At 37.8% G+C, this 218,342-nt stretch overlaps 1 protein-coding gene across 2 annotated transcripts; it reads right to left on the bottom strand.

Moving 5' to 3' along the window:
- Positions 1-48,733: 48,733 nt before the first annotated feature.
- On the bottom strand, positions 48,734-209,927 carry WDR49 (WD repeat domain 49). Of its 2 annotated transcripts, XM_041731884.1 has the most exons (20): positions 209,361-209,927; positions 188,614-189,054; positions 182,908-183,084; positions 181,891-182,065; positions 174,239-174,406; positions 172,480-172,628; positions 158,400-158,633; positions 138,286-138,450; positions 134,684-134,799; positions 125,756-125,886; positions 123,309-123,407; positions 121,498-121,662; positions 78,308-78,562; positions 73,080-73,310; positions 71,457-71,651; positions 71,182-71,374; positions 59,898-59,995; positions 55,869-55,955; positions 52,502-52,591; positions 48,734-48,810 (listed from the first exon to the last, which is right to left on the bottom strand). In XM_041731884.1, the coding sequence occupies exons 1-20, from the start codon at positions 209,523-209,525 to the stop codon at positions 48,734-48,736; spliced, it is 3,411 nt and encodes a 1,136-aa protein (XP_041587818.1). In that variant the 5' UTR covers positions 209,526-209,927. The 2 variants fall into 2 exon arrangements, with proteins under 2 accessions (XP_041587818.1, XP_041587819.1); XM_041731885.1 differs by lacking the exons at positions 48,734-48,810; positions 52,502-52,591; positions 55,869-55,955; ... (3 more) ...; positions 73,080-73,310; positions 78,308-78,562 and adding exons at positions 86,742-87,048; positions 103,424-103,567; positions 105,624-105,733; ... (1 more) ...; positions 117,776-117,973; positions 118,934-119,121.
- Positions 209,928-218,342: the final 8,415 nt, after the last annotated feature.

Below are 218,342 nucleotides of genomic sequence, written 5' to 3'. Positions count from 1 at the left end.
GAAAATTCTGAAGGCACTTATTCTCTGAAGATAATCCCAAAAATGGAATTATACAAAATAATTCTATATTGCAAGCAGTGTAGTGGGTGCATCATAGGACTAAGTATATTTGTGCCTTCGATAAACAAATATTTAGCCACTCCTTTGTGACCTCTTTAAGGGTACTTTAGTCACAAAGGTAAATAGGACATGGTGTCTTCCCTCAAAGAACTCAAAATGAAAGGGAAAGCCATACAGTGAGACAATACTGTGGACCATTCCAACAGAAGGAAATACTTAGGAGGGACATAGAACTTAGACTCACTTGTCAAGCACCAAGTCTTAGCTTTCAAAGCTAAAATCAGTGTCAAAGAAAACTAAAGATACCACTGGGAAACTAAGATTCGGTTTGCTCTGGGGAGGGGAGGGTGCATCTTCTCTACCCCTCCTTTGTAGGCAAAACCTTTGTCTCACTTAAAATGAAAGAAAAGAAGAAAAGAAAAGAAAGAAGAAAAGAAAAGAAAAGAAAAGAAAGAAAAGAAAAAAAAGAAAAGAAAAGAAAAGAAAAGAAAGAAAGAAAGAAAGAAAGAAAGAAAGAAAGAAAGACAGACAGACTCTGGGAATAATCCTACTCAAAAAGAGTCTGTATCTCTTTTTGATTATAATCTGGAAATCCAATTGCTGGACCCTTGTCTACTGTGGCTAAGTTTTTCATGAAAAGTTCCACACTGTTATCATTACCAAAAAAATTAAGCCAAAAGTTATGTGATCTTTAATTTTTAACTGTGTGGGGGATCGTGATGTCTATGCCCCCCCACATTGTTCAAGGGTCCGCTTGTGCATAAAACTGAATACACGACAACTGAAATGAATTCTTATTAAAAAAAAGAAGTCTGTAAATTTCATTAGGATGAGATGATCCAGATTTATAGCTCTGCTGATAATGTGATTTAACCAATCAATGGTCTTATTCGGGGGTATTTCACCTCACTGAATGCAATTAGTAAGGCTTCTTCTCAGCTAAATGTTTTATCAAGTCACACACATAAGCCAATTTTCCTGTATGAAGAGAAAAGGAAGATTATAATTGTGAGTCATGCTGTTCTGTCTGTTTCCTCTCGTAAAACCAACAGAGAGTCGGTCACCTTTCTCGGCACAGCAAGGACATAACAATGTCAGCTGGAAGATCAGCAAAGCCCCAAACTTTAGTCACTTAACGGAATCAGGGAACTACAGATAAACTCCCTATTATGCAAACTTCGTCATTCCACCTGTCTTTGGTGACACAATTTTTTTTTCTGATTATTAAACACCAGAAGTTTAATAGCTATTTGGAAAATTGTCTGGTTACCTAATTTATTAGGCCGCATCATTTTTCCATCCCCAACCTATTCTTCCCCATACTATACGCGTGATATGACCCAAAGGTGTCCATGATGGTTGGATTCTCCTTCCACATGAGATCTCATTCTGGGAATGCAACCCAAGCATCAAGGCTGGCTACCACAGAATGGAAACCAGGAAATCATGATGATTTAGAACCCTGGAAACTCAGAGCATTCATAAAGAGTTGCCCTAGTCTCCTAGAATTTGCCATGATGCCACCGGCAGAATGGGAGGTTTGGGAAACCACTGTTTTTGAGATGGGACAATCTGTATAGCCAAAAACTTTTTTTTAAAGATTTTATTTATTTATTCATGAAAGACAGAGAGGGGCAGAGACACAGGCAGAGGGAGAAGCAGGCTCCTTGCAGGTCCTTCCCAGGACCCCGGGATCACGACCTGAGCCAAAGGCAGACGCTCAACCACTGAGCCACCCAGGCGTCCCTATAACTAAAAACTTATCTAAGATGAGTTGATTATTCTAATGACCCAGATCATCTTAGACCTGAAAACTTAAACACCAGTAAATAAGAATTTTTCTTTACTTTAACACATATTTTGAGGCCCAAAAGCAAAGATTAAAATCTTTTTAAATATGTAAGGAAAAATCCATGATCCCTAGCACGATCTGATGCCTGAGTGGCCTACTGACTAAATATATGCCATTTTCTCCTGGCATAGGCCATGAAAGTAAATCAGGTATTGACTTCTCAGCTGCACTTCACCTTTCAGCCAACCTATATGTCTGATTAATATTGCCTCAGGGTACTAAATAGTACCCATGTCATCCAGATTTTACCTTTTATATGCAGGTTCCCTTGAGAAAAATTAGGAAAGTTTGCTTGTGGATATCAAGGGGCAAGGAATCTTTTTAAAATATTTGCCAACTAAAAATGATAAGCAATATTAATGGATACCAGGTTAAACTTCAGAGGACCTTTGTGTCAAAGTGGTCTCTGAGCCTCAGTTTATCGCTGTATTAAATGAGAATTCCACCCCACCTCACCCCACCCCACCCCCACCCCGCTGCTCTCCCATCCCCACCTAATTTGCAGGATATCAAACAAAAGGACTCTAATTTGTGGCCTGTAAATCAGCGGGCTCCTTATGGGCCTCCAGAGAGCTCAGGGTTCAGGGAAGGGGCAGCCTTAGAAACTACCCTGAGAGTGGAATGAGGGAGCCATCAAGGCTTTTCTTAAACCACAGATTCTGATTTCATCTGTTTTACATAATGATCATACCTCTGAGTCAGATTGACTATAAATAAACTCCTCTATAGCTTAAAAAAATGTTTAAAGGCACAACAGTAAATCAATATACGATTATTAATTCTGTATCAACTGAAAACTTCATATGATCGCCAATAGCAATAAAAGCATTAAATTTATCAATCACACCTTTCAGAAATCCAACCCTTTCATGGTTGAACCCTTTCACGACCTATGCCACTCATTCTCATAAAGTCCACTATTACCCTAAGTGGTCACTTAGGAATATCTTGGGAATGGGAAAAATTAAGGCATCCATCCAAGATTGGTGACAAAGCCAGAAATTACAATTTTATTCCCAGTCCCATTAGTTCCTCTTAGGACTTGAAATCTAAACATTGTTCTACAAAGTTAAAATGATTAATTCGTATCATTCATATTCTTCCCCCTTTCATACTCTCAACCCGTCATAAAAAAGGAAATTTAGAGACAGAATTGTATAGCATCAGATTATCTTCTAAATTTTACAACAATATATTTAAACATCGGTGAAAACCTTTTGGGTGTCAAAGTGCTCCCATGTAATGTAATACAAGGTCACAAAGGCAAGGTGTGACCCCGGGACCTCGGGATCGAGTCCCGCCTCGGGATCCCCGCAGGGAGCCTGCTTCTCCCTCTGCCTGGGTCTCTGCCTCTCTCTCTCTCCCTGTGTCTCTCATGAATAAATAAAACCTTAAAAAAAAAAATCTTAAAAAAAAAGAAAGAAAAAGTCAAGTTTTAGAGCGGGTACGATGGAATCCCCTGGTGTCCAGGGTTCACAGTTCCCGACTCCACTGGCACCAGGGGCTCAGAAGTTCTCTGTTTATAGGAAAAAAAGGAGCTTCCACTCCTGAGGCAGGGGGGCTGGCAGTCGGTGGGGCTGGACACCCACCCGGGCAGCGCCCCAGCCCCCCCGAATCCCAGGGCCCCCCCACCCGTCCCTCGGATCCCGGCCCGCCAGCTCGGAAGCCCACCCCCCGCAGCCCCACCTGCAGCCCCGCCCCCCCCGCGACTCACCTGGAGCCCCCGCCGCCCGCCGTCCCACCTGCAGCCCCCGCCGACCCACCTGCAGCCCCCGCCGCCCGCCGTCCCACCTGCAGCCCCTGCCCCCCGCCGACCCACCTGCAGCCCCCGCCGCCCGCCGTCCCACCTGAGCCCCCGCCCGACCCACCTGGAGCCCCCCGCCGCCCGCCCGTCCCACCTGGAGCCCCCGGCCCGACCCACCTGCAGCCCCCGCCGACCCACCTGCAGCCCCCGCCGACCCACCTGGAAGCCCCCGCCCGACTCACCTGGAGCCCCCGCCCTCCCGCCGACCCACCTGCAGCCCCGCCGCCCGCCGTCCCACCTGCAGCCCCCGCCCCCGCCGACCCCACCTGGAGCCCCCGCCGACCCACCTGCAGCCCCCCGCCCGACTCACCTGGCAGACCCCCTCCCCCCGCCGACTCACCTGGAGCCCCCGCCCCCCGCCCACCTGAGCCCCTCCGCCCGCCGTCCCCACCTGCAGCCCCCGCCCCCCGCCGACCCACCTGCAGCCCCCGCCCCCCCGCCCGACCCACCTGGAGCCCCCCCGCCGACCCACCTGGAGCCCCCGCCGACTCACCTGGAGACCCCTCCCCCCGCCGTCCCACTGGAGCCCCCGCCGCCCGCCGACCCACCTGCAGCCCCGCCGACCTCACCTGACGCCCCCGCCCCCGCCGTCCCACCTGGAGCCCCCGCCCCCCCCGCCCACCTGGAGCCCCCGCCCCGCCCCGCCCGACCCACCTGCAGCCCCCGCCGACCCACCTGAGCCCCCGCCGCCCCGCCGTCCCACCTGGAGCCCCCACCCCCCCGCCGACCCACCTGGAGACCCCCCCCCCCCGACCCACCTGGAGCCCCCCCGCCCGCCGACCCACCTGGAGCCCCGCCCCGCCGACCCACCTGGAGCCCCCGCCCCCCGCCGTCCCACCTGGAGCCCCCCCCCCCACACTGGAGCCCCCGCCCCCGCCGTCCACCTGGAGCCCCCACCCCCCGCCGACCCACCTGGAGCCCCGCCGCCCGCCGACCCACCTGGAGCCCCCGCCGACCCTCCCCCCGCCGTCCCACCTGGAGCCCCGCCCCCCGCCGACCCACCTGGAGCCCCGCCCCCCGCCGACCCACCTGGAGCCCCCCCCCCGCGCCGACTCACCTGGAGCCCCCGCCGCCCGCCGTCCCACCTGGAGCCCCCGCCCCCCGCCGACCCACCTGGAGACCCCGCCCCCCCGCCGACTCACCTGGAGCCCCCGCCCCCCGCTGTCCCACCTGGAGCCCCCGCCGCCCGCCGTCCCACCTGGAGCCCCCGCCGCCCGCCGACCCACCTGGAGCCCCCGCCCCACGCCGTCCCACCTGGAGCCCCTGGCCCCCCCCCCGACCCACCTGGAGCCCCCGCCGCCCTCCTCAGGGCCGCCGGCCCCAGCTTCCCCGAACTTCCGCCTCGGTCTCCCTGGTTACCGCGTCAGCCCCGTACCCATGGCAACCAGGACGCTTGGCCGGGCCGCTGTTGACCAGCAGAGGGCACAAGGGAGCCCCGCCGGAGGGCGAAGAGGGGCGGGGCCGGAGGGGCAGGAGGGACCGGGGAGCTCCGCAGGTGGGCAGGTCCGCCGCGGGAGGCGCTCCACCGCGTTGCAAGCGCTAGTCCAAGTTTTATCTGTAATATTTAATTCATCCTCACAACGGCTCAATTTATATCCAAGAAAATTAAGGCACAGAAAGTTGAAATTGGGACCCCAATTTACAAAGCTAGCGGATGGCAAACCCAAGAAGAATTAACCCAATAGCTAAGGACTCCCCCGTGAGTGCTCCGTCCAGTCGCTCATCAAAGGTCACAAGAGCCAAAGTCAACCCTGGAACCCAGGTCTCAGGAACCGTCGCTTCTTTATACCGAATATATGACCCACGGGTGTATGGGTCGCATAGCAGACAGAGAAGCAATCAGCCCACGCTTCTCGAACTTTTCTGCCCCAGTCACCTGCGGTCACTTATTTTTCCCTTCCTAAACATCTGTAGTTTGGGGTGGGTGGTGGGTTGTTTTGTTTTTGTTTTGTTTTGTTTTTTCAGTTTATTTTATTTTTTTTAATTTTTTCAGTTAATTGAAAAAATTCTTCTAGATTTATTTAAACATAGTTTTTTACGAAAATCTCTGTTGTAATCCATAGAAAAGAAAGTATTGGTAGCGTACCCTGGTTTGGGAGGCTTTAGATGCTATTTTAAGTCTGACTTTTCCCTTTCTATTTTGTTTTTTTATTTATATTCAATTTGCCAACATGTAATATAACACCCAGTGCACCCAGTGCTTATCCCATCAAGTGCCCTTTCTTATTTATTTATTTATTTATTTATTTATTTATTTATTTATTTATTTTGATCTCTGTTTTTATATGCTTCAAGTAGAATGTGTGGTTGGTTCTTCAGTCACTTGGTCTAAAAATGTCTATGCTGGGATCCCTGGGTGGTACAGCGGTTTGGCGCCTGCCTTTGGCCCAGGGCGCAATCCTGGAAACCCGGGATTGAATTCCACATCGGGCTCCCGGTGCATGGAGCCTGCTTCTCCCTCTGCCTATGTCTCTGCCTCTCTCTTTCTCTCTCTGTGACTATCATAAATAAAAAAAAAAAAAAACTTTAAAAAAATTAATAAATAAAAATAAAAATGTCTATGCTGGGCAGCCTGGGTGGCTCAGCAGTTTAGTGCTGCCTTCAGCCCAGGGCCTGATCCTGGAGACCCAGGATCGAGTCCCATGTCGGGCTCCCTGCGTGGAACCTGTTTCTCCCTCTACCTGTGTCTCTGCCTCTCTCTCTCTGTGTCTCTCATGAATGAATAAATAAAATCTTTAAAAAATAAAAATAAAAAAAATAAAAATGTCTATGCTTATCCACATTGTTATCTATCTTGTTACTAGACTAATAATCTCGACTCTTATGGTTAAGATACTAACCTTTGCACCATTGCTTTCCACATTAATGTACTCTGTCAATACTCATTTAAGAACGCATTTAGTGTTTTCTCCTGGCAGCATTAATTGTACAAAACTTAACTAGCATAGATAAGAAAAGACAATGACAGTCTTATGGTTATGATTCTGGGCTTTGAAATGAAGGCAGACCTGAGTCGGAGTCCTGGTCCTGCCACAAATTATCTATTGTATGACCTTCAGTGAGATATAAAACCCAGTTTAATTGGTTAAATGAGATAATAATAATAATCCATACATGGTCTAGCATGGAAGGGTAAATGAAACAATGTATATTAAGTCTTTAGCACTAAGCCAGGCCCATAGTTGGTGCTTAATAAATGGTTAAAAAGAAAAAAACAAACAGTGGTGCTTCTGTACAGTGATCGATATCTAACTGCTCATGATATAAATTCACCAAATCCCTCCCTCAAATCCTTCCTTTAAATCTAGTATAATGACAAGTGTCAAATGGATATTCAATACTACTAGAATTTTCTTATGCAGGACTTTTTTCCAGACATGCTCTTCAAATTACCGGGAAAGAATTTTTAGTGTATATCCATTAATTCATTTATTCAACAAATATTTGTTGAAAGTCCCCTCTTCTATATCTTGAAAATACTGCAGTGAAGAAAACTTAGCCCTTCTGTTAGCAAACATATTTTAATAGAGGCATAAAGACAACAAACAAACATATAAATATATGTTGGGTGCTTTGAAAACAATGCAGTGGAATAAAAATAAAAATTAAAATTAAGAGTTTAAATTTAGGTTAGATGGCCAAGAAAGTCCCAGAATGCAGGGAGAGAAAAAGACATGGGGCAGTCAGGGCCAGGAACATTCCAGACGGAAGAGCAAACAAACTTCAGTTCAGGCCCAATCAATAGCAGCATTTTGCATAAATCCTATGGATTACTTCTGTACAACACTTTTTTACTTTAAAAAGGCATTCTTGAAACGCATTTAATAGTGCAAAGTAAAATCAAACTCATAAAAGTAATGTTCAAAATATTCTGGCACTTTTCAAAAGCGTTAAAAGGATATTACCTTGCTTATATTTAGAGAAACAGCTCATGCACGGTTCTGCAAAACAAAGCAGAGCCAAAAAAATGAGCCCATGCCAAGTTACATGGTAAAATGAAAAATATGAAGAGCTTGTCTTTCAGAACCATGATTAGTGACAAAATGAAATGAAACATGTAAAAACAATGACACCTCTAGAGATAGGATTTCCTCTCTGCTGAAGCAGTGCATTTAAGTGACACCAGCAATTCTGCAAATAGTTTACCACATCTGTATCGGGAGCACAGTATTCCTGGGGGTTTTTGCAGATTCGTGTTTCATCGTGCCAGTATGAAGACAACATTTGAACGCACGTTTTCTGAACTAGGGGTATTCAATGTGGAGATACACTTTACCCACACTGAAGAAACTGAGAGCACAGACTTACTGAATTCAAAGGATAGCTACAAGGTCATGCTTAAAAAGACATTTTCTCTCTCTCTCTCTCTCTCTCTCTCTCTCTCTCTCACACACACACACACACACACACACACACACATTTGCGTTGCACAAGCTCCTCTCATTAAGTAACCTTCTTTTGTACTTGGTGCCCTGCTGCCTGGATGAAAATTGTGGCAGGCCTTGGGACTTTCTGGTCACTTATAGGTGATAAAAGCTCTTAAATGAATAATAAAAATGTCCAGTTCCATATAATTGTCAGACTCTGCGTGTGATTCAGTATTGTTTCCCCTTCTCAATGGTTGGGCCTCCTAAATGGAGAGAGGCCTGAAGTCAAGAACCTCTTAAAGGAGGCTTGTGTTTTCATTCCTCATCATCCATTCGCGCATCAGTCTTATCAATTGCCTACATTGAAATCACAGGAAAGGATAAGGATTGAAGCAGAGAAGCCCTAACTTGACTGGTAGTGAGCCTGCCCGGTGTTTAGAGCAGGCCATTCTCCAGAGAGACCACCCCACCCCCATCCACTGAGGACATCAACCTACATGGCTCTAGATGCAGGGGATGCATTCTCCTAACACCTTTGCTTACTGGGCCCCTAGGTATCCAGTGATTATTCTTGCTCCTCTCTGTGGGGTCTCAGTGATCCTCCTGGATGACCATTAAGTGACCCATTTTCTCTCACATTTTCTTGTGTTCCCTACCTGACCCTACAGGAAAGCCTCCTGCATGCTTTGTACTGCCACTCTGTGGGTGTGCAAGACAGCCAACGTAATCACCTCTCTTCAGTCCCTACACCAGTGACCGGCCAGTTTAACAGCTGCACTTATGATTCCACACATGGAAAGTCAAAACCAGTCGGCCACAACCCCAGTTGTAGGGACCCCCCCTGGTATATGTCTTACCAGGCTTCAAATGACAGTCAGGGACTGTTAACAGACATTGCCCAAAACTTGGAAATAAGGTAGAGGAATCATTGCATGTCCTTTCAATGCCCAGTCTAGGAGCCCACTCAGAGGTTACCTTATTTTCTAAGAAAATGTACCTCTGTGTGATTATCATTTACTCTTCTCTGCATAGGGCTATGTAAAGTCACATGTTCATTGGTAGGGTTTTTTCATCTATGACTTTGTTATCATTTGCATCTAGATATGCAGTGAAGCTCTGTCTTTTAGATAAAATAATGCCAGAGGTTGGGCATTTACTGCCTTGTAATAATACATCAACCAGTTCGGTCTCTAACCTAAAAATCTTACACCAATATTTTTGGTCAATTTTTGATACAGAGTTAGCCTCTCAAGATTTTTTGAACCAGCTTTACCATCCTGGTGGTTCCTTTCATAATGAATTAAATAAACTGTGGAACGTGATGTTCTAACCTACTGAAGTTATATTTTAATAGCACCAGGCCTTCCTCTTTTGAAGGGAGATGCATGCCAGCAGCTCTCCAAAAGCACTCTCTCAACCTTCACTCTACTTCTTGGCTCCTCAAATCCTTTTCTAGGCAGAAGTTGGTGGTCAGTTCAGGACTGCAAAACAAGTTTTCTACTTTCTCCACTTTACAAGTCCTATAATGTAACCTTCCTCTGAAATGGAGCATCTACTTCCTTCATGCCTTGGCAGACACTGAATATAACATCCTATTACATATGGATGGGATTTTTCAAATTGTCAAGGATAGCTGAGCTTTAGAGGCAACATAAAATTACAAAAAGACTGCACAAAAACCTAAATTAGTATGATATAAATATATTTAAGTGCTTCTGAAGGGCTAAACTTAAGGAAAAAGAAGAAACTTGTGGTTAGGGGGTGACATTGTCCTCTTATAATTTTTCTCAGCCTTGTAATTTCTGGCTGTCACCAATGACACAGAATTCTTCAGCAAATAAATTTCCATAACACAAGGCAATTATTACTGATGTTTCACAAGTAGAGGAAAATCATCAGGGCATATGATAAATTTCTGCTTCCTGCAGTGTGTGGTTCTTTCCCAGTTGAAAAATAAATGTATAGGCTTGTTGGATGGGCACAGTTTCATTTCATCAGCACCTACTCAACATCTGTTCTATCCCAGGCACTGCCCTGACCTGGATACAGAGGAACAAAGGTTGCACCTCTGCCCTTGAGGAACCCCCTGTCTATCGAGGGATGTGCGAGTTTACAAATAACTGATATGTAATGTACCAAGTACCATATGCACAAATTACGAACACATGACAGGTTTGTGGCACGGCCAGAATTTCTGGATCATTGAAACACAGTATATGTGTCACAGAGCTGCAGATAAGAAGCAGTGCTCTGGTCAAATTTAAAAGCATCTCAGACATTACCCCATTGACAATGGAAATCCCCAAATTGGTCTTAAAACAGAAAAACGACCACCTCAATTATGCTTATAGCAGCATCTTTCAAAGGTAACTGGTGCCAATGTGAGGATGGAGCAAAAGGAGAAGACAAAGACAAAGGGACAGTTTTGAAATGCAGTTATATTAGGCGAAGACAGAAACGGTGAGTCTGGAATAAATCAATGCAGAGGTCACAGGTCAAGTGAGATAGATTCAAGGGGATTTCTTAAACTCCAACAGCACCTGTAGCCTGAAGACATGCACTTGTCAAGGGAGAAGGAACAGTTCGTAGAGTGCGGACCAAGGAGGTGCCGGATCAAGTAGTGCAGTTTTGAAGTTTTTACTTCTGAGATAGCAATAAGAAGTAATTTTTAAAAAATGCAAAATATAGGTCTAATTATTGGGAATGCGATGGGGGCTGGTCATATATGTTAGGGTGTCTCAGCATGTGGAAAATAACCAAAGATGAAGGAAGAGTTTACATACAATTCATGTAAACAGGTCTAGAGGAAGTGAAGCTAGAATTTGTGATGAGGCCCTTAGAAAGACCCTTGATTTGGACATAACATTATTTTCTTTCTTTTTTTTTACTATACCCTTTAATTTGATACGAGGTTAATATTTCTTGGTTCCATTCAGGAATTTGATAAACAATTCTGGTGGACACCAACAATCCGCTACTTATTCCCCTCCATTTACCTGGAAGCAATCTGTGAGCCTTGGCCGCATGTTTTCACAACCCAACCCACTCTTATAATGGTTTATGGGACAGGAGTCCAAACGACCAGTCAGATTCTCTCTTGAAGAATGTGGAATTGAGACTGAGAGAGAGACTCTTGGGGTCACAATATTTTGTCATTTGGACCACAGGAAGAAAAGAAAGAAAAGAGAAAAGAGAAAAAAAAAAAAGAGAGAGAGAGAGAAGGAAGGGGATTATCAAGAGGCTTTCCTTTTCCTGAAGACTAGCTACATCCTTGCCCTTTGGTTTTAAGACACACCCCTGTATCCTTAAGATAAATTCTCCTTTGTAACTTAAGCTAGCATGGCTCGGTTTCAGTTGTTCAGAACAAAGAAATGTGACAGAGACGACTGCCAGAAAAACTGTAATAAAACTTTCTTTAAAAAGCAAGTCCAAAGTATAGATTCCCAGAGAATTCTTTTAAACAACAGTAGAATATTAATCTATGTCTCTCATAATTTTAAATTAATATTCCTACATATGCAAAGATAGGGAAGTCATCTGGCATTCTTTTGAAACCATTCTCTCAAAAAATGCTAAAAAAATCTCTTGTTTATTTTTTAATCAGTTTAATTTCTTAGTTTATTTGCTTTAAGTTTAGCTGTGCCAGTTTTGCTAGCAGACAATTATTTATAATTGATGTAGCTTTAGGGAAAAGCTAATCTTAAAAAGAAAAAAGCTGGCATTTCGGAGAAAAAGTCATTCATTTCTGATCCTTGCCAAGTTTTAATAAGTGTATCCTACTGTCTTCTTGAGATTTATGCACTGTTAGCTGTACTTCATTTGGAAAATTTGCATTTTTCTCTTATGCACTCAAGCTGGGAGGCACAAAACAAGAGTTACAAGGTTTGTTTGACATGAGATGTCTAACGGTAATTTTCTTTCATCAACTTTATTCTCCTACAGTTCTGATCCCCAAGGGCAGATTTTTTCATCAGATTTTGTGGAACATTTTATAACAACCTTACCTTTGCAAAAGTTCCTTCCAAAACATTCCATAGGAGCTGTCACAACTCCCTCCACTATAAAAAAGACTAGATTTACTATTTTTATGGACCCGTTGAGTTAACATGATCTATGTACCCATCTTCACATTAACTCAGAAAACCCTGTGCGTCTAATGTAGTTAGCTTTTGTGAAGCTGTGGACAATCACCAAATACTTATAGAGGACCTGCTACACAACAGGTATTTTGATGGATAATGGCTACACACATAAACAAGACAGAACTACATTCTGTCTTTGCAGAAAGAAAATAGTCTAGATGGGAGATAGAGAAGAATTCAGAATAACAACTGCTAAAACTGTGTGAGAACATGATACTGTAGGAGGTCAAAGAACAGTAACCCAACAGTTGAGGCTCAAGAAAGGCTTCTTAGCACAAGATAAGTGATGTCCTATCTAGGTTTGGCCCAGATGGTTGAGTAGGAGCTCTAGACAGGTTTTGGGGAGGGTGGGTGAAATTAGGGAATGTTCTGGGCAGAGGAAAAAAAAAAAAGAATATGCAAACTTCCCCACAGTGAGTTAAAATATGGTAAGTTTAAAGGATCTAAAAATGTCCAGCATTACTGAAACATGAAAAGGGCTTTGGAGAAGTGGGGAAGGGAAGAGAAAAGAAGTGGGAGTCACGCTCTGGCAAAAAGGAGACTAATTAAGAAGTTACTGCTACAGTCTATGAGATACTAGTGGCCCAGGCCTTGATGTAGGAAGCAATATTAAAGAAAGTGTAAAGATCCAGTATTTATGGTGAAAAGCTCATCATTGGGCTTGGAATCGATTAGAGGAGAGGCTGAGAAACAAAGGATGATCCCCAGGATTAATGGAACTGAAGATAAAATTTTTGCATTTAGGTTCATGAGATAGTGGTCTGTAGTTGTCTTACGCTTTTGTCTAGTTTTGGTATCAGGGCAATGCTGGCCTCAGAGTGTGAATCTGCCTCTATCTCCTGAAAGAGATCATAAAGAACTGGTATAATTTCTTTCTTCAGTGTTTCGTGGAATTCACCAGTGAATCCATTTGGGCCAGGTACTTTCTGGTTTTGAAGGTTATTAATTATTGATACAATGTATTTAACATATACAAGCCTATTCAGAAATCCATTTCTTCTCGTGTATTTATTGTTTCACCACTTTCATTTTCAAGAGATTACTCGGTTTCCCCTAGGTTATCAAATTTGCATGCCTGGAGTCGTTCAGAGTATTCACTGATTATTCTTTTAATGCCCAATAGATCTTCAGTGATCCACTCCTCTTTCATTTCAGATATTAGTAATCTGTGTCCTCTCTCATTTTTCCTTAGGTAGCCTGAGTAGAGAATTATTGATTTTGTTGATCATTTTGAAGAACCAGCAATCGGTTTTATTGATTTTCTCTATTGATTTCCTGCTTTCAATTTCATTGATTCCTGCTCTAATTCTTATTATTTCTTTTCTTCTGCTTACTTTGGATTTAATTTGATCTTATTTTTATAGTTTCCTAAGATAGAAACTGAGAGACTTATTTTAGATCTTTGGGGCTTTTTTTCTAAGATATACATTCAACTAATCAATTTTCCCCCAAAGCCCTGCTGCATCCCACAACCATTGGTAAGTTGTGTCTTCTTCTTCATTTAGTTGAAAATATTTTTTTCACTTCTTTTGAGATTTCTATTTTGACCCATGTGCAATTTGGAAGATTGTTGTTTAATCTCCAAGTATTTGGGAATTTTTTTTTAGCTATCATACTTTATTGATTTTTAGTTCCACTGTGGTCTGAAAACAGACATTGTATGATTTCTATTCTTTCAAATTTGTTCAAGTGTGTTTTATGGCCTAGAATGTGGTCTATCTTGCTGAAAATTCCATGCGATTTTAGAAGAATGTGTATTCTGCTGCTGTTGTTGGATAAAGTAGTCGATAGATGTCCTTTATATCCAGTTGATTGATGGTGTTGATAAGTTCAGTTATGTCCTAATTGATTTTCTGCCTGCTGGATCTGTCCGTTTCTGATAGAGGGATTTGAAATCTCTAACTAATGGTGGATTCATGTATTTTGGCTTGCAGTTCTGTCAGTATTTGCCTCAAATAACTGGTCGTTGTTAGGCACATAAATGTTAAGAGTTGCATCTTCTTGGAGAACTGACCCCTTTATCATTATGTAATGCCCCTCTTCGTCCTGACTCCTTTCCTTGCTCTGAAGTCAGCTCTGTCTGAATTTAATACTCCTGCTTTCCTTTGAGCAATGTTAGCATGTTTTGTATTTCTCCCTCCATTTACTTTTAATCTGTATGTGTCTTTACATTTAGAGTGGGTTTCTTTTAGACAACATATAGTTGGGCTTCATTTTTCTTTTTTCTTTGTTTTAAGTTTTTATTTTAATTCCAGATAGTTAACATTCAATGTATCATTAGTTTCAGTTGTACAGTATAATGATTCAGTATTTCCATACTACACCTGGTGTTCATCAGAAGTGCTCTCTTTAATCTCCATCAACTATTTAACCGATCATCCCACACACCTTACTCTGGTAACCATCAGTTTGTTCTCTACAGTTGAAGTCTGTTTCTTGGTTTGCCTTTTTTCTTTTTCCCCCTTTATTCATTTGCTTTGTTTCTTAAATTCTGAATATGAGTGAAATCATATAATACTTGTCTTCCACGAACTTATTTTGCTTAGCAAAGTCTTAGCTCCATCCATGTCATTGCAAATGGCAAGATTTCATTCTTTTTTGTGGCTGAGTAATATCACATTATATATATATATATATATATATATATATATATATATATATATATATATATATATACACTACATCTTCCTTATCCATTCATCAGTTGACGTACACTTGGGCTGTTTCCATAATTTGGTTGTTGTAGATAATGCTGCTATAAACATCAGGGTGAGTGCATTCTTTTGAATTAGTATTTTTGTATTCTTTGGGTAAATACTGGTGGTACAATTGCTGGCTCTTAGGGTAGTTCTATTTTTAATTTTTTGAGGAACCTCCATACTGTTTTTCATGTCAATTTGCATTCCCACCAACAGAGTAAGAGAGGTCACAGATTTGTTCTGCTTCTTCCAGCCCACTGTCCATTGTCTTAAGCCATTTCCAAGATCGTTTATTGCATTCTTCATCTCTGATTATTTTTTCACTGTTTTATCTCTATGGTAAGAGTCTCACTGATGTCTTCTTTTCTCAAGCCCATTAAGTATCCTTATGATTCTTGCTTTAAATTCTCCACCAGTCATGTTACTTATACCTATTTCATGTAGATCTCTGGCAATGGCTTTATCTTGTTCTTTGATTTGGGATAAATTCCTCCATCTTGACATTTTGTCTAAGTTTCTGCCTTCTTCTGTGTATTAGGCTGGTTATGTTTCTGCCCATTCCTCAATGTGGCTTCTTCTCTCCCTTTAATTGTAGAATTTGTTCTATCAGTCTTTAAGTCTATTTCTTGGGTATTTAGGATGATTTGATAGTTCTCTATTGAGCTCATGGGATAAGGTAAGCTCAGGGTTCTCCTCCAAAGCTTCCATCTTCCTCTCTTGCCAGGTTTTGTTTTTTGAGCCACTCTGACATTCTGTCTTTTAATTGGTACATTTAGACCACTGACATTCAAAGTGATTATTAATGCAGTTGGATTAATATCTATAACATTTGGTACTAATTCAAACTTCTTTTGTTCTTGCTCTTATTTTTTAAGTCTTCCACTTTTTTTGCCTTTTGTAATTTTAATTGAGCATTTTGTATGATTCCATTTTCTCTCCTCTCTTAGCATATCTTTTATACCTTTCTAAAAATATTTTTTAGTAGTTGTCCTAGTGTTTGTGGTATGCAAGTACAACTCATCCCATTCTGCTTTCAAATGACACTATACCCCTTGTTGGGTAGTGTGAATACCTCATAATTACAATATTAATTCTTCTCTCACTTTCATGGTACCATTACTGTCATTCATTTCACTTATATACAAGTATATATGTGTGTGTGTGTATCCCATAAATAACTATACATATACAACGATGTGTATATATATATATATATACACTATAAATAAGTTTGCAAAAGTAAATGCTTGCTTTTAACTGTATAATTTTTGCTTTTATCATTTTGAACAAACTTTTCTGTTAAATCAATTAAGAACAAGAAAAATAAAAGTTTTTCTTTTACTGTTATTTATTCCTTCTCCAGTGTTCTTTTTTTTTGTGCGTGTAGATCTGTTTCTTGCCCATATCATTTTCCTCCTCTCTAAAGAACTGAATCTACCTTTGTTTCAAGGCAAGTCTACTAGAAACAGATTTCCCAGTTTTTGTTTGTATGAAAAATTCTTTATTTCTCCTTCCCTTTTCAAGAATAATTCTAGGTAAACTCTTTTTTTTTTTTTAAGCATGCAGTTCTTTCCACAGGCTTTTTAAAATTAGTTTCAAGTTTTTATTTAAATTCCAGTTAGTTAATACATAGTGAAATATTAGTAGACTCTTAAAGGTACAGAATTCTAAGTTGGTGGGATTTTTTTTTCTTAACACTTTAACTATTTACTCTCCTCTGACTTACATAGCTACCAAGGAGAAATCAATAGTATTCTTGTCTTTGCTTCTCTCTAGGTAAGGTGTTTCTCCCTCTACCTTTTTTTAAGTTTTCTCTTTATCTTTGATTTCCATGATTTGAGAATGATATACCTACATCAGTTGTTGGCCTATACTCTGCTTGGTATTCACTAAGCTTCCTAGATCTGTAGTTTGGTATCTGACATTAATTTGCGGGAAATTCTCAGTCATTGTTGTTCCAAATATTTCTTCTGTTCCTTTCTCTCTTTCTTCTCCTTCTATTATTTCCATTACATGTATCTTGCACCTCCTGAGCACTTGGATATTCTGTTGTAGTGTTTTTCAGTCTTTTACCCATTTGTTTTCCGATTTTAGAGGTTTCTATTGAGATATTCTCATGCTCAGAGATTTTTAGCCAAATGGAGTCGATTTATAAGCCTATCAAAGTCATCCTTCACTTTTGCTACAGGATTTTTGATTCCTAGCATTTCTTTTTGGTTCTTTCTTAGAATTTCTGCTGCTCTACTTACATTGGCCATCTATTCTTGCATGGTGTCTATTTTATCCATTAAAGCCTTCAGTATATTAATAATAGTTTCAAGTTATCAATCTGATCATTCCAAAACATGCCTGCCATATCTGAGTCTGGTTCTGATACTCGTTTTGTTCCTTAGAACTATGGATTTTGCCTTTTAGTATCTTGTAAATCTTTTTCTTTATCTATGGACATGATGTACTGGGTAAAGGGAGCTGCTGTAAGGCCTTTAGTAATGTGGTGGAAAGTATGGGAGGGGGGCAAACATTCAAGTCCTTAGTTAGATTTCTGTCCTTCACTAAGCCTGTGCCTCTGAACTTTGAACTTCCCACATGTTTCTCAGTTGTTTTGCCTCCCCTTCAAGTGGGACAGGATGACTAAAGCCAGCTGGGGTTGGGTATTTCCTTTCCCCCAGCTCAGTTAGACTCCAATAAAATTTCCCTTGCCCTACTAGAAGCACAAGTGGATTTTCCTCCAAAATTCACTGTGAGAAACTGGTAGAATTTCAGGAGGCAAAACTCACAAAAGTGAGGCATCCTTCCAATAACTGGGTCCCCCTGGAGTTTTTAACTCCAGTTAAACTGCATCTCCAACAATTCCTCAATTACAGTTCAAGTTTCCCAACCCTCACACTGGCTCCCAAGGAAGTTTCTGTTACAGTAAGTTGTGACTCTCCGTATTTGCCTATAGGCGTCTACAATTCAGAGGCAGCGGTTTGCCCTGTGAGCTTACTTGTCTTAAAGATCTAAGGAGCATTGTTGATTTATCACTTTCTTCAACGTTTCACTTGTTAGGACTGAATGGTGACTCCCAAACTTCTTACAGGCCAGATCAGAAACTGGAATCCTCCTTGTTTTTTCAATAATTGATATGCAAAAATCATACTTTAAATTTGCATTTATTATTCATAGTGAGTTTGAGTATTTTCCAACAGCCGTTTGTATTTCTATTTGTGAGAACTGTTTCTTTTCAACATGATTAATTGTTACCATTTGGTTTCTACTACAAATAAGACTATCTTTTCTTTTACACAACTTCATTGAGGTTGTACCTACAATAAACTACACATTTTTAGTTTACGGTCAATGAATTTTGACACATGTATACACCTGTGTAACTACCACTAAATTCAAGATATGGAAAATATATATCATTCCAAAAATGTTCCTGTTGGGCTCTTTGCAGTGAACATTCCCAGATAGCCACTAATCGCTTTTCTGCTACGATGGAATAATTTTTCCTGTTCTAGAATTTATTATAAATGTAAACACACTGTTTGTTGTCTTCTGTGTAAAGCTTCTTTACCCAGCATAATGTTTCTGAAATTTTTCTATGTTGATGTGTACATCAGCAGTCTATTCCCTTTTGTTGCTAAGAACTAGTCCACTGAATTATGATATACCACAATTTGTTTATACATTCATCTTCTAGGGGACATTTCATTGTGTCTAGTTTTCAGCTGTTATGAATAAAGCTGCTATAGACATTTGTGTACAAGTATGAGAGTTCCATTTGCCATCACTTCTTTTATAAGCATAACCTGTAAATTTCATGAATGGCTTCAGTCTTTATTCAAGAAAACAGAGCTTAGTTACGTGACCACATTTGACTAAAAGAGAAGCTGGAAAAATAGTCTGTAACTTAACATAGATGCCAAGTGCCTACCTAAAACTCAGAGTTTTTATTACTAGTGGAAGACAGACAGAATGGAAATATCAAGGATTGACTTCACGCGGAAGGGAGAAATCAAATCTGGCTTCAGGATTTTGGGTGGCTTTTGGTGCCATTACTCGACCTGACATGTTAAATTTGAGATGTTAGGTACCCAAGAGGTTGGATGAGTTTATTATTATGGTAAAGTTTTAGTTTATTTATCCTCCAAGGATCAAAGCTGGGAATACAATTTGAAAATCATTGCATATGGTGCAATTTAAAGCAATGGGATGGGATGATATCAGAAGGAAGTAAATGTAGGATATGGTTTCCTTCTGATGATGCAATGATTTCATAGGCTGTTTTCAGAAACCAAATTAAGTATAAAAGTAATTAGCAGAATGCTACCTAGCCTAAAACAAAACAACAAAACATAAAATCTTTTTACCCCTTTTCTCTAATAATATGGTAAACCATTTAGGGATTACATTTCCAAGCTTCTTCTAAAGCTGGGTATGGCTATATGACTAAATTCTTATCATTCAATGGAATGTTAGTGATAGTGTCCTCCAGTCTGGATGCCCATTTCTAGACTCTTACATTAAAAAAATTAATTTCCATCTTATTTAAGCCACTATTAAGCCACTATATATATATATATATATATATATATATATATATATATATTAGCAGCTTAAGGTTTAACTGCTTTAGGAAGCATATCCAATTATTTCTTACACTCAACTAAACAGATCTCCATTGCCACATATTTTATTCATTTTCATTGATTTTATCAAGATCTTGTTTATTTTTTGGCATTACTTATTTAGGTTTAGTTTACAAAAAAGTTTTAGGTTGCTGGTATTTCTAAACTGCTTCAAGAAATAATGATATTATCTTGCAGAATATTAATGAATATTTTCTTCATGTACTAGCAATTCTTTCCAGTCATTGCCTCAATTAATTCTTGGTGCTAAAGTTTAAAAAAAGCTAATGTGGTTGTCCTCATTTCACTGAAGAAAACGAAGTAGAGATATTAAATTATTTGCCCATAATAGCAAACCAAGTTAATGGAAAAGGTGGAAGTAAAATGCAATTATCTCACTTCTGTTTTTATTGAACTATTGGATTACAAGTCACAACCAATTAAAAACAGGATACAAGAGCTAAGCAGCATAACCTTTTCATCATGGAGACAGCCCCCAAAAAACTGCCGATTGGTATTTTGCAAAATGTTTCTTACTTTTTAAAAATGTATTTTGCTGACTTTTTTCACAATTAAGTTTACACATATAAAGATGTATATAGACAAACATGAAAATGTGGAAAATATTTTAAATATAAAAAATATATTCACTCTAAGTTTTCCACACATTATCAAAAACTGTTTATATCTGTATGTATTTTCTTCCAGCCCTTTCTCTATCCATATTACTAATCATTTCATCTTCACACAACTGTGATCAAATATAAATTCAGATGGTATCTCATATATATGAAAATACCTATATATATGTGAAAATATGTGTGTGTATACACACACACACACACACACACATATATATACACACACACATATACATGTATACACATAGTGTTTCTCAACACAAGTGAAATTCAACAGAATTCCATCAGGTGGAGTTGTACTATAACTTAACATTTCAAAGTGTTTCTCAACTTTTTCTTTAACTTTTCCCCTAGGCCTGATATAGATTATGGCTAAGCAACATTTGCTATCAGACGACTTTAAAAATATTTTATTCTCGTTGGAAATTGTTTGGAGATTGTTGGCTTGGGCATTATTTTCTTTTCTGATTGTATAAATACAAGCCACATACAAATGGACACAATTTAGGATTTAATAATCCTGTCAAAGAACACAGTTGCTTATTTTCCCCCAAAATATGTAGACTAATGAAATCAAATAGAAAATAACAATTGACTTGGTAAAAAATGCTGCTGTCCATCTCTCAAACTCAAGTTTGTTTGTTTTTTTCCTGCCATCAAAAAGAGAGGTAAGCATCTGATATCCCAATTCCTCTGAGACAAAATGCTATGTGCCCTAAATAAGTAACTCTTCATTAATGTTGATCTGTTCTAATAGTGCTACTGAAACCTGCCAAAAGTTTGACATATATTTAGAGAACTAGCTCCTCAAAAAAAGATTTATATCTATATACACAGTTAGGTTAAGCTTTCTCTGGCAGTCTGATGCAAGTATCATGAATATCTCATAAAGGACCCAATCCTAGAAATTCTGGTTTCTGTCATTCTGAGGTGGACCTCAAGGTACAGTTTAGAAGCACCCGCAATGGTAGTTTGATTATCCCTCTAATTTTAATTCATCTTCTGAAGGGTTCTTGCTCACTCATCAGGGCTTATTCCCCAACCCTCTCAAAAGTACACCATTTACTTGTGTCATTTAGAAGAATGAAGGCCAATATTGTGTGGGAAAATTATGAGATATGAGGATTTATAGATTGGACTAGGTGAGTATTTTCTTGAGCTCACTAGAAATTACTAAAATTGGAGTGCCTGGTGGCTCGGTGTTTAATGGGCTGCTTTTGGCTCAGTTCATGATCCTGGAGTCCTGGGATTGAGTCCTGCATCAGGCTTCCTGCTCAGCAGGGAGTCTCCTTCTCCCTCTCCCTTTGCCCCTCCTCCCTGATGGTCTTCTCTCTCTCTCTCTCTCTCTCTCTCTCTCTCTCTCTCTCTCATCTCTCTCTCTCTCAAATAAATAAATAAAATCTTTCAAAAAAAGAGAAATTATTCAAATCCTTTCTTAAGAAGAGATAATATTCTTGAAAATTCCACTTTTGGTCTCATGTTTTGCATAAGATAGTTAACAATTTTGGTACTAGCTGGTTTCACTTGCAATACTGCTCTCTTTATGTAGGAATAAAATGGTGAATTCTCTTCTGCTGGGTTTACAACAACAACAGGAAGGTAAAAAGTAGCCAACTACTATGGAAAAATCATAAAGAACCCTGGGATCATAATTTGAATCTTAATTCCACATGCAGTAGCTGAGGAAAGGGGGAACAGGTTCTAAACATCCATGACTTTTACATTTGTTAAATATCAATAAAAGCGCTTTAACAACTTCAAATTGTGATGAGATTCAAAATAGAGCACATAGTAAAAACCTTTATAAACTGTGAAATGTTTTGAAAATCACGATAACTTTTTTTTCTTTCTTGTTGTATTAGTTTCAGAGGTAGAATTTAGTGATTTGTCAGTTGCATATAACACCCAATGTTCATTACATCAAGTGCCCTCTTTAATGACCATCACTCAATTATCCCTTCTCTTCACCCACATCCAGCAACTATTTCCTAGAGTTCAACATCTACTATGGCTTGCCTTCCTCTCAGTTTTCATCTTACTTTTTTCCTTCCCTTCCCCTACGTTCATCTGTTTTGTTTCTTAAATTCCACAAATGAGTGAAATCATATGATAGCTTTATTTTTTATTGATTCATTTTCACCTCCAAGTTACCATCCAAACACCACTGGCTTTAAACTGCACTTAGGAATTAAAGCCTAAGAATCTGTCAAATGCTTACCAATGATCAATTACATCAATGCTGAACACCCTCTCTGTTATCAGTGCAATACTAATTCTCAATACAGCCATTAATTACATGTTCCTTGTGGTCCAGGGGATTACAATAGAATTATAGAACCTTAGAATTCAAAGACACCTTACAGTTGTGTTTCTTCATCATAAGATTCCTGTGGGGTACTTGTTAAAAACTCTAATTTCCAGTCCCAGCATCAGAAGTACTGATTCAGTGTCTCCAAGAGTCCTGAGAATCTATATTCTATATAAGAAATCCAAAGATACTGTTATGATCAGAAGAAACCTAGAAAACTGTTTCTAGGCAACTTTTTTTTCCCCCAAACTCCTACATGATGAAAGTATCGCTCAGACAATACCCTTTAACACGGGTTAAGTTCACATTTTCAAAGGGTAATATATTCTGTTACTGGTATTTCAATCAATAAAGAGTTGGGAAGACAAGATAGCATACAAGAAATAGCAGCAAGTACTATAACTGGTGAGTTTTGTGATGACATATACTGACACTTGCTGACACTTGGTGCTGAACACCGTTGCTCAAAGTACTGTTGACAATGATATACCTAAAATATTAAAGTATCTAATTTCAGGTTAATGCTTGGTCTGGATAGCATGACACATCAATTTGTTTCCATAATAATAAATATTAAAAAGTAGGAAGATGTCTACTTTCTTATTTTTATGACAACGTCAGCTAACCTATGTGTGGAATTTTTAAAGCACAAGTCATGCTTGTGCCAGACAATGTAGAAAGGAACAGGAACAGGTTAGCTTCCTTCATTCACATGTGTCCCTGAGCTTCCTCAGAGCAGGTACCATGACTCTTTTTTCTTTGTGCGCCCCCCTCCCTTTGCTCTGGCACAGAGAAAGATCTGTGTTTCTTTCCTCATCTCTAGAGTGTAAAAGACTGATGAGTCATGTTTTAAGAGGTTTCAAAGAGCTGAGAGTCAAGACATTGCTTTCAATGGTCTCCCTTCTTCCTTCTTCTCCACTCAGCACAGGCTGGGCTGAGGAGAGGATCACAGTTTGTTCCCTTGTGGTGACTCTATCGTCCTCTCAACTTTCCTTGATTGCTAAGTCTAGGTATATGACCTGGCCCAAGTCTCACTCAAGAGGCAGCATTAGCCAGCTATCTCATATTAGGGCACACACTTCCTCTTTTTAAGATTTATTTATTTATAAGAGAGAGAGAGAGAGAGAGAGAGAACTGGGAAGAGGAAGAAGAGAATCTTTAAGCAGACTCCTGCCGAGCATGGAGCCTAAGCACCAGGCTGATCCCAGGACCCATGAGATCATAACCTGAGCCAAAAGAGAAAATCCTATGCTCAACCTATTGAGCCACCCAGGCACCCTAGGGCACACAGTTTCTTCACTCTTCTTTACATCTCTCTCTGAGTCTGGTTCATTTTGCCTTCTTGTCCATATATATCATAAGTTACACATTGGGAAGAACTAATGCCAAAGTATAGAATTAAGAGAGAAATCACATAGCCCACTTTAGTTTGCGGGTTTGGTTTACTTGGTAGAAAAGGAGCCTTCTGCATGGCTCACCCTCACTTAGTGGAGGTCTACTTTAAGGCTTGTGTCCAAACTCCAGTTCAAATAAGGTATTCGTTTGTTTTGCTTTACACTTTTATATCTTACTCAGGGATTACTTACAGAGGAAGATAGCTGCCATGACATGATTTCAGAATTCCTTGTTTTTGTGACAAAACTTCGGCTTAATAGAGCCCAATATAATCCATTCAAAAATACAGTTCTTGAATATATGTAAACTGGTATGATAATCCTGGGTCTGTTTGTCCTCAGATTCATGTTTTATTCTACACAGTCATGCAGTAGAGCTGACTGCTGCAGGATGCATTTCCCTGGCTCTATGTCCCTGCTCCCAACTGTGTTCTATTGTTGAATGTATAAATGAATGACAATGTAAACCATGTAAACTAAGTCTGTCTGCATGGTTATAAGCCAGGGTGACTGAGAGAATCAGGACTACTATGGTGCATAACTCCAGGGGACAGCATTCTCTTTGAAGTATACCTGAATGGCACGTAGCAAAATTGTACAGAATGGAGCTTATGTGGCCATTTTAGAGGCATGAGCCAGAAGGCTGTTAGCACTGGCAGAGATAGAAATGAAAGGAATAAAAGAGTTCTAAGTATGATAATCTTATAGGCAGAGTGGAATAGTAGGCAAAAAAACCACTGGATTAAAATCACAAACTGGAATTGTGAATACATAAGTGATAGAGGGAAGTCACCACAATGGGTAAAATCACTGAGGAAGAAAGTACGTATCAAAATTTAGCAATGATAAGATTGAATTTGGAGCAAGGCTAATGGCCAGAATAAGCAGGAAACAGTAAGTAAAAGAAATGCAGAAGTAGGAGAGATGAATTATCTGATGTAATACTTTGAAAGCCAAGGAAGAGAAAAAGACCAAATGTGTCTAATGGACAGAAAATAGGGGTGTTCAGGTGATGAAAAATGAATGCAGGGTCTGGGAAGTAACTGTTAAAGAGACTGTGGGAAGACCACGTGCTTGGCTCTGGTGCAAATTCCCTGTTACAATTTTTTTTTTTTTTTGCTCTATAACGTATTATAATTGACTTTAGGTTGTGTGGGCTTGTGATTGGGAGCAAGGACGATATTTGGATGTATCTAACAGTAATAGTTCTTAGACCTTAGGGTACATAAATATCACCTAGGGACTTGTTAGACATGCCAATCCCTAAGATCCACCTCACAAGATTCTGATTAAGACTTTCATGAGCCTGCTAACTCAGTGCTATTTGAAGTGTGCTTTGAGGATGAGAGAGTTCACAAACTATTTGTTACTCTCCTGGAAGAAAGATGCACAGATAATGAGAGTAAGGGACTAGAAACTTTTTGAACAATCTTTCATTGGTACAACACCTAAGCCCCATAATTAGTGGACTTTCCTCACTGCACAGAGCATAGAACAAAATTTCAGCCCTCTAGAGATTAAGAAAATATTAAATAAAAAGACCTTTCTCCCATATAGTTTAAGAAGCCCTGAGCTAGATAATTCTGATGCAGATAGTCCAAAAACCAAAATTAAAAGAAATGTGCTTTAAAGTTCCAAGAATATCTTCATTTGATCACATTTGAAATATATTTTGTGTGTATAACAAAGGGATATTATTTATATATGTATTTATTTTTATATTATAATGATATCTAAGTGGACTCTTATATAATTTCAAATAAGTAGGTAAAATTGGGGTTCCTGAACCCAGAGACTTTTGTTGTATTTTTATATTCAGATTTGACTTATTATTAAGAAGTAGCAACTCATTTTGTTTTGCTTTGCTTTGTTGAAATTAGTCATAAATGCCTGGGTGTGTTATAAATATTTATGATTTATGAATAAGAGTATGCAAGTGATAAAGTCCTTTCAAAATAAACACAATGATGGTGATAGACAAGTCTTCAAGTTTTTGTCAATGAATGTGTTAGTTAGAAAATAATGACATTAACAATTTTTCTTGCTTTTTCTTCCTAAGAGCCTCTAAAATTTTTTAATGAAAATTGAGATATAACAAAATTATTTTAGGAAATTTAAACTATCACCATTTGTTCCTGAATTTCAAAGGACTAAAATAAAATATAATAGTATCAGATCTGGTTGTTGTTATTGTAGAGAAAAGACCAGCGAGAAAGGCACTAGACTCATGGTAAGAATAACACTGTTTACTATTTTTCTTCCTAATCATTAAATCCTTGAGTATCTCATTTATAAACATGAAAAACTCAGCTACTGGCTTGCAGAACTGATGAGATATTAGTTAAGCACAGAGATTTCTCAGTGGTAGAAATCTGGCTCCTTTCCATAACCGCCTTTTACTTCTCACTCATGTTCCCAGGTTCCAATTCCTTTGCATTTTTCAGTTTTTTTTTCAGCCACCAATTAAATTGCTAAATTTCATTTGCATGAGGAATAGTACTGCCTTAGGTTAGCAAAGATGCACAAGTCACCTCATATGGACTATATGGGTGGCCCCTGATGTTCTGCCTTTGCAAAGATGCACAAGTCACCTCATATGGACTATATGGGTGGCCCCTGATGTTCTTTTAAAAACAAATAAATTTAAAAAAAAAACAACAAAAAAAATAAAAACAAATAAATTACTCCCTATCCCATTATAACATATGTACACACACACACACACACACACACACACCTTTCCACGTTATAGGAAAATTATCAAATATGTGTTATTTCCACACTTTATCTTCCTTGTACTGCCTTTGCAAAGATGCACAAGTCACCTCATATGGACTATATGGGTGGCCCCTGATGTTCTTTTAAAAACAAATAAATTAAAAAAAACAAAAAATAAAAACAAATAAATTACTCCCTATCCCATTACAACATATGTACACACACACACACACACACCTTTCCACGTTATAGGAAAATTATCAAATATGTGTTATTTCCACACTTTATCTTCCTTGAAGCACCGCCTAGCCTCATATATTAATATTTTATTCCCAAACATAACATGTCAAAGTGGAGAGTTGTGTTGACTAGTAAGAAGTCAGAAGGAAAGAAATGTCCCTGCTTCCAAGAAAACTATTGTTAGTACAGCAGCCAATAAATAAAAAGGAAAGGCAGGAGGGAGCCTTTTATGCTGAGAGAAATGCACACGATGACAAAACTTATAAGGCTAAGAAAAAACAAATCATCTTTAGGAGAAGTTTCACTAGAAATGGCTTTGCCTTGCAAGAGGAAAAATGCCTTGCTGAATCAGCAGTGTTTGGTGGTAGAGTGTGTGTGTGTGTGTGTGTGTGTGTGTGTGTGTGTTGAGGGGTAGATCTTATGTGGTTTTCAAAATACTAAACTCTGAGCACTGGGTGTTTTTCTGTATGTTGGTAAATTAAACACCAATAAAAGTTAATTAAAAAATAAATAAATCAAAATACTAAACTCAAACTCACAGGCAAAAAAAAAAAAAGATTGTGTTGCATGTAAAATGAGAATGAGATTAGGCTCAGCAAACTGCAAATTGCAGATGAGGAAAATCAGGCTCAGGGGTTGGAGAGAGAAGTTGGTAGCGTGCCCATTTAATCCTGGTACTTCGTTTCATGAATGTGCTACAAGAAGGGGGAAAAATGAATGAGCTCTAATTCTTGTTCAGTCATAGAGCTGTTCAGTCAAGCAAGATAGCAGATAATGAATATCTACAGTGAAAAATTGATTTGTGCACTCTCAAATTTTTCATTTTATGTTTTAGAAATGTATAGATGTGTCAGGATGTCTTACTAGTTTGCTTTTTTTTCCCAATATTTTATCAGCGAGAAGAAATAACTTGACGATAACTGAGAAATGCAAATTAATTTTATCTTGAAATGCCAAATACACTATTGTCTATCTACAACAAACATAAAAAAATAAGGTTCTCTGAAGAACTAAATAACACAGTCAATAATATGCTTTTGCTATGGAAAATAAAAAATACCCAATCCTTCAGAAAAATATTCGGTTTGGATTTTTATGAACTTTAAAATTATAAGCCATAAACTGTGATGTATATATTGTATTAGCCAGAATATGTTTTCACCTAGTGAATTTATTGGGAAATATTCACATATAAATTATATAAAGATTTAATGAGCATTTATTATCATGACTGGTTGGTATTTACTGTAAACTCTTCTTTATGTTGTCTAAAGAATTATGATGGATGAAAGACAGTTTAAGTATCAGATATTTGCAAACTTAGCAAAATTTGAGGATGTGACATTATAAATAAATTTTCCTTAAATAGGTCTTCAGAGAAAATTTTCTTAAATTTTTTTCACAGGTCAACTTGACTTCATTCAAAAACTATCTAGGGACAGTTAACTGAGAGCCATTATTAAACCGATGAAAATGAGCAAATCTCAGACACAAGAAAGAAATAGTTTATAGAGATAATCCAAGAAAAACCTAAAGCTGCTGAAAGTAAGTGAAATAACTTTAGCTATTATTCATTCACTCACTCATTCAGTATTTTGTGAATACTTTGTAACAAATATTTCATTAATACCACACAGTGATAATAACTGCCATTTATAGAGTGCTGCTAATGTGTCAGGCATTGTACATGGGCAGTTTCAGAAAACTTAAGAAACTAGCTAAAGATTTCCAAACTATTAAGTACAAACCCGGTACATGTAAACCCCAGTCCATCTGAAATCAAAGCCAATGTTCTTTCAACCACACTAATTTACATCCTTCTACTATCTTCTATAGCTTGCGCTCTGGGGCTGGAGATGAGAACATAATAAAAATTACCATATACTGTGGTAAGTGTTCTTAACGAGGTTCAGGAAAGTCTGACTAAAAAGATACTGACTGAGCTGGATGTTGAAGCATAAACTGGAGTTTCCTAGGTGAAAGAAAGAAAAAGAATTTCATGTGATGGGAAAAGTAACAACAAAAATACCAACAACAAAACCCCAGCATATTCGAAGTCAGGGAGACTATAAGAAAATATGGTATATTTGACAAACATGTATTATGTATCTACTGTGAGGCAAAATCTACTATTTATTGGCATTAAGCAGACAAATAAAATGTGACTATGGACTCGAATATTTTATGATCTTAGAGTAGGATAAATCCTATAAACAACCAGGTACTCTAAAGAGTATCACAGCTGATACTATAGGATTGAACACAGGAGCCACAATAGAAGAATTAGTTTCAAATGAGAAGTTCTGTAAAGACCTCTAAGAGGTAACCCTTGAATAGAGTCTCAAAAAATACTTAAAAGTTCTCTAAGTACTTTCTGCTTCCAAGTAGGACAGAGAAGACCTTAGTTCCCATGGGAACACCAAAAAAACACGGACAATATAAAAATCACACTTATGTGGGACTATCAAAGAATAATGGAAACATGGAAATCTTGATGAATTGATTTCCAGAAAGAGGAGCCCTTCATAAAAGAATAGTGAGTACTGGATGGTCTGGATTCAGGAAGAGCAGATGGGCCCTCAAAACTCAGAACTTAGGATGCCTGGGTGGCTCAGTGGTTGAGCATCTACCTTTGGCTCAGGGCATGATCCCAGGATCCAGGATTGAGTCCCACATTGGGCTTCCTGCAAAGAGCCTGCTTCTCTCTCAGCCTATGTCTCTTCCTTTCTGTGTCTCTCATAAATAAGTAAATAAAATCTTAAAAAAAAAAAAAAAGACTCAGAACTTAACTGGGTGGACACAAAGGCAACTGAACTACTGGCAATGATGGAAGCAGGTGGGAAATTTCCAAGTCTGAAAGATTGTCAAGTACTATAATTTACTCAATACAGCAAATCCTCTCTACCCCACCCCAAATTTACTGAGAAAAATGGAAATGAAGGCAGGACTGATAAACTGAAAGAAAACATACCATCTGTCCCATCTCCCACATATTTCCTTTGTCCCTATGCCTGAAATTGAGGAATCCAAAAGGGGTTACATAAAGTCCCAATCAAATCCTGATAAGAATGAAGGGACTAGCCATTCTTTTTTTTTTTTTTTTTTTTATTTATGATAGTCACAGAGAGAGAGAGAGAGAGGCAGAGACACAGGCAGAGGAAGAAGCAGGCTCCATGCACCGGGAGCCCGACGTGGGATTCGATCCCGGGTCTCCAGGATCGCGCCCTGGGCCAAAGGCAGGCGCCAAACCGCTGCGCCACCCAGGGATCCCCGGACTAGCCATTCTTTAGGGAACTGAAAGTTGAGGCTTGCATTACCCAGAAGTGAGCTGCAGCTCAGTCCTAGCCAAATGAACTCTTGTTTAAATGCAAATAATCACCTTGTCACTATAGCCAATAGTTGAGAGAAGAAACTTTCTGGAGGAAAAAAAAAACTATTATTTTTCACTTCTCACTTTTCTGAAAAGTAAAGCATAGAAAGAAAAGACAAAAATACACCAAACAGAAGCGTTAGTTGAACTGTGGAATTTTATCAAGCAGTCAAATATATATGAAATTGGAGTCCCAGAAGGGACTCCAGGGAGAGGAAAGGGAAAGAGAGAATGGGCAGGACAAAAAAACCTTAGAAAATAATGACAAAATGTTTCCTCGTATGTTTAAAAAAACATAAACTAGAAACCCATGAAGTTTAGTGAATCTCAAGTAGAATAAATTCATAGAAAGTGCACCTAGGCATATCACTGTCACACTACTGAAAGTCAAATGTAAAGATGAAAATTCTAAAAGGAGCCAGAGAGTCAGAGTAAAATGTATAACACACACAGAGAAGTAACAATCTCATTAAAAGGACTGCAAGGCTGACACAATGGATTGATATCTTTAAGGTACTAAAAGAAAACAGCCAGAATATAAAATTAGCCTAGAATCATATAGCTAGCAACAAAAGCCTTCAAAAATGAAGGTAAATCACATACATTTTTAGATAAAAAAATACATGATAAATGAAAGCTGAGAGAATCTCTTGCCATCAGACCTGCACTACAAGAAATGCTAAAAGAAGTTCTTCAGTCTGAAGAGAAATGATACTATTTGGAAATTCAGATCTACAGAAGAATTGAAGAATGCTGAAAATGGGAAATAAGGAGATAAATATGCCTCCAATTATTTTTCATCCTCTGATTTATTATAAAAAACATCTGACTACTTAAAGCAAAAAAAAACATTTATATTGTGGGGTTTATAAGATGTAATGGTCATATATATATATAAGAATTAAAAGTGATAAAATGGAGCTATATGGATTATAATTTGGTGAGCTTCCTACATTACACATGAAGTGAAATAACATTAATTTAAGATAGAATATGATAGGTTAAAGGTGCATACCTAGAGCAACTACTCAGAAAAATAAAATAAAAACCCAGCAGGTTAGATAAAATAAAACACTAAAATATACTAGATTAATTTTTTAAAAGATCTTATTTTTTATTTGTTTGAGAGAAAGAGAGAGAGAGAGCATGAGCAGAGCAGGGGGTTGGAGGCGGATCGAGAGGATCAGGCTCCCTGTGGAGCAGAAAGCCTGACACAGGGCTCAATCCCAGGACTCTGGGATCATGACATGAGCTGAAGGCAGGTGCTTAACCAGCTGAGCCACCTAGGCTTCCCCTAGATTAACTTTTTTTAAAGCAGGAAAGTAAGATCAAAAGAAAAAAAGAAAACAAATGGAAAATAAAAGATGTTAAACACCAAGCAAACCATATCAATAGTTACATTAAATGTAAATGGAATAAACATGCCAAAGAAAAAAATGATGTTGTCAGAGGGATTAAAAATGAGTACTAATAATAATTAGTAATAGTTGAAAAATAATTACTAATACTAGTAATATGCTCTCTATAAGAACATCATTTTAAGTGCAATGTGAATAGGTTGAAAGTAACAGGATGGAAAAGACGTACCATGCACATCCCAATAGGAAGAAAGTTGATATGACTATATTAATATCTGATAATGTAGACTCTAAAACAAGGAGTATTGCCAGAGATAAAGAGAGATTTTCATAATGATAACTGGATGAATTAATCAAAATGTCCTAATTTATCTAAATGTGCATGATCTCAAAAATGGAGCTAAAAAGTAAATGAAACAGAACTTTACAGAAACAAACAAAATATAGACAAATTCACAGGAGACTAACATTTTTGCAGAAAGAAATGGATGAATTTATAATTATGGTAAGAGATTTCTTTTTTTTTTTAATATTTTACTTATTTGAGAGAGAGAGAGCACACAAGCAGGAGGGAGGAGCAGAGGGAGAGGGAAAAGCAGGCTCCTCAGGGAATAGGGAGCCAGACATGGGGCTGGATCACAGGAACCTAAGATCATGACCAGAGCCTAAGGCAGACATTTAACCAATTGAGCCACCCTGGTGCCCTTATAATGGTAAGATATTTCAACATCCTTCTAATTATTAGAACTTTTTCATATGGAAACAATAAGATCAGATTTGGATTTTTCACTCTGGTGGAATTGTCAAAGAAGTTTTGAAGGGGAGGAGAGAGAGAGAGACTATTAATTAGTAATTATTCCAGTTACTAAGAGATGATGATGGCCTAAATTAATGAAGAATAAGTAGGAGTAAAGTAATAAACTGGAGATATATTTCATTTCTAAAATTCATAGAAACTAGTCACTTCTTGGATGCTTGGTACAGATGAGAGGTGACAATAGGAAGACTCCTAGAATCTTCAAGGATTCTTGCTGGGAAACTGGATGGATGCTTTTCATCAAAATAGTATAAAGGAGGAGAATCACAACTGAGAAGAAAGGCAGTGAATTTGCTTTGGATATTTTTGTGGTATCTGTGAGACATTGTTGGAAATGTCCAGTCAGCAACTGAATATGTGGGTCTGAGGACAGGAATGAGGTCACGTTAGAGAAAGTCACAGTGACTGCTGTCATTGGAATAGTTGAAAGATCCCAAGAGACAAGTACAAGGCCAAATACAGACCCTTGAACTCCATCTTAAGAAAGGGTAGACAGAGGAAGAGGAAACTTCTTTAGAAACAAAGAAGGAAAAGATAGGATCATAATCAGAAAAAGTCAATCAGGAAATCAAGAAGAGAGATAAATTAAAGAAGATAAATTAAATTATAGCATCCAGGGGAGCTAAATGCTACAACAAAGTGAAGACCGAAGCACAGTCCTTGCATTTGGAGAATGGAAGATTTCTCCCAACTCTAACAGAACGACTTTCATGAAGAGAAGGGATGAGAACCCGACTGTATTCAATTGAAGACTTAATAAGAAATGGAGGTGAAGAAAGATATAGGTTATTCTTTGAGGGATCTTGACTTTTTTTTTTTTTTTTGAGGGATCGTGACTTTTGAGCTGAATAGGAACTTCTGACTTGGAATCAATAACTGGTGTCACCAATAATTAAAAAGTCTACTAAGGACTTTCAGAAAGAGGCCATAGGCACTTTCTTCAATTTAAGTGACCAATAAACTCTTCCCAATGGGAGAGATTATCATAGCTTGTCTTATGTTACGTTGATTTTCAACCTAAGTGACGTCTTCAAAAATAACTAGCTCTTAATACTGTTTTTTATCAACAGTGCTGTCTATGTGAAGGGTCTAGAAAGGGCACACATTTATAAAGAAGAATGTGATAAGCACTTAAAGGCAATTTGGGCAAAAGCCTACTTATATTTTTTACAACAAAGAGTAGAAAGATTTGATACATCTTTCTTTGTAACTTATACAATGGAGATACTCTCCAGGGAACTCATGAGATTGAAAGGGTGTGTAGAAAAGAGGTAAATATTGGAGAAATCTAAATTACAGTCCTGTAGATAAAATGTTTCTCCTTAATATAGCCCCAATTCCAGTACCATGCCTACATCTAGGAAAATGTCTTACAATTCAAATTGCATCACAGATTAGTGGGTTCTCTGAGCTCTGCACCGTGATTTCTAGAAATGAAAGCAAAGGGAATGAGAAGGACTCTAAGGAGTGGTAGTAAAGACCAAAACCCCAACTTTATTCCTGCAAAAGGGGGGAATGGATATTGTACAAAGTGGAAAAAAATCCTAATTTTGTGTGTAGAACTTGGCATTTTAAAAATAAGACTTTAATTCAAGGCCCTGAGGATCCACCATCCGACCCATCCACTCACAGATGAATCTGCCCCACACTTGGGAGCACCAGGTCTAGTTCCTCCAGCGTCAGCACGTGAAGAAAGTGGTTCAACAAGCTCCAGCTGGAAGCTGGGCTCAACCGCATGAATGTCTTCCAGGCAGCTGGAGACTTGAAACACTTCTGTCAGCAGAATGCCCATCATGACCCCCTGTTACCTGGTCTATCTTCAAGTACGAATCCTTTCAGACCCCAGAAAGCCTGTTCTGTCCCTTTTTGTAGTAAAACGAATCTTTTGGTGGTTTTCCAAATCACTCTTCAGGAACCAGTGAATATTCAAAGGAGAACTAAATGTGAAGCTTGTACAAAAGCTCATCCCTCTAACACGGGCCACACTACATAACCTCCTACTTTTGTCAGTCCTTAACATCGAACTCTCTGAAATTTTCACAAATTTCTATTTCACAAGGGAGATTATTTTATATTCACTGGCAGCAGCATACAATAAAATACTTCAGTGTAAAAAAAGAATAATCATAATCACCTAATCCAAAACAACAGTTTTCTCTTCTAGTAGTTTCTGAATGGGCTGCCTAGTGACACCAGAGTGGGGAGGGCAAGCTGTTTTGGAGGAAGCTTGCTTCAGTCCACCGCCAGGAATGCTTTCCTGTGTGCTGGTTCCACGCTCAGCCCCGTGTTGTAGGAAGGCAACGGAGTCAATGTTCGCTTGGTCTGCTGGGTGGCGCCAGATCATCACATAACTACCAAACCCCAGCGACAACAAGCATTTCAAAAAATCTTAAATGACTAAGTATAAATACATACCTGTGATCTTCATTATATATTTTAATTTTTACTTAAAAAATCCGAATAAGGATATCAAAAAGGAAAAAAAAAAGAGTATGAAATTTCTGGTGGAAATACACTAATTTAAAATGATTTTTTCAAAAAAATAAAAAATAAAAAAATAAAATGATTTTTTCCAACATTGAACATTAATGCTAAACTATTTTTATATATATAGAAACACCCAAAGGTAACGTCCACACCTATATGACCTTTCCAACCAGAGAGGCAGGGATAGGTACAATATGGTTTCTGAAAAGTGAATATGTGAGTCTTATAATTTCTGATGTTCTGGTAGACAGCTCTGGGAAGACCTTGACCTTGTTCTCCTACCAGCTCCATTGCGTTGGTCCCTCATAGGGTTTCTAAGTTTCTCTTAGGCAAGCGTAGTCTCATCTCCACACTCAACTCACAATCAGGCCCGACCAGTCTACAGAATGCTTATTCACTCTCTCCCCATTAAAAATATTCCTACATCCCGTAACTTCAGGATTTTACTAAAGCAATAGCTCCTTTATTGAGGGGGCTATGCAGAGCATGCTTACGTTTTTAATGATTCTGTGGTAGAGACCACTAGTTGTCTATCAAAATCCATAATTCTATTCTTCCATAGAATAGAGATCATACTGAGTACGTGGCTACCCAGCTAAAACTTTATTTTCCAGCCTCCTTTGCAGCTGTCTCCAGGATGTGACTTAGTTATCACCAAGAGAATATGAGAGGAAGTGGTAAGTGCAATTTCTGCTTCTTTGGTTTAAAAGAAAGCTGCTTGCCCCAACATGTGCTCTTTTCCCTTGCCTTGAGCCAGGACATGGACATATCTGTAATTCAGCTTTGATCATGCAAATGAAGATATTTCCTAAGAACTGACGGATCTTGTAAAGTCACTATGTTTGGGACCTACTTTTTAAATAGCAGCTTAGCCTTTACCTAACTAATATAGATATTAATAGACCAGTGAGTTTTATCTTCCATGTTTGCATTTTTAACACAGGCAGCAAAGAGACCTAGTTACTTAATGACAAGGAACCCCTTTCCTACAAGAATTCTGCACACCTTGGCAAGTCAACCGTGTCTGCTACTTTTATAACACTAATGACTTGGAAAGCAAGACTGTGTCTTACCAGCTCTAGCATATAGCAGGAGTTTTTAGTACAATGGTAGGTGCAGAGTCGATGTTTTAAAATATCAGCAATAGGGAGGATTTGCAGCTTCCGAAATCATGCCTCAGAGGCAGCCACCAAACCTGCTTACACACAGGGTGAGCCCTGCAAAGGGTAGGCTTTATGAGCACTTACGTTGCCACATCGCTAGATATAACATCAAGCTTGAAAACAGACCATCTGGCTAATTTCGACCTGCCAGAAAATATGGCAGTTGATCAGAAGATCAACAGTGAATAATATTGACATTGTCAACTTTCCTGACAGCTGATTTGTACTCTCATAGTAGGTGTCATAAAATTCCATAAAGGATAAGGTACCTAGAGGTTGACAACATAAAAAAAAATACTGCAGGATTAATTTACCAGATGAGAAAGAGGATAAAAATTTTGAATTTTTAGCATTCAGGCTGCTACTTGAATGCTGTGAAAGAGCAATCCTGGCTCTGCCTGGTACATCACTGAAGGCTGTGTTTGTGTAAGTGAGGGCACACCTGGGCACACACTGACTTCATCGAGGCCTGATTCTCTAATGGGCATGACGCGAGAGCATTTCTCAGTCTGCTCTCTGCACAATAATCTTAGCTTCAGTTGTCTATTTGGTCTGCCAAGTCCAGGTACCAATCTGTAACAAGTGATTGAAAGTGATTTTTGTGCTGGACTTAATTATAATGGCAAAATGAGTCACGGAAGAAAGCATTCAACCTATAGTTTCTTAGCCTAATAAATGTTCGAGAAATACAAGTAATATCTCAATGGTGATTTTCAGTCCCTCCTCACTAAGAAATCCCACCCAGGCGGGATAGACGGAGAAAACGTGTTTCAGGGCCCGTGGTCAGTCTCAGATGCAGGAATCCTAGAATAGATTGTTTTAGTTTGATGTTCTCTGTGTCTTAAAGTGAACCCTTTATCCTCCACTCTCCTTTGTCAGGCATTTCTTTAGATTCACCTTCTCTCGCTTTTGAAGATTGAATATGAGGAGATGAAATGTAGCTCTGGGCTTGGGAGAGACATAAACAAGCCGCCTATCTGATTCCACTTTAAGTTGCCAGAGGATTTTGCTTTTATCTCTTCCTGTCCAGCTCAGCCTATCAAACAAATATTTTAGGGTTAGGGCAAAAAGTCATATATGAATAAGGCATTTGCATTTTTCTAGAAACTACCAAGAATCTGGGCATGCTGACTTCTAACATTTGTTAGTCCCTGGAAAGAATACAAATGGCGGCCCAAATCAAGCCAAGAATTTAAAGAAAATGGCTACTCTCCTATTTTGAGAAATAAACCTTCATAATAACCTGAAAACCCAGGTTTGAATTTAGAATTCTTGAATTCATTGGGATTCTGTAACAATACGTGGCAGCAAGAGAAAGCCAGTCCCTTGTGCCCAAAAGGAGGTAACCCATTCCTTTCTCTTCTATTCCTGCTTTGACCCCACTCTAGGAGGGGCCTGGTTGCATGCCCTTCCCAACCTGTAAGTCCAAGCTCCATCTATGTCCCTGTAAACACCAACCAGTCTTTTGGTCCTTTCTTGGGTCTCAGAGGGGACCTTTAGCTGTTCAATATTTCCTAGAGATAACAGACTCTAAGAATGCCTTGCACAAACGTTGGAAGTAGGCTTGGGTTGTTTGGGAAGTGAATTCTGGGATTTCAGGTATCCAAAGCTTGGTCTAGAAGAGAGTCCCAAACTTTTGATGGACATACTCCTTGGTTTTGCAGACTTTTACATGGAAAGAAAGCATAGTCTGAGGAGGTTTATAACAGGGGATTCAATCCCTCTTCTTTGATTCTAAGGGTGATATTGAACCTAGGGCAGCAATCGGTAGCCAGGAGAAGATTTGGGGGTTGGGTTTTGGTCCTGTTTCCTAAGTATTACCACCCAATTTCAATATCTGGGAAAGTATCCTTTTGAGTACATCAGTTGTTAGCTATGTTAGATGATGGCAGGGAGTTTGATAACATCAAATCGGGTCCCTAGGATCTGCTAAAGGCTAGAGGAAATATTTCTAAGTACAACCATGATAAGCATTGAGAATGGAGATTTCAAATAAATTATTTTTTAAAAAGAACTGTAACTGTAGCACATGTCCTATTGCCCTAGTTTCTAAATTAGACTAATTAAGATCTAACTTTCTAGTCCCAAGAGTGGACCTATAGAAATTATTTTTCCCCTTTAATTAAATGGGTACTTATATAGAGACACATGTAAGACAGTACTTGTTAAGACATAGTCAAGCTTAAATTCTAGCTCCAATGTCTCCCCTTAACTAGAGGAATGAAAGAGATGATATGTGGCCAAAGAGTTAGGTGTTATATTTTCTCCGCATTCCCTAGGTAGGATTCAAGGCGAATGGGTCACGTTACTAAGAAAACAGTTCTGTTTTTTGGCTGTTCCAGGAGAGGTCCATCACTGCATGTCAGACAAGATGGTGAGTGTCCCATTGACTCAGGCTATAGGGAAGGGGTGGCATTTAGGCCTCCCATTTTATGCATCCAATTGAGTGTTGTCCTAACATTACCAACAGTTATGGGCATCCTGACAAAGAGCATTCTGGACAGAATGCTACTCGAAGAATTGATCCTGGTGCTAAAAGTCAACTCTCTGCTTCCACTGCAGACCTACATACATCCATAATTATTTTCTCAGGTTGCACACATTTATATACAAGTTTTGATTGATTTAGGTTAGAGTCTGTTGCCCAAAGAAAGAAATTTCATTAGAGCGTGGCTGTTGCTTAGGGAGCCTCAGGTTTCATGAGGAGAATGGTCCAGGAGATTCCTACAGAAACAGTTACCTACAATGATATATAAAAAAAGAGTTTTTACACCAATTACTAAACTGTAGTTTTTATGTACTGAAACCACGAGGCACTGTGATTACCCGAGTGATTGGCTGGGACACTGGGTAGGGTAACTAAGTTACCTAGAGAAAAATAGAAATTTGTTAGATGTATTTACATGTCTCATTTCCAGTAAAAAGCAAGGTCTGTCTTGTTTATAAGACACTTCTCTGAGAGCTAACATATTCTTTCATAAGCAGGAGCTCCAAACTATCTCTAGACAATAACTATCCGATCAGGGCCGGGCATATAAACCCAAATTGGGCCAATCCAATTATTCTAAGCATTTGGAATGGGTAAAATGAGGGCAGCTTTGCTTGTAAACATGGGAACTTATGTGAGTCCTATTTAGCCACCTGCATGAAGCAGCAACACTACTGATCTACAAGGACAAATGAATTTATCAGTATACCGGAGAGAAGCAAAAAAGAGAAACCAAAAGTGTTTTAAAAGGAAGGAGAATAATTTAATGTCCTGAGGACTTGATGTTGATCACTTCTAGGTTCTGGTCTCTCCTAAAACTTGTTTGCAGTTTTTCCCTTGATAACCAAAATATCTCTGTATCCTCACATAAATCCTCTTTCCTGTTGCAGCATGGTGGGTTTCTATAGCCAGGCAGCCTTGACTAAACATTATTTGAAATTCTCATTTACCCTGAAAAGATCTCTTCAAACACTGGGAAAATAGAAATGAGCTTTGCTTTCCTCTTGATGCATACTGTCTCCAAAACCATTTTTTAATTTATATTCTCTTAAGAGGGGGATACACAGACACACACACACACACACACACACACACACACGTATTATCCACACACATATGTATTTTTTTTTAATTTGCATTGATTCTCTGTGGCTATTTTCAATGGCTGTATTCCTCTCTATAGTCCATCTGTCCTGTCATCATGTAAAAGATTTTATAGCTATTCTGTTTCCTTTTCGGGTGTGAGAAAGATATTGGTGCTGTTGTACTTAAAATAGTTATCCACATTGTGTGCATCTCTCTCTGACTGTGATGTGCCTATTTCACAATGTCATATCCTCCTGCTTTCTCAGACTCATGTTTCTACATCTCCGTCTCATTTGTCATCTACAGGTTTTTGTTACAAAACAAAATTTTTTTGTTTGTTTTATTTTTGTTTTCATTTTTGGTAATGTCTAACGGCCATATGGAATCATGGCCTAAATGGATGTATACTCAGGGTTCTTAAACTTTTTGGTCTGAAGAAATCTTTCCACACTTAATCATTTAGCATACCAAAGAGCTAGATATTTGTCATAATAGGAAATAAAACTGATCAATTAAAAAATATTTATATTCCTTTTAAAACAGCAAAAATAAAATTATTAATGTTCACATAATGTATTCTTATTTTAAAAACCTTTTTCCAATTCGAAAAAAACTGCAGACAAGTCATACCTCTTTATATTTTTCATATTTCTTTTATGCCTTGATGAGTAGAAAACAGCAATAATCTTTTATTTATCTCTGCATTCAGTTTGTTGCAATGTCATGCATGTTATAGCCTATGGAAGCTCTACTGTACACTTATGAGAGACTTAGACTGAAATAGACAAATAACTTCATAAAATTATTATGAGAACAGTTTGACTTCATAGAGTCTTAATCACTTGGAGAAGTACTGCTATGCACTGTACAATTGCAATATTAACCTAACAACCAAGAAGTAAAAGAGTAAATATTTTAACAAACAAAAAGAAAGAAATCTCTTCTGGTGGTGGTTTTTAACTGAACCAACCAAAATCACATATTTGGGGCATCCTACACCAATAACTTCTGAAGGAGAAATCATATTCCTATTTTAACTTTGCTGATAAAATACTTTGGGGAAATTTAAGTTGAATCTGAAAAAGCTTAAATATCAATCCCTATAGTGGACTGCTTTGTTAACTTTTCATCATCATGTGGGTAGATTGAATAAATTAGTAACAGACTTTACCTAAATGTCTTAGATGACTAGCATTACTTTTTCCTTTGAATGCCTACATATAGAAATGGACTATTTTAGTATTTTTCAGTTTTGATATGGTTTTATCCTAACCTACTGATATAATAAGCATGTAAATAAATATACTAGGCAAATTCAAATCACAGAATTCTACAAATCTCTAAAAGGAGGAGAATGTATGGTAAGAATACATATGCTATGAATTGGAATATCTGAGAATGCTCAAACACCCCAACTTTTAAATTTTTTCTTCAATAATCTCTAAGCAATTTGATTAAATAAAATGTTCTTCCTTAAACTCTTTTGAAAATGCACCAGAGCAGAACTCACTTAATCATATTCTGTCTCTCCTTAAATGATTATTTCTATGCTAAATTCAATATTTACAAAGATATCTAAACTTATCTTCGTGTTCTCTTCTCTAGGATGCACATATATAACCCTTCAAGGTGATATAAAGTTAAGGAAATCAAGTTAAGAAGGAGCTGCCTGGATTGCAGCAAATCATTGCACAAGGCAATAGGGCAATGTATCTACACTTTCACTATTGAGTTCTAGGTTTTTGCTTCTTTCTTCCAAGAAGTGATACCAAGGTAGAAACAAGTTGAAAAAAATGAGGATATAAAACTAAATAAGTAACTATTTATACTGACTTTAGCAATCAGCAGGAAAAGCAATTTGGTCAGCAATTTCCAGGAGTTCTTTCAAGATTGAACCCTTTTATATACATATCATATTCTCCACTTTCATGTTTCCATTTTTTTTTTGTATATAGCTGAATTTTCTGTCATTAGCTTCAAAAAGATCAATCTGACCTGCAAGTAATTTTATGGCTGCTAAAGAAAACTCAACTCTATTTTTTTTAAAGAGAAACAGATTTTTTTTTAAGATTTATTTATTTATTTGAGAGAGGGAGAGAGAGAGGGACAGAGAGAGAGAGAAAGAAAGAGAGAGAGAATGAGCGGAGGAGGGGCAGAGTGAGAGGGAGGCAAGCAGACTCCTGACTGAGCGGGGGAGCCCCACCAGGGCCCAATACTAGAACCCTACGATCATGACTTGAGCTGAAACCAAGAGTCAGAAGCTTAACCAAGTGAGCCATCCCTTATCTCTCTTTAAAGGCATATAACAAAATCCAAAATATAGCAACATACTAACAATAATAACAATACTTAGCATCCAATCACACTGCTACATATTTTAAAATGCAGAAAATGTGATCCACAAATAAAAGGAAAGTCAATAAATTGAAAAATAGGCCCCAAAATAACAGTGATTATAGATTTAGCTAACAAGGACTTAAAATTATCAATATATTCTCACGAATTTAAATTTATATATTAATAATTGAACCTAAATAAAATTTGGAGAAAAATGGAAGTTATTTTTTTTTTAATGAAACTGTTAGTGCTAAAAAAATATTATATCTAAAATGAAAATCCTACCGGATGGAATTCAATGAAAATTAGACTCTGCAGAAGAAAAGATTAAACAACTCAAAGACATTACAATGGAAACTATGCAAACCAATGCATAGAGTAAAACATGAACAATGCTGTGTCCTGTGGAGAGATGTGATGAAGTCTATCATATCTTTAATTCAAGTCCAGAGGAAGCGAGGAGAGGAAAGAAAAATGTTTTGAAGAATAGTGGCCAAAAATGTCCAAATCTGGTATTGACTCTTAGCTCATGGATCCATGAGCACAACAACCCCAAGCAGGATAAACACAGTGAAAATAACACCACAGCACATTATAATTAAATTGCTGAAAAGCAGGTAGAGAACAGAGTCCTGTTACTTAGAGAAGATATCTTGATTGTAGATTTCCCAGCCTCCAAAACTGTGAAAATTAAATGTGTTTTACATACCCGGTCTATGATATTTGTTGTAGCAGCCTGAGCTAAGACACAACACCATGGAGATAGAGTCATGGAACTCTTATCTCAGCCATGTATCAACAACCTCCAAACTTCTTTTACTTGACAGAGAAATAAACTTTTGTCATCTTAAGGTACTTTTTCTTAGTCACTGTTATAGTTAAAACATGTACTTTATATAGTTATCTATGACTTCTAGGATCTCGTGTAGACTGATAAGCCAAATATATACCTGTATCGGCGGCTCTAACAAAGTTCTTTATTTATTTCAGTTCAATGACTCCTCATTGAGTAACTGCCAGGATGCAGGCAGAGTCCTAGGTCCTATGGGAAGCATAAAAATGAATAAGACTTCATTATGGTGCAATTAAAAATACACAGTTCTTCCTGGCCCACTGGTACATGAGCAGCTGAAACAAAGAATTGTTATGATATATGGGGAGAGTGTTAGTGGAAAGAAGTAGCAATTGAGAGAAATTTGAATAACATTTTTAGAAAAGGAAATATTTGAACTAAGTCTTGAAGCAATATTAGAGTTTTGACAGACATTTTGCAGGAGGGGAGAAAAAACATTTCCAGGCAGAGGAAGCAGATTTAGCAGTCACTCACTCCAAGGGAGAGATTGGAGATGTGCTACATAACCAATCACCAATGAGTAAAGATTAATCTAAAAATGTGGGGTTACATTATGGAAGACCTTAAATACTGGCTGCAGAGTCTTGCTTTTATTCTTCATGCAGTAAGGAGACATCATCTTTATAATTCACTTACCATTTTTATTTGGATTTTTTTTAGATTTTTTTTATTTGAGAGGGAGAAAGAGGGAATGCAAGTTGGTGGGGGGGGTGCGGTGAGGAAGGGCAAAGGGAGAGGGAGAGAAAGAATCTCAAGTAGACTCCCTGCTAAGGGTGAAGCCAGATGTGGGGCTCCATCCCAGGACCCTGAGATCATGACCTGAACAGAAATGAAGAGTCAGTTGCTTAACCAACTGGGCCACTCAGGTGCCCCTTTATTTGGATTTTCAGTGTAATCTTTTCTCATTGGCTTCTTTCCTCATTGAATCATGTATTTTGGTAGCTTGTTATAGAAGCACCCCATCAAAAATGCTAAGTTAATTTACTATTGTCATTAAAATTCCTTAAATTTCAATGAAACCATGGGATGCCTGGATGGCCTAGAGGTTGAACATCTGCCTTCAGCTCAGGGCATGATCCTGGGGTCCTGGGATCGAGTCCCACATCAGGCTCCTTGCAGGGAGTCTGCTTCTCCTTCTATGTCTCTGCCTCTCTCTTGGTGTCTCTCATAAATAAATAATTTTTTTAAAAAATTTCAGTGAAACTATAACACTTGCTCACATCACGGTGCAATGCCAGTGACTGTTCCTGGTGGCTTTGGCAGCAGAGAGGATCTGCCACACACAGTGACAGAGGCACCCAGGCTAACATGGGCTCTCTCATCTTCTAAATAGTTTCCAGGGTCGGCGGTTGACATTTTCAACATTGACATCGCAATGGTATAGAAGAGAAAGGTTAAAGAACACTTGGTTCTTAATCATTTGGGCTCACAAGTGACACACTCCTCTCCATTCCAATTCCATGAATGAGAACTAATTGCAAGGCTCCACTCAGATAAAGGCAATGACAGGTGAAACGACGTCTCCAGCCAGGCCACCGCTGCCTAGCAGCAGCTCTATCTCGAGGAAGCCCACCATCAAAAATCTTCACTATGTAGAGGTCTCTGCCGCAAGAGTAAAATTGTTTTATATATACTGTTTTTAAAAATTGAACCTCACACCTATAAAAGACAACTGTAAATACATTAAGGATAATGTGATAGACCAAGATCATAGTGAAAGGCACATCCTGGAATTTTTGTTGGTTTCATGAAAACCCACTGTTTATAGATAATGGTGACTCAAAAGACATTATTCCAGAAATGTGTCTTTGTTGAGAAGTCCAAGATTTACAAACATAGGACTTCAGAATAAAGACTTAAAATAAGATTTGTCCAGCCCTTCAGTTTACTGGTGAGGATATCAAAGCCCCAGAGAATTGAAGTGGCAAGCCAAAAATATAATTTTAGACAGTGAAAAATGTCTCATCTTTCACTTCCTTTATACCATCAGGGTGGTCACTTGAGGCATGAAAAAGAAAAAGAAAAACAAACTGATTTTGGCTTCTAGAACTTCAGAGTTTATTTAGAGTTGATCAAACAAGGAAACAGAAAAAAAAAAGAAAGAAAGAAATGAAATACAGGGGGGAAAAACTGCTTTTACAAACAACAGATTACAGTATGTCCACTTTTCCACCCTGTGCACAGAGTCAGTCTCAGGAATCACGCAGCTCAGGGGGTCAGCCCCTCACGGGGTATGTCTCAATGATGCAAGGCCCTCCTAGGAGAATATATCTTACTTCCAGAAGCTCAAACCACTGACTTCTAAGAAAACCTGCCCAATTTCTCTTTGTGTCTTTCTAGATTTCTAGATCATTATTACCCAATTCAGGGAATTCTATAAATCTCACCCTCACTCGAAAAAAATCTCAGGTCTTTGACTCCCAAGGTCCCACTGCCTGAAGTAGCAGACTCCTTCCTCTAAAAAATGTCATGAATGATAACTATGTGAAGTCAATAAACCCAATTCCAAAGTTTCCAAAAAGTACTACTACTTTAATGGCCATTTTGTCTCAAGAAGGAAAAAAAATGTATATGTGATATGTGTATGATGGATCAGATTTTTTTCAAAGGATATTTATTTGACAGTATTTTTATCCCACACAGATTATGTACTGTTGTGATCTTAAGAATTTCACATAGTTTGGCAAAGAAAATTATTTCATATTTATTTTATATATATATAAATATTTATGTAAATATATATTTATATATATATATCTTTTATAAATATGTTCCAGAAATTTTTAACCTCTGTGATGTGGAGCTATAATAACTACTGAGTTAATTTCACTGAAGATGAAGATTAAAGGTTTTAATCTTGAAAGTGCTTTGGCAACTATGTCTCTTGAACAGGTGGGAGGGGGGATTTTCAGCTGGAACCCACACCAGAAAGCTACCCTCTCTTCTATGAGGAGCTTAAACATGCTCCTTTTGGAAGGCAAGTAACACATAACCAAGTACAGAACATGAAATCAGAGAAGAAAAACATTTGATAGTGCAAGTTCCTTGCAATTCTCCATTGCAAGGAACTTGAGGCAGACATTTAGCAGATCTTAGTGAGGAAAAGCAAGTATGTGAGGAACATAGTATGAAAAAACTACTTAAAGTGAAACTTGGGCAGTCACCTTATTACGTAGTCTCATTTAGAAAACCCTTCTTAATTCCTTATCCTGTTTTATTCAGTGGATATTGTCCTTCTGCCACCGGTAAAATGTCAGCTCCCTGAAGGCAGAGACCCTGTCAGATTTGTTCGCTGGTAGAGCCCTGGTTTCTACAGCAATGCCTGGAACATGATGGAAGCTCAATATTTCTGGAAAAAATAAATACATCTCCAGAGCAAACTCACACGGTACACATGAGGAGGATCCTAAGACTGAGGTATTCCAAGGGAAACAGGAATTTGGGCAGACCTGATTAAAACTACTATCCTCCTAACAACCTATTATTCTCTTCTTCCTGAACTGAGGAAGCATATTTTTAAATCCATTCCATGATGAGCAACAAACTTGTGATACATCATTAACATATAGATTAGCATTTACTGTGCTATAGCTAAGTAAGCTCAAGTTGGCATTCTAGAAAAATGAATATTGCTTTCAATTATGTTATGGTTTTAAGCAATCATAATTAATTATAAAGTTGTTTTCATACGTCAGGAGCATTGTTCTAAGTTTTCCTGTAGATAGAAATCTAGACTTTGGAGACTAGATAGCATTATATTTCAGGGGAAGACCTATACTACTTTAAAGGATTTACACAGGGAGTACCTGGAAGATACAGTCAAGTATGCGGCCAACTTTGATTTCTGCTCAGGTCATGATTTCCCCTCAGGGTTCTGAGATCAAGCCTTGAATTAGGCTCTGCACTCAGCTGGGAGCCTGCCTGAGGATTTCTCTCCCTTTTCCTTCTGCTTTTCCCCTTGCTCTTTCTCTCTCTCTCTCTCAAAATAAGTAAATAAATCTTCAAAATAATAATAAGAATAATAATGAAGGACTTAAGTAGAAGGGATTATAACTCAGAGATTATAGTCAGTTTTCTCACTGAGATAGTCTTGGCTTCAAACTTGGGAATACTGTGAAGATCACCATATTTATTTGCTATGTGTCCTTGACTAATTTATAAGACATCTTTGAGCCTCAGTTCTTCCATCTGGAAGGTGGGTAATAATGTTCCACAGGGTTTTTAGTATGTTTAATGTAATGTAGATGAAGTGCTTACTTCAGTGTCTGACACATAATTAGAACTCAACAATGGGTAGTCATTACCATGAAATTCTCTGCTAAGATTTGCCAAAGCCAACAAACAAAAGGATACTCTCTCTCATTAACATGATAATGGAAAAACTGTGAAACATGTTATATCGAGTCATCGGAATGTAGTATTCTTTTGGATATTTGGATCTGACATTTCAGAGTTTTCAGAGAAAGGGTTCTGCATTTAATCTTTACAGATTACAATCTTGGCTCTAACACTTCCTTATTTCAGTGTTATAAAATCTTGGAAGGTCAGCTTCCTAAATCATCCTAATTTAGCTGCCACTTTCATGCATAGGAAAACTTCTCATTATTCTACTTTCCTATACATGTTTAAAGCATAAATCAGAAGAGGAAAATAGATATGACCTTAAAGGTATTAAACAATGGCAAATATTAAATGTTAAAGCATGGAGTTAAAATTATGTTTTTTTCCCTTTGCTCATTTGTTTCGTTTCTTAAATTCCACAAAGGAGTGAAATCATATGGTATTTCTCTTTCTCTGACTCATTTCACTTGGCATGATACTTTCTGACTCTATCCATGTCATTGCAAATGGCAAGATTTCACTCTCTTTATGGCTGAATAATATTCCACTGGATGTATATGCTATATATCTATATCTATCTTTCTAACTATCTATCTATCTATCTATCTATCTATCTATCTATCTATCTATCTATCTATCTATCTATCTTCTTTATCCATTCATTGAGAAAGAGAGAGAGCAATCAAACCAAGAAGCAGACTCCTAACTACAGAGAACAAACTGATGATTACCAAAGGGGAGGTGGTGAGGGGATGAACGAAATAGCTGATGGGAATTAAGGAGTGCATTTGTTTGATGAGGACCAGGCAACATATAGAATAGTTGAATCACTATATTGACACTTGAAATTCATATAACACTGAATGCTAACTAACTAGAATTAAAAACAAAACAAAACAAACCATTAAGTTGAGATTAGTAAAATACTCAAAGCTCATTTCTGTCATGGTTATGGGAACTCTGTATCTTAAGTGGCCCCCAGAGAGGCACACACTATTCCCATTCTGTCTCTTGACCTTACTTCTGCACAGTCTGAATAATGCTGCTATGCCTGGGAGTTAGATGGCCCAGTTTTTTAGGAATACAGAGACTTTGATATCTAAGATAGAAATTTGGTATCAAAATATCTTAGACAAGATTGTTCTAATGTTATTTTTTTAAGATTTTATGTATTCATTCATGAGAGACACACAGAGAAGGGCAGAGACATAGGCAGAGGGAGAAGCAGGCTGTCTGCAGGGAGCTTGATGCAGGACTCAATTCCAGGACCCCAGGATCACGACCTGAGCCAAAGGCAGAGGCTCAACCACTCGGCCACCCAGGTGTCCCCATTCTAACATATTAATAATAATATTTTATGTAAGATTACTGATTTTGATTCATATAGACTTTATAAAACATAACCAGAAATATTAAATGAATACTTTCATTTATTAATAACTTTAATTATTCATTAATACAGACCTATATTAGTACAGATTGATACACATACAGTTAAAACAGAAAAAGAGATGTAGAGAATATTTGCAAGATGATGATATTTTGCCAATCTATTTTTCAGGAATCATCTTCCATTCTGAGGCTGTTCTTTTCAATCACAGTGAATCTAAATCTCTTCCCTTCATCTTTTGGGTGTCAGGATTTGTCACCCTTCCCATAAACAAAATTGATTCTGGGAAAAGAAAAAAAACAACTTGGAATTTCTGGTGAAAAAGTTGACAATAATTAGTCTTTCTGAATATTTTAACAAGTCATTTAGTCTTTCTTTCTGTAAAAGATAAATAGGCAACGTCTAACAGCAAAACCCTCTCCTTGGTCTAAAATACATAATTATATCATTATTAATCATTTTCTGGTAATTTATGAAGTAAATTAACACCAACAACAGCTTGTCACGGAAAATGCATTAGTCCTGTTTTTCATATAGGAAGGCAAAAATAAAGCAGCAGAGGGGTGTTCTTCTAAATATAGAGACTCAGGCAAACATAGCATAATGAAATGGTGATTAACATGGTGGAGTTTTAAATTTAAGGCATTAGCAGTCATCTTTTTATGCATGTAGCATAAGCCCTTAGGGTTAAGAGTGTAGCTTCTCAGATGTCCTCCTTCAGCTCTGAAGCAAAGCTTACTGAAAAAGACAATATTTTCTATTGCTAGTACTTTCAAATCCTCACTAAAGCGAAATTGTAATACAGCAGAAATGTAAACACCTGAATCCAGCCATTCTGTGTTTGTGAGTGAAAAGGAATTAGGAACTAGAGGACAAAACAGAAATAAAGGATGTGTCAAAATCCATTCACCTTTCTTTTCAACTAGGGTAAGAGAAGTGGCTTGAATGGGTTGATGCCAAGTATTGCCTTGACTTTTATGTTCCTTACAGATACATGAAATAAATGTGAATTTCAAAGTGATAAAATAAATTTTGTATAATTTTAAATCTAATGGAAATTATACTGAGATATATTTGAAAGAATTACTAGATATTATTATTAGATATTTCATTAACTCTTTACTGTTCAGTCCAAAGAGAGCCAGTAGCATGGAAATAGACATAATCTCTAGCAGTTTTTTTTTCTTTTGTGATTATAATCAATAATACTTCACCTCAAAAACCTCAAAATAATTCCAAGAAACAGAAAAATACTCCTGTTTTTTGGGTAGATGGGGACCCATAAACAACTTGCTCAGGATGTATATATTGTATTTTGTCACAATAGGAATTAGCAAGGACTGTTGTCTCTTTAGAATTTTATGGCATTAAATTGCTTATTGGAATTATTTGGCAAAATTTTAAAGTGACTTTTAGGGAAACTAAGCTCATAATTGAAGACAACAGTTTAAAATTGTAAATACCCAGAAGTGTAGGACGTTACATAAAAGCCATTTGTCCCAGCCTTTTCAATCTGTTTCTTTGACCAGGGAGTACTACGTTTTCAATGGAGTCCTTATGCAGTCATTAATCTACTCTCCACTAAAGTGGATGGATTAGTGCACTCTTCCTGGACATAACAGCAAAAGATGGAGAGGGAAGCTGAAGCAGAAATCATTATTGTTTCATTTTTCTCTATGTTCCCCCTTCTCAAAGAGGTGTCCTCTGTATTTAACCAACATATGTATATAGTATTCCAATCAGATAAAAGTAATTTTTACTTCCTAATATTAAAACACACTAGCATAACCAAAGCCAAGAGCCGAGAAGAAAGACTTCTCAATGGATACCCTGCTGTCTGCTTTTTCTTTCAAACTAAAACTAGAGTTTTAAACACAATATATATATTTTTGTTGTGTGTAGAGTACTGTCAGTTTCAGAATCATGATTCACTTTCTGAGAAATGGCACATTTCAGATAGCATCTGAAAGTCTCTAACACTGGCCTGCCCCCACGAAGAAAAAAATGTTCTTCATTTCCCTGGAAGTTCAGTTTAGTAAGAGCTTTGGGTGAATATACTGAATATAAAACTAACATGATAGAAAAATACAAAAAATGTTTGGATTTTGCCCAAGAGGACTATTTGACTGAAAGAAAATTTTAAATCTAGATAAAAATGGATTATACTAAATGTAAAACTATTCATCCTCTTACTTAAGAAATCATGAAAATAATATATTTTATGTAAAGCATGAGCCACTTAGTTTACTATGCTACGCTAAGGTACCATTTCTGTCAATCTCAAGGATTTCCTCGATTCATTTGTGAGAGAAAAATAAATAAATCACTGGATGTGTATTGTCTTAAGATAATGGCCCATTGTACATTTTATATGGGAACAATTTACAGATAAATGAGTAGCCATTCATTTTAAACAATACTTAAAGGGAGCAACTCTAGTTTAGAAAGTCTCATTACAATAAAGATCGTGAGACAGTAGAAATTGTCATTAAAGTCTGATAGTTAAGCATTATCACAAATAGATAAATAAATGGGTTATTTGGGGATGAGAATTTTCACTGCTGTTTAACTGATAGCAATTACATGGCCTTGGTCATCAACTCGGAAAATAGAGAGTCAAACATATTCTAAATGCTATTATTTCCTTGTGCATTGATGTCCAGTGAAGTTTCATTTCTTTCTATTCTCCATACTCGATAATTACATACTAATTGTAAGAAATTAAGAGTTATGTAAAGGTTAAGGATGTATAGATCAAATGGCACACTCAGAATATCTTTTAACATTGACACGTCCATCGTTGGAATTGAAGTCCTGTTAATGCAATCTCAGCAAACCTAAAACTATCTCATTATTTCCAAGACATAACTTTCAGAAGGGTCATTCCGCATTGGTTTCTTGTTGCCTAAAAAGAGATGGATATTTCCCTCAGGGGGCCAATAATATCAGTATCATTGGCTAATCTAATAGATTCAGATCTAAAATTAACTAGGTCTCTTTACCATGTAAACCAACTTATACAGAGAAACTTCTCCATTCTACTTCCTTCCTTCGGTCATTCCTTCATTTATAGTTATTGTTTATTCATAATGAATGTTACATGCCAGGCATAGCTTTACAGGCTTCATATATTCTTTTATTTAACTCTAGGTGATAAGTACTAATATCATGTTTAAATAGGAGGTAGAGAAAATATGGCTTAGGAAGTATAATTGACTTGTCTCACAACCATTAGGTAACACAGCTAGGTCTTGAGCCCCATCTGACACCCAAGTCCACACTGCCAGTCTCTAGGGATACTATTACTGTGTGCAGAGCACATGGCCAAGTACGCCACATGTTGCCTTTGTGTCAAATGCTGTCCAGTCTACTACTACCTCTACCTTTTGTAGCTAATTGCATCATCTTTCACGAACTGCCCAGACTGGAGACTCATATTTGACCTCTCCCTTCCGCTCAAAGCGTAAAGCTAGTCACTTATTCTTTTGGACTCTATCTCTGAAATCTTCACAACTGTTCAACTCTCAATTTCTACTCCTCTCGTGGCACCACAGAGAGTTGACTTCTGAGACTAACAGGCCCTATTTCCATTCTGCTACTTTCCAGCTGTATGAGCTTAGACAAATTATATAACCTCTCTCTGAGCTTCTATGTTGTTATTGGACAAATAGCTAACCTGTAGGGAATGGTGTTAGCTTTAGAGATAGGTATTTAAAATTGCTAACATATATAATAGCTGTGTTGGCAGCTATTACACATGGCCCGATTTTAGGCCCCTGTCACTTCTTAAAATGCAATGCCTGGTATAAAAGAGGCATTTGCCAAGTAGCCACTGAAAGAATAAATTGAAAAATCGAAATAGATTCAATAAATTGAACGAATAAATGATCTCAGATATTTAGATTACAAATAGCAGCTAGAACTAGGTCTGTTTGACTTAAGCAGTTTCCCCAGAGAATTCTAGAGAAGATACCTGTTGGGTTATTCTTCACAATAAACAGAAATGGATGGTTTGCTATAAATTGATTTTGAGCCAGACTCATGATTGCAGGGATGTGCATACCTATGAAATAGAGACAATAGTTATTTAGATGTTCACATTAAAGGATGAATAAAGAAAATATACCCAAAATACTTTTTGTAGACAAGAAAAGTCATTTTGTTTGAGGAGGTAACTTGTAGAAAAATAACCATTTTCAAAATACAGAGAAATCTGGAATAAATTTAAAAATCAAAGAGCAGAAGAACAAATATTGGATTATTCATGGAATACTTCTAACTTCACATTTATGCTCAATGAAGAAGAAAGCCAGATACTAGATTCAATTTAGTGAAAGCAGTTGAAAAATTTCTTCTTTTAAACAGTAATTTTCTGCTCACTTTTTATTTATATTATATGACTTATCCTTATAATGTTTCAACTATTAATTCTTAACCAGATTTGTTTGCACTTTATTTCTATTCTTCAGGCTTGTGGTAATTACATCTGAGTTCAGATTTATTTATTTTTTTAACTTTTCTGAAACTATTCTGTGGCCTCAGAGCTTTTAGGATTTGTGCTGTGAATGAATATAGGATTTTTTATGTGATTAGAAGAAGAGATTTTCTGCCTTAATAATTATTTACTATAATAATATATGTCATGTGGCTCCATTGTAGCATTTGTCAACATTTAAAGTGGGGTAAAAATTTAAATGATTTTTTTTCTTTTAAAATTAAATATTTCTGGGCAGCCCCAATGGAGCAGTGGTTTAGCACCACCTGCAGCCCAGGGCGTGATCCTGGAGACCCTGGATCGAGTCCCACATCAGGCCCTCTGTATGATGCCTGCTTCTCCCTCTGCTTGTGTCTCTGCCTCTCTCTCTCTCTCTCTCCGTCTCTATGAATAAATAAATAAAATCTTTAAAAAAAATTAAATATTTCTGTACTCAATTCAGATGTTTCCTTTACCAATAATGCAATGGTTTTGTACAATTATTTTCAGACTCATCAAAAAGTCATTTAAAAAATTGCAACAGAAGTGATCAGAACTGAAAAATAATGTTAGAGAAGGAAAAAAACCTGTCTTCTACACTCTTTGTTTGTGACGGGGGTATGCAAATTAAACTGAAAAAGACAGATTAACAGAAGAAAAGGTTTATTTTATATCCCCAGAGGAACTTCACAGAAAAAAAGTAAATACCCTGCAAAATGTTAGGCTTGACAGTTGATCTGGTTTATCTATCTTTTTAACAAAGGGTGGTAAATTGTGGAGAATAACTCCAAAAAAAAAAAAAAAAAAACAGGGTAGGGTGCTTCTGGGGCAATACATTATGGGGAGGTAAATATATAGGAAAAAATAATAGCAAGAGAGGGTTATTTCATAAGGTTTATTAAACAGACTCATTTCAGTGCCAACTATCATCTCTTGTGATAAAGGTTGTTCTCTGATTTGGGAGAGAGGAGGAAAGATACCTTTACAAAGGAAATTTATGCCCCGGTTTTAGGCAAATCGGGGGAGAGTAGAGAGAGCTCTTTTTTTCTGTGTTTTGTTTCTCCATTTTCTTCAGCTCTAAACAACCCTTCAGGCAAAGAGGTCTATTTTGGGGTGGCATATTCTGATCCCCTTCAGAATCAAGCATAATCTTGGTAGTGTAAAATGCATAGCAGTCTCCTACCTGCAAGATCAGGGCTACACTGCCCAAACTACAAGTGAATATAGACTTAGGTTTGAATTGATGAGAGAATGCAAAAAAAAAGTATAGTCTGTGTCATTCCTATTCTCACTTGGGTGAATACTTGAGATTTTTTTTTGTTCTTGAGCATCCTGAAAGTCAAAACACTCACACGGAAAACTATTCGGACATGTAATACACCAGTGTCACTGCTGATCCCTTAATGATTGTTACACCCTCTTAGAGAACCCTAGACTTAAATTAGAGGCAGTGGGTGATAGAAAGAGCTCTGAACTTGAAGTCCGAGAACCTGATTAGGGTTCAAACTCAGCTGTCAATTAATAGTATGACCGTAGGCAAACCATTTCATGTTGTGAGCCTCTTTCTTCACCGATGTAATGAGAGGATCAAAGAATGATCTATAAGGACTCTTAGATAAAAGCAGCTGGAAAATTTGTCTACATAGGCCAACAACTTCATCCAAAGCAATCTTTTTATTTCTCTAAGACTGAAATAGCCCATGCCCTCCAATCTCAGTTCCTTGAACACAGTAATGCCAAGGCCTTCAGGAGATGATAGAATGGTAGCAGGAGTCCAGTGTGACCCACCTACATGTCAAAATCCATTGGCGCTACATAGTATTATAAATTAACCAAGGAATTAATAACATGGGTACAAATTTATAGAAATTTATAAATATGACAACTTAAAGGATATCTTTTACATATTGACTAAACTCACAATAGTCTAAAGTATTAAAATAGACTTATGAGACATCCATTAAAGTTGTTTTTGCATTTCTAATTAAATTTTCTCCAATTATTTTTTGAGGATTACTTGTATGGAGCATAAATACTATTCAAAATGCCATTTTTTCAGGGAAATCTATCATGAAGGAGTGGTTCTCAAATTGTAATGTGTTCACAAATCATCCAGAGACTTCAGAAAACAGATTCTGATTAAGTAGGTCTAGAGTTGGCCCTGATAGTCTGTATTTCTAACAAGTTCCCAAGCAATGCTGATCCTTCTAGTCCATGCACTGTACTTGCAATAGCAAGGACAGGCACTGATTCTAAACTTTAGATGTACATTAAATTCACTTAGGAAAATGTAAGAAAATGCTAGAGTCTGGATTTCACCTCCAGAGATACTAATCTAATTAATTTACTAATTTAGTTTTGGGGGATAGACTGGACATAGGATTTTAAAAAGCTTTCCAGTTGATTCAAACAGGCAGCTAACTTTAAGAGCCACTGGTGTATAGGTAATGACAAATAAAAATATTAGAAAAGTAGGGACCTACTCGGTGTAATAGAAGAAGGAAATTAATTAATTGCTTAAAAGTAAGCATTCCTGAACAATAATGATTTCATGTTTGAGGATTAAGTTTCCCTCACAGGTCCTATCTCCTAATTGGCAGGTTAAATTCAATTTACAAATAAGCAAATATCATTATATGGGCCTCAACTCCTAATCAAATCCCCACCCTGGTCTTTTTTTTTATTATGCAGCAGCTGCAGAGACACAAACATAGCTTATACAACCAATTTCTCTTTTCTCCCTACAGTTTGCTGGACGGCAGGAGAGAAAAAGGAGATCAGAGTCCTGCAGAAATGCCAATGCCTTAATTCTGCACATTTCCCCTTAGTCATTCTTCTGGGTCGATCATGAAACCATTTGTCCTACCAGTTGCTGTTGCAGCTTCACTGCCATCTTCATTTATTTCAAAAAAAATGTGTTGCATGACCTGGGAAACAAACACTTCAGCTGAATCTGTTGGAAAATAGGAAAGTGTATTTAAGGATTAGAACTCAGACCCATCACTTATTGCATCCCATATTATATCACATTATCAAAAGAATAAAGAACAGAAAAAAAAAAAACAACAAATTCTTCCCAAGTTAGTTAATTTGCTAGAGGTGGAAGGTAGTTTAGCTCTTGCAGAAATGATACAGAGACCCATAGAGAGAGATCAAGTTTAGCCCGGATACAAAGGCAAAGATAGAAGGGGATAAGCCTCAAATCAGGTATCCCACTAAGTGAAATATCTGTATGGACAGAAGGTTTTGCCCCCCTTAGCTACAGTTCACAGACAAGATGAAAAAGGCTTTACAGATTTGAATTAATCCCACCTATGTATTCAACCTCAAAGCCAACTTGCCTTTCGAATTCTGTATTCAGTTTTGATCTGACTTTAAAACAAAATTTACTTTCTTTCAAGACTGGTGAGGCTATGAAAGTCTAAAGAGCTTTTTTGTCATCTGTTACAAAATCACTTCAGAGCCATGCTTTAAAACCTGTCAAATTTCTCAGTGGAAGATAGTGTCTTACAACATTCTGTTCCGGTGTGGATACAAGCTGAGAGAACATGCCCCTCTTCTCCCCTTGGTGGAACTGATGTGTGTGTGAAGCGTTTCTGATCCTGTGACCCGCAGGGATAGTCTTCTTGAGAAGGGGGAAGTGAAGCCATGAGTTCAGAAGCCATCAGCCATTCCCGCTGTGTCAGGACCACTTAGATCTGACAGTGTTCCTCAAAGAGACAACGGAAGCATGGTCTTGGGTTCAGTGGTGGCCAGAAAGTAGAGGAAGGACGATGGGCCTTGAAACTTGAAGAGGAAGGAGAAAAAGGAGCTTTGTTTCTCTTGGGAGAGAAGCCTGATGTGATCAGACGGCTCCACCAAAACCACCAGATTTACAAGGATCCGGGTAGCAATACCTTATAGCAAAGGGGACCCAGGTCTGGCAGCTGACCGACCAGTAAAGCCCATCAGGCAAGATAAAGAGATGTCATAGAAGAGACTTTTGCACAAAAAATGGCTTCCTAAAAATAAATTCCAAATTGCTTGTCATCACTCTATCTGGGCCCCTGAATACCTCTTATCTGCATCTGTTACCCTCCTCTCCTCATCTAGTAGCTCCAGCTCATCATCAAGCACCAAGGCCGTAGCCCTAACTCTCCTTCTACTTAAAACCCCCTTCCCCAGAACCTTCCCTGACTGGCTCTGTCGTTCTTTAGGTCCCAACAAAAATGTTACTTCCCACCCTAATTCTGCCTTCATCTGACCTAATCGCCATTTATTCCATGATGCTATTTTAGTTAATTTACAGCATCCATCACCTCAGCATTTCATTAACTAATTGCTTATTAATTATTCATCAGCAGATGTATTCTTCACTAGAAGCAGAACTTCGTCCATTTTATGCATCCCTACAGAACTGCCTGGCATGTGGTTGGCTTACAACAAATATTATCAAACAAATAAACCATGGGTATGAGTTTGTCCAATGATAGAAACATATAAGATGGAGAAGAGGGGACATACACATCTTGAAATATAAGAGAATGATCTGGTACAAGATCAGGCAAGTAAGCACGCTCTTTCCTGAGGGCTGCCTAGAGTAAATCAGGATTCACATATGGAAGCCAGAGAAGATGACCTAGAGACCCATATCAAGCCATGAGTAAAGAACAAAAAGCACGTTGGGTGCAGCGGAGAATTTCACCCAGTTTAGCACTGGTACCAGGTCAAGTGACTCCATGGCCCTCAGATTAAGTCTCTGGTCTCATGTATCCTGTCTTACCACAAATAAAGCCTGATTTTGGGAAAAGAATAGGACCTGACAAAGAATAGATGAGAACAAGGAAACTAGACTCCATAAAGTCACTGATTTCTTCACGTTTGTAATAATTTTCCTCCTTTTCTATGAAAATTCCAAGAATGTCTCTGTCAACTTAAGAGCACAAGAAGCCTTCTACAGCTTTGCTAGAAGATGTCCAAGTAAATAGTAATGTGCCATTGTGCCACTTGGCTTTTTGGTGTTTTTGTTTTTGTTTTTTACCATTTACTTAGTATCTATTATGTGCCAGATGTTGAACAAAGTGGTTTACATACATTCTTTCATTTATTTTCACCATTATGATGTATTATCTCATTTTACAAATTAGAAAGTTGAGGCTCAGGCAGCTTAAAGGTTTTACTAAAGGTAACACAAGAAGTAATAGCACTGTGAAGTCAAATATTCATCTCCAAGTTTCCGAAAGTGACTTCCAGAAAACATTTCATTCAAAGCTTGTGAATTAGGTAAGTGTAAGATGGTAGGTCTGGTGTAAATATCCCACAGCACTAGTGTCAGACTGGCTCACGGTAGCTTTAGTGAATGTTTACTGCAGAAGTGAGAAGTGGGGAGAGCAGGGAACTTACTGTTCTCCTAATGACCAGATATAGCGCCAGTGATGGCTCTGGCTATTTTATTTCCGGCAGTAAATTAGAACCAAAGTAGTGAAAGCAACTCAAATCGGCAACTCTCCCAGGAGGGAAAGAGCAGAAAAGGTTGGATGTTTGTTTTTCTCTGTTTAAAGTCATTCTCTTGCACAAATCCTTTTAGAAAGCATTTTGGAGGTATTTTCATGATAAATCTGCCTATAAGAGGAGATTTTATAGAAGTCACAAATTGTTGGGAATTCGTACATTGAGTGGCTGTTGGAAATGTCTGATGTACAGCAAGTGAGCTTCTGAAAGCCAGAAAGAAGGCTAAGGGGAAGAGGTGCTTGAAAAACGGTTGGGTCTAGTTGAGGTTGGTGAGGTGGCTGTGTCCAGGGCACACGTAGATAGCCTGTCGTGGCAGTATCTAACGTTGACGGCCTCATTCCTGATTGCTGATGACATTGTCAGAGAAGTCAGATCTGTCAGTGTGAGAACAAGTAGCTAAATTATGTGTGAAGCTAATAATGAACATCTGTCACCAGGGTACCCCACCCACCTCCTCCACCAAGAAAGCTCATTCATTCTATTCATTTACGCACGTAATTGATGAGTGAATGAATTAATGAATACTTCTCCAAAGCTCAGATATTTACATAGGAATACACAATATTTCCATGTTATGATACAAAACCCCATCAGACAGACAGGCTTGTCTTTTTTTTTTTTTTTTTTTTTTTTTTTTTTGGTCTTTTAATAAAACAGAGAACTGAATTTAAAAGAGAGTGAAAAAAAACTTGGGGTGAATTGGTGAATTGGCCCTCTTTGTCTTTAGTTAGATAGTTTTATTATTTTATTATTCTTTATCTTTAGTTAGATATTTTTGAACCACTGGTACTGCCAAGACAAGAAAAAAAAATAAAATAAAAGATTGTCTAGGGCTTTGTTGTGTGAGTGAGCGTCTTAGCCATGTGCCGTTTCCCAGGTGTGAGTTAGCATAAAAGCTCCATCTCCTCAGATGTGTTGTTAGTCTCAAGCTAAATCTGCAAGCTGTGGCATTACAATTTCTACATTGTGTTCGTCATCCAGCAGCTTGTGGATGCCTATTTCATGGGCTCCAATATTACCAAATTAACATTTGCAAATTGGTTTATAAGAGTTTTATTAGCTCCGTGTAGAGGAGCGTCTCAAAGTCGTAATTCCCATTATTCAGATAAGGAAATCCAAACAGGGCTGAAATAAAAGCCCATATAATACTTTACCTACATAGTTTTATTACAAGCATGGTTAGAAGGCTTATCTAACATTCTGAAATGCTTTCTGACTTTCATCAAGGAAAATGACTTAAATGCAAAATAAAGTGCTTGTTTACAGACAGCGCAACATGACTGTGACATTTAGTCACTGTGTGTGTATGTATTTTCTGGGGCCAAATGCTCTTTCAGATCAGTCCGTTAACAGTTACTAAGAAAGCATATTAACATAATAATATAAGAATTATTTATCACACTACCTGTTATTCCAGAAAGGTCACAGCCACCACTAAATATCTCGGTCATATTCAAAGAATACAAAGCTTCTTTGAAGTCTAATTTTTGTTCTACTTTAAATCTGTTAAAAAAAAATGAAGAGGAAAAGTCTTGAAAAACTGTATAACATATGCTACCAAAATGTTTTCTACAAAATGGATGACTTGGAAGAGATTATAATGTGAAATCTTTTGTTTTCATTAGACCAATTACATTTCCCCCAGCTCCACTGAGCAGTTTCTGAAGTTGCTAATAACTGGCTTCCCAGATAAATGGTTGGTGGGAAGGGGGAAGAAAATACTACATTTTTTGAAGTTATAATTATCTAACAAAACAGGGTGAGAGTTCTAAGTTTTCAATTGCTTGGCTCCTTCCCTAGAAAAGTAAAGTTTCCCTCCAGCAACTGTATGCACTCTGTTTTTCACACCATCAAAAATGGTCCCTGGCATACTTCCAAAATACTATGGAAGGAGAAGAGGAGCCACCACCCTTGGATTGTTGGCTACTGAAGCACAGAGAGACATTAATAATCTATTATCCTTCCCATCCATTGTCACAAGTGATGTGACTTCCTTCAATTTATGGACACACCTAATATCTTCCCAAAAGGTTCTGTAAAAGGGGTAAGATATAGAAAGGGAACTAAATGTCTTTAAATAAAATAAAAGATAGGGCAGCCCGGGTGGCTCAGTGGCTCCTTCAGCCCAGGGCCTGATCCTGGAGACCCGGGATCGAGTCCTGTGTCGGGCTCCCTGCATGGAGCCTGCTTCTCCCTCTGCCTGTGTCTCTGCCTCTCTCTCTCTCTCTCTCTCTCTCTCTCTCTCTGTGTCTCTCATGAATAAATAAATAAAATCTTAAAAAAAAAATAGAGTCATTACCAAAAATGAACTCTATTTAAAAAAATATATTAAAAATTATAGGAGGGGGAAAAATTGCTGGCCACTACTTCCTATGCAGGGCCCTAAGTTAGCACTGTAGGTTCCATTGAAATCATGAAACCTCAATTTGCCTGACGTGAAGACTTTAACCAAAGAATCTCAGAGTCTCACAGGCTGATCTATGATTCCAAGTTAACAGAACACTGACTCTCACTTTACCATTTCACTAAAAAAGAAGAAAAAAAGAAAAGCTAATACTTCCTGAGTCTATAGAAGCCAGAAACATCGATGTGCATTTTAAAACCAGGTTGGACCTTTATGAAAGAAAAGAGCAAGGAATTCTGTATATTTCTTCCATCAGTGAAATTCCAGGACAAGTCCTGCCTAAGGAGCTCGGCCTGAACTGATGAGCCTTTGCCCCTGTGCTCTCCAGTTTGGATACAGGCAAGGCTGGTCGAGAACAGGATCCTTGCTTAGCTAATGGGCAGACCCATACCCAGGGCTGGAAATCAGCTTAAGCAATCAGTCCAATTAGATTACTGTTTTAGTTGCCAAATACTGAACAAGTTTTTTAATTATAATTCTTCAGAAAAATGAACATGCTATGGCAGAAATGTACAGGGCCTGAATTATATCTTGGTAAAATATTATGTTCTTTTGGAAAATATTAACTTATGCAGAGCCCCAAGGGTGGCCACAACATGGGCATTAAAATCTACTGATAATGAAAATAGCTTGTTTTATACCACTGTTTTCAACTTCTTTCTTTCCACTTCCAGCTAAGAAAGATAATATGCAGCCTGATGGTTTTGAAATCTTTTCATTTTTTTTCCTGTTTTTATAACCACACTCCTTTTAACAACTAAATGGAGTGTAGGCATCTAAAACGTGGAAAATAAATGTTCTAGTTCACCTAAAAACTGACTATTTTTAGCATAATAGTTTTAGGATAATGGCAAGAATCCTGCAAGACTTATTACAACTTTTAATAATGCCTAATTATTGGTGGAGAGTCATTTAAGCTACAGTCCTGCTCATAATATAGTCCAATGAAACCTACAGCAATAGAAACTTATTCAACCATTTAATAAAAGTATAATCTACAGCCAATTACTAATTATCCATAATTACTGGAGTCATGAATAGCCAGGTGTGAAGCAGCACTTCCATGTGTTAGACACTTAATAGAGATTACAGTTTCTAATCTTCACAAAAACCTGAGGAAGTTAGCATTATTCCCATTAATTAAGAAGGTGGAGGATTGAAGAGGTTGATTTCCAGTCTCAAGTTTAAGATAAACCACAAAGCTGGTATTTAAACTCAGGTCCATTCCAAGTCAATGTGCTAACCCACATTGCCTTCTAATCAAAATATAATTTGAAATCATAATCTCAATAAATATATATGCAGTGTTAATTATGTGCCTCTTGCAAATTATGTGAGTCTTAATGTTTATTTTAGATGTGGTTCATTTCCCCCTTTTCTTGACCCTCATCTAAAATTGTCAAAAGAATACATCTAAAGATAAAAGAATAAGCAGCAAAAAGACTGAATAGACAATTAACAAGTAATCATAAAATGAGTGTTTTTGCATATGTAAACATTAACTTTTGTCAAATTACTGCCATACAGAACCACTGGGCTTAAAGGGGCTCAGCACAGACAACAGGTGCAGAAAATGAAGAAAGCAATTCAGAATTTCCATTTTTTTAAAGATTTTATTTATTTATTCATGAGAGACACACACACACACACAGAGGCAGAGACACAGGCAGAGGGAGAAGAAGGCTCCACGCAGGGAGCCAAACGTGGGACTCGATCCCAGGTCTCCAGAATCACGCCCTGGGCCAAAGGCAGCACTAAACCACTGAGCCACCCAGGCTGCCCTAGAATTTCCATTTTAATATGAATCCACTCCTGGTCTGCAGGCCCTATTGTGGATTGGTGGTGTCCCTTCCTTCCCCCTTATACTAAAGACTCTTGTTTATCGACAAAAAGTCTTGGATGGGTCTCCTTGGGGTCCCTATCCTTAATACTTAGAATCCCGGTTTTGATACAGTGGGCTTGAGTCATCCTTGAAATGTTCAGGTTTAGAGCCAACCAAACCAAATCTTAGGTCTGCCCATGAGGATAAAAATGTGACACAATCCTTGACAGTGGCGGACCTAGACTATTATATGAGTACATGGTAGTTTTTGTCACTTTCTGACCAATCACCTAGACTGTGTGTGTGTGTGTGTGTGTGTGTGTGTGTGTGTGTGTGTATCTATGTAGGAAAAACTCTGTTAGCCTCATGGGGTGAACTAAAAATGCTTTCTGTCACATACAAAACATATCTGGACACTGTTTAATGTAAACTCGATTCCAATTTGGATCAGTATCCAATAGGTTAAAGCACGCGAACATTTTGTAATCCCTCCAGCAGCTGGTCATGGCATTTCTATTCTCATAATCAGCTTCATTTACCACTTACTCTCACCCATAACAGTAACATTCACCTGTTTAGAGATCCAAGCGTGGCCAAACCTGGGACTGATGTCTAACCCAGTAAGAACATATTTCATGTCCTACAGAAGGTGAGTCTCTTTTCCAAAGACTCCATAATCCATATGTCTTGCTGCTCATAGTGTCATTGACATTTGCTCTGTTCTGCGCTCCCCCTCGTGCCTGCTACATTACACCTGTTTTCTGACTCTTGCAATGTTGGCTCTGCCATATGTTCGCTGTGTAACCACAGGCAAGATAGCTACCTGTCTGTATCTCAACTGTAATGTGTATATAGAAACTGATCCCTATCAAATTTATCTTGAGGATTAACTGAGGTATGGTAAAGAGGTGCATCTAGGACAGTGTTGGCACTATATTAGATGTTCAGCATGTGTTAAAACTGAGTGAAATAATAATAATATTAAGAACAAAAGATAATATCGAATACTAAAGTGTTATCAACATGACTTCATATAACTCTCACAATAACTCTGAGGCATTTATTATCATTGTCCCATTTGACAATGAAAGAAAAATCTTAGGTAAGCTAATTAAAGTCACATAGTAAAAAAGTGGCAAAGCTCTCTGTCTTCAGTATTATGTTCTATTTTCCATGATCTTGTTTCAACACTTGTTAAAGATACTATGAGATGCCACATCAGTCAATATTTTTTTAAATGGTACTTCTCAGAAAGACTATGGCTATTGTTTAGTTATTACTATACTTTTTAATAGAACTGTAGTATTTGACAGTTTAAAGTCCAAGACCACCAAAAATCCATTGACCACTATGAAGCCTCTCCCAAGGAAAATATATGTAAGACCTTCTATGCATTAACTCACTAATAGTTTCAAGGGCTTCGAGGACTCTCTGAAGTCTGCCACAGAACTCTCTAGAAGTCTAGGGTGCACATCTAAGGACTGCTACAAAAGAATAAGAAATCACTGTCTTCTCATTTTCCTAGTATGTCAAATTTAGAAACTCCAATCTATTTCTTGATAACCCATATCTCATTAGTCAATACTCCAATAATCTTTCTATTTCACCAGTTCCTTACTATCCCCAGTGAGTCTGTCCCCTTTAAACACTACCTACTTTGTGCCAAATTATTGCAGTGGTTTCTTAACTGATCTTTTGGGCTTCTGCCTTTCTCTCTTTAACACATCTCGAACACCACAACTCTTCAGATTAGAGCAACAATTGTTCAGTGAACAACTGCTATTTTTCAGATGCATCCTTTGTGCTGGTGTCACAGAAATGAAATATGCATAGCTCTAACCTCAAGAAGTTTTTTGTCCATTGAGGAAGATGAAATAATAATATAACTGCTAGGCAGAAATAAACACAAGGTACAAGGAAAAGTTTCCTCAGTAGGGAAAAGGGAAGATGTTGTGTTATCTTGGATGGAAAGATCAGAAAAGCTTTCTAAAACCTAAACTTGGTTTTAAGGACTAAGAGAAGTTATCCAGAAGCGTGAGGATAGTGGTTGGAAGGGGGAAAAGATTCTGATAAGTTATCGAGCATGAACAAAGGCATTGTAACTACCAAACATATCTCTCTAAAACACAGCCTTAATCACTCCATGATCCTACTTGGAAGTTTTCAACAATTCCCCTTTCTGTATGGGACTTAACCCTCTTGATTCTTTCAAAGCCCAGTTCAGGTTCTTCCTCTTCCATAAATCCTTTGTTTACAATCCAGTTTCTGGTACTCCCTGTCTCTTGTCTTTTTTCATGAATCTTCTATTACTTACTAATTGTAACTTTCTTTTAATATTTACTGTCTACTGCTGTATATTGTTAGTAAATTTCTTGTGCAAATCTTACACCACTCCATCTAAGTGGCAACCGTCTTATCAGTAGGCAGCATGTCTATCACTTTGCATCTGTTTCAGTTCCTTGTCCATAGCAGGACCCCAGTCAATCTGTGCTTTTGAACAGGAGATAAAATTTCTAGGAAGTAGCAAACCAATAAGAGCATAAAGCTGTAAGACAGTAGACATAAGACCTAATTCTTTCTCCCAACACTTAGTTAAATGGTGATCAATTCACTTTTTGAATGACACAGTTCCCTTCTTTTTAAATGCAAGATGTCCAAGTCAGACTGTAGAACCATAATATTTAGTATTAAAATACTTTTTAAATGGGGACGCCTGAGTGGTGCAGCAGTTGAGCATCTGCCTTTGGCTCAGGGCGTGATCCAGGGTCCGGGGATTGAGTCCCACATTGGGCTCCCTGCAAGGAGTCTGCTTCTCCCTCTGCCTATGTCTCTGTTTCTCTCTCTGTGTCTCTCATGAATAAATAAATAAAAATCTTAAAATAAATAAATAAATAAATAAATAAATACTTTAAATGCTTTATAAAGTGCTATGTGAATGAAAGTTACTTCGTTTGCCTTATTTGTATGTATTAAATAATTACTTTTGCCCTTACACATAATCATAAAAACATATTCTCAGAGAGTTTCTCCTATAGAGAAGATATGATACATAGAAAGTGTGTGTCAGACTCTTCAACATGAAGAACTTTGACTACTAAGATGTTTGTAAGATTTCATATCACATTTAGACAAAGTAACATGATTATTTTAGCTGCTATCTAACACAAGTAATGTCCAAAATTAGATAGCTGGTATGTTATAAATAATAAACACTAGAAAGCACTCTAGTATTTTTAGATTATACTCTATCTTATTGGCCTTGATTCTAAATTAGTCCTACATCAAAGGGAAAGGAAAAATGTTTCTTAAATAGTAACAACTATAATCTAAATAGTCACTCACATGTTCCTTCCTAGTGTTACTAATACAGAAGCATTCTTATGATTAATTTTTCTCTCTTTGGCATGAATTACAGTTTGCTACCAAAGAGGCTTTTATTTTGTTGTACATTAACAGAATTTAGCATAGTTGGGGTTACAGATTGAATGGGGCCCCCTGCCCCTAATTCATTTATCAAAGCCCTATCTCTCAGTACCTCATAATGAGACTTATTTGGAAATAGGGTCATTGAAGATGTGATTAGTTAGGTCAAGGTCATAATGGAATAGAGGATGACCTTAATCCAATATGATTGGTGTCCTCATAAGAAAGGAGAACACCATGTGAATATGGATGGCCACATGGCAACAAAGGCAAAGACTAGAGTGGTGCATCTACAAGCAGAAGAAGACAAAAGATGGTAGATCACCACCAGAAGCTGAGCAGAGGCAAGGAAGGATTCCACACAGTCTCAGAGAGAATGTTCCTGCTGACATCTTGATTCTGGACTCCTAGCCTCCAGAACTGTATTTTGAGAGAATGGATTTCTCTTGTTTTAAATCCTAGGAAACTAACCCAGCTGATTAAACTGTTCGATCTTACCAAAATCTTTAGTTATCAATTTGAAAGCATAATGCATTCATCCAGATATAAAAGAACCACAGAATTGAGTAATAAAACCTAAAATTGTCAGTCCACTCTAAAGTATTTACACCACCTATGTAGTTTTCCCTCTCTGTACTGAATGAGGATTTTAAATGGGCATTTTCTGTTGTAAGGAAATTATTCATTATGGAGAAATGTATGTCAGAACCTTCAATCCATGGTCTTACTGCTCGGGAAATGTAATTCAATAAATGTGTCCTGATGGACTAAAATTGTTTGTGAACTTAACACATAAGCAAATCCTTCCTTTGATAAATTGGAAGATTTATCCTTTTGTGAAAAGTGAATGAATACATTTTAAATATAACGTTGTGTTAATGTGATTAAATAATTGATAAAAAAGATTTCAGTCTTGTGAATTTAAAAATCTCATTTTTATTTCCCTAAAGAGGTTTCCAAGAAAATGGTTGATGGCCCGTCTTTCATTATGCTATGTGTATGCAAAAGTTTCATCAGGATCTTCACAAGGAGTGAATTAAACTGTGATTGGAAAGTTGAATTCTGATTTTTTGAGGTATTTAAAGTTAGATAAAAGTAAATAACATGGAATTGTCTTCTTAGAAAATATTTATATAATTTAATCCGACAGTATTCATTTAGCACCACTCTATGTGCCATGGAATGTCCTAGGTATGGTATGGTGGAAACCAAAAGAAGGAGACATAACCCCCTATTCCAGAGCTCACATCTTAATAGGAAAGACAAGAATGTGATCAAGAGATGGAAATGTAAAAAGTGCCATAATATAAATTTGTACAAAGTGTTCCAGAAATAAAGATAAAGAATGGCTGATTTTAACTGAGCACGTTGGGGGAAATGTACACTGAAGAGTTAATTGCGAGAGGACATTGAAAGATGAATGAGAATTTACTGGCTAAATACCATGGAGAAGGAAGGGCCTGCCAGACAGAGGGATAGGCATGAGAGACACTGAGAAGTCACAGAAGTCTTTCTACTTTGGGGCTGCTGGGCAGTGATCTTAACAAAAGTAGAAAAATAGCCATCACTTTTTCAGAACCTTCTATTTGCTATATTTTGTGCTATGAATAGAAGTATGTAATGAGGTACTGTAATTGAAACTGCCACCAATTTTTTAAAAAATCTTTGGTGCCTGGAATCTGTTTGAGAAAAGGGAGGACAACTGCCAATTAATATTTCTGTTTTTGTATCACTGAAGATTCAAATTCACCTTTAAGACAAAGCATTCTTTTGTTTGGGAAAAGCAACACGATGAACTTTTTATTATGCATATAGAACCAGTGGGATGGAGATAGTGAAGTTTGAAATGATGAGGGTATAATTTATTCTACATGATATGAGAATGTTTCCACTGAGGGTCAAAATCTGCTGCTATAGATTCTTATCATACTTAAAGGCCAGAAAATCTCTGTTACCTTCTGTCTGTGATGGAAAAAGTTGGAGGACTCTGGATGCTGGGTAGGAGGAGGTCAGAAAAGACTGGGTGAGGATGGGTTCTGCTACCAGGACAGCAATGGACAGAGGAAGGCTCCCTGGTGACAATGACCTATACTTCAGAAATACCCAGCCCTGGCACATGGTTTTTAATTTACTTTCCACCTTATAAACCCCTTTTATTAACATAAAGCTTTCAGTAAAATTTGGTTAAACATTGAAGTTTTTCTTACTCCTAGTAGTTTGCCAAGGGCTACTTCAACAAATTACCATGAACCAGGTGGCTTAAATAACAGAACTTTATTGTCTCAAAGTTGTAGAGATTAGAGGTCTAAAATTAAGGCATGGGTAGCCCTGGTTCCTTCTGAGGACAATGAGGGAGAGGTGTGTTCCACGCCTCTCTCTTTGGCCTATAGATGGCCATCTTCTTCCTCTGTCTCTTCATGTACTCTTTCTGCTATGTGTATCTCTGTATCCAACTTTCTCCTTTTTATAAGGACTCTAGCCGTGTTGGATTGGGGCCACCCTGATGACTTGACTTTAACTTGATTACCTCTGTAAAGACTCTGTCTCCAAAAAAGGTCATATTTTGGGGTGCTGGGAGCTAGGATTTCAACATATGAATTGGGAGGGACATAATTCAACCCAGAACTGTTTTTCTTGGAGAAATTAAAAGAGAAGTCTGTGTCCATACTATGAGAGAAGTTGTATGAGCAGTGTGACCACAGTTTAGAAAAACTGATAATAAGGCCAAACAGTTTGGAAAAGCTGTAGTAGTGCAGTAGCCTGGATGGATTTGTGTGCTGTGCAACATTCTTGTGGAGATTCCTAAAATTCCCCCTGAAGAAGGGAATTCTGGCAAAAGCTCATATTTCCTGCTGCCAACTGAGTTTGGGACTTACACATTATCATCTAGGCAATTTGTTAATTAGGCTGATGATGCTGGGGCCACCTCAGCTATAAGTATCATTATTTCAATATTATACTCATAAAACCACAGCTCAAGACAGTCTAGTGACTCTCCTAAAACCCCATTGCTAGTACCCGGCATGCACAATTTTCAAACTCAGTGGTTTTTGGCCCCAAACAGAGATCTTTCCAAAGGAGAAAGAGAGAAAAATAAATTTGAAAATAAACAAGTTAATCCCCCAATTGTTATCTATTAGAAAATAAACTGTCATATCATTTTATCTCCAATGTTTCATATGTAGTAGGAGAAAAAAAAGAAACACCACCACCAGCAACAACAAAAACACCTCTTTAAAGGACTGAATAACATCCAGGTAGAGTTCTACAGGTTCTAGGGAACTGGACGAGAGGTTGGAGGAGAGATTCAGATTTTAGAGACATGAAGAATAAGGGACAAATAAAAGGAAGAAGAAGAAAATTCTGAAGACAAGATTTTGGTAAACATTAGTTGGGAACAGAAAGAAGAGAATGTAAGTCAGGGAGCAGGAAAATTTTACAGAGGAGAGAAAAATAAACAGAAGTAAGTAGTGCTCTAGGGGTCAAAGAATGTAAGATTTTCAAGAAAAAGGGGATGGTTAATAGTATTACGATCAAGAACCCAGAGTTAGGGTGAGAAAAGCTTAGGATATCTCCTTTTCCAGGATGTCAAGGAAGGTAAAGGAAGAGCAGATCATCAAAGATGTACATAAATTTTTGAGTGCCTGGGTGGCTCAGTCAGTTAAGCATTTGCTTTCGGCTTGGGTCATGATCTCAGGGTCCTGGAATTGAGTCCCATATCAGGCTCCCTCCTTAGTGGGGAGTTTGCTTCTCCCTCTCCCTCTGCCCCTCCCCCCTGTTCATTGTCTTTCTTTCTCTCCCTCTCTTTCTCAAATAAATAAATAAAATCTTTTAAGAAAAAAGATGTATACAAATTTTGAGGTGAAGGGTAGTGAGGAAAGTTTCCTTAATGATGTGTTTTCTCTAAGGAACAGAAGCTGAGACACATGTTGAGAGTAAGAGAAATCAATATAAAGTAGCGCCTGAGGAATAGAAACCAAGTTTTGGTGTAGTGTATGTGAGTATTAAAAAAGAAAGTTCTTTGAAGAAAAACAATGAGCTCCCAGCGCCAGTCTCAATGAGGCCAGAAGGGACTGTTTTCTGGGTTTTTACTTAACAAAATCAATAGTTGGGGAGCGGGGAGTGGCTTGAGGAAAAGTTTGGGGGTTGAGGATGATTGGGGAGAAATTAAAACAGGATAAAGACCAACTAACAAAAAGCATTAAAGATACTGGGTGAGAATAAGATCGAAATGACTGACTGGATCCCAGCTAAAGTGGAAAAGAAAGGAAAAGCTAAGAGGTTTACGTGACAAAAGGCCTAGAAGAAGGGTGCACAGACCATGCTGGCTTTGAGGAGTTTGCAGGAAAATTTAGAAATGAAAGGACTGAATATCATCTATCAAACATCCGCCTCTTTTAAAAAGCTGAGGCAGAGGGTGAATTGAGTTATAGGGGCACAACTTACTCTGGAGTTTCTCCTGCCGGCTAGAAGCGTGGTATTAAGAAATTAGTGTCTCTGATTATTATTTCCTGAGGTAAGCCTTCGCAATTTCCATTTTGTATTAACTATTTAAACCTGGCCAAAAGATTCCCTATTTGTCATTCAATGGCTATTAGAGCACCAGCTGTCAACAGTGATTTAACATATATTTTAATTGTCTGGTATCATAAGTGTTTGGGGGGGGGTGTTTTATTTTCCTTAAATGTAACAGAAGACAGATATTTTAGAATTCCAATTAGGAAAAAAAAATAGAGAAAGATAAATTGTATAATAAAAAAAATAAAAAATTCCTTTTCATCTCGGTATTTTAGCTTGAAGACTTACATTTCTTCATCTATTTCGGGGAATATTGAGCACTTAAATTCAGTGCTCCTCATGGCAAAGCAATACTGCCAACGTTCAGCCTTGCCTTTGTATCCATAAAGTGGAGCTATATTTCCAAATGCATTTTTCTTCTCATCAATAGCCTATTCAAATATTTGTTATCTTTCAGCCAGCTATTCAAATGCCTCCATGAGTGAAAACATAAGAACCGAATAATAAAATGACATTACCAACCTAGGGAGGCTTACTTCCACTTCCTCTTCTTGCATCTCAGAGAACCATTTTAGGATTTGATGAGCAGTGATTCGCTTTTCCATTTCTTCTATGTTCACGTCTTCTGCGGGAAGAATGATGATTAAACTAAACCCGTCACCTCTATAAGGCAATTCCAAAACCTGGTAGTTCATGGAGGGCTCAGAAAAATAACCTGGAACAGAGAAAGAAAATATTAAATAAATATTCTTGGCAATTCCCCAAATCATGCTTCGGAGGGTGATTTTTCATATTACCATGTTTTGTTCTCAGAAGAGCCTTCATCATTGGAATTTTGACTGCTGCACCATCTTTCTTAGTAAAATTCGTCAACTGTGTGTCCTCTTTTCTGAATTTCTGCTTCCAGTCGCCCTTGAAATAAATAGCATTCACCAGGACAAGTCGAGTCAGAGGGCCAAAGTCTTCCCCTGAAAACATGTCTTTAATTTTCCCTGTGATGGGGGTGGAGGACGAAACAGGGAGACATGCGCAAGAGTGGTTCAGTGGGGCTGCTTTAAATAGAATTAAAACAAAAATTTCTTTTGCAGATCAGTTATAAACAGGGTGCTTTATTACCTAACCTTGGCAATTCTGACAGTAAAAAAGGGAGCACTCTCAAACATTTCACTTAGAAACAGGTACCAAGAGAATCTCACTAGGCAACAGGAGATACAAGATTGTCTTAGGCAAATCTGGACAGACCTACTAATAATGGACTCTCCAGCAAGAATATTTGTGTAAATCGTTTTTCAGTCAGAAAGAACAAAACCTGAATGTCTCTTCCTGCATATTTATTGATGTTTTTCAAACTTTGTCTCAAGTTTCTCCAGCAGGTCCATCAGAAGTAATAAGTTAATGGTACACCTTCTACTGGTGTAGCAATGGTAATGGTAAACCTCCTACTACTGTGGCTACCACCACTGCCCACTGGGAAAGGGACAAGAAAGGAGTTGCTAGCATGATTTTCTTCTTTTTAACAACCAGTCTGCTATTTCTATGTCCAATGGCTATTTCAGGTAAGAGATAAAAGCATGAGTGAGCGCCATGGAACTGTCTAGGGATGTCATTTTGAGTCCTCCTGTGAACGCCACTCAAACCATCCATCCCACATTTTCAACCAGGCCCCCCTGTGTGAAGCTTCCTATAAGGAATATGGTAGCACCTTATGCCATCACGATTTTTGTAGCAGAATAAATGAGCAAAGAACCAAATTACTGTTAAGCAAGGACCTAATTTATGTTTGTTATTTCACAGACATTATCAAACCTTCAAATAACCCCTGAAACATTTTAAAAGTATCCTCAGTTTAGGTGAGGCATAGCTTAGAACTGGGTAGGATTTGAACTCTGATCTGAGTGACTTTAAGCCTGTGTTCTTTCTACGGTGTCATTCCACAGTCACTGAAGAATTTTGGCTGGATTGTATTGCAATTAAAGTTGAGATTATCGTGTTTATGATAGGACTATCAACATTTATTATTAAACATTAACACATCCAACTAAGATGTGTTAATTATTTACAGTATATGTGGGAAAAAAGGCACTTGAAATTGACAGATCCAATTTTTACCTGGCCAAGGATATTATTTCTGCTGCCATACGTTAAAAACCTATGCTTAAACAAAAATTATTATTAAAGGTTTTCCATTAACAATTCCGTAAATAGGTGTCTCCCCAAAAAATTCTGTATGCTTTTCAAAGCAGCTTACAATTTCTCTCAGTTTTACAATTCAGAATTAATTTGAATAACAGGGCGGCAAAACAGGAGATCCCTCTGAGCCGTAGTTTAGTAGGAAAATATTCAACCATTCTTTACTTTAGGATATTAAAAACCGTGAATACAATGGCAAATAATGAGTGTATGAAAATGGGAAACTTTACCATCTGTTTTGCTTTCTACCCAGGTACTTATTGTCTCTGCAGAAGTCTTTGCATCCTGAAAATCCACCAGTTTTATGGCACTCTGAAAAAATTCCTTGTTGCTATGGAGATACTGTTCTTTCACAGTGAATCCTTCTTGAAGGTAGAGGGCATTGGCAAGATTAAATGTAAATTCTTGCTTTTTCTCTGAGATGGCAGAGAAAAATGACTTCAGCACAGAAAATTCTTCCCCTAAAAAATAATTATAATGTATACTGACATATTGAACAACATAAAAACAACAGCTTTTCAGCTTTGCTTCTAAGCGCTGATTCATATCACCATTTTTTGCACCCTTACGTATAACTAACGGTCCTTTCTGAGTTAGTATAAATATTTTAAGCATTTGTCTTCATAGAATATGCATTTTATAAAGAACTCAGTTTTTATATAGGAAGAAAGAATGTCCATGTAAATTTGAAATTTGTCAAAAACAGGAATGTGCATTTAAACAGGCTGAAGGAAATTCCCTTTTTATAGTCAAATTTAGCTCATTCTTACTTGTTGGAAATTTATCTTTAGAACCTCATTCTTTGCACAACATGTGATATTTATGGAAGGAGAATTCTAATGAATACTGATGGGGGTATGACAGTGATGAGCAATCCTTTTCAATATTGCTTTTATTCCAGCTTAAGAATTGCTCTCTTGTGAGCAATGGCACCTGTCCAAGTTGTGAAATTTACGAGGCAACCCCTATAAGCAGCTCTAGAGATGTGCAAGAATCAGAATTGCCTATTTCTTCAGGTTCATGAATGTATATACTTTGGCTGTCTACACGAACAATAAAGATCTTTAAACATGCCAACTATTACCACTAGCCAAATGATGCCACCAGAGTCAGCTAAAAATCACCACTGTCCTATTATGTATTGCTGGCTCATTCTGACCGCACTGTTGTTGGGAAGGTGTATGTGCCTAGGAGACAATTCAGCTTTGATCTTTGTTCAGGGGCTATTCATGACAGAAGGTGTCGATGTTTTTCATTCCCTTCTGGCTTAATCCTGGGACTCAGTCATTTTAAGTCTAGGAACTGTATTTCAAATCAAAGTTTCACTCGGGGCCTTTGTTACATTTTGAGCTGAATATAAAAATGCCACTTTCATAACTTGAAAGTTGAGTATGTGCAATTAATCTTTATTGAAGAAAACATAAATGGTTCATCATTAGAAGATACCCACTGAATAAAGAGAGAAAAGTTTTAATGAGAACTTGCCTTGAGCTGTCCATTGGAAATAAGGCATCTGTGTGTGTGTGCGTGCGTGTGTGCATTTTATTGGAGAGCTAGAGGCATAGGCATCTTTGTGCAGATAAAAACAGGTTCCTTCCCTGGTGGGGAAGGAGGAGGGCTAGAGCCCCATGACCTCATATCTTGTCTAATGAGTGGAGTCTACATTTCATTCCCTACTTGTCTCCTTGTTTTCCCCTGCTTCTGTGCAGGTACAACTCACATAACTGTATTGGAGGCTCTGGGAGGTATATTTCATTATATTTCAAACTCCACGATTCTCCATTCTTGAGGATATAGATATAGACATAAACAATTTTAGCCATAAAAACTTACTTCCCTATGGTTGGGTTTGTAGAATTTCTGTTAAGTCTTTACAATCTTAGAATTCTTACGTAAGGAAGGGGAGGCTAATCTATTTTATTTGTTTCTGCACTGATGTTACGTGTAATCGTTTGCTATTTGAGGCTGAGGGAAATATCGCAATAACTGAGAAGCTACAGAGAAAGACTTTCTAAGTCGAGTCATGTGAGTTTTTTCAAAAGAATTAATTAAGGTCAGAAATGAAGTGGCTGAATTTAAAACTAATCTTCAGAAGTTTGTAATTTATGAACATCTTAGAAGGAATGGGGGGAAAAAGGAGTGGGGGAGGAAAATAATTCCAACTCATTTGTTAGAACAAATAGATTTATGTCATGTACTTAAGGTCTAAGACTGTGTGACAGTCAGTTGCCCTTTGATAAATCACTGGACTCAGAAGTCAATGAAAAATGTCATCAAGTAGCACAAGTTTGGAGGAGAATATAAAGTTATCTGCCTTATAAATTTGATTTAATTTACAGATTAATAACCTCTTTTAGCACAGATCAAAAGGAATGTGTATACATGGCTCCTAGTAAGCAATGAGAATGCATTTATTTCATTTCCTAAAACAGAACCAAGCAACACCTACAGGTCATGGGGTGAATGTAACTTTTGGTTTGATTGTAGTAGAAAATGTTCCAGAATTCAATACATGTTTACTTCTCCTGGTATTACAAGCCCAAAGGCCAATTATTTGTGAAATGCGAGAGACCCAAAGATGAAAAACAAAGGCAGTCATAGGACTGTAGATTATTTTAGCCGAAAGATCCATATAAATTATTTATTCAAACTCCTCTTTTTTTATAGAGAGGAATCTGAAGTCCAGAGAGACACAGTAATTTAAGAGGTGTCAGATCGTAAGGTTATTTGGTTGCAGATCTGGGATTGGAATTCATGGCTGATTCTTTTTCTATGACGCTCTTGGAATAAGGAAGCACCTCCATTAGTCTTTGATTAGTAAGCAGCATATCAGAGGCATAGCAAAAATGGAGCATTATCAGATGCCCAGTAGACTGGAGGAGGTAAATTCTGAGCAGATGTTTCTACTCAGGGGAAAGAACTGAGGACACTGAGTGTTGTGGGGGTAGGATCCCAGGAGTTGTATGTTCATCTGTGAAACAAGGCAGGTGTTAACATAAAACAACCCAATACCAGCAAATGTAAAACATAGACTAATTTACAGATAGCACCTTTGATAATCATTGGAAATGGAAGGCAGGGCCAGGACTAAGATGAGTCAACGAGACACTTATGTTGGGCATAAAACTTAAGGAGATGCCAACAGATTCCATAATCAAGATAATATTTTACTGCAATACATTAAAAACATCAGTATTAACACAAAGAAATCCATGAGGAACAAAATGTAAAAGTGTTAAATAAAGACAGGATCACTACTAGTGATTTTCCCCTCCATCTTGGGTTCTAATATGGCCCAACCCACACACCACATTCTGATCTATCATACCCTTTGTCACCCCTTAACACCATTTTACTCATATTTCTCCAGACTCCATGGGTCTTTCCTCCATCTCCTTGCGCTCTTCCACTCTGTTCCCTTCCTTAACTCTATTTCCTTGTTCTTTATTCTTTCTCTCCTCTTTTTTATTTTCCAGAGTTTATTTTTCATATTTTCTCTCTTTCTCTTGCTTGTCTTCCTTTTCCTTTTACAGTTACCTTGCATCTGTGCCCCTTTCTCTCTTCCTTAACAAAGCATTATAGAAAGCAGCTTGGTAGATTTTGTTACATGTGTTAACATACCACTGTTTAATTGTCCATATACAATCTCCCAAGGAAAATATCATATATTGCTCTTCTGATTTATGACTCTCACTGAATCATTTTTGGAATTCATTCTGGACAAGTCACTCAACATTTCTTTGCCCCCCTGTCCTCATCTAAGCAGCAGGATTACGTCTGTCTCACAGGGTAACTGTGAATATTAAGTGAGATAGTGGATACTAAGCACAGAAATGGTGAGTGCCACACCATATATGTGATTGACACCATATATGTGTCATCCTCATTATTGATATGATTATAACATGTGTCATCCTCCTTATTGATATGATTATCATCATATTCTCAGTCCAGAGTTGATAAGACTTCTGTGTTACTCTACAAGATATAGTCATATAGAATAATTTCTATTTCAGAGGCTCTTATTTTGCTGTTTTATCATACAATCAACTTTATATATCTTTATAAATGCTCTATTACTTTTCAAGGCAGTATCATGTGATTTAAGTGTTTCTGGGACTATGTAGTGGGATTTGCTGAAATTAATACAGACAGTCAAGACTAAACCTGGAATGTGGTGGCTTCATTTTACATTATTCACAAAGGAAAATTTTTGCAATTACCTTGACTATCACTAACTTCTACATAAAATTGCCTTTATTTAAAGCAAAGCAAATGAGACCCTGTAAAAAAAGAAAAACAAATGCTGAAATATAATTACTATGTTCTGAGGTAAACATACTGAAGTTAGTTAGTGATTAAATCTCCACACCAAAAATCTGGAAATTTCCTCTGTTGTTTAGGACATATTACCTGACAGTGAGGTAAAGTTTAAAATTAAAATTATTATGGAAGTTGAGAACATGAGGTGTCCAGAGAGATGGACAACTACTTTTTCTTTTTTTTTTTAAACATTTTATTTATTTACTTGAAGGTGGGGGAAGGAAAGACAGAGGGACAAGCAGACCCCCGCTGAATGTGGAGCCCATCCAGGACCCTGAGATCATGACCTGACCAGAAGGTAGGCACTTAACCAAACTGAGCCACTCGGACACCTCGACAACTACCCTTTCAAACAGGATGCCAGCACCAAAGTTTCTACACAGTATCTCCAGATAGGCCTTTGGGCGACTCTAAAACAACCCTTCACAACAAAAAGGCCTCAAATAGATTATGTAAGTGCTTTAACAAAAAAAAAAAAAAAAAAAAGATTTCCTTTAGAAACCATTAACCAAACAAGCTTTTAAAATGTATACATTACCGCTCTTTCTTGGTCTAGATTAGGTGAAAAAGTTAAATTTTAGTTAGAAAAATAATTTTAAAAGCTAATAAAATAATGAGAGATGCACACAAAGATTTCTATGAGAGGTTGCTCACTGAAGCATTTTTATAAGAAAAATACTGGAAACAACCTAATAAAGAGAGGTTAAGTAATGATATTTCCATAAGAGGCAATAAAATGCAACAATTAACAACCATATTCTAAAGCTGATGGGAGAAAATGATGACAACATAGTGAGGGTGGAAGAATAAATAAACAAACATATATATACATACAACATGATCTCAATTAATTAAAACTGGCTAACACAGGCCAGAAGAAAATACACTGACAGACTCACAGTTTTATATCTGTATAAAAATATCTGTATTAAAAATAATATATTCTTCTGGTAACATTTTCATTAGGAAACAATTTAAATACAATTATTTAAAATTCTCTATTTTATTATAATTTTATGCTTTTGATAACATTTTCCATGTATTTAAATTCTGCGACCCCATGCTTCTCTCTAATTTTCAAAATAAATTTGGCCAGATCTTATCCATTATAAATAATCATATGTAAGAATCTCACCAGTTGAGTTTTCCTGAAGTTTTAAAGTTTGTCTTATCTGCTGTTGTGCTTTTCCTTTTGCTCCCAGTTGTATCATCCCAAGAACCAAAGTTGTTCCCAGGGGGGAAAATATAATGTTGTTCTTATGAGATAAACAAATAGCTTGATAAAGATCCACTGCAAATTCGACATTTCTTTGAACCAAGGGTCTTGAAGCTTGACTTCCGGAAAAAATCAATAGGAGACTCCACAACAAGATCTTGTCCATTTTGACCTCTGTACATTAATTCAAAATTCATTAGTTTTTCAAAATAATCAGAGTTTACCATAGTAAGTTCCAACATAAAACTTTCTACCTATTAGGACAGACTATTACAAGAAGATTCTCATGCCAATTTTCAGACTCAGCATCATCTATTAGGGGAAATAGGCCATGTGCTAATAGCATTATCATATTCTTTCAAGAACTAGTCCAATTTTGGTCCAATAAAGTCCAATAAAGCAGTCTTCTAAAATCAAAGGAGAACTTGTAATCCTGGTACACTATCAATAGCAATTCTATCTCTAAATAGCTATGTGATACTTTTTCCTATTTTTCCCATTGTTTTATTTTTTTTAAGATTTTATTTATCCATGAGAGATAGAGAAAAAGAAGCAGAGACACAGGCAGAGGAAGAAGCAGGCTCCATGCAGGGAGCCAGATGCGGGACTGGAACCCAGGACTCCAGGATCACACCCCCGGCCGAAGGCAGACACTAAACCATTGAACCACCCAGGGATCCCCTTTCCAATTGTTTTAAATGGGATCACTTCTAGCTCTTTATCAAGGAAATCCTCCGTCTGCACTACTCTAAAATGGTTTGTAGATCAAAAGAGAAACAATAAAAAAAAGGAAGACACTCTAATGTGGTTTTGATCTATAACACTAGAAAGTCAATACTTTCTAAATTAGTTTGAGTAATCTGGCAAAGTCTTTGCAGTAGGAATTTTCACACTTTATGGAATCTCACTTCTGGAGGGCAAAATACCCCAAAATCCACCGTGTACTTTATTCAAAGTGAGGAAAAACAAACTCAGAAAAATTGTAAAGAAACACAATTACAATAAAATATAACTGGTACAACAATAACAAAAGAAGAAAGCAATTTTTTTAAAAAAATCAAAGAATAATTTGACTAACACATTTAAGAAAGTTACAATTGGAACCTTAAGCCAATTCACAACACTACTGACACCCTATGACAGTGCTCTCCACTAAAGTATAGGAAATTCAGCCACCTGATTACATCTTAAGAATGAGTTTTGCAATATTATCACAGACCTCACAAAATGCTGACTCCGAAATCCTTATAAATTTTAGTAACACTAATTTTACCTTGCAAAAAATTCATTTTAGTAATCCTTAATAATTCCTAGATTAAAAGGTTACTAGGCAGTAACCATTTATTGAGGGTAAAGATGAAGGGCTCCAGAACAATGTATTGTCAGCCTTAAAAAATGAAGAACTATATTTCTAAAGTGTTCTGCAGACCACTAGAAGGGTCAGCATGACCCATAAATGGGTTAAGAGTCACTATTACATATAAAGCTTACTAATAGTCAAATATTCTCTAAAACTAAGATATGGAGTCATTAGCCAGCTACTTCAAATTGCTTTCTAATATTTGTAATTAAACTGTTTGTTTAGATATACAATTTGCAAAGGAAAAAGACCTCAAATGCAATTGAAATAAATTGTTTTAAAAATTGTTTTGATAAACTGCAAATATAGATATATACTATCAAACACATGTTTTATTGAGGATTAAATTAATACATAAGGTTGTGAGTCAGTGCAACAATAGTAACAGCCAGTGAGTAAGAAAAGTTTTATACATGAAATAAATTTCAGTGAATCATTTTCTAATCTATTCAATATCTCAGAAGATTTATGATTGAAAATATCAGTTTGTAGATATATAAGCAAAGTGTTATTAGTACCTTTAATCATCAAGTGGCAATTCATTAGGCACCATCCTGATGCATTTTATTTGTATTAGAATAATAAACAATATTATGAAGGATACAATTTTTCCCTTATAGTAGAATCAGAGCTGCATCCTCTCATTATTATTAATGATCTTAATAATTAAAATTTACATTATTTGATCATCCAATTTTCCCAGAAAATTTCTAGGCATTAAATAAATTACAAGCTTACACCAAAAAAATTGTTTTAAAAATTCACTTACATCATTGGGTTTTGGATCTTATCTCATCAGGAAGCATGAAGTACTGGTGAACTAAACAACATTCCTATAAGAATTCAACCTTCAAATTTATAATTATGCCAATTGAGGAGAGTAAAAGTAATGTGTTAATTTGATAAATTTAAATAATATCTGTATCTAAGTGAATTGAAATACCATTCCCCTACTCTATTAAACACTCATGATCAATATTATTGCATATGTACTTTACTCAAAAGCTATTTAATTTTGAGGTACTTACCCAAAATTGGCTTCTGATTATTCACTGTAATGTTATATAACTATAATGTGCCTGCTGAGAAACACTAGTACATAAAATACCCAATCAGTCAAGGCCAGCTTTATTTATCTTGAACATTGTATGATTAATTCCTCTAAACCCAAAGCAGGTGTTCACTACATTTGTATAAAAGAACTAACATGACCAGGTTAATGATCAATGATACAACTGGCAAGAATTGAGAAAGAAAATGACAATAGAATTTTTAAAAATCATTAAACTTATAAAATTTCATTCATTATTCCACTTCTTTTATATAGTAAGTAGAAACAGAATTTGGAAGAATGTACCAGGGCTTGTAAATTTGCTAGTAATTAGTTCTTTTTGTTTCTCACAGGACTCACACATCAGATTACCAGTGTATGCCATCATAAATATTTTAGAATGCCTATGAGAAAAAGGATAAAGCTAAATCAAGTCCAGAATGCACAGACAAATTGCTGCCGCATTTGCAGAGTTCTCAACAATTCATCAAATTATACAATAGTCACAGGAATTTCCTGTGGTTACATTTTAATTCTTAGCAAAAAGAGTGGATGTTGAAGAAATAAACTCCCTATGTTGAACAAAAAGTCCAGATTAAGATTATTGATTTACCAAATTATATGAGGATAACACTATTAAACATAGCTAATTTGATAATAAACATCAGTGTTACCTTTATGTTTTTAGACTTTTACATGATTTTCTCTACTGACAGTTCATTAATAAAAAATGGACACATAATTTAATGGGTTTTGATCTCATTCTTCTAGTTCAAATCAATCACCTCAATGACAATCAGATATTAAATACATTGTATTATTCATCAGTCATCTCTGAGAAGAGAAATGGAAAATTTGTTCCAGTTACTATTAAATATTCACTATTGATAACTAAATGTAATGTTATTTCTGATAAATTTATGAAAAAGAAATAGAATGAATGTAGATGACTTTAGAAGGAATTCATCAGGAAAACTTTTTCAAGAACGCTGTTAACCTCTTTCAGTGTCCTAATGGGGCTGGAGCTCACTGACAGCCCTGATGATTGCCATAGGCCATAATCTCCTAATTCACTAAAATTCTTAATTGCCCATCTAGGCATCTCTAAATGTTTTCTAAATCTTGGGTTATAATATTACATATGCAAACTCATTTCCAGCTTTTAACTTAACACTATTAGAGATCATTTTCCAAAACAGTCATGCAGCACAAAAGCATGATCTTTCTTCTTACTCTACTATGCAATTCATAAATAATAAGTCTGAATGTCCAAGACTATCATGCAATCAATGCTTTTCTATCCCTGTGGTGACACCAGCAAGCATCCATCACAAGTACTGTTGGCTACCAAATTATTATTTCTCCATATTACTCAGATCATAATGTGATTTATCCAGGAACAGGCCATTACTTTTCCTTCCACTGACAGAGACAGACACTCTGTCTTAGTAAAATCATTTAATGAAGTTGTTCTGTAAGGACCTTATGTTAGAGCAGTTCAAGCAGAATGTACATTTTCCTGTCTCTTGGGGAGTAAAAAAGAATAGCTATGAATTTCTTCTCCCTGGTTTAAGCTCTTTTAATAGATAATAAAGATACCACAATTGTCCATAAAATACTACTGCAGACTTTTTAAATATTTTCACAAATCTGTTCCTTCTACAACTCTATTTTATCCCTAGAGCATTAGCAAAAAAAAAATTAAAAATTCATTAGTGAGAGCCAAACTGTCTTGGTATGAATTTGCACATTATCACTTCCCCACTGTAAAAAATAAATCTAGAATATGTATAAAAATAATAGCAAGAGGTTATGGGTTCAATATCATTACCTTTCTTAGAATTTTGTAGATTTTTTAAAGTAAAAATGTGTTTAATTCCAAATTTTTAAAACATAAAAGCAACTCTTCTCATTAATGAAGGACTTAAAAGGTAATTCTTCTATTTGAGCATGGATTAGTTTCAGGCATTATTTTCCTCTGTCAGTTAGCTCCATGTATTTTGTGTGATAAAAAAATGCTCTGAAAAGATAACATTAAATTATATTTAGTGTAAATCTACATACTACAAACAAAGTAGTCTATTGAAATTTCTGGCACATTCTATTTTAATGTGACAGTAGAAAAATGGATCTTAAATAATTGAACCTAAGTGTTAATTTCAGAAATAGCTTATAAAGTCTTCAGTTCTATTAACATTTGATAGGCGAGACCCTGCTACCTGCCTAGCACAATTAGATGCTATAAGACAGAAGAGTAAGACATAATAACTAAATGTCTTTTTATTTTTCCTTTTGTGTGCATTTTGGTTCCAAACCATTAGAAATAGTAACATTAAAAGAGACTTTCATACCTTTAAAAGCTCTATTCTCATTAAATATACTTGTGAGACAGCTCTTCTTAATTCCTTTCCCGGAAGAGGGCCTGAAGTTAATTAAAGATGGGATTAGGGTTACACACAAGCACAGTGCCTTGCACACTATAGAGAGAAGCCTGTCTATAGGAATGAGACTATTTCAGACTAGTCATTTCAAACAAAGTCATTTCCAAGGGTAAAAGAAGAGAAATACATCTAGCAAAAGAATTTCTAATTTATACCAGAAAAACTAGTGCGCTCATTCAACTTTGCTTAGTAAATCACTGCATTTTATGTGCCTTCATTCCAGAAAGCTGATGGCAGGAGAAGTGCATTCTATTATACATCTATATGTGTATACCTGGGGTCTGTAACACTCCCTTACATATGTCTTAAATAATTTGTTGGGTGGATGGATGGATGGATGGATGGATGGATAAATAGATGGACGTGTGGGTGTATGAATGGAGAGTGGAGCCTTTGAAAAGTATATGGTACCCATATTACATCTCTTGGACATCTTAATATTCCTCTACATTTCTGGAAATGTGGCTCAAATTTCATTCCACTGTACTGTCATCCATCTATGATTCATAAATCATATGCTTTAAGTTTGAAATGATGGATTATCTAATCAAACCTCCCAGCCAGTGCAAGAATTCTCTGCAATATCCCTGGGAGAGAGTTACTCAGCTTCTGCTAGAACATCTCAAGAAATCTTTTGTCCCAAGGCAACCTTTTTCTTTTTTAAAAAATAATTTACTTTGAAATACTTTCAAATTCACAGAAAAGTTGCTGTTAAATATAAAGAACTGTGTTTCCCCAGTTGTTAACATTCTTCCGCAATATGTGCGTTCACTCTAATATCTGATCTTTCCCTATCTCATTCTCTCATGTAGATATAAAAAATATATAAACTCATATACATGTGTTAGATACACACTATGATTAGTATTTTCTGAATCATTCGTGAGCAAGCTACAAATATAATTTCTTAATCACTCAAACATTTTTCCTTCCTCCCTTATTCCCTCCTTTTTATCTTTCTTTTTCTTCCACCCTCCCTCCTTTTCTCTGTCTCTGTCTATTTAAAACCATGAATTCATACTGGTTATCTCTAAACCCAATCTAAGACCTCACAGTTCTTTCTAGTTTTCCCCCTTTGAAATTTTATAAATATCTTCTATAAAAGTGAGATACTTGCCTCTCATCCTCAATATAGTCACTGATTTATTCATTTAGTTACTCAGTATTGGTTTGCTCAGTGTAACCAATCCCCAACTATGGTGGCCCCCAATTAACCTCTCCCCCACTTACCCTCTCTGCCTTTCTACCATGTAAATCCCCCTCCCACTGCCCAGTCGCCATACTCATGGATCCACAGAGCATATCTCTGAGGGGTCTTCTCTCAGTTCCTCTTCCTTCCTTTCACAGCCATGCAGCAGGCCTACTGCCAACTCCTCTGCACCAAGATGGGAAGGAGAGGGAAAATAAGAAATCTCTTCTTGTTTTAGTAGGTTTTAGGAAGTAGTTGTAAAATCTACCTTCTTAAAATTGTGTCCATTGGTTCTACTTCTACTCTTTTATCTTCATGGAAGCTTTGAAGTATATGAGAATAGGTTATATGTCCCACAAATTCTCTTTCTTAAGCCAGACTTCCCCATTTCTTTACCTGTTCCTCTGAAACATGGTTTTCAGAACCTTTATCACTCTAATAGCATTCTCCAACATTTGTTGATTGATGCATTAAAATATATATTTCTTTTATATCTTTCCCATATGTGATTGTCATTCAATGGGGATAAAAAAGCAGTGTATATAGGAGTCACAATGCCTGACCAGGATGTACTTAAATGTAGGTGGAATAAGCAGTGTCTTCTGAAAACCTTTCCCGGCCACTCTCTCTACCAACTAAAACATTTTCTTCACTGATGCTGGAAATTCTATTGTTAGAGTTCATTCCATTGACTTTATACTAATAAGAAGTGAAGAGAAAGTTGAAGCGTAGAACCATGGTCTTTGGAGTAAAACAAGCCTGGTCTGCAATCTCAACTCTGCCATAGATAATTGGGCATTCTTCAAATGGATGCAAAACTCAGATTTTAATCCTGTAATAGATATATGATTATTGTGAGGCATAAACACAATGCAGTTTTGTAGTTGCTGAACAGAGTAGGTTCCTATATATTATTTCCCTTACTTGCATGTGTTGTTGCAAAATTCTTCTTAAAATACCAATATTTTTGCAAGAACTCTTTAAAATGCAAATGTGTAGTAAATAATTAAAGTTGTATGAATGAATTTATTAATTGCTCCTACAGAACGTAATAAATAAAGCAGCATAAGAATTTTGGTTACCTAGTATATGAGGATATTTATGAAGAAAAAATGGATCAGGGCACCTGGGTGGCTCCATGTTTGAGCGTCTGCCTTTGGCTCAGGTCATGATCCCAGGGTCATAGGATTGAGTCCCATATCAGGCTCCCCTTAGGAAGCCTGCTTCTTCCTCTGCCTGTGTCTCTGCCTCTCTGTCTCTCATGAAAAAATAAATAATTTTTTTTTAAAAAATGGACCAAAGGGGCAGCCCCGGTGGCGCAGCAGTTTAGCACTGCCTTCAGCCCAGGGTGTGATCCTGGAGACCCGGGATCAAGTCCCATGTCAGGCTCCCTGCATGGAGCCTGCTTCTCCCTCTGCCTGTGTCTCTGTCTCTCTCTTTCTCTCTCTCTCTCTCTCTCTCTCTCTCTCTCTCATGAATAAATAATTAAATAAAATCTTTAAGAAAATAAAAAGTGGATCAAAAAAGTGAGGTATAGTGTTTCAGAACCAAATATTTCCTGCCTGAGCATCTATGTAGAGTGGGTCCTTAATACAGCCCCAGTCTCTTTGATTTTTCATTTCTAAGGCTATTACCTCTTTGTATGTGGTATGTCACTCAAGAATATGATAAAATAAAATATAAGAGTACAACATATGCAATAATTCCTCAATACATACATGGAAGAATGGATGTAAAGCTGTGGACATGAATAAGAACAGCTGCTACCGACAAGGTCTAACTGCACTATCAGAATCATTTAAAAGAGACTAGAGAGCCACCTGAGTGACCCAGTAGGTTAAAGTATCTGCCTTTGGCTCAGGTCATGATCTCAGGGCCCAGGGATTAAGCCCTGCATCAGGCTCTGTGCTCATCAAGGAGGAGTCTGCTTCTCCCTCTGCCTTTCCATACCTTCCCCCTACCCCAGCTGCTTGTGTTTTCTCTCTCTCTCTCTCTCTCTCTCTCTCTCTCTTTCTCTCAAGTAAACAAATAAAATCATTTTTAAAAATTAAATAAAAGAAACTAGAAAGTGTGTAAATAAGTGGAAATGGCTTGTTAAGTTTGTAGATAATCACTGTATTAGTGCTTTTCATATTTAACTTCAAGGTAGGTTTTACAATAAAAATTTATCAAAAATATTTGTCTGTAGAAGCAACAAGAAGTGCATCTGGTCAGAACACATTGTTCTGAAAATGTACATTTTTATATAAACCACTTGGGAATAAATGATACCAGTTGTTATTGTCCCTTCTTTAGTCCAATTTATCTTTTATTAAGAATATACAGAAAGTGAAAGGTGATAGATAAAAACAGCACTAAGATACCATCTGAAAACAAAACTTCCTGAAGTTTAAATGTAAAATAAAAGAAAGGCACAGAATTCTTGATTCCTTATCTGCATTTTATCTTCATACTTCATGTGACAATGAAATATTTATTTCTCTTTCAATTATAATTACTTCTTATTTCTTTTTATCTTCACTTCGCTACTTGTTTCTTGACATAATTGCTTGGCTCTTCGTTCACGATCCATAATTTCTTTGGGGAACAGGTTTTTCTCATCAAATACAGCTTTCAAAGCTACAAAATGATGAAGAAAATGACACGGAAATTATACTTGGTAAGAGACCCAATTAAATGAAATAGTGGGGAGAAAATTCTCGTTTCAATTCATCTGAAAATTTGTGTGTTTCTAAAACCAAGAGCGTATTTGGGGGAATTTTATCTTAGGCTCCTGTTATTCCTTCTACTTCAATTTAAATTAAAATGTTAAATTTTAACAGAGTTTGTTCTATTAATGTATTTATACCATGATAGAGATCCACCATTTCACAGTAGAAGACTAAAGAAGCTTGTGTTTTCCGTTTTTGCTTTTTAATCTACTTAACAGCTATCAAAGACTCATAAAAAGCCAAGAACAAATTATTCTGTATTGAAATAAGACAATTAAAATAATCAAAACACAGTTTGACTGTCTGCATGACTAAACAAGTGCATCTGCAATCACGTCCTTGTAAGATACTTTGATCTGCAGGGATCTGTGGTTTCAGAAAAAAAGAGCCAAATTATCCCCATGAGTGGCTATATTATGCATCAGTGAGAAGTAGGAGGAAATTGTGCCATGCATTCAAGAAAATAATTTTGGCCTTTTGCTTAATTTTATCATTTCAACAAATGTTTACTGAATGTATATTATGCACAATGTTCTATGCTCAGACATAAATGGGGCACAAATATGACTAAGCCACAGGCTTTCTTCCAATTGGTAGAAAGTAGGAACAGTGCCCAAATAACCAAAATATCAAGTACAATAAGATACAGTTCTAAGAAAATATGAGCAACATAAATTTTGTTTAAACATATAAAGAGGTTTTAGTAATATGCAGAAATCAGAGGAAAAGCTTTAAGAAGGGGATATTATTTGAGGTAGATATTGAAGTCCAGGTAGGATTTTAACTGATAATAAGGACCATGGAGGTGGGGAAGAGTTGGCAAGGGGAAAGGAAATATAAACTAGAGGGAACAAAGTGAAAAAAAATGTATGGAGAAACAAGAGCTACTATTCAGGTAATTCTGAATAATTCAGTACAATGTGACCAAAGTTCAAAATATATAGAGAATAAGGTTGGAACAGGACAAAAGAACACTTTAAATGCCAAGCCCAAGGAATATGAAATAAACTACATAAACATTGAACAACTTCACAGTGTAGTGCCATCTTTATATATTTGGACTGAAAAAAAAAAAAAAGAACTCTCTCCACTTACCATACAAACGTGATTGTATGAGTCAATATCTTTCCCCTTTTTCTCTTGGATATTATATGAGAACAACCAGAAAAATGAGAAAAAATAATATGGCAGACAGTCTCCACATGAGTAAAACCCAAAGACAGAGGTAACCTGCAGCCTGCAAACTATGAAGAAGGGAGGTCTAAGAGCTGAGACTGGACAAAAGTCACGTGAATTAAAGTGAGGAGTATGGAAAGTGTAAGAAGACCAGCATCAACAGCATCTCAGAAAGTTCTAGCAAAAAGACACTCACTAAAGGTGAAGGGGCTCACCCTGCAGTATAAATGCTTTTTCTTTCATTCATATCTATAGATGTTAACAGAGGTGAACAAGGCTAGAAGCCAAAGCCCTCCACAGCACCTCATTGTCTTCAGAGAAACAGATGAGGCAGAGCTACATAAAGAATCATACACACGAGCTATGTTTTGCTAAAAACAATCTGCCCCTGCAGGTTGTAAAAACTGAAGGCCATTCCAACCCCATATGACAAGCTCTCCCCTAGGAACCCACTACAAATTTCAAGTCTAAAAAACCCAACTCATTAAGATTAAATAATTAAGAAGGGAAATTAAAAAAAAAAAAACAACTGGTATAGCATGGACATAGAGGACTATAAGCAAAATTAGAAACAAAACAAATTTTTAAAATAGCAGGAGTAATCAATACACAGACCCACTGGAAAAATGCTGCCATTGGCCAGATATATACTGTTACTAAACACTTTGTCACAAATTACATTTTGAAACTTGAAAGAGCATCTCCCTCTGTAAAGGGAGATCACAGAGCAGAAGTGAAAGATGTCAGGAAATGGCAAACCAGGAAGTTAGGAAGGTGACCTGGAACAACTCAGGAAAAATCTCTCCAGTGAGAATAGACTGGTAACACAATGGGGAGTGGAGCTTACAAATGAGAGAAATAAATATAACAAGATGAAAATTAAGAGAAGACCCGAGAGAGGAAAGTGATACTGAAAAAGAAATAGGTCCAACGAACACAACACTCTGATGAGTCCTCAAGAAAGAACACCAAAGCAGAACAAATACTGGAAGGCATCATGGATGAAGTTTTCCTTCAATGAGAGACCATCTGACATAAATGGGAAAGACAGACCATGGTACCAGGAATGACAGAGTCAGAATAGTCCAACAAAGCATATCTGAGTAAAATTATTAGACTTCAAAGGGAATCATTTGGCAGCCAGACAAAATAGTTGAGTCACGTAAAAGGAGAGAAATGGATACCTTACATTAGCTCTCCTCAGGGTAATGATGAGTACCAAAGACAGTAGAGCAACATCAGCAAGAAAATCGAGGAAAGAACACGGGAGGTGTGGGTGTGAAACACACCCAAGCTGTGCCACAAATCTAAAAGTTACAGTTTCAACCTGCAGGGAATTCAGGAACTAGTATTTCTAAGACAGCTTTTCCAGAAAATTACTACAAAGCAAACTGATAAGTGAAGTGACCGAGGAAAATACAGAAAAAGATTTAGTGGTGAGCCCTGAATATTTTTTAAATGCAGACATGAGATTAAAATAATTTGACGTCTGGGATAATAAAACAGAAGGTAGAAGCCACATGCCTGACAATGTAGAAATGATGCAATTAACAAAAAACTGGAGGGATAAGAAGGAAGAAGCTTCATTCATGATAAATCGGTAACAGCTAAGATGCAAGGGGCTTAAGCCAACAAGTCAAGGAATAGTCGTATAAGTAAATTTAGCGAAATAAAATAATCTCAAAGAAAGATCAAATTATTGAATAAAATTAGGTAAGAGAAGAGGAGGAGAGGAATGAAAAAAACATGCTCATTTTACCGTCAGTCAGCATGGATGTAATAGTTACTGTCCTAGAAAACTGAAGGGCTAGAAGAATTATATAAACCAATGAGTACAAAGGTGCCACTAGAACAAATATATAGCACCCTCTTGAAATAAAACCAATGAAAAAATTACAGATCCAGTGAAAACTTTAAAAAACATATAAACAAGAAATGTCATAAGGGTGTGAGAAATATAAAACCAAAATGTCTAATATATTAATAAATGTGCTCAATTTCATGATAAAAATGATTTTTTTTTAGTTGGATCCAAAAAGCAAAACCCAACACGCACCTAAAATGAAGTGATTCCAAAAAACTTGAAATAGAAGGACTGGAAAAGTATAGCAGGCACATCAAAACCCAGAGAGCAGAGGTCAAAATCTAAAATCATCAATGCATACAGAAACTCTCAGAGGATTCAGAGAAACTCATAGCAGAGGATGCCAGAAATAGGTGATCCTGGGAACTGGACAAACCCATGTCATGGAAGGGAGGGAGACTTCTCACTGGATAGTTTTTATATGTTCTGGTACTTGATGAGTGTGTATTTTTGTTTTCTAGCAATAGGACAAAAATGAATCAACCTCGAACTACCTGTTAAGCAAAGCTACAAATGAAAATACTTTCCATTTGCCTGATACCAGCAGTACAACTCTATGAGTTTCTGTACATTAGTAGTTACTTTTGCCCCACAGGACTGCAGATTAGCATTTGAGAACCACAAGGCGTTCTGAATGCCTCAGAGCTCTCCTGAGATTCACTGTGACAGCAAAGAAGAGCTCCTTTTGATATAAGCTCTCACTGTTTTACTGAGATACGTCTCTCAACTAGATGAGGAAATTTCACCATAATTGACTGGGTTTCAGGACAGTTAAACCAACAGCTAATGGATAGGCCCTTGCAGATCTAAAGGGAGACAGTTACCCCAAAAAATTTTTGAGTTAAAAGACAGATGTTAATAGATTGATATGCAGAGGTGGATCACTTTTTCCTGGGCCCCAAGCCTACAATTTGGAAAGCTCTCTTTAAGAAAAAAAAATGTAAAATTACAACTACATGATTATTTATAAAAGTAGCTATTTATTCAGGATGAGAAAATAAGTTTCAGCTAACTGTTGGAATTTTGCAGAGTTGGGTCCTTTTCTTCTGAGATCTCTTTTTGGAAAGGCACCTCAAATGCTTCCCCAGAAATGATCCCTGCTTGCAGTCTGGCTCCCACCTGGAACACTAAAACTCCCAGCAGCTACTAATATTCACAGGGATCTTTGTAGATGAGGCCCGTTAAGCAACCTTTTTGGCTTCATTGGCAAATTTTTTTACGTCGCAAAAATGATGTCATTCACCTAACACTTTCTAAAGGGATAATAGTAGCCAATTCATCTTACTATTCAGAGTAACAACATCTGCTAGGTTAATGGCATAATGTTGTCATATGATAATGTGAGTGAGTCTGCAAAAGATTGTGCGATACATCCAAGAGACCGTTAACCGTTTGTTGAACTTGTTTAAGATTCTAAAGGAATGTCTCTAACTTTGCTGTGATAACTCGCTTTCTTGAAGTCTTAACTGGCAAGGCTAAAGTTCCCAGTTATTCAATCAAACATTACTCGAGGTGTTGCTCAGAAGCGATTTTGCAGATGCAATTAAAGTCCCTAATCAATGGGCTTTAAGTAAAGGAGATTATCCTGGATAATCTGGGTGAGCCAGACTTAATCAGTTGGCAGACCTCAAAAGTAGGGCTGAGGCTTCCTGAAGAGAGGAAATAAAAATCCACCATTGGAAAATAGTTTCTGCCTGTACCCATGGAGTTTGATCCTGTCCTCTCCTCCCTACCTGTGGACGATAGCTTAGCCTATGCCCAGTCTGCCATGATCTTCCCTTCCTGACTCAGCCCAACTCATTTTGGACTTGCTCAACCAGCCCCCACAATCCCATTAGCAAATTCCTTGTCTTGAATTTTAATATATGGGCCTGCTGGTGCTGTTCCCCTGAACCCTGACTGATACACTTGCCGTAAAGTACATTGTTGACCTCAGGACAATTGTGAAGGGCAAAGTGGTTCTTAATGAGACAAACAAACTGGTTTGTCAAGGTTCTGGTGGTTTGTGACTAGAGGCTGCTGGATTCTCCTTGTAAAGAAAATCTTTGTTTATTCAAATATATAGCTTCTCTTAAAGCACTCTCAATTCCCATATAGGAGTTATGTGGTATGTCAAATCTCAAACTTCTTGCTTTCTGAGCCAACAATTTATAATCTTGAAGAGGAGCTGACTTAGAAGGGCTAGTAACGGCTAATGTATATGGCCTCTAAAGACTTACCATTTACCAAAAAATTTAAAAAAAAAATAAAAATAAATAAAGGCTTCCCATCACTTAAAACCCAAATTCTCTGTCCAGGCTACATGGCCCCACATGACTTGATCCCTGTCCCCCTCCAAACTCGTCTTGTACTAGTTTTGATCTCTCTCACACTACCCCAGCAACAGTGACTTTCTTTCTCCTCTTGGACCACATCAGCCTTGTTCCCAACTCAGTACCTTTACACTTCCCTATCCTTGGAATATTCTGTCCCTAATACTTCGTGGGACTGCTTTCTTATCTTTCAGGATTCAGCCCCAAAATCAGAGGGACCTTCACGGCTGCTCCCCTAGTCATGTCTTATCACATTATCATGCTTTACTTCTTCATACTTCTTATTAATATCACCATCCAAACTTATCTTCTTATACTTGCTTATTTATTATTTGTCTCTCCCCTAGGTGATAATTCAACAAAAGCAAAGACCTTGTCTGCCATTATAACTCATAAGCCCATAACACCCAGCATTGTGTCTGGTTTATGGGAAGTGTTCAAAAACATACTTGTTGAATAAATGAACAAATGAATGAAGATACCTCCAGGAATGAGAAGGGATAGGCTCACTTCTCAAACTTTGGAATTCTTGCGTTCCAGAGACCTGAAGGCTCTGTAGTGGTGGAAGAAAGGTCGCTCTCTATATCAGACATCCATATATCCATCCACTTATCACAGCCCTTAAAAAACATCTAGTGTTATCGGTAACCACTTACATTTACTATGTCCTATCTGGGAAAATACGACATTTATATATTCATCAGTTCATTCTGTAGCTGGCTTCCCAACAAGGTTTTTTATAATGATACCCAAAAGGTGTTTTAAAAGTAATGAAAATGAAAGACATAGTGGTCATGAAGCTATTAAAACATTTTCACGGAAATAAAATGATCCTGTGAACTTAATAAAGCAAAGTTAATCTTTTGTCATCGGATGCTTCCCTTGTCCCTTGATTAGCAACCAACTGTATCAGGCAAAGAATAGTGGCAAAAACCTCACAAAGGCTCCGTGGCAAGAAAGGACTTGACGGCAGTCTCAATAATAATAAGTGTTCAGTTTCAGTGTCCTGAAAACCTTCTAATTCACACCTTCAGTCCTATTCTAAGTCTTCTAGAGAAGAGCTTCTTGAAATTTGATGTCCATAAGAATCACACAGAAATCTTGTTAAAATGTAGATTCTGATTCAATAGATCTGAGTTGGAGCCTGTGATGATGCTACATTTCTAACATGATCCCAGGTGGTGCCCTTGCTATTATCCACTGCCCATATCTTGACACCAAGCTTTGAATTCCTGAGTCTAAACTCTAGATCAGTTGTGCCAAGTTGTCATTCAATGTAGCCATCACTGAGTAACATCAGTTAGCAAAGCAATGGCATGTTGGCAAGGTGGTGAGGACTGGTCAAAATGCTGTAACTGTCTTCATGTCTCTCTTAAATGATTGTGGTTCAGGACCTGTTGAACCTTTTTTTTAAAGATTCAATTTTATTTTAATTTATTTGGAGTTTAGTTTATACAGATATACTCATTTTTTAAGAGCTGCTTTAGGTTTAAAATGAAATTGAAAAGAAGGTAAAAAGATTTCCCATATATCCCCTGTCCCCACCAATGCATAGCCTCCCCTTTATTAACATTGCTCACCAGAATGGTACATTTTTTTCCCCTGAGGATGAATCTACAATGATTCATCATAATTGCCCAAAGTACATAGTTTACCTAAGGGGTTCACTACTGGTGATATGTTTTATAGGTTTAGACAAAAGATTAATGGATATATTCCTCATTGTAATGTCATACAGAGTATTTCCACTGCCCTAAAAAATCCTCTGTGCTCACCCTATTCACCTCCTCTCTCCTTCTCTAGAAACCACTGATCTTTTTACCATTTGCCTCCTCCAGAATGTCATATAGTTGGAATGATCAGTATGTTGCTTTTCAGGTTGGCTTCTTTCATCTAGTAGGATTCATTTAAAATTCCTCTACATGTTTTTTCATGGCTTAATAGCTCATTTCTTTTTAGTGAATAATATTCCATTACCTGGATGTACCACAATTTATTTATACATTCACTTATTGAAGGACATCTTAGTTGCTTCCAAGTTAGGGCAATTATGAATAAAGTTGCTTTAAACATCCATGCACAGGCTTTTGTGTGAACATAAGTTTTCAATTCCTTTGGTTAAACACCAAAGAGTATGATTGTTGGATTATGTGGTAAGAGTACGCTTCCATTTGTAAGAAACTGCCAACTGCCTTCCAGAGTGGCTGTACTATTTTGCATTCTCACCAGCAATGAATGAGGGGCCTGTTGCTCCACATCAACAGCCTTTGATGCTGTCAGTGTTCTGGATTTTGGCCATTCTAATAGGAATCTAATAGGAGCAGTGATATCTCATTAATGTTTTACTTTGCATTTCACTGATGACATATGTGGAACATCTGTTGAACTTTTTAAAAAAATGTTTTTCACATATTAATCATGTCTGTCTTGTAGGAACCAAATTTTGGTGTGTGTGTGTGTGTGTGTGTGTGTGTGTGTGTGTCTTTCTCAGGATGATTTAGAGCTATTATATAAAGATAAAAATAATAGGAAGGAATTATACTTCCAAGATGTCTCTTGTTTACGCTCATTCTTTAGTTATCTAAAATTTCCTGGAGTGCATCACATATAACAATCTTTCATTTCTTACTTAAAATGAATATATCTATACATGCGTTTCTAATTTTAATTTTTTGTTCCAGTAAGAAATTTTCCACAATATCAGTGATCCAGAACAACTGACCTTTGTCACCAACTCAAACATATGCTTCAACTGGTTTTCTAGAAGCAACATCAACAAGAATCCGTGAGACACCACTTGTGAGACCCTGCTTTGTTCCCCTCCTGTCCCCCCACTGAAGTTTATGATCACCTCTGGCTTTTTCCATAAGTGGTATTCCTTTCTCTTGAACAAAAGCCAGGGAACTGACAATGTTGAACCTTACTGAGGCCTGTACTCCTGGAAAGCAGGGGTGGTTAAGAAACTCCTCCACGCTTTTGAGTTTTGGAGACAGATAACTCTGCAGATAACAGATAAGTCTGCTCTCACACTCTGAGATAAGACCTCTCTACCCTTCCCCAAAAGTCTAGTAAGATTCCTGGATCACTAACCTACCCCTGAAACAGCTCAAGCCCACTTCCTTTCCTTTGAGGCATTCCTCTTTAACAAATATTCTCCCTATGCAATAGCCTGCAATGAAATCTTGTCTTTAATTGTCCCATTCACTTTGTCTTTGACAGGACAACAACAACAACAAACAATTCACCTGAGCTGTCACTAATGCAGCATTTTCTCTACACTGGAAATTTTAAAGATTTTACACATACAGTGTGAATGGATTCTAGGGAATTTATTGGCAAAACCTGACCCAGAGACACTTCTAAGTCCTTGCCAGGTTTTTGAATAAGGGATATCAAAGAGGGGTTTCAAGCTGTTTGAGAACCCACAGGGAACAACTTGGAAGCTAAAGAGAGAGTATGAAAGATGTTTCAACTTGAAAGGAAAAGAAAGAGAATACAAAAGGACATTAAAAACCCAGTAGGTAAGACTAAAAAGTCACTGGGGGATTATGGAGTGTTTGAAAACTGTCCTGGGTTCCAAAGTGATAGTTTAGAATATTGAAAGTAAGTCTGGCAGGATGCCCCTCATCATACAATTGCCAAATAACCTTCCACACGCTGTAATTATGGGGATTGCAGAAGTGCGTGGAAAATGCAGCCCAAAGATTTAAGTAAGCTGTTGTAATGAAAATGTGGAGGGGGGATATGTCGGTAATTGAGATTTTTGTTAAGGGCCCTTTTATAATATTTTTTTCAATCTAGCAGCATCCTCCCGAAAAGGAGATGAACAATTTTTCAATGAAAGTGATAAAAATAGGTAATATTATAGTAAAATGGCTGGTTTCAGAAATAAGGATAAGAATAGTCTGCCTAGAGGATATGATTTGAACGAGGGAGATGACACCTAGAAATATTAACAACACGGACAACTGAATAACATGGACACTTCTCATGCAGGAACCACCTCTTACTAGCTATGTCAGACCAGGTAAGTGACTTAAACTCTTTATGTCTATGCCATAGAGTCTATGCCACAGACTCCTCATACAGAAAATAAGGACAATGATAATTTCTGTAACATAGAGTTGTCTAGTAGAATAATAATGAAATAATAACAATAAAATATTATCAGTAAAGAAATTCTTATTAGGTGTCAGGTCCTATGCTATGCACTTCACCTAAATTATTTCACTTAATGTTCACAGCAACATTATGAGGATGGTAACTAAAATGACGCCCATTTTTAGTTGAAGAAACTAAGGCACAGGGAGTTTAATTGACTTGTTCGAAGTCATATAGCTAGCAACGGGTGGAGTCTTGATTTACAGTCAAGTGTATGCTTGGAATTTTGCCTTTATACCATTATTTCTTTGAGTCTCCCAAGTTGTATTCACTTTATAAATGGAAATTCTCCCAAAATACAGCCATAGTCATTAATACCTTAGGAAAAATGAATTCAATTTCAAAAGACACAAAATAATGTAAAGGGCCAAGAGCGGGGGGGGGGGCATGAAAATATAGGTAAGATGATAATATGCCAGTTATCGATATATTGCCCCTCAGCTCCAAATCCACTCTCCACTGCTTCCTTTGTGATAATAAACTAGAACCCTGTAAATATTTATTTTGCCAGCTGGTTGATGCTGATCCCTGTCACAAGAGAATGCTAGAGGGACAATGGAGAAGTAGATTTTTCTTCCAAGTGAGTGCTCCTCTCACCATGCTTCTGCAGGGCAGTTTCTCTAGCACTAGACTCCTACAGCATGATTCCCCCAGTATCAAGTCCCCACCAAGGCTCTAGACTCCCATGATGCAAGCATAGCTACTCCAGAGCCCAGAACCAGCAGCTTTCCTTGTCACCTTCTCGGGTGGCTTTGCAGCAGAGTGCCACTCGTCTGGCACTACCTGGTGTAGGACTTCCTTGTTTACCCTAAGAAGTAAGCAGAGGTCTACCAGAGTGATTCCTTGCTGTGAACAGCCCCCTCTGTACTCTTTTGGTGGCTTTGCAGTGAGTTTTGAGATGTAGCACTTCCCTGTGGATGACTTCCCATGTCACTGGAGAGCAGAATTTTGACACACTCCACCTGCGGCAGCTCTGCCATCTTACCATCCAGTGACACATGGATAAGCCCCCTCCAGTGAGGTCTGAGTATCAGCCCTAGCTTGGATGGGCATCTTCCTTGGTCTGTCTCAGCTCTGAGGGGTAGTGGCCGTTCTTCAGGTCTGATATTCCCAGGTTCTTTAGAATTCTCTTCACTTCCTACTAGCTAGTATTCTATAATACTCCTATATTATATCAAAAATTAAAAAAATGAGCTTAACAATACCATAAACTCTGAAACATGCCTGCACTTGCTCTTCGGTTACCACTCTGTCTTTCTTTCCTACTATAATCACTTTCTCAGAAAAGTGTTAGCTTTTCTTGTTGACGTCCCACAAGCACCTCTATCTCAGCATATTTTGAAAACACTCTAAACCATCTTCTCCTCCTGTATTTCCTCTCTTAACATCCTAGTCTTGTTTTGGACATAGTTTTCCAAGCTGGAAACATGATAGTCATACACATGTTCACATCTCATCAGGGCAATAACCCTGAAATTCCCTCTCCTTAACATTTCTCAACTCCGTTACTTCCTTTCTAGGGTTTCCTTATCTTCAAAATAATAACAAATGCCATCCAATGGATGCTTAGTATGTGCTAGTCATTGTGCTAAAGTTTACCCACACAGCTTCAAAATCAGGTATGCTTAGCCCCATTTTCTACATAAGAAAACTGGGATTTAGCAGCTTATATAAATTTTCCAGATATAAACAACTAGTAGAAGGCAAAGCAAGGATTCAAAAGCAGATAGCTGGCTGCAAACAACAAGCTTCCATTAGTACAATATGCTGCCTTCAGTCTAGCCCTATTATAATGCATCTACGACACAGTTTCCAGAAAGCTTTCTAAAATGCAAAACTGGTCATGTCACTTTCCTGTTTTAAACATTTCAACAGAAGTTTTGTTTCTGAATAAAAGATAGGCAGTGGTAGATCATCCTTCTCATTGTACCAGACAGAAAAACAAAAACAGGTAAATTATAGAAATAATATTTTTAAACACATCAGAGGGTGGTGGAAGCAAAGATTATCAAACTAAAATTGTGAAGATGGTAAAACCCTTCTTAGATGGGTTAAGATTGCCAAATATTTAATTCCCTCTGTGGATTCATCATGTCCACAAACAGGATTGCCATAGACAAAGAGACTTGTCTAAGGGAAAGTAAAATCAGAAGAGTTTTGATGACTATGTGGGTTGGTATGATATACTGGAATCCAGAGGAATCCCACAACTACGGTGGGTATTCCCCACAGGATGGTTTCTGAATGCTAGGGTGATGGAGACTGTAGATTGGACTGGAGAGGCAAAGTAATGTTTCCTGTAATCTTGCAGTACTTAGGAGATGATATACCAATAATAGCAGAAGCTTAAAACAGACATTTGAAATCAGAAGTAGACTAAGTCTAACTAAAGCTGTAACCAAGCACTGACCAAGCTCAATTCCTAATTGAATTAATGTGATGTGCCCTTCATGTTCTCTGCCCAATTAAAGAAAGAGCAAACTATCTCTGGGAGAAAATAACATTAATTTCAGTATCTATACATTTTATATACACAATTTCTGTCATAGAATTAAAAATTTGTACAAAAATTACAAGATTTGCAGAGAAGAAGGGAAATGTGACTAATAATCATGAGGAAAAAATAGACAATAGAAGCAGACCCCAAGATCATCCGGATACTGATGTTAGTAGGTCAGGGCTTTAAAACTACTATTATAAGTATGTTAAAGAAAACAGAAAATTTAGACAAAATGGATGAAAACATGAATGTTTTTTTTAAAAGATTTATTTATTTATTTACGATATATATATAGAGAGAGAGGCAGAGACACAGGCAGAGGAAGAAGCAGGCTCCATGTCAGGAGCCCAATGCGGGACTCGATCCCGGGACTCCAGGATCACGCCCTGGGCCAAAGGCAGGCGCCAAACTGCTGAGCCACTCAGGGATCCCCCCAAAACATGAATGTTTTGAAGTGAGGATGAGAATCTATACAAAAAGAGATTCAAACGGCATTCTAGAACTGAAAAAATACGTGAAATCTGAAATTGATCACATGAGTTTAAGAGCAGACTGGCAAAGACAGGATTAGTGAGTCCGAAGTCAATATAAAGCACTCAAGGCCCAGAGAGGAAAATAAAATGGAAAGAAGAAAAGAATGTAAGAAATATTTATGATGTATAGAATGTCTAATATATGCAGATTTGCAATCCCGAAAGCACAGGAGAGTGGGAATTGGAAACAATATTCGAAAAGATAATGACTGAGAATTGTCCAAAACTGAGGAAACGTTCAGTTGAGAATTCCTATCAACTCCAAGCAATATAAATACTGAAAAAAGTATATTTATATCCATCATGATAAAGCTACTAAAAACTAAGGATAAAGTGAAAACCCTTTATTAAGGAGTCAGATTTAAATTAAAAAAAAGATATTACATTCAAAGGAGCCACAATAATATTAAGAGCTGAATTTTAAACAGGAATTTGGGAGCAAGGAAACAATGGGACACTATCTTTAAAGACCTGAAAGGAAAAAAATAAATAAATAAATAAAAGAACATATCCTATTTAGAGTTTTAAAACCAGTGACAATATCCTTCCAAAGCCATAATGAAATAAGTGCATTTTTCAGACACATAAAAGCTCACCAGCTGACCCACACTATGAGAAATACTGCAGAACCTTCTTCAGACTGAAGAAAAATAATTTTTGTGGAAGCCTACTATTACAAGAAGGACTAAAGGACACAGAAATGAGTATTATATCCTCTGGAACAATCACAAAAAGAATAATACAGAGATATAAAGACAGAAGAATTAATAGAAGAGATAAAATGGAATAATTCAAAATATCTGATTGAAACATTCCAATGGGTCCTCATTTCTGATAAAATAAATTCCAAGCTCTTTAGCATAGTACATTAAGTGTTCTAAGATTTGGCTGCCATTTACCTATCTAACCTTAATTCTCATCATGCCCCTTCTAGAACCTGGCCACTTGGAACTATGTGTAGCTCCCTTAGTCCTCGTTACCCATACCACCTTACATTTGCGTAAGCTACTCCTTTGCCAGAAATATCATCCCCCATTTTTCTTACCTGACTGATAGCAACTTGACTTTTACTATCTAGCTCAACATAATCAGGTTTCTCCCAAAAAACCCTCTATGAATCTCCACATGGTCCCATAGTAGCCAGTGCAGATCTCTATCATAGCTCTTGCTGTAAAACACAATTATTAATTTCCCTATCTATTTTGCCAACTAGTCTTCAAGATCTTTGAAGGCTGGGCCTCAACATGTTAACTCTTTGTCTCCAGCCTCCAGCACAGGGGCCAGCACAGAGAAGGCCTTCAATATCTACCTCGGAAAAGGCTAAACACGTAAGTGAGCAAACATTACTGCAGTATCTGATGATATTACACTAGGCCTGTTACAGTCCTCTGCCCTCCTCAAGACCTTTATTTCTAAATAGCACACCAGTACCTCAAACAACACATTCTAAACTCTACTCTACTCAGGTGTGTCAAACTCACTTACCTAGAGTCTCCCAGTGCAGTCAGCTCGGAATCACGAGGGCCTCTGCCCTACTTCATGCATGAGGTGCCTTTCCTCACACTATTTCCTTTATCTTGAATCCCCTTCTTCTTCCTTCACCCCATGGACTCCTGCGCATCCTAAGTATGTGACCACCACTCTGCATTGCTTCCTATGCCCCAAGCCGCAGTTCATCTGGCTTCTCCCTTGGTGCTTCCACAGAACCTAGCGTCCCATGTCATGCATCTGGCTGTCCTCAAAGTCTGCATGTCTCTCCTTTAAGTTGGTAGAACTTTAAAAAAAATATAAGAAAGAGAAAGAAAGAAAAAGAAAGAAGAAAGAAAGAAAGAAAGAAAGAAAGAAAGAAAGAAAGAAAGAAAGAGCAAGCTAGCTCTATTTTCACTTGCAGAAAAGGCAGTTAAGTTCAATATTGAAAAGAAAGCAGAGGATGAAAAGCTGAAGAAGAAAAGGTTTTGTTTTTAAAAGGGGGGGGCAGAAAGCATCTTTTTTAAAAACTGTGGAAATTACAGAAAAAAGTTATATTGCAAAATCGAGGAGAAAAAAATTTCTTTGAAAATATATGAGAGCATTTTAGGCATGTCCATCCAGCCACCTACGCCACAGCTGGCCACACGCACATCCACCTGCCCATAAGGAAGAATTCTCTTGCTGCAGAATGTACAAGGCTCCTCATGGGAGCGCGGGAGCTTGCACCACTGAGGAGAGGTGTTTGCTGCCCTCACCGTTGACCTCTCCCACTTCTTACTCCCCAGCATGGGCATACTCCCTGCCTTCTATTTCTCTTCCCTCAGTTCTGATTGCTCCACCTTGGTTTCTTCCCCTGTGCAGGTTCTATGTCTCTACACTTTGTCCTGGCTCTGTGGATCCTTTCTTCCTGCCTGTTCCCCAGATTCCCTTCTGTGTGTGACTCAGGAGGACAAGATAAGCACTCTCCATGTTTATTCTTAAAAGATGAATCATCCAAGGGGGTGGGGGCGGGCAGGATGATAGACTGAAAGCCCTGTCACATGCACAAAATGGTTTATGTAGAGCCCCGAAGTTTACGGATTCATGGTTTTAAAAGAAATGAGCAGAAACCATTAGATGATCCTCGTGAGACCAAATAAATGATTATAAGTTTATAGAGAAGAAAAACTCTGGAGTAAAGGCAAAGGAAGCTGATAACAATTCAACTGGAAACTATGGCAATGAGGAATGACAGCTGTACCTTGCTTACAAGTGGAATTTCAAAAAAAAAAAAAAAATGTTGACCAGCTGTTCTCCTTTTCCATAGGGAACCACAGGAAGATGAGAGGCTTCCACTTCCTCCAGTGTGGACATAAGAAACGCCTCCCTCCTACAAGGGTTATGATTTCTCAAGGATGATGCTGAACCCCCCTCTCAGAGGATTTGAAAAGTTTAGAAAGCACAGATCTCAGATGGCTCGAGTGTAGTTCTGATCTCTTGACTGTGACAAGTTGGAAATTCGCACTTTTCATTAATTATTTTAAATGAGTTCCCTGCAGTGTCCATATGCTTTCTGAGTGCCTCACTGAGAATCAGGTTGTGCTTCCTGCACTCCCCCCAGGGCCAATCTCTGCGGGGAGGATTCCTGCACAGGAACCTTTCTTCAGATTCTTAGGAACCTGGAAGCCCATAACCGTCGGAGCAATAGAGCACGCTTTTGCACACCTTGTTTCTGAATCTTCTGAGATCATTCACACATATTTCTAAGCTGAGCTTCCCGTCCTCCCATTATCTAAGCCCAGCACTGCAGCTGGAAGTCTCTAATCCCATGCACGTTAAGCAGCCTCTATTTATAGTGCACCATGCGAACAGAACAAAAGCAGATTGTCAGAGGCTCTGGTCTAAAGCCGTCTTAGGATATCTCTGTCTCTGGTATCAGTTTGGAAAATGAAGATTGTTGGGGGGTGGGGGGGGCTCTCATCCGTGGCAGACTCATAAAATATATTCATGGCATTCCGACTTCAGGAGAGTGACAAAATAAAAATACTCTCTTTATGTGTTCCAGCCTGTTGGCTGCCCTTTCTGAGAGCACAGATCAGCAGCTGAGCTATAAATCGGAACAGGCAAACCACGCTTCCTTTCATGGCAACCTCAAGGCCAACATGTTACTCCCATGCTCTCTGACTTTAGTGGGGTTTGTTGTTGTTGTTGTTGGGGTGGGGGGATGTTGAGTGGTTGAGTTTAAGGGGGAGAGAGGATGGGGAGGATATGACTGGCTGATGACTCACTTTCAGAGAGGGATGAAAGCTCTGGAATTCGGGAGCACTCCTCTGGCTTTCCCCTAAAGTATTTCTCCAGGTCCAGAAGAAAAGCTGGTTTCTTCACTTCAGGCAGCTCTTTCAGGTCTCTGATGCTTAACGACCTAAATGCACCTTCCCAACAGTAGGTTTTAGGGGAGGATACGAAAGAAGTACAGAATCATTAATTCCTCAGAAGGAGCTAGCCCATTTCCAAGTTAACTTTTTAAAATTTAACCTTCCTGTTACTCAGCTGCTACAGCTGCAGCCATCAGCAAACCCTATAAACACAGCTGTTCGTGATAAATCCACGGTCCTTTTATTCAAAGGGACCAAAAGGAACTCAAGGCTCCCCTTTCATTTATTTTTTATTCTGTATTCTTTCGCTGTTTTCCCTTGAAAATGTGTGTTCTGCAGTTTTGGAAGAGCTCCAGTTTCTCTTTTATCTACCAGGAAACTGCATCTTTTTTTGTCAGACGGAATCTTGTTTTTAGTATTTCACAACATATCTGAAATTTCGAATTTGCAGGTACCTTTTAATTTGGCTAACACGTAAACCAGAGCTGTGTTCCTGTGCTGCAGATGCACACAGTGAGGTGATGGAAAGGAAAGCTCTTTTATTCGTGCACTTAAAAGCAAAGTCTTGGACAATGGGAAGAAGTTTCCTTTTTTTTTTTTTTTTTTTTTTTTTTTGCTTCCTGGGCTAAAGGGAGAAGGCTTCACTCAAGATGTGATTTTACGTTTGTTTGATTGTTAGCAGCACAACGGTGAGAACTGTGCCTTTGTCGTCATGGTGGCTCGGCATCTAGGAAAAGTCAACTAATACACACTCAGCACTCTGTGTGGGACAAGTCATGTGCTATGTCAGTGGTTCTCAAATTAAACCAGGCATTTCCGTCACCTGGAGGGCTTGTCTCTACATGACTCCCATTTCTGATCTAGTAGGTAGGGATGGGGGCCCACAACGTACATTCCTAGTTTGCAGATGATGCTCATGCTGCTGGCCGTGGAACATGCTTTAAGAATCAAGGTGTTATGTCAAACCAAAGGAGAAATCTTCAGAACCTGGAGAGTGTCATTATGCCCTTCTAAGTGATGAGGAGATTGAGGCTCAAGATACTTTAATAACTTGCCTGAATTTACCGGTAAATAGCAGACCTTAGACTTCAGCTCAAGCATGTTGCACCCCAAAGGTCATGCTCCAAGGCATACTAGTAGTAATAATAACAATAACATTAGTAATTAGTAATTATATTAAATTTCTATAGTATGCCAGGCACTGTTGTAAGTACTTTACACATATTATCCAATGTAATCCTGTAGATTAGTTTATAAAGGTGCATTGAATGTTAAATAATGATATACATTTTGACAGCAAAATTTCAGTAGAAATTCTAAAATTAATGTATCTACTCTATGAAAGTACAGCTACCCCTCAGATATACGTTTAAAACAAGATTGGCAGTGAGTAAAATATTTTCATATGACGGAGTTTTGGAAATCACTCTCACTACATTTCTTTTTTTTTTTTTTTTAAGATGTATTTATTTATCTTAGAGAGAAAGAGCACGCAAGCGTGTGCAGAGGGGCAGAGGGAGAAAATCCTCAAGCAGACTCCCCGCTGAGCCCTACTCAGGCCTGGATCTCAGGACCCCGAGATCATGACCTAAGCTGAAACCAAGAGTCAAATGCTCAACTGGCTGAGCCACCCAGGTGCCCCTCTTACTACATTTCTAAATAATATCCTTCAGTATGATATCAGTTCTTTTTTTACGGTTACTTGTTTTATATATAATTCTTTTTCTGGTTGGCCCAAACTAAACTTACATTGGGCTTCCTTAGAGCAAGAATAATTTTTATTCATTTTCATCTCTTAAACACTTAGGAGTGTTTATGAGAGAGAACTGATGTTCCATGCCGACTCTCTTTTAGAAACTATACTGGGCACATTATGTGTGTTCTCTGGCTTAGACCTTAAACTTCTGCCATTTATATGCTGTGCAGCCCTGGACAAGTCGCTGATGTCTCCAAGCCTCACTTTCCTCCTTCATTAAATAGAGATTACAGGACCTTACCTTCATATTTATTAAGGGATACCAGCATTCCTGGCACACAGAGTAGCTATTTGTCTTATTCATACCAATCTATAAAATAATAACACTATAAAAATGTGTCAAGAGTGATTACTTACTGGATGGTTTTTGTACAACTTCACCCTTGTAAAGGTTATGTGCTTTTTTCTTAAAGATATTTCTTTCCTTATATTTTATACCCAAATTTATGACTTCTGATGGTCTGACACTGGAAGAAAATAATACATGATAAAATAAAATATCAACCACAAAAGGATGAATAGGACTTTCAGGCTTTAAATATATATATTACTCTTGACAACAACAACAACAAAACAAAACAAAGAAAAACACACACAAAAAAACCCCCTCTATACTGTGGACCTAAGTGTCAACATTTGTTTACACTAATTAAGTCATTTCTTTGAATAAAATGGCTGCTAGCCAGGTGATGATATAAAAGGGTAAGAGCCAGAGAGGCCAGGAGGCTAGTTAAGCAAAGATTCCCATAGCAACTGGAAGGTCAGAGAAAAAATTATGCAGAAGAAAATTTCACAGAAGCACACACTATTCTTGCCTTGTGTATAAATTATACTGGCTAACTGGTGGTACGTGTCAAAAACTTATCCAGTGTGAGGACTGGATCTTCACTTATGGTATCCAAAATGCAAAAAAAAAAAAAAAAAAGAAGAAACAAACAAAAAACCTCAGCATTTTTGAGACTTGTCATATGAATCTATAGGGAAACTTTAGATTAGCTTGAATCCAAGGAAACAGTGTTATCAGTAAAACACAGGGAGTGACATCATTATACAATTGTACATAATTCCTGTCAGAAAACAGGAAATGGTTTCAACTATTGTTATCATTCACTGTATAGACCTCTACCCTTTACAGTGACAAGTTATATTAGTATTTTTTTAGAGGCATCAGGTCAGAAAACACACCCATTTTTCACACAATTACCAGAGCCCCTGAGGAGCCTGCCCTCTCCCTGCTGCCTTCTTTCCTGGCATCTGTTGCTCCTCCTGCTGACTGCTCTCTCACCCCCTTTTATCTGTAGGTTGGAGGCTGCCTCTTGAGTAGCTGAAGAACCTTGAGAGGTTTCCTATATTTTCAGCCTCAATTTCCTGCTCTACACAATGAGATTCTCGTTGCGGTTTTAAAGGAGAGGAGATAGATGGCTGTTAGGCGATGTGCCTAATAAATAACACTATTCAATAAATGTTCATTTCCCTCCTTCCTTTCCCTCTGCTCTATTTGGACTGTATTTCCCAAACTCAAGAGTTTAAAATATCAATACAAGTGAAATTAAGTCTATGCATCTCAAAGTTAATATTGTGTGCTATTTATATAGGTTTAAGTAGCAATTTATTGATTGAGTTTTTTTACATAAACTAACTTTGCATTTTAGAGTTATTTTAGATTTACAAAAAAGTTGTCAAGATAGTATAGCACAGAGTCCTGGCACATCCCTCACCCAGTTGTCCCTATTGTTCACAACTAAGAAGCCAATATTGATACGTGACTATTAGCTAAACTCAACATGTTATTAGGATTTTCCTAATGTCCTTTTTTCTGTCCCCAGAAATCACATTATACTCCTTAGCTTCCTCTAGTCTATGACAGTTTCTTAGACTTTCCTTGTATTTTAATGACCTTGACAGTTTTGAAAAATACTTGTCAGATTTTTTTTTCTTTGTTTTGTAGAATGCCCTTCTATCTATGTTTATCTGATGTTTTTCTTAGGGCTAGATGGGGGGTTATGGGTTGTTGGAAGGAAGTCAATGGAGATGAAGTCCTATTCTCATTACATCTTATCAAGGGTACATGCTATCAACCTGTCTTATCACTGTTGATGTTAACCTTACTATTGGTCAAGGTTTTGTTTGCCAAGCTTCTGCCCTATAAAGTTACTTTTCCCTTCCTTTCCATATACTACTCTTGGAAGCTAGTTTCCACACACAGCCTATACTTAACAGGTGGATGACAATGGAAGTTAAGCTCTATTTCCTTGACAGTGTGAAGTGTCTACATAAATTATTTGGAATTATAGATTTTTTTAAGGGAATCTTTGGCAACCAAAGACTGAAGCAGGTGGCATTTTTTCCCCAAAGCACACTGGAATGGTTCCCTCACAATGTGCAATCCCTCATGAATCAGAACATATTATTTAGCCACCATCTGGGCTTGGCAAACCACTATGATGGCACCCTTCGAGTCATTTTAAGATAGTAAGAGAATCTGTTAACAATTAGAAGTTAGTGGTAGGCACAGGAAGGGTGGAATGTAGTATAGTTATGGCTTACAGTTGTTAGGTTAATACTTTTTCCCCCAGAGAAGTATTACTGTTATAAACTGAGGTACAAACTGTAAAGGGAGGCCTAGAAGTAGGGAGGTCTACCTTTGGACTAGATAAAACCAGACCTTTATTTTCCAAAGACACTCTGAACTCTCTCCTGCTTTTAGGCAATTTGCTTCCTGGTTCTCTCATCCAGTGACACTACAATCACTTTGCCTACCTCCCCTGAGGAGTTAAATCCACAGAGGGAAATGTGTAGGCATAAAGTAGGAGGCTCTCCTGGGAACCACACCAAACTGTACTACTGAGATGACTGACGGGGAAGTACAGCCATAATGACAAAGTTCTAACTGAAGGGCAGTTCTATGAACCTCTAGACAGCAGAGTCAACTCCACATTCAAAGTCTAACTTATTACTTCCTTTCCATAGACATTTGACATTTAGGGGAATGGTCACTATGACAATGTGGACACAATTAAAAAGAGGTGAATATTCCCAAAATTCCAATACTCCTAATGGATGAAGATGAAAATGGAGAATAATGTAATAAAGGGCTTAGAGGGAGTTAAAACTTTACAAAAGGGTCTTACACGGTGATGCTGGAGGAGGGCCTACTATGGGCTCTGGCAGCCTTGCCATCAATTCTATGAGAAAGAAAGGCTCTAAGATCTCTCCCCTCTTGGTTCAGGATATAGAAGAGAAGAATGACATGTGACAAGTCCCCAAGTGCCCTACTAGGCATTAAAGGAAAGTGAAAGTGCCTAGAGTAGTGGCTTATGCATAGCAGGAATCTGACAAAATATTTGATCACTTGGCTCAGAAACCAATAGCTTCTCAATATTGTCACATGATGTTTGTTGGGCAGGCAGTATGGAGCAGTGGCAACATGCCCTAGCTCTGGAGCCAGAACGCCTGCTTTGGGATTTCTGGTTCACCTCTTGCTGGTGGGTTGACACTGGGCAAATCACTTAACATCTTTCTGCCTTGCTTTCCTAGTCGTGAGATCAGGATGATAATTGTAACCATTCCTAAAGATTCAGGGACAATTAAATGAGTTAAATACATAAAGACCTTAGAGCAGTGCCTGGAATATGGTAGGGGCGCAAGTAAGTATTGCACTATCACTTTAACCAAAAACAAGAAAATATTTTCCATTCAAAGTAGAGAGTTCCGTCACCCCTATGGCCAGTCCTAATACTCTTGGGAACTATCAGAATGATGAGACAAAAAAATAAGGAGATGTGGTACTTTCAAAAACAATCAGTTGCAGTACTAATATTTTTAAGATTTAAATTTTAAAAATTGAGTAAACTTTCATTTGCTTTCAATCGTTATACATGGGCAAAGGATGATTATTGCCACAGATTGTTGGCAAAAGTAGACTTTCAATCCTCCAAGTGTTTTATGTCATATAAGGCCTAATTTAAAATGTGATTTTAATGTTTTGTGTATTTTTTTCTTATAGCTGTCCATAAATTCTCTAATTTAATTTCTCACAGAATATCTACTGGCAGGATAATTAGGTAATCAACAGCATATAAATAATATTAAATATCAATTCCCTCCTAACCATAATAAGGACTTTAGAACATCATAATAATTTCTCATGTCTAAGAAACATCAATTTTAAGCATGCCTTCTGTCTTACACAAACTTACTGAGAAATTACTGGAAATTTTTGTTTCATTTCCCATCTGATTATTTTTTTCCTGCTTTCTGATAATTAACCCTTTCCCCATTTTTTAAATGGCAGCCAAGGTGAAAAGTGTCAGATAATGAAGGTAGAGTAGACTTGCTCTTTGTTGCCCTAGAATAAGAATGAAGGTCAATGAGAGAGAGTTCTATGCATGAATAGATTTGATTAACATTAAAGTCATTCTATAATAAAGACTGGTTCAATAACAGAGAAGGCCATCTTTAAGATGGTGAGTGCATCCCATAGGAATTATTCAAGAAGAGTCTAGGATGTGCTTCTCTCAAAGATATGACAGGAATCAGTCGAGTGCATGTCTAATACCTCTTTCAAGTTCATTATTAAATTGTTAAAGGTTAATAGACACGTGGGGGGGGGTTCAGTCTCACAAATAATCAAAAAATTCAACTGAAAACAATGAGGAGATACCATGGCAACAGTTTTAGGACAATGACAACATCCAGTGTTGGTTTCGAGGCAGCCATTTCTAGGCACCTGATGGTGGGGGAGGTCTCAGGGCAGCAACTTAGCAAGATGACCCACAGGCCTTCAAAATATTGGACTCGGCAACCCCATTTTAAAGAATCTATTCTAATGATGAAGGCCATTGGATACTCTAATATGTATGCATGAAGGTGTTTGAGAAATGCTTTCCCAGATAACATTGGTAAACAGTCTAAATGCTTGAAAGAAAGGAAATGGTTACGAAATCCCTAAGTCCCTAGAGTGTCGTTAGAGATGTGGATGTCTGTGGACACTTCTGTTAATTCACACGGAAATGTACTCCCAGTTTTTTTTTTTTTGAATGATAAACCAGGTTATAAACTATGTATGCTAGTCTCTGTTTTCATAAGAGACACATTGCTATATACTTGCTTATTTACCTGGAACTGGAAATGCCTAAGGGTCGGCACTACTGTTGTGACAGGTGATTTTTCATCTTTTTCCTTCTTGCTTATCTATACTTCCAAAATTTCTCCTAAGGAACATGTATTATTTTCACAGAAAATAAATATCCTGTGAATAAATATTCACAGTAAAGACACATTCTAAAGTTATACCATCTGAGTCATTCGTTTTATCTATAACTTTTCTAGAGAAGAATAATTCTGTGTGAGTCCAGAGTCAAGCATTGCTATAAATGAAGAAAAATGCATGTCCATTGTGGGTTTTGTTCCCTATTTTACCCTCTCATTTATTTCTTCCTTTTTTTCTTTTCACTTTTGCAGAATCTAAGGAAGGAAAAAAAAATCTGTTTCTCTGTATCCACTGTTAACTTAGCATTAGGACTTTCTATTACTCTCTTAAATTCTATATTCGTCTTCATCTCCCCAGGACTTAAATTGAAAATGACATTTTACCACCTACCCACTTCTCACACATAATATTATACAATACCTTAAGCGCTATGGAAACCTGTTATTTATGTATAAGTCAGAAGATAATATATGCCAAGATTTTTATCCTGGAGAGAGGATCTTAGGAGTTAAGATGAGAATGCAGCTTTAAAGCATCTGATCTTTTCCCTTGTTTTTCCTGCTTCTTCTACTTTCTATTGGCTTTTCCTGTTTGCATCTCCATCTTTCTTACTGAAAGATGCCTCCATGCGAACATACCCCCACCTGCACACAGACTCACCAGCTGTGCTTTTCTCTCTCTAGTTCCTTGAAATTCTTTCACGTATTTTTAAAAATATTTTGCATATGGACCAGAAGTGGCAGGATTCCCTCCTTGTATTTACTAGTCTGATTAGGGATAGGGTGCATCCTTCACGGTAATATTGTCTTAAGGAGAAAATTATCTGTAGTCTCTCTGCATGGGATGGAAGCCACGGAGGACATTTTCCAGCTGACAATTACATTGCACTTGTATGTTTTCCACAGAGGATCCGTGGTCATGTTCCTGGGAAAAGTGAAGAATGTACCTGCCAAGCCAATTCCGAGGATACATTTTTAGCCTTTTTCTTTCAATGAGTTCAATAATTCCAAAGTGATGTTATTCTGTACTATCTGCTTGTGATAAAGTCCTAAAATTATTTCAATCTAGTCATCTGAATTAGATAAAGCAGAAATTGTAAAGATCACAGGCCTTTTTTGGATGTATTGTCATCTGAAAAAAAACTGCAGTATTATAGAGGCAATTTTGCTTCTTACTGCTGGAGATTTCAAGAGAAAAGCTGATTTAAAAAAAAAAAAGAATAAATGAGTGTGTCATAAGGAACAGGAAATTAGTATATTAGCTGAAATACTCTTAAACAAGAATGTGTTATAACACTTGCCTTTATTCTGCTAGGAGTGTGACAGGAAGAGAAACAATGCTCTGTGTTACCCTGGGGTAACTTTAGCTCCTCATCTGTAAAATTGAGTTGGGTGGCTGGGTGGGGGCCTTTTATCGTGTCTAAAATCTTTCTATTCCCAGCATTCTATTATTGTACAGGATTGGTCATGCTATATTTCTAAATTGAAAAGATCCTTCTGCCTGAAAGTAAAATGCCACTTGACATTTCAGCAAGCCATAATTCAAGGAAATGGAAGAACAAATACCAAAGTGTAATTCAGTGTAACGGGATGTTTAAAGGGGGATTTTTTCCCCCTTCTTCTATCTCCCTGTCAGCAGAGGTCCAAAAAGTCTGAAAGCAAATTAATTAATTAATTAAGAGGCAAAAGGTATTCTGATATTTCAGAGTGAGGTGCTAGATTCCTTGTGCACCACAAGGAGGTAGCTCTACAACCAAGCTGCTGACACAAAGGCTGACCACCACTCTAGGATATAAATGAACTGAAGATGCGGAACAGAGGCAACAGTTATAGGTTAGCTTTGAGTCCCACTGCCCTGGGAGAGGAAGGAAGCTTCCCCTTCAGTTCTAGCTTTTGCTCACACAGACCAGTCAGAGTTTAGTGTATGCCCCCCCTGGGGTAACCATTAGAGGGACAGAATGGATCCATGACTCACTAATACCTGCAAAAGTCTACAGGCAAAAAGCTGTGACTGGAGCTGCCATGTAACTAGGGAAAGAAGGGGCCCCCATGGAGCAGTTGGTGGGATAAGAATGTGTGAGCTTCCTATGGGCCAAGCTGAAGTTGACTCAGGAAAAGTTGTGCAATAGGAGAGACCTGTCATTGTGAAAGACTATAAAAGAAATCCACTGGATGTGTATTACCACAGGTAACCCCAGTTAGTGGGATTGAGCCACAAGACACCAGCCAAAGAGTACATTAATTTAGAAATGGGCAACGCAGAGGTAGTCACCAAAGGATCCTGAGTATAGTCATCAAAGGACCTGCCACCAAACCTCCTTAATGTAAATCATGTACTTTAGCTAAACATAAAGTATCAGTATTGGTGCATAAACTGTAAGAGCTACACCACACTAATGTGAGACACTGTGTGGGATGGGGGTAGGGTATGTTGGAACTCTCTGTACTTTCTGTGTGATTTTTCCATAAACCCCCCAAAAGTAATATTGTGCACATAGTAAGCATTTTTCCATTTGTATCAAAGAAAATACAATGAATAAAAATCATCCTCTCAAAAACAATAGTTGTTGAGTATGAAAGATGAAATCATGAGAGGGGCACCTGGATGGCTCAGTCAGGTAAGCATAGGACTCTTGATTTCAGCTCAGATCAGGATCTTAGGGTCCTGGGATCAAGCCCGGTGGGGCGCCATGCTCAGCCCAGAGTCTGCTTGTCCCTTCCCCTACCCTGCCCCCACTTGCATGCTCGCTTTCTCATAAACAAACAAACAAACAAACAAATAAATAAATAATAAATAAAATCTTTAAAAAATATATATGAGAGTATGAGTTAGCAAAAAGAAATAACTAAAACTGCCTGGCATAAGGAGTAAGAGGGATGAAAGAATGAGATCTAGCAGAGTGGGGTAAAGAGAAGAAAGGGCTTCATTTACAATGAAGAAAAGGTGAGAAGAGTTCAAAGGAGACTCATGTCTAATATTCAAAGTTAAACTCTTTGCATTTCTGTCATATAAACCTCTGTGCACCTTCCCAAACCGGGAGTCAACCTGACGTACATTCTGAGACAGATACATGCATATATATAGTATGTTGTTTTGGAGGAAAGGGGCTAATTTTCACAATTAGGTTGATGATGGAGCAGAAACAGAAGACTTGAAGATACTGAATAGAAATCAAGAATTCAGTGGAGGCAAGAAATTGAACTAGATATAGTAACCCTGAGAATTTAAGTTCCCTCTTCACCACATACACCCTTGGAGTAGTCGCTGCATGTTCCAAGGAGCACAGATGGAAGTCTGGGCCATCTTGGTAGGTCCTATCTTGACTCCACTTGGCATCCAGGTAACACTTAAAATTGCTTACTTGTATGTGGTGTCATCTTTGTTTTCCTTATCAAGTAGAGAACGTTCTCGTAGGTCTAAACATGATTCCTCCTTAGAAAGTAAAGGAATATCCCTGATGCTTTCTTCTTGAATTTCACTTTTCATTAAATTAGCATCTCTCTTAGGAAGGGAAATATGGTTTTCAGTTTGCCAATGCTTTGCCTAAAAAAGAGACTTATTTTACTTTATGACATTTATTTTCTTTGAACATTTATGTGCTACACTACTAACTGAAGTCCTGGGCACACACAAAAAATAAACAAAACATGGTTCTTCAAAGACCTTACAGTTATGCAAGGCAGATTATATATATATAAACTTTAAGAAAGGTAGAAAATTGTGTCATAAGAAGCAAAGTTTCTCTGAAAAGATAATGAGCTACAAAAAAATTGATATTCTCACTTTAAAATCTTCGATAGCAAGATGTACATTTACTAAAAACAAAGCTTTTGCTGAAAAATTATTTAATTGTCATACAACTACTTTCCATCTCCCTCAAAAAGTCTCAAAAAGAAAATTATTGAGCATTTTTCACAGAAAATATGTGTATTACACAATCGTTTTCACAAAACGTGGCTACGATTCTTAATCTCTAGCAGAAGCTCTCAATGACATTTTATTTTATATTTGAAATACAGAACCAATTTCCTTATCTTACGTCAATTCCCATCATATACACAGAAATATGTGAGGGAACACAGCCTGTGTGATTCGAGGGAATTAGGCATCCCTAGGATATCTGACCGGCCTGCAAACTGATCATCTTGCCAGAAGGGACTGCAGAGTAAAATGCCTACAGGGGACAGGAAGATAGTTGTCAACGAATGAATCAAGCCTCATACAAGGTGATAAATAGGAAACAAAGTTCAGTCCCACTGGCAATTGGGCAGGATGGGGACTATAGCAACTAGACAGAACCCATTTTACAGTTGCTCTCAGGGACCGACACGTGTTCTTTTTCAAGAGAATCCTAAAATCTGGATCTTGTATGAAATCTTTAATGTTTAAATATGGGCAGCCAAGTCCAATTTTAAACACTGGGTGAACAAGCACAACCCAAAACACTGGCTGGCTCCCCATGACAAAGAGAAGAGGTGCCAATGTCCACACTCTGCCCAATGCAACTGTGGTTAGTGTGTAAAGAGGGGCATTGAAGACGTGCATCCTTCATCTCATTTCTTTGGATAGAACCATCATCTGATAGTTTCCTGGGACAAGTATATCTCCATGGATAAGTCATCCCCACCTCCATTTTTCCAACACCAGGAATAGACACACCATACCCTAACTTTGAAAAATCTAACTTGAAGACCAACCTCTCGGATCCATAGCTTTGTTATAAAACTTATTTACACTTATTTAAAAAATAACTTCATTCCTGAAATATATTCAATCGCATAGCACTAAATTTTAAATACTTTAATCAGACTGCACGTGATTGGAAAATTAAGTCTTAATGTGGGAAATTACATTATTGCTTCTCCTCCTGTTTTTATAACTGCCAGACCAGAATTAATTCGATGGAAGAACAAATACAACATTCAAATGTAAGGCAAAAGTCACGACACTGTACACATCAAGTTTGTTCAGCAAAAATTGTTCTGATCCTAATTATGTTTACTAATTGAGTCTCTTCTTCTTATCTATATATTACCATCTGCCTTCCATATCCTTGTGTTCTTTCTCTAAAAGAGTGTCTCTTCTCACCATTAGGACATTCATCGTTACTATTTTCTCATATCTACTAATTCATTCTCTTTCTGTCCCCACCTCCTCTCTTCCCCTCTCTTCCCCTCACCCTATCCCCACACCCTGCAACCAGCAGCACCTACATTCAAGACAGCTTGATCAAAGTGAGTCCTTAAGGGGGGGAAAAAAAGCTCAAGCAGGAAAAAAAAAAAACCAGAAAACCCAGTTGTCCCCAGGTTTGCCTTTTACTTTCTAAGACTATCCTAGTTCTGAGAACTCTTTTTCCTGTCTTGAACATAGAGGGGAAAACCACCTATTTTCACACAGGTTTTTGGAGGCTAAAATCCCTCAAAAATACAAAGACTTTACAAAACAGCTAAGGACAAATATCAAAGGCATAAAAATTAACAGTTTTACTAGCACATGCTTCTTAATTAAAATAAAATTTAGGGATGCCTGGGTGGCTCAGTGGTTGAGTGTCTGCCTTCAGCTCAGGGCTTGATTCCAGGGTCCTGGGGTCGAGTCCTGCATCAGGCTCCTCATGAGGAGCCTGCTTCTCCCTGTCCCTATGTCTCTGCCTCTCTCTGTGTGTCTCTCATGAGTAAATAAATAAAATCTTAAAGAAAATAAAATAAAATTTAGCAGCAGACACTCTCTGGTGGGCACAATATGGCACCCACACCTAGAATGGTGCTATTTCTTGCTTCAGCCTCCTCTAAGGAACTTACACTCCAGATGTTACCCATTTGATGATACTTTGTTTCTTTACCTGTCATTCTCACCTCCACTTCAACTTCCCAGAGCCCATGAGGCATGGCCATATAGCAATTCAGCATCATATTAACGTCTTCACCAACAGAAGCATCTTTCCAACTCATCTTGTGCTCAGAATCCAGCTATGGCCCTCTGTCTTCGTCACTACACATGTATACACACACCCATTCAAGTTACCACTCAGGGGCTCTTTTTCCTGACTGAGAAAAGTCTAGAATTTGCCTTACTTTCAGAGCAGAAGAGACTGTACAGTTCTTGCCTGCTACTTTGAGACTTCCATATAACCAGCCAAACATGGGCCTGCAACCCTGGATTCTTTTCTGATTTACCGTTGCCCTTGTGTTTCATAGGGTCGTATAAAATTTCTCTTAGGACAAGTTGACATCATCAAACTGATTCAAAAATAGAGCAACAGAAGACTTTGACTTCCAACATGAAGATAGTTGCTGTGTTCTCATGGCATGAGTGGCAATGAAGTCTGCTAAATAGAACCAAGTCAACCAGCCAGACAGAAATTGAAGTTTCAGCCTGACCTCATGGCACCAGCCTGACTGCATATCATCACGCTTCAGCAGTATTGGTTTAAGCAGATCAAACTGATATTTTGTCCCTCAAGTCACAAAGGGAACAAGAACAGAGTTCCCATGAAAACAAATGGAAAAAATAAAGTAAATGTGAGATAATGAATGTTTCCTTTCTACCATTGCCCCCCACTTCATTTCCCTAATAGGCAGGTATAAATGAGAATTTAGTTTCATGGGAGAAATGGTTAAAGGCATGAGTTCTGAAATGAGCCAGCTTTAGTTAAAAGCCAAACTCTACGACTTATTAGCTTCTGTGAGCTCAGAAGATTAATTCAAAGTCTCTGTGCCTCTGTTTTCCTATTTGTTAAATGGGAGTAATGAAAAATTCCTCCCTCATGAGATGAGGAATCATGATTACATGAGATAATCCATGTGGAGACCATAAAATAGGGCCCCAGCCATACAGGAGAAACTCAACAAATGTTAGCTATTGTTATTTGGGCAGGAGTAAATCAGAAAATGAAGAGGAAGAGGGTTTTTTTTTTCTAAATTTTCTATATTTGATTATTTCCTCACAGTCAGTAGCCTCTACCTGTTTAAGCATATCAGTAATTGTATCCACATTATGTTTTTACTAAATGTCGAAATTGAAGGAGTTTTAAAGGAGAAAATTTTCCCAGAAATCCTGAAACAGTTTGAGCTGCACAGGGCTGCCATCTTTCCATGTCTCCAGAGTCTTCCACTTGATGGAACTGTCATGGTTAATGGTAAACAGCACAAAAGATGCCTGGAGCTAAGCTCCAGAAATGGAAGTCAGTTCTTTCATGACTGATTAATATTAACAGCCGATGAGATTCAAATAGAAATCAGCCCAAGTTCATACTAAATGTCAAGTAAACACTAAAATAATAAAGAAGCAATATTTCTACCTGACCAAAGATCCAGACAGAAGCACCGCAGACATCGGTCATGCAAATGCTGCAGTCTGCAGAGCAGGAGATAATCAGTAAGCGGCCACCTGGCTTACACATCTCTAGGGAACTTATCTGGTCTTCATGAGGTTGGAATGATCGTATCAGAGTCGGGGCCTCCGTGATTTTGCTCTTACTGGAATTAAGACAGTAGTCCTGAATGAAAAGAAATGTCAAAATTCTAAAAAGTCCAAATATTAAATTACTGTGGTGACATAACACTTTTTCTTAAAACATCTGATACAAAAATGAAAAAAGGTACTTTGGGAACAATAATCTATTCTCCAATGCAAAAGAGTAGTCCATGATAACAGGGTTTAGAAAAACGGTGTTAAGTTTCAAAAAAAAAAAAAAAAAAGGGTTTCTAACCGATTTGCCTAACATGAGAGGCACAAAGGAAGGAAGAGGGGGAGGAAAAGAATGAAAAGAAGAAAGAGTAAAGTCAGTTATTGGAGAGAGATGAACTTTATCATGCGTAGATAGTTGTCTATCATACAATTTTATAATATTATTAGAAAATCGAGCAGGTAATCAGTGACACAAAAATCCCAAACTAATTCAGGATAATGATATTGGATGAACGGCCAGTACTCTGTTTAAATCAAGTTATAGTCTCATTTCAAACATGGTATATCCTAATTATTTATGCTCAGACAATGCTGCAGTACCTTACTGACAATACTGCATTCCTAAATTGGGTGATTGACTTGGCGCGCTCTCTCTCTAGAGTGGAGAAAAGGGCAGAGGGAGAGAGAGAATCTCAAGCAGACCCCCCACACACACTCAGCATGGAGCCCTACACCAAGCTGGATCTCATGACCATGAGATCATGACATGAGTCAAAACCACAAGTCAGCTGCTCAACTGACTGAGCCACGCAGGTGCCCTTGACTTGATTATATATTAACAGAAGATTTTCATACTGAGAACAATCTATTTTCCCCCTAAATTATTTAAGAGCTGTCTCTGCCCAGTACATGTAAATGTTTCCTTCAAAATACTCAGACTGACCATGTCTTCTGTTATCCAGGAAAGAGACAAGACCAGATTCATAGTCATCTATAACAAAAGGCAATCAAAAATAACAAAGATAGTATGAGAATACTTTCAATTTACTTCTATATTCCAGATTTTCAATTGTCCATCCAGATCTCCTGTGGCGAGGTATTGGTTTGACTTATCAATAGACATAATAATGGATCCAGCTCCACCATGAGCCAAAAATTCAGCCAGAAGTTGCTTCTTAAAGGTATCCCAGAATCTGACATACCCAGATCCTCCACATGACACCAGGTTAGCTCCTCCTAACGTGTAAGACAACATTTAATTAAGAAAATGTGACGACACACACACACACACACAAAAGTTCTTCAGTGACTTGCCCTGTGGAAGAATATGGATATTGGAGGGGCAGGTAGCCCTGATATCAACTTCCAGCACTTCGATCCTCTCCAATATAAAATGGAGATAATCCAATGATAACCCTACTGGTTTGTGTTGAGTATTAAATGAGATTGGAAATGCAAGATGTTCCATTATATTGAATTCCCTTTCCTTCATTATTTCAATATAATTGGGTTTTTGAAGTTATATAGAATTAATTTGTTACTCCAAATAAACTTATAAAACATTAATTTCAATATTATGATAATATTCTAATTGCCTGAACCCATCTTTCTTAATCACCCACTGGACACATATACCAAAGTAAAATTCCTCATGTACAGAGCTATGGATGCAGATATGTAGTTATAGCAACATAACTAATAATTTCTCTAGGTAGCTCCATGCTTAGGATTTTATTTATGATCTTGTTTTTAATATTTCATCAAGAATTCATGGGACGCCTGGGTGGCTCAGTGGTTGAGCATCTGCCTTTGACTCAAGGCCTGATCCCGGGATCTGGGATCGAGTCCCGCATCGGGCTCCTTGGGGGAGCCTGCTTCTCCCTCTACCTAGGTCTATGCCATTCTCTATCTGTCTCTCGTTAATAAATAAATAAATAAAATCTTTAAAAAAAAAAGAGAGAATTCTTTGGAAGCCCTTATGGAACACTTTTTTGGTTCATAGGCCTAGAACTAACCTTTTCATTTTCTATTTTTACATGCTTTGTAGAAGCACTCTACCTAAATTATTCTTCTGTGGCAAAGTTCCTATTATTATTTGATAAATCTGTAGATGACTTTCAATTTACTTCACAAATGTACTGCCGATTAACAATCATATCTGTTTAAGGTAGAAATAATAGCATGTAGCCGCTTCGGTGGAAACAATTTGGGAATACTGATAACATTAAGAAGAATTAGTGTTGAGGAAATGAGAGCAATTTCAGGATAATAGTTCATTTTGTGAATATAAGTGAGTTCAAGAAAATAGAAAGTTTTAGACTCTAATCGTTTCAAAGTCTATTCTAAATACTCTACAGGGTTCCTAAAACTCTATAAGGGTATACCTTTATTGATTTTTAATGTTGAAAAGTCTTTTATAAAAATCATGCATATTTTCTATCTGCAAATTGATTGTAGGAAAGTAAGTATGGAAAACATTGCTCAGACGTGTTTATTTTTTTCAAACATATAATACCTCTGTGACCGGATTGCTGATATTAAGAAAAAATGCTTTTAAAACATAATTGCTTAGGGCAGCCTGGGTGGCTCAGCAGTTTAATGCCACCTTCAGCCCAGGGCCTGATCCTGGAGACCTGGGATCGAGTCCCACGTCAGGCTCCCTGCATGGAGCCTGCTTCTCCCTCTGCCTGTGTCTCTGCCTCTCTCTCTCTCTCTGTGTCTCTCATGAATAAATTTAAAAAATCTTTAAAAAAAATAAAACATAATTGTTTAGATGGAAGGTAAAACAATATGAATTATACTCAAAAGCAGATCTTTATTTGAGGAAGATGCAGGCAGTGTCAACACCATGCTAACACAGCCATTGAAAACAAAGTAGAAATCAAGCAAATAGTTATTTCATCTACGCAGTATTAAATGGCTGTGGTAAGGCATCTGATGGCAGCAGTCTTAGCATACATGTTGGCAGAAGCACTAAGCAGGACTCTGACTTATTCTGGAAAGTACATAAAAACTGGTAATGATACCCAAAGCATTAAACCCCCCCAAAAAAAATTTAGGAAAAAAGCAAGCAGCTCTTTTGACCTGGGATCAGTGGTTATTTCAAATGTTGCTATTGCCCCAATCTCCAAGTTTCTCACTATTTTCTCCTAGCCCACTTTGATCCTAGGTGCCAGTGCAATCTGACTCTACCCTTCTGGCACATGTAGATCTGAGCATTGGCGCATATATTTGGAGCATATTACTTGCTGTGCCCTCTACCCTGTCAAAACTCGTTATGCCATGGCTGGAACAACCAATTCCAATCGTCACCCATATCCAATAGTTTGCCCGAGTTTTTTTGCACTCTGATCCTGACCTGTGCAGCACTATATGAGTCATTGATGAGGTCTGGTCCACTCCTGCTCCTGGACCCTCTCTCCTGAACCGTGACCTTGTTTGCTGTGGCCTGTGGCCTGCCCTGACCCAGCAGTGACTGTTAGCTGCTACACTGAGTGAGGCTCTACGAGACCTACACCTACATAGGAACAGATTAAAGGGTCTTCACTGCTCCCTTTCCCAACATTTTACAAATATGCCAATCTGCAGTCAAAATGGGAATGTATATCTTACCTGTCTCTGAGGTGTTTGTTCTTGCTTCAAGGAAGCAGAGCCTCACAACGGCATTATTGCCCTTGGTGTCGGTCTCAAAGGAGTGGGCTCCCAGGGCGGCCTGGTCTGGGCTGGGACAGGTGGAGAGGCTCCTCCCAGCACTGGAAAGCTTGTGAGGCTCTGTATCTGTGGTGGACACAAAGCTCGATGTCTTAGGGAAGAGAAACATCTGCTTTTCAAGTGGCTACTTATGAAACACAACAGGCCCACCTGCATCACGGTCTCTGGTGACCCTCTTAAGTCTCCATTAAGCTTCTAGTCAAGGTCCATGGTACCTTCCCCTAGTCACTGCTTCAACACCAACTTGAAGGATCATTTGATTCCAGTTTTGTTTTGCATTTTACACTCACGCTGTGTTTTCCCTTGATATGAACTCACAGGGACTTCATTTTGTTGTGACTGTTAACATCTTAGAAATCCTGACATGCCCAAGACAAATGTGACTCTAATACCATGACATTTTGGCTTATTAATCATTCATATTGATCTCGCAAATAGTGTAATGAACATGAGCTATAATGACTATTTAAATATACTTAAGTGATCATTTTTAGCAGTATTATTTGCTCAGGGGTTACCCCGGGGAGGATATTCCTGATGGAACTTCAATTATTTTGTGACGTCATCTCCTGGGCACACTAATAAAACTGGGGATATTCAGAATCAATGAATAATCTGCACATAGTTACAAAAAATCTATACAGGGGTATCCTCCAAATCTCAAAGCAAGACATCTCTAGCATCTCTTGTCTTTTATTTTATTTTATTTTTTTGCATCTCTTGTCTTTTAGAAGTTTGATATTATGACTTTTTTTCTTATCTGCTTCTCTGTGGTTTTAATCGTAGCCACAATTAGATTTGCTGTAAGAGTAAGAGGTCACTCTCCTGCGGGCCAATGTGAAGGGGAAGAAGAATTCCACCCAATTCACAGAGGGTTCAAATGATTAGCTCTTCCTACAGAAAGCAGGCCAAGAGCTTTGTGCCTGGGCAAGTAAGCCCTAAATCTCTAAGGGTTTACTCTTAACAAATTACTCCTTCAACTTTCACATGAAAAAAAACTGTGTTGGATGACCTGTCCTTTCCTACGGCCCAGTTCAGCCCTGTGTGTCTATCCAATTGGGACAACAGAACCTCACTGGGCCACGGGGAAATGACATCTTCATTACCTAAATAAATAATCCTAAGGAAAAAATCTTCAGTATCTCAGGAAACTGAAATAAAATGTGAAAGGCGACTGTCAAGACATTTTGCTTAAGTATAAAATATTCATATGCTCTGCTAAACTCCCATAAAATACAATATACTCCCATCTCATGCTCTTCACAGGTTTCTAAAGCAAGAAATAATTTAAGATCTCCAGGTGGCATAATATTTAACGCGAGCTCCAGACTGCGCCTGAGCAGCCTATCAAGTGAACACGAGCTCCTACTTTCCTACCAAGGGGTACCAGAGTTCACCCCAAAGGCAACTTGCTGAGGCTTCTTGGCAAAAACTAAAGTAGATGGAAATGAGAGGCCTGCTCCCTGCTGTCAGTAATTCAGAAAAGCTGATGTGGCATAAAGACAAGAAACAGCAGGCCACGGAGAACTTGCTAAGCCAAGTACATCTCAAGGTTCTCTTTAGTCACTTTGACAAGACAACGGTCTCACTAATCCCCGGTGCCTATGGCCAATCACCTATAATTGAGGAGCAAGCTGCATCAGGTCCATGCATAAACGACGAAGCCTATGTGGTCTGACTCCACGCCATTTGAGTTTCAAACTTGCACTCACCTGATTTTGATTTTAGCCGCCTCTGGTAATGGGGGTGAAGGACGCAGTGAGCATTTTCTGTGCTGTTGTTCCACAGAACAATTTCTCCATCATAGCTCCCTGTATGAGGCAGCATGGGGAAGAGAGATTGCCAGGAAGTTGGAAAACATAAGCCACAGAAACGAGCAGAAGTCACTATCAGCAACACCTCACACGCCATCTGACACACAGTAGGTACTCTCTGCATTTTTGGAAACATGAATGAACGATAACTAGTATTTTTATTAAGCTTGAGGACTTACAATCCTCAGAGTGTAACCTGTGTATTCAATGTGATAGAAATTACTGGCCTATCTTTTTATGTAATAGTAATAAGGCATTCAGGGTAAGGATTTCGTAATTAAACAACTTGAGTTTGATTCCCAGGTCTGCCACCTACTGGCTGTGTAAGTGTGGGCAAGTGATTTAACCACCCGATGCCACAATTTTCTTCATCTACAAAACTGGATTAAAATTGTATTTATTTCATAGTGTTGTTGTGAAGAATGAAAAGTACTTAGAATAGTGCCTAGCATATTATAAGAGCTGAAAAATGTTCCTAATCATCATTATAACTATCTTATATAAGTTTATATAATATATAAATCAAACCCCTCCAGGTTTCTGTTTCCCACATCTATTCATGTGTGTGTGTGTGTGTGTGTGTGTGTGTGTGTGTGTTTGTGTTCTTTTCATTCCCCCCCTCCTAGATTCCTTATTGAATAATGCTTTCTCCAATTCTAAAACTTTCCCTATAGAAAGTCCTTCCCTACCACTCATCACAGAGAATATAGAGAAGCCCAAATAGTGAGACTCAGTCTGACCAAGCCTGTCCTGGGGAGGAGCAGTGCGTGCCCAGACCGGTGCTCTCAGCAGTGAGGCGAGGAGACCTCTTTATTGAGGAGAGTGTCAAGGTTGAGTGAAGAGCAGATGGGAAGAGCTGAGTCTGAGTGGGATGTATAGATGGTAACTTTCTTGGGATTTGGAGAAAGAAGAGTAATATATACTAAACTCCATATTGTTCTGGAAAAAGCAACCCGTATAAACCAAAAAATTGGCCAAGGATGATGGATTTGCATGGATTGGCTGTACGTGGGAGTATCCATCTTCTCCTTTGATTTTTGAAATGCTTAAGTTGTAAAGTGCTTAACCAAACCTTTTCACAAAGGACTGGTGGGATGAGAATCAATGAAGAAATCATCTATCCAGCAGACACAAAGGTATCTTATGACACTTTTGCAATAACGAAGATGCGGCCTTATAGTTTATTTGTCTCCAGCACATTTCAGGATGTGATACTCCCTGCGGGGGTGGACTTTTACCAGCTATAAAGCAAATTCAACTCCAGAGTTGGCCCTACTGGAAAGTAACCAGGTAAGTCCTGAAGACAGTGGAAATGTTAAGTGCACGCAGAGCAGTAAACCTTATCTTGTAACACCTCATAGATATCCTGGCTCTTTTCCTATAAGTTTTCATCCCTGCCAATTGATGACACTTTGGGTTCTATTTAAAAAAAAAAAAAAAGAACTTAGGCTGTCAAAATATGGACTCTACAATTTCACAGTGTAATTTATCTTTATAAATTGTTTGCTTTGGCCAGAAATGATACAACAAACTTCTGATCCTCTTTTATATGTCACATCAAAGCATGCCTGTGCATCGTTTTAGGGGCTTGGATTTCTAGACATTTGGGGAGGCCAGGATTTAACCAAAATTACTTAGACTAAATTGTGCCAAAGGCTTAGTATGTGCCCATTATGAAACATCTGAGTGCCACAGAAGTATGATTTGTTCCCGTCATCCCTAATGCTGTTTCTGGGAAAAGGACAATAAAAATAAAAGCTAACATTTACCGACAAGCTTACTGTGTGTCAAGCACTGTATTAAGCCCTTACACAGATTATCTTACTCAATTTCCTCCATAAAGCAAGATATTGATATATTATTATTTGCCAGAGAAAGCTATGATGTACAGTTTAAATATTTTGTTTAATATGATGCATTGGGGGACCCTTGGGTGGCTCAGCGGTTGAGCATCTGCCTTTGGCTCAGGGTATGATCCCAGGGTCTGGAGATCGAGTCCCACATCAGGTTCCCTGCAAGGAGCCTGCTTCTCCCTCTGCCTATGTCCCTGCCTCCTCTCTCTCTGTGTGTTCTCATGAATAAATAAATAAAACCTTAAAAAAATATATGATGCCCTGGAAAGTGGTGGTGCCAGGATCTGAAGCCAGGTAGCCTTGCTCAAGAGCTGACAGTCCTAACCACTAACGTGTTACCCTGGAAGTAAGGACGGAGAGTATCTATCAGTGCAAAGGCTAACTCCCGAAGAGACCTATTTATTTTGCAGTTCAGAAAAGGCTTTTTAAGCATGACTAAGCCAAAAGAAACCAAACATTCACCACTGGTTGTCCAATGAAGGTTCAACTAACCTGTAACAAGAGTTTGTGGAGGTAAAAACGCAGCACACAAGATATCATCACGGTGCTGTATTTCCCCTTTCCATTTTTCAGGCTGGATGAAGAATTGATTGAAGTTTTGTAGTCGAAACACAGTAATAGCCCTAGAAAAAGGAAATAGGATTTAGCTGTGGATCCAAACGTGATATAGATCTTGCGTGGTCAGCATCCACTTGTCATCCATAATCCCGAACCTCCCACATTAAATTTTTTTTTATTATTACCTCTTTGAATGCTCTGGTACATTATGAATATTTAATATTAGAAAGTTAATTATCCTTTCACAGCCATTAACAGCAAACATATATGCATTTATCAGATTAATTATCCATTACCAAGACTCTAAAGCAAAGATTGCCCATATAGGTACCATAGAACCACGAAGAGTTTTTTGATAGTAACAATAAAAAAGGAGATGAGTCCGTGGAGAAATAATACTCAGTAGTTTAAACAAAATTAGCAAAGTTTCTTTTCATTAGAGATTCCAGAACAGTTCACATGTTAACATTTCCTGTGGCGTTTCCCAGACTTACGTGATCACAGAGTCCTACATCACATAGCATCTTGAAGAGCTATCATTTTGTGAAAGTCTTGGAAAATGCCACTCCAAAGGAATAAAACTCTGGACAGATACATTTTGAACAGAAATAATAGTTTTAAAAAGGCCAATATCTTGGGGCACTTATGTGAATTTGACAGGCCAGGATGGGCAGAAAATGTAATGCCTGGTGCCTGGTAGGGAAGGGAGAAGCATGAACATTAAATCGGGGGGCATCAGTACCACCTTGTTTTCACGTGATGATTTCAGTTCTGACTACCAGACTATACGAAGTCTCTCTTTCCTTCCAGAGCCATATACATCTCAAATGAGCATTTGTAACCACAGGCTTGGGGTCTTCACGCTCACTCTCTCTTCACCTACCCAAAATTTTGCTTCTATTCCCACCACTCCAAAGGTCTCCAAATTGCTCTGTCACTGTAACACTTCACTCTCTGAAGGATGTGGCTTTCTCCTCCTGAAAATTCTCTCCTTTCTAGTACATCCCGCTTCTCTTCCTGCCTCCCTGATCTTTCATTCCTTATTCTCTATTTTCTTCTCCCTTTTTTCTCCCCTTCTTTCATTATAGACCTTCTTATAGTCATTCCCCGATTCCTCTCTCTCTCTCTGTTCAAGTGGGCTCATTTAGGGATTCTGTATAGCACCACAAGTTCCAATCTTACTTCTATAAAAATGGCTCTTAAATATATCTACACTCATAACCTTTCCCAGTGTTGAGGAGTTCCCACTTGCCAGGTGACAATTCCATATAATATCCATATATCAAGGAATTCAATGTTTTCATCTTCCCTCCACACCAGGCCTTGGTCCTAAATTCCCTGTTTGTATCAAGAGACCAGCATTCCAGTTTCCTGTGTGTTTCTCTTGTCACATCAAATCCTTAGACTCCATCTCTGTGATATGTTTCCATATCCCTTCCTTTCTTTTTAAACAGCCAATGACAGCTTCCTAGTTAGTTCAGTGTTTTCAGAAGTTTGAGTGAGGGGTCATGTTTGAACTGGACCATGATAGATGAGTAGGATTTGGAAGAGGAAGGCATTCTAGACAGAGGGAATATCCAGGTCAAATATGAGGCTAATGCCTCATCAAAAAACATTTCAGGGACGCCTGGGTGGCTCAGCAGTTGAGCATCTGCCTTTGGCCCAGGGCATGATCCTGGAGCCCCGGGATCGAGTCCCGCATCAGGCTCCCTGCAGGGAGCCTGCTTCTCCCTCTGCCTGTGTCTCTGCCTCTCTCTGTGTGTCTCTCATGAATAAATAAATAAAATCTTTATAAAAAAATTTCATAGTTTTCCATCCTCTACATGGCAAATTTTAATGTGTGGGCCTATTATTCAAGACCCAATATTATTGGGGTCCCATCTACTTTTTTAGAATTAGTTCTATTGTTCTACCCTTGATATTCAAAGTATAATGTGAATGCTCAGCTAAATATTTGATGAAGCCACAGGAAGCCGTAGGATACATACGGTTCATCTTTTCTTTCCTTTTTTTTTTTTTTGTACTTGACAGGTGAACTAATTTTGTTCTCACAGAATTGGTCATTATATTTACATTCTGAATGAGAGGAATGATCCTCTTAATAAATGACACAGTGACTCAGGATATCAGATGGGAGGTGTGGAATGGAACTAGTAAACTCCTTCAATGTCAAAAGAACAATATATATATATATAATGGAATATTACTCAGTCATAAAAAAGAATGAATCTTGTCATTTATACAACAACACGGATGGATCTGAAGGGTATAATGCTAAGTGAAATAAGTCAGTCAGAGAAAAATAAATACCATATGATTTCACTCATATGAGGAAGTTAAGAAGCAAAATAAACGAATAATGAAAAAAGACACAAATCCCCAAAAGGCTCTTAAACATAGAGAACAAACCAGTGGTTGCTAAAAGGGAGATGGGTGGAGGGATGGGAAAAATGGATTAAGAGTATATTTATGGGTAAAAAGGATTAAGAGTATATTTATCGTGATGAGCACTGAGTAATGTTAAATATACTTGAATAAATAAAATTTGGGGTGGGGAGCACTATTACTTACTTGGAGTTTTCCACCAGAATAAAACTTGTTTTAAATTAAAAGATTAAAAAATATTTTTTAAAAAATAATTAATTTAAAAAATAAAATTTAAAAGACTCTCCCTTGAGTCTCCCATCCCTCACCCTATACATTTGGTTTATATTTACTTGTCTGTTTATTTACTGTCTCCCCTGCCAAAAATAAACTCTAAGAGAGCAAGAACTTTGTTTATTTCCTTTCTATATTAGCAGTGCTTGGAATAGTACCTGCACATAATAGGCATTTAATAAATATTTGTGGAATTGTATGAATTATTCTTTCTTTTAAAAATCAATAATTGAATACTAATATTCTTTAGATAACCTTAATATGAGGCTTAGCACGATAAGATACTATAAATAAAGTACTTTGCAGTTCTGAAGTTGCCATGAATCTCATAAGAGCTTTACATATATTTTTTAAATTTTTTTACCAAATCGTAGGTTTGATTGAAGAGATTACCCTTTGGAGATGGAGAGAGTGGGGTGGGAATGAGAGAGAAGAAGTCAATCCCATATAACTTCTATTATCTCTCAGTCAAAATTCAATGTCAAATATCTTTTTGCCAAGATACTCATACTAACTAGATATATTTAGGTAATATGAGCCAAAGGCACAAAATGCATTTCATGAGATGGTATAAAAACCATCCCTTCTGATATTTGACCTTGTGTGTCAAAATCTTGAGAAACTAATTAGCTGCCACCTTTCCTTTAAAACCTAACCTGAAACTTTCAATTGAAATGACAGTTATCCTTAAAATACCTTAAGAATCCACACTGCATTTCTCACTTGGTCCATTTCAACGATAGCTTTTTTTTTTTTAGTTTGTACTTTTGCCAAGAGTTAAATTGAAGTGCAGAATGAGCCAATTTTAAGGCATTTTAGGAGTCTGAGGGATTTGTTCTTTTGACATTGAAGGAGTTTACTAGTTCCATGCCGCACCTCCCATCTGAGATCCTGAATCACTGTCATCTGTGAAGATGATCAGATCTTTTGTTCAGAATGTAAATATAATGACCAATTCTGTGAGAACAAAATTAGTTCACCTGTCAAGCACAAAAAAAAAAAAAAAAAAAGTTCAAAAAAAACAACCTCTTTTAGGATGAAAGCTGGGAAAATAACATTTACCAAAGCTTATCATGTAGTAATTGTCATGGAGAGAACAAAAGAACACAATCAACTATTTGCTCCCAAAGAGCCTAATTGCTTGTGTGCTGTTAGTCCAATTATCATAAGAATTTATCCTTGTTCAGTCCATTGCTTTTTATCCTTAAAAGAGGTATCTCAAAGACAGAGAATGAGTTCAACAGAAATCAGTTCATTTGTATTCTTTTTCCTAAAATTAGAATCAAATTTTGGACACAAAAGCCATCACAGAATTAGGTCTGAGGGTTATTTGTAAATTTCCAACATACCTGTCCCCCTTCTGACTTCCAACATGATTATTCAGAAAATTACACTTTGGAAATGTTCATTCTGGTTCTCATTCTAATAATAGAAACCAGTTGAGTCACATAGAATTATAGTACCATAGTAAAGCAATTATTAAGAATTTAATATCTTGTAATAGATAAGTTTTATTGTTGGGGAACTTCAAATCCCTAATCTAATTTCACTTAAAAATACTTTTATAAATCAAGTTATATCAACAGCTATTTATTGAGCACCTACTTTTACAGAGCTTTGTGAAAGATGCAATCAATAAGAGTTTCAGAATTACTTGAATTTATACAAAAGATTCTCTTTTATATATTTGTATAAGTCTAGCTATTTTACAGAGATAAAACCTTCATAAATAGATATTTCTCTTTTAATAGGAAGAAAAGAAATACAGTGGGAGAAACTAGAAACCTGAGTCTATTTTTATAAAGTATAGAACCATAGGATTTTAGGGAAGGATAAAATTTTAAACTATTATGATTATTTATTTGATTTTTACCAAACCTATACATATTATGTACAGATGCAAAGTTAATTGATTATCTATTCATTTTATCAGTGTAAATAAGACCAGGTATTTAACCAGGCATTAACTGGCTCTATGTCAATTCACAGTTTTGTCTCTAAATATATTTTGCTTAAAATGGTAAGAAACATGTTTTTAGAAGTTCTGATTTTGGGGTTTCTTCTATTTGGGGGGAGGCTTCTTCTTTTTAATGGATTTAACATATTCTCTAGATATTAATAAATGTTGGTTTTCTAGATAACCAGTATGGGCTCTTCAATCCAGGTTTTGCTTAGGACCATTTCACAGTGGCGTTTATCATTTAGTCTGCCTCATGTAAATTGACTCCCCAATTAGAATACGATGCCCTTGACAGTAAGAATCATACTTCTTCACATTCAGTCCATCACAGTTCCTAACTCAGGGCTTGCTACCTAGGTGCAGTTTAAAAATATTTGTGGGAAGAAAAAGGGAAAAATAATAGTAAGCTAAAACTTTGATATGTTAATTTGATAAAAACAGATTTTTAAAATCTTTATTTAAATTCAATTTAGTTAACATAGAGTATACTATTAGTTTCAGGAGTAGAATTTGATAATTCATCACTTGCCTGTAACATCCAGCGCTCATTCATAAAACATATTTCTTATGTATTTCTTCAAACACAAAAAAATGATTGGCTAGCTTTGATTGACATAATCAACCTATTCAAACAGATTGTTTAAAAGAATTTAGTTGCTCTCCCATGACTTAATGACTCTATTTGTAACAGAAATGTTGGAAAGAGCATGGACTTTGCCATGGAATTTCAATTTGGCTGCCCACTAGCTACTAGCTTTATAATGTCAATAAGCCTACCCATTTTCTCGAAATGCATCTTCTCCCTTGTGAAAGAAGACTGGTAATACTTAAGATTCCCGGTTTATTGTGAAGAGAGAATATATTTGAATAACTATCCTGCTTGCTACTTACTCTAAGTGTGACCATGAGTAATTGATCTCTCTAATTCTCAGATTCCCTATTTAATGAACATTGATTAAGGCATTCAACAAATATCATTGAGCATCTACTAAGAATGAGACACTATACACACACACACACACACACACACTTACTTGTTAAATGCTATAATCTAGTTCTGCATTAAATAAAATACAGGAAGCTAGATGGCGATTTCTAGAGAAGGGAAGAAAATAAAGGCAAAGAGGTATGAAACAGTATGGTTAACATGGGAATGCTCTGACAGCAGGTTCCTACATTTAAGCTTGGAAAGTACACAAGTGGGTACCTGGCTGGCTCAGTCAGAAGAGCATGCGACTCTAGATTGTGGGGTTGTGGATTTGAGCCCCACACTGGGTGAAGAGATTATTAGAATGTACCCAAGAATGGGTGAGAATGATACTAAGAATAGGACCAGGCCAGAGAGAGCTTCAAATTATTTTGTGGACACCCTGAAAGGTGTTAAACAAAGGAAGTGACATAGATAGAATGCATTCTAGAAAGAAATTATTATAGCAAAAATGTGCAGAATCTATTCAAGAAGTAAAAAGGAGACATCGCCAGAGAAAAGGATAAATTAGAAGGCTGTGACATTGATCCAGGTAGAAATGATGCCCTAAATGATATAGTTGTAGTAGTGATAAGAATAGATTTGAGAAATATTTAGCATATAAAATAGGTAACACTAATTGGTTGTGAAGTTGAGTGAGAACGAAGAACCAAGGCGGATATTCAGGTCTCTGGCTGCTAACCCAAGCTCTGAAGCTAAGAGGAAAAAAGTGGGTTTTGAGGAGTGAACAAATAATAAATTCAGCTTAGAATATGTTGAATTTGAGATTGAAGGCAGACGTGTCCAGAAAGCAAATGGATAAGTGAGCTTAGAGAGATAAGGGCTCATGATAAAGCTTGAGATATCTACAAAATATTGCCTACCTTTCAAATGAAGCTAAGGATTACATTAGATAATGTATGTAAAGGGCCTAATGCTACAAATCACAATAAATAAAATAAATCAGATGCATATTTAGGTACCTCACTCAATAAATGTAATATCTATCTTATCCTGGGCAAAATTACCAAACCAATCTCTTTATTTAGATAGAGCCTGAAGTTCAAGCTATGGCTTAACTCATACAGCCTCCCTCTAGATTTTAAAAAAAGCCCAATAAGCTGTCAATCTCCCAGTTATTTTTTCTTTAATCACTAAACTCTTGAGAATTTGGCTTAATGGACCATCCTTCTCCAACTATAACCAAACAGTGGACCTGTCCATTTTCTACTCTGTTGAATACCTCCTAATGTAAGGGACCTTACCAAATTCTGGTAAAATCTGTCCTAACATAAGGCCTTTGACTTAGGAAATATAATTTTATTAAAGATTTTTATTTACTTATTTGAGAAAGAGAGAGAAAGCCCAAGTGGGGGAGGGGCAGCGGAAGAGGCACAAGAAGACTCCCTGCTGAGTTCAGAGCCTGCTGCTGCCCTGGGCCTCCATCCCAGGACCCTGATATCATGATCCTCATGAGACAAAGTTAGAGACATCTGGCTGAGCCACTCACGCACCCGGAAATATAATTTTTAAATCTACCAATATAAAAGTGAAATAATACAATTGATAATGCACCCCTTCAACATTCCATTCCAACTAAGGGATCCAATTCCTGACAACCTTGTGGAAGATAGAAAAGATAGGGAAGGATGGAAGGAGTGGCAACTGTCCCCTCTTTCATTTCAGTCTTCCCAAATCTCCCTCTCCAAGATCACTGAAAGTCACCACCCATCCAGAGAGAGCAAAACAGCAGGTGTTCCCTTCCTCCCTTCCTTCTAGTCCCTCCCTCCCTTCCTTCTGCTCTATGACTAATGTGGCGCTTGAACTCAGGACCCAGAGATCAAGTTGCATGCTCTATGGACTGAGCCAGCCAGGCACGCCAGGTCCTTTAAACCACTTCTAAAGGACTCTACTCATTTAATCTTTTAAAATTGACTTGCCTAAGCCAGTCAAAAAAAGCCTTACCTTTGATGGTAATTTCTAACTATGGATATCTTAAAAATATAATTAAGAGAATAGTATCTCCAAAGTTTTGACATATGCTGATAAATTCTTAAAATTCTTTTTCGTTACGTTCAAAACTTAAGCTGGATCAGCCATATACTTCACCTCTACCACGCCATAATATTTGAGAATTAAACTGATTTATTGCCACAGCCCAATTATAGAAATAATTAGGCCACTGTCTCTGGAGATTGAAGTCGTTAATGGATCATGACTCTTCTCAGGATGTGAAGAAGCCTTGTCTTTCAGAGGTGAGGATTATTGAATTAGTTCTTAATATCAAGTAGAATAATCCAGATTCTACTTTCCTTCCTTATAGTTAAACTATCCCTGAAAACTAAGCTGTATTTGGCACATTCGCATTAGAAGAAAAAAAACCTTTCATGTGACTGATAAAAGTCCCCAAATATATACCACTAATTTTCTAGGTATAAAACCTGATTTGAATCCTAGCTTCAAATCATTAAGATCAAAATTCCACAGTGAATAATGTTGGGCAAATTACCTATTAGAGCCACACGTTGTGAACTGTTGAATTTATGGACAATATACTTTCTGAAAATACCACACTTTAATTTTCCTAGTGCTTATACAATGCCATAGAAGAGGTCCTGTTTATGATAACTTGGTTGTCTCAGGAGAAAAAGAAAGAGAAGTAATTTTCCTTATAATGAAATGAAAGAATTACTCCTCGAGAACAGTAAACAGGCCGTGAAAGGCCCCTGTCTGCACTGAGAGGAAGGAAGTGCTAATACAGAATTCCATGGCCTATAGCCCTCTTTGCTGCAATTTAAAATAAGTAACAAAAGAAGAAGAAATACGTTTCCTTTAGTTGAAAGAATATAATTTACACATTAGGAATTTATTGACTACAAAGTTTAGGAAACTTTTAGAGTCAATACTCAGAAAGTGGAACTATGACCCCGTCTGGAATGGTTAAAGAAAGATTCCAAAAGCCAGAAGAAAGCCTTATAACACCTCTCAAAGCTGCTTGAGCTACGTGATCTTACCATGTTTTAGTCACGAAGCTTTTCCGTCCAACCAGATGCACTCACCTCGCTCACCAGCAAGTTAATGACTCAGAATCAGTCAAGATTTCTATGTTCTTTTCTCTTTCAGATTCTGATTCAAAGAACATTCTCAAAATAAATAAATAAATAAATAAATAAATAAATAAATAAATAAATAAATAATAAATAATAAATAAATAATGAATAAATAAATAACATTCTCCTTTTTGCCTCCCTACAGTTTTGCATGAAGCACGCCGTACCTCTCCCAACCCATAACCAGTATGGTCTTCTGGAGAACCAGGATCTGTGAAATCTCCACAGCTCCCTCTTGCCCAACATTTAGTGTGTGGTGACAGTAACCACTGAAGTCCCATACCTGTAAGAGAAAAAATTGAGACAAGAATAGGAAATGTCTTCTTCAGTGGGTAAAATAACACAGAGTAACAGGATTATTTTAAACCTCTGTGTTTATGGGATCCCTGGGTGGTGCAGCGGTTTGGCGCCTGCCTTTGGCCCAGGGCGCGATCCTGGAGACCTGGGATCTCGGTGCATGGAGCCTGCTTCTCCCTCTGCCTGTGTCTCTGCCTCTCTCTCTCTCTCTCTCTCTCTGTGTGTGACTATCATAAATAAATAAAAATTTTTAAAAAAATTAAAAAATAAAAAATAAAAAATAAAAAAAATAAACCCCTGTGTTTATATTCTGGATTAGGGCTGATTCACTTAAGGTACGTCATAATTAAAGAAAATTCTCTCGCCATTTAAATATACCTGTTATTTTTATTACTCTACTTATAACCCTATCCATCTATTCTAATAATAGCTGATTCAAAGGTTTTAAGTTAGTGTGTATTTTTAAGGAGAAGACTGTAAAATCATGTAGAGGCACATTTTGGAGTCTGTTGAAATTCTGGCTCTTTCTCTAAGTGTATCTACCTAAATTTCAGTTTCCTCATTTATGACACAGGAAACTTACTCCTCTGGGACATTTGGAGGATTAAACATCTAATACAGAGCCTGAAACACAGTCTTTATGGATAGATTTCCCATTTTCTCCCAGTAAAATGTCCATTTGATAGTGGATGCCAGACCCAGGCCTACAGAGGCACAAGCACTTTTGAGTTTACTTCCTCAAGCAGGTGGTGAGGACCCAGGCCCAATGAGTGAACTTTACAACAGAACATCATTACGTCACTAGCAGTTAAAGCTAAGCTCTGTCATGAAACACTGTTGTTTTATCATTTACACAGAATAAGTTTAATTAAAATAAATCAAGCAATTAAATTGCATATACCCTTTGACTAGACTCCCTTTGATTTTCAACTTCTGGAAAATCATTGCACAGAGGCACTTATGTGTGTGAAATGGAATTATTTTGAATATTTTGATATTCTTAAAGCATTTGTCTATAAAAGCTAAATACTGGAATCAATCCAGTTGCTCATTAATAAGGGACTAAACAATCAGATTATGGAATATCCATACAGTAGCATATAATGTAGCCATTAAGAAGAATATGTCATTTCTAGATTTCTAAGCTCTGCCAAAACTGAACCAGCTATGGAACCTTTAGCAATTTGCTTTATTTATCTCCTTGGGCTTTGGTTTCATCCTCTGTAAAACTAGCATAATAATAGTACCAAGGAGATATATATATATATATATATATATATATATATATATATATAGGGAGGATGTGGGGGGGTGCATTTGTGTGTGGGGTGTGTGTGTGTGTGTGTAAAGTGCTTAGGACAGTACCTGGTTCTTAGTAAACATGCAATAAAAGTTAGCTAATAATATTATATGCATTCATATGAATCAATGTCCAAGATAGAAAAATGTAAAATGCCGAACAACATATTATATTGGGCTGCCATTAAGAAAAGATGCTGCCCTTTGGCTGGAAGGATACTCGAGAAACCAGTAACAGCAGTAGCTACAAGGGAGGAGCTGTGAACAGAGGTGAGAAAGAAACTTTCTTCTCACTGTGTAACTCTTTGATATTTTAAATTTTATTGTATGATTACATTAATTATTCAAAACATTAATTAATTAAAAATCAGGTACTTCAAAACCATGATAAATAGGGCAGTACTTTTAAATCCCGGATGACATAGGTATTGGTTTTGGGTTCTAAATTATAAATGAGATTGGAAAATGTCATTCATTCTTGTCTCTCCATGGAACATGTCCAGAGCAGTTCAACCTTGATTTATGCATCTTACATAGAGGTTGCCAGATTTCAGAATTCCATTGTGCTATTATGATAAAGACAAATATACCTTCAAAAGCTGTGATTATTCTACTAAATTCACATTAACTTCTAAGATTCAAGGCTTGAGCTGAGATGTTAGAGGGTGCACATGCTCGTCATCTATGTCATTTCATTTTCCTCTAAACATGGCTTTCACCAAACCCACCTAAAATAATACCCACAAATAGGTATTGTGAAGATCTGGCTGTCCCCAGGTCCTATTAAGTCCCTTAGCTGGGACTATCTGCAAGCTTTTAGCAACCGTCTGCAAGTCTTCCCTACTCTGGACCCTATAACCAGATAACATGACAAGAAAGTGTTAAAAGGAACCTAGTCTACTTGTTTCATTTCTCAGTTCAGTCTTTTACCCTAAGGCTAGTAAGTGGGATACTCACTTGCTCCTCTTGCCTTAGCCTGTCTAAAATTCCAGTCCCAGTTATTCTGGTTTTATTCCACCTTGACTATTGGGGTTGGACTTGTCCCATTAGCTTCACACATCTTACCAGTTCTCCTGAAAACTAGATTACTTAAACCCACGCTCCTAGTCCTTGCCTCAAGCCATTAACCTTCCCAAAGGCCCAGTTCTGTTGACCTCCAGAGATTCCCATTGCAACCCCCCATAGCACTTCCTTGACACTGACAGTTGCCATTCTGGAATCCCCCTGAATTCCTGGCTCCAACTTCCATCATGTTCTACCCACATATCCAGATGACTTTCCATTACCCTCCCTTGCAGCCTACTTGCATGCATCATACACCTCACCATGGAAGGCACACCTAATTAACACCCTCTGATTCTAGTTATGACAGAAGTTTGAGAACCATTCAAAGCTTATTCTGGGAAACTGCCTTCTGTTGCCTCCGAGTGTCACAAGCCATCTCCAATCAAAAACTGTCATTAGTGTCAGAGCTGAGGGGAGCAGAGAGGATTCACTGGTAGACATGACTTCAGAGAACAAATATCTAAGCCTTGCATGAAAATGTCATTATTCTTGCAAAGTAAAATAGCACCTTTCTCCCAGAAGAAATTAGTAATAGTCACAAAATAAGAGAAATGGAAGTATTAAATACTGTTAGTTTATGATAATAAATAATATGATTGTTCTTCCTACTATCCTTCTTTACTGTCTCACTTCCCCTCACATATACGTGCAAGTTATAACATGGGTTGATCTTAAAATATTCATTTGCCCCCAAATTTACATCGATGCCATTTTAAAAAGTTTACTTGGTTGCCCTGATTTCTCATTTTATAAACTGAGAAGAAAACTAGAGGCATTAGCTGAAGCATAGGAAAATTATTTGGACTTTTTATTCCCCAAAGTAGTCCTCTATCCAGAACACTGGAAAAGGCTTTCTGAGATAAGTAAGCCAAGTTGCATTTTTAGTCTAAATAATTTATTCAGAAAGATCATTTATTCATTTTCCACAGAGGCTTTTTTTTTTCTAACAGCTTTGTTATTAGATGGTGCAGGTTATTTAACTCTTCTTGCCCCGTCTTTCCTCTTGCATGGCCAAAAAGGCAAACACAAATAGAGCTATAGCTACGTCTCCTCACATAGTATTTTACCCTCCTTGTATGTGGATAGAAGAGCATCACTGTGTTCTCACCTTTACCGTCCCATCTGTGCTGCCAGTCAAAAGCCGTGTCTCATTTGCATCAAGGGCCATCGTGCTGATTTCTGCATTGCCATGGCAACCAGTAAACTGTTTGATTTTCTGCCCAGTGTCTATCATCCAGAAGGAAACAGTAGACCCCACATCAGAGCTGACTACCTAAGAGAAAATAACGTTATAAAGAAATGAAATATAGTCCCAGAAAACACCATTTTTATTTCAATAAAAATACCTAACCCATGGATTTCCACTACTGAGATCCCCCACCCCCACCCCACAATAGTTAGAGACATGTTTGTGATGTATTTTCTTTCTTTTGGTTAAGCTGATAACATTTCGATTCCTAAGCCAGAACAGAGGAAATGAAGTCATGGTTCTCTTTACCAGCAAAGATAGGAATCTACTTCCCTTACCCACTGTTCAGCTGACTGTCATAGAGGCCATACTGAAACCAAATCCTACTGAAATAAACTTAAAAATCTTCTCTGTTTAGATGAGAAAGCTGATTTTATTAGTCATGGTGCTCTGACACCATTCACTATAGGAGAAGAAGTGTTTGACTGCATATCACCCTCCATTTAGCATTCAGAAAAGAAACCACTACCAGACATTATGGGGGGGGGGTAGTGAATTTTAACAAACCGCTAGAGCTGTCGCTTTCAATGCTATTAGTCCCTTTTCTCCCTTTCTCAAGGTGCTGTATATATTTTTACAACTGAACACAATTATTGATGGGCCACTAAAAACAAAGAACACAGGAAGGTTAAATATAAATCTGCATATACACTCCAAGAGGAAGGCAACAGAACAAAGGCCAGAAGCGATAGGATTATATATAGTAGCCCGACTGTGAGAAATTTTATGGTGGCAAGTAAACTGCTAATTTCAGCTCTAGGTATTTAGTCATCCTTTAAGAAAGTAAAATCACCCCCATCCGTATGACTTTGGGACCCAAAAGAATGAAAAAGCAAGCAAACAAAAAAATAAAACACTGAACACACAAATAAGTAGATAGGAAGTTGCCTGAAGCAACATCCAGACTTTGAGAAAACTTAAATCATGTCTTTATCTGCACAGGTACTGATTACCATTGTATAAACGTAAATTTATCAATGATATGCTACTTTGAGCATCGCATGTTTATAATTAAATAGGTTCAAGTTGATCGAATGTATATTCAGAAGGCCTGGATGGCTGGCCATCATGTGTGCACGCGTTCATTCGTTTTTTGGGCATGCACTGAACATCCACTCTGTGGCCAGCTCCATGACAGCAGCAGGGCTTCACTAATGAATCCCTGCTCTGAAGGAATCTATAGTCTAGGCTTGAATATTAAAATCACCTGGGGAACTTTAGAAACCATGACTGTACACCAGATCAGAGATTCTGATTTAATTGAAGGAAGGAGCATTTTTTTTAATGAGCTTCCCAGGTTATGCAAGTCCACAGCCTGGGTTGAGAGCTATTGGTCTGGATAGAGAAACAGACAAGAAACAGATAAATTCCAAACAATACTACAAGTTTAGAGGGCTCACCCCTGGCTGCAGTAGGGGCACAGGGAGGAAAATCCAAAATCTACTCACTGGGATGGGGGATGGGGAATAAAAGGTGAGGAGGGTCAATCTACAATTGAAGAAAGGAATATGAATTTATTGGATGCCAAGCCCTTTACACTCACTATCTCACTTTATCTTTATTAAAACTCTGTAAAATAAATAACGTTATCACCCTCATTCTACCAGTGATGAAATTGAGATTCTAATCAGCTAAGTACTGTTCCCAAGCTTATATAATGAGGCTTGAATCATGGGCTGTCTATGGCAGACACATCATAAGGCCTTCTGTATTCCAGCATAGCATCCCAGATAATTAAGAGTGTGCTTAGAAGAGAGAACTTGGAGAATATTCTAAGCATGAGAAGCAATATGAAGTGTAATGCAGCCAGAGTGGAGATGATGAGATAAATAAACAGTGCAATGGCAGGTGAGGCAGCAGGTTGGTGACAGATATTGAAATCCCTAAAGAGCAATGCTAGAGATCTTAACTATTGAGAACAAACTGATGGCTACCAGAGGGGAGGTGGACGGGGGGGACGGGTGAAGTAGGTGATGGGGATTATGGAGGGCACTTGCTGTGATGAGCACCGGGTGCGAATGGAAGTGCTGAAGCACGGTACTGTACACCTGAAGCTAATACCACACTGTATGTTAACTAACTGGAATTAAAATATTAAAAAAGAGCAATGTCAGAGAATAATGAGTCATGTGTGTAAAGTTCTTACTGGGATAGGGGCCTTAGCTCTTATCAGTGGAGTGTATGACTCAAAGTTAGCAGCAGTCATTGTACTTGAGGAGGAGGAGAGCAATACGGTATTTTGTGGTTGTTGTTGTTGTTAGTTGGTTTGTGAAGATACTCCTGGCAGTGGTGTAGAGAACAAACCGGGGCTGTAGAAAGACCATGTGGGGGCTGCTGTATTAGGTCCAGGTAAGAGATGTTCACCCGAAACAGCAGTTCAGAGGCTAAAAGGAGAGGAGAGACTGGAAAATAAAAGGATCACCATTGAGCAAAGAACTGATTGTGAGCACATGATGTCTTGTAGCCTTTTTTTTCCCCTGAAATTACAACTCGGAATCAAACAACTTTTTAAATGATGTAAAACTGTTATGTATGTTACACAAGGTCTCTCACAAATTCAAAAGTAGCTTAAATATTTAATTACCATTGTTCAACGATAGTATAATTTCTAGGACAAAATTGCCCAAACCTGAAATAATGTGACATATCTCTTCAATTATCACTCCAGGTAACTGCTTGGTTTCTATTTGCTATTTGCTTTTTTTCTTTTTTCTTTTTTTTTTTTTTTTTAGATTTTATTTATTTATTCATGAGAGACACAAAGAGAGCGCCAGAGAAATAGGCAGAGGAAGAAGCAGGGAGCCTGATGTGAGACGCGACCCCACGACCCTAGGATCACTCCCCGAGCTGAAGGGAGACACTCAACCACTGAGCCACCCAGGCGTCCCTCTTTTTGCTTTGATTTGTGCAACATGCCTGGTGGTTAAGAGCCCTGAGTCTGAAGCTAGGATGCCTGAGTTTGAAGGTCAGTTGTCTGACCCTGGGCTCAGTGCTTAACACCTCTAAGCTTCAGTTCCCTCCCCTACAGACCAGAAGGAATCACAGTAACCATCTCAAACCATTTCTGAGAGGTTTAAATAAGCTAATATTTGTAAAGCACAGTGAATGGTATGCAGTAAATGAGCCATAAAAGTTAACTAGTGTTACTATCCTATTTAAGCTTTATTTCTCAATTTTGGGTGATACCACTTTTCATATCCAAACCAATGTAAGAAAAATATTTAATATCTTGCTTTCTTTCACCCATGACAGTGAATTTAGACAATTACAGCTTTAGAAAGCAGATTGTAGATGTACACTGAAATCTCAAATTATATCATACTGGCGAATTTCTCATATAATTACTTAGGAATCTGAATTGTATTCATTAAAAACAAAACTGTGGAAACATAATTTTCCAAGTGAAAATATTGAAATGAGTGAAAATATTGACAGTATTTTTTTTTAAAGAAAAAGTTAAAGGTTGTGAAGACTTTACCTATTTCTATTCAAAATGTACTTATTGAGCACTTACATGTTAGGCATTTCAGTACAAAAAGATGAACATTCTCTGATAAAAAAAAAGGGGGGGGGGCAAAGTACAATGAGACCATGTTCAAGGAAAAGACTTATTTGCTTCCTGAGACTGACATCGCCCACAATACAAAGCATCTAATCATTGACTGCCCTACTTTTATCTGCTGTAGACATTCAATCAGGAATTAGTAACTCCCACATTTTGCTGCTTTGCAGCAAAACTCTTCCTCCTTTGACCACCTGGCTGAGCCCTAACATACTATTCATTGGCTTTTAGGACCTTTCTCTGCTCATTTCATAATTGCTCATGAAACCTGAATCAATAATGGCAACAGTGGATAGCCAGTCAGATCTCATTTTATGGCAATCTGCCGTAAGGTGGAGTCTCCAGGAAAACAATGTGTTGAAAACCGAGGGCTGACCATGTCTCAGACATACCACCAGCATTAACCAGACTCTTCTGTCACTATGACAATATCAAGAATACAAGAATAGCAAGGCAGGTGGAAAGACTTGCAAAGTTTGGTGAGAGAGGAGTGCATTTAACATCACTTGGCAGGTGAAGGAAATGGCTTGACTACAGGACGGTGGAGACTTTATTTTTAGCAAGCTGTGATTTTCTCAGGAATGGAGCTCAGGGATAAGTATTGGCATCATATTTACATGCCAGATTTTGAGGAGACCAAATCTCTTCAAGTTTTCAGTTCATTCCTGGCTGCTTCTCACCAGGCGAGACCTCAGCCCATGAGGACAGGGCCCCGACAGTCTGCAGAGCAGAAATGACACTCCCCTAATAACTTCCCTCTAGTGCAAGCGGCCCTCAGGAGCAAAATGTTGTTCTCTGCCTTGTGTACCCGAGTTAATAACCATTTAGGAATATGTGGGTCTTCGTGTCTCCCTCATCTGAAGCTGTCACAGCCAATGAGACGATTCTAAGAGATGTGAGGCTGTATCCATGTCCCTTAATTGTCTTCTTGTATTCCAACAACAGTAGGCATTTTAGTTGTCTTTACATGCATTCCAAGTCCTAGGTCTAAGCAAGAAGGGAAATAAAAATTACAGCAGCGGATGTCACTGGCTACCAAGGGATGAGGACATTTGATTTAATTGCTGTTTATAGTTCTGTTTTTTAGTCAGTGCTGTTTGTGGCCCCATAATATAAAGCAGGTTACCAACTTTATTTCTATTGTACATCAAATCTCTAGAAGTTACATCTTAGTAAGTAGTGAGGTGAGGAGAATGATGATATCTAAGTACTGGTACAGAAAAAGGGCCCAAATATTTTAAGGCAGCAATTCTCCATTTATAAATCTTATTTATTACCTCTTTTAAGTTAATTTGTAGTTTGCTCTTTCAAATTCATTCCTTGAGTTTATTGAATACCTAAAATATGCAAGATGTAGGATCTGGGCGTTGGGAATTCAGCAGTGAGAAACTCCTGCCCTTATATTTATTTAGTGGGGCTAGAGAGGCACCAAGATGAGAAAATAAGAGGAAAAAAACTATGTAGATATATAAATATATAGGTAGGAATAGTCTAGCAGTGATAAGCATTATGGAGAAAACTATAACTGAGACAGAGGTAGAGATCAGTGGGAGTGAATGCAAAGCTGGGGGCTCTGAGAAAGCCTAGGCAAAGGAAACAGCAATGCAAAAGGTCAAATCACCAGGCACCCACAAGAGCTAGGGTGCAAAGTCAGAAAAATATCACTTCCCTTTTTTTTTGGCTAATATTGATTTTGCTTTTATTCCTGCCTTGTTCCATGTATGTTTCTACACCTTATCCTTTGTCCTTTACAGAAAATCTAAAAGGGAGGTATTACAATCCCTATTTTATAGATAAGAAAACTCTTGTTTAGAAAAGTTAAAAATCCCTTGCTCAATGCAAAGTTTTGGGGAACTCTGACTCCAAAACCTCACCACTTCCCTCATTCTAAACAAATAACTGAGAAAACATGACGTCAAAGAGTAGTTGAGACTGCATTGGACTCCAGGTTCTGGTTCTGCATGCTTAGGAGTCACCCATCCTACTAATAAGTACAAATCTAAACAAACTAAAAAAAAAAAAATTGACAACTCTTATTTTATCAATAATAGAAATGAGGTCACAGGGCAAATTGCTACCCCCAGAATTGGAGAGATCAACAGACAAATAGAGAAAACTACAATTTACCAGAGCAGGAACTCATGAACTGGAAAGTCCATGGGAAGCAGCGCCAAGAGAGGAAAACTAGAACCACAATTGATGAATTGCTGGAGGCTCAAAGTGGACAAGTCTGAGAGTTAAAAATGCCAAGGGGAGCCAGTCAGAGGGGGAGCCTCCACAGTATTATCACTTTATCGACCAGGATTTTACTGTAATATTGGAGAAATATCCCCTCCTGCTTCTGGCCAGGGCAGAAAGCAAGAAACTATTTCAAAATACATTAGAGTAATTCTGTTCTTCCTAACAAGGTCTTCCCTCAGGAGAAACTCACGGGGGCCTCACCTGCTGGTTTTAACAATGTTTAACTGATCTGAGGAAGGAAAATACCAAATTCTAGCTGGCTCTATCTTTCTTATTGGACATAAGTGTGGTGGACAACTGAGAAGCATATGTGAAAAAAAAAAGGTAATAAAAACTTTTTTAAAAAAGCATATGTGAAGTTCACAGTACAGAGACACAGGCTCACAGAAGACTAAGACCTAATGGTAGTACTCTAGAATGCTTCTCCACCCCACACCCTCACTGCCACATTTCTAAAGGCATATTACAGAGTTCTTACTTGGTACCTTATGTCCCACTATCAAGAAGAAATTACAAAACATACTAAAAAACACAGTTTGAAGAAAGAGAGCAAGCATCAGACTCAGGCATGGCAGGGATGTTGGAATTATCAGATCAGAAATTTAAAACAACTATGATTAATATGCTAAGGCTCTAATGGGTAAAGATAGCATGTGAGAAGAGATGGGTAATGGATGCTTACATGCAGAGCAATAGAAATCCTTAGAAAGAACCAAAAAGAGATGCTAGAGTTTAGAAATGAAGCATGCATGCCTTTGATGGGCTTACTACTAGACTGAATATGGCTGAGGAAAGAATCTTTGAGCTTGAAAATATATCAGTAAAAACCTCAAACTGAAAAGCAAAGAGGACAAAGACTGAGGAAAAAAAAAAAAGTATCCAAGAACTGTGGGACAACTACAAAAGGTATAACATTCACACAATGAGAATACTAATAGGAGAAAGATAAAAGGAATAGAAGAAATACTTGAAACAATAATTACTGAGAATTTTCCCAAATTAGTAACAGGTACTAAACCACAGATCCAGAAAACTCACATGACACGAAGAAGGATAAATGCTAAAAACAATGATATGCAGGCATATCAGAGTCAATGATGACATCTTGAGAGAAGCCAGATAAAAAAGATAACTGACTTCAAAGGAACAAAGGTAAGAATTACATTTGAACATGATAACAACAGATGTTGGTGAGGATGCTGAGAAAGGGGACTTGCACTATTACTAGGAATGCGACCTGGTGTAGCCACTCTGGAAGACAGTAAGGAGTTCCTCAAAAAAGTAAAAATAGAAATACCCCAGGATCCAGCAATTGTACTATTAGGTGTTTATCCAAATGATACAAAAATATAGATTCAAAGGGGTACATGCACCCCAATGTTCATAGCAGCATTATCACAATAGCCAAACTATGGAAAGAGCCAAAATGTCCATCACCTGATGAATGAACAAAGAAGATGTGGTATATGACAAATAGAGAAAATTACAATTTTCTAATTACTAATTACTAATGGACTAATTACTAATTTCTAATTACTAATGGAATATTAGTCAGTCATCAAAAATAATGAAATCTTACCATTTGCAATAATTGAATGGACCTAGAGTGTATTATACTAAGCAAAATAAGTCAGAGAAAGACAAATACCATATGATTTCACTCATATGTGGAATTTAAGAAACAAAACAGATGAGGGATGCCTGGGTGGCTCAGCAGTTGAGTGTCTGCCTTTGGCTCAGGGCGTGATCCCAGAGCCCCAGGATCAAGTCCCACATCGGGCTGCCTGTGAGGAGCCTGCTTCTCCCTCTGCCTATATCTCTGCCTCTCTCTGTGTGTCTCTCATGAATAAATAAATAAAATATTTTTTAAAAAAAGAAACAAAACGGATGATATTGTGGAAAGGAAAAAAAAGAGAGAGAGAGGGAAGTAAACCATAAGACTCTTAAGGACAGAACAAACCGAAGGATGATGGAGGGAAGTGGGTAGGGGATGGGCTAAATGAGTGATTAAGGAAGGTACTTGATATGATGAGCACTGGGTGTTGTATGTAAGTGATGAATTACTAAGTTCTACTCCTGAAACCAATATTACACTATATGTTAATTTCCTAGAATTTAAATAAAAATTTTAAAGTAAAAAAAAAAGAATTACATTTGACTTCTCCTTAGAAAACATATAGTCAAGAAGGGAATATAATGAAATATTTAAAGTGTTAAGAGAAAAAAACCCACCAGCCTAGGATTCTGTATCCTGTGAAAGCAACTTTAGAAATCAAGGAGAAATAGACTTTCTCAGACAAATGAAAATTAAGGGAATTTCTTGCTAGTAGACCTCAAAATATGTTAAAAAGACGTTCTCTAGTAAGAAAGAAAATAATTTGTCAGGAAACTGGATTTACATGAAAAAAGGAAGGACATAATGGAAAGAATTTTTCCTGTTTTTCTTATTCTTACTTGATCTAACATCAAAACAATAATTCCAACAATGTATTCAATTATGTATGCTTATGCATACATATATGATTATATACAGATATATGCTTATATATAAGGGAAATGAATGACAGCAATGATACAGGCAAAAAGAGGGAGGAATTGGATTATTTTGTTATTGTAAGGTAATAAAATGACCTGTGAATTAATATAGTGTTATTTGAAAGTGGACTTGGGGGATGCCTGGGTGGCGCAGCAGTTTGGTGCCTGCCTATGGCCCAGGGCGTGATCCTGGAGACCTGGGATCGAATCCCACGTCGGGCTCCCGGTGCATGGAGCCTGCTTCTCCCTCTGCCTATGTCTCTGCCTCTCTCTCTCTCTCTCTCTCTCTCTCTCTGTGACTATCATAAATAAATAAAATTAAAAAAAAAAAAAAAGAAAGTGGACTTGGATTCATTATAAATGTATATTGAAAACTCTAGGGCAACCATTTAAAAAACATTAAAAACAAAATATAAGTGATATGCTAAGAAGTGAGAGGAAATAGAATCATTTCAAATGCTCAATTAAAACCACAAAAGGCAGAAAAACAGTAGAAGATAAAACAGGAACAAAGAACAAGGGCAACCAGTAGAAAACAGTCACAAATAAGAAATCTATTAATCCAACTATATCAATTGAATGTCAGTGGGCTCAATGAACAAATCAAGCCAGATTGTCAGATTGGATCAAAAACCAAGACCCGACTATATGTTGTATAAAAGAAACTCAATTGAAATATAAAACACAGATTTAAAGTAAAATGGAGAAACATACATTACTAACATGAATCAAAAGGGAGCAGTGGTAGCTATATTAATTCCAGACAAAGCAGACTTTAGAGCAAGAAAGTTATTAGGGATGAAAAGGGGCATACAGATAAAGAGTCAAGTCTCCAAGAAAACAACAATTCTTAATATGTATGACTCTAACAACTGCATCAAACTACATGAGGCAAACTGGTAGAAATGCAAAGATTAATCCACCTTTATAGTAGAAGATTTCAGTACTCTTCTATCAAAAAGGGACAGGACCATCAGGCAGAAAATCAGTAATAATATAGTTGAACTCAAAAACATCATCATCAATCAAGCGGATATAAATGTAAAATAAACTACCTCATATAAAAACACCAAAATGTACATTTTTCTCAAGCTTGTATAGAATATCCACCAAAATAAACCATATTTGGGGGCATAAAACACACTTCAACAAATTTCAAAGAATAAAAATCATACAATGTCTGGTCTTAGACAACAATGAAATTAAACTAGAAATCAGTAACAGAAAGATAACTAGAAAAATCCCAAAATACTTGGAGATTTTAAACAGCATATTTCTAAATAACACTTAGGTTAAAGAAAAACTCTCAAGAGAAATTTTTAAATATTTTGAATTAAATTAAAACGTAGGTGTGTCTGGGTGGTTCAGTTGGTTAAGCATCTGCCTTCGGCTCAGGTCATGATCTCAGGGTCCTGGAATTGAGCCCTGGGTCAGGCTCCCTGCTCAGTGGGAAGTCTGCTTCTGCCTCTCCTTCTGCCCCTCCCCTCACTCACACTCTTTCTCTAAAAATAAATAAAATCTTTTAAAATTAAAATTAACTAAAATGAAAATACAAATAAAAACGTTTCAGATGCAAAGAAAGCAGAAATTAGAAGAAAATGAATGCATATATTAGAAAAGAAAATGAAAAGTTAATGCAATTAAAAATAAGCAGAAGAAAAAAATTAAAATTAGAGCAGAAACCAATGAAACTGAAACTCAAGAATTAATAAAGTTGATGAAACCCAAAGCTGTCACTTTGAAAAGATCAGTAAAATTGATAAGATTCTAGCCAGGCTAAATAAGAAGAAAAAACAAAAAAAAAGAGTGAGAAGACACAAATTACTCAGATCAGAAATGAAAGAGAGGACATCCCTAAAGACCATACACATTAAAAGGATCATAGAGGAATACAATAAAACTCTATGCCTACAAATTTGACAACCTGGATGAAATTGGCCAATTTAAAGACATAATCTTCTCAAACTCACACAAGAAGAAATAGACATAAGTCCAAATAGGCCTGTATCAATGAAAAAAATTAAATCAATAGTTAATAATGTCCGAAAACAGAAAATGTCAGGCTGTATGTGTTCATTGGTAAATACTATGAAGCAGTTAAGGAAAAAATGATGCCAATTTACTACAGTCTTGTTTAGAGGATACAAACAGATGGAATACTTCCTGACTCATTCTATGAGGACAACATTACCCTGATACCAAAACCAAATAAAGACATTACAGAAAAAATTACAGTCTGATACTCATGAACATAGATATAAAAATATTTAACAAAACTATTGTAAATCAAATCCAACAGTGCAAGAAAGGAATCATACAGCATAAGCAAGTGATCTCTATCCCAGGTATGCAAGGCTGCTTCACCTTTAGAAATGAATTAATGCAATCTATCACATTAATAGGCTAAAAAATCCTGTGATCATATCAGTAGATGCAGAAAAAGCATTTGACAAAATCCAACACTGATTCATGATAAAAAAAAATTGTCAGTAAACTAGAAGGGAACTTCCTCCACTTTATAGAGTATTTTCAGAAAAAAAAAAAAAAACCTTATAGCTAGTATCGTACTTAATGGTAAGAAATGTGAAACTTCCCTACTAAAATGAGGTGCAAGGCAAGGAGGTTCCTTCTCATCACCCCTTTTCAACATTATATAGAAACTTTACCTAATGCGGTAAGACGAGTAAAGGAAATAAATGCTATAAAGATTAGAAAGGAAGAAATAAACTCTGTTAGCAGATGGTGTGATTCTCTATGTAGAAAATATGAAAGAATCAACAAAAAACTCCTAGAACTAGTAAGTGATTGTAGCAAGTTTGTAGGATACAAGGTTAATATACAAAAGTCAGTTTCCTACATAGCACAACAATGAAAAGCAGAATCTGAAAATAAAATTGTAATAGCATTTACATTAGCATCTACAGAAATTAAATACTTACATTAAGTATAAACTAAATAAATGGAGATATTCCATGTTCTGTGGAGAGGAAGACTCAATGTTGTCAAGATCTCAGTTCTCCCCAGATTAGTCAATAGATCCCATGCAATGCAAATAAAAATCCCAGCAAATTATTTAGTGGATATTGACAAGCCAGTTCTAAATTTCATATGAAGAGGCCAAAGACCCAGATGAGCTAACAAAATATTATAGGAAAAGAACAAAATTGGAAGACTGACACTACCAACGTCATGATTTACCATAAAGCTGCAATAATCAAGACAGTGTAATATTGGCATAAGAATAAACAGCTAGGGATGCCTGGGTGGCTCAGTGGTTGACCGTCTGTCTTTGGCCCAGGGTGTGATCCTGGAGTCCTGGGATCGAGTCCCACATGGGGCTCCCTGGATGGAGCCTGCTTCTCCCTCTGCCTGTATCTCTGCCTCTCTCTCTCTCTCTCTCTCTCGAATAAGTAAGTAAAATATTTAAAAAAGAATAAACTAGATCAATAATATCGAATAGAGAGCCCCCAAAACAGATGCACATAAATAGAGTAAACTGATCTTTCACAAAGAAGCAAAAGCAATATAATAATGAATAGTCTTTTCTTTCAACAAGTGGTTCTGGAACAACTGGACACCAACAGGTGAAAAGATGAATCTCGACACAGACCTTATACCCTTCATACAAATTAGCAAAATGGATCACAGACCTAAAAATATAGGAGAAAATTTAAATGATCTTGGATTTGGCAGTGACTTTTTAAACAAAACACAGAAGGTATAGTCCCTGAAAGAAATCAATGAAGCTGGACTTCATTTAATTAAAAAAAAAAATCTGCTCTGCAAAAGACATTGTCAAGAGAATGAAATGATAAGTCACAAATTGGGAGATATTATTTTCAAAAGACACATACAATGAAGCAATGTAATCCAAACATACCAAAAAAAAAAAAAAAAAAACACTTGAAACTCAACAAAAAACCCAATTTTAAAAAATGGGCCAAAGATGGGGCACTTGGGTGGCTCAGTGGTTGAGCATCTGCTTCGGCTCAAGTCGTGAATCTGAGATCCTAAAATAAGAGTCCCACAGCGGGCTCCCAGCAGAAAGCATGCTTCTGTGTCTGCCTGTGTCTCTGCTTCTCTCTGTGTGTCTCTCATGAATAAATAAAATAAAATCTTTAAAAAAAAATAGCCCAAAGACCTTAACAGACACCTCACCAAAGAACATAAATGGCAAAAAAAAAAGCATATGAAAAGATATTCCACATTATACATTATTGGAGAAATGCAAAGTAAAATAATGTGATCTATGCATCTCTCAGAACAACCTAAATCTGGGACACTGACAACACCAAATGCGATGAGGATGTAGTGCAGTAGGAACATTCGTCCATTGCTCATGTGAAAGCAGACTGGTACAGCCACTGTAGAAGGCAATTGGCTTTTTTTTTTTTTTTAAACAAAACTAAATGTATTCTTACCATTCAATCCAGCAGTTGTGCTCCTTGATATATACCCAAAGGAATTAAAACTTATGTCCACACAAAAGCCTATATGTGGAGGTTTATAGGCACTTTATTCATAATAGCCAATAATTGGAAGCAACCAAGATGTCCTTCAGGAGGTGAATGGATAAATAAATGATGGCACATCCTTACAATGGAATACCATTCGATATTTCTTTCAAATGAGCTCTCAAGCCATTAAAATATAGAAAGAAGACATAAATACATATTACTGAGTGATAAAAAGCCAATCTGAAAAGCCAGTGTGCTATAATGGTGGATACATGTGATTATACATTTGTCTGAACTCATTGAATGTATCACATTAAGATCGACCCTAATGTAAACTGTGGTTACATTTAGTGACAACGATATGTCAATATAGGTTCATCAACTGCAACAAATGTACCACTCTGGTGGGGGGTGTGGATAATGGGGAAGGGGATGCATGTGCGAGGCCAGAGGGAATATGGGGTACTTCTGCACTTTCTACTCAATTTTGCTATGGACCTAAAAGTGCTCTTAAAAAAACAGATTCTTAAAAAAAAAAAAAAAATGAGACTGTGATGATGAGAGAAGCTGAGGAAAGGGTCCTCTCCTACTCTTCTGTTGGATTTCACGTGGCTTTTATGGAGAATATTTGACAATATCCATCAAGGTTACGGACATAAATACTCTCAATGAGATCATTTCAGTTCTAGGAATTGATTCTACAGGTATTCCCTCACTCGTGCGAAAAGTTATGCGCTCAAGGTCAAAAACTACTACATTATTTGTAATATAAAATGCTGAAATCAATCTAAATGTCCATAAGAGCTGACTAATAAACTTTGGTACACCCGCGTAATGGAATACTACGCAGCTATAAAAAAGAAAGAGGATATTCTAGGTAATAAGATGATCTCTAGGCCAGATTGTTAGATTAAAAAAAATCAATAAACAGAACAGTGTTTCTGTGCATAATATTCTATCATTGGTGTAAAAAGCATTTAAAATAATATCAATTCTTAGGTATCAAGAATTATACACACCCATAATTTAAAAGTGAATATGCATATGTACCTCTGTATGAATAGAATAGCCCTGAAATTAAAAAAAAAAAAAAAAAACCTGCTCTGCAAAAGACATTGTCTGCATTGCAGAAAGGGTGCTCCTGAAAGTCATAAAACTGGTTGCCTCCAGCGATGAAAGCTGAGTAAATAGAAGCAATAAGAGGAAGTTTTCACTGTATGCCCTTTTGCCCTTTTGAGATTTTTGTGTTTTTTTTTAAAGATTTTTATTTACTTATTCAAAAGAGACAGTAAGAGAATATAAGCCCGAGAAGAGGCAGAGGGAGAAGGAAAAACAGACTCTCTGCTGAGCAGACAGCCCGACATGGGCTCGATCCCAGGACCCTGGCATTATGACCTAAGCAGAAAGTAAACCCTTAACCACCTGAGCCACCCAGGTGCCCCTCTTTTATCTTTTGTAACATTAAAATGCCTTATTCCTTCCAAGTTAATCACATTTGAATAAGTGTGTGCACACGTGTGTGCATTGTGTATGCTTTGGAGCAGCCTTAAGACCAGGGCACATCTCCAACAAGTGACCAGAGCTCACGGCCTCAGGACTGACATGTAACCAAGTACAGCCTCAAGCTGACCACTGAAGAAAAGGCGTGTTAATAAAAGGAAAGCCACTTGGAGCCCAGCAAATAGGGCAGCAAGGAGAAAGTTTTCACTTGTGCTCATCCAGTTCTGTTCAAAAGAGAAACTCATTGATTTTGCCCTAAATACAAGCAGTAAAGAGGTATAATGTCTTGAAAGGTGGAGACAGATTTCCCTCAAGCTTGTCCACTTCCCTTTGCCCAGATTTGCAATTACCCAGGGAACTACCAACTGAATTGGTTAGATAGCTCAATTTCCCCAAAAATGGATACAGAAGAGAGGACAAGAGAGGCAGCGTCACTGAAAAAATTATAGGCCAGCCCCATTTTTAATGAGTGGTCTGGCTTTATGTTTGCTGTGATAGTGTGAGAGTTGGTCCACAAGAAACAGCACCACTGTGGCTAACGTGGAGAAGGTCTAGTCTTCAAAATTCCAAAATCAACATCCCATGCCGGATTATGGGAAGGAACCTCATCAATGGCCTCAGGCAGGGGTCCTGCTGGAGGCAGCCAGGCAGCCGCTGACGTGTCTCCTTATATACCGTGCCTATGATTAATATGTTTACTTCTAGAGATTGGGCAAAATAGTGAGGTTCTGGGAGGCAATTTGTGTATCGAATTATCTAATATGCATATATTTTAACCTAGAAATACATTCCTAAGATTTCACCCTAGAGAGATAAAGTCATGAGTCTGAATATATTTATGCACAAAAGAATTCATAATAGCAAAATTCTCATCAAGGCAAATGGATCGGTAAATTATGATACGCGTCTACAATGGGTTACTGTGCTGCTTTTTAAAAATGATGAAGTAGAGCTACATCTAAGGAAATATATTCCAATATATTATAAAATGAAAAATAAGTTTGCAGAGCCATATTTATACAAAATAGTCTATGCACAGAGAGATATTTAGGAAACGCTGATGATATTTCCTCAATATTTAGTTCCTTATTTGAGCTTACTGCATTGTTTTCATGTCTTATAATAAGCACGTAGTGTTTCACAAAGATAAGTTATTTAAATAATAAAAATGGTTAATATCATTATCTGCCCAAATGTGATGATGCCTGAATGTCTAGTTTGACTATAAGTATGTCTTAGATGCAAGGCAAACTGAAACATTACCTATTTTACAGAAACACATAAACCCACATCATTAGGATGAGAGCCCCAGTGATGACTCAGAAATTTTATCTATTCCAGTTTATATGATACCTACAAATATATTTTTTAAAAGTTTCTTAACCTTCATGGTTTTTAATAAAAGCTTCATTTAAGAACTCTGTGCAGACAGTTCATTAAAACTGCCTCCAGGATATTGAGTTACTTCGATTCTTTCAAAATTAGGCATTCCAGGGACTCCTTCATCCTGTCCCAACTTGTTCTCCTGCTAGCTGTGAGGGCACGCATTGCCGGGTGAAGGAAAGCATGTGGTTTCTTTTAAAAGATTTTGTGGGGCTTAACATCACTTTTTTTAGATTAGGGTGCGAGGATCCACCAAAAGGCAGGAAGATAAAGAAAAGTCACAGACTGCACCAAGTTGCTTTTATACAGGGATTATATTAGGTCTCCACCGAAGCCCAAACAGAATGAAATAATAACAAAGCGTCGGCAACATGTTAAAATGACAACAACAGAAAGAGAGGTTTTCATTAAACTCAGACAAAGACAAATTCTACTCAAAAGACACCAAACCACATAACCACAGAGCAAGTGCCAGTGGACCGAAAAAGCACAGATTCCTTTTGAACATGGAAGGAAGTGGTGATGTCACCAAACCTAGCAATCGAGCGTGCACTTGCTACTCAGCAGAGGCCAAAGGGTTGTAGGAAAATACAGAAGCAGAAAACAAGGATCTTGCCCTTACACCAAAAACATAGGAGGAGAGAAAAATGGGAGTTCCGTGTCTGCCTGGAAAACACCTAGAAATGTGAGCAATACTCTGAATAGTCTGGGGGCGGGGGTAAGTGTGGCTTGTCCCTGGAGACTTGGAGAGCTGAGAGGACCACAAATGAGCTCCAGGACTGACTATTTATGAGCAGGAGTTGCAAGGGCTGAGGAGAGAAGGGGCAGGATAAAAAACTACCTCATCTGAAGGGGGCATTCCTGGACAAAGCCCAATTCGGGGTCCCCTCCACCATCCTCACTCTTCCTAGCACATGCTTTCACATGACACAAGGTGCAAATGAAGATTAAGAAGGGGGGAGCTGGGGTGCTCAGTGGCTGAGGATCTGCCTTTGGCTCAGACTGTGATCCCAGGGTTTTGGGATCAAGTCCCACTCCAGGCTCCCCACAGGGAGCCTGCTTCTCCCTCTGCCTGTGTCTCTGCCTCTTTCTGTGTCTCTCATGAATATAAAAAATTAAAATAAAATAAAAATTTTAAAAAGGAAGGAAGGAAGGAAGGAAGGAAGGAAGGAAGAGGAAGGAAGGAAGGAAGGAAGGAAGGAAGGAAGGAAGGAAGGAAGGAAGGAAATGAAGATTAAGGGATACCAAGAAGTTAATAAGAAAAAAGTGCCATAGAGCACCAACATTTAACCTGAGAGGTATGGTGGGCAGAGGGGGAGCCTGGCTAGGGCTGGCTGTGGGGGAGGAAGGAGGGCTGCTTCCAAAGGCAGGCCACAGAAGGCCATGCTGGGGAGATCCGTGTTGTTACCCCTTACGTGTCTCTGCTCTCCACCTCCCACTACCACACACACACACACACACACACACACACATATTAACAGTCAACACACTGAAGCTTAGACATGACAAGCTATCTGCCCAACATCTGAACTCTGATCTAACTAACTAACTCAGCATTTCTCAAAACTTTTGACCTTGGGATTCCTTTATGCTCTTAAAAATTATTAAAGAATCCAAACAGCTTCCATTTATGTAGGGGAGATCGAGAGAGAAAGAGAGAGAGAGGCCAAGACAGACATACTATGCATCTACCACACTGGAAATTTAAACCAAGCAACTGTTAAGACACAAGCATACAAAAACGTACATTCCTCTAGCCATTAGAGCAATGAGGTCATCAGCGGTCATGTGGCCCCTAGAAAACTCCCTGTACACTCCTGAGACCGTAAGAGCGACAAAAGAAAGCAAAAAATTAATAATATGATGAAAATAGTTTTGATCTTATAGATTCTCTGAAAGAATCTGAGTCCCCCCAGGGGTATGAGGCATTGTGAAAATTGCTGTTTTGACCTCAAGTCCATGCTTTATTTTTCCAAGACCAGGCCATGGTATATTCAGCGAACGACATTCACAATCTGGTTCTCGGCTCCCTTTACTGCCTCAACGACTACAACATTTGCTAAGTACTTTGAAACACTGGAAGAGGGACCCCTGAGGGGCTCAGTGGTTGAGCAGCTGTCTTCGGCTCAGGTGTGACCCTGGGGTCTGGGATCGAGTCCTGCGTTGGGCTCCCTGCATGGAGCCTGCTTCTCCCTCTGCCTGGGTCTCTGCCTCTCTCTGTGTCTCTCATGAATAAATAAATAAAACCTTAAAAAAAAAAAGTACTACTTTTTTTCGAGAGTGCTCGAACCTCTTTGAGGATGCTCATGGTCTATCTTCAGTGTGGAACTGCTTCCTTCTCCCCTTAGAGGGTCCCATTCTGAGACTTCGGGGCTCCAGTCTGTCCCCCACCCACCACGGCCGCAGGCAAGTGACCACCTACCATGGACAGCTCTCTGCCCTTCTCTCTACTTCATTTCACTGGATTCCAGTTTTCCTTTGTGAGTTAGGAATGTGTCTGCCTTCCTCCCCTTCTTTCATCCCCAGGTGTAACGGGCACCTGCCAGCGACGATCACCAAGAAGACAGCCAGGCCCTGAGTCTCCTTGAGCTCCCGGGAGGAAGAAACTAAAGTATATGAATCTGCTTCCTCATTCCTGGCACCTGCGACTTGTTCAAAACCATTTTACTTGCTTTGTCTAATTACTCTGAAATGATCAATTACCACTGGCGGATGGCACTGTGGGTGATTTGGTTTTCTTTGTCCTTAACTACAATACGTTTTGATAGTTATAAACGTAATATATTGTTAAAGTATTTCTCTATAGCTTAGCCACTGATAGTTGGGGACCACTTAGGTATGAAATGAACAGAGCTGTGTACCTCATATATACATATTAATGCTTTTAATTATTTATACTCTTCACAAAAAAAAATAAGGAGAGGTGCAAATACCCAACTTGATTGCACAGGGACCCTTCCTACATCACATACCATATGTGCACATTCTACGGTTCCCTGTCACTTGCATATATTCGCGTTGTCTTAGCCTTATCTTCGTGTCCCAAATGGAAGATTCCACATCTCTGCATCCCATTTCCTGAATTCCTCGTGGAATACCGCTCATCTAATGGCCGGGTGACATAGGATCTTGTCCTCTACATACAAGCTGGGCTCTCTAACTGCAGACCTCAATCTGCAAAAATGTTCTCCTGGAAGTCAATACATCTTCCGGAAGCCACCAGGGAGCTGAATTAACTGGTTGCCTGCATAAAGTTCAGTAAAACATTCACAGGGGGAACATTCCCCCCAGATGGAATTCAAAATGGATTGTTTCATCAAGGGTTTTTATCTCCTAGAAATAGCCAGAAAGCAGAATGTTTGGAGTAGTGACATGACACACTCACTACTCATTACTAACAAAGGGCTTTCCACCCCTTGCACAAAAAAAAAACCCGAACTACTCATTCCTGAGCGAACGCAGAAGCTTCTGCAGAAGGGAAGGGAAAAATGGGTTGGAGTTACTGTTTAATTGGCCACAAGCTGGATACTGGCTCTCTGCTGGGCTCCCACTGTGTGGTTACAATCAGTCCTGAAGGGATCATTGCAGCAGACCAACCTCCACCAGCGCCTCTCTCTCTATTGATGCCACACGCAGGCCCTCCTTGTCCCCTACGAAGGCCTGTGGTCCGGTAGGCATCTTTGCTCCAGAGGAGCCAGGCTTCTTCATTGACATTCAGGTAGCGCTCCCGTAAGCAAAGGCTGCAAAAGTGTCATTAAAGTGGTGGGGAGACAAACAACACTCGTGCTGCATACCAAGTGGCACCACATTTAACTGAATCATTTTATTATGAATACATTCCGGGATGCCACTGCGAGCCACTGGTGTAAAATATGCTGGCAAAATGGATCTCTGCTAATTACATTTCATGCATATTTCAGAACTTTCCACAGGGACACAGGAGGATGGTGTTCATAAAATAGAATTTTACAACCAGGTTTGCTTGCATTTGGCATCACGACCCAAACCAGCGAGTAACAAACAGAAGTTCAATTGCATTACGTTTTGTTTGTTTTAGCTGGAATATTGTAATTCCCTATAACTGCCTGTGCTGCTGTGGTCACTGGCTGAAAACGAAATCACGCTTCAAATCCACCTGAACACACATTATTGCAGAAAAGCACACAGCTCTTCAATCATTTCTTCCCCACAATTTTTTTTTTCTATATTCTTCCTCAGTTGCCTTGGATCGAATTAAGGAAATGAGCCTCTAGACATGGGGAGTTGTCAGGAGAGGGACAGAAAAGCATCATTACCTGTTTCATGACGGAATTGTAAAGAATACAGGTGACTGCTTTCTTGTGGCTCTTCGCCCTTCTCCTGGCCTCGCTTTTCATTGCCAACAATGCGAGCTGGTTATTAAACGAGATGAAAAGCCGTCCATGGGCCTCATCAAAGTGGAAGACACATCTGAAGTCCTGGCTTTTGGGGAAAGGACAAGCTATCCTCTGGATGGACAGCTGGTGCTGAATATCCCAGAGTCTCAAAACCTGGATATAAAGTGATCAAGTCATATGAACATGTCAAGAATAATTGTAGATTTTTAGCCAAAATTATTCTAGTTCACTCTCAGCCCCAGGCAGATAGTTGGGTCCTCCACGGTGCTATAATTGTTCAAACTTTCGTCATGGCACATATTTTTCTCATATTTCCCTTACCCATTTAAAAGTCTTCTCACTTGTAATCTTCCCCAGGGAAGGATTGTGTTTTGTCTCAGTCGCCTGAAGAGTGCTGTCTCTAGCCAGTGCTTGTGGTAGATGGAATAATACTCACCCCAAATGTCCACATCCTCATCCCTGGAGTGTGTGAATCGGTTATTTTGCAGGGCAAAAGGTTGTTCCAGATGTGATACATTAAGGACTCCGAAATTGAGAGATTACCCTGGATTTTATGGGTGAATCCAACGTAATCTGAAGGGAGATCAGACTGATGGGATGTGAGAAGGACCCTATCTAGTATTGCTGGCTTTGAAGTTGGAGGAAGGGGGCCATGAGCCAATGAAGGTGGAAAGGGCAAAGAAAGAGATTTTCCCCCAGAGCTTCCAGAAAGAAGGTGCTCTGCCAACACCTTGAGTTTAGCCCAACGAGACCCATACTGGAATTCTAGCCTACAGAACACAGATATATCTGTGTGGTTTTAAGCCACTGGGTTTGTAGTTATTGCCACATTAGCAATCGAAAAGTAATACAATCTCTCTAATATACGTAGCATCATATATTATACTCTCTATATAGTTAACATATATTACATAAACACATTCCTATATAACTACATCATATAAAAAGACATTATATACATATTACATGTATACATATATATTGTATGTCTGTGCGAAATAAAAAGACTTGGTATTAAGTGAAATCAAGCTCAAATAAACTTTAGACATTAGATTCTTATTCAAATGCAGGCAACCAAGACAAAAAATGACATGCGGATGGAATGAGATAAGCACTGAAGAAAATAGGAAGAACTGCTCTGCAGGTGCACGTGTTGCCGCTACCAGTCATGGTACAATATTAACATGGGCCCGCGAGGGAGAGCCAAATCCAGACAGTGCGAAATCCCTCCAAAGATGCTAGGGGCAAGCTCTAGGCTAGATTTTTTGAGTTCTAATCTTGGTTCTGTCCCTTACCATAGGGCAATCTCTAGCGAGTTTGTCTCTCTGAGGTTTTGATGTAGCACCTATTCCATCCAGCACTATGAAGACTGAACCAGACCCCATGTCAAGCATGTAGCATGATGACCAGCATGTAATAACTGTTCAATAAATATTTTTATTATTAAATGCATTCTATTATTTTTTCATTGCCCAAATATTAGGACCTAAGAGCAGAAAAGGTTCTTTCAAATAAACTAGTCTTTCTTATTCCAATGTAAGAATTATTTCTCAATTATCTATAAAAATTAGTCCCTGTTTAAATGAGCATTTATTAGTCTAGAAGGCAGACAGCCCTTTAGTTCTTACTGTATTTTAAATCATACACTCTTTTAGGAAAATAAAATATTACAAAATGATGGTCTATCCCCTCTTCCTAAATGTGTACACACACACACACACACACACACACACACACACACACACATGATTTTCTATGTAATTTCCTTGGGTACATAGACACAACTCTCATACATATGTGCAGATCTTGGGAATGCACAAGCTAGAAATCCCTATGGAAATTAAGTATGTCTAGACAAAGACATATTCTTCTGCCTTTTGATTCTACTCTCTTTTTCTCTTCTTCTACCTCTGGTCCAGGGTAAATGATCCCAGTTCCTTCAGAACTCACCATCAGAACTCACTCCACCATGGCAAGTCTCAATTCTCCCACTCTGTTTGCATGTTCTCTCCAGGGGAGGATCATCTTTCAAGTGTTTCTTATTTTTAAAACCATAGTTGGATATGTCCATGGTCTAAAATCCAATAGTCCTGGAGGGCTCCATTCTCAACCCACCCCTCTCAATCCCAAGTCCTACTCCTCAGAGACAGCCTTTTTTTTATTATTTTTATTTGGAGACAGCCTTCTTCAACCTTCCTGAGTTATAGGTTTCTCCATAACATCAAATAATAGCAGTGTGTGTACGTGTGTATGTGTGTATGTACATGTGTACATACTGCCACATTAGCAATCGAAAAGTAATACAATCTCTCTAATATACATAACATATACATTGATCAAATGATTCTCTTCTTTGAAAGAAAAGAGGTTACTTACATTTTTTTCTCCCTTTTTATTCCTCTCAATCTAAACTTTTTTTATGGGCCTATTGGTTGTGATACGTTACAATAATATACTTATACACTAATTACTGCATTATCAATTTAAAACAATATCTTCCTACTCATCAAAATGTAAGATGAACACTTGAAGGTCCTCAAGGACCTGTGTTAAGCATGGTGCTCAGAATGGGTTAATATTCGGGTGTATTCTAACCATTGTTAGGGGTTCTATGACTTCTTCAACCCACTTATTTTTTGCATTATGATTAAGTCACTCCATCATGAATTTTGCTTACCTTGAGGTTCCAACTGTGCAAAACTCTAAATCTTAATCCCGTGAACAAATAATCAAGCCAGATGTCTACCATCGTACCTTCAAAAATGCCATATTTAAACCAAGACTAGGATTTTTTTCTACTTTTGATTCAAAGTATGACAATATAATTTTGAATCCTAATTCAATGATATTGACGGTTCCTTCCTGATTTGTCCACATATCTCATGAGACATAGTAGAGGTTCAATAACTATTTGGGGAATTTGTTGAAGATTGTGGCTCACATAATAACTATGTCTTTATCCAGCTCATTGATAAAGCTCAATAGCTATGATAAAGTCCAAGAATACAGAACTCCAGAAAAATGTGCCTCACTTCTACATGGTTAATCACCCAATTGCAGATCTCAAACAATCCACAATGGCACTTAATGAAACTTTTTCAAACATCTTGTAGAAATAATTATGTTTGATGTTTAGGATAACCTCTCCATCTACAACAATTATAACAAACAAAATGACCTAGTCGACCCCTGCCAGTAAACAGCATTACCAATCCTTCTAACCCCAAGAATATATACCCATGAAGTAAACTGGGGTGTTTGGGGCAAGAATTTTTTATGGAAGAACTTATTCTGGTTCTTAAACATTACTAAATTGTTTTTACTTAAAACATTTTAGAAAGTATCCAGAATATGTTATCCTCAAAAATATAAATTCTGTAAGAGCCAAGTCTTGCAAATATTTTTCAATTGTCCCAAATAAAAATAGAATTAATAAACTTTTTTGGAATGTTAAAGCCACAGGATTAGATATATCTAAATCATTTTCAAACACTCATATTGCTTATAATAGCCATACTCTCATTGTTCAGAATCCTGTCTTGTTTAGTATGCACTCCCTTCTAAAAGGTAGAAACTAACTTCATGTCAGAATAATAATCTGAGACATATTGAATATAGATTAATAATAACTTAAAAGTATTAGTGGACTATAATTTCCACAGAATCATTTTCTACTGTATAGTTCAAATAATTTATGTTGCCTTTAATATTTTATTGACATATAGCCACATAAATTAAACGAAAAATTAAAAATAGATGAGCAATAACCTCTAGTCTGATAGGTTAGTTCTTGCTATTAGCAATTAAAACTAGAAATAGGTTTTTATCAAAATGTGCATAATCATTACTTTTTCTTAAAAGTATGTTCTATTGTTCTGCTTTCCCTTCTTCCTTCGAAGAACCCTTAACCTTCTCTTAATTCACAATCCCTCATCCCAGTAAGTCCCCTTCTGTCTTTAATTCTCTAATTTTCCTCTCTGATGAGAATCAAAGCAACATGGAGAAATTAACATCAATGCACAGAACGGTGTTCCGGTATTTGCCTAGAAATCATACCACGGTATGTGACCTCCCATATGTTTTTCAATTTTTTCAATACTACCACATTCTATATGAGTGGTTCTTAACCTTGACATTAGAAACACCTCTGGTGCCTTAGAAATCACCTGTTTGGGCCTTTTTGCCAAGCCTATTAAATCAGAATCTTTAATGGGGCTCAGGCATAATTTTTTTTTTAATTTCCCAAGCATTTCCTTTGCATTGTACCTTGACTTCTCTACATGGTTTTAAGGTCAATGCTAATATCCTTGAACAAGAATTCTCTCTCTCAGCTTAATCAGTAATATCATGTGGCTTAGCTGTAAACCAGGTAACTGTATTCCCCTTCTTTCTTAATCAGTCTTTATCCTTTTAATCGTGGAAAATATCTCACATTAATTCAGTTTTATTAATCAAGTCCTTTGACAAAATATAACTTAAATATCTAGTTAGTATTTGAGAAGCATGAGTTGTCCTCTTTTATGTTTAAATTGACTTCTGGGATAGAATTAGGTCACAGTTCAGAGAGAAGTATATATTTAATAACAATTTTTATCTACATTTCCTAGAGAGGTTTTCTTCCTTTTTAGTAGAAAAAATAAATTGACTAACATCTAAGCTTAAAAATCACAACTGAACAATTGATACTTTTTAATTTATTATCTTCCACAAATTTTGATCTAAACTGTATGCTCTGTTTTCATCATGATACCTGAGAATTTGTGATGTCTGTCCACGCTCAGCCTTCCTAAGTCTAGTTCTTGAAATGGCATGTTTGGGGGCTTTCTTTTTTCTTTTTTTTTTAAGATTTTATTTATTCATGAGAGACACACAGAGAGAGGCAGAGACACAGGCAGAGGGAGAAGCAGACTCCTTGCAGAGAGCCCCATATGGGACTCGATCCCGAGACCCCAGGACACGACTTGAGCCAAAGGCAGACACTCAACCACTGAAACACCCAGGTGCCCCTGTTTAGGGTTTTCTATTTCATCACCATTTTTATATTAGGAGGAATAAGTACCTAAGCGTATGATTTAATATCAAGACAATATTTAGCTATTCACATGATGATGAAGACAGATATTTTTGTTTAATCTTTACCTTGTTCTATCTGCTAGCTATTTAATAATGCAGGATTATTCATATACATAAGAACTAAAAATCAATTGCCTGAGACCAGACACCTGGATCCTCATTTCAATATTGCTCAGATCTGTCAGCCTAGGTATGTGATTTTACCTGCCCACTTCCTCACCTTTCTCCGAAAGGGACGCCTGCCAGTTCTGAAATTTGGTCAATCCTGTCTAGAATGTACAGAAGTTACTCAACCCATCATCTATAGATTCTAAAACAACAACAGACAAACTTAATAAGGTGCACTGTGAAGCCTGGACTAAAGAAATTTAGGACACCACTGTGTTTGCAGTCGAATTTTGCTGAAGAATTTTTTCCTGCTCCTTCAAGAGATAGAATCATTTCACATAGAAATAGAAAAATGTACTGAACAATAAGAAAATAAATACATAAAACTGGCTTTTGTCCTATAAGTATAGTTGTAAACAAGTAACTTCATGGATGGGTGGGTACATGGGTAGATATGTGGATAAAGAAACTGCTTTCAGTGCACTTTTTAAAACCAACTCATCATTATTTACATATTGGCAACATGTCCAAGTTTCATTCAAAGTAGGAGGGAAAAAAAGATTCATGATGTCCTAATAATGACATAAAAGTAAGGGAAAAGTAGAAAATAGACTCAGATGACTCTATCAAAGTGAGACCTGTTTGGTTCCATCAAACATTTACTACTAACTCCTACCATCCTGTAACAGCTAGATATAAAATGAAATAAAAGAGAGAGGAAGTATGTATCACTGGGGGATTTTGAGGACAGCTGTGAAGCAGCTTCAGCTCGCTGGGGTAATCCACAAAAATGGATAGCCTACTTGCAGATGATAGGATAACGGGAACTGATGGAACTGGGTCTCCTGAATACTCCTTTATGTATTAACAAGTCTATTTCTTTAGAATTTAAGCCCTTGGATAATCCACAACAGCATCATCAGTGAATGCTTAAAGGCAATTTTGTTTGATACGATATATGCAAGCAAAAGTATTCTGCTATATAGCTCAGATAATGTTTTTATCATAGAGTCATAGAACAAAGCTTCCTTTTAAAAAGTATTTTTACCATTTTTTTTTCTAGAACTGAAGTCAAACCTAAAATGTTGGCTGGAAATTAAAATCTTCTCTTGTGCTAAACATCTTTAAACTGTTACCATAACCATATTCTTCTCTCCCTGTTTGCTTTTTATATTCTTTTCAACAAGAATTAGAGAAGATAAATGGCCCTAAGACTCAGATTTCTGTTGTCTGTATAACACTGACCTTGAAAAATTCAAAACATTTTCTAACACTATGAATCGTTCTGCAAAAATCTCATTGATGCCCTCATTCAAGTATAACGAATTTCAGTATAATAAACTCAAGTTTAATCAATTTAATTAATACCAACATTTTACTTCAGGTGCTTTCGTTTTTCAGAACAAAAGTTTACTTGGGAAATCAAAAACATTTCTATTAAACCGATTTTTTTGCCATTATCATTACTCACCAAACACCGAAAAACTTAACAGAATTTGTCTTAGTCTTCATAAAACTTTTTCTAATTTTGCTTTTCAAAGATCACCATTCCTATTTTTACAAAATAAAAGGAAACACTTTAAGTTTCTTTCTTTCTTCTTTCTTTCTTTTTTTTTTTTTAATTTTTTATTTATTTATGATAGTCACAGAGAGAGCGAGAGAGAGGCAGAGAGCGAGTCACAGGCAGAGGGAGAAGCAGGCTCCATGCACCGGGAGCCTGATGTGGGATTCGATCCCGGGTCTCCAGGATCACACCCTGGGCCAAAGGCAGGCGCTAAACCACTGCACCACCCAGGGATCCCCTCTTTCTTTCTTTCTTTCTTTCTTTCTTTCTTTCTTTCTTTCTTTCTTTCCTTTCTTTCTTCTTTCTTTCTTTTCTTTCTTTCTTCCTTCCTTCCTTCCTTCCTTCTTTCTTTTCTTTTCTTTTCTTTTCTTTTTTCTTTTCTTTTCTTTCCACTTGAGATTTATACCAATCATGGCTTTGAAGGAAATAAGTGGAATCCAGCTAGAACAAGGGAATTCTGGTTCAAGTACCATTGCAGACTAGGTTTTCATAGGGAGCCTTTCTGCTTTAAAGAAACACAACTTTGAATAAAACATAATTTCTGCTGCCTTGCTGGGTCTTCAGAGAGTGGGGACAATCTCCACAGGTCAAAAAAAAAAAAAACAAGAAAAGCAGGAAAAAGAAAAAACTTAAAATGGAAACAGTGAACAGTAGGCATAAATGAAGAGACTACAACCAGGAGCCTAAGCCTTGGACCATCAGCAAGGTGCAGTTACTGGGCAAGAGAAAAGAATAGTCGCCTCAGGACAGCAGTTTCCCTCACGTTTACTTTCAGAAACAGACAAAAATCTCTGAAGGAAAGCATCTTCAGTTTAGTTCATCAGAATGTCAATGGTTTAGCAACAGTTAAAAATGAGGTAAGGACAAACAGTGTATGTTCTCATTCATTTGGGGAATATAAATAATAGTGAAAGGGAATATAAAGGAAGGGAAAAGAAATGTTGGGAAATATCAGGAAGGGAGACAGAACATAAAGACTCCTAACTCGGGGAAACGAACTAGGGGTGGTGGAAGGGGAGGGGGGGGTGTTGGAGGGGAATGGGTGACGGGCACTGAGGTGGACACTTGACGGGATGAGCACTGGGTGTTTTTCTGTGTGTTGGTAAATTAAACACCAATAAAAATTAATTAAAAAAATGAGGTAACAATAAAAGATAAACAAACATAAAAAGGAAACAACTCACCATGAAAGAGAACCCCCCAGAGTAGCAAATATTTGAGTTAGATACCTAAGGACTCCAAATACTGCAATTATTAGATAAGGACAGATAATAATGAATTTGAAATTAAAGAGCCCAAAGTCAAAATCTCTAAAATGAGCAAGCATTAAAAGACTATCCAAAATTACCAGGCAGTTAAAAAAATGTTTTAGAAAAAAAACTATATTAAAATTAAAAACTCTTGAATGGGTTATATAGAAAGTAAAGCCTCCCATTAGAAACACTCACATTAAAGTCAAGAATATGATAAGGTATCTTCTAAAATAAAGAGTAGGGAAAACCTAAACATGGGATGGGAAAGAAATTTGTGCATGAAATTTTTCTAAAAGACAGCTAAAAGAATGAAGAAATGAAGAAATACAGAGTGTGGTTCCTCAGTATTTTAAAGATGTCAAATATCATCATAGTCAATGAAATTTCAACCTAAATACTAATATGTTCTTTTTATGAAACATGAATATTGATCCTAAAATTTACTCGGAAGGATAAAATGCAGAAGATAGTTAAAATTGAAAAAAGGAAAACAAGAATTAGAAAATGCCCTACCATGTATCAAAATACACAATAAAGTTATGCAAGTTAAATGGTGTGTTATGTAGCGAAAGACGAGTAGACTGATGTAAAGAAAGTACCCAGAAACAAATTCACACACACACACACACACACACACACACACGTGTGTGTATATATATATGGTAATTCAAATGGTGATAACAATGGCATTTCAAAACAGTGAGAGACAAATTATTCAAAAAATAATCTTGGATATCCATTTGTAGAAAAAAACACAAAATACACTGCAATGGTAGATGCAAACTATCTTCAACAGCAGAAAAACTATTAGAAATAAAGGAGAATAATTTTATAAATATGAAGTATGGAAGACATTCCTAAGCTAGACACAAAATCTATAGCCATAAAGAAAACCATTTCTTAGACTCAAATGCATAAACATTTAAAACTTTTGAATGAGAAAAAGAATATAAACAAAGTTAAAAGCTATATACTTTAAACAAGTAAAATATTTGCATCTATAATAAAAGATAATCAAAATATATTCAAACTACTACGAATCAATAAGAAAAAGACAGAGTTAATACGATAAAGGGCATGGGACGCCTGGGTGGCTCAGCGGTTAAACGTCTGCCTTAGGCTCAGGACGAGATCCTAGAGCCCAGGGATGGAGTTCCGCATTGGGCTCCCTGCTTGAACCTGCTTCTGCTCCCTCTGCCTGTGTCTCTGCCTCTCTCTGTGTCTCTCATGAATAAATAAATAAATCTTTTAAAAAATAAAAGATAAAGGACATGATTCAATAATGCACAAAGAACAATAAGTGAATATAAATAAATCTGAGAAAAAAACTCATCCTAATTCTTTGTCCATAAGAGTAACAAAAATAATGAGCACATTAAAGTATCCATTATTGACAAGACCATGGAGAAACAGGCACCTTTACACACCTCTAATGAGTACACCAACGTGTATAGTGTTTCTAGATCTAAATCAGCAATGACTAAAAAGGTCCTTTAAGAAGTAAATCCCTGTTGACCCAATAGCATCACTTCTAGGAACTTCTAAGAATTTATCACAAAGAAATTAACACATGAGATCTTAAAGATGGTGTATGTGTGTATGTGTATGTGTGTGAAAGATGATTTATAAAGGAAAAATTAGATATATCTTTTATAATCAACAGGTGATTAATCATTAAGTTATGCCTATCCATACTATGAATTACCGTGCAGCAGGTAAAACCGCAGGTCTATGTAACATCACAAAGAAACATCTCCAGGAGCTATTATTTAGGGAAAACCAAGTTGCAGAAAAATATGTCTTGTGTGTTACCACTTACATAAAAACTAAACTAATAATAAATACTACCTTGTATTGGGATACATATATAGGATGGTCCATATAATATATTGTAATATAATATGTTATTATATACATATAATATATAATCAGTTGACCCTTGAACAACATGGCCTTGAACTGTGCTGGGCCACTTATATGTGAATATTTTTAGAAATACAGTACTATATATGTATTTTCTCTTCCTTATGATTTTCTTCGCATTGTCTTTTTTCCACCTCACTTTATTGTAGGAATTAGTATATAATACAGAAAATATACAAAATATGTGTTAACCAACTATTTATGTTATCAATAAGGCTCCTAGTCAACAGTAGGCTATTGAAAGTTAAATCTCAAAAAAAAAAAAAAAAAAAGAAAGTTAAATCTCTGAAGAGTGAAAAATTATACATGACTTTCCGACTGTGTGCCCCTAACCCCCATGTTATTCAAGGGTCAACTGTATATTACAATAAAAATTGTGAGACAATATACATAAGCGTTAACCATCACTATTTCTTGGGAGAGGAATTAATTTGAAGGGGAAGTGAACAAAAGGAATATTCACCTTTTTGAACTACATGCTTCCTCATTTGCAACTTTTATGGAAGGGCATTAACCCATTTATTTGTGTAGTTTAAACAAAATGAAAATGACTTTGTTTCTGGATGATGAGCGGGAATTTGAGGAGGAAGTGTCTGCAGAAAGAAAGGGAGGACAAAGAGGTAAGATGTAGTCACCATACAAAAGTCTCCCTTTGTTTTTTCCTTACCAACTTTGGGGCTACAATGTAGCAATCGGGCTCTGGGAAAAAACAGAACCTTCAATGAAGGATCAAGGTACAAAGTGATCTGATTCTGGTGGACAAATCAGGGTGGACAGCCTGGAAGAGAAGAGTTAGGAGCGATTGAAGAGCCTAATCAGGCTCACGGGTTACAAGGTCATCCTCAGCAGAAAGATCTCCCAAAGGCTTTGAAATTCCTTTTACTCCCCATGGTAATTCCTCCTCCAAATCTGCAAGTTACTGACTCCCAGCAGGGCCTTGTCATCAGTCAAAGCTTAGGAGTCCAAAGCGATGTGTGATTGGACTATTATTTGGCCTGATACCAAATTCTATAGGGAAAAACTTATTTAATCATCACCGCAGAATGATAATAGAGCAGTCTTCCAAAAAACAACTTAAGTCTCAGTCTTTGGAAGAAATTATTTAGATCTAAAATGCTTTGGTCTGAAATTCTCTGATAGAGCAACTCATTGACCAAAATATGATCCATTTAAAGGCTCTTTGAAAAAAAAAAAAAAAGACGTGTTCTTTCATTTTCTCTATTCCTTAACTTAACCCCAGCCCCATAAAACATCTAAAAGAATTGTATAGCAATAAAGCAAAGGCTTAACCTGATAGCAGAAAGCCCCGTTGTCTGTTGTAAAGACATAAAGACTAAGATAATTATGCCTGTATCAAAGTGAAATGATTTAGACTAATGGAAGAGACAGCATGACAAGCTTTATTATAATGTAATAGTTTACAAGTCAAAGCAAAAATAGAATGATAAAACAGCTTTGGAAGAAGTTAGGTAGTCTTAACATTGATGATATCTATACACTATCAATTCTGACTCTAACGACTTTTTTTTTCCACTTGCTTTTAAAGTTATAAAAGCTTTCGTGTGCTAAAACCGCAGTGGGTAACTGATGGAAGCCTTCTGTGACCATCTCAAGTGATCTCAAGGAGAAACCAAAACAAGAATCAGAAAACCAGGTAAGCAGAAGCATGGAGGCAATATTTTTGAACAATCAGATATGATAGAAACATAATGTATTAAGATGACCTAAGGGGTCGGTCTTTCACAAGTATATGTGGAAATCAGTAAACCCTAATTTTTACATTTGAACGAATTACACCTTGTGACACTCAATTACACCTTGGAGAACTACCCGCAAGTACATAGACCCCTTCTCCCTTTTGCATATAATCCCCTGAAAAACCAACAAACTCTGGAGTAGTTCTTCAGAACAACCTGAAATACTATCTCCCAGGTTAAAGTCTTCAGTAAGATGAATAAAGCACTTCCTAACCTACTTTAAGATTGGCTTTTTTTTTTTTTCAGGCAACACTTTCATAGACTTCTGTAATGATAAAATCCCTGTTATTTCTTTCATACCTATGTTTGATAAAGATTCATTCACTTAAGATTTATTGAGGACCTACCATCTGTTTGGCACAATCCAAAAAAGATATAGTCCTTAACCTCATGAACCCCAATTAGTTGTAGTTACACTATTTTATAGGTCATAGTCAGCATGTGTTTCATGTACATTAATATGAGCTATGCCCTGGGAAACACAAAAAAATGAATTCAGCAAGTAATCTTTGTTTTTAAGGACTCAACCTAACATGTGTGTGTACAAAGCCCACTGCATTAAATTCAGTACTGGGAGTTATAAGAAAGTGCTCAAAGATCTCAAAAACAAAACCATTAAATGTGACTGGATATTTAAAATATTTTCAGATTGAGTTTTTTGGTACTCTAAATTCATAGTAACATGTCTTCACTTCAAGGTGTCAACGAATAACCACTGAACAGACACCACAAGGTGCCAGGCGCTGTGATGGAAACCAAGGATACAAGCTGAAAAGATACCACCCCTGATTAAGGAAGGAAACTTGACTATTTTGATACAACGGGATACATGCTCTAATGAGAGACACACAGGTGCAACTGGAGTGCAAAGAAGGAAACACCTAGGTCTGTGTGAAAGACTCCAAAAAGTTTGAAACTTTGAGGATAAACAGGCATTTGCCATTTGATCATCAAGGAGAGGGAACCAAAGGCAGAAGGAAGAATGTGCTGCAGAGCCATGAGGCAGCACGGTGGGAACAGCCAAAGGTGGGACATGGCTGGAGCATTAAATGCATGAAAGAAAAAAGCAGGAAATAAAATAGGGCTGACAAACTTGGTGGGTGGGGGCGCTTTGTAGGAAAGCTTAAGAATTCTGGAGTTGATATTTAGACTGAGGATTAGATGAAGTGCTAAAAAAAGGGTTGTGTTTTTTTGTTTTTGTCTTTGTTTTTACAAACCACTTCACTAGCAGGGTAAGGGGCAGATTAGGGTCAGACCCATCTGAGAGTAGGGAGACAGGTTAGGAAACCTTTGCAGATTGGGGGGGGGGGTGCAAAAGAAGATGAGATTTGGAATTAGAGCAGCGGCAGCTGAGAGGGAGACATGAGGCTGATAAACATATATTGCTGATAGAATCAACCAGAATTGGGAGAAGATTTACACAGTAGGTGGTATGGTAAAATGGGCAAGCTTGGCAGGACTTGTGGGTGGGGTGAAGCTAAGGAGTTGAGGATGGGTTTCTGTTTAATTTTTGCATAAACATGTATCACTTTAGAATAAAGGAAAAAGTAGATTCATTGAAAGTCTCCGAGGCTGACCCCAGTACGCCTATTGCCTATCCTTCTCTTCGCAAGCAAGGGTCTTGAAACCTATCACAGGTTATTTGGATCTATAAATTGGGCATTATGTAAAATGAAAGTTTTACAGAGAAACAAATGACAAGATTATTGGAGATTAAGAAATTTTCCTAAGGGGATATGGATAGTAAATAATGTGGTCAGGACTCAACATGGACTAGTTCTGGTACCATGTCTTTTTCCCCCCACCATATTTAAAATACCCCATCAATATCTCTAAATAGAAATGGACTGATATACATAATTGAAATATTTTTCATATACTTAACATCTTCAAATTAACTTTGATTTCTAACTTACCAAATGTCTTCGACATCAAAACGACAGCAAATTAGCTGTGCCTATTCCATATCTTACCATTGCCGAGAAACATTTCCTCGTCTCTATTTGTTTTTTTTTTCTATTGAATTACTGAGAACTTTGAAAACTCTCAAGATGTGTGAGAATGCAGTTCTAAGGATTAAATCTATGTGTATATGGTTTTAAAGAGTTTTTTTTTTTTTTAATGAAATACTTTCCCCAGTTGCCCAGGACTATGCTTAAGTGACCCTAAATATCTTTTCCAAATTTAGATTTCCAAAGACATAGTAGTCAACCTGTATTTTAAAAATCCACACCATCCCCCAGAGGAATTCAGGACCACAGATAGATTTAGGTAGGAACTGAGAAGGCAAAACTAAATAAATTAAATATACTGTTACTCACCTTATCTTTGGAGAAGCTGAAAAGTTGTTTTCTTGCAGCAAAGAATTGAACAGCTATGACACTGGCTGAGTGACCCCAAAGGACACCAACTGGCTTAGAGACAACATAAGGGTTCCAAAGGCAAACTTTTTTGTTGATGCCAGCAGTTGCTAATCAGAATAAGGGAAAAAATGGTTTTTAGAACATGAATGACCCAAACAATTTTCTTTTTTGAAATGAGTATATATTGCATATCTGTAAGTTGCTAAAACCTCTGAGAACCACTGCACCCTGCCTTGAAGGAAGGAAGATCATGTCAAGCTAACAGGGCATGAGTTCTATCACTGGAAATGGTTGAAATGGAGGGGGTAGCGTGGAAGGAGTGTGCATGAGGTGATGGGACAACACAGTCCTGTTTAGGAGGCGACCGGTAGCCCAACCAGGAGGGCAGAGAATCCCGTTTCCCAGTCCTAATGTTTCCCCCCTCTGGCTAGCACAATCTAGGAACGCAGACCAAATTACAGTTATCCTAGGAATTAGGAAGGACTAAAACAATATTTAAAGTTTCCAGATTAATAAGAGAGTGGATGGAAAAAAATTATTTCCACTGTCACATAAGTAATTGAGTATTTACAAGCACACAAACAGCAAAGTTACACTTTTGACCGGCTCTATTGAGAGAATAAGATATTTTTGAACATAAATGGGTTTCATTCAGGGAGCACATCAAGAGCAGGGGGTACAGTGGTTCTTCAGGTCTGTGGAAACTCAGCAGAGCTCTCTTTGTTTTTCTCTTGTCCAGTGCTGAGCGTAGAGCTGAGCTTCTTCCCTCTTATTTTTCCAGCACTTATGCCAGTCATCAGTGTAAAGGGGCTGAAATAATTAATCAATGAATCAATGAAATGGCTGATATTTGAGTCTCTATTAGTTCTACAATTCTCTTTGAAAGGTGGATATTGGCATATTCCTGAGTTCACATTCAAGGTGTCTTTTACCATGATTGTCAGCCATGATCATTAGGGATTTTGGAGACTCAGCCTCCTAGCTGATATCAGTATTCTATGAATGATAATTATTAAATGAGGCTTATATTAATGAGCCATGTATGTTCATTCTCTGTCACTACCCTATTAATTTTTTAATATCTCACTTTTTTTGCAATGTTTGGATTAATATGTATATCAAGCTATCTATCACCTTTCAAAATGCCATATATTTGGTTAACACCTAAAAACTTTACAGCTTATATCCTCAGCTAAAATATACTCTTTTATATCCAAAAAAGGAACTTTCATTTTAAACTAAGACTCTGATCATCTGAAAATGTTCAAAAAAAGAACTGCAGGTTGTATCCTGAGAGGGGAAAAACGTTCTACATTTTGCCATTCTCACGCATGTGTGTACGTGATAGCAGCGGTAGTGGTGGTGGTAGCAGCAGTAGCAGCAGGTAGAGCATCTGGTGGTGTCAGAAAGATGGTAAAAGAGCAGACACAACACAAAAACCATCTTCTTCCTCTATCTCATCTTACACCCTCACAACTTCTAACAAAAACACTAATGAAAGCATTGGGGCACTTTCTCATATTTTCACCCCAATGTAGTTGATACATGCTGCACGTCATAATGCATCATTATCAGACATTCTCAGGCAATAAAATGTGAGCTGTTCAAGTTGGTCTCTCTGGCAATAAAGCACAAGGTGGAGAGGCTCCCTGCATGCAAATATGCACCCCAGACTATTTATGAGGCCCTCATAGTTATCATGATTTATTTTACATACCAATTAAATTGAGCTGAGAGTGGTAATCAAAAGCATGAATGCCCTCGGCAACATTGAAGGATGTCATTTTAAGATGTTTTTTTGATTTCTCTCTCCAAGCCAGCACCATAGTGTTTGTATTGCTGGTTGTACTGGAAATGATAGCATCTAAAGATGCATTGTAAGTAACTGATAAAAAAAAAAAAAAGAAGGAGGAGGAGGAGGAGGAGGAGGAGGAGAAGGAGAAGGAGAAGAAGAAGCAGGAGAAGAAGAAGAAGAAGAAGAGAATCTTTAGTTGGTTTCCCACAAAACATGAGCAAAATAGAACTGTTTTAACACCTAACATCAAAAACAAAACCCAGATCATGATCACACAACCTGACACGTGAGGAAGACTCACTAATGAATGCTTCCCCTCTCCATTAAAGAATTCACAATGAGAAGTTACAGCTGAGTCTGCATTCAGACATTTTACCCAATCTCAAAATACCTTGAATTTTTTTTTCAATCAGAACACATGGCACGAAACAACATTAGTCAAAATAATCATATGGGATTCTAGAGACTTAAGATGAATAATTGGCCAAATTCCTAGGTTCTGCCTCTTGGGTCTGAAGCAGGCAAACAGGAGCTTAGCAGCCATCTGCTGCTCTCCAAGGTCCAGCTCATGCCCCAACCATGGTTTATTTAAGTCATGACTGGTTTAGAATGTTAGAGTGGGATTGACAGACCTCAATGCCTGGCACAAACACAGCCAGACTCGGGTAAAGAGCCTGTCCCTGTGTCCTCGATGACCCAGCACCAGATAGTGGGGAGCAAAATCCCATTCCCCGAGCAAGGAAAGTGATCTTGCTGCCTTTTGTCAGGAGGGCCTTTCCATTCCTATCAGGCTCCAAAGGCAAATAGCTCTTAACCTCTAGGAAGAATATTATCTCCTCCTCTTTTTCTCTCCATCCTTTTCTCTCATCTGTCTTTCTTCCAAAAGAGAAAAGGAGGGGAGAGAGAGAGAGGAAGGGAGAACAAAGCTAAGAGGTGATCAGATCCTATAAAAGTGAGTCCCCTAAGCCTCTCTAGGCAGTGATTAATTTCTAGGCCGTAAAGCTCCCTGAGCACCTGCTAGTCCCCTGCTGGTGCTTTACAGGAAGTAGCAACCATCTAAAGTCTGATGACAACTGTTCTCATAGGAAGCAACCTCACTGAAAACATTCCCTTTGTTTACAGAAAATGCTGAGGGTTATTGTAACTTGACGCACAGAAGCAATATTGCAAGATCTAAAGCGTATACCACCACTATAATTATATCTTCAAATCCATGGAAATTTCATAATATCATTACAGTACAATCAAAATAAAGTATTTCCACCCAGAAAATTACTTTGTCATGTGTTCTCACATTATATCCAACTATCATCTTCAGTTTTGAAGCTATAAAGGAAAACATATAAAGAAGTACATTCTGCTCTGGTATTCAAAGTATTGCTTTTCGATTTGAATCTGCAGGCTACCAAGTGACATTTATGGGCCTGTAGTGTCAATGCCTGGCACTACACATCGGAGGCTCAACAATTCACACTCTATTTCTAGACCAAGATATGACTTGTATCTGATGAGATTGTGGAATGCCAGAGCTCCTGAGAATGCCTGAGTAAAAGGTGAGGGTAAAGCCATTTCCTTAAAATCAAATTATCTGATAAATAAAAATGTTTTCCTCACTTCTTGAGGACAGCGAAGGAAATGACAGGTTATGATGAAAAAGTTTTTAAAACATCAAGCTAGGGAATGCGCTGAGCTGATAAAATAAACGGTTTGTTTTTAATACTCTCAGTGAGCTTGAAGACTGGTAGAGGAAAAATATTTTTTAAATTACTTTTAGATAATATTTTGAGGGGGGGGGAGAAAAACAACCTGATCATGTCTGTCCATTAAGATGCTCATTTTCCGTGCCACTTAGTCATCAAGAAAGGCATTAAGGGAAGTGCCATAGATCCCAGTCCTCATTTGCACTGTCAAAACGACCCTGTGTAATGGCAATTAGTTAATATGGGAAAAGAGATTTGAAAATGAAAAGTGATACCTGGAAACCAAGTAAGTAATGCTATTAGGTGAAGGTGAGGTACGCTACAGTGAGGCCACCTTGTATCTCTGCCAACAGGTAGACGCTGTAGCAGAGGAGAAAACTGGGCCATTTCCAACAAGGGACTCTTGTGATCATTTTCCAAGATTTTTTACTTTATGAGCCTTATGACTTAGGAAAACACCCCCTACCCCCCGAACTTCATTTGATGTCCTCTTGCTTGAGAGCAATTTGTTTTCAGTTGCATTTCTTATTTTGAAGTTGGAGTCCCATTCTCCGAGACCACCACAGGGCCTTCTATATTCTGAGCAACTACCATTTCAAGAGGGAAAGATAGAAAGAAGAACCCTATCTCTACCTCATTTTTAAAAGTCAAAACGCATCTAATTCTGCACCGGTAGGCACATTAAAAAGTAAGCATGCAATTAATTTAATAACTTCTCAAAATACTGATTAGACCCATGTTCATGATACAAACGAGTCTTCACCTTCCACCATGTTATTAAACAAGATGCAGGAAGAGACCTCTTTCTTCAAACCTAGGCCTCCGGCTCAAAGCTGATTTCAATTGCTTTAAACACAACGAGAGAACCAGTAGGAAGGACATGGTGTTCGAGCCAACTCAGGGATGCACCATCTTTTTGTCTGGACTCCTGGAGATGCAGGGAAATGGAACAAGGCACAAGAAGACACTAGCATCTCTTCCACACTTGGTCTCTGTCAATTGTGAAGACTTCCCAAGGAAATGCGACCTGGGAGCTCTGACACACCTCGATTCATGAGTAATTACTGATTTGGGTCTCAGTCCAAACTGATTTGTACCTTCTCCTAGCAATGGTTAAAAACAAAGGGGACAAAACACCTTTCCACATATTAAAAAAAAAATCAATGGTTTTCATAATTGGCAATTTAGTGCTCACTTTTTCAGAAGCTACACTTCTAGTCTATGATGCCCAAGGTTTCCAAGGATATTGCCTACACGAGGAGGCAATTATCTAGGACCAAGAAAAAGGAAAACTTCTCTGAGATTCAGGACATTTATGTCTTGCCACTATTGCATAAAATCTCTGTCCTTACTTTACAAGCATTTCAGAATGTAATTATTTTTCTATTAAAATATGACACAGAACCACTCAGACAAGATGAAAACATTTCTCCTTCAAAGTTTGAAATAAGAAATCGGAGCCTTATCTTAAAGCAGTAAGCTAATACTTTTAGATCTGAAACTAAGTTTTCCCTTTGACATTTCAGTTTTATAAATATTTTATCCTTAGCTTCTATGAAACATTATTACCATACTTGCTCATGTATTTCTTTCTTTCCTCAATTGTATATTCTTTCCTCACACTAAGAATAAAATCAGCCAAAATATTTCTTGAGGAGTTCTAAGAATATCAATTCATATTGCTGGGATAAAAAAATATATATATATCAAATGAAAGCAACCATTGGTTGCTTGCTCCCAGTAGGGTCAGTCTTGGGGACCAGGGAGCGTACTCACGAGTAAGCCCACTGTTCCATATTTTACTATTAAGCCTGCCCTCCTCTTTCTCCCTGCTTCCTCATTTTAGCATTTCTTTCTTTCTCCTCAGACTGAAATAACTGAGCTGCAAACAAACAGAAAAGTTGTATTTAAGCTTCTAATCTCTATTGCTAAATCTGGGAATGGGCATTTGTTCATTGGGTAGCACTGAAGTGGATCCTCTTTTCAGAGGTACTTTGAGCTTCAAATCTAAAATTTGAAATAAAAGAAAATCTTATAAAGATTCCTTACCTTTCTATACTTTCTCCTATTCCAATTATCTTCTCTATTCATTTTCCTCAATATCCATTCATATGGTATTATTAAACTATACATTATTTTTAATGTTTTTACCCCAAACACTTCTTTAACCATAAATAACCTTCTATTTTAAAAAAATAATATCTATTAATATGTAGCAAGATTTCTTTTGGTATATTTCTTTCCTTTTGCAATATTTTTCAATAGTATTTATCCAATGTCTTAGTCTATTCAGGCTGCTATAATAAAACACAGGCTGGGGGGCTGGCTTAAACAACAAACATTTGTTTTTCACAGTTTTGGAGACTGGGAAGTCCAACATCAAAGTGTTGACAGAGTCAATGTCTGCTAAGGGCACATTTTGTGGATCATAGGTGGCCTAATTCTTGCTGTGTCCTCACATAGGGAAGAAGTGAGAGACTCTCTGTGGTCTCTTATAAGATATGAATCCTATTCTCTCTGTTCATGAGAGAGTCCTCCAGTCCTCCAAACTCTCATGAATAGGATTCTCCAGGCCTCCAAATGCTTCAGACCTAACCACCTCCCAAAGGCACTATCTTCTTACACCATCATATTGGGGTTAGAATTTCAACATGATTTGGGGAGGGGACATAAACATTTAGTCCATAACATTCTGTCCCTCCCCCCATCCACGCCCTTCTCGAATGCAAATTACATCCCAAAAGTCTCAAAAAATCTTAACTGTCTCCAGAATCAACTCCAAAATTTAAGTTCAAAGTCTCATCTAGGGATCCCTGGGTGGCGCAGCGGTTTAGCGCCTGCCTTTGGCCCAGGGCACGATCCTGGAGACCCGGGATCGAATCCCACATCGGGCTCCCGGTGCATGGAGCCTGCTTCTCCCTCTGCCTGTGTCTCTGCCTCTCTCTCTCTCTGTGTGTGTGACTATCATAAATAAATAAAAATTAAAAAAAAAAAAAAGTCTCATCTAAATCAGATATAGGTAATGCCTGAGATACAATTCATCCTGAGGAACATTCCTTTCTAAGCTGTGAACTTAGGAAATCAAACAAGTTGTGTGTGTTTCCCAAAAAGGGGATAGGACTGGCATGTGATAGGCATTCCCATTCCAACAGGGAGTGATAGGAAAGAAAAGAGGGGTAATAGATGCTAAGTAAAGACAAAGCCTAACAGGGAAAACTCCATTAAACCTTAATAGCCAAGAATAATCCTCTCTGGTTTGATGCTCTGCCTTCTAAATCCACTGGAATGGCAGTGTTGCCTCCATGGCTCGATGGGTGCTCGATGGGTCCGTACTGCACAGTGGCCCCACCCATGCTGCAGCTTTCTGATGTGACCCACTGTTGTCCTGGCTTCTCTGCGCATGGCCACACCATGTCTCTCTGCAGAGTCCTCATCCCTTAGGACCTAAGTTGAGGCTGTCTGCCCTTCAAGAACCAGAGAGGCAGCCTCATCCTTTGAGACTGCCTTTGCAACATCTCAGAAGAAAACAAACAGGAACTTGTAGACCTAGAAATAAAATCTAACTAACCTAAAACACAGTGATTTAAAACAAATTTTTAAAAGACTGAATAAAAATGTATAAAGCCTACATAACTTGTAAAATAATATGAAACATCTAAGATACACATAACAAGAGTCCCAGAAAAAAAAGTGGAGGGGACTGAAAATTTTGGGACAGAAAATTTTGGAAAAAAATAACAATAGAAAAATTTCCAAATTTAATGAAAATCACAGAACCATACATTCAAGAATCTCAATCAATTCCAAGCAGCATTCTCTTTCTCTCTTCTCTCTCTCTCTCTCACACACACACACAGAAAACCAAAGCATATCACAAGTAAATTGCTTAAAATCGGTGAGAAAGGGAAAATCTGACAAAACGTTGTACCGTGTGTTATAGTAGATACTAAAGAGAATAAAGGACATATTGTATGTCCTAAGAAGATTGTTTTAGTTTTCAGTTTATGTATACTTGTGGTTTGCATGTGAGGCATCCAGATTTTCTCTAAGTTTGAAGGAATTATGACAGGCAGGTAGGTACAGAAACTTTTAGGATTGTTTCACAGATTGAGCAGTATCTGAAAGCAAGATTCTTAAGAAGCCAGGAGCAAAGCTCAAATTGAGAACCATGCAAGTCATGCAAGGAAAAGTTCATCTGAATTAGATAGAAGAGACAAAGTAAAGAGTTTGATAAAGGTAAGGAAGGCTTCAGAACAATATTGGCAAGAAAAGACTCTTCTTTGGTGGCAGGATTTGGAATATCTCAGAATAAGGATTTCTTCAGAGGTAGTCCACATTGAGAAGAATCTGAGTATTACGCCCAAGAGGGCATCTGTGATCTGCAAATAGAACATTCTCCTCCCAGAAACTGAGGTCTTTGTAGGACATTCTAAAATGGCTCGTCATTCCACATTTTCAGATTTCAAATCCCAAAGACTCCTGTTTCAGAAGGTTGTTTAAACTTCATTCTCTACTTTGTCATTTCTACTTTCTCATGCTCAAAAGCCTTCTAACCAGTCTGATTGCAGTTTCTTTCTTTGTCCTCTAACCTATGCCATACAGAACAACCAAACAAACCTTTCCTAAATGCTGTGTGCATCAGGTCTTTCCAAGTGTCCTGAAAAATACACAACACACACACACACACACACACACACACACACACACACTATGGAATCCTACTCAGCAATAAAAAAGAATGAGACCTTCCAACTGATAACAACATGGATGGACCTAGAGGGTATTATACTAAGTGAAATAAATCAGACAGGGAAAGAAAATACCATATGATTCTACTAATATGTGGAACATAAAAAACAAAACAAACAAATAAACAAAAAGCAAAAATAAACTCATAAAAACAGAGAACAAATAGATGCTTGCTGAGGGTGAGGGATGGGTAAAATGGACGAAGGAGAGTGGGGAAATATAGGCTTCCAGTTCTGGAGTGAGTAAGTCATGGAATAAAAGATACAGCAGAGGGAATAACGTCAAAGATAACGTAACAGCATTGGATGGTGACAGATGGTAGCTCTACTTGTGAGCACAGCATAACATGGGGGCTTGTGGAATGACTATGCTGCACACATGAAACTAATGCAACATTGTACGTCAACTCTACTTGGATTACTATGCTTGTTTGGAAGCAGCTGCAATAGCTCTGTACAGTTTCTAGTACTGTGATTCTCATTCCCATGTTATACAAACATAACACATAATTTTGTGCTTGTGACACATAGCAGATAACCAAAAAATATCATCTTTTGTTCCACATTCAATATAAGAAAGTTCTGGTTTCCCACAGATGCTGTTTTATAACACGATCCTATCACACAGAGAGCTACTGCTCAAGTACTCTAGATCAGAGGACCTCAGTCATTATACCAACAAAAAAAAGGGGAAAAAGAAAATTGAGATCCATTTTGAAGACAGTCAAACTAATATACCTTCATGAAAACATGAAGAAAATAAAGGATTGGTTTTGAGGCAACTTGTTACATTCTCTCACTAAGCAGCCCGGGATGTAACTAGGGGACATTTTTAGGATCAGAGTTGGGTTGAAGTTAAATGGATTCTGTGACAATTTTCTCTCTTCTCTTGAGATGTCTTGAGTGCACAGTTCACCTGAATTAATTGCATTAAATTTTAGAAGGAAAGAAAAGAGAGAAAGAATTTCTGCTAGTTTGCAGGAGCTAACAGACGGCCCAGGCCAAAACCTCCAGAGAACCAATTATTGGTTTCGAGACTAACATTTTGTGGGGAACATTTTCATCAAAGAATATAAATGTAGAAGTTGAAGGTGACTAATCTTTCATTACCATTCAAATTCAGTACCTTGCCTGACCCAATCTCCATGATGAAGATTATGCTGTAATGTATAGCAACACTTGTGATATCCAGAGAGCAGTTCCTCCCAGCTAAGGGTCACCATGGCTTCTTCATCCTCATGTGCACTAGCAGGACGCTCAAACAGGGAAATCAAGGCTGTGGTGAAAGCAATTGCTTGAACCTTAAGAGAGATGTTGAAAGGAAAACAAATATGGAGAGTGTAATTGCTGCAAAACATTCTATGTTCCTTAAGATTAATAAGGAGCAATATTGAATTAATGGGAGTTTCCTCAATATTATTTAAAGGATGCAGGCAGCAATAGCAAAAGACAGAACAACTACAATGTTGGTAAAGCAATTACCAAGGGCAGTTCATTATTTGCTTTTACGATACGTTTGTTATTAAAAACACAGAGAATGCAAAGCTTTCACAATTAGGAAAGGAAACTGTTCAAATTAGACTACTGCAGAGTTCATGGGCATATTCTCGTGTCATTTAGCAAGTAATACTCTTTCAGCAGCTGAGCAGAATGTGATAGGAAGATGAATCACAGTATCCAATGTCTGGGTTTTTGTGCTGCCCTCTGGAATGCATCTATCCCTTTGTTACCCGATACAGGAAATAAGCACTGCCCAGGAGGTCAGTACAGAGGAGCCTTTTGAATGAAAATCAGAATAATTAATTTGAAAGAGTTATAAGAGATAACTTTTAGGCATTTGATAATTGATGCTTATTAAAATTTGGACCTAATAAATTAAGCATCCTATAGTGAAAAAAATTGCTTTTTTTTTCTAAATAATGAAAATGAGACTCTACATAGGCAAGAAAACCACACGAAGGTTGTCTTTCATAAGCAAGAAAAGGAACTGTGACATAATCCGTCTTGTCCATGTTCAGCGTGTGTGGCCTTCTAATCTGTAACATAGTTCAGTTCAGAGGTCACTCTCTTTGCATTCTATTTCTATACTGAGCTACAATTTGATGATTAAATCCATAGTTCAATCTTCCCTTTCCTCACTTACCTTTCCAGTTATGTCCCCAAAAGAAAGAACTGATTTGTTGGCATCAAGGGGATCATACCAATATTCCATACAAATTGGTGTTCCTTTCAGGCCTTGAAGTTTATACTGACAAGGAAATTCTCCTTTGGACAGCAGATCATAGAAACAAATCTCTTTACTGGTAAAAGCCACTGCTATCTAAAGTAGGAAATAGAAAATCAGAAAGTATTTCTGATGAATTTTGTGAAATTGGTATAGAAAGACGACATGCAAATCTTAGCACCAAAGCAGACACTGTTCCCTGAGGGTCATTGACAGTATCACAAAAACATAGCATGGTGGCACAAGTGCACTTTATTCTAACTTTGGAGGCTAGCCAAGAAAAGAATTTTTCCCATTAAAGGCATTTGAACATACTTTCTTCTGTATCCCCACTTCACACACCTGCCAACCTCTTCCATCCATGGGAGACGAGATGATTAATCACATAGGAAAGACAAAGACAGAGGGCTACAGAATCACAAAGTCATTCCAGAAGCTTTACAAACCATGTTTTCAAAGCAAGCAGAGGCTTTCACAAAAATCAGTTGATGAAAACTCTGTAAGTAGCATTCATAAGGCAGATAAAATCCCAAAACCACTTTTAAAAGGGTCAATAAATTTGGTGATAAAATTGACAAAACTTTACTAAACTAACCCAAGATTTAAAAAAAAAAAAGAGTGAAAATACACATTACTAAAATCAGAAATAAAAAAATATACTTTACTAACGACCTGATAGAAATAAGAAAGTATCGTAAACAATGGAAAGCCAACAAAGTAGGTAACCTAGAAGAAAGTCCTAGGCGAATTTCTGGAAACAAAAATATTACCTAAACTAACTGAAGACCAAATAGAAAATCTCAGCAGACACATAGTAAGTAAAACAACTGAGTTAGTAATCAAAAAAAAAAAAAATTCTCACAAAGAAAATCCCAGGCCCAGATGGCTCCACTAATAAATGCAATCAAACATTTAAAGAATTGACACCAATGCTTTTCAAACTGTTTCAAAAAAAAGAAAGAAAAAGAAGAAAGAAAGAAAGAAAGAAAGAAAGAAAGAAAGAAAGAAAGAAAGAAAGAAAGAAAGAAAGAAAGAAAATACTTCCCAAATCACTTAATGAAACCAGTACTATCTTATGACTAAAACCACACAAAGACATAAGAAAACTGCAGATCCATATCCCTAATGAATGTAAAAATCATCAATTAAATACTTGTAAAGAGAATCCAACAACATATAAAAAAAGATTACATACCATGACCAGTTAAGATTTATGCCAGAATTCAAGACTACCTTAACATACAAATATCAATCAATGTAATCTACTATATTAATAAGGTACAAAAACTGTATGATTATCTCAGTAGATACCAAAAAAGCATTATGGACAAAAATCCAACACATTTTCATGAAAAAAAAAAGCTCAATAAATCAAGAACAGAAGGAAACTTCTTCAACCTGATATATACAAAAACCCCAAAGCTGCTAGAATATTTAATGCTAGAAAACTGAATGTGTTCTCCCTAAGATCAGGAACATGATGAGGATGTTCACTCTCACCACTACTATTCAACACCACGGTGGAGTTCCCAGAAAGGGAAACTAGGCAAGAAAAATAAATAAAATAAAAGCATCCAGTTGGGAAAGGAAGAAGTTAGACTGTCTTCAGTAGACAATATGACCTTAAACATAGAAAATCCTAAAATAACAACAAAAAAATGATGAAAACCAATAAATGAGTTCAGTGAAGTTGCAGGACATAAGGTCATTTTTTAAAAATCTACCGTATTTCTATACACTAGCAATGAACAACCTGAAAATGACACTATCAAAAGCAGTGTTAGAGGGACACCTGGGTGGCTCAGTGGTTGAGCGTCTGCCTTCGACTCAGGGCATGAACCCAGTATCCAGGATTGAGTCCCGCATCAGGCTCCCTGCAGGGAGCCTGCTTCTCCCTCTGCCTGTGTCTCTGCCCCACCCTCTCTGTCTCTCATGAATAAATAATAAATCTTTAAAAAAAAAAAAGCAGTGTTCAGAAAATATGAATGCAAATGCTGTGATTAGTATGTTATGATACAGTATTTGTAAATTATCTACCTGATAAATGTATATCTAGGATATATAAAGAACTCCCAAAACTCAACATAATAGATCCAAAAAAAATGGGCAAAAGATTTGAACAAACACTTTACTGAAGAAGATATACAGGTAACAAATCAGTATATGAAAATACATTCAGTATTATTAGTCATAAGGGAAATGTGAATTAAAACCACAGTCAGATAAAATACAAACCTAGTGATACCACTAAATTAAGAGGGGTAAAAAACCCTGATCAGATCAAATGTTGGTAAGGATGTGCTATATCTATGTAATGAAATATTACACAAGGATAAAAAAGATAAACTACTGATGTATCTGAAAATAATTGAGCCAAGTTAAAGAAGTCAGACCAAAAAGGGTACGCACTGTATGATGTCAACTGTATAGGAATCTAGGAAATGCTAACTATTATATAGTGACAGCATATCAGTAGTGACCTGACGAGACATGGGAGGGACTGGACAAAAGGGCATGAGGAAACTTTTGAGGGTGACAAGTGTGTTCATTGTCTTCATTGTACCATTGATTTTTCACAATATATAAATGTATTAAAATCGATCAACTTGGGTGCTTTTAATATGTGCAGTGCAAGCAGCAATGTCCACAATAGCCACACTGTGGAAGGAGCCTCGGTGTCCATCGAAAGATGATGGATAAAGAAGATGTGGTCTATGTATACAATGGAATATTCCTCAGCCATTAGAAACGACAAATACCCACCATTTGCTTCAATGTGGATGGAACTGGAGGGTATTATGCTGAGTGAAGTAAGTCAATCGGAGAAGGACAAACATTATATGTTCTCATTCATTTGGGGAATATAAATAATAGTGAAAGGGAATAGAAGGGAAGGGAGAAGAAATGGGTAGGAAATATCAGAAAGGGAGACAGAACATGAAGACTCCTAACTCTGGGAAATGAACTAGGGGTGGTGGAAGGGGAGGAGGGCGGGGGATGGGGGTGAGTGGGTGACGGGCACTGGGGGGGGGGGGCACTTGACCAGATGAGCACTGTATGTTGGCAAATTGAACACCAGTAAAAATAAATTTATTATTAAAAAAAATATGTGCAGTGCACTTTGTGTAATCATATCTCAGTAAAGCTACTTGAGAAAAGAAGAAAAAAAAGCAACATTCCTTAAACTTCTATGTAGACTAAGTGCAAAGGAAAGGCTAAGATTTAGTTATCAATCCTGGAGTGAAGCAAAAATGCAATATAATCATCACATAATATAACAAGACAAATATTACATGATAATAAGACAATAGAATGCTGCACACGATATAAAAGAAAAGCTGGGCCTGAACTATGTTGTAATCCACAGTCAGCATCAGCACCAGATCCTTAGCAAGAAGGAACATCAGCGGCCACTCTAGAGGCAGCAAAGACTGAGACGCAGGTTCTGAAATCAGCCTGCCTCTGTTTACACATCTTGCAACACTGATTACATGCTGTGTGACCAGGGCCAAATTCTACAACCTCTCTTTGCCTAGTCTCTCACTCTTAAAGTGAATAATAGCCACTTCATGGTGATCTTGAGAAGATAAAGAGAGCAGGGCATGTCACATAGGAAGCTGATGATGATGATGATGATGATTCTTTATGTTCAAGACATTAGAGCATACCATTCCCCACTAAAAAGAACTTGGGTCTTTGGAGAAATGGCTGATTCGGGGTCTGGCACAATAAATATGCAACATGATCCTGGAACATCTTGTCACACCAAAAAGCAAAGAAGCTTTCAAAGACTAATACTGTTATACCAGACAAGACTCAGAAGCTGACTTGTATTCATCCCAGTGTCCAAAGATAGCACAATTTTAAGGATGGGCTAATAACTCAGTGGGCTGAAACAACTCAAATTGTTTAAGCTCATGAGGTTTTTTTTTTGTAATGATATTGATAACAATGATGATAGTAGCTCTCATTTTTCATCTTTAGCGGATTTTGATGCTGGTAAATAAAAGTAAAGAATTAGTCATTTATCTGGCCTTTGGTCTATGATTAGTACTACATTCTAACTAAATAATTGACAAAGGACATTTCTTTTTATAAAGGTATTGCAGTTTATAAAGGAAGAGGAAATGATGGAATCAGAATGCCATCATCTTGCAACCCCTAAACGACCTGATAGATCAAGGAATATTCAGCAATAAATGCTAATATCCCAAGAAGAAAGAGAATAGGCATTTTGCGCCTTCTGATTGAGGAACACCTATTTCAGAAAAAAACATCCTGAAACTGATCAAGGTAGATCAAGATTATCGATATATTGGAAATATAGATAACTAGTAAATATGCCAAGTAACCCTATCTAAATATGGCCTGCAAAGTCTAGACTGTGGGAAACTGTAAAGGACAAACATCTAGTTTCTTTAACAAAAACAACAACAGCTGTTTTGCCAAATAATGCAAGAATAAAGAAGAGATGGAGAAAAACATGTAGATTAAAAGAGACCTATCAACAATTCACAACAGTTTGGACCTTATTCAGATCTTGATTCAAACAAATTATCAAAAAAGAAATTACTAGACTGTTAAGAGTATAAGACAAGAAAGTATGTACATGACTGGATATTTGATGATAGTAAGGAACTGTTATAATTAATATTAAATATGATAGCAGTATTATGGCTATGCTAAAATGGGAGACTTTTTATAATATGAAATATTTCCATATTAAATAATTGCATGTTTTGGGTCTCAAAAGAGGGGAGATTTAGATGAAACTAGGTTGGCTGTGAATTGGAAATAGTTAAGGGTAGTAATTGGTTCTTAATACTATTATCTCTGCTTATGGAAGCATTTAAAAATCTTCATAGTAAAGCTTACCGTCTGCTGAATATAAAATACTAGAATATGGATTCTTTAAATTTCTTCATCCTTCCCTCACAAACTTATTTTCACTTTGAATATGCTATCTTGCTCATAGGTAGAGTCACATAAGGCTATTTTTGTACTTTGTGGCCCTCCCCAACACAATCAAGAAACTGGTTAGAATTGTGGCTAAAAATCAGACAAGCAATTAATTCCTTGCAACTGTACTGAGTTGCGTCATGCATTGTTATGGCCTCTTGGTTCAGCATATACACCCATGATTCTGCTATAGAGTTGGGAACGTCTTACCAGCTAGTAATGTCCCATGGCCGCTTTGAGGACAGAGCCAAGAATCTGAGTCACTATCAGTTGGGTCCTTTAAAGGTGGCCAAGAAAATAGTTTGGGAAATTGAATAGCTCACTTAGCTCCACTTGCATTCCCTCCAGGTCAGAGGAGAGGCACCCAGGGTTCCTACAGTTCTTTGTCACTGCTAGTGTTATACTTGATACTGGTCAAGAGCCTTGTCCCATCATTTTTTCCCCTTTTAAAGTAGTAAATTCATTCATTCATTCATTCATTCATTCATTCATGAGGACATGAGAGAGAAGCAGAGACATAGGCAGAGGGAGAAGCAGGTTCCATGCAGGGAGCCTGATGCGGGGCTCAATCCCAGCACCCTGGGATCATGACCTGAGCCGAAGGCAGATGCTCAAACGCTAAGCAACCCAGGTGCCCCAGTAGATTTATTTATAAAGACTAGATACCTTGTTTACATTTTCCAGAGAAACCAGGCTTGTCACCCACAGGTGTTTAAGCTTGGTGGCATCTGAAGTGATGGGAAGTGTTTCTTGCAGCTTTAAATTCTCTCCCCAGACTCCTAGTAAACCTTCCTTACTGATGGTCAGATAACGACTTGAACTTTTTAAGAAAATTACTTTTTGAATGGTGTCCTTGTGCTTCACTGGGAGGAATTCAAGGTCTTTCCAGGCGGGAACCACTGTTGCCTTTGCTCGTTCATCTTTCTCATAAAGTGCGAACAGCATAAAGGAAGTCAGCTTGTCCCAGTTAATGAAGCCATCTTGGGCCACATCCACTTTGTCAAAGAGCTCCCCATATTCTTGCTTTGTGCCCCAACCCACAGTCTCTGTCATCCTTTGCATAAACTCTTCTCTAGACATGCAAATGGCTTGACAAGGATCTGAGGGCTAGAAATAGGAATAAAAACAAGACAACAATGAAAGCATCCATAAGTACAGAGCATTGTACCATCCCCAAATGTGGACCCAATCAGCAATTCTTCCAAAATGCAAAGACAAATGTCTTTTACAACAGGACTGTATTTAATTGGGGCTAGGGAGCAAATAATTGACAGGGCTACAAGCTGATATTCTCAATAACAAATATCCTCATACATGGAAAGGGGAGGCAGGAGAGTCAGAGATTTGATGTGATGATGAAAGCAGCAGTCGGAGTAATGTGGGGCTATATTCCAAGAAATGTAAGCACTTCTGGAAGCTGGTAAAGGGAAGGAAACAAGCTCCACTAGAGCCTCCAGAAGGAAGGCAATCCTGACAACACCCTGATTTTGCCCTGGAAAACCCATTTTGGGCTTCTGACCTCCCACGTTAGATGAGAAATTTGTATGTTTGAAGTTGCTAAGTTTGTGGTAGCTTGTTATAACATCAGTAGGAAACTAGCATAGTGGTTTATGGAAGATGGTGAGCCGAGTTCAGCACAGCCAATAAAATTTTACCACATTGAAACTTTGATCCAAAAGTAAGAAGTCTACTTTCATAAATACGCCATGACAAATGCATCATTACAGTGAAACCATATGTGTTTGATTTTTGTTATTTGTGGCACTTATGCTCTATAAAGTCCTTGCAAATGCAAAATTAGCAGATAACAAACCACAGTTCTGAGAGGAAATACAGTTATGTTTCTATGAGCCTCTGATCACAATATTTTAATCACTTGATCAATTCATAATTTGTTTTGTTTCTGCTGAAAGACACTTAATTTAATATATATAATTTCCTAATATTGAATTCATGAACAACTGAACAAAGCTTATCTAATATATCTAATAAAACTGAATAAAGCTTATCTGTTTTCATAAGGTACATCACTGCCTTGTTGCACTTAGGAATATTACACAGAACTTTACCACCACACTTGGGTGCCCTTTTAAATAGTGAAATCACCACCAAAAACACAAAATGCAAAAAGAACTTGGCACCAAGCAGACCACAAATAGGATACTTGTTTGCAGTATGAGAGCTAGAATTAAAAGGGAGAGTGTTATGTTGCTTGACCTCAGCCTGAAATATGTATGTTGGAGCTAAAATCTTTTGCCCCTCTGTACATGTCTGTGAATGACTATGAAAGTATGTCTAGTATTAATTTTGGGGCTACAAATAAATTTTAGCAAGTAAGCAAACTCATAAATACAAAATATGTGCATAATGAGAATATTATACTGTCAATATTATGGTTTGAGATAATATTTCAAATAAGCATATGCTTTACTACTTAATAGGCTATTTAGTTTGGTGAGATTCATGATGAGAGGACCTACTTTTCCTACTACCTTGGAGCCAAAGGGTTGGGATTGATAGTAAGCACCGAGAGACAGCATTTGTAGAGTAAGTCAAATAATTGTAGGTTTAACCCTAATTCCACCAGTAATTGTAGAAACTACTGGCAAGTTACTTTACTGCAGAGTCTTGATGTTGCTATCTGTAAGGTAAATATAGCAATAGCAGCCACAAGAAAATTGTTTTAAAAATTAACTGAAATATCCATAGACGTAGAAAAAGCATTGGACAAATTTCAGTGCTTATTCATGACAAAAACTCTCAGTAAACTAAAAATAGAGGGGAATTTCCTCAACTTAAAGAATATCTACATCACTCAGCACCAGGGAAATACTAATCAAAACCACCTCACACCAGTCAGAATACTAAAATTAACAAGTCAGGAAACAGATGTTAGTGAGGCTGTAGAGAAAGGGGAATCCTTTTACACTGTTGGAGGGAATGCAAACTCTGGAAGATAATATGGTGGTTCCTCAAAAAGTTAAAAATAGAACTACCCTAAGACCCAGAAATTGCACAATTAGGTATTTATCCAAAGGATACAAACATATTTATCCAAAGGGGCACCTGCATCCTAATGTTTATAGCAGCAATGTCCACAAGAGCCAAAATATGGGAAAAGCCAGATGTCCATCAACAACAGATGAATGGACAAAGAAGATGTGGTGCATATACAATAGAATTACTCAGCCATCAAAAAGAATGAAATCTTGCCATTTGCAAGGATGTGGGTGGAACTAGAGTGTATTATGCTAAGCAAAATAAGTCATTCAGAAAAAGACAAATACCATATGATTTCATTCATATGTGGAATTTAAGAAACAAAATAGATGAACATCAGGGAAGGGAAGGAAAACAAGATAAAAACAGAGGGAGACAAATCATAAGAGATTCTTAACTATAGGATACAAACTGAGGGGCGCTGGGGGGAGAAATGGGGTAACTGGGTGATGGGCATTAAGGAAGGCACTCGATAGAATGAGCACTGGGTGTTGTACACAACAGATGAATCACTAAATTCTAACTCTGAAACTGACAATATACTATATGTTAACTAAACTGAATTTAAATTTTAAAAAAAGAATATCTACCCAAAAAAATGTACATCTAACATCCTACTAAATAGTGAAAAGCTGGAAGCTTTCCATCTAAGATCTGGTACAAAAGAAGAATGTTCCCTGTCACAATTGCTTTTTAAAAACATAATGTAAATTTTAGCCTCTGCAACAAGATAAGACAAGGAAATAAAAGGCATAAAGATTGGCAAAGAGGAAGTAAAACTGTCTTTGTCCACAGGTGGTATGATCATCTGAGTAGAAAACCTAAAAGAATCAACAAATAAACTCCTAGAACTAAAAAGTGATTACAGCAAGACTGCAGGATAAAAGATTAATAATCAAAAGTCAATTGTTTTGCTATATACCAGCAACCATGAAGTGGAATTTGTTTTTTTTATAATAAATTTATTTTTTATTGGTGTTCAATTTGCCAACATACAGAATAACACCCAGTGCTCATCCCGTCAAGTGCCCCCCTCAGTGCCCGTCACCCATTCACCCCCACCCCCCGCCCTCCTCCCCTTCCACCACCCCTAGTTCGTTTCCCAGAGTTAGGAGTCTTCATGTTCTGTCTCCCTTTCTGATATTTCCTACCCATTTCTTCTCCCTTCCCTTCTATTCCCTTTCACTATTATTTATATTCCCCAAATGAATGAGAACATATAATGTCTGTCCTTCTCCGATTGACTTATTTCACTCAGCATAATACCCTCCAGTTCCATCCACGTTGAAGCAAATGGTGGGTATTTGTCGTTTCTAATTGCTGAGTAATATTCCATTGTATACATAGACCACATCTTCTTTATCCATCATCTTTCGATGGACACCGAGGCTCCTTCCACAGTTTGGCTATTGTGGACATTGCTGCTATAAACATCGGGGTGCAGGTGTCCCAGCATTTCACTGCATCTGTATCTTTGGGGTAAATCCCCAGCAGTGCAATTGCTGGGTCGTAGGGCAGGTCTATTTTTAACTCTTTGAGGAACCTCCACACAGTTTTCCAGAGTGGCTGCACCAGTTCACATTCCCACCAACAGTGCAGGAGGGTTCCCTTTTCTCCACATCCTCTCCAACATTTGTGGTTTCCTGCCTTGTTAAGTTTCCCCATTCTCACTGGTGTGAGGTGGGATCTCATTGTGGTTTTGATTTGTATTTCCCTGATGGCAAGTGGTGCAGAGCATTTTCTCATGTGCTTGTTGGCCATGTCCATGTCTTCCTCTGTGAGATTTCTCTTCATGTCTTTTGCCCATTTCATGATTGGATTGTTTGTTTCTTTGGTGTTGAGTTTAAGAAGTTCTTTATAGATCTTGGAAACTAGCCCTTTATCTGATACGTCATTTGCAAATATCTTCTCCCATTCTGTAGGTTGTCTTTTAGTTTTGTTGACTGTATCCTTTGCTGTGCAAAAGCTTCTTATCTTGATGAAGTCCCAATAGTTCATTTTTGCTTTTGTTTCTTTTGCCTTCGTGGATGTATCTTGTAAGAAGTTACTGTGGCTGAGTTCCAAAAGGGTGTTGCCTGTGTTCTCCTCTAGGATTTTGATGGAATCTTGTCTTACATTTAGATCTCTCATCCATTTTGAGTTTATCTTTGTGTATGGTGCAAGAGAGTGGTCCAATTTCATTCTTCTGCATGTGGATGTCCAATTTTCCCAACACCATTTATTGAAGAGACTGTCTTTCTTCCAGTGGATAGTCTTTCCTCCTTTATCGAATATTAGATGGCCGTACATTTCAGGGTCCACTTCTGGGTTCTCTATTCTGTTCCATTGATCTATGTGTCTGTTTTTGTGCCAGTACCACACTGTCTTGATGACCACAGCTTTGTAGTACAACCTGAAATCTGGCATTGTGATGCCCCTAGCTATGGTTTTCATTTTTTAAATTCCCCTGGCTATTTGGGGTCTTTTCTGATTCCACACAAATCTTAAAATAATTTGTTCTAACTCTCTGAAGAAAGTCCATGGTATTTTGATAGGGATTGCACTAACCATGTAAATTGCCCTGGGTAACATTGACATTTTCACAATATTAATTCTTCCAATCCATGAGCATGGAATATTTTTCCATCTCTTTGTGTCTTCCTCAATTTCTTTCAGAAGTGTTCTATAGTTTTTAGGGTATAGATCCTTGACCTCTTTGGTTAGGTTTATTCCTAGGTATCTTATGCTTTTGGGTGCAATTGTAAATGGGATTGACTCCTTAATTTCTCTTCTTCAGTCTCACAATACCATTTAGCTCAGTATCTAGAAAAATGAAATGCATACAAATGTAACAAAATATGTATAAGATTTATATAAGATAAACTATAAAACTCCAACCAATGAAATTAAGATGAGCTAAATAAATGACGAGCTTTTCCATGCTTACAGATAGGAAGACTCAAGACTGTCAAGATCTCAGTTCTTCCCAAGATAATCTATAGATTCCTTGAAATGGCAATCAAAATCCCAATGAGTTATTCTGTAGATATCAACAAACTGATTCTAAAGTTTATATGGAGAAGCCAAAGATGCAGATGAACTAACAAAATATTGAAAGACAAGAATAAAGTTGGAGAACTAACTCTATCTGACCTCCAGACTTACTGTAAGGCTATAGTAAGTACCCAAGGATTGTGGTATTGGCATAAGAAGAGACAAAGAGATCAATGTAATAGAAAGCCCAGTTTTGTGGGTCTATACCCACAAAACTATAGTCATTAGATCTCTGATCTAATGGTCCAAGGCAATACAATAAGAGAAAAAAGAATATTTTCAACAAATGGTGCTGGAATAGCTGGATATCCACATGATAAAAAATAAATCTAGGGATGCCTGGGTGGCTCAGTGGTTGAGTGCCTCCCTTCAGCCCAGGGTGTGATCCTGGAGTCCTGGGATCGAGTCCCACATCAGGCTCCCTATGGGGAGCCTGCTTCTCCCTCTGCCTGTGTCTCTGCCTCTCTCTGTGTCTCTCATGAATAAATAAAATCTAAAAAAAAATAAAAATAAAAATAAAAAATAAATCTAGACATAACCCTTACACCTTTCACAAAAATTAACTCAAGATGTATCACAGACCTAAACATAAGACACAAAACCATAAAACTCCTAGAAGATTACATAGAGGCAAACCTGGATGCCCTTTAGTCTGGTGATGACTTCTTAGATGCAACACCAAAGGTACTATCCATGAGAGAAAGAATTCATAATCTGGACTTCACTGAAATTAAAAAAAAAACTTCTGCTCTGTGAAATATAATGTCAAAAGAATGAGAATAAAAACCATAGCCTGGGAGAAAATATTTTCAAAAGATGTATCTGATAAAGAACTCATCCAAATTATATTTTAAAAATTCTTAAAATTTAACAATAAGAAAATAATCCAATTTATTACTGGGCCAAAGACCTTAATTAATACCTCACAGAAGAAGATATACAGATACAGATGGCAAATAAGCATATGAAAAGAAGCTCCACATCATATGTCATCAGGGAAATGCAAATTAAAACAGAGAGGTATCACTACACACTCTATTAAAATGGCCAAAATCTGGAACTCTGACAAAAGCAAATCCTGACAAGAGTCTAGAATAGGATCTCTCCTCCATTGCTGATGGGAATGTAATGTCAGACAGCCACTTTGGAAGATAGTTTGGTGGTTTCTTACAAAACCGAACATATTATACGATTCAGCAATCATGCTCCTTGGTATTAACCGAAGTGAACTGAAAACTTAGGTCTACACAAAAACCTACACATGGATGTCTACAGCAGCTTTATTCATAATTGCCAATATTTGGGAGAAAACAAGCTGACGTCCTTCAGTAAGTGAATGGATACACCAACTGGTACATCTTGAGAATAGAATATTATTCAGTGCTAAAAAGAAATGGGCTATTGAGCCATAGAAAGACCTGGAAGAAACTTAAATGCATATTAAGTGAAAAAAGTCAACCTGAAAATGTTGTATGATATAGGATTCCAACTACATCAAATTCTAGAAAAGGTAAAACCAGAGAGACAGTAAAAGTTTCAATGGTTGCCAGGGGTTAGAGGCATGGGGTGGGGGTGGGGGGTAAATAGGCAGAGCATAGAGGATTTTCAGGGCAGTGGAACTACTCTGTATGATACCAATATGGTGGATATATGTCATTAGGCACTTGTCCAAACCCCACAGAATGTACAACACCAAGAGTGAATCCTAATGTAAAGTGTGGACTTTGGGTGGTTATGATGTGTCAATGTAGGTTCATCAACCGTAACAGTTGTACCCCACTGGTGGGCGATGGAGATAGAGCAGAAGGCTGTGCATGTTTTAGGGTAGAGGAGATATAGGTTATCTCTGTACCCTCCCTTTAGTTCTGTTGTGAGCCTAAAACTACTCTAAAAATATGAAGTCTTAATTAAAAAAAAAAAAGATGAACTGAGGTATGATGTGTACAAAAACTAAGCAATCAAGTGTTTAATAGAATTTGGTGTAGGCTTTTAATTAATTAAATTAACTTTCTGAGAAATAATTGGTATCCAGCCCTTTGAACTACTCAGAAGTCCATCATTCCTTTCTTTGTTAAATTATTTTTAGTCCAAAAAGTTTAGAGAGATGGAAATTTTTCAGTGACCCAGATTTCAAGTGTGGAGAAAGAAATCTGATCCTAAAAACACTCCATTTGAGCCAAAATTGCAAACTGTTTCTGAAAGCTAAGTCAATGTCAATCTTGTATTTTAAACTTACATAATGACATCAATCAACCTCTTCTATTTATGTTATTATCTTAGATTATGTTTAAAACATTTTAAAGCTGAATCTCAGAGTATTTTCTTCCTGTGAATTAGTGACTTCTCTCTACTTCTAAGCACAGGAAATGTATTTGATGGGTAAATACCAAAATAAGTCTTTTATATATTCTAGAATATGGAATTGCAAATAGACCATAAACAAAGAAGACAACAAACTTTCTTCCCCAAAGTAACATGAACAATCAATGTTACAACCCTGCGTATTGATAAAGCCACTATGCCCTGGGAGATGATTTGAGGGATACTCCCAATTCATAAAGTTTGATAGAAAAGAGCAATTTTATAATACACTGGACAATTCTGATTATTGATTGTTCACAGATTCAAGTTTGAAAATAAGACCAGTTTTTGCCATACCTTTGGTTAAAATTTAATAATTTGCTTTAACTGAACATTTCTAACGTATTTCAAGAAGCATTATGCCTCGATCGGTATGTGTTTTATGTTCATTGATTCTATTATATGCCAGCTCGAATAAATTCATTCAATGTATAACGAAAGCATGTGATCTTTTACACAAACTTTAAAGCAAAAATGCATTAACTTTTACCGCGCAGCTAATTCTCATTTTATCAGTGGCTCCCACTTAAGTTCTGGGCCTAAAATTAATTCACTCCCTCTATTATGTTATACACATCCCACTGTGGCAGGGGGATTGTGTGGTTGTGCAGTTGGGGCTCTAAACCTCGGCCTGAGTTATTACACCTCTAAATAGGGATAATGATAACTGTTAGGGCTGTGATCAGGATTAGCGGATAATTGACGTGAACCACATGGGATAATTTAAGGTGAGTAGAACACATTTATACTCAATACATGTTAATTCCCTGCTAAATGGTTTAAAGACTAGAAGGACTATAAATACAAAGCCATCGTGTTAGCAATGACTCTTCTCTAAGGATTTAGCTAAATTCATTTGTTGGAGAGAGAGAGTGTGGTGTGTATGTGTGTGTGTGTGTGTAAGGATTTGGAAGGGTATGTAGTTCCTAATTTTAGTAAAATGATCCTATTTATCAGGAGTGGCCAGTTGCTAACTAGACGCTTCTAAGAGGCTTCTCAGTGGCTCCAAAGAATACATGAAGGAGACTTTCCTAACAGGATTACAAGAAGCTCTCAGTTTCTCTGACTGTTGCCATCCTGGCAGCAGAGGCTAGTTTGGGGCTTCATATGAAATAACAACTAACTGTACACATGGCCTCAGCAGCTCCTCCTTGGATATAAAACTGGTCTAAGTGAGCCCAGTGAAAGGAAGTTTTACCCCCCTGTTTCCAGAGACCAAGACCACTTCGTACATACCAGACCAACACTGTGAGGCACTAGAGCTTGCATCTTGTCATGAGCCACTTCTACTGCTACTTTCATGGATTTTAGGTGAGCCAGCAGTTTCTATCCTGGACTTCTTGGCAGAAGGGAACTCCATAGGAAGAAAGATACAACAATCCCTCAATCTAAAAATGAGCTTGCATATACTGATTTTGTTGAGATAAACTCTCAATCTGTATTTTATCAGTACTAAGAGGCAAAATAACTTCTCTTTGAGCCATCTTTGGGAAAAAATACACGTATATAGAAGTATACATATATATCTAAATTAATACCACCTTATTTAACATCTGGGTATTATCCCTGAATTTGCTGCATAGTAATTTGTGTGATCATAAATCAGTCATAACAATTCTCAGGGTTTATATAAGGATCCAATAAGATAATCTGCATAGAAAGCCGTCCTTACCTTAAACAATTTTATTCCAGCTTTAAGTTATTGTTGTTGAAGTCACATCCACAGCAAGCTAGATTCACAAGCATGTATTTAGTAATAGCTAGGGAAACATTGTTATTCTGTATGTTGGTAAATTGAACACCAATAAAAAATAAATTTATTTAAAAAAAGAATTTAGGAAATTTGATTTCATTATAAAACATAAGGATAAAGTAATTAATTCTCAGTACTTTCAACTGAAAATTTAATTTGACTTTAATAAGAAGTATGGCTTTAATATAACCTTCCTCCCATAGACAATTTGTTCGAATTTGAACGTAGACTTTCCAAACAAAAACTCCTAACGGTGTTTGAAAGCGTACCCTTTCACTTCTATTAGTCAAGATCCTCTGGTCTTTTTGAAGTAGAAATTAGTACCTTGGCATCTCTTAGAACTTCTATTATAATAAAAGCGAACAGTTTATGATCTAATAGAAAACATATTCTCATTCAGCTCTTCTAAGATAATGTTTGTACATTTATTTTGCTGTTTATTTAACTATCGAGCAATACAATAACCCAGCATTGCTTCCAGTTGTGTCCGGTTGAGTATCTCAGTGGTTACAACTTTAGACATTTAGAAAATCTTCCTGTCTTCCTGAAAAACCTTCAAAGAATATTCTAAAATTCCTTTCCTTTTTCCTAGAAAGCATTTTCTGCAGATATAGTCAGTTCTCAGGAGCTATCTTTAAAAAAAATAAAATGAAAAAAGCATGGACTTTGTAAAACTCCCTTCAGCCTTGAGATTTGTAAGATTTGGATTTCACTGTACCTTCTGTGAAAACTAAGTGCTAAACCTAAATGCACACCTCTAAAAATATATCCTTTGTAAGAAACTTGACAGCCTTTTTTAAATTCGAGATCGTGTACTTTCAATTAGCAATGTGTAAGAGTGCCAACACTTTTTTTAAATTATTTCCTGCACAAAATAATTCATAGAAATTTACTATAGAAAATACAAAATATAAAAAAGCCAAAAATTAAAATCCTCCATAATGCCATCAACATGTCAGATTGTTTTTTGGGCAGAAAGAGAAGTACCTGTGCATTATTTTTCAGATGGTGTCATGATATACATATCTCCGTATGCTGCATTTTTCACGTTACATCAAACCTTGTACAATATATATTGGTCTTTACCATCATTTTTAATGGCTGCACAATATTCTGTGGAGAAGACATACAATTTATGGCCCCCACTATTAAAAATTTCAATTGTTCCCAATGCTTTGCTGTTTTATATAAACAGCCCAGCAACAAACATCTCAACGCATACATCTTCGCTCACTTGTCCAATTATTTCCTGTGGGAAATTCCCTAGAAACAGAATTGCTGAGTCAGAATTTAAAGTTTTTGATATATCTTGCCAAATCCTCCTCCAAAAGATTGAACAAATTTACATTTCCATCAGCAAAATAAGAGATTGCCTATACCCAAACCCTCACTGAGCTCATTCCTCTTAAGACTCACAATTGTTTGCTAAAAAAAAAAAACAGTTATAGTAAGCCTAACCATTTACATACTTGCTGGCAAAATAAAGCGATACATTCTCAAAACTGACACTTAATTCTTCTAAATTCCGCCAACTTTTAGAAATGCTGTTCGTGTTCGTTTTTTCCTTATTTTTTTTCCCTATAGCAATATTTTATAATGAAACGAGGGAAGAAAGTTTTCCTCTTTTTCCCCTACTCTGTAAATAAGGACTTGCCCAGGACAAGACCACAAGTCCTTTTTAAAAACTACGGAGCAACAACAATTGAATTTGCTCAGAAATCCAAGTATTTTTCTCCCATGTGAAAGCCAGCAGTGGGCTAACAGGTCACTGACCCAAAGTCCACCCTCTTCATTCACGGGTGAGTATGTGCCTTCAGATCCTGAAAATTAATGTCAAATTGTGAGTTGTAAGCCACTTAGAGGGATACTTCCTTCCATCCATCCATCCTTCCATCCATCCATCCACTGATCTATTCGTTAATAAATAATACATTGAGCTTATGCACCACGCAAGATAGAATAAGTAGGTTTATTTATTCCATTCATCCAACAAATATTTATTAAGTGACTGCTCCATGCCAAACACTATTTTAAGCATGCGGCACCAGGGTCTGTGCTGTTCAAACACACTTCAGTAAAAAGCCTTGGTGTACTGGTCATAATGAAGGACACATGGTTTCGGGTTTACCAAAAGTGAGAAGAACACAAGAGTCACACTAATTATTGTTTTTCCTCATTTCAAACTGAATTTAGCACTTAACACATGTCAAGAGTCAAGAGCGTTCCATAAAGAGAAATCGTCCACGGACCAGAGACCTTCCCTTGATTTGAAAGCTTTTTATTTTTTTTTCTTTCATATCATTAGAATTTTGCAACGCTTTTTTTTTTTCTACACGAAAAATAGTTTCTAATAGAGTTTCAGAATTTTGTTTTCCCCAGGACCTGCTAGTTTTATCAAGCATTTCACCCAAAATAATATTTCTTCTGTCAAATATTTGGCATGATTTTTGGGTAATGTTCCATGACAGCTGAATGAGTATACACTATCAAAATGCATCCTTTCCCCCTATCTCTATAATTAAATTTAAAATTAACATGCTGCTTTCTCATGCTTCGTTCTGTTGCGCTTGCCTCAATTTCCCTTGGTTACAAAGCCTATCGGTTATGAATATGTATTAGCGTTTGCTGTCAAACCCTGTGAACATCTTCTGGAGCAGAAGATTAGATGTGTTATTTCAAAACAGATGCATCAGTTTAAATCAACCCCTGCAATGTTCACCTACCAGTGAACTTTCATGAGAGACTGAACAACAGAACAGGAGACATGAGTCTGCCAGCCAACGTTCATATTGCCTTTTTTTTTTTCCCTTGCTTCAATGAATTTTAGTCAGTTTTAATTTTCATTAACAGTATGATCTCAATGATTCAAGAGCTCACCGGTTCGAATGGAGTTAAAATTTCAGGACTAACCAAGACACAGGCAAATGGATGCCTGAAAGCACCACACTACTTCTGCCCAACCCAACTTTGCACTTCTCTCCTCTTTCTGGAAAACTAATCCCCCAACCTGCATTTACCTGCCAGAGTGATGCCTTTCCCTCAGATGGCAGCTTGGATGTTCCTTCCTCCAGGAAGCCTTCCAGGGGGCCCCCTCCCCAAGGTGAGCAACATGCTCCCACGACACTGTTCTTTTCCTCAGAGCACTGAGCAGTTTTTAACAGAGTAACAGCGAGTTCACTTGTTGGCAGACCCTTCCGTGAGGGAAGGTCTGAGTCTAAGTGGTTTTCAGCTCCCACAGGACAGACATTGGTAAGTACCTGTTGCTAGGATGAGGGAAATGAATGAATATATTTTTAATAGGCTCTTCCGTGCTGTAGAAGAGATGCTCATCTGTTTTCCTAATAACTACAAGTTTGAGAAGGAGGCCAGAGAGATGAACAATGGCCAAGTTATAGAATAATACAGCATAAAATGTGGGAAAATCAGAAATAATTAAAGTTTAGGGTTGTTTGCTATGAGAAAAGGGACAAAAATGGATATCAGACCACTCTGAGCAATGTTCTGGCTCTGTCCAAAACTCAGATGGAGCCGGACAAATCCCTTCATTGAGAGTTTGGTTTCCTTGCCTGTAAAATAAAGGCAATAAAATAGGTCTCTATCATCTCTCTTAATGCTAAAACTCACTGAAAGGAAGTTGATGGAGAAACACTACTTAGTAGCAGATCAAAGTATTTATAAAAAGCATTGCTTGTAAATTCAACATTATTTAAATTCAGCATTGGTAGGCACACATTTAGAACAGTACCATGGAATTTGTAGTAGGATACACTGACATTTTAATGACATTTATCTTTGCACTGAATTATGGTGTAGATAAGGTGCCCACTAAGCCATTTGCTAGGCCTTACCCTGCTAAAGCACACTTCTATTTTACCATAATTGAGACCTCGATACACACACAAATACACACATTTTTCATTTTAGAATATGATCATGCACTGTTCTGTAATTTTCTCTTTTTTTGCTGAACAGTAAATCTCGACAATTTTATATGCCTGCCTTATTCTTTTTAATAGCTGAATAGTAGGCACATCCCATAATTTATTTATCCGTTCACTTGTTGGCAAATATTTGGGCTGTTTGAAATAGTCCATTTTACTGACAATCACAATGAATATTCTTATACACATATTTCTTCTGCACATGTCATTATTTAGGACAGCACATCAAATTAGAATTGCTCCTTCAAAAAGGACACACTGGATACATTTTACATTTGATACACTTCTGGAAAACTGCCTACCAAAAAACACTTGGGCAATTCACAGTCTCAATAATAGCACCCATTTCCCGGATTCTTTGCCAGCAGTATATATTGGTAATCTTTTTAATCTTTGCCAAGCTGATAAATGAAAATGCAGGTCTTTTTTTATTTGGAGTTTCAAATCAAATTCCTAATAAGTATGAGGATCTTTTCACATGATTAACAGCCATTTGTGTGGCATTTTTCCTTGAATGCATAAAATATTATAAAATATATAAACACAGTTTATGTAAAATAGAACTATATGTGCTATGTGTATGTGCATTTATGGGTAGAAATGAATAAACATACACTGGAAAGATGCAACATGTGAGTAGTTACTTGAGGCAGAGCAGTGGCTGAGGGTGGACCATGGTAAAGGGGACTTTCACGTATGACTCGACTTTTTACAATGAGAATAGTGATTCCTTCTAGCTTTGCTTTAATAACAAAGGACCGCTAAATAGGAATCATAAAGATGGGTGAAATTGTATTTCACTGGCTATAATCTCTTTCTCTTGCCCTTCTACTTCCAAGAAATAACTCTGCTACTTTATTTATTATAGCCACTCCAGTTGTTTCTCCATCCCCTTGAAAAATTTCCCTAAGCTCCATCTTAGACACTCAGCTCTCTCCTCCAGGTATCTCAGCTGCACCAATGCTCTCCACTCTCTGGGATCTATAGATGTCATCTGACTTCTCTCTGCCTGCCTGACCCTTCTCCCTGGCTTTAAACAAATAATAGCCTTGTACTTAATCAGGACATTTGCAATGAGAACAGTAAAAAGAACATGCAAGAAACTATGATAAGGGTGAACAGAAACCTAGTAAGGTACTAATCCAGCCTGGATGGTGAGAGAAGACTTTCTTGAGAGAGTGATATTGAAATATGAAGTAGGTGTAGGAGTTTGCTGGGAAATTGTCAGGGAGCAGGCAGGAGCAGTCCATGCTGAGCCCAGCATTTGTTAAGTCCTAACACAGAAATACAGTTAAATCATTCAAATAACTAAAACATGGCCATCATGACTTAAATAATTTGAGTCGAGTTCCAGTGCCAGATAGTTTTGACTGATTTGTTGGAACTGTAAATCCAGACTGAACACGTGTGGGGAGGTGGGACCGGATTGGATGAGGAAGTAAGAATTCCCCCAAAGGGAGTAGATGTTATGTATTCTCTACAGCACTAGGGAAGAATGTAGAAAAATACGTTTTAGGTGAGAGTGAAGGGAAATATTTTCTGGTATCTTTGGGGCCAAGAATCAATTTGGCCTCCAGGCTCTACTGTCTGGTAGTTATATGGAGAGTAATCCCTAGCCCATATGAATGTGGTCAGAAATGAGGAAATGGAACAGGCTAGGATACCATGAAAAGGGATCAAATCAGCATTGTCCAATAGGACTCTCTGCAATGATGAAAATATTCTAGAATCTTAACTATCCGATATGAGAGCTACTAACCATGTGTGGCTGAGTACTTTAAATGAATCTTTCATTTTATTCAATTCTTATTTTATTTCATTTTAATTTAATGACCACATGTGGTGGGGCACCTGGGTGTCTCATTTGGTGAAGCGTCACAACTCTTGATTTCGACTCAGGTCATAATCTCAGGGTCGTGAGATTGAGCCCTACGTCAGCCTCCACACTCAGCGCAGAGTCTGGTTGAGATTCCTTCCCCCTCTTCTCTTCCCCCCGCACTCTCTCTTTCATAAATAAATAAATAAATAAATAAATAAATAAATAAATAAATAATTTGAAACTTAAATCAGTCCATCAATCACCACACGTGGCTCATGGTCATCATATTGGACAACGCAAATCTGGAGGAGCATGACAACCTGGTCTCAGAAGTGTTGAGAGACTTAGGGAAGAACGTGTACACACATGGAAGGGGAAGAAGTAGAGAAAAAGAATGTCCTTGGTAGTCGTCAGCAGAGAATGTAGGTAGCCAGAGAATCAGGATTTAATAAAGGCCATATCCATAAAATGGTGGGGAGACAGGATAAGGGAGGAAAAGACCCTGAGGGACTTATGGAAGTGAGAAGCCAGCGCCTTGGGGGAAAGGTTGGAAATCACCAAGGGACAATCCCAAGGCTTCTTATTTCTAGCAACAGAGCCAGTAGGATCCTGTCATGATTGAGTGTGCTATACCGGCTGACAAATGTGCCATCAAAATGGCACAAATACAGTTCTTTAGTTGTCTGTTTTCTTCATATTTCTTTTTTAATTCTCTGGAAATTGGAAAAAGTAGGCCATGCAGTAGGTCTGCAGGTCTGGCTAAGCTGATGCATTACAAATGAATAGCACCAGGCATTTTGCTGCCTTTCCCTCAGCTTTATATCGAGGTTTTTGGTTGCTTTCTCTATTCCAGTCCTGGTCAAAGCTCAAGGTTAAAATATTTGCTCGCCTAAAACACTCTTCCTTACCCTCTCCGATCCAGATCAATTTTTATAAGCACCTGCTCCAAAAGCACACAGAGAAATTGGAAAGGGCGTGAAGCTGTTAGAGAACCTGTCATAAAATTCAGCACAAAGTCAACAGTGTTCAAGAAGACCAGTCTTTCATGTATGTTGACACAAAACTTCCCTTGCTTGTGTTTTGGTGATGACATAGTTTGCTGACCTCGACCGTGAATGCAACTCAGACATCTCCAAAGAATCTCCTTCATTTCCAATTGTGCCAGCAGCAGTGGTATTGGATTTGCTTTGTGCTATCACCTCAGTGCTGGGGGAGAGGAGAGGGGGACCCGCAGAGCTCTGCTGATTTTCTCTTGCCATCAAAAATAGGTTTTTTGATTCCACTAATAGAGTTGGAGTGAGACATGCTCTGACCTGCTGCCTTTGTTTAGCAGGCTATGAATTGACTGAGGCTGTTAAATGCATAGGGTACCATATAATAGTGTTATAGATTAAGCTCTACCTGTTTACCTTCTCATAAGCCTCCATTGAGATGCCTTGAGAAAGGAAAAGATGATAAAGCAATAGATTATTCTTATCTTTTCCTTTTTTTTCTTCCACCTTTTCTCTGCATTGATTTTATTGTAGGAGCTGTTGATTATTTGCTGATTGCACATTAATTCCAAGTTGCCAGGGCAGAGCGTCTGTGTGCTATCAATTTAACATGCTTGTTTTGTTAATGAAGTCCTTCTCCTATTGGATTCCCACTCCTTAAAGCAACATCCCAAAGGGAGGTTGCCTTGTGGCCAGCAGGACCTGAGCCATACAATGGGCTGGGAAGTTGACAATCTGTCCCTGGGTCCTGGCTCTGTCCTATGGAGTAATTCAACTAAGTATTTTTGAGTTTCATTCTCCTTGTGTGTAAATGGGAAGTAAAAATGGTTACATTCCAGGCTGGTGAAAGGATCAAATAACATGATACCAAGCACAAAAGTGCTTCATAAAATCTTACAATACTTGAAAGATAATACATTTTTATTCATCATTTTTACCTCCCCTGATTTCCAGGAAGAGTTTTAGTTCAGTTATGAGGAAGATAGAGGTGGGTGGACCGCTCAAGCAAAGAGAAGTCATATAATGAAAATAGATAATTGTTCCAGAAAAATTGTGCAAGTCATTCAAGCTCTTTGGGCTTCAGTTTCCTTTATTTCTAAAGTGGGGATAATAAGGTTGTAGTGAGGAGTCAATAAGATAGTATCTGGAAAATACTTGGAAGAATAAGTGCTCAGTTAACATAGATATTATATATTCAGTAAGTAGAGGTTAAACCACATGGCCTCTAACAGTCTCTTGATTCCAACTCCTACAGTTCCTAAAAGAAATTAAACTTTGAATAACACAACTATGCTTTTGCATTCCTTTTAGTTGTGCTAGGAAGTGGAAGCAATGAGTTACAAAGACAAATTCACTTAGAAGGATACAAAGGCATCATTTCTCCATCTCCTACTTCATATTTCATTAGCATTAAAAAGTTTTTAATTAACGTCTTGATCCTCATCTTTATTTTTTACTTTTTTACATCTTGTTTTAAGTTGATCCTTATCTTTGGAACAAAGAAATTACCTGGATAAAAGTACTAGAAAAGTAACTTGTGGATTTCATTTTCTTTCAAGTGATGGTGTCCAAAAAGCCATATATCAACCTGAAGGCATTGAAACTTATTCATAGACTTGTAAAATGGTTGTTACTCAAACTTTCCTGTTTGCACTTGCAATGCTTAGAGAAATGACATGGTCTTTGGACATTCATATTATTTTGATGTCAACCGTATTTTACATTTTCTTAGCAACTTCAAAAACTAGCTATTATGTAAAGAAGGATAGCTGTGGTTTGATGATTTTATAGGAATGCCAATAAGTGGAAATTATGGCCCAAGCAAGGGAAATGGAGTTCTGGAAAAGCTCTATTGAGACCTGTTATATACTGAGTTTCTTCTGAGAGTCTGGCTATGTAGGTTTCTGAGTATTTCTTTCCTTGAGCTCTCCATTGTTGGCCTTTGCATGCCACAACTTTGTTTCTTTGGTCCTGGATGCCCTGATGGGAGTGTAGTTTGCCTACACTTTCTGGACTCACTGGGTTGGGTCCTGACATACTTCCAACCACAATTGTGTCTGTGTATCATCTCCTGAAATGTCTATTCTGGCCAACATTGGGCCCAGAGCCAGGGGTTGGCCCTACCCTATTACTCCATGCTGCCATTTGCCCAAGCCCTACTGAATCTTTAGCTTAAATAGAAATCTGAACCATACGCAAAAGGTGAGCTGTTTATGCTCAAAATAGGAAAGACAAAGACATTGAGAAAGGCAGAGCAAAAATCCCAGCAAGAAGTCCAAGGAAAATGTTCAAAGAAGTTCTCAGAACAAACCTATCTCGAGAGTGAACAGAATCTATACAATGCACAGATAATTTTTAATCTGAAACTTAATCTGAAAAGACCAGAGAGGTTTCCTAGAGTTTAAACAGTGATTCCAAGTCATTTATACTATCCCACAATAAATGTAAGCATTACATGCTTTATTCTTAAATGTTACTACTAAGATTTATACCAAAAAGATAAGAGATAAAGGGATCTAGTGCCAGAATCTTGGCATTTCCAAGAGCATGTCTTTAGTGATTGAAGTACAAATCACTGCCTTTCAATTCCATGTTGCAGGACAGCAGCTGAGGGCAATTTTTCCTGTTACACCTGTGGCCTGAGGGCCTAACGCTCATGACAGATGGACTAAACTCCACTGAAACCAGCTCATGCATCATTCTTCTCTAGGTCTCCATGCTGTGCTTGGAATTCATATTGTCTCAAGGGCCTAATGTTTAGTCCTGGTCGCACATTTGCCATCAGATTATTCCATTTGGTGTCTGTTGAGTCTGTTAAAAATGGAGAGACTTCATTTTCCTCTGAAAAGTATGGCTGCAAACCTCAACTTCTTTTTTTAAAAACCGTCATTAGATTTTCTATGTTCATGCAAGCTCTGAATTGCAATCTATTCTCCCTCAGCAGAACCGGCTATTCCAACTGGTCATTTCAAAATCAGTGATCCAGTCTTTGAAACATTTAAAGCAAAAGTAGAAACAACAACATCAACGAAAACAACTCTGGAGATTGATTATCCTGTTTCATTGGGTTTCCTCCAGGCCGATGAGCGGCTTGAAGAGAACACCCACCCCCACCTTCTGTAGCAGTTTCACTTTCTAACATACCAACTTCATAATGTCAACTGTCCTAACAGACCCTAGAATTCAGATTCTTTGTGTTCTTAGCAGAACAAACCACCACATTTCTGTTCATTCCAGAGTCAAAGCTGTCATCGTCTGCAGTTACGTTTCTCTGAATGTTCTCAAGCTGTCAGAATGTTTGCTGTGTCTATCAAACTACGCCAAATTCATTTGGGGCATTGGACATGAGCAGCACTGAAATTCTGCAGACAAACAGGGGTCGGATAAATAGTTACATGACAATTAAAATAAGAAAAGTGTAGGCCAGAGCATGCCTTTGCTACTAGATATGATTATATTATAAAGAAATGATTAATACAAGTGGGACATTAATTTATCTTTACAGGTAGAACCTAACCTGTTATGCAAAACAGGATATGGGCAGATTTTTTCAGTAGTTAGCAATGCTTTTCGGCAGAGAGAGCTAAAGATGAAAATTTATGCCAATTACAGGCCAATATAATGGTTCCATTTAATCATGCTTTATTAATTTCAAAGTGGGATTCCAAAATATCGTATGTCTGTTTCAAATTAAAGTGGATACTCCCAAGCACCCTCAGCGGATCTTCTGAAATCCTAAGAACATATTTTAGCAAACATAATGAAGTAGGAAGAATGGAGGCTCATGTCTACCTAAATTCCGCAGCACGAAAGAACACTTCTTCCAATTCGCATGAGAAACTAAAAGTCATTTTGATGTATGCTGTTTACTATGCATAGCTGCAGAATTCCAAATTAATTAAGATGGAAGGTAGTTATTCATGTATAGTTAAAATTCCTAAGGCCTGTTGTATATGCAGAATTAAAATGAAAACTTTTCATTTCATTTTGATGGGCATTGCCCCAACATTTAACCAAAAAAGTTGGAGACTGGATCCCTTGCACCGGATCTTGGGACAATGAATTGCCAAAATTGGCTTTGAAAGGGAGCTGTGTCACTTGGAGTGAAGCAGGGGAGGATGTTTGCAAACTGCCAATTGGCATTTCCAGAGTTCTACTTGCATGCTCCATGCAAGGACAGTTGTGCTGGGAGTCACCTTAGAGATCTGTTATTCCCACTCATGACCACAACTTCTGGTTTTCCAAGACTGTGGTGCTCTCTAAGAAAAACCATGTCCAAGAATTAATCCTTCCTTGATGGCAGTGATATTCAACAACAGCAGTCGCAAACTAAATAATATTATTTAGCCCACAGAAAGGAAGGATAAAGTTACTCTGCTGTCAAATCCAAGCCTGGACGATTCTTTTCAATTCCCTGTTTTAGTCATGGAATATATAATTTTAAGGGAGAAACCTCTTTCATCCTAGTCTTCATGAACAATTCAAAGTCTCCAGCAAAGAAGATTAAGGCTTACCTCAAAGGCACTCTGAATTTTGAGAAAGTCACCCACACCGAGCTGGTGTTCAAGCAGAGGCGGGCAGCAGTCTTGGTCTGTGGTGGCACCTCCTGTTCTCCTGGGGCTCTTCGGCCCAGGCTGTGGCCCCGTATTCAAGTCAGGTGCATTCTGGTAACTCATCATGGCTTCACCTCTTTTCAGCTGCCTTCAACTACTTCTACGCTTTTTTCTTTTTTTTAACCCTTCAACAGGTGCCTTTGGAAAGAAACCCAACTTCACAACAGAATTCCAAAAGGAAAACACGTTTCAAGGCAGACTATGAGGAAGCAAAATGTTGAAGCCAAGAGGTAAAAGGCATAAAAGCTCTCGACCCCCACTCTTCTTTGATGCCATGGTTTACTTTCAAAATCTACAGTCAAATCCTTTTCAAACACCCCTCCTTATAGTCTGCTTAATCTGGCTTGATTAAAAATGCCCAAGGCTTCCCCCATGTTTATACCAACTGACAGAGAACACAGCTTCTAAGTCTCATTTTAAATGCATTTAAAAAAGCAACTTCTCCAAAATCTCTTTGGCTAACCTTGCTTCTATTAACTTGTTGGGGTTTTAAGCTCCATTTTCTTGTGTGACACAGCTGAAGGCTCCTGTCCCGGTGAAGTGCTTGCCTCCGAAGGCCACCTTCCCAGCAGTGTGGAGTTTTTGTTTTCATCTGTTCCTGCTGCCTTTATGTGTTTCCTGGCAACCAAAGTCAAGCCAACAGAAAACTTTTCCTTCTTCTTCGCCACCACCCTGCCCTCCTCCCCCCCACCAACCCCTAATTACTGACCTGAAGTTCTGAATATGTGATGTGAATGTTGGGTTTTTTTTTTTTTTAATTTTATTTATTTATGATAGTCATACAGAGAGAAAGAGAGAGGCAGAGACACAGGCAGAGGGAGAAGCAGGCTCCATGCACCGGGAGCCTGATGTGGGATTCGATCCCGGGTCTCCAGGATTGCGCCCTGGGCCAAAGGCAGGCGCCAAACCGCTGCGCCACCCAGGGATCCCCTGTTGGGGTTTTTTTAAAAGGACAATTCAGCTCACTCATTTTTAATTCAACTTCATTCTTATATTGTTTAAAGGCAAGTATTATAAAAGTATTTTCTATGAAGTGTTTATATTATGAAATAAGAGGGAAGAGAATGACATTCTGGACTTGTATGTTTTTCCACACAGGAAACATTTTATTCTTGATGAATAAAAATCTGTTCCTTACCTTCTCTTTGTCTTAGTTTCTATGTATCTAAAACGGGGGTGTTGTCCAATTCATTGACTATAAGGGGGAAAACCACAACATAACGTGATAAACTTTGTAATAAAACCACTTACTGTACTATCGCTGGCTGGGCTAATACTGAGGGAGGAAAAAAAAGAAAAGTTAACATTTTATTTTATTTTATTTATTATTTTATTTACCAGGTGTTAGGCACCTCACTAAGCACACTGCATTCTTTTTCTTGTTTAGGTTTACAGTAACCCTGAAAAGCAGACAAGATCACTGTCTTCATTTCATAGATGAAGAGGCAAAGAAAATGCCAGAAGCCATGGAGTTAATAAGGTATGGAATGGGGGTGGTGGTGGCTCCCTAGCTTCGGAGAGCGCACCAGAGGTGGATGCTCTCTCTGCACCTTACGTTCATCTTTGTAAAACTGAGAAGTTGTCGCTTGGTATTTTCTAAGGTCTCTTTCAGCTGTTTCAGCTGCTGTTCACAAGGCCCAGGGTGATACACAGTACGTTCCCTAGAACACAGGGAAGGAAGCATCCTCCAGGCATTCCTGGACCAGTTTAGCAAAAAAAAAAAAAGAAAAAAGAAAAAAAAAATGTCATTCATCCATGCATCCATTTAATGTATCCATCTCTCTGCCCATCGTTCATTCCAAACACCACTTATTAAGAACCTACTGTATGTCACGTCCTGAATTGGACCTGGTGCCTGCGCCTGAGGGGTTTATAGGCTTGTGGGAGCAATTACCTGGCTAGATCATTTTTCATACCAATCCCAACCTCTTGCAGTTTACAGTGCTGGGTTGAGAAGGATTCTGAAGTCATAGGACAAGAGAGGCATTATAGATTACAGACACGTATCACAGGCACAGAGGGGCAAAGGGGGGCATGTTTACTGCAAATTTGCCTCCACTGTTTAGACCTCCAGGTAAGTCAGGAAAACGTTTTTTAGCCCTCATTTTATATTAGGATTTTTATAATATCCCCTAAGTCATCTCACATAGAGACAAAATAGGTCTTTGTGCCATCCTAGTTGGAAAATTAATACTAGCTTAGAATCAGCTGGATCAGTCCCATAAATGTTTATAAAATATTTTATAGTGATACTCTGGAGAGTTGGCCTTCGTTCAGGAGGAGACACTAATGAGGGAAGGCTGAGGAAATAGAAAAACCATTTTCTGAAGCTGTGCCGGGTGAGGTAGGTATCCCACAGGCTAACGATGCAAAATTCTCTAATTATTCTAAGACAGTCAAAATGCCTGGCCTACTTAGCTTCCATAAAGATGCAGCTCTAAACGTTTTCATTAGTCAAAACAGGAAAGTATAATGAGCAACTAATAAATTACTGCAGGAGTTAATCAATTGACACAGTTTTCTTTATGTAAAATCACGGTGTTGGAAATCATTCTTGATCGTACAGTCTTAAATGGCTTTCACCTTCTTTGTAACTGGGTGGTTGATTTTCAGGTTAAACTTCCACGGCACCGTAAAATCCCAAACTAGCCTCTTGACTCTGCTGAAATGTCCCTTCTTGGCTTGCCATAAATCAATTATGGTTGTGTGAAAATCGCCATGCATGGGGCAATGTGCAGTGAGGAGACAGTCTGTGGTCTCCAGGAGTGGATGGTTCATCAGGGGAGAAGGCTGAAAGCCAGGGGACCCTTGCCTCCGTCCCCTGCAGGGAGCCACCAGCACTCACCAGCACAGTGGGGCGCTCACTCACAGAAGAGGGCAGAGCAAGCTGATGCACCCCCAGGCTCGTCCTTCCTTTGGAACCTTGGGACTGAACCATCCTCCCCACTGATGTCCTTATCATAACCCCCTGGCCCAGCCCATCATTTATACCCACCAGCATACATGTGGGCCTCCTCTTTCCTCCAACACCCCCCCCCCTTTCTTTGCTCTCCCCTCACACAAAAGCCTATTCTCACCAACATGCTTCATCTTTGCCTACAATCCTCCCTTCACTCCTCACTGTCACAGGAACCAGCTTTCCCTTACCAACCCAGTTTTCCACCTAACCCTCCTGAGTCAAGGATGCCCCAATTCCTGTTCCTTGGGGACAGCAGAAAGGTGTGGTCCCCTGGTGTCCTTGCCTCCTGAGCTCGTCCTTCCCAACATGGCCCCAGTGGCCACACACCCCACAGCTCAGTTTAAGCCCCACCTCCTGCCAGAGCCTGCGGGAAAGCGCTAGGCTTGGCTTTGGCAACTTTTAAGCCTCAATAAATATTAGCTTCTTTCCTTCCTTGTTCCTGATCCTCCCAGTCTGAATTAATTACTCCTTCCACTCTGCAACCACAGCATTTTGTTTATACTTTAAGCACAGCACTTTTTCTTTCTGCCTTGCGGTGCAATTAGTGGCCTGTGTATCTCTGTCTCCTACCACATTAACTCTCTGAGAACAAGGATAATACCTCACTAATGCTCTAGACCTACGTTGCCAGCACAGAGCTCTGCATAAGCCAGAGTCATGTGTGCTCATTCGTAAAATGGGTTGAAAAGAAAGTGAACTTCACCAATAGCTTTGAGTGTTGGGGGAAGGGTCCTGGGAGTAGGAGGCATTGAATCAGAAACACAGCAGAATTGAATGAAAAATAAAATGAATGAGGGAAACCAACTTACGACTGTATCTTTAAAACACCTAGAATAAACCACAGAGGCACTGTAGAAACAAAGCATTTTTTATACACACAATTTCTACGTAGGGTGGAAATGCGTGGAGACCCTATGAGGCCCAGACACTGATCCTCTAGGCACCAGGAAAGCGATGATGAATGAGACACACCCATCAACCCTCAGAGACACAAATAATGCTAAATGTCCATCTTAAATTAATCCTACTTGTTGAGAAAGCAGATCCTCAGTTGAGTTTTAGGCAACACGTTTGCCTTTCTGACCTGCTGAACAGTGTCCAAAGTAACAAAACTGTATTTTTTGTAACAGCACTTCTCAGACTGTCCCAAGTACTTGAACACTGCAAAATAATGATATCCTAAAATAACTAAATACATAATTCTGCAAAAAGTTGCGTATTGTAAGTTTACGATCCGGTCTGTGCAAAGCAGTGGCAGCCAAATTTTAAAAATACGTGGAAGTGGAAGGTAAAATTAAGAAAATTCTAATTATTGGTGAGTATTTCTACCATTTGAAAAGCGCCTCCTACCACTGTGGTTTTCTTGTGTCAGTAGACACATAGGATCCACTGAGCTGGATATGGAAATCACTGCTTAAGAATATCCTCAGGTTCAGGGCAGCCCTGGTGGCCCAGTGGTTTAGCACCGCTTTTGGCTCCAGGCCTGATCCTGGAGACCTGGGATCGAGTCCCACGTCAGGCTTCCTGCATGGAGCCTGCCTCTGCTTGCATCTCTGCCTGTCATGAATAAATAAATAAAATCTTAAAAAAAAAAAAACAAACTATCCTCAGGTTCAATCTTTTTATGCACATTCAGATGGATGTGCCGGACTGTTCATCACTTTGGAGCACCTCTTTGCCTTAACAAATCCTGCTCCTTGGAATTCCATGTCCATGTCCACAGTACATGTGGGCTGGGTGTCAGCGGGGCTTTCACTAGGGAGCTGCTTTCTGGGCAATTACTCTGAATTACCAGAGTTAAGTTACCAAATTCCTTTACGTTACCTCTCTGAGAGGACACTGAAGTTGATTCTACTAGGAGCTCTGGAACAGTCTGTCAAAGTCACCTTGAGATCGAACACTTGCATCCACATATAGAGCCACTAAAACGTAGTCATAAAATCATTGCATGAAAGGAGTGACTGGAAATCCAGTAAACATTTATTGATTTTTCTCCTTGAAGAAAGACAGAAAGCAGGTAGGTTGAAAATGAAAAATTATTGAGTTCCAAAGACTGTTAGGCACTTTCACAAATGGTATTTTATTTTAACCTCATGATATCCCTGCACGATACTTAGTATTTTCCCAATTTTTTTTGTTGTTGTTTAGTGATGACAGAACCAGACAAGATTAAGTATCTTGCCTAACCTCACATGATGTGTAAATTGCATAAATATAATAACACCACGAGACGGTCTCTGCTAAGACTTTACACCAATGACTTCATTTAATTTACTTTGATATCCCATGATGTGGTCACTATTATGGTCACTATCTTATAGATGAAGAAGCTGAGGCTGCATCTCTAGATGATTAAATAACTTCTCTAAGATCACCCAACAAAGAAATAGCAAAAGAATTGAAAACCGAGATCCTTCTATGTACTCCATGGTGTAAAACCCTGCACAGAGCGATCTGATAAACACCAGGGTAAATTGGAATCCAGCTTGGGAGCTGAGATGTGTAAAAAGTGAGGAAAGAGAAAGCGCACACTAAGTAATGAACTCTAAGTAGTTTAGAGTTTGGAGTCAGAATATTAGGGTCGCGGCTTGGTCCTCTCACTTTCAGGCCCTCTGCCCCTGGGCAAACTGAGTAATGACCCAAAACAAAGACAGCAATATTGCTTATCTCAGAATTGTTTTAAGGTTAAAATGAGATAATATGGTCAAAGTTGTATATAAATTATAAAAACATTATGCACATGAATTACCATTAATAGTAAGTACACAGTCAGAGGAAGGCAAATTCCCTGCAAACTCAGGGAGACCAGGTAGGAAGGAGTTCACAGGGGGGACTACAACCGTAACTGTAAAAGGGAATGAAGCAAAATTACCCACATTATGATATTTTATATTGAAGCTGAGATTCTATGATCATTTTCATTGCTTCTAGGAAGTTCTTACACCTAAATTCATCCCAGAGAGAACAATGACCTGTCGATTTTTTTTCAAGATTAGTTATTAAATGCAATTAGTATGTGTGCGTGTGGTGTGTGTGGGGGGGAGGGTATCACTTTGAAAAAATATTTTCTGCCTTAGGATTGCTAATGGCAACTATCAAAGTTTTCTCTAAGAAGACCTGGTCTGTTTGGCGCCTGTCTGATTCTATTTTTAATAATAACAGAAATAGCTTTTTCCCATAACCAAAGTAGGGTCACAACTGTGTGTCATAATGTGACCTTCTTAGAGTGAGTGCCCAGAGCCCCAGAATGAGATGTTTTATTTATAAAGCATTAAACACTTCTTTCTAGAAGTTAAGTGGATTTGAATTCAATATGAATTCTCCGAGTGGCTGAGCCTCAGGGAAGATACTACATGCACATATACAACATATACGGACACAAAAACATATACGTGAACATGTACAAGGGAGACAGAAACAGAGATTGAGAGAGGAGACACGTAAGAGTGTGACACTGGGAGCCTCATGAGGGAGGACCCTGGGCAGCCACAGTGCTGGGGTGAGCACTGATCACACACTGGGGTGGCAGAGGTAAAATGTGGAGATAAAAATATCTCTGGAAGGGATAAAATACAAGAAGATGAGGGCTCCAGGGTCAGGGTCAGGCAACCTGGATTTTCATGCAGTCCCTGCCCAGATCCGTGTTAACTCTGGACATGTATCTTCTTTGGGCTTCAGTTCCTACAGTCCTCAGTGGAGACGATTCCTACATGCCCATTTCCAACCCTTGCTTTGAGGTTCAGATGAGATATGGAAATACAAGACAGACAGCTTATGTATAGAAACGTATGCTGTTCCCATGCTTATTATTATTAAACTAATATAAAATGTAAATATAATCATTATAATATACTTACTGAGCACCTAGCACAGCTAGCTTGCTTGGCACGTAGTAAGCACCAAATAAATATTTATTAAGTGAATATCTACTAAAAAGGAGCTCAAAGAAAAAGGGAAGAATTTGGCATTTAACATCTCATTTTATCTATTTTGTATGTTTTTTTTTCCCCTGGGCCAATCCTCCACTGATCACACCACCACCAAAACCCTAAAAAAATCCATACTACTGTGAAAAATGCTGCCATTTCACCTTTGTTTAAGACATTCTGTCTAGGGGAGAGGAGGGAAAAAAAAGCAATAAAAAGGAATTCAAAACTTATTTTTAAAAAATCAAAGTTCTGAGCAAACTGTACTTTAAAAGATGGAAAGCTGGGATCCCGAGAGAGAACACTGCCTAAGTAAATATTCCCAAAGAACACAGTGCTCCCAAACACAGTGCTCTGATGAAGAGCCCTAAAGGCCAGGGGGCTCTATTTCTCCATGGCAGGAGCAGCAATAGTCTTATTAATATCGGAAGTACACTCCTAAATCAAGTTGTTGCGAGTGTACTCCCAGAGAAGTCATCTTACAAAATGCAGATGGAGTTTTGCAATCATTGCCTAGACCAAAGGCTGTCAGCGAAAATGGATCTTAATTTACTCAACATACTTTGATTTTGTAATTTTCGAGATTAATTTTTGCCAATGTCTGAAAAACATGAGGTCCTTTAAAGACAAGCGTTAAAAATACAGTCTCAGTTGAGGCGGGGAGTTACACATGTGTTGAGCAGATGGTAGGAATGCTGACTATGTGCGTTCAAGGCCACGTCAGGTGTGTGTGTGCATGTGCATGCATGCATACGTGTGTGTGTGTGTGTGTGTGTGTGTGTGTGGTGGAAAGTACTTAGCTCAGGGAAGAGTTCAACCCCCTATTGAGAAAATGCAACAGTGGTAATGGTCTAGGGCATAAATTTACCAAGCAGGATGCTACATTTCGGGAAGTGAGTCTGGTCTCAAGAGAAAAATGATGCAAATTTATGACAATACCCAGCTGTGTGATCTTGGGGAAGTTATTCAATTTCTCTGGTTTCAGAATCTTCATCAGTAAAGTTAAAAGATTAAACCACATGATCTGTAAAAGTCCCTTCCAGTCCTCAGTTTTAAAAATGGGGGAGGAGAAAGTATAAGAATGCTATGGGCTTCCCAGAAAAAGAAAAGATGTTGTGTTCCAGGTGGTATTACTGCATTCATACGGGTAGTAAGTACTTTTTTTTTTAATGATGACCATGAAATTATCATAGGGATCAACTAATGGATCTGTCAGTCAAGCATCTGGGCACCTGCCAGACCCTGAATGCTGCACTGCCAGCGTCTCTTGTTGGATTACCAGTGAAGAGTTTAGCACTTGATAAAGGCAAATGGATTCTCTGAAAAGAAGACAACGTAAATGTAGTTGTTTATTCACCTAGTCATTCACTTTCATACACTGATACTATGTGCCAAGCATAGTGCTCAGCACTGCTGATATAAAGTGACAATGACAGCTACTCTCCTGAAGCTACTCTCCTGGTCTAGTAGGTGAAATAAACCAACCAGCAAAGGATTATTATTGTATAATAATCCAGTAGTGATTATATGTAGTCTATAACACCTATAAATATACACACGAGTAGATATTACCGTACTATTCTTGCAGTTAGTGTAGCTTTAAAATGTTTTCAAGCTAGAAGTTAAGAGAACAGTGAAAATCAAAACCTCAAAACAGGATTTCAGCTCAAGCAGGCGAAGGACCACTGATGCCCAGCTGAGTTTATGAGGACAAGAAAGCCATGGGCTCTGCGGTCAGTTCAACTTATACATCTAGGAGTCACACAACACTCCTCCTGTCCGCTCAGATGCCCATGGCCTTGCCCATTCTCCAGTGGAGCTTGCATATCGTGATATTGCCCGTTTCTCATAATATTGGTTATTCAGTATAATCATTTGCAACATTGAAGTATAAGTGCTTGAACCATCTCCTTGGGCAGATTCTCATTCTCCTCAGTTCCTGTATACATAAACTCCTAATTGCCAGAGTTAATGTGGCAAGGGCAAGTTTACAAAAGA

The sequence above is a fragment of the Vulpes lagopus genome, chromosome 17, assembly GCF_018345385.1.
Source record: "Vulpes lagopus strain Blue_001 chromosome 17, ASM1834538v1, whole genome shotgun sequence".
NCBI classification, from domain to species: Eukaryota; Metazoa; Chordata; class Mammalia; order Carnivora; family Canidae; genus Vulpes; species Vulpes lagopus.
The sequence above is the reverse complement of the archived record's forward strand: the minus strand, read 5'-3'. Positions and strand labels throughout refer to the sequence as shown.

Coding starts and splice junctions, on each gene's coding strand:
- WDR49 (XM_041731884.1), bottom strand. CDS start 209,525: ATGATGAGTTACCAGAATGCACCTGACTTGAATACGGGGCCACAGCCT. Junction 71,652..73,079: donor GGTAGAAAGCAAAACAGATG/GTAAAGTTTCCC, acceptor CCCCCATCACAG/GGAAAATTAAAGACATGTTT. Junction 48,811..52,501: donor TGTGAAGAATAACCCAACAG/GTATCTTCTCTA, acceptor TTCTTTTCCCAG/AATCAATTTTGTTTATGGGA.